At 41.9% G+C, this 288358-nt stretch overlaps 6 protein-coding genes across 27 annotated transcripts in view; 5 read left to right on the top strand and 1 right to left on the bottom strand.

Moving 5' to 3' along the window:
• Positions 1-40956, bottom strand: part of BMX (BMX non-receptor tyrosine kinase) — a 47892-nt gene extending 6936 nt beyond the window's left edge. The window contains exons 1-17 of one of the 5 annotated variants that reach the window (XM_057537512.1): positions 40851-40956; positions 32774-32920; positions 31838-31942; positions 29770-29851; positions 27696-27815; positions 25358-25422; positions 22627-22802; positions 20785-20856; positions 20072-20125; positions 18337-18391; positions 17021-17100; positions 14090-14217; positions 10198-10272; positions 9266-9437; positions 4469-4685; positions 3509-3573; positions 675-793 (exon numbers count right to left, since the gene is read on the bottom strand). In XM_057537512.1, the coding sequence (XP_057393495.1) occupies positions 675-793; positions 3509-3573; positions 4469-4685; positions 9266-9437; positions 10198-10272; positions 14090-14217; positions 17021-17100; positions 18337-18391; positions 20072-20125; positions 20785-20856; positions 22627-22802; positions 25358-25422; positions 27696-27815; positions 29770-29851; positions 31838-31942; positions 32774-32920; positions 40851-40853 (1735 nt within the window). In that variant the 5' untranslated portion in view covers positions 40854-40956. Of the gene's footprint in view, positions 1-674; positions 794-3508; positions 3574-4468; positions 4686-9265; positions 9438-10197; positions 10273-14089; positions 14218-17020; positions 17101-18336; positions 18392-20071; positions 20126-20784; positions 20857-22626; positions 22803-25357; positions 25423-25891; positions 26795-27695; positions 27816-29769; positions 29852-31837; positions 31943-32773; positions 32921-40850 lie in introns of those variants that run through there. The other 4 variants (XM_057537513.1, XM_057537514.1, XM_057537515.1 and 1 more) reach the window with 4 other exon arrangements.
• Positions 40957-53398: 12442 nt separating this feature from the next.
• On the top strand, positions 53399-157255 carry PIR (pirin). 6 transcript variants are annotated; one of them, XM_007174236.2, is made up of 10 exons: positions 53399-53697; positions 55026-55156; positions 72696-72788; positions 95653-95736; positions 97648-97854; positions 123658-123742; positions 131196-131240; positions 140380-140462; positions 148225-148291; positions 153951-154228. In XM_007174236.2, the coding sequence occupies exons 2-10, from the start codon at positions 55061-55063 to the stop codon at positions 154034-154036; spliced, it is 846 nt and encodes a 281-aa protein (XP_007174298.2). In that variant the 5' UTR covers positions 53399-53697; positions 55026-55060; the 3' UTR covers positions 154037-154228. The 6 variants fall into 6 exon arrangements, with proteins under 6 accessions (XP_007174298.2, XP_057394213.1, XP_057394214.1 ...); XM_057538232.1 differs by lacking the exons at positions 148225-148291; positions 153951-154228 and adding exons at positions 145041-145080; positions 146973-147032 and having other exon boundaries at positions 53401-53697; XM_007174233.2 differs by lacking the exon at positions 153951-154228 and adding an exon at positions 156951-157255 and having other exon boundaries at positions 53403-53697.
• Positions 157256-157710: 455 nt separating this feature from the next.
• On the top strand, positions 157711-193666 carry VEGFD (vascular endothelial growth factor D). The gene is made up of 7 exons (XM_007174232.2): positions 157711-158173; positions 176476-176686; positions 181138-181328; positions 184488-184636; positions 185775-185875; positions 192304-192499; positions 193081-193666. The coding sequence occupies exons 1-7, from the start codon at positions 158084-158086 to the stop codon at positions 193205-193207; spliced, it is 1065 nt and encodes a 354-aa protein (XP_007174294.2). The 5' UTR covers positions 157711-158083; the 3' UTR covers positions 193208-193666.
• Positions 193667-201057: 7391 nt separating this feature from the next.
• On the top strand, positions 201058-214965 carry PIGA (phosphatidylinositol glycan anchor biosynthesis class A). Of its 7 annotated transcripts, none has more exons than XM_057538678.1 (8): positions 201058-201114; positions 203071-203850; positions 208074-208206; positions 208960-209092; positions 209250-209456; positions 212621-212869; positions 213367-213485; positions 213576-214965. In XM_057538678.1, exons 2-7 carry the CDS (start codon positions 203133-203135, stop codon positions 213391-213393), a joined length of 1467 nt encoding a protein of 488 aa, XP_057394661.1. In that variant the 5' UTR covers positions 201058-201114; positions 203071-203132; the 3' UTR covers positions 213394-213485; positions 213576-214965. The 7 variants fall into 7 exon arrangements, with proteins under 7 accessions (XP_057394661.1, XP_057394665.1, XP_057394666.1 ...); XM_057538682.1 differs by lacking the exon at positions 201058-201114 and adding an exon at positions 201133-201518 and having other exon boundaries at positions 213398-213485; XM_057538683.1 differs by lacking the exon at positions 201058-201114 and adding an exon at positions 201133-201518 and having other exon boundaries at positions 213398-213485; positions 213572-214965.
• Positions 214966-218145: 3180 nt separating this feature from the next.
• Positions 218146-241666, top strand: ASB11 (ankyrin repeat and SOCS box containing 11). 3 transcript variants are annotated; one of them, XM_007174227.2, is made up of 7 exons: positions 218146-218348; positions 226751-226830; positions 231623-231730; positions 234204-234354; positions 237128-237262; positions 238374-238565; positions 241056-241666. In XM_007174227.2, exons 1-7 carry the CDS (start codon positions 218168-218170, stop codon positions 241178-241180), a joined length of 972 nt encoding a protein of 323 aa, XP_007174289.2. In that variant the 5' UTR covers positions 218146-218167; the 3' UTR covers positions 241181-241666. The 3 variants fall into 3 exon arrangements, with proteins under 3 accessions (XP_007174289.2, XP_007174290.2, XP_057394132.1); XM_007174228.2 differs by lacking the exon at positions 218146-218348 and adding an exon at positions 219241-219437; XM_057538149.1 differs by lacking the exon at positions 218146-218348 and adding an exon at positions 220782-220853.
• A 9060-nt stretch (positions 241667-250726) lies between these two features.
• On the top strand, positions 250727-283480 carry ASB9 (ankyrin repeat and SOCS box containing 9). Of its 5 annotated transcripts, none has more exons than XM_007174226.2 (7): positions 250727-250987; positions 258459-258538; positions 268903-269010; positions 273171-273321; positions 275014-275148; positions 276614-276805; positions 282842-283475. In XM_007174226.2, the coding sequence occupies exons 1-7, from the start codon at positions 250894-250896 to the stop codon at positions 282964-282966; spliced, it is 885 nt and encodes a 294-aa protein (XP_007174288.1). In that variant the 5' UTR covers positions 250727-250893; the 3' UTR covers positions 282967-283475. The 5 variants fall into 5 exon arrangements, with proteins under 5 accessions (XP_007174288.1, XP_057394216.1, XP_057394219.1 ...); XM_057538233.1 differs by having other exon boundaries at positions 276614-276871; positions 282842-282955; XM_057538236.1 differs by lacking the exon at positions 276614-276805 and having other exon boundaries at positions 282842-283480.
• The last annotated feature ends 4878 nt before the right edge of the window (positions 283481-288358 follow it).

Raw genomic sequence — 288358 nt, 5'->3', positions numbered from 1 at the left:
GCTTTGAGGGTCATGCAGCCTCTGTGGCAACTACTGTTGCAAGCACAAAAGCAACCACAGACAGTACATAAACCATATGTACAAAGGACATGGCTGTGCTCCGATCAAACTTTCCTTACAGAAACAGGCCACTGGAATTGGTCCTGCGCCATGGTCTGCTGACCCCTGACCTAAATGATGAATTTTAACAAGGACACTAGTTGAAGTTGGGATGGGCCAAAGAAAGTGCTGAGTCATGTTTGGTATCTACACCAGGCATGCCCCCCAAATTGGTCAATTCAGAAGGGAATGATTATCACCCCGCTTCCGTGCAGAAAGTCGATGACTTCATTTTAAGCCCTTCAACGTTTTGTACCTCATGCAAACTGGGTTTTAGCTTTCAGTGACTCCTTTTTGAAAACTGATATCTTCAGTGGGAAAGCTTTTATCCCTTTTGATTTTATGAGAAGGTGCTAGCAGGATGCCAATTATACAATACGTGGCAGACATCCTAACACCAACACAAGAAAGGGTCACCATCATCTTCTTCAATCCCTTGCTTGTCTCTGGCCATACATGTAATTTTGTAAGTGCTCAGAGCTTTTGCTGAAAATGGATGTTGCTGCTCTTGTGGTTTCCTGTTGTGGAAGCCAGCTTATGAAATGGGGCTGGGTCCCACGTGGCCACATTCTTACCGAACGCCCATACGTCTGACTTGCTGCTGTATTTGAAGTAGTGAAACACCTCTGGGGCTGACCACTTGACGGGAAACTTTGTTCCTACCGAACTGACATACTGGTCATCAAGAACATACCTGCAGAGGAAAACATCAACACAGTCCTTCAGCCAAGTATGCAGGACATACAGCCGTCCGGTCTCAGCTGAGGGCCTTGGTTTTCCGGATCTTTTGCTTCCTTTCAGTGTGTGAGCTTAGCTAGAGGCTGCTTATGACTTGTAAGCATTTAAAAAAAATGATCTCTAACTTTGAAAATACCAAAATCTGAATGCAAAATATTTGGTGAATAGAAAGAAACACAAACAAGTAAAAGTAAAATCACTCCGAATCCCACCCCAAAGATAACCTGTCATGCTACCACTCAAGATACATTTTTGCTTGTACTTTCCAATCTTTTTTTCTATATATACTTTGAACAAAATTGATTTTCTGTTGTATTGAGGTTTGCTTTTATTTTTCCTTTAAGGGTATATCAAGAACATTTTCCCCATGGTTACATTCTCTTCTACATCATCATGTTTAATGGCTGATTAGTCTTCCTTCTTATGGATTAACGTAATTTGTTTAACCATGTAAGTTACTTCTAATCTTTTGCTATTGTAAACAATGATGGACAGCAATAATATCCTATGAAGTTATCAAGACCATAAAAATATATGCTCAAGATATGCAGTACACTTTTGTTTATAATAATGATAAAAATGCAGTCAACCTCAATGTCCCCAGGCTGAGGAGTGATTAAATGTAATATGGCACATTAGTAGAATAGTATGCAGCCATGAAAAAAGAGATCACTGTACACTGACCAAAATAAAAAGATGCCTATGGTTTATGGTTAGTGCAAAAGCATGTATAGGTAATGTGATTCCATTTTTGTGGGGACAAACAGTAAATGTCCATATTTGTGTATATGATTGGGTACACTTAGGAATCAGGTTTGAAAGGACATCCACCAAATGTGTCAGCCGTAGTTACTCCTAGTGCTGAAAATAAGGGGAATGGGTGGGGGGGGGGTAGATTCTACTTTTTGCTTTATACACTATTGCTATATTTCTTACAATAAGCATATATTATTTGTATAATTAATCAAGGAGAAACCCACAAAAAAACACATAAATAATGACTACTAACTCAAGAAAATAGAAAAATGAAAATGATGGAGACTGAAACTTTGGATATAATTTATAGGAAAACTTCACACACAAAAATGTGTTAGAGATGTTTATTGTAATTTAAAATAGCTGAAAAAGCTGGTGTGGCAAATCATTCTGGGAAATATTAATAATAGTAATAATAAATAATGCTTCCATAAGATTACATATAACACCTTCCATACTTCCCTCCCAAGCCCCCTCAGCTCTTCAGACACCACCAGACACTCAGAAACAACCCTGACACCCCTGACTGGGCTCTGCTCACGACCTAAACCTTCCTTCAGATCATCAGGACCAAGTTCAATCACAGGCATCTGACTAATGTGACCCCAGAGCTTCATGACCAACAGGGCCTGGTGCATGGCCTCCAGGATCCCTTATTTAGAACAAGACCTGCAGCCCCCTTTTCCTAAGTTACAAAGAACTTGACAGTATATTCCCTGGACGCTGGCATAACAGCCAGTATTTCTGCTTTGAGAACAAAGTGGGATCAGTTCCCTTGGCCTGGGAGCTTCTCCTTGCCCTGAGGAGCTGTGAGCAGCTTTTTCTCTTGAGCTCAGGCGAGCTGCACATTTGGAGTGTGGGCGCAGGAGAGCAAGTGTGTGGTCGGAGGAGGATGGCGGGGAGCACACAGCTAAAGGGACACCTGCCAACATTGAGGGGTCCCAGAAGAGGAGCAGCTTGTCGTAATGAAATTTGGAGAAGACTTAAAAAAAAATAGATCTTCCTATGGTGTTTTAGGGCCATGTTGGCTAAACATAGAGCTGGCTTTCGTCACCTCTTCAGATCGCTTTGAAACGGCGTTATCTCTCCTCAGAACGACATGCGTTTATGTTGAGTGGGCACAACTTTATAGCTGTATTTTGTCTCAATGGCAGGGACATCTACTTGCCCTGTAGACTAAACCATGGGCAGTTTGAGGGCAGGGACTATCCCATACATTTCAGTATCTCTCATAAGGCCTAGGCATTTAGTAGGCACTCAATAAATGTTTGTTGAATGGAAAGGCTACCATGCATGTCTTCATTTCCTATGTAAAACCATGAAAATTGACTCTGAGGCTTACATAGTATAAGGATTCAGAATTCAGGAAATGGAAGACTCTTCTTAAACTGCTGTCATACTCAAACTAATTTCTCAAATCCTGAAGTGTTGCTAGAATGCTCACCAAGAGAATCTGAGTCTACTGCCTTACCTGATGATACAGGGAGTTTAATAAAATGACAAGAAAAATTTTCTTAGTGTTAATTCTCTGTCCATTTGAACATATACTATTAAGAGGAAACAACCAGAAGGGGTAAAGGAGCCATAATACACACACTCACTCAATCAAGGCTTTTTAAACTTTTCTGGGTTTTTTTCTGGCTGTAACATGTCATATTTGAATATTTAGGATTTTCATGGAATTTATTCTTAAGTTTAGAAAATATTTATCAAGGTGTTGAAAGAACTAAAAAGGACTTGGGGCAATTTCTGAAGAACAATCGCATCTTATAGGTGGAGAAATGAGGTGGGCAGAGGTAGAGTGGGGGAGGGGATCCCGGTTTCTAAGCCCCTGGTTCAGAGCAGGTTCTATATCCCCATTTTGCTGTGAATGGAAATCCCTCTTGCATCGGTTGCCCCTTTGGAATTGGCTTACCTCGTCATCCCAAAGTCAGAAACCTTCACAGAGAGGTCACTGTCTACCAAGCAGTTCCGAGCAGCCTTTAGAGGGAAAGCAGAATTACCAAGTAGTAAAAGTGACCAAGAATCCCCTGACATCAAAATCAGACATTTGCCTTTTCTTTGGCAGAGTTCTCAGCAAAATCTAAGATTGCCTATCACAACCCCAAATGCTGTATTTCAAAGGAAATATCTAGAGTATAGGAGTTGTCTTTTTTCCTTCGCAATTTTTAATTTTTCAGAATGAAAATGTGCTCCCATAAGTATTTTGCCTCAAGCATCCATCCTTGTCAAACAGCATGAAAGGTATTAGACATTAAACACAGAACATGAGCTCATCAGTGAGAAGGGAAAAATCATGTCTAGGGGTTCCCTCTCCACACTGCTAGGGCACCGTGCATTAACAGGCGCTTTGAAGGCATAACTGCTGCACTGAGGATCCCAAGTGCACTGGCCTAGCGTGCATGGCAGGTTTGCTGTTCAGCACAAGAAAATCTTAAAGATCAGTCAGTACCAGTGCAAACCAAGCAGAACACTCTCCACGCCCACCCTGACCCAAAGACACACAGAAATTTCATTTCTTGTATTTTTGGTTATCGTACTAAACAACTCTTTTAGCACTAAACCCTTCCTGGAGTAAAGGTAGCCTTGGGTTAAATGGTTCTGGGAAACACTAAAGTGACCAGAGTCTTTCCTTTCCATCTGTTTTCCTTTATACCACAACCTAACTACATAGATCTTGATGGCTACTTTTACTCTTTCTATTCTTTCTATACTTCAAGTATTTTATTGTGAAATTCTGATTTTGATTACAAAAATGTCATGCGCTTAAGCACGTCACAAGTGAGCAAAGTATAAGTGGAGATGCCCTCCTTGCTGTCCCTCCCAATGGCCCCATCGCTGGAGGAGGAAGCTGGGGATTGCTTTCTTTCCTTACCAAGTCCCGGTGTATGAACTGGTGGCTCTCCAAGAAGGCCATGCCTTCACAAACATCATAGCACATTTCTAAGAGCTGGGAGGGCTCAAGTCTTTTCCCATGACTCTTCAGGTAACTCAGCAAGCAGCCATTGGTTATATATTCAGTCACTATGTATATAGGGTATCTCTTTGAACACACCCCGTAGAATTTCACCAGCTTGGGATGGTTGAGTTTCCTGGAAGCAACAGATGTTCAGAGTTCAATACTGAATTTCCCTACTGCATTTTCCAGATGTCCTGAAAAAGAATCACTGTCAGATTTTTGTGTGTTTTAATTTCCCCCCTTCTACTAGAACGGAGGAAGAGTCTGATTCTGGGAGCATTAGCCTTTGGAAACAGGAAAATGCTGCCTCCTATTGGATCTTGACAACGTCAGCAGCCATTAAGCTGCTCTGGGTGCTTGTCCAACTTTCCTACAGAGAATCAGGGAAGCAGTGGTCTGTTGCCTCAGAAATCCTGCTTAGTCTCGTGGCATCTTGAGAACTTCCATGGCTGATGTGGAGGAAGCTATACCCTAGGAGAAGTCACTTCCCTTTTAAAGCATCCAACTTTCATGTCTAAACATTTCATTAAAAAAAAATAGAATATGAAGGGCGTAGGTAAAATGAAAATAGATGCCATGTTAGAGAAGTGAGATTAGTTCTGTTTTTCCTTTCTTTTTTAAAAATTTTCATTTTGCATTATTGTGACGTTATTTTTTTGATGATAAATTTAGAAAATAATAACCACGTGACATAGCACTTCTAGTAGGTCATGACAGCTATTATGATGTTCATCAACTAGTCCTTATGTAATTGATCTATTCTTATCAATTTACAGGATGATTCTTTTTTTTCTTTTCCATTATGGTTTATTACAGGATATTGAATATAGTTTCCTGTGCTATACAGTAGGACCTTGTTGTTTATCCATTCTATATATAATAATTTGCATCTGCTAACCCCAAACTTCCAATCCATCCCTCTCCCACCCCGCTTCCCCTTGTCAACCACAAGTCTGTTCTCTATGTCTGTGAGTCTTTTTCTGTTTTGTAGATAAGCTCATTTGTGTCATATTTTAGATTCCACATGTAAGTGATATCATATGGTATTTGTCTTTCTCTGTCTGACTTACTTCACTTAGTATGATAATCTCTAGGGCCATCCATGTTGCTGCAAATGGCATTATTTCATTATTTTTTTATGGCTGAGTAATATTCCATTGTATATATGTTCCACAGCTTCTTTATCCATTCATCAGTCGATGGACACTTAGGTTGCTTCCATGTCTTGGCTATTGTAAATAGTGCTGCTATAGATGAACTTATTTGCAAAGCAGAAATAGAGTCACAGATGTAGAAAACAAACTTATGGTTTCCAAGGGGGGAAGGGGGGGGTGGGATGAACTGGGAGATTGGGACTGACATATATACACTACTGTATATAAAATAGGTAACTAATGAGAACCTACTGTATAGCACAGGGAACTCTACTCAGTGCTCTGCGGTGACCTAAATTGGAAGGAAATCTAAAAAGGAGGGAATATATGTATATGTATAACTGATTCACTTTGCTGTACAGCAGAAACTAACACAACATTGTAAAGCAACTATACTCCAATAAAAAAATAGTGCTGCTATGAACATAGAGGTGCATGTATCTTTTCGAATTATAGTTTTGTCTAGGTATATGCCCAGGAGTGGGATTGCAGGGTCATATGGTAGCTCTATATTTAGTTTTTTGAGGAACCTCCACACTGTTTTTCATAGTGGCTGCACCAATTTACATTCCCACCAACAGTGTAGGAGGGTTCCCTTCTCTCCACACCCTCTCCAGCATTTGTTATTTGTAGATTTTTTTGGTGATGGCCATTCTGACTCGTGTGGGGTGGTACCTCATAGTTTTGATTTGCATTTCTCTAAAAATTGATGATGAGCATTACAGGATGATTCTTTAATGTTCAGATGTGTAAAGTAAATTAAATTTAACATGTCAACTTGACAATTTTTTTAACAGATGAGGATTTATTAAATATTTAGTTATTTTCTTCCTCCTTAGTTTAACTATAGGGGCATGAGTTATCATGTTACTCAAGGCGATGAGCTGGGTTATGCATATTTGAGCAGTTTTAGGGACCTGCATTGCTCCCTTCAAAGGGAAGGCTTGTGGTGGGACCAAGGTCTATCACCCAATAAAAGGTGTTCCTTGAGCAAATTCAGTGACTGCCCAGCGGGCACATGGTAGGAATACCATGTCAATTGACACTTCCCACATTTCAGGCCTCCGTTTGACCGTTACATTTGAGATTTAACAGTTTCCCCTGATGATACAGTTCGGACTCTTTCTCTATGACTAGGTGATTTGTTAATGACTTTTTAGGATTCTGTAGGGTTACCAGCCCTCTAATAGCAAAAAATATCTTTTAAAGTTACACCATGACACAGGGGTTACACCATGACCCTAAGGGAGTTTCTGTCGGATTTTTCTGTTCGGACATCAAGGACCCCTTCCCCAGTTTTATGACAGTACAATTGCCAGAGACAGGAGGAGCTACATAATTTGCAGGGATCAGTGCAAAGTGAAAATGCAGGGATCCTTGTGTAAGAATTATTAAGAATTTCAATGGTAACAGCACAGCATTAAACCAAGCACGGAGCCCTTCTAAGTGCAGGAGCCCTCAACACTGTGCAGGTTGTGTGCCCGTGAAGCCAGCCCCAGCCAAAGGCTTCTGTTTGCATAGTACCTCTGCTTCCAAACAATTCGGCAATTGCAGTAAAAGTGGTTATTCTGACTCTCCGGGTACCTTTGGTCTTCATAAAAGAATGACTAAGGAAATGGACATTTGAAGGTCTGCTAGGTTTGCATCTCTGCTGTGCCACTTTTACTAGCTTGGTGACCTTGGGCTAGTTATTTAACATTTCTGTGCTTTAGTTTCCTACCAAACACAACAATGTTTTCCTACCAAAGACAACAATGGTACATCCCTCATAGCCTTCTTATGAGGATTGAATGCATTAATGTTTATAAAGCACTCAGAGAGATGCCTGTAAACACTGTATATAACTGTTTAAGTAAATTTTTTAAAAATGTTATTCCTCTGTAGCAGGCTAGGATTTATGGTTTCAAGTGTCTTTGACCAAAGGCCTGCTATAGCATTGTTTTTCATACCATGCTGATTGGTTCCTTAAAGTAGGATGACCAGCTCACTGTCCCAGTTTGCCTGGGACTGAGGGGTTTCCCAGGATGTGAGACTTTCAGTGCTGAAACCAGGAAAGTCCCAGGCAAAAATGGATGGTTGGTCACCCTTCAAAGTCTGATTCACCATGTTGACAAGAGGTATAATCATTAAAAGAGTTCTTTGTACTTACATACATATGAGAGAGAGAGAGAGAGAGAGAGAGAGAGAGAACACATATGAATTGCCAAGAGTTGAGAGCTGCGCTTGGAGCTGAGGCCCATTAGGAAGGGTATCTTCATTTATCAGATGAGGAAAGAAGTAGGGTGAGAAAAGGATTTTTACCACACTGTGTTGGGATATTGTCTGTAGGGTGTTAGTTTTCAGTATTGCCTTAGTCCTGGCCACTAGAAGCTCGTGCCCTTGGGCATGTGCTTTACAGGGCCCCACTCTGTTCCTCATTCCACCGCGTACCTCCCCACAGGACAAAGAGGCCAGAGGGCTAAGGAGACATGTCCACTCAGAACCAGTGTATCTCTTTATCACTCTTGGGGTACCAGGACTCTGGAATCCCCTGCCCACATAGTACTGAGGCCTCTTCCAGGACCTTTGCAGACTCTTCCTGGTCTATCTCCCCAAGAGTGAACCATGCTATTGGTGTGCCTACCCCTAGCCAAGACAGTTGCTTGTGGGAGACACAGAGGGAGCTTGGATGTACTGAATGCTATGTCTGCACATAGGCACTGAGTACAGCATGGGACTGGGGGTGGGAAGAGAAAGGGGAGGGGTGGAGTTTTGGGTGGGGGGAGCATGGTCCAGAGGCTGACTTCTCTAAAGAGCCTTGAGAATTCTAAATTTGAATACGACCTTTCAGGTTGTTGTGAAGGTATACTTGTCAAAGGAGACGCATAGAACCAATTTTGTGTTAAATTGATTTATAACTTCTAAATATTTGTATCTATGATCTGTGGATTCTTTTTTTCCTGTTGAAAAATGGTGCATTTTTAAATTAAAGTATAGTTGATTTACGATGTTGTGTTAGTTTCAGGTGCACAGCAAAGTGATTCAGATACACACACACACACACACACACACACACAAACACACACACACACTCTTTTTCACAGTCTTTTCCATTATAGGTTATTACAAGATATTGAATACAGTTCCCTGTGCTGTACAGTATGCCCTTGTTGGTTATCTATTTTATGTATAGTCATGTGTATCTGTTCATCCCAAACTCCTACTTATCCCCCCACCCCTTTCCCCTTTGGTAAACATAAGTTGGTTTTCTATGTCTGAGTGTGTTTCTATTTTGTAAATAAGTTCATTTGCGTCATACTTTAGATTCCACATATAAGTGATATCATATGATATTTGTCTTTGTCTGTCTGTCTTCACTTAGTATGATCATCTCTAGGTCCATCCATGTTGCTGCAAATCGTATTATTTCATTCTTTTTTTATGGCTGAGTAATATTCCATTATATATTCTATGATATGTGGACTCTTGATTCAGGCCTTGCAAATGTTAGGGACAGATCTGTTAGCATGAATGTCCCCTCATGGTGAGGGTAAACCACCATTCCTCAGAAGAAACTTACATCATGGTCTGGGCCTCCTGGAAGAATTCATCTTCTGACATGGAGCCCTCCTTGATCATCTTAACAGCAACATCATACTGCCCCTTCCACTTGCCCAGATGGACCACTCCAAACTGGCCACTTCCCAGCTCCTTCAACAGGGTAATCTCTTCTCTTTTCAGTTCCCAGATTCCTAATAAGGCAAGACAGACACTCTTTAGGATGAGAGTAGAAGGTTTTGGGGCTAACAGCTTCCCAAGTGATTCCCTCTCCAATGAGAGTTTAACACTGACAATATAAAGAACAGCAAGACCTTTTAATTTTAACTTGATCACTTAAAAAGAAAATCCTTAGTGATGTGGTCTTATGGTCTATTAGACCACATGATAATGCCACCAGAACAATATTGTTCCTGAAGCAGCTACAATTATTGACAAGAAAAGTTAGAGTGAAAAAACCTTTGCCAACCAGAGGCGTCTTGGAAAGACTTGGTGTCAAAATGTGCTCAGTGCCCTTAGCTTAGTAAAATATCATTACATTTTCTTATAAAATAAATTAAACTGTGATCCAGGTCGCAAACTGGCTCCCCTGAGCAGGCAGAGAATCCCAGAAGAAGAAAGGACAGGCAGTGGGGCTCTAGAGGCTGATGACTGGGTCAGTCTTTTTGGTAATGCTGGGGAGGTTACAGAGTTAGGTTGGGAGGACAGAAAAGGTTTCAGTTTGTTTAAGAAAACGAAAGAATGTGTTAGAGCTGAAGCCCTTCCTGGCACAATCTGAATAGCTGAATAGGGATCTCCTCCCTGTCTTCCATCTTTTTTTTTTCTTCAGTAAATTAACTATATATATATATATATATATATATATATATATATATATATATATATATATATATATATATTTAAAACGAAAAATGGTAGGAAATGGAGTTTAAGAGCCCAAGGGCATGTCCATACCACTTCCCAAGGACACGGAGATGGGAACCTTGTTGGCCTTGGTTGACACAGGGTGGCGGAGTCGTGTGATCATGCCTGCAATGGAATCAGCTTCAGATCATCACATGATCACATTATATCACATCACATTACCTTACATTGGTTCACACCTTGCTTAAGCTCTCTCTAGAGCAGCTGAAAAAGCAGAGTTAACGATGTTGTCATGCAGAGAGAGAATCCATTCTAACCATATTCATCCTGTAGTTATATTAATTTGCTTGACTTGACTAACTAGTTCTATGTAAAGCAAAAATTCAAAGAGTAAAACTATCAATACTTTATGTGATTTTTAAAAAATCTCATCGAAGGTAGTTGCTTGATGGAATCTTTTATTTTAAAAAATTTCTCATTTTTATTTTGCTAGCTTTTCTTGTTTTAATTATTTTATTGCATTTGTAGCTAGCCATCAACTATTTTTTTAAATTGAAGTATAGTTGATTTACAATATTATATTAGTTTCAGGTGTACAGCACAGTGATTCAATATTTTTATAGATTATACTCCACTTAAAGTTATCACAAAATAATGGCTCTTTTCCCCTGTGCTGTACAGTATATACTTGTTGCTTATTTATTTTAGACATAGTAGTTTGTATCTCTTAATCCCCTACCTCTATCTTGTCCCTCCCCCCTTCCCTCTCCCCACTGGTAGCCACTAATTTGTTCTCTTTATCTGTGAGTATGTTTCTGTTTAGTTATATATTCATTCATTTGTTTTATTTTTTAGATTCCACATATAAGTGATAACATAGAGTATTTGTCTTTCTTTGTCTGACTTATTTCACTAAACATAAACCCTCTAGGTCTACCCAGTTGTTGCAAATGGCAGAATTTCATTATTTTTTATTGCTGAGTAATATGTCATTGCATATACATATACCACATCTTCTTTATCCATTCATCTGTTGATGGACACTTAGGTTGTTTCCATATCTTGGCTATTGTAGATAATGCTGCTATGAACATGGGGTGCATATATCTTTTCAAATTAGTGTTTTCATTTTCTTCAGATATATACCCAGGAGTGGGATTGTGGGGTCATACGGCAGTACTATGTTTAGCTTTTTTTTTTTTTAACAGACGTGTTTTTATTTATTTATTTATTTAGTTTTGGCTGTGTTGGGTCTTCATTTCGTTGTGAGGGCTTTCTCTAGTTGCGGCAAGCGGGGGCCACTCTTCATCGCGGTGCGCGGGCCTCTCACTATCGCGGCCTCTCTTGTTGCGGAGCACAGGCTCCAGATGCGCAGGCTCAGTAGTTGTGGCTCACGGGCCCAGTTGCTCCGCGGCACGTGGGATCTTCCCAGACCAGGGCTCGAACTCGTGTCCCCTGCATTGGCAGGCAGATTCTCAACCACTGCGCCACCAGGGAAGCCCCTATGTTTAGTTTTTTGAGGAACCTCCATGCTGTTTTCCATAGTGGCTGCACCAATTTACATTCCCACCAGTAGCGTACTAGGGTTCCCTTTTCTGCACATCCTTATTAACGTTTGTTATTTGTGGACTTTTTGATGGTAGCTATTCTGACAGGTGTGAGGTGATAGCTCACTGTGGTTTTGATTTGCATTTCTCTGATGATTACCGATCTTGAGCATCTTTTCATGTGTCTTTTGGCCATCTGTCTATCTTCTTTGGAAAAATGGCTATTCAGGTATTTTGCTATCTTTTTTTAGTCTCATATTTAAGTATTATACACACAACACATACATTTGGTTAAAAAAAACAAATCCAAACAGTACACAAGGGTACAAGATAAGAAGTAAACCACTTGAATTTTTTTTTTAAAAACTGAGCTTATTCCTAAATTGCATTTAACGGTCAAGTCATTTTAATTGTTTACAAGGAGTTATGGTAAACCTGGGTTAAAATAATCAAAGTATTTATAGTGGCTCAAAAGAACTCATTTTAAAAAATGTATGTTTCTTGCTTTAAATGTGTGACGTTTTCCAAGTCCTGGGAACTATCACACATGTTTCGTTTCTCTCCTTCCTTTTTCTCTATTACTTATCTAGTTTTTACATGAGTGGTCTCTTGTAAATCCTGTACCTTTAATTAGCAGAAAAAAAAAAAATTAATACACTCCTCCAAAATATGTGTATATATAATTGCTGCTGTGTTGATACAATATATGAATCATAAAATATACTCACAAATAGAAAACTTAAGAGATTTTAGAAACAAATCTAAATAAACATTTTAGTATTTTCTTCCAATCCCCTGGGGAACTTCTTGTGTATCCTCTGGAGTGGAATCATTCCACTTGGAGACGTCTATTTATACAATACCTTTTCCAAAGTGTATTTTTCAGGTGCTACATGTTAAAATAAACAACTGAAGAAATTGGGACCATGGAAAAATACAAATAAAAACCAAAATCAACACCAGGAGTAAGACCAATTCACCTATGTGCCTGTGATCAGGTCAGGGAGAGCTGCACAAGTTTGATGCTGATCCCACAGCTTATTTTTTCTCACTGTTGGAAATTCATCCAGTCACTGCCTGTAAGTGGAACTAGTCTAGATAAGACATTTAGAGTGGATTTTTAAATTTTAATTTCATTTTTTTAGGTTTATTGAGATTTTATTGACATATAGGTAACTCTAAGGTGTACAACTGTGATGATTTGATACGTGTATATAGTGCAAAATGATTGCCACAAAAAGGTTAGTTAATACTTCCATTACAAGGGATTTCTATATATTTTTTATATTATTTTATACTATTTGTATCAGTCAATTAGGCAAAATTTAAAGAGTGATAGCACCCAGGGTCAGTGAGGATGAAGTGTTGCTGTTAGTGGGAGCGTACATTTCTGAATAGCATTTGACAGTGTCTGAATTTTAAACGTTCTTAACCATTATCTCAAATTCCACTTTTAGGGAATTTGGCTACAGAGACACTCATACAGGTACACAGAGCTATGTTTGCATGAAACAGCCATTGTTATGTGAAAATATTGTATATGATCCAACTGCTAACCAGTATACGGTTCGGTGAATGAATTATAGAGTAATTCTACAATAGATTTCCATTAAACAGATCAGAGTGAGCTAGACACATGTGCATGGAAAGACTTCTAAGACATGCAGAGTAAAGAAAGCAGGCTGAAAAGTAGTATGTATAGAATGAACTCATATCTGTAAACATATAATGCGTGCACATACATATATATTATATATATGCATATATATAATGAATAATAAATGTTAGTGTCAGCATAGAAAAAAATTCTGTCAAAATAGACACCAGCTTGTCCATGAAGGTTATCTCTCCGATGATGCACATTTCTATATTGCTTGAATTTGGAATCATCTTACTTCTGTAGGCAGGAAAAAACCTGCAAATATTTTTATAAAGAGAATCTCTACTTCTAAGTCACTGAACTCACTCAACTTAATTTTTCCTGGCATTATAGAGTGTATAATGTTATATTCCAGGAAATGTAGGTTAAAAATCACAACAGTCATAGGGCTTGAGAGCATTTTTCCCCTACTTTCATGGTTCCTTATATAATTAAGAGTATTAGGAGCAGGGGAGAGGGATAAATTAGGAGTTTGGGATTAATAGATATACACTACTATATATAAAATAGATAAACAAGGACCTACTGTATAGCACAGGGAACTACCTTCAATATCTTGTAATAACCTATAATGGAAAAGAATCTGAAAAAGAATATATATATATATTATATATATATATTATATATATATCTGAATCACTTTGCTGTACACCTAAAACATTGTAAATCAACTATACTTCAATTTTAAAAAAAGAGTATTAGGAGGGTCAGTAATATCCAAGAAAATTTATATTTATCAACAAGGACCCATAAAAGAAAAACTGAACCAAGTTACCTGCTGAATTGTGTTGATGATAGTGAATAAGCTTTGGAATGGAATCAAAACAGTAGTTTTCTGCCAGGTACAATTTGTTCTCGGCATTTGTATGCACATGGTAATGTTTGACGGTTCCTTTTTTATCACTAGTAAGGAAGAAAGAATGTTAGAATGTTTTTAATAAACAAGTGAAGCTTGATTACATAATGGTTAAATCATTATTTTATGTGCATTTGCAAATTTTAGAAAGGGAAGTCAGAGGTGGTTTCTCAGTCTTGACATCTAGTGTTTTTCTGGAGGTGTCCACGATAATCCGTAATTATGGAAGAGGGCTCCTCTCTGAACTCAATGGATCCTTTGTGCTCATACAGAATTCATCTATAATAAAATTCCCCCTTTCTGTACCGTTCTTCCTTTAGTAAGTATAAAGCTGGCATCTTCCTTTGGTGATTGAGAGCCCTGCAGTTTTCAGGATCATTATTCTGAACATTAATTCTCTTTTAGGATAGTAATGGAGATTAAAAGGTGGGAGGCAAAGGTCATTAGGCTGTGGATGGGAAGCTCTTTTGGGAGTGGAGTGTACAGGTTGGAGTGGGTGGGAATAGCCTTAAATTCCTCATGCGAACTTGTGCCTTTTCTCCATAAAACTTTTTTTTTTTCTGTTGCTCTGCTTGTAGAAAATAGTGGTGAATTGCTGCACGTTGATTTAGGCTAACCAGGAATGATATGCCTGTCTTAGATTTTAGAGTCTAGCATAGCGGTCAAGAACTGGGCTTTGAGTACATTTCTCTTGCTGGCTAGCTACCTCATCCAGTTGTAAAGCTCAGATGAGAGTATGTATATATCAGTTGCACTATGCTTGGCACGTAAGAAACTGTTAATATATTCTTGTTGCTGTAATGTCGGCCTCGTTAGAATTACAATTATAAAAAGGAGAAAGGATGCTTTCTTGTTGCATATGGCTCATTGGCTCTTCGTCTCAGCATCACATTCACTCCAGCCGAATGATGGTGTTTCATTAAAGAAGGCTTCTGTAGTCATTCATTGGGATTCTTTTCATTTGATTCCTCATCTATTTGCTGATTTTTTTTCTACCTAACCACCTTCAAAAATGAATCTGGTGTCAAGAAGCTTAACTAAGAGGACTTCTGACATCAGGTTTGGCTGAAACTGGAGGCCCTGAGGGCCACAGAACTTTTGATATTCAGTGAGCCAAGCCTTCTCCCCCTTCTTACTGGGTTGGCTTTAGTCAGCATCCAAGTTTGCAAGCGAGTACACGAGGTGCACCGGGGATGTGGCTTCTGGCACCGGAAAATGCCATGCGAAGGCTTATGGTACATGCTATTATCTCAGATTGGAGGTAGGTACTCTGTAAAAAAAAATTCCCCAAATAAAATAACTTTTTCATCACTTAATTATTTAAAAAATACATATATGCACCACAAGGCAGGGCACATGGAGAAACCACCAAGGCCCTTCATTCAAGGTCGTTCAAACCAAGCATTAAAAAAGGGTCGCACACATAGACATTTATTTTTCAAATGGCCCTAATCAAGATTTGACCAGATTCTCATTCCAAAACATTGGGTGGTTTCAGCATAGGCACAGGGATATGATTGAGGGAACATGAACTTGGCTGTTGAAGGCTTGGCTTCAAGTCTGTCATTTATTAGTTTTGAGGGTGGTCTTTATAAGCTCTCTTTGAGAGTGGCATGGACATATATACACTAGCAAACGTAAAATAGATAGCTAGTGGGAAGCAGCCGCATAGCACAGGAAGGTCAGCTCGGTGCTTTGTGACCACCTAGAGGGGTGGGATAGGGAGGGTGGGAGGGAGGGAGATGGAAGAGGGAGGAGATATGGGGATGTATGTATATGTATAACTGCTTCACTTTGTTGTAAAGCAGAAACTTAACACACCATTGTAAAGCAGTTATACTCCAATAAAGATGTTAAAAAAAAAAAAACAAAAAAGAAAGGCTCTCTTTGAACCTCAGTCCTCTCATATGTAAAAAGGTGCGAATAAAAACAGCTTTCCTGTTTGCTTCACAGGATGTTTAGAAGGAACAAAAAGGCTAACAACCAATGGGAAAGTGGCTTGTAAAACTCTGGAGGGGGACCCTAATGTTGGTGAGGGTGACTTGCCTGAGGTAACCGTGGGGCCTTATATACCTAAGCATGTGGGGGGGTAGTAGAATTACTGTTTCCCAACAACAACAATACTAGTGATTACTATTACTTTATTAAGTGTGTGTTATGTGCCAGGCACTGTTCTGATCCAATATGTGAATTAACCCACTTCATCCATAGGACATAGTAATTGTTATTATGTCCACTTTTCAGATGAGGAAGTTGAGGCACAGAAGTTAAGAAACTTGCTTAATGTCATAACGTTTTGAAATGGCAGAGTCAGGATTTGGACTCAGAGGTGCAGCTTAACACCAGAACTCTTAACCACACCAACAGGACAGCACCCTAGAAAGAAGCCATCCAGGGAACACAGCTACACTGATTCAACCTCCTGCTCCCCCTGGAAAGACTTACTAAAAACCAGACACTGGGGTAGCTTTCTCAGCTCAGCAGGTGGCTAGGGCCAAGAGTGTAGAGGCACCATTCCTATTATTTTCCTCTTTCTAGGCTTAGGATGAATCAAGGGGGAATAACGCAGGATTCCTCTCACAAATGTTAAAGGCTTGCCCGTGCACTGGGCGCTCTGCTGCTGTCTGGGATGGGCAGGAGAGAATCGCCCAGAAAACAGCCTCTTGATAGTACGGGGTTGCGGGGTGGGGGTGGGGGGGTAGGCAACTACGAATGGTCGCATGCCACAGAAATACTTTGATCCCAAATTCCAGAGTTTAAAGATGGGATCTTATCCCAAAATGTGACTGAATGACTGGCATATTCAAAGAACATACACGAGAAGATGAAAGAAGTCCGCATCATACTTACTTCATAGCCTTACTAAACAAGGACACTGTGTACATTCCCGCCTGGCTGGAATTTCTAACCATAAATGCTCCTTCTTTTCCCTAAATAGGAAGGAGAGTGTGGAAGGGACAGAAAACATTTTCATTATTCTTGAAAACGATTTGCCCTGGTAGGTGGTAGGAAAGTAGATCTTTTAGATCCACTTTAAACACTGATGGCACAGATTACTCAGCAGTTGGCACAGAAGGGACCCCTGGTTTAGCTTTCCTCCTTCTCTCACTCAGTGTCTTTATAGATCTACCCTGTGTGCTTCAACTCTTCCTCTCCAGTTAATTTTTAACCTTCTCTGATAATTTCCCCTGTTTTGTGTTTGTGCAAGCCTAACGTTTTAATCTTTCAGAAATAAAATTTAAAACCACATATCACCATATCATGCCCTTGGAAGGTTTTAGAAAACCAAAGATGCAGAACAAATCATTTATTAAATTTATGCTCAACTTGTCTTTTGTAATGTGCTGATTCTAAGCAAATTTAGATTTAGACAAAGTGGATATTAAACCGTGCATGTGACGAAATACCGAGTTAGGTAGTGGTCACCACATTCTCACTAGTACCCCTCCAAGAAATAATTGGTGTGTTGTATTAGGTTGAACTATAGCAAAGTGTCATTTTTGTAGGTCAAAAGAGTTTGCAGTTGGTAAGTCCATTACCAATTAGTAACAAAATCCAATAGATTTATTCCCCATTACATCTGCTGTACTCTGGTTTAGGTGCTAATGGTTTTAGTGACAGGCTTGAAGTATGAGGTACAGATGGCCCCCAGTAAATCATCTCTCTGTATATTCCTGCCCTGTGTAGTCCCCTCCCACATCGACTTTGCTTGCACTGAACTGTGGGGCTTGGCCTCTTCAACCGCTGCCTTGAGATGACTGTGCTGTGAGGAAGCCCAAGTTAGCCACATGGAGATGGAATACGGCACCCTGGTTGACTACCCCAGTTAACCCGACCCTTAGTCAATCCACCAGCTAAATGCAGCCACATGAGTGACCCTAAGCAAAACCTGCAGAACTGCTGGCCCAGCTGACTCATAGAACGGTGAAGAATCATAAAGCTTGTTGTTTCAAGCCACTACATTTTGGAGTGGTTTCTTACAGAGCACTGGGGTTAGAGGAAGTGGCTGGCTGTGAAGGGCCTGGTAACCCACAGGGCGGACAGTTAACACTCTGATGTCTTGGCTGTGTAATTCGCAGCAAGGTTTCTATGAGCAGTGCATTACCCTCCACGCCCAACAGTAGAAAGACATTCTTAGAGGCCATTTTAAAGACTAGACTACTTACCTTTTGTCTCAGTAACTGCTCAGATTGTGACCTGGAGATGTTACCTGCAAACCAGCTGCAATAGAAAGGATTTCCATTTTGAGAATTAGTAGTTTTTAATTGTATAACTTGTCACTTAACTTTCTCACCTGTAAAATGAGGCATTGGCCCAGATCAGGGTTTTCCAAACCTGGCTGTTCAAGAGGATCACTTGAGGAGGTGTTAAAAACTCAGACTCCTCAGTCTCCGCCACCCAATTATGATTCTGGGGTGTGGCCCTGATCATTTCCCCAGTGCACGCCTCTCCACCCCATTGGAATCTAGAAATGATGGAGATAGAGACTGTCTATATGGTCAGATCTGGGCTTTCCAAGTCAAAGAAAGCCTTCCAATTCATCTAAATGCCAAAGACTAAAATCCATGATTAGAGGTTCTCTCCCTTTGGTTTAAGTCTTTGTCATCTGTTAAAGTATAATTATCTTTGGATGATTTTTGTGCTAGCATTTCTCAGTCATTTTTCTTTTTAACATCTTTATTGGAGTATAATTGCTTTACAATGGTGTGTTAGTTTCTGCTTTATAACGAAGTGAATCAGCTATACGTATACATATGTCCCCATATCCCTTCCCTCTTGCGTCTCCCTCCCACCCTCCCTATCCCACCCCTCTAGGTGGTCACAGAGCACCGAGCTGATCTCCCTGTGCTATGCAGCTGCTTCCCACTAGCTATCGGTTTTACATTTTGTATCTCAGTCATTTTTATCTTAGTTTGAATGATTCCAGTAGTTGCTTTCCAGAGGGTAGATGTTGGGGAAGAAGCTACGGTTAAAGGGGAACCAGAAGGTGGTGAAGAGTGACATGTACTTTGTAAATGCTCTCACTGCACTCGTAGCCAATGAATCAATAACAGCACTCATACAAAACCAGAACTAGAAATATGTGTTACCCTAGTGTCCAGCTGAATTGGTCGCTGTTGGGTAGCAGGTGTCTGAGAGATGCAGTGTGCCTTATTACTCCCACGTCTCTTTAATGCCAGACTTTAAGTCCAGGAGACGATTATTTTGTCCCTATTTGTTGTCGAATGATAGAGTCTTAGATTTTGGAAAGGACCTTAACAGCCACTTAAGACCACCCTCTCTCAGTATAATTGGGGTGATCACACATTCTTATTTGCCCACAGGAGTCCAGTTTATGCCTGATGTCCAGATGTAACATTGAGCAGTGCACTCTTTCTCTTCCTAAAGTGTCCTAGTTTGGATGTTCAATGATAAGGTCACTCTAGGAATAGGAATCTCTCAACATAAATGCTGTGATATTCAAGGCTCGGTTGTGCTACCTTGTAAAATTACTGCATCATAACTAACTTCACAATTGGACTCAACGCTAATAAGAGCCTTCAAACATCATCCTGGCAAGGGGCCTCCAGGGAAGAAATAATCAGCAGAAATGTCATGGGCTGTATCTATGAAGTCAAAGCGAAATGAAGAGGAGGCCAGGTATGTGATAAATCCCAGGAATATGTGCAGCTGATTTAGATCATCCAGACTGGGGAAAAATACTTTCATTAGTAACAACCCAGTTCATTGTCATTGTCACCGATCCTCCAGATACATGGCCCAGAACCTCACATGAGTGTCTCCATGTAAATACAGCCTCCTGAGCAAGTTTGAGCCATCTGCTTATAACCTTAGGGGAAGAAAACAATAGAAACATCTATGTCTAGTTTTAGAGAAACACAGAGGACTTTCAGAACTCACTCATAGTCATCAAGGTTTTCCTCTTCTTCAGATGAACTTGACTCAGGGGATCCCCTTAAGAAGAGAGGGAATGACATGAATACAAAAAAAAAAAAAACCACCAAGAAATAATCCAGGTGCCTCACAGTGCCATATCAAATCCCACCCTGCTTTCATCCGTGTGAATAAAACCTGGACTGTTAGCTTCTCCTTTTTTGCACTTGGGAAGGTGTCAGCAGAGTGAAGAGAGAATTGCTTAAAAGTTGAGCTCATGCCCAGTTTCATGAGAAATTGGCTCCTTGATACAGAAGGCCCCCAGGAATGTAGATTTCTTTGACTCTGTCAGAAGAGCGGGCTCGTGAAATAAATGAGGACGCTTCCGGGAGAGCCGTGATATAAAGCTAGAGAAAATCTTGGTTGTGTATAGAGCTATTCTCAGAGAAGAGCTACTCAACTCTACGTTGTTTTCCCTCCTGCTAGAGATGCCTGAGCCCGGTATGTCCGTGTTCATGAGAACACCAGTGTATATCATGAACGATGGGTAGGAAGTATCAGCGTGACCCAGAAGCCATCAACTCAGACCACCTTCAAGGTTCAGAGAAGCAAACTACCTGGATTTGTTTTATATTTACCTTAAAAAGTAAAGGCTAGTTGCAAAATTATTACAAATGTGGTTAGTTTTCCTGCAAATGGAAGAAATCCTGGGTGTAAAAGAATATCTGAATTTGATTTACCATGACATCTTTAAGGTGCTGTGATCTACAACATTTCTTTCCCTTTGGTTACTGCATGCCAAATCTTCACTGCTACAAAAAAGAGGGATACATTTCATAAATTGATGTTTATTTATAAATGTTAAATGACAAAAGTAATTTTGTTAGATATGTTTCAGCTTTAACATTTTGACCCATTTATGTCACTTGGTTTGGAAATGGAAGCTATTGAGTCATTTTCACATTTTCAGACTTGCAGGGACTCCACTAAAAAGCAGTAGTTTGACAGGATGCCTAAACAAAAGAGAATTTTAATAATGGCTCATAATAACCCCAAACAATAGAAAACTTGGATTAATAAATCATCTTGACTGGGTTTGCCCTGATTTTCTTGTATGTATGCAAGCATTCTGTTGCTGATATATTTTAAAATAAGTTATTTTCCTCTCTGCTGTTATGATTGCAAAGGAAAGTCCTGAAAATACCAAACCGTTTAACTCCATGTGGACACAGATGGATCTGCAGGATTCTCTTCATCCTCTGCCACCCATCATTTTCTCTCTCTCGTTTGGGGTGCGAAGCGGAGCATGAGGAAGTACCGACTTCTCCAAGTCCAAAGGCCGTTTTATTTGGAATGTAGGACCTACTTCCTGTTTGCCTTCACAGCCCAGGGTCTTTTTCAAAACCACACTGCACTGAATGCCTGGAGAAGCCCCAGCACAGCAATGCTTCCTTCCCCAGCTTCCCAGACAGCCTTGCTCACTAACATAGCTTTTTCCCTTCAGTTCTTCATAAGAAAACTCTTATTTGAAAATGCCAAGCGATTTATTTAGCCTTTTTGTGGTTTTTAAGAGCACGTGGAGAGTATCCATTAATTGTGCATCGCTTAGGTTTATCCACATGAGGGAATACTATACAGACATTCAGAGTAATCAGGCAGGTTGCACAACACTGGGAATGTAATGAGCACTGCTGAACTCTACACTGCAAAATGACTAAGGTGGTAAACTTTACATTACGTTTTACCACAATTAAAACTTTAAAAAATTAAAAATTTAGTATGTCCTCATGTATTCAAATGGGAAAAATGTCCCAGATGGTAAGTGAAAAGAGGAAGTGGCAAAGAAGACTGTGTGGGCGAAGGTGTACCTCCTGAGAAGGCAGCCATGGCCTCACTTGATTTACTGGTCATTTGGCCAGTGATGCTGAAGTACATTAAAAAGTAATCCACTCTGAGCTCTCTCAGATGGAGGATATAGTTTAAAGATTTGGTGTTCTGGAGCATGGGGTTATTTGGAGGAAGAGGGGAGAGAAAGGAAAGGGAATAAAATGCTCAAGTATTGGGCTTCCCTGGTGGCGCAGTGGTTGAGAATCTGCCTGCCAATGCAGGGGACACGGGTTCGAGCCCTGGTCTGGGAAGATCCCACATGCCGCGGAGCAACTGGGCCCGTGCACCACAACTACTGAGCCTGAGCGTCTGGAGCCTCTGCTCCGCAACAAGAGAGGCTGCGATAGTGAGAGGCCCGCGCACCGCGATGAAGAGTGGCCCCCACTCGCCGCAACTGGAGAAAGCCCTCACACAGAAACGAAGACCCAACACAGCCAAAAATAAACATAATAAAAAAAAAATGCTCAAGTATTACTTAGATCATTAGATATGATCATCTAAATGGAAAGTCTGTGCTGCTGAGTCTCAGCAGGGCCACTGCTACCCAGGCTTCCGGCTCAGGCACTGAACATTTTCTCAGAGGGCATCTCTATCTCAGCTGAGGCCTGTGTGGACCGAGTTGAGGCTCAGCTCCAAGGCAGTGGGGCAGTGTCTACTCTATGCACCGCACAGCCAGACTGAAAGCTGGGGTTTACCTTTTCAGTCTTCTTACTTGCCACCAGTCAGGGCAGTCTTCTCTTGGCACATACCACATGTTGACGTTTGACTGGGAGCCACAGTTTTTTTTGGAGTCACTGTCATACTGAGCTAGAGCGGTACTTGAAGATGGTTCATCCATCTTGAGAATAGGAACTGCTCGAGGAATCTTCATCTTTGGAGGATAAGAGATTTTAGTACATCACAGTGAGGTACAGATGCATGAACTGGGGACTAACAACCAAAGTATATTAGCTCTTAAATTTTAAAAAATCGGAAGGAAGGGAGGAGGGAAGGGAGGGAGGGGGGTAGGGAGGGAGGAAGGAGGGGGGAGGGGGAGGGAGGAAGGAGGGAAGGAAGGGAGCGGGGAGGGAGGAAGGAGGAGGGGAGGGAGGAAGGGAGGGGAGACGGGGGAGGAAGGGAGGAGGGGGAGGAGGGAGGGAGGGAGAAGGAGGAATGGGGAGGGAGGGAGGAGGGGGAGGGGGAAGGGAGGGAGGGATGGGGGAAGGAGGAAGGGGGAAGGGAGAAAGGGGGAGGGAGGGGGAGGGAATTACTTGCCAGAGACTAGATGCCAGGGTTTTGGGCTCCTAAATTATCCTCTGCTCTTAGATTTGTTTAAAATAAACTTTATTAGAGTATAATTTACATACCACATACTATAAAATTCACCCTTTGTAAGTGTAGAATTCAGTGATTTCTAGTAAATTTATCAAGTTGAGCAGTCATCACCACAATCCAGTCTTAGCATCTTTCCATCACTCCTGTAAGATCTCTCGGGCCCATTTCTAGTTAGTCTCCGTTCCCATCCTGCCCCTAGGTAACCACTAATTGACCTTTGCTTATTCTGGACATTGCTCTTAGGTGTTTTACAGAGCCATAATTTTCAAGCTTCAGGGCTGGAGCATGTATCCAAACCAAAAAAAGCAATGTCACTGATAACAAACTAAAACCCCCAAACCTTAAAAATTCCATCAGTTTCCTAGGGCTGCCATAACAAATTACTACACATTTGGTGGTTGAAAACAACAGAAATTTATTCTCTCACAGCTCTGGAGGTCAAAAGTCCAAAATCAAGGTTTCACTTAAAGGCTGTGGGGGAGGATCTTTGCTTGCCTCTTCCAGCTTCTGGTGGTTCTAGGCATTCTTGGCTTGTGGCATCATAAGTCCAATCTCTGCTTAGGTCTTTAAATGGCCTCCTTCTCTGTGTATCTCTCTGTGTCCCCTCCTCTTCTTATAAGGACATCAGTGATTGAATTTATGATCTATCCTAATCCAGTATGATCTCATCTTGATCCTTAACTAATTATATCTGCAAAGACCCTCTTTCCAAATGAGGTCACATTCTGAGGTTTTGGGTGGACATGAATCTGGGGAGACAAAAATTCAACCTATGACAATAATGGATTTCTTTTTGTCCTTCATGTTGGTTTACAAAAGTTACATGGTTTTTACTTAGATAGAAAGAGAGAAGTAAGTATGTGTGAATGTGTGTAGGTGAAAATAAGTACCCAAGACACCACAGAGCTGATGGGTGGATGGAGATGCTCCCTTACTTTCAGGTGAGCTTCCAGAAAACCACAGGGAGGCCATTTTATGTGTCTCCTGGCATTTGAGGAGGCTGACACCTACCTGGGAAGCCTAAAAGCAGGAAGTTATGGCTTTGAACCCAAGGGAGCAGAGTACAAGGATAGCCTGTACTGTGAGCGCGAGCCACATACAGTTTTACTGAGCAGAGCAATCAAGGTTTTGTTTGTTTTCCTGTAGGCCAACTCCACCCTTGAGTGAGGATTGGCTGGGAGCCATCTTGAAAGGAACTCTGCCCCAGATGAGTGAATGGACCCAGTAGAAAGTTTGAGGGATAGAAACCGAAGAGCTAAGGGTCAAGACATTTGCTCTGTCATAAAACTGCACCCCAGGGGGAAATCCATGAAAGTCTCCTGTATGATAAAGAATCAGCATTGGAAAACTGTCTCACCCAGAAGCCACCACTACCAAATCATGATGGGAGTGGCCACGTATGACTGTCTCTTTTTCATTAGACCGTCTCTTCCTGGGCCTCAACCCTGAAAGCGTCAGAAATCTCAGCCTCTCCATGACCTCTCCCCCAAAGCAGGCTGCCCTCTGATGTAGACTTGAGCTAAGGGAAGGGGGGGATGTTTTAACTTGAAATGACGTTTCGAGTCATGGGATTATAACATTGGATGGATCACTTTAGAGGCTGTTCTCATGACTACTAGTAATTGGGAAATTTTATGTCATCTGAGGTAATGACATACCTCAGGGACAGAGAAGAAAGCCCACCAAGTGGCTCTGAAGGGATAATGGAAGGAAAGAATTATATTCTGCTCGTGCCCTATGGGGTCCCGTTCCTTTGCCAGGATACGAACATGAGGCAGACTTAGCCATGCTGGTGGTGGGGGAGGAATGTCAGCCAATAATAGCTGCCTGTTATATGTGATGCCATCTTAAGGGCTTCTCCCACATACACCATTTTTTGTGTTTACAGGTTAGGAAAAGGCCCAGTCGTTAAATGCAAAAAACATAAAATGGTAAAATGGTTCTATGTTTGAATTTATTATTTGCTACTGCCATGGCTATTGGCGATAGGTCACGTCTTCTCTCTCTTTGCTGGGCATTCTGAATGAAGCCCATGTATTCTAGTCTTGAATTTGGCAACTCTTGGTTTATTTAATATATCCTGACTATGAAAAAATTGAAATGTCGACTTACCACTCTGTCTGGGAAGATGGGAAGTCTGTGTTTTTCTTCTTTGGGTTCAATGTGCAGATCAGCATCTGAAGAGTAAAACCAAGTAATAGCAGAAAAAACTTTAAATAAAACAAAGCAAAACACCCAATGTTATGAATCAAAAGAGTGAACTAGATTGTGTGAGCAATACTCCAGATTACATGAACTTAGACAGAACATCTGGAGTGATTCTGTTGCTTTCCTGTATAATACCCAACTCAGATACCACTTCACCATTGATTATCAGTATCTTCCCAAGTGGATAAGAAATTCAAGGTCCTCTAAATTCTATAAACTGTTAATTTATACCACATTTCCACCTCGTATCTGAGTAACAGATATCTAATCTCATTGGGTAGTATCTACGACCCTAGGATTCAGAATCCATGTCTGATTCTTCTTTGATCAGCTCATACAAGATGCATAGAAATAGCTGATTTATAAGTGAACCAACTTATCATATGCTTCCCCCGCCTCCCGTTGTTAGGATACTTGTTGGTTTTTCTTTCTACTCACACATGTAGATAGGCATCCAGGTTGTGAAGGTGAAGCCATTGTATGCCTTATAAGTGGGGTCGCCATATGGTTTATTGACTCAGCTGGAACATTTCTGACAGTGATGGGTAGGCTTTTAATAATTATGCCTGGTCCCCAGCTGCAGGATGAGATTGTCCCAAACAAATTGGGATGTATGGTCAACTTATTTATAGGCCATATATACCTTGGACAGAGGATGGTCCATGACATTTTGGAAACAGAAGGAAGCAAAGATGCCCAACTGTTCCCTTCCTAGTAGATGTGCCTGCGGGCTGCCTTGTAGCTCAGCAGAGGAGGAGGCCGAGGGAAGAAGTTACACTTAGGCAGACAGACTATGTCACAGCTGTCTGCAAGCCATGACATCTCTACTACATTCTGTAGTTTTCTTCAGAGGCCGGCAGAGAGCCTTTGGCCCCCAGGACACATGGCAGGTGCCATCCAGACAGAGCCCAGGAAGATAATCCCAAGGCAGTGCTCTCTCTGGCCTGTTTTCCTGCTCTTTCCCAGGGAGTTAGGGCAAAGTCAGAGCTGGAATCTGGCCTGCTGAGTAATAATGCTGACCATAGACAGAGTCATTGGGGTAAATGATTAATGCTGTATGGAGACATTACTCTCTGGCCCTTCACACTGGAGGGAAGATACACGCACAGTTCATTCTGTATAATTCATTAAATCATTACAATTCATGAGTATAAAGGGCAATGTGATCTAATTAAGATGAATAAATATTCATTGTATAGTTTAATTGAGATGGGAAATACAATGAATATTTAGTCACTGATTCTGTTGTAAAATTACCCATAGTATTAACACGATTGTCGGGGGTCAATACTATTGTGGGGTGAATTTGAATAATATTTCACGTCCTTGTTTTACAGTTCCTGAAGTTGTTATCATGCAACTGATCTCATTTAATTCTTTAAAGTCATTATAGTCCAAGCATATTTTGTCCAGGCTGGTAAAACTGTTACCAAAATAAGTTCTCCTTCTTATTTATCAACAACTTCATGTTGTTAAGCAACGATAAACTTCTAAAATATATGACTGCTTCATGTAAGTATCCTGGTGATAGAATGGGGCCCCGTAGGGCACAAGCAGAAAACAACATAATTCTTTCCCTCCATTAGCCCTTCAAAGCCACTCAGTGGGCTTTCTGTTCCTGGACAAAGTCTCAGGCAGATTTCTCTGGGAATATAACTCTGGATAGAATCCGATTGCACGTAAAGCAAACCCTACACTACTTTCTGTGATGTTATTAAGAAATCAGCAAACATGTACAGAATGGCAAACCACTTTAAATATATCTGAAAACTTGGCCATCCATCATTTTGGTATATATGGCGATTAAAAGTGTTACTTAAATTTTATCCTTGGACATATTTTTGAAAAGAATGTTGGTTTTTTAAGTTTATGATGTTAGTTTGTGAACCATGGTGATATGTTCACCACGTTCTACCCATCTGGAGTTTATCTTCAACCAGGAAGAATTTTGGGAGGAAATAAACAGCTCCTTGCTTGATTTATGATTTCCATTTAAAAATATTTCTCATGACATGAATGAATGGCAGATGTTCCTATTGTTATTATTTTAAGGAACATGACTCAGATGGCCCTGGAATTAGATTTCATTTGCTAGATATCATGTTCGAAGCTGGATATTCATGATGCTGACCAATCTGGCACATCTTGTTTTCCTGAACTGGCGAGCTGTTCTGGCATTTGCCAGGTTTGCCTAAAGGGCCTCGTCCACCCAGGGTCCAGCCCGACAGAGGGGTCACATTACATGCTTCCCAGAGAGTACATCCTGGGGCCGCTTTGCAACTCTGCTGGCAGCACAGGAACTTCCCGTACACGAAGAACCCACTGTGGTACTTGATCAGCAGATGAGGGTTGCCCCTTATCTCTGGGGAGCAGGCAGGAAGAAAACATAGCATGAGTAAACGTTGGCCCAAGAGAAGAAACACATTCAGTAAGTGCTGTTATCATAAAACAATGAAAACCTCATTTTGCTAGCAACCAGGCTAAGAGCAAATGGTTCCCAAAGGATGTAAGTCTTTCACTCAGGAGTTAAAAAGCCAAAAAGAAAAGTCTAATCATGTTTTAGTAGGAACAACACAATAACTTATATCAGTCTTAAAAAAAAAAACTGCTAGAAACTACATATACGCATCAGCTTGGTGTTAGGATTTTAGAGTAGGACTAGATCTTAGCAAGAAGAAAAGTTTCCAATAAACATATACTCCCCCCGCTTCTGCTTTTTATTTTGAAACATTTCAAATGTGCAGAAAAGTTGCAAGAATAGTGCAGTGAATGTCCATATACCCTTCACACAGACTCACCAACTTTTAACTGTTTGCCACATTTGTTTCATCTCATTTTCTCTCTGTACATACACATTATTATTATTAAAATTTTTTATCATTATTATGTTTTGCTTAACCATTTGAGAGTAAGTCACAGATATCATGACCTAAATAATGTCATCCATAACTACTTTAGCATGTAACTTCTGTTAACAAGGACATTTCCTTACATAACTGTAATACAATTATCAAATTCAAGAAATTTAACACTGATACCATACTGTTACTTAATATATATTTTGTATTAAAAAATTTTCCAGTTATTCCAATAATACCCTTTGTAATCACTCACTTTTTCTGTTGGAGGATCCAATCTAGAAACACACATGGCATTTAGATTTCTAGTTTTTCTTGAGCTAGAACAGTTCCTCATCCCTTCTTGGTCTTTCGTGACTTTTGACCTGTTTCCACTAAGGAGTAAACGGTTTATGGGGCTACTTTTCTAGGAATATGTGCATATTTAAAAAAACCATGTTGTTTTCTCTTACCTGGACCACTTGCTTCTCCTACAGAATAGGTTGCTAAACCCTTTCATACAAAGGGAAAATTAAGCCCTATGAGTGAAAAAGGATGTATTTGCATTGAAGTAGAGTAGGTGGTTGTCTAAGTGGTGTAATTTGAGGGGTAGTGAGAAGAGCCCGAATCTAAAACTTAAATGAAGTAAAATCTTCCCCCATCTGGGAGCTTAATATCTGAAATTCCACCAATAGAGTCACTCGTTTGAGTTAAATACTGTCCTCACACCATTACCCACCTTTAAAATAAAAATATCATAGGGAGAAACATCATAGTGCCAAATTAGTAATAATTTTCTCTCTTCTGTCAAAGGTTGTTACCAGGGCAGCCTAAGAATCACTAAATAAATGTTTCATGAAATTCCCAGTTTTGCCTGGCATTTATACTGTACTGTTTAAAAAGTTGGGTTTGGGTAATTGAATTATGTGTTCTCCGTAATTAGGTATGTGACGTTTGCCTTGTCTGTTTAATTTCACTTATCTGAAAAATGGAGAATAGTATTATTACCCCTTGCCGTAGAGTTGTCAAGAGGATTACCTAAGAAAATGTTTTACGAGTACTTGACACAGTAGCTGGCAAATGATAAGTATTAGTAAGTATTAGATATAATTTTCTGTAAATATCCAAAGCACAGTAGCTACGGGACCCAAGAGAGAGCCCCATGAGGATCTAGACTTTGCTCTGATAAAGGCAAGCGCAGTGGGTGGAGAGCAGGTAGTCTGGCTTCCTCCTAGCTGTGGGGAAGGCACAATAGCCAGCTCTGTGCTGGGCAGGAAAGGAAATGCGATCCCCAGGCTTCCTCTAGGTAACAAAGAGAATGCAAAACAAGGATGAGTGCAGCACATTCTCTGAGGTTGGTAGGAAAATCAACAGATTTCTCTATCGGCGTTAGGCCCTTTTACTGCCATATCTTTCCTCCACTAAGCCTCAAAAGAGCCCAGTCAGAGACTCCCTTTGGTGACATTTTTTAAAAATTACCTTTTTGTAATGCTTTCAACCACTGACTTCGGCTCTCTTCATTTGATGCATACACATAGAGAAGTCCATCTTTATAGACAATCTGGAAAGGAAAAGATTTAGTGCATTTAGATATAATTGTGTAATAGTTCACTCTGGTACAACTACAAATTTTTGTTATCCAAGAGAAACACTGAGTTTGCCTATATAATACACATTAGCTCTGGAATTCGATTTTAAAAATCTAGTTATTTTTATCCTCCACCCCTCAATTTATTTTATCCCAGACACCTCTACACTTTGGAAAATCACAGCAATGATGCATCTGACAGCAGTGAACATTGAGGCCTCAGCAGGAATGCCCTGGACCGTGGGGAATTATAAAAGTATAAAATGTTAGACATTACAGGTGTCTTAGAAGTGTTCCGGTCTATCCACCAACCCAGTGCATGACTGTCTTTATAGCCCACTGGAAAATGTTTATCTGCTCTATCCTTGAAAATATGTTCAGGGATAGAATGTCCTTTATTTTTGCTATGCCATCCTTGCCAATTTCCATTCATTCTGATCATTATATGGTTCATGCTTATATTGAGTGAAAATATGTCTCCCTGTTACTTTACTCCCTTGGGTCATGTCCCACCCTTGGAATCCCCAGTATAAATCATTTTCTATTCCTTATGATACTTGGTGAAATGTTTAAACATTCCAATGTCTTGCCCAGATCCTTCTCTAGTTTATTCAGCGTTTGTGGGTAAACAATACAGACCATTTACTAAATACCAACTAGTTTCTGGGCTCTTTCCTAGATAATTTAACATTTTAATTCCCTTTCAAGTCTATAAAAATATATGATTATGCCCACTTTGCAAATGAAGAAACAAACTCAGAGAGATGTTGAGAATGTTGTCTATGGTTACACAAATATAAGCAATGGGGCTAGGAGCTCTGTGGTGTTCCAAAGCTCATGTTCTTTTGAGTATTCCATGCCGTGGTGATACTCATTTGAAGCATCTTCCATGAGCACACGCTCCTCCGGTTTTTCCCAACTGGGCAATGTTCTTTTTTTTTTTTTTTTTTTTTTTTAAAGTGGGAAGTATGGACTGTTCACTGACTGGATTATTTTATTTTATTTCATTTTTTGGCCACTGTTCCCTCATACTAGCACAGGGTAGTCTGACCATTGGAAGAACAGTCTGTCTGTCTCTAGAGCAGAAAGATAAGTGTTCCTGATATAATGAAAGTAGGGCAGGTGTTAGAACAAGTCACTCCCGTGGGGTACTGTAGGCACCCTCTCCATAGGAGACCAGTGTTTGAAATACTTCAGGGTAAACTTCAAACTCCTTAGCGTGCTGTGCAAAGGCATTCATGATATGGCCCCGGCTGCCTCTGCAGGCTCGTCCCTCACTCTTTCATGGGGCTGCTTAATGCTAAGCACCACCTGGATTTCTCCAAACGTGCCATACTGTTTCACCTACCAGGGTCTTGACATCGGCTGTTTCTTTGGTTTCGCTGCCCTTCCTGTTTTTGCTGGGCTAAACTCCCATTGTCCTTCCCAACCTGAGTGTCACCTCCAACAGGAAATCTCCCTGACCTCTTGGAGTGAGAAGTGCAGCTTCTCCTTTCTGGGACACCATGGCTACGCTGCCACCTTCGTCTTAACACCCACCTCCCTGCATTATAATGCTCTGTAAATGCCTTGGGGACAGGGATGGCATTTTATTCCTGATAGCGTGCCTAGTACCTTGTAGCATATTGGAAATGCTCCGCAGTGTTTGATGAAAGAGATCATCAGACCCCAAGGCAAGTCAGACCACTAAGGCTTACACACTCATCTATCTTTCTCTCCCGCTAGGGAAGGCAGCTTGGTGGATAGAATTTTAGCAAACTGCCCCAATCCTATCTGGGGATGTTCCAAATTCAGAGAGAGGTTGAGAATGCTCTCTATGGTTACACAAATATAAGCACCTGCCATCATCTTAATGAATCATTTAGCAACATCTTTCTTTATCCCCCCAATACTGAGTTCATAATAGAAAATATTAAAAGAAGAGCCATCCATCCAATGGAATGTTATCCCTCCCCTTACCTGAAATGGGTACTGTCTCTCCACGGGGGTCTGCTCTTCAAGATTTACTTTCTCCACACATCTGATTTTCTTAATCTCAATTGATCCTTTTCTGCTGCCTCTTTTCTGAATTAAAAGGAAAATGTAAGATGCCTCACGTGATATACAGTGGTGCACAAAGAACAGAATCAAGTTAACGTTACACTTAGGAGGGAGATTGGGAGATGAGGTGGGCACGTGAGAATCATTCCAATTATTCCATAATAGTCAAAATCCAATGATGAGAGAATATATTTTTCGAGTGTGGACATAAACTCCTCCAAAAGCAAGTCTTCAAGCAGCACTTAATTTTTTTTGATAATCTTGAAACACATTTCAAATCACCTGCCATATGGTTAATCTATTCAGGAAAATTAAGCATCTTCATCTTGGTTCAATTTTATGACAGTATTTCAGTATTTCTACTGTGATAGAATTCTCAGCTGCACAGAAATAGTCTTATTTCCAGCATTTGTTAAGACAGGGTTTCTCATCTTCAGCACTATTCGGGGCCAGATCATTCTTTGTGGCGGGGCCAGCCTGGGCACTGTAGGATGTTTAGCTGCGTCCCTGGCCTCCACCCACTCGATGCCAGTAGCAGACTGCCCCCCTCCCCCAATGATGACAACCAAAAATGTCCCCAGCCATTGCCAAGTATCCTTTGGAGGGCAAAAATACCCCCAGTTGAGAACCACTGTTCTAAAGTTACAATTTGCCTTAGTAAAGTTAAGCAATGTTTGAAAATGCTTTATCTTGAATTAATTATAACTTGGCTAAGAAAAGACAATGTGATAAGTGAGTGCAAGTTGATTTTTACTGTGTTCGCTAAGAAACCTGATGTTTCCTTATATTAAGCACTTTGTGGAGACTTGAGAAAAATAAGTAGCATTAAAAACAATGAAATAAATAGGGTCTTACCATTTTGTCATATTCATAGTAGGAGAGGTTTGTTTTGGTCAAAACAAAAAGCCGCTCTTTGTAATTATTGGGTGACATTTTCTTCTTTTGCTGTGACCTTTTGAGAAGAAGTTCTTCTAGAATGGATTCTGTGTCCATATTGTCGTCCTAAATAAAATAAAATGATTAGAATGAATGTTGGCAGCATCTAGCTAGGTTGTCTTTTAGCTTTCATAATTTTTATTCAACTATTTCTCATTAACGGATAATATAAATAGTTTTTTAAAATTAGATTTAACAGTATAGAGGAAAATGCAATGAAGCAGGCTCTTAAACACACACATTCCTGCACTTTTTTCCTACTGCCTTGGCTTTGATGTGTTTAAATACGTTGCTATTTTTATAGCATTTTATGCATTGTACTCATCTCCCACTTTGGATCATAAATTCACCATCTTCACACTACCTTCCAGACCACCATGTCAAAATTCTCCTCTTTCCTTAAACATTCTATGGACGTTTGTTGAATTGAATCAAATATCATCCAACTTTAAACAATCTGAACTCCAGACAGTTCACCGTGTCTGAAGCAACTGATCAACTGAAACTTCTCTCCACTAATGGGGCCAGTTGTTGGACCAAATTATCCAAACCACTGTGAGACTCTGATATTGTTGTAAATGACACCACAGTCCCTGAACATGATCAGATCTTTAGCATAAAGGACTTGGGTATAATTTTCACTATTTCTGAGCATAAAACATTTTCAAAAGCTATCAAAAGAGATTTAAAAGAACTGAAAGAATTGGTGCTTCATAAACTAAAAACACTCTTGCTTTTACTTCCAAAACTGCATTAAACATTAAAAGTTAAGATATTTCTGGAAAATAAATGCATTCATTTTCTGGTTCTACTAAGACTGTTGCTTCAACCCTCTGTCTGATATCAGGTCTGGTAATGAAAAGGAATGCTAAGCAGTCGGCTACAAGAGGCCAACTTCCTTATGTTCTTCTTTGCTTTGTGAAATCACATGGTTATTAGCAGTCAGATGCCCAATCATTACTATCTTTCTTTGTTTATTGATAATCTGAAGGTAATTAACTTTACTCACCTTAATTTCGATAGAGCTGAAGAAGTGTGCTTGTAGGTCTTTAACTCTCAAGCTCTAGGCAAAAAGTCACTGCTCTGAGACACCCCACTCATTTTCCCTCTGGCTATGCCAGGGTCATGCATTAAAAAGAAGATATTTGCATCCTATTTGTCACTTGATCAGGAAGCAGCCACACCGTCACTAATGGGCATGGCCCCAGAGTATGATGGGCCCACTATGGTAGGAGTGGAAGAAAGGGAGACTAAGAAACTCTGCTTGGCATTGAATAAACCATGGTCAGGCCCAGCCAGTTTCCCTCGTGACATAGGCCACACCACTGTAAAAATGGGAATCAAGCAAATCAGCTTTTATTATTTATCTACATAGATCAGGCAATTATTTATTAAAACCTCAAATGTTCTCCAAGGGCATTGTTCGTCTCCTAGGCAGAAGTAGTAGAAATCTTAGCCATTAAATATAATAAAGTCTTGACCACTTTTTGCTTTGAATATTGTTTTATCTGGAAAAAAAGTATAATTCTTTTGTGAAAGTAGAATGGGTTTCTTTTTGAGCCCAATGAGTGCTATTCTCCATGGCCACTGGTTTCTTTGTCCTGGACTCAAAGATGAGGCAGAGATCAGGGCACAGTCAACCCAGCCGGCCCTGGGAAGGCAGGGAGCACGCCTCCCTTCACCTTTGCCTCCGTGGTAACCTCTACGCACACGCCTGTTCAGATAAGATTATTTTCTACACCCATAGTCTATGGCCGGAAGAGGATTTGCTTGAACACTTATTGAAACTCTGGAAGGTCTACTTTTTGTGAGTTAAAGTCCCCTTTGGAGGAGCCATATCACACTGGGCAGAGGTGTAGGGAACTTTTTGCCTTTTAAATTTCTCCATGAAAAAAATTAACTAACAAAGCAGAAAGAGAACACTGTGAAAACTCTTGTCAAATGTCTTTTACATCCACAGCTAAAACATTCCTCCTCAAAGCAGAGTGGTAGTTAAATAGATCTGGTTAGTTGAATACCAAGTTAACTTTTCAACATTTTTTTTCAGACGCTGAATCAATTTGTAACATTAAGAGCACTGTTTTAAAAATGCAAATCCCAATGTCCAAGGTAGAACACAGCCCTTCTCGTACTACATGATGATACACATGCTTCTCTGTTTATAGAACTTGCACATTCATCACATGAAGAATGGTTTCTTGGGGAATTTTATCTAAAAAATTAATATGATGAGCCACAGAAACCACTGACAAATGAAATTCACAAAGTCGCTTCTGTATATTGAAGGGAAGAAGGACATTGAGTAGAAAGGAAGGTACCGAGTCCTCAAGAACATTTTCTAATAAATCTCCAAGAGTTTATACACATCGTTGCATCTAATGAAATATAATTTGTCAAATTTTAACAAAAATGTTTATTCCAAATCCTGCCCTTTGTGAATTTTTTGGCTTTCATTTTTAAAATCATATGTGATATATGTTTATTCGACAAAAGCAAGAACTACAGACAAGCAAAAGAAAACTGTTAACATTTTGGTGAACATACCTTTAGATTTTTTTCAAATTACACATGCAGGTGTTTATTTTCACAAAAATGAGTTCACATGCTGTGCATACGCGTCTGTAATCTATGGCTCTCATGTCACAAACACCTGGAGCCACCTGCCTCTGAGGTCCTTCAAAGTTCCGCTCCCTAAGCTGGACTCCAGCGCATCCTAACAAAGTTAAAAAACCCTGTTTTGATGACTCACACTTTTGTCATCTCCCGATCAGTTTCTTCTGAGACAATACTTGGTTCCTGATCAAGTTTGGACCTGCCTTTCTCCTTCTATCTGCTTCTGTCCCTTCCTTGTACTTCCCTCTTCTCCTAGAGTAGCCTAGATTCTAAACTGAAGGCATGTCTATGGTGAGGACTAATTTTTAGAAATGGAACGTCTCTCGCCTTGTATTAGGACAATAAGTCAACAGGGCTCCAGGGCCACTGTTCACTCAACCGCCTGTCCAGCGACTAGCAAACTCGGCTCTGCCTACCCACATTTAAGGGAAATTCAGTTGGGAAGGTTTTTTTTGTTTTTTGTTTTTTGTTATTTTTTTTAAAATTTTATTTATTTATTTATTTATGGCTGTGTTGGGTCTTCGTTTCTGTGCGAGGGCTTTCTCTAGTTGCGGCAAGTGGGGGCCACTCTTAATCGCGGTGCGCGGGCCTCTCACTATCGCGGCCTCTCTTGTTGCGGAGCACAGGCTCCAGACGCGCAGGCTCAGCAATTGTGGCTCACGGGCTTAGTCGCTCCGCGGCATGTGGGATCTTCCCAGACCAGGGCTCGAACCCGTGTCCCCTGCATTGGCAGGCAGATTCTCAACCACTGCGCCACCAGGGAAGCCCCTGTTTTTTTTTTTTTAATAAACAAAATAAAATTCGATCCTAAAGCTAGAAACCAGAAATCTATTTCCATAGAGAAGCTGGTGCGGTTTGGCTGGACACTAATATATCACTACCTACATAGAATAGATGCATCAATTTGCTTACCAAATAGCTCAGGCTGCCTATTTCCATAAACACATGAGACTAGAAAGATTAAAGTGCAGGGGAGGCCAAAAAAAAAAAAAAAAACTGTCAGAAATCAGTACAGTATTTTCTATAAGGAAGTCAGCAACCATTGTGTAACTTTTAAACATAAATGGTGCATGCTAAATTAACCAGACTTGGAATCACTGTGGTTACTTAGCATTTATAAGGAAACGATATCATGAGAGTAAGGAGTTGAAGCCTGCACATCTATTCAGCACACTTGATGTTGGGCCTACAGTGTGCTTGAGTGACAATGAACGGGTTTGAGAGATGGTTTCAGTAGCTCAGGGATATGCAAGCTTGCTGACTTCTGGTAGCCTCAGAAGCCTTCGAAGAGGTGATAGGACTGCCACTCATGCACTGTCACCCTGACCAAGCCCCTTCCGTGCTGTAAATGTTAGTTTTCTCACCTGTAAAATGAAACGGGTAACAGCTCTTTCACTTTATGTGACTTAAATGAGAAACTTTATGTGAAAATACTGGGCACGCTATGGGTACCCATAATTTATTTATGATTAAAAGAGAAAAAGGTGGAGAGAAACAACTCAAGTTAGAGAGGAGTCCTTACTCTTTGCTACGAAAGGCCCGAGGAAGGAAAAGTTATTATTTTTCTTAAGATAATTGAGAAAGATATTATGGAAGGGAGGGCATTCAAATTGGACCTTGAAGGATGTAAGTGATCGCGGTGATGATAATCCTGGCTAACATTTAAGGAGGGCTCACCAAGTGCCAGGTGCTCTTTAAAGAACCTTAAAAAGATGCATTTGTTTACTGGTCACAACCGCCCTATGGGGTAGGCCATAAACAGCCCCATCCTGTGGGGTAAGTTGTAACAAAGCCCCCCTACTGGGTAGGTTGCAACATCATTCCCTGCTTACAGCTGATGACGCTCTCACAGATAAGTAAACCGCCCAGGCCGCACTGCAAGTGCGCAGGAGCTGGGGTCTGAATCCAGGCAGTCTAACTCCATAGCCCATATTCATTTTATTTTATGTTGGAGAAATTTAAAAAAAATGTTTAATTGAAGTATAGTTGATTTACAATATTATATTAGTTTCAGGTGTACAGCATACTGATTCAATATTTTTTAGATTATATTCCTTTTAAAGTTATTACAAAACAATGGCTCTATTTCCCTGTGCTGTACAATATATCCTTGTTGCTTATCCATTCTTTTTTATTGAAGTATAGTTGATTTACAATATTGTGTTAGTTTCAGGTGTAGAGCACAGTGATTCATATATATATATATTCTTTTTCAGATTCTTTTCCCATCTAGGTTATTACAGAATATTGAGTAGAGTTCCCTGTGCTATACAGTAGGTCCTTGTTGTTTATCTATTTTATATATAGTAGTGTGTATATGTTAATCCCAAACTCCTAGTGTATCCCTCCCTGCCCTTTCCCCTTTGGTAACCATAAGTTTGTTTTCTATGTCTGTGCCCAGCCCATATTCTTGACCACAACGCAGATGTTAGAGAAGGATATGCCAGCTGTGTGACGCTCCTAATCAGAGAAGGCTCTAACCTAAATGTAGGAAGGCAGCCACAGGGTGTCAAAGGTGGTAGGAACCCTAGAAGTCATTTTAGAGATGCAACACTGAGCCCTGGCAGCCTAGGTGACTTAGCCAGAATCGCGACACTGTGACTAGAGAGACACAGCCCAGGGAGCCAGATTACTGGTGTCCTGCCTGGGACACTTGCCCACACCATCACGGCAATAAATACACTAAAAGAGATCTATGTGTTCAGCTAAATGTATGATAGCCTTGCTAAAGCCTGTGGTCTGGTAGAACTAGGCATAAATTTGAGCCTTACCAGATACACGCAAGGGAGCCTTTATTGGAAATATCAGAAAGCCGTGACCTATAAATAATCTTTCAGCAGGAACTTCTAAAGCAGTGTTAAGTAGCAAAACTCTAGCCCACGTTTTGAAAATAGGTAAGAACATACAACCTCAGAAGTTGGAATAAATTCTAAGTGGTGCAGAAGGGGAGCAGGAGTCAAGAAAGGAAGGGAGAAAGGTATGTATAGTTAATTGGGTCCATTGGATAGTTCCCTCAATTAAAATGTATGTTCCCTGACTGGCTCAGGATGGTGCCTTTAAAGCTTTATTTTTTAGAGTTGAGAGGTGAGGGTAGCAATTCCTTACCCCTTTATTTGATTTGGTTATCCTCCCTTACTTTACATATCATTTACCTAAGATTTTGATAAGTGTCAAGATATTAAAATAATACATGTGGTGGGAGGGCAGTGGAGCGGGGAGGGCGGGAAGGAAAGGGAAGACGCTCCAAGTGCGGACTGGGATGGGGGCTCCGAAAGCCAAAATGGTGGACCTGTGGCAAACTTGACCTTCAGATATTTGCCAAAGGCCAGGCCTGCTTACCTTCCTGCTAAATAACTGAACAAAATATGATGGTAAGTTAAACAGGAACAGAAAGCTTAACTCAGAATCAGGTCAAGTGGTTCAAAAATATAACTCTTAAGATGCTGGCCAAAGACAAATACCAGCTCCACAGAACCTGACAAATCCCCGTTTCATAGGACATTTTGCAGGCGAGAGAAAGTTACAGTTGATCTCGGCATGATACGGACAGAAATCCTTTAACATTGACACTTGAATCCAGCATTTTGAAACACCATACCTTGGTTGCTCCAAAATGAATTTATGGAAAGCACACACTTTAGGAAGCCATTTTTGCACAGAGAATGCCAATGCCTTTCCTGTTAGAGCTAACATTTGCTTTTGGTGTGAAATTCATCTTCAGTGCCTCATAGAGCTTTGCTAAGCCCTTTCCTTCTTTTCAGCAGCCTCTTTCCTTCCGCTCCCTCCCCTCTGCCCAGCGCACCCCTCTGGGCACCTTCCTTAGAAGAAAAGCAAAAAGTGATAAATTCACGTCCTAATACCTCATGCTGAATTAGTTTAACACAACACTGCTAAGGATACAGGTTGGTGTGGACAAAAGCACCAAGCTTTGGTGGGTTCAAATCCCTGCCCTGTCTCTATGCAACGCGGCATGTTACTTCACCCTGCTGAACCTCAGCTTCCCCATCTGTAAAGGGAGTAAAACAACAGCCACCTGAAAGGGTTATGAGGAGTCGAGAGAAAATGGCGGTACAATGCCTAGCACCCTAGTAGATGTTCCAGAAACCTGTACCCCTTCCCCTCATCACTCTGTAGGCAAAGTTTTTAAAAAGACCATAGCAAAGTTTAAAAGCTGGAGACAACGAGATGACCTCAACATAAACTTTTAGTCTTCACCCTCCTTCCCCCAGCCCCCTGGGGATAGGCGATACTGGGAGGGGAAGACTCCGCACGCCTTCTCTAGTCAACAAGCCCCTGCTCCGTGGCTGTTACAACCTTTCAATCCTGGGACTGGTTACCTTAAAATCAGTTTGACTGTGTATCTGTGCCACCGATTTCTACGAATCAGTACATGGATGTTACTCCAAGTGTGGCCCACGGACAGGCAACAGGCAGTAGCAGCCTACCCTGGGCGCTCGTTTGAAATTCGTACTCTCAGATCCCACCCCAGCCCTAGTGCATCAGAATCTGCATTTTAGTGAGATACCCAGGTGACTTATGTGCACACGAGAGTTTGAAAAGCAATGACCTAGACCACATTATAGTTGTACTGCTTTTTAAATCCAATGAAACCATCATGGTCTGCGAGAACTTTCAAAATTCTATGTATGTGGCTGCAACTGTGTGTTCACCTCCCTCCCATCTTTCTACCTCCATCTAGAATACCCGCAGGCCCCTGACTTAGGGGGACTTCAGGAAGCTAAGAATAAATATTCGTAGCAAAAAAAAAAAAAAAACCGTCATAAAGCACAGATAAATAAAAGAAGGCATGACTAACATTTCTTTGTCTTTTTGGGAGCAGTTACGAAGCCAATATGAAAAGTCACAGAAGGACCTATAATGGAAAATAATCTGAAAAAGGATAGATTTATATATATATGTGTATATATATATGTATGACTGAATCACTTTACTGTACACCTGAAACTAACACAACACTCTAAATCGACTACACTTCAATTAAAAAAGTTAATAAAGGGGAAAAAAAGAAAAGTCCTCGAAGGGCAATGGCTTAAGAATAGTATGGAGAAAATCAGCAGAGGAATAGACACAAAGCTAGATCAAGCTGATGGTGATGTACACACAACCCGACAGGTTCCCTGAACGAGATCTTGAGCTAGGAGGGAATTTCCAGTGACTCTTCTATAGCAGGCCCCCGAATGACATGGTCCCATCCAAAGCCCCCAGAGGAGCCCCAGCAATTTCACCTTCATAATTTTGCACTATTTTTCTTAAAGCACCCCCCTCCCCCCAAGTTTGTGAACTTCAGGCTCTACAACACCCAGATCCGAACCTATTTTCCTGTAGGACATGACACTGTAGAGCCACCTGCCCTTCCACGCACCATTTTGCCTGGCTCTGCTGCCCGGGTCCACGGCGGTGAGGTCGCTCTGCTCTTGTAGGGACACAGCCGCAGCTGTCCTGCTTCCAGCAGCCGCAAATTGCCTCACATTTTCCCGGCTGCTGGGTCAGAAATGGCTACATTACTCAGTGCCCCCCAAACGTTTATTGTCCTGCAAGGTCTTACACAATCCCACAGGAAACCGCGCTCAACGCTTAGCCAATACTTGTTGACCTGATTGAGCGCAACAAAAACGGAGACAAAAGCATATTTCATAAAGGTTCCAACTTTGATAACTACAGCTCCTGCTTTTCCCAGGCAGCTCTCGGGTACATGTGATAACCTGTCTTTGTTTGGAGAGTTCTGCACTGGAAAGGACGAGAAAACATCTCGGCAAAAGCCCGCTTGTGACGCTGACTTCTCTCACACGAGTCAGGAAACCATGAGGTAACGCCAAAGTGTGCAGAGAATAAGCAATGAAAACTTCAACTCAACACTGGACCGAGGGAGGTCAGAGGATATGAGAGAGAAGGACAATCAAATGATGGAAAAGGAGCACATTTCCACAGCTTAAATTAAGAAATCCAGAAATGGAAGAGAGATGGGTTTGGCTCACGTACCATGCACCAAGAGTGCAGTGAAAGAATGTGATTATCACTTGACTGATTTATGATGATCACTCTAATGATTTATGACATCACAACTTTTAAATTTTATTTTTTATTAAAAAAGTTTTTTATTGAAGTATACTTGATTTACAATGTTGTGTTAGTTTCAGGTGTACAACAAAGTGATTCAGTTATACATACATATATATATATTCTTTTTCCAATTCTTTTCCATTATGGTTTATTACAGGATATTGAATATAGTTCCCTGTGCTATACAGTAGGTCCTTGTTGTTTATCTGTCTTATATACAGTAGTGTGTATCTGTTCATCCCAAACTCCTAATTTATCCCTCCCCCCCTTTCCCCTAGGGTAACCATAAGTTTGTTTTCTATGTCTGTGAGTCACAATATCATGGCTTTATTCATTCTACCGTCTTCTCCAGTGCACACTGACTGTATGCAATCTGTAATAAGTCTAATGACATTTTAGGCTCAGCTATGGATGGCTGAGAAAATTAATCATCCTTTTGGCACGCATTGACACACTATATTAGCTTATAAATTGTTGGCTACTTTAACTTATTTGTAAACGTCTGTGTTGTGATGAAATCTTGGGTGGGCAGAGGATGGTGAAGCCACTGACTTTCACAGAGGTATTCTTTTGAGTGGACACAGGATGAGCATCATTTCTTTTTTTTTTTTTTTAACATCTTTATTGGAGTATAATTGCTTTACAATGGTGTGTTAATTTCTGCTTTATAACAAAGTGAATCAGTTATACATATACATATGATCCCATATCCCCTCCCTCTTGCTGAGCATCATTTCTATTCATTCATTCAGTCTTACTGAGAACCTACCATCTACCAAGCATTCTGTTAGGAGGTCTAGGGACACAGCAGTAAACAGAACAGCGGCAGCCCACATCTTCAGGAGGCTTATGTCCAGTGGAGGAAGGACTACAAGTAAAGATTTAATTACAGTAGAGTGTCTGAAAAATAAATATTTCTATTTGAAACTGGAATTTGGGGAACGACAGAGTCCTTCAGAACAATTCAAAAGAGGAGAAATTACACCCTGATAGCAAATAAATCACTGGTGGATTCCACATAGGTCTCCATCCTCTAGGAATCAAGTAGGCAGTCATTCGAGAAATTGATGGTGAAGCAGAGTGACAGTGGCAAAGCAACTTGGCCAAATAAATTAATTCTACACTCTGCTAATTCACTACCTTTCCCACATGGCGATTTGTATTTACTCTGCTGTTTAAACATGGTAGCATGGCTGAAGATCAATTCTAGAATAAAAAGTCAGTTTAGGGGAGGAGAGGAGGACGTGGCAGAACGCTGAAAACACCTAGGCACGATCTCTTGGGATTCTCATCCCTTCTTGGGGCTTGAAACACTCAAGGGCAGCTGGGAGGAGTGGTTTCCTCTGAGTCAAAATGTCCCAGATTTATGTATTTATTGTATTCATTCACTTCCTCTGCGACTTCTCCGGAACTTTTCTTGGGCTCTGTATTTTCCATGTCTTCAGTCCAATTCTAACTTGTTGTGGCAACCTGCTATTTCCATTATGTGATTTAATTTGCTTGAATTATGGTCTGCGTTGTCACCTCTACCCCGGGAGACCCATTGGAATTTTCTCTGAGCTTCTCTGCGTGAGCTTTTAGCACGCAACAAGTTTGTGCAGGGCTGCAGCATGGGGTGATTTGGCTTCACGATGTAAACAAGCTTGTTCAGTTGGGAGCAGTAGTGCTTACATTTTTAGAACAAGAAAGAACCTGATAGGATCCATTGTGTGTGTGTGTGTGTGTGTGTGTGTGTGTGTGTGAGAGAGAGAGAGAGAGAGAAAGGGAGAGGGAGAGGGAGGGAGAGAGAATGTGTCTGTCTGTGTTTCTTCTGGCTTCGAGTGACGTCTATTTTTCTCTTACTTTAAAATATTCATTTGACTCGTGGCTTTAAACACCATCTATATACTTATGGTTCCAAATTTCAGCCAGGTCCTCTCCCCTGAATTCCAGACTTGTATTCGACTGTCAGTTTGTCCATCTATACTTGGAATATCTAATAACCGTGCCAAACGTAACATGTCCAAAGGTGACCTCCCGACTAACCCCACAAACCAGCTCCTCCTACAGGCTTTCCTTCTCAGCGAAGAGCAAATGTAGCCTTCCAGTTGCTCAGGCCAAAGAATGTGGACTCACCCTTGACTTTTACCCTTCTTTCACACCCAGCATCTGATCCATCACGAAATATGGTTAGCCATATTGTCAAAATATATCCCAAATTTGGCCACTTTTCACCACCCCTACTGCTACCTACTGGTCTAAGTTGCCACCATCCGTCATCTGGAATATTGTGCTCGCCTCCTGCCTGCTCTTCCTGCTTCCACACTTGCCGCCTGCTGTCTGTTCTCCACTGACTAGCCAGAATGATGCTTTCACGTGTAAGTCAAAGCTGGCCACTCCTCCCGTCTGAACTCTCCAATGGTTCCCCTCTTCTGGTCCCCTAGTACTGTCTCTAACATCATCTTATGATTCTTCTACCTCACATTGCCACTCCTACAATATTCTGAGCACCACCTGCCCCAGGGCCTTTGTCCAGGCTGTTTCCTTTACTTGGCAAACCATCACAGACATCTGACTGGTTCGTTTCCTCATCTCCAGGCTCTGCTTCAAATGGCATCTTCCTAATGAGCCCTACCTAGACCATCTTGTTACTACCACACCTCGCTCCACCCAGCACTCCCAATCTCCCTTACTCTGCTCTACTTTTTCTTTTTTTCATAGCACCTAACACCTTAAAACTGACTACATAATTTAGTTATTTATTACCTTTAATATCTGTCTCTCCTCCCTGAGGGGTAAGCCCACAAGGGCTCTGATAGCTTCCCTCTGCAGCCTGAGCTTTTTTCATGGGGATCTCTTCACTGGGGGTGTCACTCCGTCACCTCCTGCTCTCATGTGTCCTGGTGCTAAAATAATCTACTTGGAGGTTGGGATCTGATGTGAATAGTTTACACTTACTGGAATCAAAGATGAATGTGTCATCTCTCCTAAGGATGCTTGCATATTAAACCTCAGGTTCAATGGTGGAACCTGAGGTTTTTCTTCATGAAAGGAGATTGTGAGTGGAGGGTGAGGGTGGACACAGAAAGGTTTGTTTTTTGTTTGTTTGTTTGTTTTTCTTTTTTCTTTTTTTTTTTGGCCATGCTGCACGGCTTATGGGATCTTAGTTCCCTGACCAGGGATCAGACCTTGGCCCTTGGCCGTGAGGGACCGCCAGGGAATTCCCTGTTGTGTGGTTTTGTTGTGCCCTTTCCCGACATCCATGAAATCTTTACACAGACTGTTGGCATTTTATCAATTTCACTCCTGTTTTCTAGTGGAAGGTAAGGATTTGAGGTCTAGATGGGGTTGGCAAACTACTTCCACCACCTGTTTTGGGAAATAAGATTTATTGGAGTGCAGCCACGGTCATCCGTTCACGTATTGGGTGAGGCTGCCCTCCTTCTCCAGCGGCAGAGTTGAGTCGTTGCGACAGAGGCCATATGCCCACAAAGTCTCAAATATTTACTGTCTGGCCTACATAGAAAAAATTTGCCAACTCATGCTCTAGAAGAATCCTGCCAGCTGTGGAAGTGACCTAGTAGCTTGGAATTTAGCTCAACAGCTCAATTCAATAGATCGTCACTGAACTGTATTGTGTACAAGGTGCCAGTTGGAAGCAAAGGAAGTGGGCAAAGGGGAGATCTTTATGGAGCCCTTCCAGCTACGATTCCCACTTCGATTCAAATGATTTTTTCCCAAAACTTTATTATGAATAATTTCAAAATACAGAAAAGTTTTAAAAAAGTATGGTGAACACCCAAACAGCACTAGATTCTACAATTACATTTTATTATATCTGCTTTGTCATCTATCTGTTTATCCACCCTCTATCCATCCATCAGTCCCCCTTATTGGTATTACTACTATTAGTGTTATTATTTGCTGCATTCAAAGTAAGTCACAGACATCAGTGGACTTCATACGTGAACACCTCAGAGTACATAACATCAACTGGAGGATAATTCAAATTAGCCTTTTATTTTATTTATTTTTAGTTATTTTCTTTTTATTGGAGTATAATTGCTTTACAATGTTTTGTTAGTTTCTGCCACACAGCGAAGTGAATCAGCCATACGCATACACACGTCCCCTCCCTCTTGGACCTCCCTCCCACCCCACACCCCATCCCACCCATCTAGGCCATCACAGAGCACCGAGCTGAGCTCCCTGTGCTATACAGCAGGTTCCCACTAGCTAGCTATTTTACACATGGTAGTGTATTTATGTCAAACCTAATCTCCCAGTTCATCCCACCCTCCCCTTCCCACCCTGTGTCCATACGTCTGTTCTCTACGTCTGCCTTTCTATTCCTACCCTGCAAATAGGTTCATCTGTGACATTTTTCTAGATTCCACATATATGCGTTAATATACGATATTTGTTTTTTAGCCTTTTAATTTAACTCCAACCCTGTGATCTTGAAAGCAGCCTTCATTTGGCCAGAAGACACAGTCTTACACAAGCTGAAAACTGAGAAAGGTTATCAGGATAACTGAGGTAAGTATCATTCACCTACATTTCTCCATTTCCCTGGTTCAGAGATGAATCGGCCTTTCAGGGCTGAGAATGTTTTGCATGTGATCAATTCTAGGAAAGTTCTGTGGCTCAAAGGAGAGGGTCATAAGCTATTCTTTTCTGGCACGCTGCCAAAAACCCATGGGAAAGACAATTACGTGTTTCATGCACTGGCTGATCACATGTAGCCTCTGGGTCAGAACCCTGGCCGATGGACCAGACCACATCCATGCAGATTGCTCTCACGAGGGTGGAAACAGGAGTCACGTATACACATCTTTTCTGGATATTTTTGGATGTCCTCGACCACAAGCACATTAATGCCCTTCATAAATGAATGTTTACAAAATAATCAGTCCCTTACTTGGAGACATTTCCTGGGTCCAGAGAGTCTGAATCCCTAATATGGAATATTCTAAAGATATTTGTTATTTAATGAACAGCAGTTACCATGCCCTGGGAGGCAAATTACCGAAACCTGATCAATCTGCAAGAAAGATTTTTTTTTTAAGAAAGATTTTTTGAGTTGACTGCTTGAAGGAGAAAAAAAATTGCAAATGATGAAATGTATAAGATGTCCATATATTTCTATAAAGTATATTTTTGAGAAGAAAGTCAGTCAGTCATCCAGGAGAAGAAAATAAAATTTTGGAATGAGAAAGGAAAACAGATCACATAAAATATGTTGATAACATGAGTGTCTTCAAGGATAACGGTGTTACTGGGAATCACTGAGCGATTGATGGCGTATCTACACGCTCATATATCCAGCTGCCTATTTAGCATCTCCAACTGGATGGCAAATGACAGTGTGAAAAGCGCTCAAAGCTCCATGTATGAAGTCACATTTCTCATCTCAAAAGCCAGCCTTGTTACAGTGAAACATTACATGCTGCATATTCCCTTTGTAAAAATTTGCCCCCCACCTTTGTTTTTCCTCATTTTAAGTCTTCTAGCTTTTCAGGTCTGCTCTTTTTTTCCCTTTTTTTCTGCAGCAGCCCACAAACAGACTTCCCTGCCTTACCCTGACAATGCACGCCCTTGGACTTAGCTTCTCCCCATGACTGGCTACCCAAAGTCAAGAAGGAAGGGAAGCTCTTCTGCCTGTTTCAGTTTCAGAGGTGGAGGGGATTCTGAGTCCCAGGGAAGGTTCTGAAAAGGTGATAAAATGAAAGCATCCTCAAGAGTATGGCAAGTCCAATATAGAAGTGGGTAAAAATGCACAGCGATGCCATTCTCTCCTGTTTTCTTGTATTAGGAAGCTGTCCTAAATGCTACATGTAACAGAGGAAACTTTCAGGACACCTGTGCTTCAGAGATTACTGCTCTGGCCAGTGGGACGCAACATTTCATCTCTCAAGTCTAGTTTAATAAATTTTTATCTTACTGGATGGCTGCTTGCCTTGGTACTAACATTTAAATGAACAGATCCGCTTTCTGAAAGGGTAAAATTTTTTTTTAACATCTTTATTGGAGTATAATTGCTTTACAATGTTGTGTTAGTCTCTGCTTTATAACAGAGTGGATCAGCTCTACATATACATATATCCACATATCTCTTCCCTCTTGTGTCTCCCTCCCTCCCACCCTCCCTATCCCACCCCTCTAGGTGGTCACAAAGCACTGAGCTGATCTCCCTGTGCTATGTGGCTGCTTCCCACTAGCTATCTATTTTACATTTGGTAGTGTGTATATGTCCATGCCACTCTCTCACTTCGTCCCAGCTTACCCTTCCCCCTCCCCGTGTCCTCAAGCCCATTCTCTACGTCTGAGTCTTTATTCCTGTCCTGCCCCTAGGTTCTTCAAACTTTTTTTTTCTTTAGATTCCAAATATTTGTGTTAGCATAAGATATTTGTTTTTCTCTTTCTGACTTACTTCACTCTGTATGACAGACTCTAGGTCCATGCACCTCACTACAAATAACTCAATTTCGTTTCTTTTTATGGCTGAGTAATATTCCATTGTATATATGTGCCACATCTTCTTTATCCATTCATCTGTCGATGGACACTTAGGTTGCTTCCATATCCTGGCTATTGTAAATAGTGCTGCAGTTAACACTGTGGTGCATGACCCTTTTTGAATTATGGTTTTCTCTAGGTATATGCCCAGTCGTGGGATTGCTGGGTCGTATGGTAGTTCTATTTTTAGTATTTTAAGGAGCCTCCATACTGTTCTCCATAGTGGCTGTATCAATTTACATTCCCACCAACAGTGCAAGAGGGTTCCCTTTTCTCCACACCCTCTCCAGCATTTATTGTTTGTAGATTTTTTGATGATGGCCATTCTGACTGGTGTGAGATGATACCTCATTGTAGTTTTGATTTGCATTTCTCTAATGATTAGTGATGTTGAGCATCCTTTCATGTGTTTGTTGACAATCTGTATATCTTCTTTGGAGAAATGTCTATTTAGGTCTTCTGCCCATTTTTGGATTGGGTTGTTTGTTTTTTTGAAATTGAGCTGCATGAGCTGCTTGTAAATTTTGGAGGTTAATCCTTTGTCAGTTGCTTCATTTGCAAATATTTTCTCCCATTCTGAGGGTTGTCTTTTCATCTTGTTTATGTTTTCCTTTGCTGTGCAAAAGCTTTTCAGTTTCATTAGGTCCCATTTGTTTATTTTTGTTTTTATTTCCATTTCTCTAGGAGGTGGGTCAAAAAGGATCTTGCTGTGATTTGTGTCATAGAGTGTTCTGCCTATTTCCTCTAAGAGTTTTATAGTGCCTGGCCTTACATTTAGGTCTTTAATCCATTTTGAGTTTATTTTTGTGTATGGTGTTAGGTAGTGTTCTAATTTCATTCTTTTACATGTAGCTGTCCAGTTTTCCCAGCACCACTTATTGAAGAGGCTGTCTTTTCTCCATTGTATGTTCTTGCCTCCTTTGTCATAAATTAGGTGCCCATATGTGCATGGGTTTATCTCTGGGCTTTCTATCCTGTACCATTGATCTATATTTCTGTTTTTGTGCCAGTACCATACTGTCTTGATTACTGTAGCTCTGTAGTATAGTCTGAAGTCAAGGAACCTGACTCCTCCAGCTACGTTTTTCTTTCTCAAGATTGCTTTGGCTATTCAGGGTCTTCTGTGTTTCCATACAAATTGTGAAATTTTTTGTTCTAGTTCTGTGAAAAATGCCTTTGGTAGTTTGATAGGGATTGCACTGAATCTGTAGATTGCTTTGGGTAGTATAGTCATTTTCACAATGTTGATTCTTCCAATCCAAGAACATGGTATATCTCTCCGCTTGTATCATCTTTAATTTCTTTCATCAGTGTCTTATAGTTTTCTGCATACAGGTGTTTTGTCTCCTTAGGTAGGTTTATTCCTAGGTATTTTATTCTTTTTGTTGCAGTGGTAAATGGGAGTGTTTCCTTAATTTCTCTTTCAGATTTTTCATCATTAGTATATAGGAATGCAAGAGATTTCTGTGCATTAATTTTGTATCCTGCTACTTTACCAAATTCACTGATTAGCTCTAGTACTTTTCTGGTAGCATCTTTAGGATTCTCTATGTATAGTATCATGTCATCTGCAAACAGTGACAGCTTTACTTCTTGTTTTCCAATTTAGATTCCTTTTATTTCTTTTTCTTCTCTGATTGCTGTGGCTAAAACTTCCAAAACTATGTTGAATAATAGTGGTCAGAGTGGACCACCTTGTCTTCTTCCTGATCTTAGAGGAAATGGTTTCAGTTTTTCACCATTAAGAGCGATGCTGGCTGTGGGTTTGTCATATAGGCCTTTATTATGTTGAGATAAGTTCCCTCTATGCCTACTTTCTGCAGGGTTTTTTTTATCATAAATAGGTGTTGAATTTTGTCGAAAGCCTTTTCTGCATCTATTGAGATGATCATATGGTTTTTCTCCTTCAATTTGTTAATGTGGTTTATCACATTGATTGATTTGCATATATTAAGGAATCCTTGCATTTCTGGGATAAACCCCACTTGATCATGGTGTATGATCCTTTTAATGTGCTGTTGGATTCTGTTTGCTAGTATTTTGTTGAGGATTTTCTCATCTATGTTCATCAGTGATATTGGCCTGTAGTTTTCTTTCTTTGTGACATCTTTGTCTGGTATTGGTATCAGGGTGATGGTGGCCTCCTAGAATGAGTTTGGGAGTGTTCCTCCCTCTGCTATATTTTGGAAGAGTTTGAGAAGGATAGGTGTTAGCTCTTCTCTAAATGTTTGATAGAATTCTCCTGTGAAGCCATCTGGTCCTGGGCTTTTGTTTGTTGGAAGATTTTTAATCACAGTTTCAATTTCAGTGCTTGTGATTGGTCTGTTTATATTTTCTATTTCTTCCTGGTGCAGTTTCGGAAGGTTGTGGTTTTCTAAGAATTTGTCCATTTCTTCCAAGTTGTCCATTTTATTGTCATATAGTTGCTTGTGGTAATCGCTCATGATCCTTTGTATTTCTGCAGTGTCAGTTGTTACTTCTCCTTTTTCATTTCTAATACTATTGATTTGAGTCTTCTCCCTTTTTTTCTTGATGAGTCTGGCTAATGGTTTATCAATTTTGTTTATGTTCTCAAAGTAAAAGAGTAAATATTTGTAAGAGTTTTTTTTTTAGGCCAAAGAGCTTTGAAAATCCATCTCATCTGTTTTCTTGCATAAAAGCATATTTTCCAGTTATCTATTATCATGAAACAAATGACCTGGAAACTGAGTGGCTTGAAATAACCATGTTTATCTGCTCACAAGTATGTGGGTCTGGAAGTTGGGAAGCACACAGTTGGGTGTTCATGTCTTAGCCACGTGGCGTCAGCTGGGGCAGCTGGGCCTGGAAGAGCCACTTCCCAGATGGCTTGTTTGTCTGTATGTCTGGTGCCACAGTGTCCTTGGCCTCTGTCTCCTTCCTCACGTGGCGTTTCTTCCTGCAGGACCTCTCCTCCACATGGCGTGGGCTTCGCCCAGAAAGCTGGTCTCAGAGTCCTCACTCTTCCTACCTGGCAGCTGGCTTCCCAAAGGCAGGAAGCAGAAGCTGGCAGGCCATTTCAGAGCCACGCCCAGAAGTGGCAGACTGCCCCTTCCACCGTATTCCATCGGTCAGAGCAGCCAAAGGCCCTGCCTAGACTTAAGAGGAAGAGAAGTAAACTCCACTTGTGATGGGGGGAGTGTCAAGGTCACATTGAAGAAGAAGACAAGTGTATATGGGAGATACTGTCGGAGCCATCTTAGGAAAATAGAATCTTCCAAAGGAAGAGAAACGATGACTCTGGTCAACAGTGTGTAGTCGTGATGACTGCCAAGTCAAACTTCTCACCCAGACTTGAGGGAACAGACAGGCAACGCTTCCTAGAGGGAGTGATGTGGAAACTGAGAGCTGAAAGATGAATGGCAATAGGCCAGATCAAGGAGAAAGAAAGTTCCAGGCAGAGGCACAGCAAGCTGACAAGAGAGTGAATGCACATTCGAGAGCCTAAAGAAGTTGAGCATAATGGAAGGAGGGGCTGCTGTGTGTGTGTGTGTGTCCATCCTCGCGCAAGTGTCAGCATGCTGAGGGCGAGGCTGGGTTAAAGACATCACAGCTCCTTCTCTTGAGGGCAGTGAAGGTTTTAGGCTGTTACTCCATTTCCCTGTGACGTGGAGAATGGCTTGGCTATCAGAGAAGATGGATGGTGGCAGTCAAAATGGGAAGCACTGGATATATTGCTACTTAAGAGATAATAGGAGCAGAATCCACAAGATTTCAAGGTGGAATAGTGATAGCTTGAGTTTCAGTCTCAGGCAATTGGCTAAACATTGAACTTTTTGGTAGGGAAGGCAGAAGAAGTATTTACCAAGTTCTGCCGAGTGCCAGACAGAGCCCACGCTTCTATTTTCTTTGGAGACAGCTACAGTCGTAAGTAGAATGATGATGAGCAACAATATTATTTCATGGCACTTTTAATGTTCACGTGTATTATCTCATTAGCTTTTTAAAAACAATTTATTTAATTAATTTATTTATTTTTGGCCGCATTGGGTCTTTGTTGCTGTGCGCGGGCTTTCTCTATTTGCGGCAAGCGGGGGCTACTCTTCGTTGCGGTGCGCAGGCTTCTCACTGCGGTGGCTTCTCTTGTTGTGGAGCTCAGGCTCTAGGTGCGTGGGTCAGTAGTTGTGGCTCGCCGGCTCTAGAGCGCAGGCTCAGCAGTTGTGGCGCACGGACTTAGTTGCTCCGCGGCATGTGGGATTTTCCTGGACCAGGGCTCGAACCCGTGTCCCCTGCATTGGCGGGCGGATTCTTAACCACTGCGCCACCAGGGGGGCCTTCTCATTTAGCTTTGACTCATCGAAGTAAAGTGGGAAGGGGGGACTTGAGCCCCACTGACATATAAGGCATCAGGGGGAAAGTCCTTCTTCCTCTACGGACTGTTGTCTTAAAGCAGGGGTCTGCAAACTAGGCCTGCAGCCAAGTCTGGCCCACTACCTCGTTTTTTTAGAGCCTGCAAGCTAACAGTGGTTTTTACACTTGTAAGTACTTGAACTAAAAAACCAAAAGGAGAATAACACTTCATGACAAGTGAAAATTACATGAAATTCAAATGTCAGTAGCCATAATTAAAGTTTTATTGAAACACAGCCACACCCATTTATTTACCTGTTGTCTCTGGCTGTTCTGTTGCTACAAAGGCCAACTGGCTTGGTAGCCACAGAGAACACGTGCAAAATCGAAAACATTTACTATTCAGCACTTTCTTTCCTTCTTCAAAACCAGGCAGTGAGCTTTCTGGTGTTTACAGAACAGAAACCCGCGGAGGCTTCTGCAACTCCGCACTCCCCTGGGCACACTCTCCAATTCCCTCACCCCTTTGCAAGGAGAGAGCAGCAAGCAACTTATTTATGTAACCAACAGTTGTGTAATGCTTAGCACCTGCCCAGCTCATTTCATTCTCATCATAGCCCCATCAGGTTGTATTGTATTATCACCATGCCCATTTTACAATGGAGGAACCGGAGGCACAGAGAGGCTGAGCCACCTGCCCAAGGTCACACAGCTAGAAGTGGTGGAGGCAGGATTCAAACCCATGCCGCCGAGCTCCTCGGATTGCGTGATCAGCGGACTCCAGGTAGAGACAGGTGTCCTAGAAGGTCCAGTTGGGACCTTCGCCCTGAACAGAACACCTGCCAGGTCCAACTCCCGCTCCCAGGGCCCAGCGCGCAGCTCTAGGGGGCGGGGGGGGGGAGGGGCATCGAGGGCAGGCGGGGGCGGGGGAGCGGCGGGGGGCGGAGCGAGAGGATCCGCGCGGCGGCGGACTGTCAATCAAGGAGTATCGCCCCCGCCCAGGGCCCCAGAGACCCACACACTCCCGCCTCCCGCCTCCCTGCGGCCGCCGGCAGCGAAGTGCTGAGTCACGGTGAGGCAGCTGCGCGGCGCCCTTCGAGCCCACCTTCCCCACGCTTCCCCCGCCGCACGGGCTGCAGCAGCCGCCCTCACCGGGCGGGACTACAGGGCGCCTGCAGGGCCGGGCGGGTGCCGACGATCAGTTAGCAGGACCCCGCCCTCTCTGGCCCGCCTCAGACTCCCAGGGGAATCTCCTAGGCAGATGGCCAGAGATGCTTAAATAGTCCTCTGCAGTGGGGTGCAAGTGGCAGACAACTTTTCTTTCTGCAGACCACTGCGATCTGGTAAGTACCTCATCAGTGGTTCACGTGCATAGAATTTAATTGTAGGAGTCTGGAAAGACCCAGAAATAGTCCAAATTGGGGGGGGGGGCGGGGCGTAAAATATCAATACTTTCAAGATGCTTGTAGGTAGGTGATGACAGTTCTGTACAGCGTGGAGGATTGAGCTCATTTCAGGTGCCCCACGGCCCAGCACCCAATAAATATTTATTGATTGCCTGCCTCGGGGAGGGCACATTTAGAGTGAGCCTTGCTTGACTTCCTGGAGGGCTTTGCCGCGCACAGCGCTCAGAGTAGCGGCAGCTCACGTTCTTAGGGCGCTGACTACACTCCTTTGCGGTAGGCAGTCTTATTACTCCTATTTCGCAGGTGGAAGAACTGAGGAACAGAGAGGTTTAGCAATTGGCCTCAGGTCACACAGCTGGTACGTTGGTGAACTTGGGCTGCAGACCCAGGCTGTGTGGCTCCAGAGTATGCTTCTCGCTGAAGCATCTCTCTCGGTTTGAGTGGGAATCTTTGAAGGAAAGGATTATACCTTTGAAGAAGAGCGTTAGGAGTTGCGGGTATTGTATGCAAGCATTTGAAGTGGAAAGGGGATTGATTATACTTGTTTCGTGATATGCCGTTGAGTAGGCTTTCGACCCACAAAGAGGAAACACTTTTGGATTGGGGCTGTGGTTGGGTGCCGAAATACGGAAAGCACTGTCAAGGGCACCTCCTCCATGAGTTTCCTGTGCTCTACTTCACGTGAAAGCTCCAAGATTTCTTGCTACTTAAGTTGACCCTGAGCTTCAGGGATAGATGGGTCTTTGAATCTGATGACCCTCAAAGATCCCTTTCAGTGTCAAGGTCTTTGGCATGTTCAGGTGAGAGTCCCAGACCTCTTGGTTTTTCTCCGTGTCGCCACACAGATCTCTCTCAGCTCATGGTAGCACCTTCATCATGGGGCAGCGCGGGGTAGGGGGGAGGTCGAGGGATTTCAATCATGTAAAGCAGATAAAGTGCGCATTAGAGGTCCTTAGTGAATGCCCAACGGAGCTGTTATTACTAACCCTTGTCAAAGGTGGTCGTAGGACTACACCCGATAAACATTGTAAATCATTAGTAGGGTGCTGGGAACCTAGTTAGTACTCCCACGCGTTCACCATCGTTATGGTTGATTTAAAGCATCTAGCCCAGGTCTTGTGCAGAGTAAGCAATTTAAAAATTGTAGCTGTTAATACTTGGGGCAGGTGTGAATTTCCTATCCTATATTTTATAGTCCTTGAGTGGCCCCTCCTTGATGATTTCTGTGTTTTGTTGTTCCTCCTCTTGCCCTCCGTCCTCTACAGCTCAGCCTCAGAACACTCTCTTTTTAGCCTTGGACATGGCGTGGTCCAAAAAGGTTACCCTCTCACTACTCAGCCGGGAGCAGTCGGAAGGGGTTGGAGCGCGGGTCCGCAGAAGCATTGGCAGACCTGAGGTACGCTGGCTGGTTGGGTGGCTGTTTCCTGCTTTTTTGCAGAAAGGACTGGTGGGACCCTGAGGATACACTTGGGAAGAGAGGGCGTGAGACAATCGTGAGCTGCCCTGTGGGGTGCCTTAGGAACCAACTCTAAACTTAGCAGTTGGGGTCCTCCCCAGAGCAGCCCCAGTCTCAAGGGGGTTTCTGTAATATAGATCCAGTGGTCCTGAGCTGAAACATCTGTGCCCCTCTCTGCAGACCCACGTCCCATCCTGGGTTTATCTGTCAGCCTCTGTGTGCACATCACCAGACACACCCACCTGATACCCCCGGGTTTACATGCCCACGGGTCAAAGCACCAAGGAGAGACACTGAGACCCCATCCCAAATTCCCAGGAGAGAGAATCCGACTGGCTCGGCTTGGGTCAGGTCTCTACCCTGTACCAGTCAGCCATTGCCAGGGATCTGAATTCTTAGAGAGACCCCTGAGACCCAACTTTACGGACCTCTTGGTGGGAGGTAAGTGGGGGCTTCCCTCAGAGAAGGTGACTGTAGGTGAGGCAGACATCTTTCCACATTAGAGAGCAGTTTTATTTGAAAATTATGGGAGACATGGGACTTGCGGAAAAGAAAATCTTATACGCGTAGAAAGGCCATCAAATGGCGGTTATAGTCCGAGGAATACAGAGCCCAGCACCAGATTCCAAAAACAGATTTCTTTCTATTGAGGTATAATCGACATATAACATTAGTTTCAGGTGTACAACACAATGATTCAGTATTTGTATATATTGCAAAGTGATCACAAGTCTAGTTAACTTTTGTCATCATACATAATTATTTTTATCGTGATGAGAACTTTTAAGATCTACTCTCTTAGCAACTTTCAAATATGCAGTACAGTGTTAACTATAGTCACCATGCTGTACATTCCATCCTCATGACTCATTTATTTTGTAAGTTAAAGTTTGTACCTTTTGACCCCCTTCATCCATTTTGCTCACCCCACCCCCACGTCTGGCAACCACCAATCTGTTCTCTGTATCTGTGAGCTTGTTTGTTTTTAGTTTCCACATATAAGTGAGATCATACAGTATTTGTGTTTCCTTCTCTGACTTATTTCATTCAGCAGAATGCCCTCAAGGTCCATCCATGTTGTTGCAAACAGCAAGATTTCATTCTTTTTTGTAGTCGAATAATATTCCGTTGTATATTTACACCACGTTTTCTTTATCCATTCATCTGTCGGTGGACACCTAGGTTGTTTCTATGTCTTGATTATTGTAAATGATGCTGCAATGAACATGGGGGTGCATACAGCTTGTCAAGTTAGTGTTTTCGTTTTCTTTGGATAAATACCCAGAAGTGGAATTGCTGGATCGTATGGTAGTTATACTTTTAATATTTTGAGGAACTTCCATACTGTTTTCTATAGTGGCTGCACCAATTTACATTCCCACCAACAGTGCACGAGGGTTCCCTTTTCTCCACACGCTCACCAACACTGTCATTTCTTGTCTTTTTGATAATAGCCTTCCTAATACATGTGAGGTGATATCTCAGTGTGGTTTTGATTTGCATTTCCCTAATTAGTGATGCTGAACTCATCTTCCAAAAAATATTTTTGAATAAAGGAAGAAGTATATTAGGGAAATGGATTCTTTTTGAAAAGTGAGGCTGGTTTGTTCCTCTTTTTTTTATTTATTTATTTATTTATTTATTTATTTATGGCTGTGTTGGGTCTTTGTTTCTGTGCGAGGGCTTTCTCTAGTTGTGGCGAGCGGGGGGCCACTCTTCATCGCGGTGCACGGGCCTCTCACTATCGCGGCCTCTCTTGTTGCGGAGCACAGGCTCCAGATGCGCAGGCTCAGTAATTGTGGCTCACGGGCTTGGTTGCTCCGCGGCATGTGGGATCTTCCCAGACCAGGGCTCGAACCCGTGTCCCCTGCATTGGCAGGCAGATTCTCAACCACTGCGCCACCAGGGAAGCCCTGTTCCTCTTCTTAAATTCTGCTCTGATATTCTCATACTCTTCCCACCATTAAGTTCCTATTCATCTGAGAACGTCTCTTGAGGTCTGTCAAACATTGTTTTTCGAAGGGACACACGCAAACAGGATTATTCTAAGGGCTAAATGCACAGTGGATGTTGGGAAGATGCAGATGGGCGCGGTGTCATTTTGTACTAGGCCACATCGCCAACAGGGGAATTGGAATACCCGTCAGTAAACCCATTATTGTATGTTGAGGGTAGCTAATACTTTAATTACTCAATCTGTCAGAAACACATCTGTTGAGGAGTTCTCAATTTTTCTGGTCTTGTGAACCCCTTTGGAGGTCTGCTGAAAACCATCAGTTCATTCTCAGAATAATGTTTTATCCATTCCTTCTCAGAAAAATGTTTTTTACTTTTATTTATTTATTTAAAAATACATCTTTATTGGAGTATAATTGCTTCACAACACTGTGTTAGTTTCTGTTGCACAACAAAGCGAATCAGCCATATGCATACACATGTCCCCTCCCTCTTGAGCCTCCCTCCCATCCTCCCTATCCCACCCCTCTAGGTCATCGCAAAGCACTGAGCCGATCTCCCTGTGCTATGCTGCTGCTTCCCACCAGCCAACTATTTTATATTCGGTAGTGTATATACGTCGATGCTACTCTCACTTCACCCCAGCTTCGCCTTCCCACCCATGTCATCAAGTCCATTCTCTATGTCTACCTCTTTATTCCTGCCCTGCAACTAGGTTCATCAGTACCATTTTTTTCATTTTTTAGATTCCATATATATGTGTTAGCATACGGTATTTGTTTTGCTGATTTACTTCACTCTGTATGACAGACTCTAGGTCCATCCACCTCACTACAAATAACTCAGTTTCATTTCTTTTAATGGTTGAGTAATATTCCACTGTATATATGTGCCACATCTTCTTTATCCATTCATCTGTCGATGGACATTTAGGTTGCTTCCATGTCCTGGCTATTGTAAATGGAGCTGCAATGAACATTGTGGTGCATGACTCTTTTTGAATTATGGTTTTCTCAGGGTATATGCCCAGTAGTGGGATTGCTGGGTCGTATGGTAGTTCTATTTTTAGTTTTCTAAGGAACCTCCATACTGTTTTCCATAGTGGTTGTATCAATTTACATTCCCACCAACAGTGTAGGAGGGTTCCCTTTTCTCCACACCCTTTCCAGCATTTATTGTTTCTAGCTTTTTTGATAATGGCCATTCTGACCTGCGTGAGGTGATACCTCATTGTAGTTTTGATTTGCATTTCTCTAAAAATTAGTGATGATGAGCAAGCATCTTTTCATGTGCCTCTTGGCCATCTCTAAGTCTTCCTTAGTGAAATGTCTATTTAGGTCTTACACCCATTTTTTAACTGGATTGTTTGTTTTTTTGATACTGAGCTAGCTCAATGAGCTGTTTGTATATTTTGGAGATTAATCCTTTGTTGTTTCATTTGCAAATATTCTCTCCTATTCTGAGGGTTGTCTTTTTGTCTTATGTTTTCCTTTGCTGTGCAAAAGCTTTTAAGTTTAATTACGTCCCATTTGTTTGTTTTTATTTCTGTTACTCTAGGAGGTGGATCAAAAAGGATCTTGCTGTGATTTATGTGAAAGAGTGTTCTTCCTATGTTTTCCTCTAAGAGCTTTATAGTGTCCAGTCTTAAATTTAGGTCTCTAATCCATTTTGAGTTTATTTTTGTGTATGGTGTTAGGGAGTGTTCTAATTTCATTCTTTTACATGTAGCTGTCCAGTTTTCCCAGCACCACTTATTGAAGAGACTGTCTTTTCTCCATTGTGTATCCTTGCCTCCTTCATCATAGATTAGCTGACCATAGGTGCATGGGTTTATCTCTGGGCTTTCTATCCTTTTCCATTGATCTATATTTCTGTTGTTGTGCCAGTACCATATTGTCTTGATTACTGTAGCTTTGTAGTATAGTCTGAAGTCAGGGAGTCTGATTCCTCCAGCTCTGTTTTTTCCCCTCAAGACTGCTTTGGCTATTTGGGGTCTTTTGTGTCTCCATACAAATTTTAAGATTTTTTGTTCTAGTTCTCTAAAAAATGCCATTGGTAACATGATAGGGATTGCATTGAATCTAGATTGCTTTGGGTAGTGTAGTCATTTTATTATAGTCAACATACAATATTGATTCTTCCAGTCCAGGAACATGGTCTATCTCTCCATCTGTTTATATCATCTTTAATTTCATTCATCAGTGTCTTATAGTTTTCTGAATACAGGTCTTTTGTCTCCCTAGGGAGGTTTATTCCTAGGTATTTTATTCTTTTTGTTGCAGTGGTAAATGGGAGTGTTTCCTTAATTTCTCTTTCAGGTTTTTCATCATTAGTGTATAGGAATGCAAGAGGTTTCTGTGCTTTAATTTTGTATCCTGCAACTTTACCAAATACATTGATTAGCTCTAGTAGTTTTCTGGTGGCATCTTTAGGATTCTCTATGTATAGTATATCATCTGCAAACAGTGACAGTTTTACTTCTTCTTTTCCAAATTGCATCCCTTTTATTTATTTTTCTTCTCTGATTGCTGTGGCTAGGACTTCCAAAATTGTGTTGAATAATAGTGGTGAGAGTGGACATCCTTGTCTTGTTCCTGATCTTAGAGGAAATGTTTTCAGTTTTTCACCATTGAGAATGATGTTTGCTGTGGGTTTGTCGTATATGGCCTTTATTATGTTGAGGTAGGTTCCCTCTATGCCCACTTTCTGGAGAGTTTTTATCATAAATGGGTGTTGAATTTTGTCAAAAGCTTTTTCTGCATCTATTGAGATGATGATACGGTTTTTATTCTTCAATTTGTTAATATGGTGTATCACATTGATTGATTTGCGTACATTGAAGAATCCTTGCATCCCTGGGATAAATCCCACTTGATCATGGTGTATGATCCTTTTAATGTGTTGTTGGATTCTGTTTGCTAGTATTTTGTTGAGGATTTTTGCATCTATATTCATGAGTGATATTGGTCTGTAATTTTCTTTTTTTGTGGTATCTTTGTCTGGTTGGTATCAGGGTGATGGTGGCCTCATAGAATGAGTTTGGGAGTGTTCCTTCCTCTGCAATTTTTTGGAAGAGTTTGAGAAGGATGGGTGTTAGCTTTTCTCTAAATGTTTGAGAGAATTTACCTGTGAAGCCATCTGGTCCTGGACTTTTGTTTGTTGGAAGATTTTTAATCACAGTTTCGATTTCTTTCTTGTGATTGGTCTGTTCATATTTTCTATTTCTTCCTGGTTCAGTCTTGGAAGGTTATAGCTTTCTACGAATTTGTCCATTTCTTCCAGGTTGTCCATTTTATTGGCATAGAGTTGCTTGTAGTAGTCTCTTAGGATGCTCTGTATTTCTGCCATGTCTGTTGTAACTTCTCCTTTTTAATTTCTAATTTTATTCATGTGAGTCCTCTCTCTCTTCTTCATGATGAGTCTGGCTAATGGTTTATCAATTTTGTGTATCTTCTCAAAGAACCAACTTTTAGGTTTATTGATCTTTGCTATTGTTTTCTTTGTTTCTATTTCATTTATTTCTGCTCTGATCTTTATGATTTCTTTCCTTGTACTAACTTTGGGTTTTGTTTATTCTTCTTCTCTAGTTCCTTTAGGTGTAACGTTAGATTGTTTATTTAAGATTTTTCTTGTTTCTTGAGGTAGGCTTGTATTGCTATAAACTTCCTTCTTAGAACTGCTTTTGCTGCATCCCATAGGTTTTGGATTGTCGTGTTTTCATTGTCATTTGTCTCTAGGTATTTTTTGATTTCCCCTTTGATTTCTTCAGTGATCTCTTGGTTATTTAGTAATGTATTGTTTAGCCTCCATGTGTTTGTGTTTTTTATGTTTTTTTCCCTGTAATTCATTTCTAATCTCATAGCATTGTGGTCAGAAAAGATGCTTGATATGATTTCAATTTTCTTAAATTTACTGAGGCTTGATTTGTGACCCAAGATGTGATCTATCCTGGAGAATGTTCCATGCGCACTTGAGAAGAACGTGTAATCTGCTGTTTTTGGATGGAATGTCCTATACATATCAATTAAATCTATCTGGTCTATTGTATCATTTAAAGCTTCTGTTTCCTTATTTATTTTCTGTTTGGATGATCTGTCCATTGGCGTAAGTGGGGTGTTAAAGTCCCCTACTATTATTTTGTTACTGTCAATTTCTCCTTTCATGGTTGTTAGCATTTGCCTTATGTATTGAGGTGCTCCTATGTTGGGTGCATAAACATTTATAATTGTTATATCTTCTTCTTGGATTGATCCCTTGATCATTATGTAGTGTCCTTCTTTGTCTCTTGTAACAGTCTTTATTTTAAAGTCTATTTTATCTGATATGAGTATTGCTACCCCAGCTTTCTTTTGATTTCCATTTGCGTGGAATATCTTTTTCCATCCCTTCACTTTCAGTCTGTATGTGTCCCTAGGTCTGAAATGGGTCTCTTGTAGACAGCGTATATATGGGTCTTGTTTTTGTATCCATTCAGCCAGTCTGTGTCTTTTGGTTGGGGCATTTAAACCATTTACATTCAAGGTTATTATCGATATGTATGTTCCTGTTACCATTTTCTTAATTGTTTTTGGTTTGTTTTTGTGGGTCTTTTTCTTCTCTTGTGTTTCCAGCTTAGAGAAGTTTCTTTAGCATTTGTTGTAAAGCTGGTTTGGTGGTACTGAATTCTCTTAGCTTTTGTTTGTCTGAAAAGCTTTTGACTTCTCCATCGACTCTGAAAGATCCTTGCTGGGTGGAGTATTCTTGGTTGTAGGTTTTTCATCACTTTAAATATGTCTTGCCACTCTCTTCTGGCTTGCAGAGTTTCTGCTGAAAGATTAGCTGTTAACCTTATGGGGATTCCCTTGTATGTTATTTGTTGCTCTTCCCTTGCTGCTTTTAATATTTTTTCTTTGTATTTAATTTTTGATAGTTTGATTAATATGTGTCTTGGCGTGTTTCTCCTTGAATTTATTCTATATGGGATTCTCTGCACTTCCTGGACTTGATTGACTATTTCCTTCCCCATGTTAGGGAAGTTTTCAACTATAATCTCTTCAAATATTTTCTCAGTCCCTTTCTGTTTCTCTTCTTCTTCTGGGACCCCTATAATTCGAATGTTGGTGCGTTTAATGTTGTCCCAGAGGTCTCTGAGATTGTCTTCAATTCTTTTCATTCTTTTTTCTTTATTCTGCTCCTCAGCAGTTATTTCCACCATTTTGTCTTCCAGCTCACTTATTCGTTCTTCTGCCTCTGTTATTCTGTTATTGATTCCTTCTAGTGTGTTTTTCATTTCGGTTATTGTGTTGTTCATCTCTATTTGTTTGTTCTTTAATTCTTCTAGACCTTTGTTAAACATTTCTTTTATTTTCTCAGTCTGTGCTTCCATTCTATTTCCAAGATTCTGGATCATCTTTACTATCATTACTGTGAATTCTTTTTCAGGTAGATTGCCTATTTCTTCTTCATTTATTTGGTCTTGCAGGTTTTTACCTTGCTCCTTCATCTGTGACATATTTTTTTGCTATCTCATTTTTTTTTTTTTTTTATGAGTGGCATTGTGTTCCTGTTTTACTAGTTGTTTGGCCTGATGCTTTCCACACTGGAGTTTGTAGGCTATTAGGTAGAGCTGGGTCTGGTGCTGAGATGAGGAACTCTGTGAGGCCTCACTCCGATGAATATTCCCTGGGGTCTGAGGTTCTCTGTTAGTCCAGTGGTTCGGACTCGGAGCTCCCACTGCAGGAGCTTCTGCCCGACCCCGGGCTTGCGAATCAAGATCCCACAAGCTGCGTGGGGCAGCAAAAAAAGAACAATGACAAATTAAAAAATAAAATTAGACTAGGAAGCTAACAGATATGTTAGAAAGAATGTAAAAATAAAAATATAGATGAATCAGCAACCGGAAGGTACGTCAGTACCACAATAGTAAAAAAGAGGAGGAGGGAAAAGAAAAAAAAAAAAAAGGCAGGGTGGGGGGAAGGCCTTAGCTGTGGAGAGTGGGGCCTAAGCAAGGGTGAGGTTTGGGTGGTGGGCGGGGCCAATGCCCAGGACTCACAGGGCTGGAAAAGGCCCTGGGGGCTGTGTGGGGTGGGGCTTAGGTATGGGATTATATACAACGGAAAACCTTTGTTTTGAAATATGGTTAGCAAAATATTACAAAACAAATTTGTAATCTAGTAACCTAAATAACAACTCTAGTGACATTTGATAAGGAGATCTGGTGGCAGTTCTCATAACTACCTAATTTCAAAGCTGTGAGGGGCATGAACAATACTTCGGTATACCTGCGACAGCTGTGATGTGATATGAAAAGAGCTTTGATTTCTATTGGTGGCAAAGTCACAGATCCTGGTAAATTACTGCGGTTCTTTGACTACATCCATAATTAAAGGCAATGTTACATTTTAGTTTGGAGCTGGGTAGTGGTGACTTGTTGGGCACCAGTGTGAATGTACTTAATGCCACTAAACTGTATACTTACAAATGGTTAAGATGGTAAATTTCACGTTATGTTTGTTTTACTACAAAAAAAATTCAGAAGAAAAAAATTTCCAGTTAGAGGTTAGTGAAAATAAAAATGTGTGTGTGTGTGTGTGTTTTTTTTTCCCCAGCCAAGTTAACCCGAATTCTATCCATGGTTCCCAGTTAAGAGTCCCTGGCTGAAAACCTATGCTTTAAAGACCTCTGCATTTTACTAATGCAAAGGATCTACCATGCCCCAGGTGTGCCTCTACCCTAAAGAAAAATAAATGGATAGGAATCATTCCTAATGCTATCACTCTGGTTTAATCACTGTTAAGACAAAGGGTGTTTCATTTTGTCTGTGTATAGTTAAATATTTTAGTTGTACAGAATAAGCAATTTTGTGTCCTTAGTTTTTCATTTAAGAGGGTAGCAAAAGCACTTCCCATGTTATTATAAATTCTTCATAAACACCATTTAAATAGTTATGACATATTCCAGTGTATGAGCATATCATTATTCTCTTACTCCTGGCCCTACATTTTTTATTTTTTAATTTTTAAAAAATTTTTTATTGAAGTATAGTTGATTTACAATGTGTTAATTACTGCTGTACAGCAAAGTGATTCAGTTATACATACATATATATATATATTCTTTTTTTATATTCTTTTCCATTATGGTTTATCATAGGATATTGAATATAGTTCCCTGTGCTATGTTGTAGGACCTTGTTGTTTATCCATTACATCTGCTAACCCCGACCTCCTCCCCCTTGGCAACCACCAGTCTGTTAAATATGTCTGTGATTCTGTTTCTATTTCATAGACAGGTTCATTTGTGTCATATTTTAGATTCCACGTGTAAGTGGTATCATATGATATTTGTCTTTCTCTGTCTGATTTACTTCACTTAGTATGATCATCTCTAGGTCCATCCATGTTGCTGCAAATGGCATTATTTCATTCTTTTTAATGGCTGAGTAATATTCCATTGTATGTTTGTACCACATCTTTATCCATTCATCTGTTGAGGGACATTTAGGCTGTTTCCATGTCCTGGCTATTGGGAATAGTGCTGCTATGAACACAGGGGTGCGTGTATCTTTTCGAATTATACTTTTGTCCGGGTATATGCCCAGGAGTGGGATTGCAGGATCATATGGCAACTCTGTTTTTAGTTTTTTGAGGAACCTCCATACTGTTTTCCACAGTGGCTGCACCAACTTACATTCCTACCAACAGTGTAGGAGGGTTCCCTTTTCTTCACACCCTCTCCAGCATTTATTATTTGTAGACTTTTTGATGATGCTGGCCCTGCATTTGACCATTTAGATTGTTACCCTATTTGTTAGCACTCCACACACTGCCAGCTTGCCAGAAAGATGGACCCCAACCCTCCCATCAGCAGAGAAGGAAAGCATCACTCTCACTTCAAGGTGGTTACTTTTCAAACTTTTTGCACCAAGGCTCTATCAGTAGAAAATAAAATCTCATAAAAAACCTGGAGCCCAGAGCTATTTTAGTGTAGAATTTACAACAGTGTTTGATGTTAGTGGCCCTAGGTGACACGTTCCCTGTGACTGTAAATGTGGAGGTGGAGGAATTCACAGTGCTCTTTCGGTGATGAATGGTAAACGAGATGGAGTTGGGCTGGCTGGCACCTTCCATTAAAATTGTGTATGGGCCGGGACAGCCAAGCTGGAATTGAAATGATTGCATAGCATGATGTTGGTGGGTGGTTCCTCTGTGCTTCCAGCAGGAGGGAAACCCACCGGTCACCTGCATTTGCCTCTGTACCCCACTTCCCCTTCCACCAGACAGTCCTTGCTGATGTGATTTTCCTTGGACCACTGTCATGCAGTGACACCTCAGAGATGTTGTGGGTTCAGTTCCAGGCCACTGCAATAAAGCGAATATTGCAGTAAAGCAGGTCACATGATTATCTTGGTTTCTCAGTGCATATAGAAATTACTTATGTTTAAACTACAGTATAGTCTACTAAGTGTGCAATAGCATTGTGTCCAAAAAAACAACGTACACACCTTAATTAAAAAAATACTTTATTGCTAAAAAATGCGAACTGTTATCTGAGCCTTCAGCGAGTTGTAGTGGTAACGTCAAAAATCACTGATCACAGATCACCATAACGAATAGAATAACAGTGGAAAAGTGTGAAATATTGTGAGAATTACCAAAATGTGACACAGAGACACAAAGTGAGCAAACGCTGTTGGAAAAATGGCACCGATAGACACTTGACGCAGGGCTGCCACAAACCTTCAATTTGTAAAAAACACAATACCTGCAAAGCGCAATACCTCTAAGTGCAATAAAACAAGGTATGCCTGTATATGTTTTTTATTAGGAAGAATTTCTAACGTAGAAAAGTAGAAGATAGTATAATGACTCTCCAGGTACCCAGCATCCACAGTGATCAACTCATGGGCAATCTTGTTTCCAATCTTGGTCCCCATCCATTTCTTCCATCGAAGTATTTTGAAGTGAATCATTTCATTTCATTCAGAAATATTTCAGTTTTTACTTTAAAAATATAACTATAATTCCATTATCACAGTTAAAATTATAAGAGTTTCTTAATATCAAACCACCTTGGTCCTAGTTGATGCAGGACCTGTAGATGGCGCTCTCCATTAGCAGTGTCTCTAGGCCTTGAGTCAAGGTAGAGGAGGTCCACTCAAGGCCATATTTAGACCTCAGTCTGGACTACGTGTTGGCAGTTTCCTTCTACCTTCTCATCGTTACCCTCAGGCTCCAGTCTAGAGGCTGAGTTAGGCCCAGGGGGTAGTCTGAGGTGTTGGAGTCTACCTTTGAGGGGCCCCTGCCTTTTTCTGCTGCCATATTATCTTGACGTAGCCTGGCCTTTTGTCAGGTGTTGGGAGGGTCGGGGGGGTCCTCTCCTGAGACAATAATTTTAAAAGAAGAAAAAATAATTTAAAAAAACAGGCATTATTGCCCTTATATCAGTTAGATTAGGCTCAGTTGTGTATAACAGAAAGCATCCTTCCAAACCAGTGGTTTATGTATGTAAGGATTTGTGTTTCTCTTTTGAAAATCCAAAAGTAGGTGGTCCAGGGTGGGCCTGGAAGCTCCACACTTAGCAGAGACCCATGCTCATTCTATCTTAGTTCATCCTTCTTACTGCATTCTTACTGTATCACGTTATGGTCCAAGATGCTGTCGGAGCAATAGCAACCATTTGCCCTTGGGTGCAGAAAGGAGGAAGAGGGGAAAGGCAAAACGATATACGCCAGCTGTCTGTCTTCTTTTATAAGAGATTTCCCTAAAAGTCCCACCCAGCAACTTCTACGTTCCTCGCATTAGCCAGATTCGGTCATATGACCACACCTACCTACAAGGGAAGCTAGGGACCTAGCACAAGTACCACTTGGGATGTTGGTGGAGTACCTTCTGTGTGCACAGAATTATTCTAGATTCAGTGGAGCATCACAGAAAAGCATAACGTTGGCCCTGTCCACGAGGAACTGATATTCCTGGCAGTTACTTCCAGTGCTTTCTGATTTCAATAAAATGCCAGGCTGCTGGAGCTTTGTTAAAGGAACGCCACAGGCCGGAGGGGTGGTGGCCACAGGTTTCAACTGGCCTTCTCAAGAGATCAAAAGAAGTAGCTTGGAAGCTGCCAACCGAAAGTGGCAGCTAAAGGATTTGGAACTGTTTGAAGGAAAGGAAATTCTCATATCGTTCAAAAACTTTGAAAGATCATCAGTTTAATGAGTTGGGGCCCAAGTCAAGACATTTAAAAAAATCAGAGTTCTTATATATCTCAGAGCTTGTCTTGCAGATAAGAGGTGTCTCTGTAAGATGTTCTTGGATACATGCTGAATGTTTAGAGAATGTGAGGAACTTTGATGAGGGCTAATACCTAGCCTGCAGATAACACTTTAGGACAATAGTCTGATGCAGATACTCTTGCTTATCGGAGGAAGAGTGTCTCTTACACACATGCCCCATCCTTTAGCCGGATAAACAGTTCATCCCTCTGACTTTCACCGCATCCAGCCCCCTGGCTTCTGCAGGCTTCTTGTGCTGCCTTTCTTTTTGTGTGTGTCCATAAGTCAAGGACTGGTGACAGAAGGATTGGATATGCGACCCAGATATCACAAATAGGACTTGCCAAACGATGAATACCTACTGGTCTCTAAGTGGCAGATGGTGATGAGGGTAGTACTGGAAAGAGGGAACCTCTTCTTTTCATGATTTAGTTAACAGCAGGACATATTTGCTCATAGGAAACTGATCCCAAGAAGCAATACACATCTCTTGATCTCATCTTCACCCACATTTTAATACCATAGAACCACAATAATGTAGAAGTAAAAAGCCATCTTGAGGCTCGAGACCCTTTGTTTGGCAAGTAGTTGTGTCTCAGAGATTTATGGAACTGGTACAATGTGACAGGTACCACCCATCTATGTAGAACCTGCCCTGCTTCAGGCACTGGACCAGGTGTCCTCCATTCATTGTTTCCAGGCCTTCATGCTGTGTATGATCCTGTGAGAAGAAGCAGTGTATAATAAGGTATGAGAATTCTCAGCCTCTCCTCCTCCCAACCCCAGTTCCATTCCTGGGCTTTCACTGAGCTGAAATGGAATTATGAGAGACAGGATGAGACCGAGAGGATCTGAGATCTGATTTTCACTGGAAAGGGCAGAGAATTACTGGTGGGAGAGAGAAGAGTAAATTCAGAAGATGAGGGGGAGAAGGAGAAAAGGGAAGAGCTGTCTCCAGATGGTTGGAGGAGATCTGAAGGGTTAGAGTGAGAGATGATGGAAATATTGCAGACATTTATTGGAGAGGAGGAGGGCTGATGTGAAACAAATCTTTAAGTCGAAGCCCCTTTTGGCATTTTTGAGAGAATTCAATAGATATTTGAATTGTTTTCCAGTTACTTTTAAATATTGGACTGGATGGAACACTGGGCTAAGATGGGTTACAAAGTGGCCCAGCTTTATATGGCTTACAGCCCATACTTTAAAGTGAAGAAATTGAGACTTGATTAGGCTAAAAAACTTGTAGTAACTTGTTGAATTTGTGTGCATGTGTGTGTATGTGCTATATGTGTTATATGTATGTATATACATATGTGTGTGCAAGTGTGTATGCATATTTTTTCCACAGAAAGTGAAAATAAGAGAGTCGAGACAAGAGACAGAGAGGGTTTGGTACCTTCATTTCTAGCAATAGGACAGAGTAGATACCCTGAAACAAAGAAGCAAACAAACAAATAAATAACCTAAAAATTAATTAGCTGAGCTGACAGGAAGTTAGAGCAATTCTTAGAGTCTAAAAACAATGAGAAAGAAAGAAAAAATAGGAAATCTGAATAGTTTCATAGTCAGTAGGGTAATTGAATCAGTATTTTGAAAGTTTATTACAAAGCAACAGGTCCAGATTTTACAGACAAATTTTACCAAATGTTTAAGGTACAGATAATTCCACTAATACACAAACTCTCCAGGAGATGAAGCTCCAGGGAGTCCTCAAATCACGTTATGAAGTCACGTTACCTTGCTATCAAGACCAGGCAAGGACGCAAATGAAGGAATAATTACATCTCATTTAGAAACATTTTTGCAGGACTCATAAGCAAAATATTAACCAACCAAATACAGCAATGTATAAAAAGGTATTATGTCATGACCAAGTTTGGATTGTCTGAAGAAAGCAAATTTGGTTTAATGTTAGAAAATCTATTTATATAACTTACCAACACTAAGAGATTAAAGGAGAAAAAATATATAATGTCTCAATCAGTGCAGAAAGCGCATTCACTAGAATTCAGCATCCATTTATGCTAAGGAAAAGATCAGTAAACTAGAAATAAAAGGGAAATTCCTTAACCTTATGACAGGAATCTACAGAAAACCCACATTAAACAACCTGCTTACCAGTGAAACTTTAAAAAGCAATCTGTGTAACATTAGGGACTAGGCAAGGTTGCCTATTACCATCTATTCTACTCAGCATCCTTGTAGAGGGGCCAGCTGGCAAGAAGACAGAAAAAGAAATAGAAAGTATAAGGGTTGAAAATGAAGGGGGGAAAACAGTTATTTGCCGATGGCTGTTGGTTGGAATATTACTCCCAAATATTCACTCCCTCCCTGTAATAGATTATACACTCCCACCCACTTTTGGGTGCGTTACCCATGAGTCCCACAGGGCGGGTTTAAGTGCCCTCCTGTCTGCCTTGGGCTTGACCACATCACGTGCTTTGACCAATGGGACATGTAACTGGGATTGTGCACCATTGGCTCCTGCCCTTGGCTATGAGAACAGCACGTCCTAGAGAGTGGCCACTGTTTCATCTTGGGACCCAGAATGAGAAGACATGTAGAGGCCAGCCTGGCCCAGCAAAACCCAGAGAAACGGCAGCCTGCCTCAGCTTTAATCTAATGCAAGCAAAAAATACTTTGTGAACTATTGGCCAAAAGCTTATTGATAAGTATATTGGTGATATGAATGTCTGCAAAGAAAACCCAAAAGAAGCTACAGATGAATTATTAAAATTAAGAAGAGCTTAGCAGTGTTCAAAATCGCCTTTCTATTCACGTTTCTTTTTTTTTAACATTTTTTGGCTGCACCGGCGTGGCTTGCAGGGTCTTAGTTCCCCGACCAGGGATTGAACCCGTGCCCCCTGCAGTGAAAGCACGGAGTCTTAACGACTGACCGCCAGGGAAGTCCCTCTATTCACATTGTTTTTTTTAAATTTATTTATTTATTTATTTATCCTTGGCCGTGTTGGGTCCTCGTCTCTGTGCGAGGGCCTTCCTTGGCTGTGGCGAGCGGGGGCCACTCCTCATCGCGGTCGTGGGCCTCTCACCGTCGCGGCCTCTCTTGTTGCGGAGCACAGGCTCCAGACGCGCAGGCTCAGCAGTTGTGGCTCACGGGCCCAGTTGCTCCGCGGCATGTGGGATCTTCCCAGACCAGGGCCCGAACCCGTGTCCCCTGCATTGGCAGGCAGACTCCCAACCACTGCGCCACCAGGGAAGCCCTCTATTCACATTTTTAATCCCCAGCAGCAAACTGTTCAAAAACATTAGTTAAAAATGCTATTTACATTCCTGTAGCTTTGTAATATAGTTTGAAATCAGGGAGCGTGATGCCTCCAGCTTGGTTCTATTCAGGGTCTTGTGTGGTTCTGTACACACTTTAGGATTGTTTGTTCTATTTCTATGAAGAATGTTATTGGTATTTTAATAGGGATTGTGTTGAATGCTTTGGGTAATATGAGCATTTTAACAATATTAATTCTTCCAGGACATGAGCACAGAATGTATTTCCTTTTATTTGTGTCATCTGCACTTTCTTTCATCAATGTCTTATAGTTTTTAGTGTACAGGTCTTTCACCTCCTTGGATAATTTATTCCTAGGAATTTTATTCTTTTTGATGCAATTGTAAATGGGATTGTTTTTTTAATTTCTCTTTCTAATAGTTAGTTGTTAGTACATAGAAACTCAACAGATTATGGTAGTGCATATTTGAAAGTTGCCAAGAGGGTACCTTTTTATAGTGACAGATGGTAATTAGACTTAGTGTGGTGATCATTTTGCAGTATTTACAAATATCAAATCATTACCTTCTACATCTGAAACTAATATAATATTATATGTCAATTATACCTCAATGAAAATACTATTTACAATGCTATAGAAGTATGTTAGTTAGAAAAAAATGTTTAATATATGCAAAATCTGTATGGAGAAAATTATAAATCCTATTGAAAGACATTTTCATAGACCTGAATAAATGGAGATAACCATGTTTATGAGTAGGAAAACTCAATATTATATAAATGTCATTTCTTCCCAAATTGATCCATAGATTCAAGGCAAGTCCAATCAAAAGTCCAACATTTTTGTTTGTATATGTTTTTAAGTTTTCTAAAATTTGTGTAGACTAACAAATGGCCAAGAATAACCAAGATGAACATAAAGATATGCTGATGACAGCCAGATCTGTTTCTATGTCTAATTTGGGCTCAAGATTTATCTTCAGTTGCCATTTAGCTTTTGCACAATATACTGGACACTGAATATTCATAGTTCTATTTATATAAATATATATATACATATCTCAAACTCAACATGACCTAGAATGAAGTCACCATGGCTACTTCAAGGCTGCTTCTTCTGTTATGTTTCTTGTGCTTCTGGATGGCCCAACCGTCCTCCCAGGCCCCATAGCTAGAAATTTGGGAGGGATCTAATGCTCTTCCTTTTTCCCATTCTCCATCACTACTGGCATTGCCTTAGTCCTGGCCTTTGTCCTTGCCTGGACTGTTGAAATCACCTTCTGAATATTCTTTGCCTCACGTCTCATCCTTTTCCAGACCATCTTCCACATGTATGCTAGGGTGGTCTTTCTAGATTTGATCGTGTCAACCTGACGAAAACCCATCACCTTCAGGATAAAACCCAAACTCCTTTAAGATTTGGCCTGTATCCTCAGCCCATCTCTCATCATAATTCCATGTGCATCTTTTGCTTCAGTAGAGTAGTTTCCTCGCAGTTTTTCAAGTTTGCCAAGCTGCTTCTCTGCTCTTTCATTTAGAATATTCTTCCTTCTCCCACTTCTTGATTAACTTCTACATGTACTTCAAGACCCAGCTCAAGTGACACCTCCCTGGTAGAACCTTCCCTGATCCCACCCTACGCTCCTATGTGTTGTCTTTCTCCAGAGCATTTATCATCACAGCACAGTAACTGATGTTCTAGTCTGTTCCCCTGTGATGAATCTGTTTATATATAGACTGTATCTCAATTGTGCTTGACTATTTAGATCTTAGACAATCATGAATTGTTTGTCCACTTCTCATAAAATGTCAGCTGTTTAACTTAGTGAATCCGTGTGTGTGTGTGTGTGTGTGTGTGTGTGGGTGTGTGTGTGTGAGGAGTTCTTTCCTGAAAGCAACTAGCATTGCAAAAAGTTGCTCATTAGCCAACTCATTTTTAATTAGGTTTGCTAGATCTCTTCTTGAATGTAGCCCCGAGTAGCGTGGCTTAAAAGGCACATCTAATCTGCTGGATTTTTTTTTTTTTTCAGTTAAAACATCTGGATCCATTTTTATTGTTTGATGAATTTAAAGGCGGTAGACCAGGTGGATTTCCTGATCACCCGCACCGAGGTTTTGAAACAGTAAGTAAAAGAATTTGACCGCAAAATTGTGTATTTTAAAATTTACCTCTGTTCTTAAAATTAGTAATCACTTCTAATAGAAAATTCAAATTTAAGAGCAATGAATAATAGGCAAAAATTAATTTATAAGTTCCTGGCTATAGACTGGTTGTTAACAGAATTGTAATATCTATTTTACATGAAGTATATTCAAATTTAAATATTTACTGTTTTTAATCTTCTTTGAATTCATTTGAATTTGTGCCACTGGATATATTCCTGTCTGAGCAGTTAAAAAAGGCAAGAATTGGCTTCTTAAAATATTTATATAATTAAAATAATTTATTGGAGGTAGGAGAAACAATTTAAGATGTGATTAAAATACTTTTATATAAAAACCTGCTTCTCTTCAAGAATTTTCAGAAATGTTTAGTCTCATGTAGTATAATATTTTAAACCCCAAAATACAATCCAAGAACACTATTAGTATTTAACTCAGTTCTAAGGAATTATAGAATCAAGGGGCCGAAACAGAATGTGGCCTAAAAATTAGAATTTTAAGGCCAGATATATACATTTACAAATTTCACTGTAAAGTTTATACGGATTCTGCTGAACACTTATTTTCAGTTTTAGTTCAATGAGAAAATAAGTGTGTAATATAATATTGGGGCCCTTTCAAAGATTCCCATTCTCCACACACACAGATACTGTGGGGAAGATGCAGGGACAGTTCCCAACAAAGTTCAGTCACCTGCTCCCTGAGGAAAACCTGTATTCTAAGGGAACAGACTAGGGCTTAGTGTGTTTGTCAAGTCCATTACTGAATGAGTAAATATTTATTGATGTCTGGCGACATGAAGCATGGTGTCAGGTGATCTTCTGTATGTTGGGATGTGTGTGTTTGTGTGTTGGGGAAACTGGGCAGAGGCAGAGGAAGGGAGGCTAATGAAGAATGAGGCATGACCCCTGCTTGCCTCCAGTATGGGGTTTAGTTAAGGATGTAAAAGATGTGGACAAGTAAAGAGTTAACCTCTGCAGTGTGAAAATAGAATAAGCCTAGAAGCTTCTGGAAACAGTTTGAAGGATTAAGGTCGTTGGACCGGTTTCCATTTGTCACTTAGCCATTTGCCTTCCGGTTCTCTTCTCTGTGACCACTTCGGGGCCACTGTGCCTTGCTTTACAGCAGTAATGGAAGGCATGCCTTTCACCTCGCCTACACTCATGCTGAGTTCTGACTCGGCTTCTGGAACAGGTCTCCCTACTATGCTCTTCTGCTTCTGGTATCAGGACATTCTCACCACTCCATCCCACAGCTCCAGCTACCATTTTACTAATCCTTCAAGATCTTTTCAGATATTACTGTCTCCATCATGTTTTCCAGACAGTCCCGAGAGGATACCCTTTCTCCTTCATTTGGCCCCCGTAGCATTAGATTTTTCCACTCATACATGTTAGATCTTTATGGTGGCCTTGATCATATTCTGTTTTGTATTAAAATGAGGAATTGCCTCAACCTCCCCCTCCCACACCCAAGAGGACTGTAAGTTTCTTCAGCTCAGATCATCCCGCCTGTCTCCATGTTCTCCTGGTGGAGATTCTCAGTCACTCCTGGCTGAATTTAATTGAATAATAAAAAGAGATGGCTTCTGCTGAAGATGACAAATATATTAAATAAAACACATTGCTTTCCTTTCCATTATTGAAAGAAAATTTAATTTCCTTTCTTTTTTTTTTTTTTTGCCACACCACGCTGCATGCGGGATCTTAGTTCCCTGACCAGGGATCAAACCCGCTCCAGGGAAGTCCCTAATTTCCTTTCTAAGTTACAATTTATAAATTGTACAGTGCTCAATGTTAAACTACTCTGGGAAGGGGTCCAGCTGTAGAATATCGATTTTTGGCTCTTTACTTTTGAGTAAGCATTTTCCTGAAAAGTGTAATTGTAACTATAGCCAATCCTCATCATCTGTAGATTCTATATTCGTGAATTCACCTCCTCACTAAATGTATTTGTAACTGTGGTGCTTGCGCCGTCATTGGCGGGCATGCGCAGAGCAGCCCAATGTGCACATGCTCTCAGCTGAGGGTGATCAAGACGGTGCTCTGCCTTCTTGTTTTACCTCTCATACTGCAAACAAGTGTCCTTCTTGAGGTCTATTTAGTGCCACATTTTTGTGCTTTTTGTTGGTGATCTCGCTGTTTTAAATGCCTCCCCCACCCCAGGCATAGTGCTGAAGTGCTGTCCAGTGTTCCTAAGGGCAAGAAGGCTGTGAGGGGCCTTATGGAGAAAATACGTGTGTTAGAGATGCTTCCTTCAGGCCTGAGTTACACTGCTGCTGGCCGTGAGTTCAGTGTTAATGAATCAGCGATATATATTCAGTAAGGTGTCTTTAAACAGAAGCACACATAACAGGAGGTTACGTATTGATTCTTGGTTGTGACTTGAGGCTCGCAGGAACGTAACCCTGTATTTCCTCAGGAGCAGAGGTTCAGTGTTGGCTCATTCAGTGATCATGGCAACTTTATAGAACATCACTACTGTAAATAACTAGAATCGACTGTACCAGTTTCCCCCAGGAGTGTAGGTAAGGTAAGGACTCAGCTGTCTCTTACTGTGAACTTTAATAGTCTGCAGTTCAAAACCAGGTCCACTTCTAGGCTCTCCTCACCTCCTCCCTGGAGCATTCTCTACAGGCTTGTTGTAAATTTTGAAAATGCTAATTAGTATAAAGAACAGAGTTAGAATCACCTGTTATCTTACCATCCAGAAATAGGCATTGCTATTGTTTTGGCGTATTTTCTTCCAGTACTTTTTTTTCTGGTATGCTATATATGTTTTGTGTCTTTTTTTCCCCCTAACATTGTACTGTTAACATTTTCCCAATATTTAAAAAAAGACTAATCTTTGATGGCTTCATTAAGCATCTGCCATGAAATTGTACCAGTTGACATTACCAGAGCAATGTATGAGGGTACTTGTTTTCCTACAGCATCACCAACACAATATATTTACCCAACTTTTCTTTACCTTTGCCATTTTTAAAAAAATTTTTTTAAATTTTATTTATTTATGGCTGTGTTGGGTCTTCATTTCTGTGCGAGGGCTTTCCCAGTTGCGGCAAGCGGGGGCCACTCTTCATCGCGGTGCGCGGGCCTCTCACTATCGCAGCCTCTCTGGTTGTGGAGCACAGGCTCCAGACGCGCAGGCTCAGTAATTGTGGCTCACGGGCCCAGTTGCTCCACGGCACGTGGGATCTTCCCAGACCAGGGCTCGAACTCGTGTCCCCTGCATTGGCAGGCAGATTCTCAACCACTGTGCCACCAGTGAAGCCCTATCTTTGCCATTTTGACAAGTGAAAAGTAATGCTTCATCAGTTTTAATTTGAATTTTTCTTATCTGAGCAAGGTTGGTTATCTTTTCATTCATTTTTGGCTGCATTGGGTCTTCGTTGCTGCGCGTGGGCTTTCTCTAGTTGTGGTGAGCGGGGGCTACTCTTCATTGCAGTGCATGGGCTTCTCATTGCAGTGGCTTCTCTTGTTGTGGAGCACAGGCTCTAGGCATGCGAGCTTCTGTAGTTGTGGCCTGTGGGCTCAGTAGTTGTGGCTCGCGGGCTCTAGAGCGCAGGCTCAGTAGTTGTGGCTCACGGGCTTAGTTGCTCCATGGCCTGTGGGATCTTCCCGGACCAGGGCTTGAACCCGTGTTCCCTGCATTGGCAGGCGGATTCTTAACAACTGTGCCACCAGGGAAGCCCTTCTTTTCATTTTTAAACATCTTTTTACCATACATGTTTATATTCTTGGCCTATTTTGTTCTGTTGGGTTGGTGGTATTATTCTTATTGCTTTATAAATGCTCTTTGCATATTAAGGAAATCAGGCCCTTTTCAGTGATAGGAGTTGAAATAGTGTTAACAAGGATTTGGCTTGTTTCGCACGCCCCCAAAGCTAGACCTTTAGGTACAAAGCATAGGTACAACCCGATAGAAGGAAGACCTTTTTAACAATTCCTTATGCAAAGATGGAATAGGTCCCCTGGATCAGTGATTTTCTTATGCCTGGAGAAATACAAGCATGCACTGCATGTTAACATAATGGGTATGTTATCAAGATCAATGGTCCTCAAAATAGGTTTTGTGCGAGATGAGTCAGTGCTGTGCTGAAATAAAATATTAGAGCTCATGTTTATATTTTTAAAGAAAACTGAAATTATGCTGGACTAACACATGAATATAAAATAGAACTAAATATATGTTGTTTAGTCCCTGTTCACATTTTTTTAAACTAATACTGATACATGATCAAAGAAATGTGGAGAATATTTTCCTGCAAAATTATTATTACCTCAGGTGTGATCCGTGAACCAGCAGTGGTATCACCTGGAATCTCAGGTGCCAACTCAACCTAGGAATCACTTATCTAGATGACCCTCCAAACCAGAAATATTATTATTTTTTAATTGAAGTATAGTTGATTTACAATGTTGTGTTAATTTCTGCTGTACAGCAAAGTGATTCAGTTTTATATATATATACTTTTTCATATTCTCTTCCATTATGGTTTATCACAGGATATTGAATATAGTCCCTGTGCTATACAATAGGACCTTGTTGTTTATCCATCCTATATATACTAGTTTGCATCTGCTAACCCCAAACTCCCAATCCATCCCTCTCCCACCTCCCCTCCCTCTTGGCAGCCACAAGTCTGTTCTCTATGTCTCTGAGTCTGTTTCTGTTTCATAGATAAGTTCATTTGTGTCATATTTTAGATTCCACATATAAGTGATATCATATGGTATTCATCTTTCTCTTCCTGACTTACTTCACTTAGTATGATAATCTCTAGGTCCATCCATGTTACTGCAAATGGCATTATTTCATTCTTTTTTATGGCTGAGTAGTATTCCGTTGTATATATGTACCACATCTTCTTTATCCAAGAAATATTATAACTCTATGAGCTAAGAACAAGAACCTGATTTTACTGAGTTAATGGCTAATCATTTTCTAAAACTTAACTCTTCGGTTTAGATAGCGAAATACATTCTGTTAAAAACTTGCATAAAAGTTGAGGAAGAAGGAAGGCCCTGGAGGAGGCACAGCTGGTGGTCCCAAGACAAAGGGGAAAATGCACGCAGAATTTCCTGCCTGTAGTTTGGACTCCGGGGAGCATTGTTTTGAAAGGCCAAGTGGTAAAGGGTGGAATGATTTTGCAGTTACCTATTTCTGGTCAGGCCTGATATCTTGATTTGTTTAGGGCAACTCTATATGCTCAGAACAAAGAACCATGTGAAAAAATGCGCAACACTCTTCCTTTTTAATCCACGCCCTGCCCCAATTTAGTTTTGCCTGAAAGAGAAGTGCTTCAATTTCACACACTGTTGATGAACCCTTCACCTACCATTTTGTACCTTTCAAAATCATCCTTTAAATTATAGCCTCAGGACTTTCCAGGTTTTAGCACTGAAAGGCCCGTGTTCCTAGGAACCCCTCTGTCCTGGGGAAACCAACCTGGTTGATCATTCCTGCTTCAATTGAAGAATGGTTAGGAGTAACCGTCCTGCCTGCTTCGCAGGAATGTTTTAGGATGGTCTGGTCCATTCTGTCCTTAGTTGGGCTTAGAAATGTTTTATCAAGTTTTTCACCACAAGCCTCAGCAGGTTCTTTGATTTTGTTCAGGAGAACAAACCCGCTCTGTTTCCAAGGGTGTGCCCATCAGAAAAGCCAGACTAATGTTTACTGGTTGGCAGCCAGCAGCATTTGCATGCAACCTCTGAACAATACCTCTAGAGGAAGGGTAGGGTTCTGTTGATTCACACCTAAAACTTACAACTGGACCCAAACCTCCCGTCTCCCACGCAGCCTGTTTTTTCTAATTTGCATTGCACTTTCAAACCCAAACCATACCATCGTTGAATCAAAGCTGGGGAAAAAAAAAGCTTGATTGAATTCAAAATCCATTCTGGAGGGACTTCCCTGGTGGCGCAGTAGTTAAGAATCCGCCTGCCAATGCAGGGGACACGGGTTTGAGCCCTGGTCCAGGAAGATCCCACAGGCCGCGGAGCAACTAAGCCTGTGCGCCACAACTACTGAGCCTGCGCGCTAGAGCCTGTGCGCCACAACTACTGAACCCACGTGCCACAACTACTGCAGCCTGCGCGCTTAGAGCCCGTGCTCCACAACAAGAGAAGCCACCACAATGAGAAGCTCATGCACCGCAATGAAGAGTAGCCCCCGCTCGCCACAACTAGAGAAAGCCTGTGCAAAGCAAAGAAGACCCAACACAGCCAAAAATGAATAAGTAAATAAATTTAATTATAAAAACATAACGTTTAAAAAAATCTATTCTGGAAAGAAAAAAAAATACTCTAGGAAAACTAGGAAAGAAGGATATTTTCTGAACATCAGAAAGACTATTGTTCACGGAACATCCTCTCTCATCTCTGACATGGAGGTATTGACATGTTCCTGTCACTGTGAGAAAAAGATGAGAATGTCTACCAGCACCATCACGATTGAATATGGTTCTGGAAGCTTTGACGCTATTAATAAGAGAGCTATTGGAAAGGAGGAGGACAAATTATTTATTTGTAGGTAATATGCTAATAAAAGGAAACCCCACGGTGGCTGCGTCCAGCTTTGGGTGGTGATGTGATTGGAGGACGATGGAGGGCACAGGACTTGTTCTAAAGTTACGGTTACACTGCAGCATGTGGATTTTAGCGTATACATTTATTTGGCGTGGATTGGGGGTGACACTAACAGATTATAGGAAGGAAGCTAAAGCCACGCTCACCCCCAGGACACCCCTCGGCACCACCATGCTAAGAACATCAACCAAAACCTCTTACTAAATGGCTGGATAGAAAATAACTATGCAAAAATCACCCACTTTCCTGCCCAAAGTCAATAGCCAGATATAATGGGGGGGGGGCAGTCCCATTCATAATAGCAATAAGACCCCTTATAATTCCAGGGCAAAAAGTATTTCTCCTTTAATCCAATTATCCTACTTCTAGGAATCTAATAATTTCCTGAAAAAAACAAAAACAACATAAGAACAGAGGCTTGTTATACAAATGTTTCTTCCAGTGCAATATTAAAAAGTCAAAAAAAGAAAAAAAGTAACAGAGTAAGTATCCAAAATAAAAAGGAAATGATTATATATGTGGAGATTATATGTAAGGAAATTTTTGTATGTCTGGAAGGTGGAATATTATGCAACATTATTTATAAAAGCAGATATTATAAATAACTTAAATTTTCATGAATCATGGTCTGTTTAAATCGAGGTTTCTCACCCGTGGCGCTATTGACATTTTGGGTGGATCATTCTTTGCTGCGGGGGTCTGTGCATTGTAGGATGTTCAGCTGCATCCCGTCCCCTCCTCACCGGCTGCCGATAGCACCCCGTTACCTCCAGTGGCGACAAGAAAAAGTGTCTCCAGGTATTATTGCCAGTTGTCCGCTTTGGGCAGGGAGGCCACCACATTGCCCCCAGTTGAGGACTATGGTTCACATACATGTGTGCATATAATGACGTACTACCCAGCTGGTAGAAGAATGTCACAGCTTCATAGGTCCTGATAAAGAATAATCTTCATGATAGTTGGAAAGCGACAGAGGCAAGGTACAAAATTGTTATGGCATAATGTGGGATTTGTATAAAGAGCAAAGACTGTACCTTTGTTCTTTCCCAAAAATGGTTTATTATTTATTGTGGGGAAGGTGGACTATCTGAATGAATGATGACTTCCACAGATTACACTGATGCAAAGAAAACAAAATTACAGAATTCATGTAACAATACCGAAAGAAGATGGTGCTTAGAGAGAAAACATATAACAACAGATAAAAATATATATTCACAAAGCTTTTTTGAAAATTTAGTGGTTTTTAGTATATTCATAAGATTGTGCAAGTATCACCACTGATTCCAGACATTTTCATCACCCCCCAAAAGAAAGCCATCACCCATTAGCAGTTAATCCGCATTACCACGTCCCCCAACCGCTGACAACCTCTGAAACTTTGTGTTTCTATGGATTTGCCTATTCCGGACACTTCATATAAAAGGAATCATACAGTATGTGGTCTTTTGTGACTGGCTTCTTTCACTTAGCATAATGTTTTCAAGCTTCATCCACGTTGTAGCATGTGTCAGAACCTTATTCCCTTTTATGACTAATAGCCATTGTATGGCTGTGTCACATTTTGTTTATCCAGTCATCTCTTGATGGACGTTCAGGTTGTTTCCACTCATACTTTGATTCTTGGGAATGCCTTGATTCTCTCTCAAAGGACACCCAAGAAGCTGATAATGTACCTTCCAGGGAAGGTTACTGGGTGATGAGGGAGAGTGGGAAAGAGTTAATTTTCACTCTAACCCTCTTTTTCTCTTTGTACCATTAGAATTTGGACCATGTGTATTGGTTATTTAAAATATATTTTCAAAATTCCCTCTTCACACGCCATATTTGAAGATAAACAGCGCTCTCACGGTCGATGAAGGTCCTGGCACTCACTTGCTCTCCAGGAACTCTTGCTGAGGCCTTCATCTTGGGTCTGCCTTCTCCACATAAAATCGACCTCGTTTGTGTTCTGTTCCAGTCAACCAGACAAGTTAATAACATATGCCAGAGTGGAAGGGGGGTGGGGTATGATCTAGGGGCAGCTTCCTCTAGGAAACATTTGTGCACCATTAAGGGTGCCAACGAAATTTAAAAGTGCTTCAAATTAAAAAACATAACTTTCTCCTCCTCAACGTGTTCCCTGTCCGAAAGGAAATTTAAATTGTGTGTGTGTGTGTGTGTGTGCATGCGGATGCGTGTGCATGAGTTTACAAGTGGGGGCAGAGGACTTCCAGTTTGTAAGAAAGTTAGAAAATGATTAAGGAGGAACAAGAGAGGTCCAACTGGTGAAGTTTCGCATTCTGAGGGAGAAGCTAGCACTTCTAACAAGTCTGGGAGGGTTTCAGGGAAGAGTTGGCCATTTAGTAAAACCTTAAGGAGTAAGTTAGGTATGACTGACTGCACAGCAGAGGAAAAAGTAGAGGACATAGTACGGGGATAAACTAGAAACGGGGAGTAGTTTAGTCGGACATAAAAATTGGATGTGTAGGGTGGGGCAGGATCTAAAGCTGTAGGTTGGGCCATCATTGGGGAAGGCCTTCAAAGCCAAGCTCCATCTCTAGTTATGAATGAATGACCAATATTTATATCCTAAAACTCCCAAGTTAATGCAGTCTTTTTGAAATTAGAACCATCTTTAGTCTAAAAGTCTGGCTTTTAGACTGTGTCAGTGGTTCTCAACTGGGGGTGATTTTGTCTGCACAGGGTCTTGTGGCAATGTCTGGAGACCATGCTGGTTATACCAACTGGAGGGTGCTACTGCCATCTAGTGGGTAGAGGCCAGGAATGCCGCTGAATACCCTGCAGTGCCCAGGACAGCTCCCAGCATAGGTCATATGAGGGAAAGAAGCAGTTCAATGGAAATATTCTTTGAAAGCAGTCGAAATATATTCCCAACCAATTTCTCCCTCTGCCCCACTCCCCCACCCGATTCCAATCACAAACAGAAACCATTCATGTCTGAGAGACTACATTCCCAGAGTTCTTAAGTAGACAAATTGGAGGGGGATGTAATAAAGACTATATACTAGTCATTAAACATTCTTTAATGTTACCAAATATAAAGTAATGCTTCCTAAGTGAGACTAAAAATAAGTCTAAAGTAAATTAACATAGATCATTACATGACAAAAAGCTTCTCCCAAATGTTCAGCACTATTAGCAAAGCTTCTTCAGAGTTACCCGTCAATACACTCTTTTTCAAATGAAATGCCTGAACATACAGGAGTAAATGCAAAGGAAATTTGCCACGCAGTAATATTAGCTACCTGTTTTATGAGAAGCTTCACATGCTTTGTCTACTTTAGCTCTAAACCTCACAGCAACCCTGAAAAGCAGGAATTGTTAGCACACATGCCCACCCCCCATTTTACAGATGAGGAAACAGAGGCCAGAGAAGTGGTGACTTGTCAAGCTCACGGCCCATACAAGGCAGGTGGGCCCCTCTGATCCCAGGCCCACACCGGTCCACTCTTCCATGCTCCCACTCCTGGAACAAAGTTCCCATTCTGTACATCTGATAGTGTTTCAGTACCTAGACACGTTCATAGCATTTGAAGTGAGGTTGCACAGGTGGCACAGATCCTCAAACTGTGAACACCTCATACTCCTTCTGTTACTTAGTGTGGGACCCACTGCTCTCATGGTTCAGGGACCTGGATTTTCCTGCCCATAAGTGCAAAGTAATGCTCTCACTTCTCAGAACTTCCGGTATAATGAGGAAATGGATTGGGTTGGTTGACTGCCGGGATATTTAAGGGCCAATCATTTAACTTCTTGTAGCCACAAGGAGACCATTCATGATTAGGAATAACATGATAATTAACAAAATGGTGCTTTAGTTGCTTATGACCTTTTATTACAACCTAAAGATTCTTTTCCTCCTTCTCTATACCGTTTTGCCCCACCCACCCCAGCTTTTCCCCAATATTTCAGTCCTTTAGGGACCAGCTGGGGGGCTGCCTTCTCCATGAGTTACTCCCCCATTCCTCTAGATTCATCCTCATCAGGATTAATCTTTCTTCTGTGTCCAGTGGGACTAATTGTACTTCTCTGCAACATTTGCTTCTCTTAGCTACATGTTTTAGTAGCGTCCTCCCTGCTGCAGTTACCAGTAGCTCCCTGAAGGTAGGGAAGGGATAATCATTGCGTTCCCCTTGGGTGCTTTCTAACTTCCCGTTTATGAGTTTGTGATGACATTTTCTCTTGTGCAGGCTGAAATGAAATAAAAAGAAAAAGAGATTAAAAAATATTCCAAAATTAAAGGATTATTTAAAAAGACAAAAGAAAGACAAAAATTGGCATCTCTGTATCACACCCCCTTATTATAAAATGTTTTATTGCTTCTTGAAGTCCAAAATCCCGAGAACTGTGGCCCAATAACATCAAGTGCAATGAACACATTCACTGAAACATTCAGAAATTAGATCCTTACAATGAATTGAATCAGGAATAATTAGAAATCACCCACCAAAAGGTGTCAGCTGCTTAATTAAGTTAAATATTATTATAATGAAATTTGAACAAAATATTAAAACAAGAGGGAAATCGACATGATTCCCTTAACTGTCTCTGTAAGAGCCCTGTGAGCCCCAAGCCTGCCTAGGACCATGTATGCGGAGGAGCGTTTCAGGCCCTTCTTTCTTGGGTGTCGGCCTTGACAGCTTTTAACTAGAGGAAAACTCACTTCTACACCACAACACAGCCCCTCCCTTGATGAATAGAGGGCAGCCTGCCCCATGGACACGTGATCTTTGAGCAGAGACAACGCGCTCGGGCTGGAAGACATATTAGTCATCGGTGGATCTTTTAGCCAGACAGCTCCCTGGTTTGGCGAGAACTGATTTTAAAAGAAAAAAAGTGAGCACGCATCATAAGGATCAGCAGAGGGCACTCTTAAGCAACAATGCTTCGAACTACCCACTTTCCCGCTGGGTACAGACATAGTGCTTTTGTATGTGGGAAATTGGGGTAATTCTAGAAGCTGGCACACCATTCCCTAGAAGCCCCTTCAGTATAACATGGGAAATGAAACAATGGACGTGAACGCCTTGACCACAGTTTTACAAGATGTAAGTGGTATCAGTTAAGAGGCTGGCCTGACGACATGGGGAGCCAGGGGTAGTTTGTCTGAAGAGATTCCCCCAAAGGGTTGACTCCTGAGTGGAGTTTGAAGAGGAAGGGCATGTCTGAATCTGGGGTTCTAGAAGCAGCTGGAAGATTCTCAGGAAGTTTGCAGTTCAGCCTGAGTAGATTTGGGAATGTGATCATCATAGAACCTCGATGTGCATGTCTGAAATTGTATTCAGGATGAAAGGAAAATTAGTAAATTTGGGAGACTTTTGTGAGGGGAGCAACAGAAAAATAGAAAAGGAAAATTGTTTTCAAGTCACTTGTTCATTGCTCTGTAGTTAGACGTTGTTGGGTAGAACTCGTCAACGTCCACACCAGAGAAGGATCCCATGATCCCCTCATCGCGGGATCATGGGGCTGCCTGTCCCTCCATCAGCCTCTTCTCCACTTCACCTGGGAATCCCAAAGCCTGTTTTCAGCTTTGTGTACAATAGCAAGGACCCTTTCTTTGCCAGAGGTGCCAGGTTGCCTAAAGCCCTCGCAGTTGGCAGCCCTGGCTCCTCTTGCAGCTCCCGTCAGCTGTCTCCTCCAAGGCAGGCGCGGTGCTCACAGCACCTGTGTTACTGCCAAGATGGCGCCAGCATTTGTGGGACACTGTGCGAGAGTGAAGATAGTTTTATTCTCAGAGACAGAAAATGTTAAGTCCTTTCTCTGCTACTATTTTTTTTTTTTTTTGGTGTAGTTTTTTTTTTTTTTTTTAAATAGTGAGCTTCTTTTTCTTTTCTTTTTTTTTTTTTAAATTGAACCCTGATGTAATAGTTTTTAATACTTTATTTATTTATTTTATTTTTATTTATTTATGACTGTGTTGGGTCTCTTAGTTTTCGTGTGAGGGCTTTCTCTAGTTGCGGCAAGTGGGGGCCACTCTTCATCGCGGTGCGCGGGCCTTTCACTATCGCGGCCCCTCCCGTTGCGGGGCACAGGCTCCAGACGCGCAGGCTCAGTAGTTGTGGCTCACGGGCCCAGTTGCTCTGTGGCATGTGGGATCTTCCCAGACCAGGGCTCGAACCCGTGTCCCCTGCATTGGCAGGCAGATTCTCAGCCACTGCGCCACCAGGGAAGCCCCTCTGCTACTATTAATGGTGTAAACTTAATCACACTAAGCCACCATGTTTTCATCAGTATCGTGTAGGTGATAATATATTCCCAGGATCATATGCTTTTTAAGTGCTGAAATGCTATGCAAATACAAGATGCTGCCCTTCCTTCCTTCCTTCCTTCCTTCCTTCCTTTCATCCATCCATCCATCCATCCATCCATCCATCCATCTTCAGTGTCAGCTATATGTTCTAGCCTTCAGGGAGGTTGCATTTTCTTAGGGAAGACAGACAATAAATGAATAACCAAATAATTATATAATATAGTGCCCTTCATGAAAAAGCTAGGAAGAAGAAACAGAGTAGGAGGATTGAGAATGGATTGACCAATTAGATGACCTGGTTGGGGGTGGCCTCTCTTAGGCAGTGACATTTTTTTTTTTTTGATGTGGGTCATTTTTAAAGTCTTTATTGAATTTGTTACAGTATTGCTTCTGTTTTATGTTTTGGTTTTTTTGGCTGTGAGGCATGTGGGATTTTAGCTCCCTGACCAGGGATCGAATCCGCACCCCCTGCATTGGAAGGCTAAGTCTTAACCACTGGACCGCCAGGGAAGTCCCTAGGCAGTGATATTTGAGCAGAGGCCTGAACGAAGTGAGGACGCAAACCATGAGAATATCGGGGGAAATCATTCCAGGAAGCTCCAGTGAGGACCAGAGGGAGGACCCATGAACAGGATCTCTGCTCGAGGAATGTGGCAAACGTATGTGTGCTGATTCTAGAACTTACTGAACACTTGTTATGTGCTTTGCACACATCACCTCGGTTAGCCCTCACCATGCTCGGTGAGTTCATTGCCTAGGTCCCTGTTGTAAGTGAAGAAACTGAGCCTCCGAGAAGTTAAGGACTTCACCCCACATCTCACACCTGGTAAATAAGTGGCAAAGCCCAGGTTCCCACCCAGGCTCCAGTGCCCGAGTGGCTCCCGAGGCAGGGCTTCGCCAGCAGGGGGCGTCTCCGGGGGTTGTGGCAGAGCGTTAAAAGTTCGGGTTTGCCCCTTGGCTGAATACCTAAACCATGTTGCTTCTCTTTTCCTCTTTTGTGCAAACCACCTTCTGGCACTTGTGAAGGTGTTTTTGTGGGGTCGTGATTGGATGAGCCAACTTGGGGGCAGGGTGTGAATTTCCAGGTTTCTCAGTGATTGCTCAAGAAATTAAGACATTTTTGTAAAATAAGTTGGGTCCTGAATTGTATGGATTCAAACATGCTGTTTCTGTCCTTGAAGACCAGTTAGCCGCTTCGGTTACGCAAGATGTTCCTTGCCGGCCTCTCTCATCAGCCATGACCTCAACCCGTGTTTTTGTTTTGTTTTTCTCTTTTTCCTACTCAGCTACCAATAGAGAAAAGGGCACCATTTTAGGGCAAATGGAAATTAAAAGAAAACAGAGTTTAATCTATAATATAATCTTTTTCTTTTAAAGAATGCGTTTTGCATCTGTAACAGGGAATGAGGTCATGACACTCTTCTTCCTAAATACCAACCAGAAACAACAAACTCTGTTTGGTGCTGTAATTCTTCAGGATTCATTTATAGCTCCTTGAAGTACACCTTCTCTAAACTTCATATTGCAGGTGATGCTTTACTTTCATTACTGTTGTGGGTTTGTGTCTTTCCCTTTCCAAATACAAACACACAAACAAATAAGAACTGACAAGGAAGCACAAATATTTAGTAAAGACCCGTGGAAAGTTTAGGACCAGGAGGAGGAAGGATGCAGCAGGACCAGGAAGCACGTCAAGTCCGTTAAGAAAACACCTGTTTCAAATTACAGATTTCTTACTTAATTAGACACATGCAAGTCTCAAGTTTAAACATAACACTCCCAATCCCATCAACCACCCACGGCAATTCTCCAGGTGTTTGCGATTATGTAATGTCCTAAAAAATCATCTGGATCATGTCAGTTCTCAAAGTACTGCCTGAGGTTTGTTTGTTTTTTTTTAATCCTCTGCAGACGTTAATTTATCCTTAAGGTCTCAGTGTAACATTTACAGCACTTAGCAAAAATAAATAAATAAATAAAAGATAGTAAATAAAATTTCCTCGGTTTCTGATTATTATTTCCCCAAAGGCTAAAAGCGTGTTTTTTGCTTTAAGTAGTAAAAGGTAGGCATTACGGACTCAGTAAAGCGTCGTTGGCCAGACTTCTGTAATTCAGATTTTATTTAGGATAGGGGAGATGCTGTTTACTTGTGTATTGCCAGAGAAAAGAGGACATCCACACCGCAAACGTAGGGGAAAAAGGGGGCAATAATGGTCTCCTCAGTCTTTTACAGTGTTGGAACTGCTCCCTAAAATAAAATTTGCAAAAAAAAAAAAAAACCCAAACAAACAAAAATATCTCTTTTGATATCCATGTAAATTTTCATCTTTAAATGACTCATGTTCCCGACAATTTACTTTTGAAAGTTGCTTGACATATTTTTAGATGATTAACAACTTGAAAGTCCCTAGGCTTGGATAATTGAAAGATCTTGGGGGAGGGAAAGAACATGATTTGAAAGAGACTCCTTTGAGAAGCCAAAGGGGAGCTTCAGCCCAAACAGAAAGAAATTTGCCTTTATTATGCAGTTATTTTAATTAAAAGTACATGAATAACAGGAAAAGGAAAGCAATTCTAGACACTGCTCAGTGTAGTTTGGCTGGTTGTATGAAGTTTGGAAGCTTTTAATTTGTCCTCTGAAATTCTTAAGCTTTGTATGGAGTCCTAAGTGCTTAATTCTTATTTTGGCATGAGTGCCCTCTATAAGAATTCCAGATCTTTCCCATCTAGCAGCATATTAAAGTCAGAGCCAGCTATGTGGTCCTCACAGGTAATAGGGAGTTATTCTGATTCTTAGTGTTTTGCCTTATGTCTTATTGCCTTCCTTCCAGCCCCAGTTTACCCACACAGGGAACCAGTATTCACCAGCATCTATGCACAATAAAGCATATCACTTACTTTCATTCACTGATTAGTGGCAACATCTTTTTATTTTCCCAAAATAAAAAAAGTTTCCATTGTAAAAAAGTAAACTACTCATTGCAGAAAACGTAGACCAGCAGAAAAGAAAGCAGATAATAAAACGTACTTGCATTTCCACCCTTTGGAGATGACCTTTGTTCACACTTTGACACGTGTCCATCCAGGCACTTACATGGGTACACAGCATGACTGGCTACAGTTTTCTTTGAATGAACCCATTTAAATGCATCATTGCCTTTGACCCTTTAAATACAATTGCTGTTCTGTAGCCTGCTTTTTTGATTAAATAATATTTTGTTTTTCTGTGTCAGTGAATAAAGATCTGTATCACTTTTTAACAGGTGCATAATAATATCCTCTTGTATGGCTGTACCATTATTTAGCTAAATGTACCCTATTAACCCATCGTCCAGATTGTTCCTGTCTTTTTGCCATCATAATAAACATTGCTGAGATAGATTTGTGCAGACATTTTGGATTCTTGTTGTCTCCTTAGATTTAAATCTTCTAAGTGTATTTTTAAAATCCTTAATCCATTTGGAACACGTTTCTGCATGTTGTGGGGGCTTACTCTCTTTTCTCTGAGAAATAAAATACTTCCTGCCATATCTGTAAACAAAGGATGTCACAATCCTCAGGGATAGCAGCCAGGTGAGCTGGTGAGCCCTGAGTAAACTCAGGAAGGGAAGAATACCTGCCATCTAGCAGCCTTCAGACTGCAGCCACTCCCCGCGGTGAGCCCTGAGGAAACTCAGGATGTGAAAACACAGGATACTGGCCCCAGACAGCTGAGGTGCATATCAAAGGAAGGATTTCAGTGAGCCCAGACTCTTGCATCTTCCCATATATAAAAAAGCGCTAAATTCCTTAACTTGAGATATCCGGTTTTCTTTAATTAACAGTAACCTTTCGACGTTCAGACTACCTGCCCTTTGTTGCAAAACTCCTGTATATCCTGCCTCCCCCTTCGCCGCCTCGGAGCAGTTTCTCAGGTTTACTTGAGCTGCTGCTTCACGGGCTTGAGGTCCTTAGTGTGCCCGCCGAATACAATATAGCTCTCAACTTTTAGGTTGTGAACATTGTTTTAGTCATATCTCATATGGTCAGTCACGTGTTCCAATACCGTTTATTGGAAAAGGCATCCTTGCCCCACTGATTTGAAATTGCTGTCATTATATGTTAATTTCCCCTACAAATGGATCTCCTTTGTTCCCGTGCCAATGTTGTACTGTTGCCATTACGATAGCAAGTTTCCAGGAGGGGGTTTTAGACTTAAAATCTAGTCAGGGTTCTCCAGAGAAACAGAACCAATTGGATATATAGAGATTGTGTAAGAGGAGATTTATTATAGGAATTGGCTCGTGTGATTAAGGAAGGTGGGGAAATGTCACAGTCTACCGTCTACCAGCTGACGAACCAGGAAAGCTGGCGGTATAATTCAGACCGAGGCCCAGAATCCGAAGGCTAAGAACCAGGAGCTTTGATGTCTGAGGGCAGGAGAAGATTGTCGTCCCAGCTGAAGAAGAGAGAGCAACAGGTCATCCTTCCTCCAGCTTTTTGTTCTATTGGATGGTGCCCACCCACACTGGCGATGGTGGATCTTCTTTCCTCAGTCTGCTGATTCAAATGCTAATCTCATCCAGAAACACCTTCACAGACACGCCCAGAAATAATGTTTTACCAGCTATCTGGGCATCCCTTAGCCCAGCCAAGTTGACACATACAATTAACCACAATCTAGACCCTCCAGTGTCTGTAGCCATCTGTCTGTCACTTGCTGGGATAAAGGTTGCTACCAAGGCCATTCTGTACACACTATACCTCAGTGACATTGTTCTGCAGGATGACACACAAAGAGTCCTCGTGTCAGCCAGCTTGATTTGCGCTGTAGTAAGTGCTCTACAAATACTTGGTTTCAAGATCCGGCACTCAATAAAATTTGCTCCAGAAGAGGTGGGTTGTTTATAAGGCTGCAGTATAAGATTTCAAGAGCATGACAGTACCAGGTCTTAAATTGCCCTGAGTTGGGAACGTGAAGAGGCAGAATAAACGATGGCCTGCTTTCCTGGCCTGAATTCCGAACCAGTTGAGATGAAAGAGTAAGAAAGATAGCAGACAAAAATAGATCTTTATTTCCAATAAAGCTGATACTGTCAAATGTGGCTTATATCTGCAGGCAGCTGGGCTTCTGAATACAGCACCTGAAACTGAGGCAGACTCTATTCAGACCTCACGGACTGTGCTGGAGCCCTGCAGGCCACTGCCATGGGGGCTGGCCCTTCTCACAGAGGCAAAGAGCGGAAGAGGACCCTGACCTTCTGTGGCAGGCTGATTCCCAAAGAGGAAGAGGAGAAACAGGGTTCAGCTATGTGAGCGCAGCTGCTTCTTTCAAGTCCACCAATGAGATCAAGCTGTTTCCTTCCCACTATGGAGGGGTGGGTGAGATACAGCAAGAGTTGAGGAGTATTAATGGAGTACCCTCCATGGGGAGGGAGATATCACCAAGGGCAGCGGAGGTTTTCCCTAACACTGTGTGGGAGGTCCTGCCCTGCTGATGGAGCAGGGGTCACACTGATATAGGAGACCGAGGTCATGGCTGAATCTAGTGTTAGTGCTATGCTTGGTTTTATTTTGTGGCCCCTTCTCGTCTCTCTCGTCTCTTATCTCTTGCCATTCGTGTTCTTTGAGTGAGTCATGATCTCTCTCACTTCTTGGTCTTCACATGTGCCTGAAACACACTCCTGGCCCACCTTCACTGCCATCTTTTTTTGTCTGGCTTACTCCCTTCCCTCCTTAGGACTCACTTCCTCCGAGAAGCTTTATCTGGCACCCAAGTGTGAGCTAAACCCTTCCTGTGCTCCTCACACGACCATGTACTTACCCAGCAGGAACCTTACTCCATATTTTATTCCCAATTACTCTCTTCTGCATGAGAATATGAGCTTCATGAAAACAATTATTGATATTTTCTGTGTCGTTTCCATTGGAAGACCTCAATGACTATTTGTTCAATGAATTCATAAATCTTTATTATTTAAAACTTATTCTGTTGTAAGTTTTACATCTATGAATTGATAATCTTTTGGCTAGTTCCTAAATACACAAATGTATAGGAAAATGATCAGAAACCCATTGCCACTTACAGGTTATGAAACAACTTTTTGAATTTTCATATTAAAAAAGATTAGTTAGATCTACTTTTTATGCCTTAGGATACAGCAAAAACATAGACTGCAAAAACAATCTGGCCTAGACATATATAATGCGTTCTTGTATGGAGGAGGAAATAATCTTATTTGTGTAAAACAGTAGTATCTGATATATATGCTGAAACCTTCATAGATATTTTCTCTTCTCTTACCTCTTGGGTATATTGTTTTTGTTTTTCTTTCCTGTTGAAATATAATATTTCTACTCTTTTTTTGTGGTTTTAGAGATTTGTGATTTGTTGCTTAAAAAGTATTATTTACTCTTTTTAAGTAGTGACTTAAATTGTTATATTTGGTGGAATGAGTCTTTGAGCAAAAATTAGATCTGGCTTACATAATTACAAGAGATGTTGGGATTTTAATTGCAGACTGCATTTTCTGGTTTGCTCTTTTAATAATGGTTAAAGAGAGTTTTGAAGTACAGTTTCCAAGGTTAAAACGGATAAACACATTACGCTTTAAAGAAAGCATTTGGATAGCTAGAATATGAAAACTTCATCCAATGATGCAAATGATCGGAGTTGTCACCCGTAAGCCTGAGGCGGGGAGCCACGCGTGGTTTGCCAGTAAACATGTTTTGCAGACACCTTTCAGAACTGTTGTGGCTGATTGGTATTTCTTGTTGGCATTACAGATGAATTTCATAAGTGTGTACAAAATGAGCAAAATGGAAAGTCGAATCTAAATAGAGTGGTACAGAGAGGACCCCAGCACCAATGTACAAATGGCGTTTTAAGCTTTCTGTGTTAAATCTTCATTTCAGATGTTACCATGTCCCTGGGGTAGTTTAAAATGCTAGGTAGTTGGGTGTCTTTTTCATTTTTGTTAGTTAGGATAATCACAATCGTTTTTAAAATGAGAATTTTAGAGCTGCTTGATTTTTCCGTTTAGTGAAATCATGAAATAAGAAGGGCTCGATTTTCTAGTGCTGTTTAGAATCGGTGGTATTCCATTCTGCCAAGAGGTACTGTGATTGCAGACGCTCCCAGGAAGGTTTTGCTCCCTGCACAGAATGCCTACCATAGATGGCTGCCGATACTCAGATTTATTTACCAAGATCAGTGTCGTCAAACAGAACTTTCTTTAAAGATGGAAATGCGTTATAATCTGCGCTGTCCACTGTGGTGGCCACTAGGCACATGGGGCTGTTGAACCTGCAAAATGTGACTAGTGCAGCTGAATTTTTTTTTTAAACATCTTTATTGGAGTATAATTGCTTTACAATGGTGCGTTAGTTTCTGCTTTACAACAAAGTGAATCAGCTATACATATACATATGTCCCCATATCTCTTCCCTCTTGCGCCTCCCTCCCTCCCACCCTCCCTATCCCACCCCTCTAGGTGGTCACAAAGCACCGAGTTGATCTCCCTGTGCTATGCGGTTGCTTCCCACTAGCTATCTATTTTACATTTGGTAGTGTATATATGTCCATGCCACTCTCTCACCCTGTCACATCTCACCCCTCCCCCTCCCCATATCCTCAAGTCCATTCTCTAGTAGGTCTGTGTCTTTATTCCCGTCTTGCCACTAGGTTCTTCATGGCCTTTTTTTTTCCCCTTAGATTCCATATATATGTGTTAGCATACTGTATTTGTTTTTCTCTTTCTGACTTACTTCACTCTGTATGACAGACTCTAACTCCATCCGCCTCATTACAAATACCTCCATTTCATTTCTTTTTATGGCTGAGTAATATTCCATTGTATATATGTGCCACATCTTCTTTATCCATTCATCCGATGATGGACACTTTGGTTGCTTCCATGTCCTGGCTATTGTAAATAGAGCTGCAATGAACATTTTGGTACATGACTCTTTTTGAATTATGGTTTTCTCAGGGTATATGCCCAGTAGTGGGATTGCTGGGTCGTATGGTAGTTCTATTTTTAGTTTTTTAAGGAACCTCCATACTGTTCTCCATAGTGGCTGCATCAATTTACATTCCCACCAACAGTGCAAGAGTGTTCCCTTTCCTCCACACCCTCTCCAGCATTTATTGTTTCTAGATTTTTTGATGATGGCCATTCTGACCTCTGTGAGATGATATCTCATTGTAGTTTTGATTTGCCTTTCTCTAATGATTAATGATGTTGAGCATTCTTTCATGTGTCTGTTGGCAATCTGTATCTCTTCTTTGGAGAAATGTCTATTTAGATCTTCTGCCCAATTTTGGATTGGGTTGTTTGTTTTTTTGTTATTGAGCTGCATGAGCTGCCTGTAAATCCCGGAGATTAATCCCTTGTCAGTTGCCTCATTTGCAAATATTTTCTCCCATTCTGAGGGTTGTCTTTTGGTTTTGTTTATGGTTTCCTTTGCTCTGCAAAAGCTTTTAAGTTTCATTAGGTCCCATTTGTCCATTTGTGTTTTTATTTCCATTTCTCTAGGAGCTGGGTCAAAAAGAATCTTGCTGTGATTTACATCATAGAGTGTTCTGCCTATGTTTTCCTCTAAGAGTTTGATAGTGTCCGGCCTTACACTTAGGTCTTTAATCCATTTTGAGTTTATTTTTGTGTATGGTGTCAGGGAGTGTTCTAATTTCATACTTTTACATGTACCTGTCCAATTTTCCCAGCACCACTTATTGAAGAGGCTGTCTTTTCTCCACTGTATATGCTTGCCTCCTTTATCAAAGATAAGGTGACCATATGTGCGTGGGTTTATCTCTGGGCTTTCTATCCTGTTCCATTGATCTATATTTCTGTTTTTGTGCCAGTACCAAACTGTCTTGATTACTGTAGCTTTGTAATACAGTCTTAAGTCAGGGAGCCTGATTCCCCCAGCTCCATTTTTCGTTCTCAAGATTGCTTTGGCTATTCGGGATCTTTTGTGTTTCCATACAAATTGTGAAATTTTTTGTTCTAGTTCTGTGAAAAATGCCAGTGGTAGTTTGATAGGGATTGCATTGAATCTGTAGATTGCTTTGGGTAGTAGAGTCATTTTCACAATGTTGATTCTTCCAATCCAAGAACATGGTATATCTCTCCATCTATTTGTATCATCTTTAATTTCTTTCATCAGTGTCTTATAATTTTCTGCATACAGGTCTTTTGTCTCCTTAGGTAGGTTTATTCCTAGATATTTTATTCTTTTTGTTGCAATGGTAAACGGGAGTGTTTTCTTAATTTTACTTTCAGATTTTTCGTCATTAGTGTATAGAAATGCAAGAGATTTCGTGCAGCTGAATTTTTTATTTTGTTTAATTATTTTAAACGTAGCCACTTGTGGCTAGTGGCTACCGTGACGGACAACACAGAATTTCAACACGGACAATGCTTTTAGATTTAGTACGGAGTTGCCTCTGGAAAAGTTGACTTTAATTTCTATGAATTCATTTGACATATCTCGCCAGCATTTATTGAGCACCTCATGGGTGTGTGTGCCTGGTGTTGGAAAGACACGTCCTTTGGATTTCTCCCATCAGCCTGTAGAGGAAGGTGTGGAGGCCTGAGATCTGTCGTCCCACACACCTGGGTGAACGTGGCCTTGGTAACAAGGCTCCTGCTGTTTCAACAGGAGCTGCCTCTCTCACCCTGGGCTCTGGGACCCACCGTGGCAGGGCCTCGGCCCGGCGGGCTGAGGGTATGAGTGGCGGCCCCTCTCACCCAGCTGGGAGCTCTGCTTGCTCAGGGCTGCATCTGCCCAGAGGAAGGGGCTCCCACTTGAAATTCTCTCAAAGATGTTGCCCGGGCTAGCGTGGCCCTGTCACTGAGGTTCATCCCCTCAGCTCGCTCAACCATCTTAGTTGCTCCTGACACTTTGGTCAGCACATTTTCAGTGGAAAAAGTGAACAACTCTTCACAGCCCTCCAACACCTACTTTTTCTTCTGTTTTTTTTTTTTTCTCCCGAAGGTATCTTACCTCCTGGAAGGGGGCAGCATGGCCCATGAAGACTTCTGTGGACACACTGGTCAGTTGAACCCAGGAGACCTGCAGGTATGGCCCAGATGAGGAGTGGCTGATGGTTTCCTAGTCTTTGGGTGTGGCTGCTCCGTCCCACCCACTTCTGGTAGCTTCCCGCATCCCCTGCTCTGCCTGTTACATCTTGGACTTGTCCCTTTCTATGGCTTCTTGCACTCCGCCTGGAAACCTGCACGGGTCCCTTGTATTCCTCTCTCATGCTTCCCTGGGCCCTCACAATCAGTTTTTAGCTCCCACGTAGGGCTTTTCCTGATGTTTCTGAAAAGAGTAATCACAAGTCACTGTCTCGGCTTCCTTCTCTTCTGTCCCATCCTCCACTCACTGAAATCAGGGTTGGCCTCTCAGCACTGCCCCCCAAACCTTTCCTGAAGCTGTTCAGGTCACGGTCACTCATGATGTCCCAGTTGCTGCCACATTCACTGCGCCAGTTTCCGTCCTCATCTTTCTAGATCTCTCCGCTGCCTTTGAGACAATTTTCTATTTATCTTCCAGTCCATTTGCAGGGGTAGGTGTTGTCACTTAAAGAGCATGACCCAAACCTGGCCACCATCCTAGTCCTGTCTGAGACGTGTTACAGTTAAAATCCCCAGGAAGTGCTTGGGTCATCTTTGCCAGTTTTTATAAGTGTGGACTCTATACAGGTACTTTCTGGGATCATTTACATATTTTGGGGGATGACATCTGCAAATATTTGAATCGTGGTGTTTCAGTGAACAGGAGATTGAGAGGCAGAAAAGCAAAAGGGCAAAGAGTCGTGGCCAAGAGTCAACAGTAACCTGTCCCCGTAGCAGAATGTAAAGTGCAGCTTTGACTGCTTGTGACCCCGGAAGTGGATTCTTCCACCCTCCATGCGTCAATTCTAATGTGCCTCGGCATGGTTCCCAGTGGGATTGAGCCCCAGGTGCCCACAGGTGTAACCTGCTCGTTAACCCCCCTTTGTGGCTTTCTCCCTTGCCTGGCTCACCCTTCCTACTCTTCCTTACTTGTGCTTTCTGTACCACTTTCCAGATATACTCCCTGCACTCGAGCCCTTGTCTCAGGATCTTCTGTGGGAGAACCGAAGCTGAGACGGGCAAGAAACCTACCTATCGTGTTCTATCCCTTTATCCCCAGATCCCAAGGTTGGCATCTGGGGCTGGCCCCTCATGTGCTCTTAGTAAAGAAATAAATGAACGCTTGAAAAGTCTGCACAACAGCGGAGGCAGTAACTTCCTCCAAGCGGTGAGGGCTCCGTTCCTACTGTTGAAGTCAGCCGCCTATGGTGTGGTGGGTCCCGTGGGCCTCCACGGGTACCTGTAGGCCCACCTCGTGTCCTCCAGCTGCTGCGAATACCAGCTGTTGATGGCTCTCAGCTGCATCCCGCCCTGGGCACTGCCCTCTGCCCCGGTAACTGCCCCTCCCAAGGTTGTGCTCGCTACTGCACGGTGGCCCACAGTCAAGGGTTTGCTGATGTGGGGATAGGAAAGCCTCAATTTGGGACAATTCTGAAGTTTCATCCGACTCCAGAGCTCCCTGTTGGCTCGGCTAAGGCCTCCGTTGTATAATAACTGCATTGGTGATTGGCTTCTCCCCCTGCCCAATCCTGCTTTCTTCACTTGTTAAGATGCGTCTCCCGAGAGCACTTCTCAGTTTACTCTCTGCCCACAACTCCCCATCTAGGGGCGCAATCTAAGACTCAGGGATGCCAAAGAGGGGGTTCTTCCGTTTGTGTGAATTCCAGAGCTGATGATTTGATCGCACACGTGGAAGCATGGGACATGTTTGGAAAACTGGAAAGGCCCCCAGCAGCTGTCTCTGTCGTTTTGTTATTCCTCGGAAAGCAGCACTTGTAAGGTGCCTGACTTAATTACCAGGTGGTAATCATCCCACCTGTGGACTCATTAGAGGGCGGGTCACACTTCCTTCTTTTCCGTCTGGTGTTTGCAGTGGATGACTGCGGGCCGGGGCATCGTGCACGCCGAGATGCCTTGCTCAGAGGAGCCAGTCCACGGCCTACAACTGTGGGTTAATTTGAGGAGCCCACAGAAGATGGTGGAGCCTCGGTACCAGGAACTGAAAAGCAACGAAATCCCTAAACCCAGTAAGGAGGGCGTGACCGTTGCTGTCATTTCTGGAGAAGCCCTGGGAGTCAAGGTAAGCCGCGCTGTGGTGTGTTTGTGAAAGCTGAGGTATGCAGCAGCACGAGGCTGGCCCCCTCTGGGTCGACAACTCTCACCGGGTTTGTCACAGTTCAAGTCCCATGGGATGGACTTGCTTCAAAGGTGTCAGAATAAATGCAACCTAAGGGAACCCAGAATTTTTTTTGCCACGTGCAAACCTTTAGAGTTAGGAAAATTACAGGAAAGCAAGCTCATGTAAAGAATTTGGTAAAAAAGCAGTTTTCAAGATTCATCTTAATATGTGTGCGGATTGAGCCTATTTCCTTTTGTTTATAGTGCAGTTTTAGAGTGCCTCGTTTAAGAAACAAAAACCAAAACTGACTCCACTCCCCGAAGACTGATTTAAATTATTTACGCTCAACTTAGTAAGGACAGCACACTACTACATCATAGAAAGGTTTTTAAAAAAATTAACTTGAACATGTATTTAATCCATACACGCCACGCCCTGTACATTCTTCTTAACTGAGACTTTATGATATTTCGGTTCCAGGTCCCACCTTTTAATCAAATAAGATCAATTTTGGCTAAACTTTGTGAACAGATTTTGGTAGGAAAAGGGTATGGCCAGTACTGTGTTAATTGCACACCAGAACTGCTTGCCTGGAGCCCAGGTTCCTGGTAGTGAGCTCGGTAGTGTGGTGTCTTAGGCGGGGTTTCCCAGTGGCAGACCCAGAGAAGGGCACTCCTGTGCGAGTGCTTTTAAAGGAAGTGTCCCGAGGGGCGCAGGAAAAGGAAGTGTCCCTAGGGGCACAGGAAAAGGAACCCAGACAGGGAAGGGAAGGTAGCCAAGCAAGGGTGTCATCTCAGGCAAAGTCCAAAAGAGGACGGGGACTCGGGAGGATCAGTCTGCCTCTGAGTTGTCCCGACCCACCCCAGGCAAGGGAGCTGGGCTTTCGTACTCCCATACCCCAAGCCATTACTTATGGCCATTGAGTTTGGGGTGGATGGCAAGGAAATGGTTAAAAGGGATGGGAAGGGGGGATCTGGGAGGGCCCCCCCTCCAGTTCCACACGTGCTACCTGTTGTCTGTTACCTGTTGTTGAATGGTATCAATATATTGGGAACCATTTTGCCATTCTCTTTGTGCAAACAGCACTTAAAACTATTTTAAATACTAATTTATGTAAATTTAAATTTTATTTATATGCACCCACAGGGATGATGGCCAGGCAGTGGGATGCATTTCATGGTTAAGAGGTTGGTCATGATTACTGGTTAGGACTTAACTGGTTTTTGTATTTCCTGCACCGTAAACCGCAGTTCTTTTCCTGTACTGTGCCTAGGAGTGTGTGTTATTCTGCTTTGCTTCCAGTGCAAACAGAAACGATGGAAGAAAAAAATATCAAAATTCACTCCCTAATAAGCATATATTAGCTGACTGCTATCTACGCCCTGGCAGGCCTCCATGTTACTTTGCAGTTGGAAACGTCACCCTTCATTGTGTTTCTGTGACCCATTCGTGTTTTGCCAAGCATTGGGCAGTGCGCTTTTCAACTGTGCGTCGAGTTTCCTTCTCTTCAGCTTCACAGGGGAGAATACAGGTCCTGTGAGGTCTTTCAGGTATAAGGCAGAGGACCTCACCTTGTGTATAGAGTCAGGCAGGGAGGGTCTAAGGAGAGCTGAATTGGTGCAGAGGAGAGGCGGCTCACTGTGTTGCCCATGGCGTTTTTCATTCTGTGTTTTCAGGACTCTAGGGCTCTAGGGACGGGCCTTCTTGGGATACTGAGGCAGATGGTAAAGGTCAAGAGATTTCCTTCTCTCCACTTCAACCAAAGCCCAAGGCTTTACCCAGTCACATGTATTGGTATTGTCTTTAAGATTTCACTTACAAAAAGAGTTGAGTTATCTGCAGCTAAAAAGAGAAATTAGACCACTGATTTAATGCATAATCAAAGCCAGCAATATCATGAATCCTTAACATTTACAACTGCTTCTCATTTATAGAAAATACAGTGCAGTTTTAATGTCAGAGCTGGTACCAATTACAGGCAGAAGGACATTTTAAAGCACTTCCAAGCAGCAGACCATGTGCTCTTGCAATCCCAACTAAGAATTAGAAACCAGACGTAATAATGTTTTAACTTAGTGAAATAATGTCTTAGTAGCTGCCAGCCTCTCTTTCTCTTTTTGTCAACTAAAACCTCTGAAGTGAATTACATTCTCCTAAATAAGTGATCAGTCTTTATTTTTTAATTAATTAATTAATTATATTTACTTTTGGCTGCATTGGGTCTTCGCTGCTGCACGCGGGCTTTTCTCTAGTTGTGGCGAGCAGGGGCTACTCTTCGTTGTGGTGCACGGGCTTCTCATTGCGGTGGCTTCTCTTGTTGCGGAGCTCGGGCTCTAGGCGGGCAGGCTTCAGTAGTTGTGGCATGCGGGCTCAGAAGTTGTGGTTCACAGGCTCTAGAGCGCAGGCTCAGTAGTCGTGGTGCGCGGACTTAGTTGCTCCGCGGCATGTGGGATCTTCCCGGACCAGGGCTCGAACCCGTGTCTCCTGTACTGGCAGGCGGATTCTTAACCACTGTGCCACCAGGGAAGCCCGATCTGTCTTTATTATGAGAGCATTTGAATAAGGGACTCTTGGAAGCCTGGGCAGCATTAATTTGGACTCTGAGAGGCCATGTGGTGCTGTGGTTACCAGTGTGGACTCTGGAGACAGCTGGCCTGGATTAGAATCCCCACCGTGAACTAGCTGTGTGGCTTCGGGCAGACCATTGAACCTCTCTGTGCTTCATTGTCCTCATGTGTAAAATACGGTTGCTGTGAGGATTAAGTGACTTTTTTTTACACTTTAAGTTGTCAAAACAGCATCAGACGTGTTGTAAGCACCACACGAACGGTAGCTGTTATTATTATTATTTTGATTACTTTGTGTTAACTTGGGCAAGAGCTGGGCTGAGATTTATGTTTGTGGTCTATGCTAAAGGGACTTGCTGGGATTTGGGAAAGGTAATTAACCTGCTCTGAAGAAAGGACACCAGTGTGAGTCATCGTACACATGGGGGGCTCTTGACCATTTCTTTCTGGGTCTCATAAGAAACGTAGTTTTGCACATCTGAAGCCTTAATATCTGCTCACACAGGAATGATTGGATTGTAAAAAGTCTAAATCTACCATAAAAACGAGCTGAAGATTGTATTGCATCAGGAAGATAGTTTCAAGTTAAATCACGAGGTGAGGCTGAGAATATACCTTTCAAGAGATTGATGTGTTTATAACCAATAGTCACCAACAGCTCCCCTCCCAGCGCCTTAAATAGCTAGAAAATGGAATTAGTGACCATTCCAGCGCTTCTCCAGTTTTAATATTCACATGGATTACTTGGGGCTCTTGTTAAAATGCAGATTCTGATCCAGCAGGTCTGGGTGAGGCCTGAGGGTCTCCATTTCTGTCCGGCTCCCAGGTGATGATGTTGCTGTGGTCTGGGGACCGCGGTTTGTAATCTGTGTGATGTTCCTGGGATTCGAGACATGGGAGTTTACTTATCAGGAGGGCCAGTTTGATTAGGTACCTATAGGAGATGTTAAGGTCCAATTCTGTGGCTTTTGGCAAATCTTCAACCTTTCTGCAGTGAGGGGGGTTTTGTGCAGAACGCTATAAGCTTTTGCAAGCAGCACGACTGACCTTTGATGTTCCCAAAGGTAGATGTGTCCCTGTTTCCCAGGTTATATGTGTCTGGGCATTTCTTTAGCCCTTGGGAAGCCACAGCCAATTGTGAGCAAGATTCCGCCAGGACAGCACAGTCTAAAGTGAAGGCTGAAAGGGGGAAAATATAAAAATGGGATACTTTGAATAGTTTCTGTCACTTCTGGAAGGTCAAAAATCACATGTTTATTTCATGAGAGTATGAAATTCTCCAAACCCCATTCCATCCTTATCAGGCAGCCAATCAGGAATATTTATTGCCAGTTCTCTCTGCAACATGATTCTTTTCCCAACAAACGCCTCTTCTTGCCTCCTGCTGTTTTAAATTACATTATGTCAGAAGCAAACCTTAAGGAGGCCTCAGCCCCACCGGGGTCAGAAAAAGGCTATCTTGAGCCAGACTGCTGAGTTCAAGGCCAGCTCTACCACTGACTGCCTTTAGAGAACTCATGTAAGCTTGCTGGGCCTCAGTTTTCTCATCTGTAAAATGGAGATAATTATAATGACCCAGAGGGTCATTGGGAGGATTAACTTGGTTAGTATGGGTAAAGAACTTAGAACAATCCCTGGCATCGAGTAAGCCCTCTATAAGTGGTTGCTACCTTTACTTTTTTTTTTTTAAATTATTTTATTTATTTTATTTTTGGCTGCATTGGGTCTTCGTTGCTGTGCACGGGCTTTCTCTAGTTTTGGTGAGCAGGGGCTACTCTTCGTTGCAGTGCGTGGGCTTCTCTTGTTGCGGAGCACAGGCTCTAGGCACACCGGCTTCAGTAGTTGTAGCACGTGGGCTCAGTAGTTGTGGCACGTGGGCTCAGTAGTTGTGGCCTCAGGCTCTAGTGCACAGGCTCAGTAGTTGTGGCGCACGGGCTTAGTTGCTCCGTGGCATGTGGGATCTTCCCAGACCAGGGCTCGAACCTGTGTCCCCTGCATTGGCAGGCAGATTCTTAACCACTGTGCCACCAGGGAAGTCCTACTTTTACTTCTTTGCAGAAGCTTTGTGCAGTGTTCATGTGTCCCACAGTCATAACAAGAAGAAGCTTCCTTCTGATGAGCAGACTGTATATTCATGTATTGGATAACCAAAATTTTAAAAATTCACTTTCCAAAAGAGTTTGCCAAGCATCTCATGTAATTTGCTCAGATCTTGTTTACCACTGTGCCCCCAGCACCTGAAACAGTGGCTGATACATACAAGGCAATCAGTAAATATTTGCTGGGTGGATAAGTGAAATCGTTAAAATGTAAATGAATGCTGGAATAAGAGAAAGTAGGGTGAAGTAATAAGATCGACAATATAGGGATTAAGAATGACTGCAATAAGCTTAATACAAGCTAACTAAAAAGTTGAGAGAACAATGAAATTAGCTAATTTCCATTTTCAAATGAAATAAACTATTCAAGGGATTCGGAAGCAGGGAAATAAAAACCAGATTGATTTTTTTTCTTTAAATATGAATACTAAGCTGTTTTGCAAGACCCAGATTGTTCCTTGCAGGTTTCTTAAATTCAAGCAGTGACACCAATCACTGAGCAGAGGTTTGGAGGTTCGTGGTTTCCTTTGGGGGTCCACAGACAGGTGTCTCCTTGTCTTTGGTAGCATCTTTCCTGTGGGTTTCAGGGCGTGGCTTGATCTGTAGTAGCGGACATATTGGCTTTCAATGCGTCCCTGTGGGCCGTCCCCCTTCTTGGCCCCGATTTAGCTCCAGCAGGCATGGGGAGACCTCGTGTGCCTTGCGCCAAAACCCAACGTGCCCACTAATCAGCCTGTGTTGGTTGTGGGCTAGCATGTGATTTGTAGCCAAGCCTGTGATTGTCACCTCCGATTCGGAGAGCTGGGGGTGTCTCCAGGCTGTGGCAGGCCGTTGGTACCCACACACGCCTTTTCCTACACCAGAACTAGAGAAACAGCTGCCTGTACCACATTTCCCAGCTTTTGTTTTCATCCGGGAAACTCCAAGGGCAGGATGTCATTTGAAACACTTTATCATCAATATAGAATTTTGTCAGTATCCCCCTACCTTAATTTGATTAAAAAATATGTAGTTTATGTGGCTTTCGAGGAAATGCTCTTATAGCATGTCCAAATGGCAGTGGGTTTTTGGCAATAACACTGGACAGTGAACTTAGAACATTTTTACATTGTACCCATTTTGCTCTTTCAGGGGCAATTTGAATTTTTTAAAATTGGATCTGGCAATGTGAACTGGACCTTGCCGACTTTACAGTTGGCCCCAGATTCTCAGCTCCCCCGCTCCCCCTGCCATTTCCCTGGCCTTTCTGAGCTGGCTTCTGTTCACTTGGGGATGTGGGGAAAGCTGGCCCCCTCCCACAGGAGGCCTCTCTTTCCTTCCCAAGCCCAGAAGACCAACTTCTCAAGGTAGCATTTAAAAAACAATAAATCTTGAAAGCAGGTAGCACAGGCACTTGTTTTTCCTTTGAAGTATTCCAGCAGGTTCATGAGTCTAGCTCGAAAAAGAATAATGGCTAGTCTCCCAGTGGCAGAGGTTTCGAGTGGAGCCGTGGGTTTCTGACAAAGGGAGCTCGGGTAACAGGCTTCAGCTGGCCCCGAGAGCAAGCAGGGGGAAAACAGCACCTGGTCAGAAAGGAATCCTCTCTTCCAAAGACCTCTCTGTTAATTGTTTTTATTTATAAATCAGAGTGCTCTGTGATAGATTTAAAAACTGGATATTTAAAAAAACATTCCCTTCGAGATGGAGGGGGATAAGGATGGACCTGGGACTTCTCTCACTATGTCTTCTTATTTTTAATTTTGAAAGATGTAAATGTTTACATATTTAAAACCAGAAAAGGAAAAGAACCCCCAAACCTTAAAATGAAAACCGAACGGAAACAAATGAAGAACCTAAAAATCTGTGTAAAGATCTCAGCAACATAACCACACAGAGAAAATATTCATTTTAAGGGCTTTTAAACATAGTTCTCTGACTGTACAGTTTGAGTGGGATATATTCTAAAGGCAAAAACATAAAATTTTAAACTTCATTTTGTGTTTGTATTGTTAATGTTGGCATTACAATTTTAAAACAGTTTTGTACATATTATGAAATAAAACAAATGAGTAAGTTTGTTAACATTTTTAGGAATCAAGATTTTTCAGTGTAAGAAAAATAGGTACAAATATAAAAGAGCTTAGAAAAATACTGTAGTATTCAATGTTATATTAAATACTAAACATTTTTTTAATGGATGGCCATTGTCTCTAAGAGGCAGTTTCTGGATACCTAATATAATTTGATCATTTTAGGAATTCAAGATTTTTAATGATGCAATTTTATCTTTCTTTCTGACAACAGTGTCATTTTCCACTGGGTTTTATTTCCATTGATTTTTCTTTTATGGTCCATGTTTAATTAAATGCTATGAGGAATGCTTTAAAAAAGTCCCTCCTAAGAAATTCACAATCACCCAAACGAATTCAGGCTGAATTTCTCTTTTCAGATTTTAAATAAATGTATTTTAATGGGTGGGTGTGGGGAGAGAGGAAAGGAAATATCACACAAGGCAGAGAGCCTCCTGGTCTCCCTCTGACACAGGGCAAGAGGGAAACAGAGCAGTTGGAGGAAAAGTTATTGTCAAGTGCGAAGTCCTGTAGAAATGTGGAGCCGAGGAATTCACCATCTGCGTCTCCTTGCTAGTCATCACCAAGGTCCAACCCAGTCCCCTCTCTTTAGTGAAGCCTTCTCAGCTGCCCTAGATCCACAAAGCCATCCTATCTTCACCATCCATGAGATCTTTGGACTGACAATTATCATTTGATTCACGCGTCCAATTTCTCTATGAGCTCTTTTCATTCAGTCATTAGATACTTGCTGTGGGTACAGTGTGCAGAGCCCTAGAGATACGATGTGAATAAAATACAGCCTCTGTCCTCAAATAAGGTCACAGTCTAGCCGGGGGCGGGCGGGGGCGGGGAGAAACGGGCCAACATTAGAAGTATGTGATACAAAAAATGCTAAAACAGCGGTTGTGTAAAACTTCCGTGGTGGTCCGGAAGATGGAGAAGTAATTTTCCTTGTGTGGATGGAGGTAGGAAAGGAAACAAAGAAGAGAGATGGGGACAGGGGTCATGTGTTGTAATGGCTTATACAAAAGGCTTGGGTAGTAGGGGTGCACTGGTTCTTTGGGGATCATGATGGGGGGCTGCGTAGGCAAGCAGAAGCAACCAGATGCTAGTGGGGCTGTGACAGCGTAAAAGGAGATGATGCAGAGTACTGGGGAGGAGGGAGACCCAAGGCCAAGTTTGTCTACTCCTGGATTTTACCTAAGGCTGACCTTGGTTGTATATAAATTCCTGCATCCCTCTCTCTCCCAGGGTTTTTCAGTAGCATAGTTTGAGGGTAAGGTTAGGTGGGGTGCTGTGTGCAGCCCTGTCTCATCTCGAATTTCACAAAGCAGTTCATTCTATAGGACCCGCCCCATCACAGGCTGGGTAGCCCGAGCGAATGATCAGCCTCGTTGCACAGACAAGTGCAAATCTTGGTTCTGATTGAGTGTGAGACCAGGCACAGTTAGGTCTGTTAGCCTTGTTCACTAAATAGGAAGACACCAAAGAGCTTGTCCTTGTCCTGAGTTGGGAGCCGTAGTTGGCACTTCATTTGCAGTTAGGAATGTTCAAATAAACAGTGGTCAGGATCTGCTCACATCAGCGCTACAGAAGGCTGCTCTTGCCCAGGGCAGCATGCTCACCCCAGAAATACCATTCTTGGTGCGCACGGAGGGTGCCAGATGTTCTTATTCCTTCAAGATGTCCCTGCCGACCTAATCACCTAGGAAGAACATTCCAGTGGGGTCGACGAGCCCTCTTCTGCCAGTAAATTGGATAAGTGCACTTTTAAACCAGAAGTTACATCCCGAGTCTTTCATACATTGTTGGCCATTACTAATCAGGGTTACAAATTAGCAGCGGATTTGGACTAAGAGCATAATGAAAGCTATAAAAAGCAAGGTATCACCTTCAGTAAAGGTGAGCGGACACTTTACATATCATTATAATCACTTCTGTGACTGTCAAGGCTTGTCCTTTTAGGATATAAGAAGTCTTTCCCCAGGAACACATAACAGATTTTTTCTAACCACAGTGAGAAAACACAGGACAGTTTCAGAGAGCTTCAGAGGCTCTTGCCTATTGCATTAAAAACTGAGCTCCTGTGGATATAAATGAAGTGGATATTGGTATTTTAAAAACTGGTACTGGCATATAAAGAACTACACTGTTGAGAGCTACGAACACCATACTTTATTTTGCCCGAAGCACAAATCTTTGGGATCATGTGGCTTTTGAACAGTTTGACCAAACTCACACTAAAATATGATGAGTAAATTTGGTGTCAGGTAGAATTCTGATTACTTGAAGCTTCATTAAGGATTCTCCTGTGGTCAGGTATAGGTACTCCAAGAGAGATAAGAATTAAAAATTTTCAACTCTAATGGGCTCTAAGTCATGGATCGGATGACTGTAAAGGGGGAGCATGTTGTGACCTTCCGACCTCAGGAAGCCCTTTTCACCATCCATTGCCGGCCACAGGCTGCTGAGTGTACCCTTAGTAAGACGAGATGAGGGCATTGTCAGAGCCAGCCATTCCTGGAAGGACTCCCACACTGGCCATTGGGGAACTGGGAGGATTTTCCAGGAAGGTATTTATGCCACTGTAGTTCAGTTGAGCTCAGCAGATGTGTACTGAGGGATACCTATGTGCAAGACTCTGTGAAGATGTAAGGGAAAAAGAGGAAAAAAGTCAGCGAGCTGGAAGTGCACCATCAGACACATGCACTGGTAACACGAGTATACTCTGCTGAGTCACTGGGCTAGTAAACATGGCGGGGTTAGGGGAGGGCAGAACACATGGGAGGCTCAGCCCAGTCCGGAAGTGTCAGGAGAAGCAGGCCCGAATCTAGGAGCAAACTGGCCTGGCAAAGAAGGATGGAAAGAGTCTAGACAGTGTGATGGAGACAGCATGAGTGAAAGCGATTCTGTTCGTAGGTGTCAGAGTGTCCAGTGGAATAACTCAATACTTTTAGGAGGCCTTCAAAACATATGTCCATTGTTTTAAGCATGAAAATTGTTAATCATCTTTACCATGTAAAACTTTGGTGGTAATTTGGTATTTTCTCTCTCTGTCTCTCTTTTTTTTTTTTTTTAACTTGTCAATTTCATTCTCTTGTGTCTTTAAAAAAATCATGACTATACTGATGATGTTTCTCCTGGTGTCATTGCTCTTCTGCCTCCTCTGCCTTTTCTCTCCCTCTCTGCATGACTCAGACCAAAACCGTGCAAAATTCCAAAGGTACAGCTCTCACGTCACTGTCTGAAGGAGTCACCCATGTGGGGACTAGAGTGGTTCCATTTGGAACGCAACATGGGTTGATTAAGCGCCAGGTTCATTGACGAATAAAATAATGCTAACTTGCCTCTTTTTCATGAAACCTGAAGCCCCTCATGAAGCCCCCCTTGCTCTCTTTGCTTTCATGTAGATGATCATTTTTAACATTATGGAAGGAAACCATGATGGCCCCAAATTTTCTTTTCCTGGTCCAACTATAAATAGCAATTGGAGAAATCTAAATGCTTCCTTTTAAAGGCAACCATTTTGAAACTCAGAACAGGGCCCTTCTTTCCCAGCACCTTCAGACACCTGCCTGGGTCAGTTTTCCTCACCTTTCTAGGCTCTAGGAACAATGCTGGCATCCCCTTCCCCTTCTGCTGTTCTCTGATTGCAGCAAGCCATCCACCAGAGAGAGGGAGAGCTGGGCTGTGAAAAGGAAGAAGAAAAATAGCCCAACACCTTTTCTACTCCATCTTGGTTCCTTTAGCATTGATTTTTGTTGCTTTCCACCCGTTCTCCACCAGAGTGTTTTCTTGTAGACCGCCCCTCCTCCCCAACCCCATCGCCCCATCACCACCACCAGTTAGAGTTTCTGCCAGTTGAGTCCTCCTGGCCGGATTCTTATCCCTAGCAGCTTCCATGCCTGGCTGCGGCTGCTCCGCTTGTCAGCAGTCAGTACCCATCCACGTCTTTGTCTGCCTTGGGGACTTTGAATGTCTCTGAGTAACTACCGAGGCTTGGCTGGTGGATTTTCCCAGCATCAGATACTGATTTAAGGCCATCTGTTACTGATCAGTCCAAAAGAAGTTTTGAGTGAGAGTTCCTGGTGACTGTGATTAAATGTTTTCATAGGTTTTAACCGACAGAGTCCATCAGCCATACAAAAGCAGCAGGGGACTTAGAATTGGATAGAAGTCAGATGTAGGGAGTTGAGGTGCAGGAGAAGACCAGAAGATATAGTCCTTCTTCCCCTCCCAAGCTCAGAATGAAATGAGAGGTAGACTCAGAGAAGTTGGCCAGGTGGGGATCCAAATATCATCTTTATTACCAGTAAAATCTGGATAAGCGAGCATGGCTTGTGTCTTGAGACCTTTGGGTCTTCTTAATACTTCCCCCGCCTCGTTAAACGTGTCTAGGCAGAGCTGGACAGTCGTAGGCATCCTTTTCAGAGGAAGGTTTATTACCTCGTGGCAGAAGAAGCGATAGAGAAAAAAGGAAAAAGCCCAGAAGGGTGTGAGCTGAGCATGTTCAGTTCCTCAAATTACCCTCACCAACAGGATCCCATCCTTCCTTCTCCCCTCCACTCCCAGGGATGAGTAAGGAAGGCAAAGAGCAGCTGGCGTTGCTGCCTCCTGGGGGGACATTAGGGAGGGGTCTGGAGGCTCCCACTGTATTCTTTTAACCTACTGGATTTGATACTTAGCAGTGACTGCCCCCCTCAGGGAAGGAGAGGAGAAATTTATCGGCTTGGACCTCCTCCCACCAAAACTTGACTTCTGCTCTCTAGGATAAATTTGACTAACCAGAAAGTTCTGAAATGGTTACAGAGAGTATTTTCATTAAATTAACACTAAGGAACATTCATATTCTAGGCTGCACATGGACTCCCTATCCTATTTCCCTGTCAGAAATATATCCAGCCAGTTTGAGAGGTGTGTGAGAAGCCCAAGTGATAGCGTAAGAAATATCTAAATGTCAAAACATCCCAAATTTGAACAGTTCAGATCTCTAAGAGATTGATCTCTAACAGATCAAATCTCTATGCTCTCCATCATCAAATCTCTAAGAAGAAAGTAAGGTTCTGATCTAAAACTCGTTGCCTTTATAAACCAAGTCAAAAGAAATTATAATTAAAAATTTTATTCTAAATAAAATTCCAAAGTGTCCTTACCCCATTTAAATTCTGCTTTGCTGGGGTAGAATATGGATTTTCTGTTTCTCTATAAGCACAGTAGCCTGGGTCGCCTCCCCTGGGCTGGACGTGGCTCCATCAGGACCGCCAAACTGGAGCTCATGCTACCCCAGTTCTCGTTTGTCTCACTGAAAAAATACCCCCAAAGATAATAGGACACTCATTTATTGCAATACCAGCCCTGCTTCCATGAGATTTTGTTGTACAAGCAAATCTCCGAGCCCTAGAGCAGTTACATCTGCAGAAAATCGATGTACGCGGTGAGGCCAGAACATTGACATAGTTGGGAGAACAAAGCATTGTATCCATAGTCCTCCATCCTTTGAGGTGAGACATTTGTGCCTTCTTGACATTTAGTTGCTTGTATTGGTGGCAACTCCAGACACCAGGTCTTTAGAATATCTTCCACCCAACTGTTGAAGGCTAAGAAGAATATGAAGAGGTATTCTTCTGACCAATACACAGAGAAGCGTGAATTCTAATAAACTACCGCTTGATACCTTTTAAGTTGACAAAAATCAGGAAGTTGGGTATTATCAAGTGCTGGGAAGGATAGGAGGAAATAGAAACTTCCTGCGTGGCAGGCGAGCGTAACTGTATTCCGTGTGGAGCGCAAGCCGGCATTACTTGGTGAAGCTAGCGCTGCATATAGGGTGTGCCCCAGCCATTCCACTCATAGATATTTACTCTAGCAAAGCTTCACCAAGTAGACATATGATGGTGGTCATCCCAGCATCATGGGTGGTAGAAAGGAGTCAGAGATGATGTAGGTGGCGACCACTTAGGGAAAAGATAAGTATAATATGGTGGTTACGTATTATGGAATATGGTACAGCTGCTAGAAGGAATGGATTATGTTTACTTACAGCTGTTTTATTAGATCTTAGGAAATAATGTGAAATAAATAAGAACAAGAAAGCAGTTTTGCACACAATACCACTTTATTTTTTAAGGCCACCTGTCTTTCTAAATAAACATACAGAGGGTAGGTTGGAAGAATGTTTATTATGTATGCTTGACTGAGAGCCAATGGGGGAATGGGATTGAGGCAGAGGATGGTGGAGAAAAAATACAAAATGAGGGGCTTTCATGGGTGTCTGTGACCACGTGCCATAGACCGTGGTGTATGATCACTTCATTCCCATGTACCCACGGCAGGGGTGTGTGTGTGTGTGTGTCTGTGTGAGAGAGAGAGAGTGAGATTGATTGATTTGTGTCTAGCAGCAGCTTTTAACTTTTTTAGTGTAGGTGATCTCCTGTGTGGGTGATTTAAGGGATTCTAGGATGCCCTCACCCATGCCAAAAAAATTTCGGTTACATTATCTAAACTGTACCATTAGAAAGTCAATCCTTTGACAGTACTATAGATGGAAAAGAGCATTGACTGTGGAGTCCAGCAGACTCGGGTCCACATTTCAGCTCTGTTGTTTAATACCTCTGTGGCCTTAGGAAAATTTATTTTTGCGCCTTTATTTCCTCATCTGCTGAATAGGGAGAATAACGCATAGTGCATGATATATAATGTGCCTAGCAACAAAGTATAATTCATAAATATTTGTTCCCTTTCCCTTATCTGTCTCCCTTTCTGCTCCCACATTCCCTTTTTATCATTAGACTTTACTGACAGCAAATCTCTAGAATTTCTTGGGATGAGAAATGAAAATGGCTGACATCTTTTGTAGGCTTACAAGGTACTAAATTCTAAGTCAGAGCTGTCCAATGAAAATATAATGGAGGGGCTTCCCTGGTGGCGCAGTGGTTGAGAATCTGCCTGCCAATGCAGGGGACACGGGTTCGAGCCCTGGTCTGGGAGGATCCCGCATGCCGCGGAGCAACTAGGCCCGTGAGCCACAACTACTGAGCCTGCGCATCTGGAGCCTGTGCTCCGCAACAAGAGAGGCCGCGATAGTGAGAGGCCCGCGCACCGCGATGAAGAGTGGCCCCCGCTTGCCACAACTAGAGAGAGCCCTCGCGCATAAACGAAGACCCAACACAGCCATAAAAAAAAAAAAATAATTAATTAATTAATTAATTAAAAAAAAAAAAAGAAAATATAATGGAAGCCGTATGTCATTTAAAATTTTCAGTAGACACACTCAAAAAATAAAAACAAACAGCTGAAATTAATTTTAATAATATACTTTAGCCAATTATCCAAAATATTATCATTTCAATATATAATCAATATAAAATTATAATGAGATTTTTAATATTTTTTGTACCAAGTCTTTAAAATCCACTGTGTCTTTTTTTTTACACTCACAGCACATCTCAATTCGCACTCGCCACATCTCCTGTGCTCCGTAGTTACATACGGGTAGTGGCAACTGTATTGGACAGTGAAGTTCTGAGTGCTTTACCTGTATCAGTTCTTTTACTTATGATTTCACGTGGGTTCTCTGGAAAACAGAGCCTAAGGCAGGTCTTACGTGCGCCCCAGGGCAGTGAGAGTGAGGGAGAGGGGAAGCAAGACAGATGTTTGGTGGCACAGGAGGCCTGTTCGGAAAGCTGTGGCTCAGGACTTTCTAACGAAGGAAGAAAGGGGAAGAAAGTCTGCCTGTGGACGCGAATTCCCTGCCCTTCTGGGCTGTGTCACCAGCCCCCTGCGGCAGCCTCTGAGGAGGCCACACACCACATGTGGCGGCTCGGATCTTCACTCCTGTCTGGGCGTGGAGGTCTGTCAGGCCAGGCTCTGGAGCTACTGTAGCTCCCACCACTCTGGGGGGGTGACGGAAGCCATTCAGAACTTGACAGTCAGCCAGGAGGGGCCGAGGCGGCAACAGCCATGGCACCCAGGGGTCTCTGTAAGTGGCCGAGGCCTCAGAAGCCAGGGAAGCTGAGAGACTCTGAGGAGGCACATAAAATGTGTCCAGTCAAATTCTCACGACAGCCTGATGAGGGAGAGAACTGAGGCATCGCGAGATGAGCAACTTGCCCGGGGTTATGCATCTAGTGAGTGACAGAGCTGGCCTTCTAACTGGATGTCTGGCCCCTGACTCTGTGCTCTTAACCACAGGCCTACACAGGTCCTTACCAGTTCAGCACAACCCAATAGAAATGAGATTTTCTGCTGAGAGCGGGTTTCTTTCCCATGGAAACTTTAAAGACAGAGAGGGCCTAAGAGGAGAGATGGACGTTGAAGAGGGAATTCTTGACCCATCAGTCATTTTGCTAAGGAGCTGACCCCTTCCTCCTTGCCCAGGAATTCATGAACAATCCCCTGCCCTGGATGGGGGATAAGTACCAACCCTTCCGTAGGTCTCCAGCCCTTCAGCAGACTTGTCAACTCTTCAGTTTCTCAGAATTGTTGCTGAGTAGCAGGGAACTTACACTCTTCTTATTTCTGGGTAGAAGGCAGGCCCATATTTGATACTTTTGGAGCCTATTTGTATACTTCAGTCAGATGGCCTGGTGTAGTAAGTTTGGGGTCCTGAGGGTTGATAAAGGAAGAGACAGGTTCCTGAGAGGCAGTAACACGCAGGCTCTGTTTGGGTGGTGCTTGGACGGGGTGGCATGAGAAGGGAGTCCATTATGGTCAGAGACCTTCCAGAGACAGTGGCGCAAGGCCACCACCCAGAAGGGGACTAGGATGAGGGAGCTCCCTGGGGAGTCAGAGGAATTGGAAGAGGGGGCTTACGTGTTTAGGTGATGTCACTCAGCAACAGGGTGGAGAGTCTCTGGGTCAGAGAGCTCCAAAAGGCAACTGCAGTGCGGGGTCTTTTTGTAGCTGTAGGGTTCGTCCTTATTTGCGGCACATGTTGGGGGCAGTTCCACAGGGTATGTAAAGTAGGTAGGCTCTAAGTGGCTAAAAATGTGTTTCTTTGGAGTATATTTAAAGCGATTGGATGTGTGAGAATTTGAGTTGGGCTCCAGCGGGCTTTGAGCTAAAGGTCCTAGCTTGCTGTGAAGAAGTAAACAAGATGGGTGCCATTTTTGCTTCATACACAGGGGCCACCTCAGGCCCACTTATATAACAGCTGGACAGGAAGCTTTCCATTCATTCACCTCTTCCGTTGCTGTTATGAGCTCTTAAGATGTGAGTGAAGTTCTTAGGGAAGCAAGAATCTGGAATTCCTGATAGTATGAGATGCTCTTCCAGCCAGGCAAGACCTACTCTCCCTTTTTCTTCTGGCATGATTTGAATCAGAATGTCAGGCAGCAGTAGACGTGAGAGAGCAGCTCTCCACCTCCGCCACGTTGTAGATGAGAACGCGGCAACTCAGCTGGGCCAAAGGTCACACATCTCGTTGTGGAAAGAACCCAGACCGAAACTCAGGTCTCCTGAGTTTTGTCCCATTTGATGTGCACAGTAGCCCTGCCTTATCACACCATTCAGCCCTTGTACATAAACTTGCCGAGTATGTTTGTCTCCAGTTTGGGAATGCCTTAGCTCATTTTTATGGAAGAAAGCTTCAGAATGAACCTCCGTCTCTTTCTACACCAAAAGGGTACCTTCAGCCACTTGTCTTCAGATGCCTCGACTACGTCAGAACATCCTGCAAACAATCACATAGGAGAAGCCTTGTGCTATAATAGATTCCCCCTTAGACGTGAAATTGAAGGTTCATGTCTACACGATCGTCTGTCCCCAGAGCCCTGTGAAATCTTGTCTTTGCCAAATAGTCTCCCATGTCGATGCACTTTCTTACAAGAACTCTTAAAGCCCCTTAGTAAATACCAAGTGTAACTAATAGAGATTAAAAGTGTTATAAAGCCCTGTAAGGAATATTCTAGCATCTGTTAATAGATTTACTGACTCAGCCTTGAAAAACATTACCCATGGATGGGAGATAAACGATAAGAAGGCTCCCAGTTGGCATATTTGGGGGTCATTTGTGAGTTCATTGTACTGTTGCCTTTGTAGGATTATGGATGGATTATTCATATAAGGGATGGGCATTTGTTCTTTCTCTGGTTTTAATTTTCCAAAAAAAATTTGAACATCTGTAACCCAATTTCAGGCAAGGATGCTGACTCAAAGGGTGAAGAAATCAAAGTCTTACTTTCACAGTTAACATGTCTCTGATTAAATTTCAGGCCCATGAGTCCTGTCAGCATCTTTATTCCCTTCCCCCTTAGCTCTTCTCTCCTCACTACCTGTCCCCCAAATACAAGGTGAGAAGAGAGGGACTCAAGTGTTACTGTTGATTAAAATGCTTCTTGAAAAAGGATACTCTCGAGACTAGACTATAGAATAATTTGGCTATGTCCACAACTCCTGGTCAGCTGGACAGCTTGATGGTCAAGATTTTCCACAATCCTTTATGGCTGATAGAAGTTAAAAATGTGGTCTGGCCCTCTCTAGCTCTCACCCTATACAGAGTCATTGGCATTTTGCCCAAGAGTTTCTTGTCTTCTCTTTGCGTAGCACTTCATGTATATGTCAAAATGTGATTACAGGGTTTTAATCCTTCCTGTAATACCTTTGGCACTGAGGATGGAAACTAATCTCCCCCGCTCCTTATCAGAATTCTTTAAAATAATCAAGAATTCAGAAATCAGAGTGCTTTGGATTGGAGACAGAAGACATTTACCCTTTGGTTGAAGAGCATCAGCCTATTGTCAACAACAAGAGTTGGAAGTTGGCTTCAAATAATGTGGTAAATCTACTTTTCATTTCCTCAGATCGTAAGATCTCCCAAAGAAAGGGGAAGGTATGGTTCTCCACACTGGGACCATGGATCTGGCAGTGAGTTTCTTGAGTGTGTACAGAGGTGTAAGTGGTGGAGAGAATGGGTCTGTGAGAGCAGGAAAGTGGTGGCAGGAAGATGAGATTGGGAAGCCCCGTGGGCCATGGCCTGGCTGATGCCCAGAACTCCTATGGAGTAGATCGTCCTCTCTTAGTTGAGTCTCCTGAGCTCGTCAGTGAAGTTTTTTCCACTGAGCCTCTTTTTTGTGATTGGCAGAAAGAGAACCTACCCGAAATAGACCCAAGTATAGGTGCGAACTTAGCGATACAGAAGACGGTCATCAGCTGGGGAAAAGAGAAGAATAAGTCAACTGGGACAATTGGTTAAACATTCATAAAAAGAAACCAGTTTTGCTCATGATCCCATCCCTCATAGGAAAATAAATTTGACGTAGATCAAAGAATTAAATGTTAAAAAATTTGAACTAGAAAAAGACAGGCAAACATTTAACACGATCTTTGCTTGGGAAAGACTTTCGAAGTTTAAAAGCATTGGAAGGAAAAGCTGGATAGATCTAATCCATGTCAGAAATGCCATAAATGAAATGAAAGGCCAAAACAAGATTTTTCCAACAAATAGTATTAAGGACAAATAGCTTTAATTTATTTTTAAGAAACCCTCTCATATAAATTGATAAGAGAAGCATCAAACTCCCTTAACCCCACACCCCGCAGTTCTCTGCTCCCTCTCTGAGTCACACTTCACAGAAGATTTGTCGGCCCGTGTTCTCTCCACTTCCCCACCTCGTCGAGGCTCTCTACCTGGCGGCCACCCCCATCAGTGCACTGAGTTACTACTCCATGTGGCCAAACCCAGAGGTCTTTGTTTTCCTTCCTTTCCATGGGTTGCATGCTTCCTCCTTCTCCACACTGTCTTTGCTTTCTCTGGCCTCTGAGATAGCATTCTTGTGTCTCTGGGTGCTCTTTGCTCCTTCTCAGTTTCACTTCTCAGGTAGGTGCCATTTCCTCTACTAGACCCCTGAACACCCAGCTTCCCTGGATCTCAGTCCTGAGTCCTCTTCTCTCTCATTGAATGTTGTCTCCCTGGATGATCTCACCCATCCCATGGACTTAGATACCATTTATAGTCTTACAACTCCCACATTTATTTTATATTTTTATCGGATTGTAATTTATATGTAACATGTTAGTTTCAGGTGTACAACATAGTGGTTTGATATTTGTCTATATTGTGAAACAATCACCACAATACACAGTAAGCCTAGCTAACATCCATCACCATACATAATTACAGAATTTTGTGTGTGTGATGAGGATTTTTAAGATTTATTCTCTTGGTAAGTTTCAAATGTCTCCCACTTTCAAACGACTCCCACATTTCTATTTATAGCACAGGCCTCACCTCTGAGCTCTGTGTGGACTCATACATTCAGCTGCCTACTTGCCATCTCTGTTTGCATGGTTCCCAGGCACGTCAAAGTTAAAATGGCAAAAGTTGAAGTCTTGTTCCCCTACCCCCACCTGCCTTGACAGCAAACACACACAAACTCGTTTCCCTTCCAGTAACTGCTCAGAGTGGAAACATGGCGGTCATCCTTAGTCCATCTCCTCCCCTACCTACATCTAGTCTGAAATATATTTGAAATCTACTTCTCTCCCATCCCTTGCCCAGCCTTGGCCAGGCCCACTGCAGCAGCCTCTTCAGGGGTCTCCCCTCTCTTATTTACTCCCTTCCAGCTCTCCACGTAGCAGCTCAAGACATCTCTTTACGATAAAAATTGGATCAATGTGTTCCCATTGTACTTTAAAGAAATCCTGCCTGGGTCTTTTCTAACTCTCTAAACTCATCTCATGCCATTCTCTGCAGCCTCCTCCTCCTCCTCCTGTCTGCACGTGGCTCTCCTGTCAGTGTCCAGATCCTCCAGGCTCTTCACTGCCTCAAGGCCTTTGCACATGCTGTGCTCCCTTCTCTGCCCAGAAACCTCTTACCCCCAACTCTCCTCATTCGAGGGCTTCCATTCCTCCCCCATTTTATTTTCTCCCCTCTGCCCTATTTATTTCATTTATGGCATGTGTAATTTTATATTTAATTTGTTAAGCTGTCTTCCTTACTAGGAAGTAAACCACAAAGGCTGAGCAGATCTGTTATCCACCGATATACATATCCAATGACTAGCACACTACAGACTCTCAGTCGGTATTTCTTAAATGAGGCAGCTAAGTAATGAATGAAAACATAAATAGGTTAATGAGCAGATATTTTATAAAAAGGGAAATACAAGCGGCCAAATTAATACACATCAAGCATACAGAATACTGCCTGGGGCTTCCCTGGTGGCACAGTGGTTAAGAATCCGCCTGCCAGTGCAGGGGACACGGGTTCAAGCCCTGGTCCAGGAAGACCCCACACGCTGCGGAGCAACTAAGCCCGTGCGCCACAACTACTGAGCCTGCGCTCTAGAGCCGCAAGCCACAACTACTGAGCCCACGTGCTGCAACTATTGAAACCCACGTGCCTAGAGCCCGTGCTCTGCAACAAGAGAAGCCACCGCAGTGAGAAGCCCGCGCACCACAAGAGGAGCCCCCGCTCGCCACAACTAGAGAAAAGCCTGCGTGCAGCGACAAAGACCCAACCCAGCCAAAAATAAAATAAACAAATAAATTAAAAAAAAAAAAAAAGAATCGTGCCTGGTATATACTAAGCCCTCAATATATTTAGTTATTGTTATTCGTATGTTAATAATATTTAGTAGCACTTGTTAAAATAATATCACCCAAACTAATAGTCAAATTAAAAGAGTAACGAGATATCAATTTCTGCTTCTTAAATAAGCTAAGATTAAAAAAAGATAAGATGGTCACTTATTTGATGAGATGGGCACTTTTTACAGGTAATTACCAACTGATTTGACCAAAAACAGTTTGGATGAAAGCATTTCAGTTAGTGTAACAATTGGTAAAGCTGATCTTTTTGTTCAAAAACAGATGCTGCTAGATACTGGTTGTTCAAATATTGGTATCTGTACTGTGGAGGTTGTGCCTTTAGACTTTTTTTTAGGTTAAGTTTTTTCCTGATTTTTTTTCTTTTTGTCTGTTTTTTCAGGCATTTCCAGGTATGTTTTTTCTTTTCCTTTTCTTTTTTTTTTCCCAGCAATTAATCCCTCTCTTCTATTTTTGGACAAGGATGTATTGGGGGAAAAAATTTTAATGTGTAACAACAGGGAATTTATTGGAATGAGTTAACTTTCTAACAATAAGAGATCAGATGAATGAAAAAAAGCCACTATTTGGAGCACCTAATGAGTTGGAAAACGGCCCTGTGGTATAGCAAAATTACGGAGACCAGAAAAGCCAATGACTAGCAGTAGACTTGTTCAGGAAAATTGCTGTTCAGTCACGTCATCGTGTTGACCAGCTAGCGCACTTTTAGCCACATTGCGTTTGGCCATAAACCTGTAGATATCTCAAGAGCCCTATTAAAATGTCTAGACTTTTAGATGTACAATTTCACTGTGAAAGAAAAAAATAGAAATGTGGTCAAAATTTTATGTGCAAAGATGTTCATCAAAAGTTAACAGTGATGCAAAAAAACAAAGAACAACTGTAAAACGAAATGCCCAACGTTAGGGGGATGATCCAACATGAGAGTAAGGGTCCAGGAATAGGTATACGCACTGTTTCTTTCTTTTATAAAATACTGAGGATTTGCACTTGTTACCTTAGAGTAATTTGCTTAAGCAACGTCTAGTAAGATTGAGAATTCAAGTGCATTTCCTGAATAAATCACTGAATCATCAAGGGTTTTCGAAATAGTTCTCAAAAAGATGTGAAAGTATTTATTACAGCTCTGACATGTAACAAATTGCTGCCCCGTGCTTTTAGGGAAGGCCAGCATGGTGGCAAAATTGCAGCATTCAGGGATAAATGGGTGGCAGTTATCTGAAAGGAGCAGTGGCAAGATGAAAGATACTTTCTTTTCTTTACCATGCTTATACGTAGCAAGCAACATAGCACTCTTCTTTTTCTTGGGAAGACGTACTAAGCCACATAGCTTCCATGTGGAAGTGATTTCATCTTCTAATTAAGATCACATTTAAGAGTAAAAGCAGAGGAAGGAAACCAGCTTAACACGGGTATCATACCAAAAGCCAGGGGAAGCGGGAGGTCTTTGAAGGATAGAAGATGAAGGTAGTTCAGGTTCAGAAGGAAGTGGTTTCGTAGACCTTGTTTTTTTGTCTTGCTTGTTTTGTGGTCATTACTGGAGTGGTGTCTTAGACTCATTTAGGGTTTAATTCTGACATATTTATAAAGAGAGACAGGGCTTGTCTGGATTTGGTAGCACCCCTGTTGTTAGAGGTTAGCCAAAATTTACCCTTCACGTCTCATAAAGAGTTCTGTTACTTCACTTCTAGAAGCCTTGCTTACATGGTATTTGAACTGTAAGATTTTAAGCCATTGGGCTTTTAAAATACAGACTAAAACCTTTAAAGATAAGTTTCCCAAATGCTTTGAACAGAGAATTAAGAAATGAGAAGAAAGACAAAAGAGGAATAGCTTGGGATTTTAGTACCTGTGCAGGCAGTATTAATCAGGACCAAAAAGGAGAAAAAGGAAAAAGAAAGTAATTTCACTGATGGAATTCAGGTGCATTAGTTTGGTACGTGCTGAAACAGATTTATAGAGAAATGTTTTATTCTAGGTTGCTTGGGCCAGTTTATTTTAATCCTGTGGAAATAGATAGATTGAGAGCAAAAAAGAATGATTTGCTTAATTAAATTTTCATTCTATTTTGAGGGTCTATTAATAGTTCAATAATATACATGAAAAGAAACAAAACAGAACTCAGGAAAGAGTGTGCCTAATGGCGATATTTCTTTATAGTTGCAAAGCAGCAGTGTGTGTGATGGAAAAATTAAGTCCAGGTTTGCTCAAAGTGCATTTGAGACTGGCATTAGCATCTTTGAGTTAAATGAACAGAATTTACATTTGCTATTCCAGCAGTACCAAGGAAGATCAAAATTTAAAAAAGCAATACCTATCTGCTTCTCAAAAACTGTGTGTGTGTATATATATCCATACATATATGTATACACACACTCATGGGAACAGCTTTCAAATTGAATTTTATCTCAGGATGGATTAACTGAAATAGAATAATGTACATACAGGTTTTGGGTAGTTGATTATTCAAGACGTGTTATATTGAAACCGTCAATGATCTGATTTTCAGTACAAAAAGGAGAGTAGAATCAGAATTCTGTTTTTGGCTATAGATGTTGTGAAAAACACCTTCAAAATGAATTTCAAATTTCCCTGTAGCCCTTTTCACACTGTAAGGCAGTAGGATATATTTGTGGCTTTATAATGTCTCTCGTTGGTTTGTTTACAATTTTGTAAACGAATACGTAAGTACAGAATTCTGTGTCTGTGTGCATACACATAGCTGTGTCCTCGCAGCATTAGAGAGAGAGGTTACTGTTTTGGGGACAATATGGATTAGGTTGAGAAGCTGGAGGCAGGAAGAAAGGAAGAGCTCACCAGGAGGGCAAAGCTGATGGCCGAGGTTGAGGGCAAGAGTACTGCGGTTAGCCAGCAGCCCCCGTACTCACTCCCCACAGCCCTCATGGCCCTCCCTCGCCCCAGCCACGTTCTCACTTCTCTACAGCTCTAGTCTGAGAAATCAGAAGGGAATTTAAAATATTAAAAAGTGGAGGAAGACATTAAAATTTTCTGACTCCAGATTTCAGAACCAGAAATACACTTCAGCATCAGTGAAGTCCCAACACCAGATTTTCAGATTGAGTGAACTAAGCCCCGAAGAAGATAAAGGCTTTGCTAGTCAGCAGGAAAAGCAATACCAGCATCAGAGGCTCCGGTTTCCAGGTTGGAATGATTTTTATGACTACATTCTGGGAGAATTCTAATAAAAGTTAAACCAAGAGCCTCTTTTTGATTCATGTCCTCGCTGTAGGCAGGGATACTGCAGCAGCCCCGGAGGCAGAGGTTGGGAAAGATGCTTGAACCTTCTTTTTCTGGAAGAGAGCAAAATATTGCCCAGGAAGAGGAGTCATCCGATACTAAGTGAAGTTTCCCCTTGATCTTTTAAGAAGTAATTTTAGAAGTCTTCATCAGGCAAAACCAGATCCTTTCCAGATGGTGCCTTACGCACCTCATGATGCTGGAGGATCAGACCCTGCATCCCGCGGGTGCTGCCCTTGTTTCATGTGTGTTCCAAGCTCTTCAGATTGATTGGGAATCTTTGGCCTCAGCTTGCCCTTGGTGTCACAGGTCTTTCTGCTTTCATTTATGTATGCACAGGGGAATTTGCCTTTCCAGCTTTTGGAGCTGTGTAGATGCAGCTTGTCCTCCTAAGCCACATAAAACCACGTACCAGACCACTTAAAGCCCAAAGCTTCAATACATGAGACTTTTACAGGAAAGGGAACAATCTTCTGATAGCATTATTTACAATTCTCTATTCTAAAACTTAAAGTACGGACATACACTTGGGCCATACCTAATCACTTGTCCTGAAGAGAGGCATTTTGCTACGTGTTGGTAAAGCAACTGATGAGTATGCTATGTATACTGTAAATAAATTTGTTATTATACATGAGATTTTCCATTATGAAACATCATTCGGTAAATATTTATTCAACACCTACTATGTGACAAGCCCTGTGCATTGGCCCCGGGTGAAAAGGGCAGATATGTCCATGTCCTCAGGGAGTTTACATAGTTATTCGCTGCAAAATGATGCCTTTATCAAGGATAGTAAATAATTCTGGGCTCTGGATTTTCTTTTGTGGTCTATTTACACATACGTGTTTTTAATGAGTGTAAGCTTTTTGTTAAAATATAGCATATACACAGAAAAGTACACAAATCATGTGTACAGCTCAGAGGATTTTCACCAAGTGAACTCATCCGTGAAATCAAGAAACAACATTGCCAGGCTCCAGAAGCCCCCTTTTAAACCCCATTCAGTTACTAACCTTCCCAAGGTAACCACTTTTCTGACTTCTGATACGATAGGTTAGTTTTGCCTTGTTTTGAACTTTATAGAAATGGAATCATATGTTATACAATCTGTGTCTGCCTTCGTTTGTTCAACATTGTGCTTGTGAGATTCATCTGAGTTGTTGCATATAGCTGGGTTCGTTCATTCTTCTTGCTGTATTGTAGTCCCTTGTATATATTACAGTTCATTTATCCATTCTATCATTAAAGACATTGGGAATATTTCCAGCTTGGGGCTATTGCTGACAGTGTCACTCTCAAGATTTGAGTACATGTCTTTAGGTGGACATGTCTGTTGGGGATACGCCTATTGAGTTGGAATGCTGGGTCATAGATTATGCATACATTCTTCTGTACTATGTACTGCCAAACAGTTTTCTCAAGTGTTTATATCAAGTGACAGTCCCACCAGCAGCGTATGAAAGTTCCAGTTACTCCACATCCTTGCCAAATCTGGCGTTATGTACTTTTTCATCTCTGTGTGTTTTTTAAGTTACAAAAAATAAGTAGAACAGAACCACGGGGACTTTGTGATAAACAATGAAACATCATAAAGTTTATGGCAACAGTGATAATCCCTCAGATTTTGGTCTGTGCCAATGATTCAGAATGGTATTATATTGAATTACAAACTCTGCTTAACTGTTGATCGAATCAAAGCCACTGTTTACAATGGAAAATCCTGCAAAAGTGGGTCTTTCTTACATTTTGAGCTGTGGCTTTTTCAGGCCAGCAGCGTTGGACCACCTGTTTATGCAAGAGGGCCAAGTTAGAACAAATAAAAATATTTACAGGCTGCTCTCTTTGAATTTCAAAATAGACATGGCTTTATTGAGACCTGGGGAAGAAACATGCATTTGATGTGCATTAACCTACCATATTCAGTAGAAGGGTAGAAGTGAGAAAGTTGGAGCAGCTATTAGGCAGTAAACTATTGACATTGGATCATATTTGAGAAATGGCTGTAGGGAGACAGCTGTCATCTGGAAATTAGCTTGTCAAGCTAGGAGGGCTAACTTTTAGACTAGACCCTCAGAAGGGGGCTATATTGGCAGCCCATCCTCCCCGCTTTAACGGCATCTCCCAAGGAGGAATTGTATATGTTAATGTATCCAGACTCCAGGCCCATGACAGAGGGTCCAGCTGAAGTAAAGATGAACCTTATTCTTGGAAAGATGCTGATGATTTCCTTTTTCTTTTCAGTCCAAGATTTACACTTACACACCAACTTTATATTTGGACTTCAAATTGGGCCAAGGAGCAAAGCATTCCCAGCCTATTCCTAAAGGTATGATGGGCTCTGCAGTTTAGTGATCATTTCAGGGGAAAAAAAAAAACACAAGGGGCTGCTTTCTCTGGAATGGCTTGTTTCTGAACCTCAACACAAAGTTCTATGAACCTTGTTTACGTTTAATTATGTTTAAATTAGCAAATACTGCTTGAGCTTTTCAAGTTAAGAAAATCAGGAGGAATTCATAGAATGTTAGGGCTGAACCGTTGGGGCCGCCCCTCATTTTATCATTGTGAACGCTGAGACCCAACAGATGCGCTACTTGCTCAAGGCCACATGAGGACTCGCTGGACATGGCAAGACATTTACCCAGGTCTCCTGACTTCTGGGCCACCTTTGACTCACAGAGTTCCTGGAGGGCAATCCAATCTGTGTTAGTTATGAACAAGTGCATTCTTGATTGAGGTACAGCTTTTGTTATGGAGGATTTACTTTTAAGTCGTCGTTTAAATCCAAAGAACAGTTAGAAAACTCCCAAGTGTTTAAGGCCAGTTTTATTTTTAAAAATGGCCACCCCTGAGGTCATTAGGCATCAACCTTGGACCCATTCTTTTCTTCTTTGGATTTTTTCATTCTGGCTATTTTTAAGTACAGAAAGATTTTTTACATGAATGCATATGCCTACCTTCATGCATAATTTTTATAACAATAAATGTGATAGCACGTGTGCTTGAAGATTTAGTGCTGTGGGTTTTTCTTTTACTTTCGAGTTTGTTTTCCTCTAAACCCTTTCCCTCCCTCATCCACCCATAGCAGTATCCTCCCTGTATATCCCAGGTCTGGAGTAGATGCCAGATATATCCTTGAAATTAGATCTTACAATGTTTTTCTCGACACTTACTCTTCTCCACTTTCATATATGTGCATGTAAATATACACACATACAGGGTTATTTTGTCCTTGTTTTACTAAAATGGAATCATACCAGAAATATATTTTTTGCATCTTGCTTTTGTGACCAGACAATACCTCATGGAAATTCCTCCGAGTCTGCTCGTATGGCTTGGTTGAACGGCGACGTTCTACGCCATGGGTTGACTACGATGCATTTAGCTCTTCCCTGTCAGCGGGTGCTCCCTTTGTCCCTGCGCTTGGCTACTGCACACTGGTCTGCACTTTCTCCATGACCCCACCAACACTTGCATGTGTGGTTCATGTTAATTTTGACTCTGCACTCCGCTGCCACCCTATATATTGCCTCATAAGAGAATGTGTATCTGTCAGTTTACAAAGCTGTACTTCTAGATTATTTTGTCATTATGAATTTTAAGCCTGAGATTTGTTTTCAAAAATGTTTTGGAATGCATACAAAAACAAGTAGCTTAGAAATGCATGTATATCACTGAGTCGCTATAAACCCACTTTAAACAAGTCTGTTATAAACCCAGTTATGCAGAAGAACCTTTCTTTTCCAATATGTCACTTCCAGTTACCGTGTGTTCTCCCCCCTCCCGTGCCCTCACCCCCCGTATACAGTCATACATGGCTTCATTGCGTTAGGTGACAAGTCTGACGTTTGAGGCTTCCCTGTCCAGTGCCAGACAAACAATTAATTCAGGTATTATAAAGCACTTATTATTTACAGACTCAATAGCACTGGCTGCCTGTAACCCAGCATATTGGCTAGTAAAATTATACTGTACAAATTTTATTATCAAACCATTCAAGTCAAGCTCACCTTTTGTCTTTTTTTTTTTTTTAACCGCCTTTCCAGGTCAAATTCCAGTATAAAGTTCAAGGACTGTCTAAATTCATTTTATTTTAGTGCTTTGTTGCATCAAATATTCCTTGAAATGTGTAGCCCATCGGCTGGGTCCTGATCATGTTTTGTTTATAATATTTTGATTGTTTTGCTACTCATGGTAAAGGGATTTGACGTGGATGTCTGGGTTATGTTTGGCTTTTGGCATAAGCTTTGCAATGTAACTAATGTTGACTTTGTTGTATCATTACCAAACTAAAGGGATAGAAATAGAGGCATACACTGCTACCATCCCATTTCTGACACCAGGAAAAAGCATACATCCCAAGGGACATCCAGTTAAGGGAGACTGGAAACATTTCTCATGAGTCAGACAGGTTTTATCTGAATTCCATCCCATAAATAATATTGGAATCGATTTTTACCATCTCTTTATTTCCTTCGGGCAAGGCACGTTTCTGTAGGGTTGTGCTAATCTTGCAGAAAACAGATGTTTCATGCAGTGATGATTTGGAAGGCACTTGATATCAGGAATTGAGCTAGATGGTGCATCACTTACAAAGAATCCAATCTGTTGAGTCTCTGACAGTACCAGATTCCTCTCACATTTTTCCTGTTGGTTCTTGGCTAAAATAAGAATAAGTAGTTGTGTTTTTTGTTTTTTGTTTTTTTGCAGTGACTTTTACCACCTCTCGCAAAGCAGTCTGATTTCCCTTGCTGCAAACTGATATACAGATAACACTGTGTGTTATCATTCATTGAGAAGGAAGTAAATCTGTATTTCTAGGAAAATATCAATCTTTGCCAAGAAACTGTGCCTTCTGGTCCTCCTGTCCCCTTTGTCTTCTGACTGACTGCATCAAAGTTGGGCCCTCAACAAGCACTCTGTTTGTTTTCTCCATCTTCCTTCACAGTATCCCTGCTACTTGGCATTTAAAAGCATGATCTGGAATGTTAAAAAATGGAGGATTGTTATGGTATCGAAAAACTTAATTTTGCTTCCCTCAACTTTTAACTTTTCTTTAGAGTATATTTACATCAGTCAACAAAATTTCTTTAGAGAACATATAGCTTATCGCATTATTCTGTGGTAAGCAGAACAATGGCCCCACGAAGATGTCCACGTCCTAATCCTGGAACCTTTGAATGTGTTACCTTACATGGTATAGGGGATGCTGCAGGTGTGATTAAGTTAAGGATCTTGAGATGGGGAGATTAGCCTGGGTAATCCAGGCGGGCTGATGTAATCATAAGGATCTGTATAAATGAAAGAGGGAGATGGGAGTCAGAGTGAGAGAGAGAGATGTGACAATCGAAGCAGATATGTACAACGAAAACTGGTTGGAATCTACTAGGCCCAAGATGGCAGAAGGTTTGACTTCCTGTAGACCTTGAGCCTCATCATTCGCTCATTGTAATACGTTAGCATGTTAATGACACACCCACAGTTGCCGTGACAATTCCGAGGTGGACCATAAAAGGCCAGAAAAATGGGCCGTGGCCCAATTCCTGGAAATCTCCGCCCCTTCCCCAAATTAGCTGGAATACTCCTCCCACTCGTTAGCCTATTACCCAGCCCATAAAATCTAACCACCCCACACCCTAGAGGCCTCTCTTGCCTTCTGAGATGGACCGCACTCTGTCTATGGAGCACACATCTCCCTGAATGAATCTGCTTTCACTGTACTTCAGCTCCCTCTTGAATTCTTTCCTTTGTGAAGCCAAGGACCCTCATTTGGCAGCCCGTCCCAGGGACTCGGATGAGACCTGGGGCGTGACCATTCTCTCGTGCCCCCTTCTCCTGCAACAAAGTCACATTCTCTGGCTGTAGAAAACTGATTGGAGGCAACCAGTTAGGGGCTGTTTCTCTCACCTATATGATTTTATCTGTAAAAGAGAAGAAAGATATGAAATAAATATGCCAGTGTCTATGTTCATTGTTTCATCCTTCGTGCTCTTCTGAACTAAAATACTGAAGTATTGAAAATAAACAAAAACCAGTCTCTAAAGTTGAGAGGGAAAGGGATTAACAAACAATGTGGTCTAATGATGAGGACACATCAGACAAACCCAAACTGAGGGACATTCTACAAAATAATGGGTCTGTACTTTTAATGAAGAAAATGACTGAGGAACTATTTCAGATGAAAGGAGATTAGGCATGACAACTAAATGTCGCATGTGAACCTGGATTCCATCCTGGCCTAGACATGTTTTTTTCTTTTTGCCCTAAGTGAGACAACTAGCTCAATTTGAATATCTGTACATAGCTAATAGTATTGTATTAATGGTCATAATTTTTTAACTGATACTGTATTAATTTCATAATTTTTATAAGTGCACTAGGGTTACGTTGGAAAATATCCTTGTTTTTAGGAAATTATTTCAAGGTAAAGGGGTATCATGTCTCCAAGGTTACTCACAAATATTTCAGAAAAAAAAGAATGATGTATATTTCTAGAGAGAATGTTAAAGCATATGTGATAACAGGTTAGCTTTTGGAGAATCTGGGTGAGTGGTGTACGGTAATTCTCTATACTATTTTTGTAACTTTTCTGTATGTCTGAAATTATTTCAAAGGAAAAATTAACAAATAATTTGGTGGAATGAGGAGGGGGAAGGGAAGACCCGGTGGGTCTGCCTCCTGTCCAGGAGGCCAGGCATGAGGTCCATGGTGAGTGAGCTGCCTACCCAAGCTGAATGCAGAGCTATCTGGGGGGAGGCTCTTAGGAACCAGCACTGCTTTGAGGTGTGGCATCTGGTGTGACCCAGAGTTTAGGTAGAGGTTTCTTCTCTCCTTAGCCCTGTTCCCCTCTCCCCTTCCGAACCCAGAGCTGACCTTTGTCATGGATTTGGCGTGCCACCAAGTCATGTTTTTCTACTTTCTCTACACATACATGTATAAGCAGCCATTGGAAAGTTCTTTGAAATAATGAACTTAAGACTGAGGGGGAAGGAAAATGAGCTGGGTTAAGGCAAGGAATGTAGGCCAAGAAACGCTCTCACTAGGGATGTTTGCAAGAATTGGGAACCTCCCTGGAAATGAGAGCAAATGCCACAGAAAATGATTTACGTGTTTAAAAGAAAAGTTTTCCACGTCTTCTGTTGGACTGAAGGAGGGCTGACATAAATGTGTTGCCGATTAAACCAAGCTACAGGACCAGGGGTAAATGTGACCTTCAACCCAACTCCTGTTCGTTGTCATTGACTGAGGGAGGGAGGGGAAAGAGCTTCCCAGCTGTGAAGAGCCAGTAGCTTGGAGACCACAGTTGCAGGGCCTGTGACCTCAGACAGAAATAAATACGCCAGGATGGTGTCCATTCCTGGTGCAGGACAGAAAAGTGGGAGGAAAGATAGGGGAACAAAGAAAGATGAGAAGGACCTGAAAATCTCACAAGAGAACTCTTTGATGATACAATCCTGCTCTTGGCAGAGAAGGAATTCCAAAAAAATGTGGTAGTTCATAAACATATAGTAAGCATTCACGTGATTTGGCTCTTGTTTTGCTATAGCTTTAAGAAAAAATGCTTAGTGGGAATTAAACTAGGTTTAATAGAAGCAAGTGCAGATAGACAACATGATAAAAAGAAGGAAAAAAGGAAATGGCCCTCCTTTCCTATTTTATTCCCTGTAACACTCTGTGCCTTCTAGCCAGTAGCATGAATTGTGTTATTAATGGTGAAGGTGGAGCCTGTATCCTAATGGAAGACTTTTGCAAGGAGTAACAATAGGTGAATGCACATAATACATTGAGTTGGCCATTCCTTTAAGCAAATGTTTGGTCCTTCTGGATAAAAGATTTAAAAAGATAAAAAGAGAAAGAAAACAGACCGAGGCAATTATGTGTAGACTAGTTTTCTGCTTGAAGGGTGAGTAGGAATGAAGCAAAGGGGGTGGAGGAGAAATGAGATTAGAACAATCAAAATGATTCCAAATAAAAACCCACTTGAACAATTGAGAGCTTTGAGGTTCTGTCAAACTTGGAAACCATTAATTTTTTAATACCTTTCAACCATGAGGAGAGGATCGATTATGTCAATCACAACACGTCCTTGCAATGGAATGCTTTGCAGTCTTTCCCAAGGATGAGTTATTTCTCTGTGTTTTGGAAAGGTATCCAAAATAGAACACTGAGTTCTAGTTTTTAAGTAAATAATATATAGTGCATAAAAGAGAAAAGAAACTGAAAACACAAATACCGAATTGCTAATGATATTTATGGGCTCGGAACAGTTAGCATGTGTTTTCAGCATCTAGCACGAACCTCCCTCCCCCCAAATTGGACAATGTGAAGACCCCTGGCTGTGCCTTCATCTTTCTGTCTCCACGCACAACAAGTACACCTGAGTGGTAGCTGGTCACTGGATGATGGGAGGCCGAGCTCAGAAGACTAAGCCAGTGGGTCAGTAAGGGAGCAAAAGAGCGAGTGTGCTCTGAGCAGATAGACTTAATTCCAGAGCCCTTACACTCATTCTCGTAAAATCTCGGGGAGGAAAAAGTGTGAAATAGGAGGATGAAAAAAATATCGTCTGACGTCCACCTGAGTGTCTGTCTTTGTTTTGCCATCCTTCAGGCTTTCTGAACCAGACTCAGTTTATGTTAAGTTTGATCAGTCATGCCTTATCACGTGGGCCTCTCTTGCACTTTTCAACCCACCTGCCAGCACAGCCACATCCCTAGAGTCTACTTTGTCCTCTGTGATTCTTCCACGCCTGCTTTGGTTTTGTTTACTCTGCCACCACGTTGACTCCCTCACAGACTCCAGTCTGGGTCCTGCCCTTGTACCTTGGACTCGGCCCTGCATTCCCTTCGCAGATCTTCTTTTCTTCCAAAGGCACACGGAGTGATGTTCTGATTCTGTTTTGAGCTGGCCACTGCTACATTCATGTCCCTCAGTGGCGCTGCAGCGTCTCCTCTGGGCCATAGGGACAATACATAAATATCCGTGGAAATCCAGTGCTCATTCCAAGAGGGCAGATAGCGGGTTGTCACTTAAAACTGTTTGGAGGGGACTTCCCTGGTGGCGCAGTGGTTAGGAGTCCGCCTGCCAATGCAGGAGACACAGGTTCAAGCCCTGGTCCGGGAAGATCCCACATGCCACGGAGCAGCTAAGCCCGTGCGCCACATCTAAGGAGCCTGCACTCTGGTGCCCGTGAGCCACAACTACTGAAGCCTGTGTGCTCTAGGGCCCGCGTGCCGCAACTACTGAATCCCGCACACCTAGAGCCCGTGCTCCGCAACAAGAGAAGCCACCACAATGAGAAGCCCGCGCACCGCAACGAAGACGCAACACAGCCAAAAACAAACACAAAAACTGTTTGGAGGCCCAAGGGACTGAAGATAAGCCAGACTGGTGTGTTGTAGTTATTAACATGATGTTCGACCTGGAAGGAACAGCTTGTTTGTTAGTACAGCTGTTGGCATATAGATACATAGCCAGTGAATAGCACACTGTCTACTTGGGTGGCTCTTGAATACTTGAGGCCAAGTCGTTTAGGTTTTGGGGGGGGTGTGTGTGTTTGTGAACGCATGCATGTGGGACTGTGTTTAAAACTGTTTACAGAACTTAAGTTTTAAAATGTATATATATCTAAAAGATTTCATCTTCAAACCTTTTGTATCTGTAACTTATATAAGTTTATATATTTGTATGTCATATGTAGAGTATTAAATATTTGATATTGTTATCTCTTTGTTCCTTTTGGCATTATGGACACTAATCTTTTAATGTCGCTGGTCCCTTTTCAGGGTGGACAAGCTTCATTTATACCATATCTGGAAATGTGTATATTGGTAAGTGATCAGTCTGTCGCTTTGGGCTCAATTGCAATATCATTTAAACCACTGCCAGGAAGGAAAGGTAAGATGAAACCTTTCGTGTAATTGAATACTATGTTTCCTCCTGTTCGGCACCAGCCCCCTGTACATCCTGGTACATCCTGGTACACCCAGGGCAGGGCACCTCTCAGCTTCCAGTATATTCAGTGAGGGAGGAGAATAGGAACACCAGACATGATAGCAGCCATTTTACTGTGGCCTCTGTGCAAATGTAAGGTCCAGGCGCAATTATGTGGGTTGACAGCTTGCTAGGATGTTGGCAAGCCCCATACTGATAAAGGGATGGAGCTTTAATGGGCTGCAAGGGGAGCAGGAGTCTATCTCCTGGGAGGTGGAAGGAGGTGAATTTGCAGTCCCAGGTGCTTCTGAGAAATCTCAAAGTCGGTTTTCTTTTATTCTAAGGGGTTGCGTATGTGTCACTTGTTGAGTCTAGTCTAGAAGGGATGTTTGAGACCCAGTCAACTCTCGTTTTATAGATGAGGTATGTAAAGTCTAGAGAAAGTTATTAAACTTGCCAGAAGTATGCATTGGTAGACCTGGGACCAGAACCAAGGGCTTGTCAATTCCACTCCCTGTGCCCCACCCCATATCCTTTGTACGATGACAACACAGGAACCACACCATCTAACTTGTCTTTTCCAGTCTAAACCCTTTACCCAACCCAGCGGTACAAGAGCCAGGAGTGGTGGGAGAGTGGAGCTTGTAGAGTAGGCCGGCTCCTGCCTGTATCTACTCCCACTCTCCCCATCCTCCTAGAAGCAGCATGGAGGCCAGGAAAGGTCGCTGTAGGTTTGTCAGAAAACTGCTGTAGCAGATGCCATTGGTGCCCTCCCCACACCCACTGGGCCTTAGCTCCTCAGGGCCCACTGACCGACTTCCAACTGCCAGTAATACCTGTGTTTCTTGGCCTGAGGCTTTCTCTGAATCCTGGGAAGGCTACTCTGCCCCAATCAGGGCAGGATAAAAGTTCTAAGGAAGCTGCCTTGCCCCTCAGGTGGGATAACGCTGAGGCCTGTTTGTGAGGCCTTTTCCTAGAGTCTCCTGGAGGCGTTATGTTCAAGCTACCCATGTGAGCGTCCTTGGTAACACATCCTTCATTGTCTGCCTTCCCTTTCCTGTCTGACTTTCCCAATTCCTGGACTGGTGTTTCCTGGGACTGCACCTCAGGCAGTGCTTCTGGGAAAACCTACAGTAGGAGAACCAGCGTCGCTTCTCCCCTTCCCTGCCCCTCATGAACAGTGATGGGTGCTGTGGATGGGGTGAGGGGGATGGAGCCGAGCATCTGGCCGCTCCCAGGTGCAGGCCAAGAATCCCATTCCTGAGGCCCTCTGTGGTTGGAGCTCTCTACCCCAGCCTGTAGCGGAGCGTCCTCAGCAATGGGCTTGCTGCCGTAGCACGGCTACTTCCTTGCCCCACACTCCCAGCCCCAGACAGCTGGCTCACTGATACTGTCTGCTCAGGGCTTGCAGGCTACACCCGAAGCCATTTAAACCATTCTTTATATTCTCCAGAAGGGCAGTTCAATTGCCTGAAATTAATCTTCTGAAAAATAGTGGTACCACAAGCTCGTGTATTTTGATTTTATACCATAGAAATGGGCTTAGTTCCTCTTTCATTGATTAGCATTTCAATTATGATTCAGAAGCAAAATTCATTTATTTCAGCATTTGAGAAAGTGTGAAAACAATTTAGTAGTGGTATCACAAGTCCGTGGGCACACACATTAAACTATATTAACCATCTGGAAGGGATGAAGCGTCATTTGTTTTTATGATCTTTTGAAAATCTTGGTTATCACATAATACTTTCTAAAATGGAGTAAAAGCCATTTTTATGGAGGTAGCACCCCTGACTTAGGATTTCAAGAGAAATAAATAATCTGCACAAATGGAAAGTAATAAAGCACATGGATTCTGAGGTGGTGAGGATACCAGAAATGTGTAGAATGAGAAAGGACAGGGTCAGCAAGTTTTCTGTAAAGGGCCAGGTAGCAACTACCTTCATCATTGCGGGCCATACAGTTTCGGTTGCAGTGACTCCTTCCTGCCTTTGTAGCACAAAAGCAGTCACAGGTGATACATAAATAATTGGGATGGTTGTTCCAATAAAACTTGATTTATGGCCACTGAAATGTGAATTTCATATATTTTTCATGTGTCATGAACTACTACTCTTGGGATTTTTTTTAGCCTTTTGAAAACATAAAAACCTTTCTTAGCTTGTGGGCTCTACAAAAGCTCACATTTGATTTTGGTTTTATAGGCAAGGAAAAATTTTTCCTCTACTGTTCTAGGTTCTTTTTGGCTGGGCCATGAGTTAGATTGACATAAGACAGATTAACAGGAGAAAAACACACTTAATTACATAGGCACAGGGGTCCCATAAAATATGAGACCCAAGGGCAAGTTGGGCAGATGCCATCCTGAGCTAAAGAATGAGATAGGAACCTGAGGCTTCAAAGGGGAGGAGAGTAATTCACAGGATGATAAGAAGAGCAGATGTTTGGTAATTAGATGTTTGCCCTGCCAGCCAGGTAGGTCATTCAGAAGAAAGTTATCTCTGGTAATAGCTCTCCCTTTGAACCAGGCCCCTTATCTAAATTCTTTAAGGCAGTTAAGAGAGTGGTTGGAAGCTCTTCTTGAGTCTTTTGGGCCTTGACTGTCTTCAGCTCAAAACAATCTGCGTGCCAAAGCGGCACGTCTTGGGGAGTCTCATTCTGAACCCCTTCAGTTTAAATGGCATTGTAGAGGTTGAAGGGGAGAAAGATTAACAAATAATCTTCGAACCCTGTTTGAATCAGTAGTTACAGCCTTGCTTCCTGACAGACCTTTAGTCCAAGAATTTAACAAGTGAAAAGGTCAGTGGTTCGAGGGGTAAGAATGACTTATACATCCACTTGTTTTTCTCGAGGTGAGGCAGGATTTTCCTGAGTCATCTCTATTCACTGGCCTGGTCACCTCTCATGACCATGAGCCACAAGTGCAAAACATCTGGCAGGAAATGGGGTCACGGTCTGTAGTGTTGGAGCAAACTTGCATCTGTCCAGGGTAAAGTGGACCATGGAGAGAATCTAGCTCGCGAAACTGCCCTCTTGGGAATCTGCTTCAGCCAACGAATAGCTGGCCAGGTGACCTCATTTGAATTTCATCTCCTTCCCTTCCTCCTCTTCACCCCCTAACGGAGATATTAATGAGAAAAACAAAAGGGCAAGAGCAAATCACCAGAAAAAAAGAAACAGCAAAGCAGAAATAGCTATTGAATGTGTACTGACCTATAAATCTATAGAGAGAATCCAAAAAATGCTCTCTGACTTTATTGCCTCAATTTTATCTTGCTTATAAAACCAGGATGGCAGCAGGCAACCACAGATGGCAGGAACTGATAAGCAAGTAGTTGTCTTAAATGTCATGTACCTCCATTCTGGTGAAATAGATGTTATAAGTATGTACTTAATGTATGGGGCTGGAATAAAGAGACTGCAGTTTGGCTTGAGAAAGTAGTCTGGGGAGATTCCATAAGTGGAGATTAGGATGACTGTTAAAAATATTAATTGGGGCTTCCCTGGTGGTCCAGTGGTTAAGACTCCATGCTCCCAGTGCAGGGGGCCTGGGTTCGATTCCTGGTCAGGGAACTAGATCCCACATGCCACAACTAAAAAAAAAAAGATCCCGCGTGCCACAGTGAAGATCCCGCGTGCGGCAATGAAGATCCCATGTGCCACAGCTAAGACCGGCGCAGCCGAATAAATAATAAATTAAAAAAATATTAATTGATGCAGGAAGTACTTAAAAGATCGACATCAGTAGATTTACTTTTGTAAGGACAGGTGGAGTTTTGAACGTTAGAAAATGCTGGACATTAGCTAGTTGTCTAAGTTAGATATTTTAAAGTTCATGGTCAGTATAGTGAAGTCATGTAATTGCCCACTAAGGGCACCCTGAAGAAGAGAAGGAATTAACAGAACTAAAATAAGACAAATAGAATTGGTACTTCCTTATTTAAGAGTACTTAGAGATGTTTTATGGTTTTCCAGGATCTTAATTTTTGATACATTGTGTTTTTTTTCAAGCCTTCTGACTGTTGAATAGTAGCTTTAAAAATTGTGCAGGAGGGCTTCCCTGGTGGCACAGTGGTTGAGAATCTGCCTGCCAATGCAGGGGACACGGGTTCGAGCCCTGGTCTGGGAAGATCCCACATGCCACGGAGCAACTGGGCCCGTGAGCCACAATTACTGAGCCTGAGCGTCTGGAGCCTGTGCTCCGCAACAAGAGAGGCCGCGATGGTGAGAGGCCCGCGCACCGCGATGAAGAGTGGTCCCCACTTGCCGCAACTAGAGAAAGCCCTCGCACAGAAACGAAGACTCAACACAGTCATAAATAAATAAATAAATAAATAAATAAATAAATAAATAAATAAATAAAAGAACGTGAATTTCTAAAAAAAAAAAAAAAAATTGTGCAGGAGAGAGATCTTTGACAGCAGTCTTTTACTGAGTCAACAAGTCCTTTGACCAGCCCCCAGCTGAAATCTTGTGCAGTATATGATTTAAAAAAAAAAAAAAAGAAAATAAAACAACATGGTCAGAAAACCAGTAGATCCCAAGGATATTAGGTCTAAACCCCTTCCCTGCAGCTGAGATGAAAATGACATTACACATCAACACAGAGATCAACAGGTTACCGGAGTTTATATCCTGTGTCCCTGAAGCTTGGGACAGTTTATCAGCTTGGATGCCAGTCCCCTAGAAGAACCAGTATCAAATATACTGTTAGGGCTTAGAAATTATATTTAGAAATCTAAAAATATTTGTGGTTATTGAGATGACAACTAACTGGTTTATGTGGGTAGTAAAATGTTTCAAACTTATTTGAATAAGTAATTATTCATGCTCACTTGGGCTCTGCCCTTTGCTTCTGGTTCTGGGGGGTATTAAAAAGTTTGACACAGCCCCTGGATCTCAATAAAGGTGGGGAAACACACTAGGAGCCCTCCGAGTTGACCTCCACTTACCCAAAATGAACTGGACTAAGCAGTGCGCCTCATTTCATGCGGAATACGTTGAATGAGGTGCCTGAACGCCCAGGATGATCGGCTCCCCTGGTCCACCTGCCCCCTGCTACTCCCCCTGGCAAGTTGAAGTGGACTTAAAGGCAGGTGTGATTGTTCTCTAATCTGTTTATGCCAGTTGCACCAATGATTGCAATTATGCGATTTAATTAAATAATATTTAAATTAACGAAATAAGCTTGAAAAGAGAGTTTGTATTTCTAGAGCAACCAAAGTCAAATGCTTTGTAAAAGTACATTGCTAAAGAAAACTCTTCGAATTAGTATGGTAGAGATGACAGTAAAAGATTAGGGGAAACTGTGATGATCTAGAAGGATTTCAGTGGTGCACTATGGTATGCTTTATAAAGAAAGGCAGTGCTTCAGTCCAATTTCTAAAAATTGGCAAATGGATGCACATTTACAATTTAATTTAAAGTAAAATGTTGGAGGCAGCTTAATCTTTTTCAATTAATGATCCGGATTGCATCAGATAAGAAGGCTTCAACCGTACATACAAAATTGATGATATCAAAATCTGTGATAGAAGTACCAGAATGTACGGAACAGAGGGTAAATGGGACAGTAGTTCTTGTAAAGAGAAGAAGAAAAAGGAAATCTTGTGTATGGGGAGAAGTTTCGCAGCAGTAAACCACACACTGAAGATGCAGCACTAACTTTAAAATGTTTTAAAGTATTTTGCCCTTTTATGACTGTTTACGCAAACAAAAATATTTGCAATTCAATTGTTTTCAGTTAAATTTTCTTTAACTGCACTATTAGATTTAACATTCTTGGCAAAGCTTCCCAATGGAAACTATTTATTATCTGATTTGGCTCGATTTATAATTGAAAGTAGTCAGAACTAATAAAATATATTTTCTTTGAGACTTATTTTAGGTTCAGGAGATAACCAGATGGGTGAAACAGCATAGAAATGACATGAAGATGGAATCAATCTTTGCTTTCTGTGATCCTGCTTTAAACATTTTATAAAATAATACAGAAGCTAAAGGTACACTTAGAATGATTAATCTTAAAAACCTGACTTTCCAGTGTCTATAAAAAGGGTTTGCCTTACGGTGGAGCATTTCAAATGGCCTCTTCAGAATCAATACTGTGATTCCTCTCCTAGATCAGCAATTAGAATGAGCGGAAATTGCATTCCGTATAAAATTAGAATGAGAGCTCTTAGGGAAACATGAACTCTGTTTCTAAATTAAGATTTTCTCATAGACCAATGAACGGCAGTCGAGCAAGCTACCCTGATAGGAGGTGCAGAGAAATCCCAGTTCAGCATTATTTTTGAGAGCTGTCTCTTGCCAGCTCACTCCATTAAAACATAGTGAAGGGGCTTTATAAACCATTTTGGTCTCTGTATCATAAAACATCCTACATGATAAAATTAGGGGTCAGGGGTAGACCACATGGGTAATGGGTGTTACATATGAATTCATTGAAGATAAAGACATGGTTCATTGCTCCCAGGGAATCTCAGTAAAGCACACTTAATAAAATGCTGCTTTATATCACAGTTTAAAATATTACCCCAATCTAAATGAGATTATTCTTAGACTCCGAGACCCCTCTTTTTATGGCCACATCCTTGCATGAGTGGAAAATCAGTGGAGTTCTATCATTCACTGCCGTGACATCTGTTAACCTAAATCCTTGGGGGAGAAGAAACCTTCAGTGATGTGCTGGGGCTCGCTCTTGGCAGCTCGCAGGAGCAGGTTGTGTACCTCTTCCCTGGCCTCAGATTGGTAGCTTGAAATTGGCTACAGCGGCGGGAGCATTTAAACCATGGAAATTGGCACACAGTACAAATCAGGTTTGTTTTTCCCCTTGTCCCCGAAAGCCAGTTGGTAAACATTAACTAGCACACCACTGCCTCTGAGACAGAAGTTCCTAAACTTTTTGTGCCATGAACCCTTTTGACATTTGCCAAGGCCCCACCTCTGAACAATGTTTTTTGTTGTTTTTTTTTTTTAATTCAATGGTGTCATTAAAAGGTTAAAAGAACAAGTCTGTGATACAATTCCATGTGTGCTTCTCTGATGACATTTGAAATAACATGATCCAGAAGCGGGTCTACTTTAAATTGTTAAGTAGTGATTAACATAAACTTATTTTGAGATCTTTACAATGCTAATGTGATATGAAAATATCCGTGATTTCTACTGGAAACAAAATCATTGGTCTAGCTAATACTGCTGTGGTTTTCTGGCTGCAGTCATGACTGAAAGAAAGGCCACATTTCAGTTAGGTGTTCGTGAAAATAAAGATGTCATTTGTCTCCCATGCAAGTCCATGATTGCTCTGAATTCTATCCATGGACCCCTTGGGAACACATTGGCTCCAGGTTAAGAAGTCCTCTGTTAGAATCCTGTTTCACGTTTGCAAGCATCAGAATGAACCCTGCTGCTTCATGTAGGTTATCTCCAAAGTGGAGGTGAAAGGGAGGCCTTCTCTAGAAAATATGACTGTTTGAACTCCAGTCAGTATTCACAAAATTCACAAATTATGTTTATATGGTAATTCCTCAAGCTACTGTTTTCGCTTAAATAAGTGCTTCCATGTTGATTATTCAGCTTTAGCTGTATCATGTCAGGTGAACGCCCTTTTTTTTTTATAGTCCAGAATGTCATGCAGACATCGTTACGGGCTTCTCAGCCTGCCTGCAGTCTGCTCTCTGTTGTCTGTGCACGTGTCTGGTTTTCAGTCAGCTGAAAGGCCCAGCCGCGTCCCACCTGCCACCTCCTGTGGCCGTTCAGGCCGCTGCATTATGCTGCTCCTAGGGAGAATCGTGTTCTTCGGCTCTTCTCTCTCCCATGGTTGCCCAATCTTTCTTTCTCAACTCCACCTCTCAAACCCATCCCTATCTTTCTGTGTCCACTCTCGCAGTTCAGACTGGAATTCATTTCCACTGAGACTGTTAGAATAAACTCCTAACAGGTCATCCTAACTTCAGTCTTGCCCTCTCCAGTTTATTCTGTGCTCTGCTTTCAGTTATTTCTCCAAGACACAGATCTAACCATTTCCCACACACACCCTTTCCTCAGAGGTCCTGAATTTTATATGGATAAGCATGGCCTTCATGTCTTCCCTTGACCTGAAGCAAGTGTGCATTGCCGTCATTCCTCCCAGAAGAATGTTCCAGCAATGATAGAAGGTTCACCCGGGCATGCCCTGCACATTGCCAGCCCCTCACCTTTGCACAGTCTGTCCTCTTGTCTAGAGCACCCTTCATCCTAGCTTTGCCTTTTATCGGTCTATCTGATCCTGCAGAGCTCTGCAGGCCCTGTTCTCTCTTTGAACTTTGTTTATTCCTTTCTTGTTGCCTTTAACACACAATTTCATTTGTATTATTTTTTCTGTTTCATCTGTGAGCCTTAATATAGAAGGGATGGAAATATATCCATCCTGAAACCTCCCCACTCCCGCAGCATTTAGCAGAAGGCCTTGTACATAGTTCCATAGCTGTTGTTCACTAGCTCTCCAGCTTACCTATTTTCCAGTTGAATTAGTCTCTGTTTTATGAATATATATTTAGTTTCTCTCAGTGAGATTTTGAGTTATTTGTATGTGAGGAATCGGCTTTGCACTTCTTTGCATTTTCTCACAGTGCTGGGCGGTTAGTTGTAGGTGTTCAATAAATACTTGTTGAAAGGAATTAGTGATGGAATTTACTAATTTTCCTAAGCATGCTTAAATCTTTTGAGGTTCATAATTGACCCAAGGAAACACTCTTATTAGCCTGTAATGCCAAGGACTTTGCTTATTAATTAACCTATTAGGCATGACATTGAAAGTGTAAGTGGAAACATAATACAGGATTCACTTCCTTGTCCTTTTCTACATTGGAAAGCAGCCAGTTTTGGACTTTAATAATTGCAAATACCATCAACAAGAGATTTCAGGAGATTCCTAAGTTGGTTGTTTCTGAACTTGAAATTCATATTATGGTGCCGTGTAGTTAACCAAGTTTGTAATCGTATGAGAAATGTACTACCATGAGGACTAAATTAAGTGGGTCATCTTTTTTGTAGGACCTGATGACACACAACAAAAAATAGAACCTCATCACACAGCCGTGATGGGGGAAGGTGACAGTGTCCAGGTGGAGAACAAGGTTAAGTATTAAAAATCTTTAATTCTCTTTTTTCCAAAATTTTTTTTGCATTTAAAAATTTTAATGTAATTTTTAAAGGTTACTTTCCATTAACAGTTATTACAAAATATTGGCTATATTCCCCGTGTTGCATAATACACCTTTGAGCCTACCTCACACCCAATGGTTTGTATCTTCTAATCCCTCACCCCTATATTGCCTCTCCCCCAGCACTGGTAACCACTAGTTGTTCTCTGTATCTGTGAGTCTGCTTCTTTTTTGTCACTAGTTTGTTGTATATTTTAGATTCCACATATAAGTGACATCATACAGTATTTGTCTTTCTCTGACTTACTTCACTTAGCATAATGCCCTCCAAGTCCATCCATGTTGCTGCAAATAGCAAACTTCCGTTCTTCTTTATGGCTGAGTAATATTCCATTGTATATATGTACTGCATCTTCTTTATCCATTCATCTGTTGATGGACACTTAGGTTGCTTTAATTTTCTTAACTTGTACTTCCTACTAGTTTCCAGGAAAATGCCGAAATCTCCTGTGTACCTGGAAAAGTTTTTCTCTTCCTCTGGGAAAGAAGCTATGCCACAAGTTTATCAACCCCTTTCATTAACTTCTGTTATTTCTACTGGTTTATTTTAAGGTTTTATCTACACTGATTCCTCATCTTTAGGAATCATTGAAAGTCCGTATTGTTTACGCCTAGAAATTTGAATCTGAAGGCAGCTCTTCCTTGTCTCTCACTTTTTCTTTCTTTATACAATTGATTGATTTTATCGTTAGCATAAGTGAAAATGGATCAGCCCTTTAGGGGTATAAATATAGATCTACACACATATTCCCGTGGAGCCCTCTGAAAGTCAGCCCCATGTTGAACTGAGAGGAACATATGATCCATTTCGTAGTCCTTTTGTGTTGAGTCCTTGCTTTTTAAGTAAAGTTTCTGATGTTTTAGGAGTCCGAGGAGCTTTTTTTAATCCAGGTTGCCAGGTTTCTTCCTTGTGTTCCTTCCTTTATTCCTTTGGACTATTCGCTCACCGTCTTGTGAGCCTATTAAACCCATCTGGCCACTTTGTGACATTCTAATAAGGAGAATTGAAGAGACAGTTGTGCAGAAGCTCCTGCAAAGATGAATTTTGAAAAGTAGGGATGAAAACTATGTTGGCGTGCAGGTGGCTGGCAGAGGGGCCATCTGCCTGACTGCCAGCCCTCCGGCCCTGGTGTGGTAGAATGCAGTGGATGTGAGGAATGATTGTATCTTAACCCACTTTGCTGACAGCTCCCCTACTGCCGCTTTAATCCTCTGCAACACCTCCAGGAGCAGTGAAGTAAGGCGAAGCAAAACCCCATGAGCTCCAGAGGAAATGCGTATCTCAGGGTCTGTGCTCACTATAATTAGGTCGAACTGTATGGAACTGCCACTTCTGACCTACAAAAATGGCGATTTCGTCTGTTTTCACCCAGTGCATGAAAGAGGCATGGAAGCTATATGTAGGCCAGACCCTACTGACAGCAGATTAGTCTGTGACATTATCTGGTTTAACATGACAATCTCAGTCCTTCCTATACTATAGCAGAGGGCACATTGCAGGTGATAAGGATTTGGAAGCTGAAGCAGAGCACCAGCAAGAAGTGGTGAGGGGGTCCAGAAAGAGAGAGGCAGCAGGATGGAAAAGAGTTGACTGAAACCATCAGTTCCTTGGCCCCAGGGGCATGGTTCTGTTGTGTGCCCTTCTGTGATTTTGACTGTGTATAAGTGTAGCCTGAGCCATCAAGACGTTAGAAAGAGTTCTGTGAAAAAATTTATTCCAACATATTAACCTTTAAATGGGCACGTATCACGTACCTCCGTGAAGAGTAGAAAGTCCCCTTAGATACAACAGGAGGAGCCTGTGACAGTGTGAACCACTCACTAGCCACGTGAATTTGGACACAGTTCTCAACCCCCCTGAGAGTTTCTGAGAGTTTCTTTTTCTGCAGAGTTGAAATAACAATGCTAACTGCGTGGGGCTGTCAGATGGACTGTGTGAGATGACGTAGGTCAACGGTCTAGGCCACATCTAGCCCGGGAGTCAGTACTTTATGCCCAACAGGCTAGATTTAAACTTTTTCTAAAGGGTTATTGAACCCCGGCTACACCCATTCATTTCCGTTTGTCTGTGGATGCTTTCACACCACAGTGTAGAGCTACGTGGTTGCAACAGAGACTGGATGGCCCACAAAGCCTAAAATCTTTATTCCCTGGCTCTTTACAAGGACAAGTTTGCTAATCCCTGGTCTGGTACATAGTGGGTGCCCAGTGATGGTAGCTGGAAAGGTCACTGATCTAAACACCTGATGTGACAGGTAGTCATGCCACGTACATGTTACCTAATGAGGATTTATACCTTAGGCCCCAAGGTTTAGGTTACATGAGTTTGTACAAAGGTCCTAAAGGACCCTAATTCACTCGGGCTCCAGGCCAGGGGTATCTCCACTTGGAACTAGACTTACCCTGAGGATTAAAGAAGGAAGCTGTGCCTTCCCAGTTCTCCCTTATTCCCATGTGCATGGAGTTGTGGGCAGAAATGAGGAGTTGATATATAGTCCCCAGCTTCCCTCTGGCGCTGCTCTCTCTGCCCTTTCTCTGCTTCTTACTCTGTGTCTTCACCATCATGCCTGTCTTCCTGGTGGCTCAGGAGCCTGGGCAGTTTCCTCTAGAATGGCCAGTCCTCCAGGGCAGGCGAGGAGGGCAGGGAAGAGTTGATGTATCAATAGATCATATCTTTTCTCTCCCCAGGTTTCCCTGCTCCATTTTAGCATTTGACTCATCTTAGACCAGCGCATTTTAGGCTGCAGGGACCCCTACCTTTTTCACTCAGAGTGTGGATTGTCTTTTGTTACTGTATTCTGAAGTCTTCCATGGTGGGTAGCAACTGCAGGGGGCTTGGTTTATGCTAGATTGAAGAGTCTTTAAGCCAGACTCTCTGACTTCTTAGAGGAAGCCTAAACCCCAGCAGTGCCTTCAGAATGGCCTTAACTTTTTCATTGTTCTTAGAGATGGGGATCAACCCTGGGCTCCTCTGGACATTTAAGCCTGGACTGTAATGGTCACCCTGGAACAACCTCTGTCTCAAGCGTTGAAGCTCCCTGTGCTGCTTTGGCCCACGGTTGGTACCCTGGTTGCCAAGATGGCTCCATGGTCAGGAGCACAGGGATTTGATGTGGAGACTTGATCTCAGCTTGAAACTCCTGTTTATACGAGTGTCCTACTAAGAAAGTCTTAAGCCTCGTGGATTAGCAGACTTACTTGCAGTTTGTCAAGGTACACAATCAGTTCCTCGTTGACTGCCATCAAAACCATACTCGAGAATAAGGATACTCTTGAACTGGCACCATTCATGGGGAATTCATTAAACTAATACAGATTAATATTTCATTAAAATAAAGATCGAAAGACAACTAAAACACCCTTTTAAAGCTAGAGACAACTTTTTGCTGATGTGTAACAATTCATAATAAAATAAACCATTAATCTTCAAAAACCGGTAACAGTTCACTGTTTTCTCTTTCAATTGGCCTAAGAAGTATAAACAGTGAAGTCTAGTAAGAACAATTACATGCAGTTAAGTCCTGTTAAAGCTCAGTTTCTTTCTGATCATGTTTTCAGGTAATATTTCATCATAATAAATGTTCCTGATGCAAAAGCATGCCCTTAGTTTCCTTCTCGGAGTCCCACTGCCATCTCAAGCTTTGTATTTCTGATTAATCAAACAAACTCTGAGTACATACTCACAGTGTAGAAGTTATCAACACCTTAAATAAATCCTAGCGCCTTCATCTGGGCTTCGATCATTTATTGTTGGTGTCAGTGGAACTCAAGACATGTCTTGCCAGTATTTATGGAATAACAAAGAGCAATTTGTAAAAGTAAATTATTACGTAAACCCAGAAGGGCCTGACTCGAAACTAGGAACTCTGAGAATGTGTGCCAAAGTGAAAGACATGGTCTGGGCCCCAAAAGATCGTGAGTTTCAGTTGGGGCAACTGTCCATGAAGCAGTAAGTGAATTTCTGTTGCCTTTGTGTGAGGGTCTCTTCATCAGAACCTAACAGGGCACTGACTTAGATCCACACAGGGACTTATGATCTTAAACAAGTCTTTCTTTCTCTTTGCTTTGGCCTGATCTTCATCATTTGACACTGTACCCAAGGTCGCCATAGAGGAGGACTTTTCAAGATAGCAACATTCGGGACTTGGAGCCACAAAAGCACTCTACTGAATATCCAGAAAGATGATCAGCTTTCACCGAAGAAGGCTAGTTAAGGGAGGAAAAAGGATGCACTTAAGAAAAAAGAAGAAGACCCAAAACATCTGGCTTAGGTTAGAGGAGAAGGGGCCAGGCAGAGGTTAATTTTGTAAAAAAAAATCATTCAAAGAAGCTTCGACCAGCCTTCAGCTTTCTTTCTTTTTTTTTTTTTTTTTAATTTTTATTGGAGTATAGTTGCTTTACAATGTTGAGTTAGTTTCAGGTGTACAGCAAAGTGAATCAGTTATACATATACTTATATCCAACTCTTTTTTAAATTCTTTTCCCATTTAGGTTACTACAGAGCACTGAGTAGAGTTCCCTGTGCTATACAGTAGGTTCTTATTTATCAATTTTATACATAGTAGTGTATATATGTCAATCCCAATCTCCCAATTCATCCCACCCCCCTTTCCCCCTTGGTATCCATACGTTTGTTCTCTATGTCTGTGTCTCTATTTCTGCTTTGCAGATAAGTTCATCTGTATCATTTTTCTAGATTCCACATATAAGCAATATTATACGATATTTGTTTTTCTGTTTCTGGCTTACTTCCAACCTTCAGCTTTCTGAAATGGAAAGCCCAACTCCCAAACAGCTCAGTACCCAGCAGTTGAATCATTTTTCATTTCAGACCAAATGCAAGTGTCCTTTTATCCTACTGTCTGACTTATAAATGAAAGTCATCATTTGATTTGAGTAATATCAAAAGGAGCAAAACTTGTATTTTGAACACTATTATTATTCCAAACTGTGTAAACTGTAGGACACGTTTGTCACTCACAAAAGACGCATCTTCTGAATTAAGAAACTTATATTCTGAGGAGTCGCACACCCGTGGCACAAGGAGGTAGGCCTTTTCTTTCCCCTTCTCTCGTGACCCCCGACCCTTTCTCCTCTGCCTCCTGACCCTAGAACTCAAGTATGTATCCCCTCCAAAACCAAACACCTCAAAACACTTTTTAGTGATGTCTTCCCTCAGATTAAATTATAAATGATGTAGCACCAGCGATCAGAACTATTTTTCTAAGATACTTTTCTTGAATATGTCATTTGATTCGCACTGAAATTCCACCTCTTCAAAGCCCTTAGGTAGAAACCTTCCCCTTTCTTGGGGACTATTGGGCTATTGCATAGTAGTATGCACAATTTAACTTACTCATAACACTGGGTCATCAGCATGTATATTAATTACTGTCCTGAGCTATAAAGTGTGACGATGTCTTTAGGGCCTGCTGGCTACTACAGTAAGTGGTCCTAGACTAATTTTTAAGCTTCTGTACCTGTTTTTCATAGTTTTTTTGGTGTGTGTTTAATTTCCATAATTGATGTTAAGCTGTCCATTTCCTTGTATTGCTGTATAGTAGTGCTTTCCTGTCTTCTAGCTTTGAATCTCATTGATCTGATAACCGCAAAGCTTAATTATTAACATTGTGTATAATGTGAGAATAAGTGGAGATTGAGTGAGGGTCTGTACTAAGGTTAAAAGACTAAACTTTAGTGTATGGGGTTTATGACATCTGTTTTTAAAATTTGAATTAGCAGAAGCCTTTTTAGCTTACTCTTTGATTTTCAGCTGAGTTCACATTGGCATATTTTGACAGCAAATTGGGTTATGGATACATAAGGTGATGTGTAAATAAATATAGGCCTGGGAATGGTTAAACAGATGTTTTTTAAACATGAAGAAATGATTAAAGCATCCGCTGGGTGGATGTACTAAATGCACAGCCCTGGGACTGTAGGGAGTAAATTAAGACTTTTGCAGAAACCATTCGACCCTAAATTCCCTTTTAATTGTTTAAAGTTAGAGGCAGAAGGAGAAATAAATGTCGGTTCTGTAAGATACAAATATTTCTAACTACATGGAAGATTAAAAACTTCGTTCTTCATATGCTTCATGTTAATTGAATTCAGTGATAAATCTTCTGGTACTGGTAACATTATAATTATTTCTAATTAAAGAGCTTTGTATGAGTAGGAGCATATAATGTATTATCACATATTTATATTATCACAAGTGTGATGGGAGGTTCTTCTGCTGGTTTCTGTGGCATTACTGGGTCAGAGGACATCAGCGATAGGAGGGCTTGAAGTCATATTGTCAAAATGCTCTCTAGAAGGATTACAGCACCCACTTAAAATCTCCCAAATGATGTATAGAAAAGTGTATCTTTCCCTGCATCCACACTAGCACTGGATTTAATAATTAATTTTTTTTTTCAGTTTCAGGGAAAAAAACCTAATCTTAATTCTGAACAAAAACTTTTAGAGACTTTAACACAATAGGACCCTTTTGGAGAGAAATTTACCGAGCAGGTATCTCTGGGATTCTTTTTTAAATAAATTTATTTATTTTTTTGTTTATTTTTGGCTGCATTGGGTCTTCATTGCTGCACGCAGGGTTTCTCTAGTTGTGGCGAGCGGGGGCTACTCTTCATTGCAGTCCGCAGGCTTCTCACTGCGGTGGCTTCTCAGAGCACGGGCTCTAGGCACGCGGGCTTCAGTAGTTGTGGCACGTGGGCTCAGTAGTTTTGGCTCGGGGGCTCTAGAGCGCAGGCTCAGTAGTTGTGGCACACGGGCTTAGTTGCTCCGCAGCATGTGGGATCTTCCCAGACCAGGGCTCAAACCCGTGTCCCCTGCATTGGCAGGCAGATTTTTAACCACTGCGCCACCAGGGAAGCCCCCTGGGATGTTTTTGTAAGGTTCCATTTATTTTTTTTTTATAACTTTATTTATTTATTTATTTATTTATTTTTGGCTGTGTTGGGTCTTCGTTTCTGCGCAAGGGCTTTCTCTAGTTGCAGCGGGGGGGGGGCACTCTTCATTGCGGTGTGCGGGCCTCTCACTATCACGGCCCCTCCTGTTGCGGAGCACAGGCTCCAGACGCGCAGGCTCAGTAGTTGTGGCTCACGGGCCCAGTTGCTCCGCGGCATGTGGGATCTTCCCAGACCAAGGCTCGAACCCGTGTCCCCTGCATTGGCAGGCAGACTCAACCACTGCGCCAACAGGGAAGCCCAAGGCTCCATTTAGTGCAACATTTCTGGGGCATATTTTACATTAATAGTAATGTCAAAGGTAATAAAATGTTACTTTTGGATTTGCATAAATAATCTTCCCTTTTAAAAATTAAATTTTTAGCAGGAAATTTATAAGCTCTATTATAGGCCAAGTCAATTACATAGTTTGTCATAAAGATGTTTCTAGTTAAAGAAAAATCTTAATTTAAATTCTCCTTCTTTATTAGAGAAGGTTATTATTTTGGTGTTCAGGACATATTCTTGAGTTCTGATTGCTACTAAACATCTTAAAGAATAAGCATTTCCATATCGTGCATTGCACAGAAAATATTTCTGGAATTTATCTTTAGAATTAGGGACATCATCCCTTTGGCCCGAATGTCAACTTCAAATCATTCCTAATCAGACATTCAAAAATAAGGCTGATTATTGTTTGATGGTCTTTTTCTTGATTTTAGGATCCTGAGAGAAGCCACTTCGTCCTGATAGCTGGGGAGCCATTAAGAGAACCAGTTGTCCAACATGGTAAGCCCCAAATGATGGCGATTTCTTTGGTTGGTTTTCCTTTTCTTTGAAAGTAGTGTACATATATAGGGTCACCGGGAAGAAAGCTGGATTTTTGTCCTCTCTCCATCTACAAAGTTGAGGATTTTGTTTCATTTCTCCGTTGTGAAAGGAAAATATATACATGGTTTTCATTTCTACATTCATTCTCTTTCTTTTAAGGAAACATTTCTTGAGTATCTACCACATGTAGGACATTGAGGTTTGAACTGTGGGGATGGGGAAAACAAAAATAGTGTTTTTTACATAGTGTCATAGGGAATTTCAACTTAAAAAAAGATTTTGTGGTCTACTGGGGACTTGAATATCGTTTTTATCTTTACCAAAAATAACAGTGATTTCTTTCTTTCTTTTTTTTTTTTGGCCACGCTGCACTACTTGCAGGATCTTAGTTCCCAGAGATTGAACCCAGGCCCACGGCAGTGAAAGCACCGAGTTCTAACCACTGGACTGCCAGGGAATTCCCATAAAGAACAGTGATTTCAATACTGTCCTTGTAGTCTATTGTATTTTTAGTGAAAAATGGGGACCTCTTAGGAATATTTCTTTGGAAGTTTCTAAAATATTTGAGTCACTCTTAGTTTATTTTAAAAAACAAATAGAGGGACTTCCCTGGTGGTCCAGTGGTTAGGACTCGGCGCTTTCACTGTCATGGCCCCGAGTTCAATCCCTGGTCAGGGAACTAAGATCCCGGAAGCTGCACAGCGCAGCCAAAAAAATAAAAGAAAAAAACCCAAAGATATAAAACAGGTAAACAACAAGGTCTTACTGTATAGCACAGCGAACTATATTCAATATTCTATAATAGACCATAATGGAAAAGAATATACATGTATGTATGTATATATATATGTATAACTGAATCACTTTGCTGTACAGCAGAATTAACACAACATTGTAAATCAACTATACGTCAATAAAAACAAAACAATAGAGATAACTGTACTTGGAGGCAGAAAATCCTGGAATAAGGACTCATAATAGTCACTTCAATTCTTTGTCTTGACTTCCTCAAAATACTGTTGTTTGATTGAATGAGGAACATCTAAAAGCACCTAGAACCCAACCTATTACTTAGATAAATGCTACAAAACATAGTGTATGTCCGCTTATCTGATTATTAAATTTAACATGCATTAAAATCCCATTACACTACCTTGCCTTGCTTACAGGTATGCACAGTGATTTCACAAAAAAAAACCCGGCTGATCATAAATTTAAAGAACACTGATTATTTTTATTTTATTTATTTATTATTTTTAATAGAACTTTATTGGAGTATAATTGCTTCACAATACCGTATTAGTTTCTGTTGCACAACAAAGCGAATCAGCCATATGCATACACATGTCCCCATATCTTCTCCCTCTCGCGTCTCCCTCCCACGCTCCCTATCCCACCCCTCTAGGTCATCACAAAGCACCGAACTGATCTCCCTATGCTATGCTGCTGCTTCCCACCAACCATTTTACATTCAGTAGTGTATATATGTCGATGCTACTCTCACTTCGCCCCAGCTTCCCCCTCCCACCCGTGTCCTCAAGTCCATTCTCTATGTCTAAATCTTTATTCCTGCCCTGCAACTGGTTTTTTTTTTTTTAGATTCCATATATATGTGTAAGCATACCGTATTTGTTTTTCTCTTTCTGACTTACTTCACTCTGTATGACAGACTCCAGGTCCATCCACCTCACTACAAATAACTCAATTTCGTTTCTTTTTATGGCTGAGAAATATTCCATTGTATATATGTGCCACATCTTCTTTATCCATTCATCTGTTGATGGACACTTAGATTGCTTCCATGTCCTGGCTATTGTAAATAGAGCTGCAATGAACATTGTGGTAAAATTTTGGTACATGACTCTTTTTGAATTATGGTTTTCTCAGGGTATATGCCCAGTAGTGGGATTGCTGGGTCATATGGCAGTTCTATTTTTAGTTTTTTAAGGAACCTCCATACTGTTTTCCATAGTGGTTGTATCAATTTACACTCCCACCAACAGTGCAAGAGGGTTCCCTTTTCTCCACAGCCTTTCCAGCATTTATTGTTTCTAGCTTTTTTGATAATGGCCATTCTGACTGGCGTGAGGTGATACCTCATTGTAGTTTTGATTTGCATTTCTCTAATAATTAGTGGTGCTGAGCATCTTTTCATGTGCCTCTTGGCCATCTGTATGTCTTCCTTGGTGAAATGTCTATTGAGGTCTTCCACCCATTTTTTAACTGGATTATTTGTTTTTTTGGTATAGAGCTCCATGAGCTGTTTGTACATTTTGGAGATTAATCCTTTGTCTGTTGTTTCATTTGCAAATATTTTCTCCCATTCTGAGGGTTGTCTTTTTGTCTTGTTTATGGTTCCCTTTGCTGTGCAAAAGCTTTCAAGTTTAATTAAGTCCCATTTGCTTATTTTTGTTTTTATTTCTGTTACTCCAGGAGGTGGGTCAAAAAAGATCTTGCTATGGTTTATGTCAAAGAGTGGTTTTCCTAGGTTTTCCTCTAAAAGTTTTATAGTGTCTGGTCTTATATTTAAGTCTCTAATCCATTTGGAGTTTATTTTTGTGTATGGTGTTAGGTACTGTTCTGATTTCATTCTTTTACATGTAGCTGTCCAGTTTTCCCAGCACCACTTATTGAAGAGGTTGTCTTTTCTCCATTGTATGTTCTTGCCTCCTTTGTTGTAAATTAGGTGACCATATGTGCATGGGTTTATATCTGGGCATTCTATCCTGTACCACTGATCTATATTTCTGTTTTTGTGCCAGTACCATACTGTCTTGATTACTGTACCTTTGTGGTATAGTTTGAAGTTGGGGAGCCTGATTCCTCCAGCTCCGTTTTTCTTTCTCAAGATTGCTTTGGCTATTCGGGGTCTTTTGTGTTTCCATACAAATTGTGAGATTTTTTGTTCTAATTCTGTGAAGAATGCCATTGGTAGTTTCATAAGGATTGCATTGAATCTGTAGATTGCTTTGGGTAGTATAGTCATTTTCACAATATTGATTCTTCCAATCCAAGAACATGGTATATTTCTCCATCTGTTTATGTCATCTTTGATTTCTTTCATCAGTGTTTTATAGTTTTCTGAGTACAAGTCTTTCGCCTCCTTAGGCAGGTTTATTCTTAGGTATTTTAGTCTTTTTGTTGCAGTGGTAAATGGGAGTGTTTCTTTAATTTCTCTTTCTGTTTTTTCATTGTTGGTGTATAGGAATGCCAGCGATTTCTGTGCATTAATTTTGTATCCTGCAACCTTACCAAATTCATTGATTAGTTCTAGTAGTTTTCTGGTGGCATCTTTAGGATTTTCTATGTAGAATATCATGTCATTGGCAAATAGTGACAGTTTTACTTCTTCTTTTCCAATTTGTATTCCTTTTATTTCTTTTTCTTCTCTGACTGCCGTGGCTAGGACTTCCAAAACTATGTTGAATAAGAGTGGTGAGAGTGGACATCCTTGTCTTGTTCCTGATCCTAGTGGAGATGCTTTCAGTTTTTCACCATTGAGTATGATGCTTGCTGTGGGTTTGTCATATATGACCTTTATTATATTGAGGTAGGTTCCCTCTATGCGCATTTTCTGGAGAGTTTTTTTTATCATAAATCGGTGTTGAATTTTGTCACAAGCTTTTTCTGCATCTATTGAGATGATCATATGGTTTTTATTCCTTAATTTGTTAATGTTTTGTATCACATTGATTGATTTGCATATATTGAAGAATCCTTGCATCCCTGGGATAAATCCCACTTGTTCATGGTGTATGATCCTTTTAATGTGCTGTTGGATTCTGTTTGCTAGTATTTTGTTCAGGATTTTTGCATCTATGTTCATCAGTGATATTGGTGTATAATTTTCTTTTTTTGTGATATCTTTTTCTGGTTTTGGTATCAGGATGACAGTGGCTTCATAGAATGAATTTGGGAGTGTTCTTCCCTCTGCAATTTTTTGGAAGAGTTTGAGAAGGATGGGTGTTAGCTCTTCTCTAAATGTTTGATAGAATTCACCTGTGAAGCCAACTGGTCCTGGACTTTTGTTTGTTGGAAGATTTTTAATTACGGTTTCAATTTCATTACTTGTGATAGGTCTGTTTATATTTTCTAATTCTTCCTGGTTCAGTCTTAGAAAATTGTACCTTCCAAGAATTTGTTGATTGCTTCGTGGTTGTCCATTTTATTGGCATATAGTTGTTTGTAGTAGTCTCTTATAATCCTTTGTATTTCTGCAGTGTCAGTTGTGATTTCTCCTTTTTCATTTCTAATTTTATTGATTTGTGTCCTCTTCCTTTTTTTCTTGGTGAGTCTGGCTATGGGTTTATCAATTTTGTTTATCTTCTCAAAGAACCAGCTTTTAGTCTTATTGATCTTTGCTATTATTTTCTTCATTTCTGTTTCATTTTTTTCTGCTCTGATCTTTATGATTTATTTCCTTTTACTGCGTTTGGGTTTTCTTTGTTCATTTTTTTTTTTTAGTTGTACCGTTTAATTAATTAATTAATTTAACATCTTTATTGGAGTATAGTTGCTTTACAGTGGTGTGTTAGTTTCTGCTTTATAACAAAGTGAATCAGCTATACATATACATATGTTCTTCTTCCTCTAGTTGTTTTAAGTGTAGGGTCAGATTGTTTATTTGAGATTTTTCTTGTTTCTTGAAGTGAGATTGAATTGCTATAAACTTCCCTCTTAGAACTGCTTTTGCTGCGTCCCATAGGTTTTGAGTTGTTGTGTTTTTGTTGTCATTTGTTTCTGTGTATTTTTAAATTTTTTCTTTGATTTCGTCAGTGATCCCTTGGTTATTTAGTAGCACACTGTTTAGCCTCCATGTATTTGTGTTTTTTACAGTTTTTTATCCTGTAGTTGATTTCCATTCTCATAGCATTGTGGTCAGAAAACATGCTTGATACGATTTCAATTTTCTTAAATTTTCCGAGGCTTGATTTGTGACCCAAGGTGTGATCTGTCCTGGAGAATGTTCCATGTGCACTTGAGAAGAAAGTGTATTCTGCCACTTTTGGGTGGAATGTTCTGTAAATATCAATTACATCTATCTGGTCTATAGAACACTGATTATTTTTAAAATAGTCTTTTTTGTTTTATTAGTAGCTTAAGGGAAAAGCATTAAATTATACTCCACCTAGCCCATAGCGTTTGACTCCATTTTGCAGACTTCTGATTTCCACTCCAAAGGTTCATAGTTCTCATTTTCTTTCGGTTGAACAGCCCTGAAATAGTTTGTTCTTCTGGAAGAAGCCTGCAGACAGATTGAGTAGGGTCATCATCTTTATTAATAGCAGCTAGAATTTAGGTGGGAAAAAGATGTGTGGGATGGAAACCTTTTCAGTTAAGCGATGTCCTCTGCATCAGTGATGAAAACCAAGACTCCACCTACAATAGGTGACATTCATCTCCTGTGAATCTTCTCCCAGAGGCTTAGAACTTGCGGACACTGGATGTGCCAGCACACACAAATTTGTATTAACCAGACAACATAGAGATGGCCCCTGAAACCTCATCTAATGAGAGGCAAAGCATTCTGCTTGTTTGTTTTATTTATTTATTTTATTTTGCTAACTCTTTCAAACCCAGACGTTTAAGTTTTTCTTTTACCTGTGCATGTTTGAAGACTACCACAGCCATCTCTCGACTATTTGGGAACCAGTACTAGTTGTTGAGGAAAACGGAATCCAGATGTTCCACTTATTTACATAACAGGTACCTCGGTAGCGTTTACTGTCTACTAGGATTGGTCAGAGTGCTTTCCAAATGTTAATTCATTTAAGCTTAAAAACAACCTGACAAGGTAGGTACTCTCATCCCCACTTTATGGATGAGGAAGCGGAGGTGCAGAGGTTCGTTGGCCACATAGCTGGATTCACCCTCAGGCTGTCTGGTTTCTGACCACCCTGCCCTTCCGCCTCTCACCGTGCCCGCTTGCCCCTTGCTCTGCCCTGTGGCTTCTCTGCTGGGAAGTAATTGTTAGTGGTGGAGCTGGGATTTGAACCCTAGTCTCCTAAACCCTTGTCTTGTGCTCTCTCCACTATAGGAAGTTTCTACACAATGAGAGATTCAACTCACACCATTTTTATTACAGGAGAGGGAGGGAGTTTAAAGCTTTAATTAGAGAAGGGATGAAAAGTGTAGTTTAAAAGAGGATTTGTGGGATTATTGATAACTAGCAAATAATTTTCTTGTTCAATTAAGAAACACGCTTTCTGGGGGAAGTAATGTACAGCATGGTGATGATAGTCAATAATACTGTAGTGCATATTTGAAAGTTGCTAAGAGAATAGATCTTAAAAGTCCTCATCACAAGAAAAAAGATTCTGTAACTGTGTATGGTGACAGATGTTAACTAGACTTACTGTGGTGATCATTTCCCAATATATACAAATACAAAATCATTATGTTGTACACCGGAAACTAATATAATGCTGTATGTCAGTTATACCTCAATTTCAAAAAAAAATTAATTAATTTAGTTATATATTACCCCCCCCCAAAAAAAAAGAACAGAAGAAAAACAAAAACATACACTTTCTGGTTTCAGTTTTCTTCTTCTTCTTGAGGATTTGAGGAGATGAGCTTCCTCACCGTGACTTTGGAGGGCTCACACTTCCAACGCTTCCCTTGTTTCTCAAGGTGGTCCATGGGCCAGCAGCATTGGCTTCACTGGAGAGATAGTTAGAAATGCAGAGTTTCAGACCCCACTCCAGACCTCCTGACTCAGAATATGCATTTTAATAAGATTCCCACGTGATTTATGTGCACATTATGATTTGAGAATCACAGCAGAATACCCTAGAGAAGTGTCAAGATGGAAGCCCGGAAGTGTACTGTTTGTACAGAAAAGTAATTGAGGGAGGGGAGAGGTGCTCCACAAGTCTCATCTATAGCAAAATTATGACGTGCAGGAGGTCAGTCCTTGGCCCAGTACCTGCTCTCATTTTCTCTGTTCCATCTCCCTTTCCTCTCTGCGTCCTTTAAAAAGGTGGCTTTTCCAGGATGCCCTCTTGGATTTACTATTTTTTTTGCATATGAGGGCTCTCTCATTCTTTCCTACCTAGTACAGTCCACATCTCCATCTCCAGGTGAAATTTCTCTTTTGAGCCCCAGACCCCTGTTTCCAACAATGTACCGAGCACCTCTGCCAGGAAGCTATCTGATTGTCTCCAGTGCCTTCATGTCAGAATATCCAGGACTGACTTCCTTGCTCTACCCACAGCTTCCTGTGTCTTGTGTCTCAGTTACCCTTAAACAATTCCATCACCAAAGCATGTGATACTGGGTCTTCCTTCTCAAGCGCTAAAGTGAGTGCTGAATCTGTGCTGATATGCCAACAGTAGTTAAGAAGTTTGCCTGTGTTATTCCAAGTTTTAAGTTATATTTTAACCCAGGTCTCTCAGAGAAAGCCTCTTAGAGGAAGCACTTCGTAAAAGGTTCCTGACGGCACCTCTGAAGACTGGGGGAAGAAATATACTGACCGAATGGACAAATCTGTCAACCGCTTTCAAGACACTGCCAATGCCATATAAGAGCTGGCCTCGTTTATCCAACAGGTGGATGCTCCTACAGTATGTGAAGAGAGGGAAGAGACAGACATTTTGCCTCCTGGTCGATTAGGGGAGAACTTCTACACTTTTAGCGAAAGCCAAGTTCAGACCTAGGAATTAGACTGTGACCATGGGCCACATCTGTCCACTGCATGTTTTTGTAAATGAAGTTTTATTGGAACACAGCCATCCCTAGTCACTTCTATATTGTCTGTGGCTGCTTTTGCGCTTCAGTAGAAGAGTTGAGTAGTTGAGACAGACACCGTTTGACCCACAAAATCTAAAATATATACTGTCTGGCCCTTTACAGGAAAAGTGCACTGACCCCTAGAGAATCCAAAATGTGATGCTTTCTTGACTTGAAATTTTTATAATCTCCTTTTTATTGTCAGTGAGATGCTACTAATTGTCAAAAATGACTTAGACCCCTCATGCAAGGACACAGCCTCATATACTGTGGAGATACCAACACTGTGACGAGATTTTCCAATTTCAAAAATCAGATCAGTTAAATTCTTGACATCAGCCAATGCTAGTGCAACTGACAACTACAGTAAATCTTAAAAGTTCTCATCACAAGAAAAAAAACTTCTATACCTATGTATAGTGACAGATGTTAACTAGACCTATTGTGACGATCATTCCCCAGTATATACAAATATTGAATCATTATATTGTTCACCTGAAACGAATATAATGTTATAAGTCATTTATACCTCAATAAAAAAATAAAGATAAAAAGAATTAACAGCTACAAAAATAGTTGTAATAGAACCAAACCTAAGAATGTTTTGAATAAAGAGATTGCCATTGCTGATGACAGCGTGCAGTGGATGAGTGAGATATAATTGCATTTGTTTATCTGAAGTTTGGTCTTTATAATCATACACAATCGTAGTCAAGAAACTTCTATTACAGTGCTCGGAGATTGGATGCTGCAAAAATAACCTTCTGCTGTTCAGATATGCCTGAGTTTGTTTCAAATTAAGAACTACAGAAATACATACCATTTTCGTGGTAGAAGAAAATATTCTCGTCACCCAGAACTTTCTGAATGTCTCTTTCTGCTCTAGGTCCATTTGTGATGAACACAGATGAAGAGATTTCTCAGGCCATTCTTGATTTCAGAAATGCGAAAAACGGCTTTGAAAGAGCCAAAACCTGGAAATCAAAGATTGGAAACTAGTGACAAGCACAAGGGCAGGTCTGGCTGCCTTCTAGAATTTTGCCCTTTGTGGCATCCACCCGTTCAATGCATCCAATTTCCAAAGCTGACTTCGCCAGTGCTTCTAAAGAATTCCACACTCAAGTGATGACATGTTTTCTACAGCAATGTCTGTGAGATATTCCCTGGCCCAAGCAAATAAACCTAATTGTTGCTTCTTTAAAAATCAGTGTTCTTCATTTCAATCTAAGTTACTTCTGTTAAAAAAACTATTTTGTGTATGTTTTCCTTTTCATGGGCATGTGGATATTTTGTCGTCTTTGTGCCTGTGTGTTTTTTAAAGCACGTTTGATTACTTTCTGTGTGTCACTGATGGAGGTGCGTGAGCATCTGAGGTCTCTTTCTGAGCAACGCAATTTCGATGCCTATGTGTTGGGGTTTCATGTTACAGGTTATCTGCGTGGGTAAAGTAACAGCAGTTCTGAGCGTTTCAGTCAGTTTTCAAAACTGCCCTGCTATTGGTAGGGACACGACAGGATTACGGCCAAGACTTCCCTGCTTTTTCTGCCAAAATCTGTGTCAGATTTAAGACACATGCTCCTGCAAGCTTCAATGAGGGTTGTGAAAAAAGTCTGAATCCACAACTGGGTCCCAGCCTTCTGTAGCTGCGAACATTGGTGGCCAAACCACCTCCTTCTAAAACAACTCGAACCTGGGGCATAGGGGGGGAAGATTTTTTTTTTAGTTTGCTGGAAATGAAATGGATTTAGAGGCTTTCTCATTTCAAGTAGAAGACATGTCCACTTCCTGATTATTTTTGGAGCATGTCAACATTTAAACTTTTTTTCATTTCTCTCCCCCCCATAAGATTGTGCAGAAACGTACCTTGACTAATTGATTTTGATCACAACTGATTATTTGTTTTTCCCTGTGAACTCCTGGGGTTTCGAACTTTCCTTCTGGAGAATGCCTTTTGAACCAGTTTGCTCTAGCTGCCTGAGGTCAACTGCTTGGTAATCAGTGGATATTAGAATATTCAAAATGTACAGGCAGTGGGCAGTGGTGAATATTTTCATGATGTCTTCTCTGCAGTTGGTGCAGGGCTCCAGTTATGAACATGGACCAGTGAAGGTAGGTGGGCTCAATTTTTCATGTGATGCAGATTTTTAAGTTGGCTTATACAGAGGATGTTCTTTCTTTGCCGCCACTATTTTTGAGACAATATAAAAATGCAGAACACTCCTCGTAGGGGGCAGGATATATTCTGTACTTGTTAATGAGTATTCTGTTTCATAGGCTTACTAAGATTCTTGCCATGAGTTTTTGAAAACGCCGGGGGTGGGGGCTTTTGGAGATGTAATAGGACATGAAAGTTTCCCCTCAACTGTATGTGCAGATGGCACAGTGATTTTTTTAATTTGAAACATGTTGATTTACAATGTTGTGTTACTTTCTGCTGTACCACAGTGATTTTCTCATGAAGCATTGACTTGTTTTTATGACACATAACTTTGTGGGCTGTTTATTTTCAGGTCATCTGTGAGCTTGAGCAAACGTTCCTTTATTTAGTTTAGTTAGTTAATTTCTTCTGTAAATCGAAAACTGCCATGCTTTCTACAGATGTTTTCTATCTGGTTTTCCAAATTACCCATTGCCACCATCTAGAAAAATCTTTTCTCTGAAGTCGTTTTGGTCCTTTGCTTTTTGAAATGTGTGTAAAACTCAACCATAATCAAATCTTTGATTCTATGAGCAAGCATCAGATAGAGCCCAATGAACTGAGAGTAATGAAAAAAACTTAACTGGTATGTTACTGACTGAGCACTATTTCGCCCAGTTTTATTGTATTTCATAGACTATACTGTTTTTCTCAGCTTTTGATTTTGAAAATGATTCAGATATAATTGTTTTGACTGAAGTGGTGCTAAATCATTATTGATTTTGGAATTTCTGGCCGTGAACAATCAAAGTGGACTTGAGTTTTTGTAGCTGTCGTTAGGAAATGCATTTTCAACAAGGGTGATATCGCCCCCAACAGGGGAAAGTTGGTCCTTGGGGGTGAAAACGTCTTACTCTTATGTATAAAGCACAGATGTACTTACACTACAGAAGGAGATACACAGTATTTCTGCGAAGGTTGAACTCTGTGTTAGGGGTAGAGAGTCACCTTGCCCAGCAAGCGACACCTTTCTAACTTTCCAAATTCCAAACGGACACGAGAGAGATCACCGTCATTCAGCTCCACTTCATTGCCAACAGCCTGGATGTGGGATCTCAATGCCAATCGCAGGTAAAAGGGAATCTCATTTTGAGCCTAGGGGACAGGAGGAAAAAAATCAGACTTGTTTGAAGTAAGTAAGGCTTTTCAGGCTGTTCAACTGTTTTTAAGTCCACCCAACCCCTGGCTCAATTAAATCTTTCCGATGCGAAGAAAAGGCGCGCGTACAGTTAAACAGAAGTTCGGGCGTAGTTACGAGTGGGTGGTGAGGGCTAAGGAGGTATATCATATTGGTTATTATACATTTTCTTTTCCCCCGTAACTTTCTCTTAAGAGAAAAATCCAAGAAGAAATGTGTTTCTTAATGTTAATGTACTTCTTGTTTAAATCAAAATTGAGTGTGAAAGCATATTCAAGATGGTAATAGTTTGGACACTGGGATATGAATGTATTTTGTGCTTTTTGAGATAAAAATGTTTCATTTATTATAAGACGTGTCCAGGGTCCTCCTTGGTGGTAGGTCCGTGAGCGTGTTCTTCTCTCCACCCTCCCCTCTTCTAACCACCTCTTTTCCCAAAAGGATGGCAACGATGCCAATTCTATCGCTAGGTTGCCCTTCCCCCACAGTGGTCACTTTCTAGCCTTGAACATTCTCCTATTTTTTCAGCTTAGACTAGCAGTGCCTCTAGTACAGTTACACGAGTCTGTGAACATTTTTTTTTCTGCAGTAACCATGCAAAAGGCTATCAGTACCCTGCACAATTGCTCTCAATGCCATTTGAGTGTAAGGCATCCTGATTTCATTAGTCTTGCCAGCTGTACTTAGGACAGCTGTTTGGGGTCAGCAGTGCATGGAATTTGTGAACTGAGATAAATCTGTTGGAAAATCTCAACTCAAATCTACTGTGCATACTGTTTAGCTGCTAAGTTTTTCAATCTAAGCAGAATGTGTTTTCTTCTAGAAATAAGATTAACCCAGTGCCTCTTTCTGGCTCACTAGTATAATCAGATTAACCACCTAGATATGGGATTTATTTCTGTGTCTGTTTTCTCCAGCTTTTATATATGTTGGGGTAGTCATATACAGTTGCACAGAGCGTGCACTGCACAACTCTAGGATGCTCCATGCACATAGTCTCACGTCTGTATGTGACAGCCCTGAGTACAATAGTGTAGACATTCTGGGCATTTGATAAATAAATACCTGCAACCTCACTGTCCTGTCGTTCACATTGACCTTCTGGCCAGCACTGTTTCTGGTGTATTTGATAAGCATTGCTTGTCACCAGGAATCTTGGCACCCCCTTAAGTCACTAGGGGAAGCCATCACCATAAATCTTTTCAAAGTCACTGATGTAGACATACCAGGAGAGTGACAAAGGATTAATTCCGGGTCCTGGTAGGTTTGCCCCACTCTTCTCTGACGGAATTTGTTTCCTTCTTCCCCACACGACCTTTTAGCCCCCTCTTTCATAACTTCACTGGTGGAAGACTATTGCTGAGTGGTGGAGTCATTCAAACTCGGCCTGAGACTGGAATAAATCCAAGATCCACAGGAATGTGGGACACCTCTAAGTATCATGAGAAGCCACATGGCTCACGAGACTTCATAACCTTTGTGTCACTTGCCTTCTCCTGAAATTGTCTCTAAAGGGAATTGAATAACAAGGACTAAGATGCACCTTCCATATTTAATTCCAGGAAGCAGACCCGCCCCCACTGCTCTCCCTACGGTCGTGCACAGGGAAGTCCATTGACTTCGTCGCTAGTCAGATGGCCCAACGAGCTCGTGCCCACTTTCATATCAGGCACCATCCTTGGCACAAAATACATTTGAAATGTTTTCCATTAATTTCTTCTTCATTTATGGCCTTATAGGTAAATGTGTTGCATTACATGCTTCTGTACACAGATCTTTTCTATCCTTAACTGGTGGTTGAAGCTTTTATATCACTTTAGCCTATTATTGCTATTCAGGATACAGTAGGACCCTCTGTATCTTATAGCTTGAATATAGTACTTCCTTGTATGACTTATTTTTTAATTTACAACCCCTGATTTGGGGAATTCCCTGGAGGTCCAGTGGTTAGGACTCTGCGCTCTCACTGCCCAAGGCCCAGGTTCACTCCCTGGTCAGGGAACTAAGATCCCACAGGCCGCATGGTGTGGCCAAAAAAAACAACCACCTGATTTGGACTTGGCGGATTAGCCTTTAGTATAGACCCCTAAAAGCTCTAGAAAAAAAATCACATTAAAGCTGCATGTTGAGCGAGTTTCATTAAGGAACTGCTCTTCGGACAGTCTTATAAAGACAATTTATGGAATGAAAATGCAGTATTTGGACACACGGATGTTTCCATGTAGAATGTAACGTAGGACCATCTGGAACTCCCAGGCACCTTTATCATTACCACAGTGGCCTAGAGGTACTAGAGGAAGAGGGACACAAGTGACAGTAAATTGTTTCTGAGCACATTTCTAAGCTCAGCTCTTCCCCACCACTTGAGATTAACAGAGAGGGCGGGAAACTATCCACAATTGGGAAAATGATTGAGATGAGGTGAGATGAGACATTTCTTTTTTTTTTAACTTTTTATTTTATATTGGAGAATAGATGATTAACAATGTTGTGTTAGTTTCAGGTGTACAGCAAAGTGATTCAGTTATACATATACATGTATCTATTCTTTTTCAAATTCTTTTCCCACTTAGGTCATTACATAATATTGAACAGAGTCCACTGTGCTATACAGTAGGTCCTTGTTGGTTATCTATTTTAAATATAGCAGTATGTACATGTCAATCCCAATCTCCGTATTTCTTCTTAGGTTGCTTTTATGGTGGGAAGTCTCCTTTTTTAAAAATTTATATAAATTTATTTAATTTATTTATTTTTGGCTGCATTGGGTCTTCGTTGCTGTGCGCGGGCTTTCTCTGGTTGCGGCGAGCGGGGGCTACTTTTCATTGCAGTGCAGTGGCTTCTCTTGTTGCGGAGCGCGGGCTCTAGGCGCGTGGGCTTCAGTAGTTGTGGCTCGTGGGCTCTAGAGCGCAGGCTCAGTAGTTGTGGTGTGTGGGCTTAGTTGCTCCGCGGCATGTGGGATCTTCCCGGACCAGGGCTCGAACCCGTGTCCCCTGCATTGGCAGGCGGATTCTTAACCACTGCGCCACCAGGGAAGTCCAGAAGTCCTCTTTTCTCTCTGTCTTACCACTAGATCTTACAGTCTGTACCAAGATACTAGGACATTATAAAGCAAAGCCACTCTGAGGCCCCCCGCATCATGAAAGTCTTGACTGGTTGTGATGTCCTGTTCCTAAAGGCTCTCCCTTGCCTCTCCTTAGCACTTCCCAACATGTGACAATTCATTTGTTTATTTATTGAGCACGTACTGTGTCGGATGCAGCAGGAAATAAGGCAGTGTTTCAACTCTCATGGAACTCATATTCCACGTGTGGCGGGTGAACAGTGCCATGAAGAGAATCAAGAAGGGGGCGGAGACACAGAGGGATGGGTCGCGGGGGGACCTCTCTGATTCCGTTTCCTTTGTGCAGAGCCCTGGAGGAAGTGAGGGAGGCAGAGGCCACTTTTTGCGGTGGCCGTGCGGAGGGGCCAGTGTGGCTGCAGTAGGGAGAGCGGAGGCCAGAGCCGCACTTCCGGAGGTTGGAGAAGTAGCCAGGGCAGATCACGTAGAGTGTGGCTGCGTTCCAGGAAAGCTTCTTGCACACTGAAATTTGAATTGTGCATCATTTTCATGCATCACGAAATAGTCGTCTTTCCATTTGCTGCAACCATTTAAAATTGTAGGAAGGATTTCTTAGACCACAGGCCATATAAAAAGAGGCCGCAGGCTGGATTTGGCCCACAGGTCAGAGTTGGCCAATCCTGATCTGTATCATTACACTATTTTATCCTATTCGTGGGACGTATCAGTACCTGACATTTTTTATTTGCTTGTGTATATATAGGTTTATTGCTTTGTCACCCTCCACTAGCATGAAAGCTTTTTGAGGACAGGGACTTTTCGTTGTCTTGTTTACTCCAGCTTCCCAATCACCTAGTGCAAAGGTGGAATAGAATGGATACTAAAAAAGTATTTGTTACTGACTGATGGGCTAGGCATCTAGGCTTTGAGATACCCAGGCAGTATATTCACCCTGTGCTATTTTCCTGTGGAGATTAGAGAGGATTTGGCTGGAGGTATCAAAGAATCCTGCAGTATTTTTTCAGCCATAAGCTATCCTAGAAGGTGTTTACTTCTAGGAGCCAGTTATAGAAGGAAGTCACCTTAGCCCATTTTTCCAGCTTGGTGGTCACAGAAAGAGATGGCAAAGCAGCATCTGGCCACACAGCAGATATGGATAAAACTTGGACACCTGGATGATTTCCTTCATCTTTGAGATCCTTGAAAAGTGCTGTGTTTTCATCCTGCACCACGTGATTTGTGAAGATGTGGTAAATTATGGCAGAGTACTCTGGGCAGATGCTCAATCAGTCAGGCTAGGCCAGGATCTGCTGTGATAACAAACACACTCCATATCTCTTGGTGGCCCCTAAACAACAGAAGGTGTAGTTATTGCCTGTACCACGTGACCCTCCTGGTTTGTCCAGGGTGAGCTCCACATCAGGATGAAGCTGGCTGGGCATCCCCATCTTGAATGCCATTAGTTACCATGACAGAGGGGAGGAAAGCCCTGGAGAGCCTCACCCTGGCAGTTAAATTCTCTGGCCTGGAAGTGACACACATCACTTCCGGTCACAGCCCCTTGACCCCCTGCCCCATCCAACCACCAGGGGCCAGGAAGTGCAAGCCTTCCATGTGCTCAGAAGGTAGAAGGCTGGAACTCTTTGGTGAATAGTATTAATGACTATAGTACACACAACTTTGGTCACTTCTAAATGTTTCTGAACTTACCATTGAGATGGGAGGTGGCTGTGGTTGGACACTGGGGTAGAGTCATGGAAGGAAGACGCTCGGGTTTCTTTCTGCTGCTCACGAGGCTCCTTTTTCTTGGGAAAAGGAAAGCTGTACATTCAGTTCAGTGAACATTTGTGGAATGTCCACCATGTGCCGGGCACATGAGTGGAAATGACATGTTTATAAAATAAACATGTCTCAGTTATTTGCATATCTTAACCAGCAGCCAAGGAGCTCAGCTTGGCCTGTGAGAAGGATAATTTTAATGCCTGAAACTTTAAGTAATAATGAAAATTTTAATGAGTCTCTTTTTTGTCATTCATTGTCATCTAAATAATTATACCACTCACATCTTTGAGAAAAGTATTGCTTTCCTGAAATCTAGGTTTGCCTAAAATCATTTCTGGAGAAAGAAAATGACATGTGTCGAATGTTGCTATGGCAAAGGTTTTGTTGTTACTTACTATTCCATTTTGGAGGGAGTTAGGAAGAGTGTGATTTTGATTGAAGGAATACCCTGAGTTCATCCTATATAAGAGACCCTCCGAAAAGAACAGTTCATAACTTGGTTCATAATGATACTCTCACAGCAAGACTATGGATCATTGCGCATCTTAGACAATGCAATGGTTATGGGTGAGGAAGAAGAGAGCAGTGGATGTTGGCATGGGAGCACTGCATCTTTAGGAAGAAAGGTGAAAACGGGTGTTCTGGGCTAACTGCCAGTGGCACGGCAGGGCTGCCTTGTAAAAAAGAGGATGAGGTTTGGCATAAAGATCCTCTGTCCACCCAATGGATTGTGTTACACTTAGGCTGAGATAGGGAACATTGGGCCCTTGATCTTTGAGATCAGTGATAAAGAGACTGTATCAGGGGCTTACTTCCCTGGTGGCGCAGTGGTTGAGAGTCCGCCTGCCAATGCAGGGCACACGGGTTCGAACCCTGGTCCGGGAAGATCCCACATGCCGCGGTGCAACTAATCCCGTGTGCCACAACTACTGAGCCTGTGCCCTTGAGCCCGCGAGCAAGCCCATACGCAGCAACAAAGACCCAACACAGCCAAAAATAAATAAAAATAAAAATAAATAAATTAAGAAAAAAGACTAACAGACCTTAGGAATATATTCTCCTGGGGTTATTCAGAACATCCTTTTAGAGTTTTGCCGCTCGAGCCCATCCCTCACTCATCTGTCCCCACATGTTCTAAGCATAGATGCATCCAACGGGAGCAGAGGCATTTGAGTGGAGCTCGGATTTAAAACGTGTAAAGGCAGGCATAGGCCTCTCCCCACATGCTAGACAATTTGGCTGGGGAGAAACCCACCCACAGCATTCATCAAATTGGAGCATGTGGAGGTCCCAGACATCCTAGCCATCTAGTATCCCCTTAAAATACCCAGACAGCTGGGCACACACACTCGCACAAATGCACACGCACACACACTTTCTCTGCATCTCTAATTCCTTTCCTTAGTCTTAAGATTAACTCAACACCCTGAGTTTCTCATATATACACATTTAAACAGAGAACTGCCTGATTAAAAGAGCCCCCGACAGTGTGAGGGCCCGCAAACGGCCAGGTTTCTGGATTTCATAGCAGCAGGACCAGGCCCTCGGTTGGCTCCATGTGGATCATTATCAGCAAACGTGTGTTCTCCTCCCTGCCCTCAGTTGGTACGGCCCATACTATTAGGTACCATCTGTTCTGGGGATGGCTGGACCCTAATGACAGAACACAGAGGTTGAAGAAGTGGGTGGTTTTCCCTCACCCACCTATAAAGACTATGTAAAGCTTGGGTAGACACTTTAAAGTTGGCCTTTCATCTGAAAATACCTCCAAGAAATGTTTAAAAAAAAGAAGAAGAAAAAGAGAAAGTTTGTCCTTGATTTACCCTGGAAAAGGTTTTCTCTTTTTAACTTTTATTTACCATGCTTGGAGTTGTTCTATCTTGCTCTTCTCAAACTCACCTTTCTGGTTGCTAAGGGAAATCAAAGCCATAAAGCACCTCTAAACCCCAACCCAGGACCAGATGCCCCCCCGCCGAGAGAGGAAGGAAAGGAAATGAGCATTATTGAATGCCTCCCCTATATCTGACCCTTTCCTGTGTATGACCTTGGGTCATCTCCACATCAGCTCTATGAGATATTGTTAGCATTGCCTTCTGAAATGAGGAAACCATGGCTTAAGGAAATTAAATAATTGGCCCACGGTCAAATAGCTAAAAGGGAGCAGTGCCTGGATTCAAAGCCAGCTTACTTTATTTTTTTAAAGTTACTATATGGTAAAATTATCATTTTTCCCATTTGATGTGCAGTTCTGTGAATTTTAACACAGAGATTTCTGTGACCACCACCATAATCAGGATACAGAAAAAACATTCCTTTATGCTACCCATTTATAGTCACACCCTCCTCCCAGCCTCTGGCAACCTCTGCTCTGTTCTCCATCACTATCTTTCTGGTTTTTCGAGAATGTTATTAATGGAATCATATAGTCAGTAACCTTTTGAGATTGGCTTCTTTCACTCCCCATGCCTTTGAGATCCACCCAAGTTGCTGGGCATACCAGCCATTCATTCCTTTTTACGGCTGAGTTGTATTCCATGGGATGGACGTGGCACGGTTTGCCTAAGCAACCATTCACATATTGAATGACGTGACAGTTGTTTCCAGGTTTTTAGTTCTTATGAAGAAAGCTAGTATTGATACAAACATTCACGTCAAGGTTTTCGAGTGAACCTAAGTCCTCGCTTATCAAGGGTAAACTCTCAGGAGTGGGACTGCTGGGTCATATGGTGAGTGTCTGTTGAACTTTATAAGAAACTGTCAACACATTTCCCAGAATGCTCTACCACTCAAAGCCAGTTTTGGACAATTCTCATCCATGCTCTTCCCGCACCAATCAGCCGTCTGTCCAGACCACAGAGTGGTTTCCAGTATCGGGCAAAGCTTCCTTTCGGGGGATGTAATTTCCACTTGAGAGTTACAAGAGGCAAAGGCACAAAACTTCAGTTTGGCCTCGCGAGTCTAACATGGTCTGCGCGGGTTCCTTGACAGGTGGGAGAGTGAGAAAGGGGAAGCGGGTGGGGGAACGGTGTCTGTGGACAGGTGGGAACGTGGCGGTACAACTTGGATCCCAAACCAGGGAAAAGTTGGTGGTTTGGGCTCAGCCTTAAACATCCAGCTAAAGATGAAATGCAAAATGCATTTCCAGTGAAACAGAAGTTGCTAAGAGGTAGAGGGAGCATGGAATTATTTGTGTTGCAACATGATCCACTCCCTAGACCCACTGCAAAGGGAAACAAATTGCTGACTGTGGTTTCCTGAACTCCAGGGCCCAGTAATCAAAGGACTGGTTCCCCAGGCAACACTTGTAAATCCCTAAGCAAATCTAGGGAACGTTGTGTGAAATGTGTTCCGTCCACCGCACACTCCGAAGCCTCTGGATCTTCCAGATATACAAAGTCTCTTCACCCCACCCCCTTATCACTAAACTTCCTGAAGACACATTGCCAACAGTTTGACAGAATAGAATCATCAGTTTTGAAAGGCTTGGAAACATCGACCCACAGTTCTCGAGAGGTCCAGTGGGGAATTTTGCAAAGCTGGTCTCCTTTTTCGTATCTAGAACAGGAGGATTCTTAAGGGCAAAGGACTGGAATGACCCAAGAACAGCTTTTTGCAACTCGAAACTTCTGACAGCTTAGAGGCAGGATGGATCTCCGCCATGTACTCCCAAGCCACGCCCCTTCCCCTTGGCATTGTGTTTATGTCCTAATTTCTATGTGCCTTCAAATATTTTCTAGACTGCCATGTGAAAGGATTCGAATTTACTATTCCCAATTAAATCCCAGTAAGTTAAAGCAGTACCTATTATTTTTAATTCTGTTTGGGAGAAATGCGTTGTTTTGGCTCCTTGGGAATTTCTTTCCTGTCATCTAGGATGGTCTCACATAAGGCAGCTGCTCTCCTCGTGCTGTTTAGCCTGGAAAACAGTTTTGTTGGTCTTCAATCTTGAAAAAGTCATACAGATTGGGAAGTGGGCCACAATCAATCCGGTGACTTGAGTTAAGAAAAGGCTTAGAAAATCCAGTTCAGCAAGATACTCATCCAAGTGTTTTGAATCCACGGTATAACTCAGAGGGGTTTAAAGAATAAGACTATTTCTCAGCATACATCTACCGTTTATTCCCCACTCAATGGGCTTGTACAGGGCTCAGGCACTCACCCAGGCCTTTGAACTTAAACCAGCATGCACCATCCCCAAGATGAGTGTTTCTCATTCAAATCACTTGGAAAGATTTTTTAAAGAAACTTTATTTTGAAATAATTTTAGATTTACAGAGAAGTTGCAAAGCTAGCGGAGAGAATAGCCTGTATGTCTCTCACCCAGCTTCTCCTAAGACTAGCAACCACTTATGAAGTTTTTCAAAATCCTCATGGCAAAGCTGTAGCCCAGAACCAGAAAATGAGAATCTCTGAGGATGGGATCCAAGCATCAGTGTTTCTGTGAGGCTTCTTCCCAGGCAGGTTCAAGGTGAAGCCAAGGTTGAGAACCTCTGCTACAAACCCTTACTTCTCAAAGTGTGGCCAGTCAACCAACAGTATCACCATCACCTGGGCGCTTGTTAAAAATGCACCATCCTAGGTCTCCCCCCAAACCTACTCCATCAGAATCTGCATCCTGGCAAGATTGCCAGGTGATTGGTATGCACAGGAAGTTTTGAGAAGCATCGCTCTATACAAAAGATTAAACAGACCACACAAACCTGGGCCTGATCACTCTTTCAAATGCATGTATGTATTATATTTATTACTCATAAATTCCTTCTTCAGATACGCATTAAGTACTTATTATATAAAAAGATGAACCTGACCCTCTAGGAGGATCTACCCTCAAGGAGATCACAGTATAGTAAGGGAAATGCAATGTACTCATTAAAAATATAGTCTAAGTTAGGGACTTCATAGAAAGCTTCCTGGAAAAAGTGGCATTTGATTTGGACCTGGAAGGAGGGTACTCAGAGGAAGATCCTTGAAAAACAAGTGATGCAGTTTGAATAAGTGAATAATCTCAGGGTTAAATTTTCTATAGCATTTGATGAATCTATTTATTCATACATTTAATAAATATTAAATATTTAGCTCTTACTATTTTTTTAATTTAAGTATAGTTGATTTATAATGTGTTAGCTTCAGGTGTACAGCAAAGTGATCCAGTTATATATATACATATATATACATATATGTGTATATATATTCTTTCTTTTACTTATTTTAAAATATTTATTTACTTATTTATTCGTTTGGCTGCACCAGGTCTTGGTTGCAGCACACAGGATCTTCATTGCGGCGTGCAGAATCTTTTAGCTGTGGTGTACGAACTCTTGGTTGTGGCCTGTGGCATCTAGTTCCCTGACCAGGGATCAAACCCGGGCCCCCTGCATTGGGAGCGTGGAGCCTTAGCTACTGGACCACCAGGGAAGTCCCTAGGTATATATATTCTTTTTAAGATTCTTTTCCTTTATAGGTTATTACAAAATATTGAGTAGAGTTCCCTGTGCTATACAGTAGGTCCTTGTTGGTTATCTATTTTATATATAGTAGTGTGTATATGTTAATCCCAACCTCCTAATTCATAGCTCTTACTATTGCTATCTGAATAAAACATATCATTACTACTCCAGTGGTCCTGAACGACCCAGTGGGGAAGACAAGCATTAAGTAAGTAATGACACAAATAATTCATTAGCGTCAGTGGTGGTAAGCGCTGGGGAGAAGGATGGGGAGCTCGGAATCCATGTGACTGACAGATCAGACCTAGGCAAGGGTGGGAGTAGTGGGGGAGGCTTCCCTATGCAGGTAACACCTGGCTGAGAAAGGTTTAGCTAGACAGAGTAGAGGGCATTCCCAGCAGAGGGAACAGCATGGACTAAAGCCAAAGCAAGAAGAAATGAACAGGGCTTCCCTGGTGGTGCAGTGGTTAAGAATCCGCCTGCCAATGCAGGGGACACGGGTTCGGGCCCTGGTCCGGGAAGATCCCACATGCCGTGGAGCAACTAAGCCCACACGCCACAGCTACTGAGCCTGTGCTCTAGAGCCCGCGAGCCACAACTGCTGAGCCCGCGCGCCTAGAGCCCGTGCTCCTCAACAAGAGAAGCCACCACAATGAGAAGCCCGGGCACCGCAACGAAGAGTAGCCCCCGCTCGCCGCAACTAGAGGAAGGCCGCGCGCAGCAACGAAGCCCCAACTCAGCCAAAAATTAATTAATTAATTTTTTAAAAAAGAAGAAATGAACAAAAGAGCAAACCAATGAAATGGGTGTCCAGTGACATCCCGTTGTTCAACTGTCTGATATTTTCCATTGCCTCCGAAATAAGTAGCCTGGCCTTTAAGCTTCCAATCCTTCCTCTTTTTTTGTTTTAAACAACTATATTGTCATACAAGTTACATACTGTAAAATTTGCCCATTCACCTGTTGGAAGTAAAATTCAATGGTGTTTAGTAAACCCACTGAGTGGTGCAGCCATCTTCCGTATAAGATCACTTGTGCCCTTTTACAATTAACCTTCATTCCCACTCCCAGCCCCGGGCAGCCAATAATCGATTTTCTGTCTCTTGGGTAATCCTTAGGAGCGGAATTGGTTGACTGTATGGTGAGTTTATGTTTAACTTTTTAAAGAACTGCTGAACTCTTTGCCAAAGTGACAGCACCATTTCACAGTCCCATCAACACTTGATGTTGTCTTCTTGACTGTGGCCATCCTAGTGGATGTGAAGTGGTACCTCACTGCACCAACCTCTCTTCCTAGTCTTATTTGCCAGCCCTCCCACTCTCAAACCTGCTCTGTGCCGCCACCAAAGTCAACCTCCTGCTGTTTTTTTCAGTGAGGCTCCTTGATATCCCCAAATTATGCCTTTGTTCACTCTTTGAATGTGTTCCTTGACTAGATATTTTTTGGAGGAAGAGGGCATGGAAATTGAGAGCTCAAATTATTAGGAGTACAGAAGGCCTTTGATTTCCCCACAGCGTGGATACTTGCAAAGTCGTCCTCCAAACCCAGCACCATACCTTTCCAAATATCTTAGTCACGCTTGGTGTAGATGACTGTCTGGGCCTGAGCTGTGGAGATGCTAATACTTCCTCGGGGAGAACGCCATGTGAACTTAGAAATTAACTAAAGAGAAAGTGGCTACCCTTCATTCTGTACCTCAGGAAGCAGTATGCATTGAAATAATGGTAAAATCTTCTTACAGAGACCTTAAACCTCACAATTTGGAAACTGGCTTGTGGTAGCCAAGACATCAGAGAATGATTTGTTATTTAGGAGGGAAATTACTAACAGTCTTGGATTCATTCCACAGACACATAAAAAGATGTTGCTGTAACAAAAAGCAGAGATCTGGTAACCCTGCCTCACTTCCTTTTGCTGAGTACTTTCTAATTATTTTAGTTTTGATTAGCACTTCCATTAGAATATAGGAAGAAATTAGGAGCAACTTGGCAAACGTTTGGTAGTTAAAACCGTTGAAATCCATGGTTTAAATATGTACTGGGACCTATACTTAACGCTTTCTAATTTTAATGTTTGTCTTGCTCAAGTAGGTAAAGTTAATTATACAGAAATCAACTAGTGCAGAAAGCCTCTTGGAAACAAACAGCTATTCTTGACCCTTTGTAAACATACGCCCACCCCTGCGATGAATTGGTTGTCAGGTTTCTGCTTATTCCAAATTTTCAGTACCTCCACTTGTAAGAGCAAAATAAACTGTCTGCAATTTCTCAGTTATTTCAAACTAGGTTTTAAATTATGAGACTTAAAGTATGCTTAAATAACTTGTACTTGACTAAACACTTCATTTTTTATGATGAGGTAAGTCGTATGAGCCATCCAATGGCTTAAATTCAATCCAGAGGTTTATTTCCCTCTGAGCTCTCATGGTTGGATAGTGTAAAAATATTTCTCAGATTGAATTGAAACCTGTAAGAGCTATGAAGCCTTATCCTTCCGTATTTATGGATTTGCCTCAATAAATAAAAATCCTCTCAGTAGAGTACAATTTTTAAAACACACAAAAAGCTATTTGATTGTTTTCATTATTTTGATGGGGAAGCAGTGTTGTAACAAAATTTTATTTCGCAGAGTGGATTGAATATGAAGTGGTTTTAGCGTCCAATTAGAAGAGGGAATGAATAATCATGAAAAGAGAAACTATTGAAAAACGAGCCTTGACGGCACATCATTGAATTTGGGTCGCTGGAGAGATCGGCAGTTAGTCAATTTCATCCCCAGATTTCTTAGATGAAGCAGCTGTGGCACGCTCCTGAAATTCAGCGCCTGTTCCCCAAACCCTATATATGCTCTTCAAGCTTCCTCCAGCCCTTGCTCCCAGAAAATTGCCTTGATTCAAACTTCTCAAAGAAGTGAGAAATCATAGGTCCCAAGCAGTCCTGCTACTTACAGACCCGCATCATCTCTATGAGCCTCCTCTTTCAGACCCTCTCATTCATTCATCTTCTGTCTACCTATCTCTGGAACTTATGTCACACCAACCCCTCTAGGTCCCTGCTTTCTCATGCATATGTTCCGTTTCTTCCTCTCTGTTGGTTCTTTCCCTCAGGTCATAAACATGTTCAAGATTTTCCCACCTTTATTAAAACATGCACACATGTACACACACACATTCACATTCGCATCTGGACTTCCAAGCAAGATGACCTTCTACATTCATGTTTTGAGATGGCTTATAGTCCATAGCAATGATCGATAAAATGTAGAATTGATCACAGGATGGTAAACATCTGCAAATGGCAAACATTTGCAGAAATGGTACCAAAAACATGAAGCTGAAGAAATCAATGTGTCGTATACCTTAAACCTATATACCACGCTGTCAATTGTATCTCAAGAAAAATAATTTTTTTTAAAAACCATGAAGCTGAAGCTGCAGAACTGATGGACTCTTCTGGAAGGTGGAGGCCACCAAGAGTTCAGTTCCAGTGGGTAATGGGCTCCATGAGTGCAATCCATCAGATCCATGAGAGATGAACGGTTACTGCTCTTGGCTGCCTGGAGCTGTGTCTTCTATGAAACTGCTTAACCTGAGCCAGAGGACGAGGCAGGGCTTGAGCTGAGCTGATCCCTGAGTCATAGATACTCAGTAAGATTCTGGACCCAGGGCCCTGAGTGTCAGGGGATGCAACCACAGACCTTTAAATGAAGAAAGAAAAAACGAATCTCCCAATGAAGATGAAACTACTAAACAAAATTCCAAAGCACATAGAGGTAATGATTACTGAGAAAGACAGCCAATAAAATGAATAATCGGGATACAACTCATATATATGAAGTTAAAATATAAAACAATTTGAATACTTAAGTCTATTTACAACCCTCAAAGAGATAAAGGACTAATATTCATAAAACAAAAATGACAAATTAGGAAAACCGTACAGAAATGAAACAAAATGCAGATGGGAAGGAGAATAAAGTAGAAATATTTGACATTAGAAATATGGTAATTGAAATTAAAAACTTAAACTCTAGACTCACACGATTGGAGAATTGGTGATTGGGAAGAGGAACCAATTACCCGTCACATTAAAAACATGAAGAGGAAAAAATAGATAAATATGAAAGCACATGTAAGATCATTAAAAGGCTCCAGTACATGTCTGATAAATGTTTCAAAGAAGAGAATAGAGTCAATATAATACTTGGAATAATGAAAAATACAACAACTGAGAACATTAAGGAATTGTTAGAAAAAGGACAGGTGGCCTCAGATTGAAACTGCTATGAAGGTCTCTATTGCAACTTCTCAACTCTCCCATTCTAGAATAAAAGCAGCTGTAGACAATATGTAAGTAAATGGACATGGCTGTGTTCCAGTAAAACTTTATTTATAAAGACAGGCAGGCAGCAGATTAAATTATGCCAGGGGGCTGTAGTTTGACAACCGTTGATCTAGAAAATTAACCATTGTTTATATTTTCATGTATATTCCTCCAGATATTACATATATATTTAACTTGATACATATGATTAACCATAGTTAATTATATATATGTATATATAATGTACATTACACACACATAATTTTTAAAGAGATATCATAACTGTATCATACATGACTGGGACCACACTCGCGCTTTTAAACACCCACTTTTGGACAACTCTCGGTATCCATCATCATAGCTTAAAAAAAAAATCCCCAACAGAGGAATGGATAAAGAAGATATACATGTATACAATGGAATATTACTCAGCCATAAAAAGGAACAAAATTGTGCCATTTGCAGAGACGTGGATGGACCTGGAGACTGTCATACAGAGTGAAGTAAGTCAGGAAGAGAAAAACAAGTATCGTATATTAACAATATATGTGGAATCTAGAAAAATGATATAGATGAACTTAATTGCAAAGCAGAAATAGAGACACAGACGTAGAGAACAAGCATATGGACACCAAGGGGAGAAAGAGGGGGTTGGGATGAATTGGGAGATTGGGATTGACATACATACACTACTATGTATAAAATAGATGACTCATGAGAACCTACTGTATAGCACAGGGAACTCTACTCAGTGCTCTGTGGTGACCTAAATAGGAAGGAAATCCAAAAAAGAGGGGATATATGTATATGTATAGCTGTTTCACTTTGCTATACAGTAGAAAATAACACAATATTGTAAAGCAACTATACTCCAAAAAAAATTTTTTTTAAAGAAAAAAAAAATCCCACTCCCAAAACACTGCTAAATGATACAGATTTTAACTAAAGTTTTTGAGGGTCAGTGGAGGAGGGTATACATCACACCACCCAGTGTCCAGATGGAAGTCCCACTTGCTCATCTCCGTTTTCCCCCACTGCCCCTCCCCTTGTCAGGTAGCTGACATTCACTTCTCGCTCCACCTTCCTGTCTCAGCACCATCCTGCAGCCACAGTTTCTTCCCTCCTTCCCCTCCCTCACCCCAGCTCTAAAATACACATCCTCAGCATGCATATGCAAACCACACAGCAGAACATAAACTCAGTAACCACAGGCTCAGCAGGAGAAAATCCACGTCCCTAACCATAGACAGACTACCTTATTGTGTCTCCAGCACATTCCAGGGAGGACTCAATTCCTTCTGTCCCAGTATACATCTGCATCATTGGTTTTGACCATCACGTAGTATTCATTGTATGCATGTATCATTATTTATATAACCAAGTCCCTAATTTTGAACAATTCGACTGCATACTGAGAATCTTTTATCAGCCAAGTCTTTTTTTTCCTCATAAATCCATGGGTTGTATCAGTCAATACAGTTCATGCAACTGTGTGGAAAGGAAATTTTCAACATAAGCTCTAGAAGTGTATTTTTTCAGAAAAAATAATCATGTCTTTGGAATAGTAAACAGGTTTAAAAAGGAAAAAAAAGTTCAGAGGATTAGAAGTCAGCAAATTCAGATTATCAGGTTCTTAAAATCTTTCCTTCTTGTGTGACTGTAGGCAGGGTCCCCAAGACTTTGTGGGTCAGTGTCTCAAATAACAGATGAAAACAATTGTCATTGGCTCCTGCACAAAATAGTGTGATTTTAAAATCTATATTAGTTTCCTGTGGCTGCCATACTGAATTACCACAGACTTGATGGCGAAGACAACAGAAATTTATTCTCTCGCAGTTCTGGAATCCAGTTGCAAAATCAAGGTGTCAGCAGGGCCATCCTCCCTCCATCGGCTCTCGGAAAGAATCATTCCTTGAGTCTTCCAGCTTCTGGTGGCTTCAGACGACCCCTGGCTTGTGGCTGCGTTACTTTAGTCTCTGCCTCCGCCTTCACAAATCCTTCTCCTCTGTGTCTGTGTCTTCCCTCGTCTGTCTTTTATAAGGATGCTTATCTTTGTATTTAAGGTCCACCCAGATAATCCAGGATGACCTCATCTCAGGATCCTTAACTTCATTACATCTACAAAGATCCTTTTCCAAAAAAAAGTCATATTTGCAGCTTCTGGGGGCTAGGACGTGGACATGTCATTTAAATGTCCACCATTCAACCCACTACGATACTGTCTTTAAGTGTTCTGAGAACCCAGGGGGAATAAGTCATTCCATCAATCATAAATGAACAGAATGTGAATCAGAACTACTAGATGTCATTTTTCCTAGGTACTGGTGTCCATTTGAATAATCTAATTTCTTTTTAGCTCTACTTACACTTGTAAGTGTTAGCAATGAATATTATCAAGACACACTAGAACTTGAGTAAGTTGCCTGTAAGCCAGTTTTTCTGTTTGTTTTGTTTCGCTTTAAGCGGGCATCCCGGTCAATGTTAGAACAATCTGAGCAGCAGATTAGGGCGGCTTCGGGTTTGGAGGAACTACTGCAGATCACCCACTTCGAGGACTGGAAGCTGTGGAGATGCCGACTGAAGCTCAAAAGTCTCACCGGCGCGGACTCTCGCTCAGCATCCCATCGGTCCACCAGGTTTGCGGCCACTTTCTATGACATTGAGACGCTAAAAGGTAGGTGTGTGCGTGCGGAGGCCAATTCTTACTCTTTATCAGATAGTAACAAATGCGCCAACTTCTTCGAAAAGTTTGAGTAGGGCGGGCACGTGTCTGGGAGAGAAAACAAGGGGGTCTTTGATTTCATAGCTTCAGTGTTAGTGGAGAGTCCTGGTTTCCTGTGTTTACTCCACAGAGAAATATACCCAATATGATTTTGAGATCAAAATTCAACACCAAGTAACACTTCCCAATATGGAAATATATTTAACTCAGAGATGTGAGGGCAAAAGAAACCCAGAAAGCCTGTTCTTAATAGAAAAAAAATAATTGAGTTTACTTAAAAAATAAAACAACCTGGGTATTCATTAATAAGGAGCATTCTACGGCCATACATACATGGATAAAAACCAATAGATTAGGTATAGCTTTTTCATGTCTTCAAAATTCTGTGATTTTTTTAAAAATTAATTTTATTTATTTATTTTTGGCTGTGTTGGGTCTTCGTTTCTGTGCGAGGGCTTTCTCCAGTTGCGGCAAGCGGGGGCCACTCTTCATCGCGGTACGCGGGCCTCTCACTATCGTGGCCTCTCCCGTTGCGGAGCACAGGCTCCAGATGCGCAGGCTCAGTAGTTGTGGCTCACGGGCCCAGTTGCTCCGTGGCATGTGGGATCTTCCCAGACCAGGGCTCGAACCCGTGTCCCCTGCATTGGCAGGCAGATTCTCAACCACTGCGCCACCAGGGAAGCCCCTGTGATTTTTTTTTTTAAGTGAAAATGAAAAGTAGAATTTAGAAGCTGAGTTGGAATAATGCATATTGGTATTACTAGGAGAATAATGGAGGGGGAAAGTCTCTAGACAAAAGAATCCAGACGCTGGGCTAGAAAATAACATGATTTGAAATAAAGAGAATGACTCTTCCCTAGTAAGGTTTGGAGGATCTTTATAAGTAAACTATTGTCTGTATGTACTGTCCTATAATGAATGACATGCTTGCCAAATACAGTTGTGTGGCCTCCAATTAGGCATTTAACTTTTTTGATGATGTGTCAAAACAGCACAAGAAACCACCGTGGCATTGATGATTTAGCATTTTAGATTTGATTAACATATGATTACCTGGTATCAGATTGTAGCTATTACATAATTTAAATTGACTGCTCAGCCAAAATTATTCTTTTCTTTCTCTGTAGAGTTATCTTTATTTTCTTCCGTTTGTAAAAGGACGATATTGTTGGCTGCGGGGAAGGCTGTGCATAGGTGGGATCAATACCTTAGTAGCACCAGAGCCTGGGAGTGAAGAGGACGCTTGGTGCGCATCTGTATGACTGTGTCTAAATGAGTTGAGATGGTTGGAACCATGGCCTAGAACCCAATTTAGCCAGAGGTCTGAAGCTCTAGTTGTTTCTGTGTGGTGAATTAGCAAGGACTTCATGAAAGTAAAGGGATCAGACCTCATCTGGAGATTCAGGGCCTTAACCAGATTACCTGTTTGAAGGTCTGAGGCAAGCCTGGAGATGCTCTGTGAAGATGGAGATAGAGAAGCATTACCATAAAACCAAGAGGAGGTGATTTTAAAAAGTCATTCATGTCGAAATTGACATTTTCTAAGGAGGAAACCATAAAAATTTTTCAAAAATATTTTTTAAAAACATAAATAATATGGACTCTAAACATGTCTCTTGTTACATGGGAGGGGCGGGATCATGTAAAGTTACTTAGTAAGTTAGAAGTAGCAAATAATCAAATCGGTGTGGTATCCCAATTATAATTTGTTATAATTTGTTATAACTCTCCCTCATGGATTTCAGGGTAATTCTCTGAGGAAGAGCAGTCCTGCTGGGCAGTAGTAATGAAAGTAGAGGTATGAAGCCTTTGCTCAGTGTCATTGGTCATAGTTACACACAATGCTCTGACTGTGAAAACTTAGTTTTATAAAAAAGAAAATGGAAAGCAACATTTAAATAGCATTTTAAACAAGGAATGTTTGTATAACTTGATTACTTGTTTTTTCAAGGATTTATGATTAATAATAGTGAATTAAATAGTACCTAATTGGGTAATTTATCTCTCATGTTTACAACCTTCAGACCCTGTATATAAATATTCATAATCAGACATTTTAAACGGTTTCTTGGACTCGAAGATTTTATGATGAAAAAACAGAGTTTAGGTAAATTGTGTAGTATATGCAGTGCTTTTCAGCCAGCCAAACGTGTTTTGTGTTTTCAGTGATTGAAGAAAGCAACATATGAGGAAATCTGAGATTAATGGGCGGAAAAGGAAAAAGGCTGTGGAAAAGATGTCTTAAGAGAATAATTTAGAGACTAGCGTCAGATCTGCAACAATAATATTTTATCTGTATCCTCCAGATAGAAGTTCTCTCTATCCCTTCTGGTAGAAACATGTTCACATATACAGGAATTCAGAATCTGGGCAGAGACCAATTACAAATTTTTGAAGATGGGGTAAAAATGGAGAAGAGTTTATCTATCACTGTAACACATTGCCCCAAAACCTAGCTGCTTCAGACAACATTTTTTTATCACACAGTTTCGGTGGGTCAGAATTGCAGACATAGCCTCAATTGGTATCTCTCCTTCAGGGTCTCTCCGGAGGCTGCAGTCACGGTGTCAACTTGGGTCACAGGCAGCATCTCAAGGTTCAGTTGGGGCTGGATGTGCCTCCAAGTTCACTCAGAGGTTGTTGGCAGGATTCAGTTCCAGACAGGCTGTTGGACTGAGGGTCCCAGCTCCACACTGGCGGTTAGGTAGAGGCCACCCTCAGTTCCCTGCCCTGTGGGCCTTTCCAACATGATGGCTTGCTTCATCCAAGCCTGCAAGCTGAGAAGGCAAAAGAGTGCCAGCGAGAGATGGTGATTGCTAGCAAGATGGAAATCAGTCTTTGTTAACCTAATCGTGGCAGTGCCATCCCATCACTCTTGCTGTATTCTCTTCATAACATTCGGGTCACTAGGTCCAGCCCACACGCAGAGGAGGGGATTACACAGGGTGTGAACACCAGGAGGTGGGCGTGATGGAGGGTCAGATTAGAAGCTGCCAACCACTAAGGGTTTTCACCACTTCCCTCCACCCCAGTGTATAATCAACTCTACAATTCCATGGCAAACTAAAAGAAAGTCTTTAAATATTGTCTTTATCATAAAATGGAATCATTTCCCAAAAATGTCCATAGAAGGGCTATGCAACATTAAGTATCAAAGCATCAAAATCTAATTAAAAAAATAAACTTTGAGAGAAAGGCGAGTATGTTTTACAAGAATGTATGTAATCTTTTTTGATTCCCCGAGGCTTGTTTCTTTTTCTTGTTTCCCACAAATTAGCTAGAAAGGCCAGAATATTGCTCCCTTCATCAAAATGAACCAGCTTGGGCTTCCCTGGTGGTGCAGTGGTTAGGAGTCCGCCTGCCAATGCAGGGGACACGGGTTCGAGCCCTGGTCCGGGAGGATCCCGCGGGCCGCGGAGCAGCTAAGCCTGTGCGCCACAACTACTGAGCCTGCGCTCTAGACCCCGTGAGCCACAACTACTGAGCCCACGTGCCACAACTACTGAAGCCCGTGCGCCTAGAGCCTGAGCTCTGCAACAAGAGAGGCCAACGTGGTGAAAGGCCCGCGCACCGCAACGAAGAGTAGCCCCCGCTCACCGCAACTAGAGAAAGCCCACGCGCAACAATGAAGACCCAACGCAGCCAAAAATAAATAAATAAATAATTTTATTTTAAAAAAAAAAGAACCGGCTTATTTCATCATTTGATAGAAACATCAGTATCGGGCATTTGCAAATGAGAACACTCTGACTTGAGGAAAGATTAGTTCCACTTAACTTTTCATTCATGAGTTTGCCGTATATAGTTAGTTAAGCAACCAATAAAAAGATACTTCTTTTTTCTTTAATTTTATTTTTTTGGCTGCACTGCGCGGCTTGTGGGATCTTAAGTTCCCCAACCAGGGATTGAACCCGCACCCTCGGCAGTGAAAGCATGGAGTCCTAACCACTGGACCGCCAGGGAATTCCCGAAACGTATTTGTTAATGGTGCTAAAACCTACCCACACCTGGCTTCAAGGAGAAGCAATGCTATCCAGCTGTGTCCTGTAAATTGCTTAATAAATAATGCTTACATGTCATTGCTTTCTGTGCATCCATTTACTTCCTTATTAGCAGGCTTCTCCAGATGTACCCGATGTAGTTATATCCAGAACATGGTGTTCATCACCAATGGAAAGTAGAATTAGAGTCTACGAAGGGATCGTATAAATGGGAAGGAATGCAGATTTTGGTTGTAAATTTTCTGCACACAATCCTTGGTTAAAGGACTGACCCCAAATACCCATCTAGTGAAATCACCAAGCGCTGCACGTGTGAGAATGACGGTGTTGAGTGTAACCCTGGCACACGTGGGCATGTCAGGGCCCTTTGTTCTGCCGGCCCAACGAGCTGCCTCTCCGCAGTTATAGATGAGGAATGGCAAAGGACGCAGTGCAGCCCTCGAGAGACGTGCGTGGAGGTGGCCAGCGAGCTGGGGAGAAGCACTGACACGTTCTTCAAGCCCCCCTGCGTGAACGTGTTCCGGTGTGGCGGCTGCTGCAACGAAGAGAGCCTCGTGTGTGTCAACAGCAGCACCTCGTACGTTTCCAAACAGGTATGAGGACATCAGCCCTCTCCGGAGCCCTGACGCCGATAGTGTCGACAGCTATAGCTCAGCCGATTGCCAAGCGCTGTCTCAACGCTTTATGTGTGTCACCTCATTCAACCCTGAGATAAGCTAAATGGGTAGCTTATCATCTTCCTTTATAGATGAGGAAATGGAGGCTCAGAGAGGTAGCTTGTGGCGGAGCTGGGATTCAAATCCAGGTGACTCCAAAGCCTGAACCCTTGTCAGTTGCTGTCTCTCTGATGCTATAATGTCAAGGATCAGAAAATCATATGGAAGTTACTAGAACAGACGTTTAAAGGAACAAAGCTAGCCACACTGACTTGTGTATTCATTAGGTTCCGTGTTGTTCACATGGCGTGACTGAGAAGAGTTCAGTGAAGGGTGGGAGAAGGAGAAAGGGCTGGTGAAGTACCCAGAGCTGGCAGAAAGGGGGAGCTTTTCCCACCCTTAGACTGAAGAGGCAAGAGGATGGAGCGGTTATGGGAACCGAGAGAGGAAATGGAGACGCGGGCTGCAGGACTGGCTGGAGGAGGGGCGGCCACTGCCAACCCTTAGCCCGGCAAGGGGGTGGGGGGCAAGGGGGCCTGTAGATCCATTCCATGGAGGTCAGCATCCTGGGGTACAGCCCAGTGGGGAAGGAAGGAAAGAGGATGGCGTCTCCGGAGGCGCAAATGGAAAATATCTAGCACAAAAGACCTTTGAAAATAATCCTCCAGTCCCCATGAAAGAAATAATTCTTCCCTCTCCATCTTACAAAATTCCTCTTGCTCAGTAGATAAGTTTTTGTTTCTGTCGCTACCATATTGTTGTGAAATGTAATAGACGTGGCATAGTAGAGCAGTAATAACAAACTTAGCAAAACATTAAAAAGCTGTAAGTCAAACTACATTCCTTTTGGTTCTGTGTCACAAAGTCCTCACGCATATTGGTATATTCATTGAATTGTCACTTTTGCCTCTGCTGTCTAGCCTCATGATTGTGAAAAGAGGTAGCACAATAAAATTACCTATGCACTGAATATACCCATGTTAGGTAATTATCTTAATTGGATGGAAAGAATGGAATCCTGATTTGTTTGGTACTAGGTTAACTTATCCTTAATTTTTCCCCCCTACTTAAAATATCCCTTAAACTGAAGAGTTTCTTTTTCTAAATTCTTTTAGAGAATCTTGGAACTTGTAAAAATTCTGACCTCTGCTGTTTGACAATCAGGGAAAAAAATGACATAAGTATGGCTAAGCATCAACTGTCAGTGGAAACAGCTTGCATAACGTAAGAGGCTTTAGTTCATGACCGTGTTATACCCTAGAGTATAGCTGAAAAATTTCGCAAGAAGATGGAGTTCATGCAAAATAAACACTCTAAAAACACCCTCTTACTTAGACTCACGGAAGTGCCATTACATATGAAAAGGTCAGGCTAAACACAACTTTAATGGATTGCTTCCACTTAATAATAGATAATTGAGTACTTTATTTTTGACTGCTGTCCTCAACAAATGAGTAGTTTTAAAGAATGTGCTTAAGTGTAAATGTACAGCAGTTTTTCTTTCCAAATATGCATATTTGAACATTGTAATAGTGGTTTTTTTTAAAAGAAAAACTACCTCTCATCCCAAAGTTATGGACTGTTCAGTGAAATACATCTTAGAAACTAAGTGAATAAATGAAGACTCTATGTAGTAAGGACTACATGGAATGCTGATTGAATGGACAGAGCATTAAAATCAAGTTGAAACGCATCCATACATCAGAGAGCCTCTCTAGAAACAAAGTAACTGATATTCTCAGCAAGTAAATTTTACTTGCAGAGATCCCATCTTGCTTCTTCTGGTCACAGCAATTTCATTCCGAAAAGTAATAAGGCATATTCTTAAGAGTATCCCCTCTAGCTCTAGAGTAGACTGCCTGGGTTCAAATCCCCACTCTTCCAATCAATAGTTATATGGCCTTAGGCAAGTTATAGAACCTCTCTGTACATCTGTTTCTTCACCTGTAGAGTTGGAGGGGGGTAATTTTAAAAACCCTCCCTATAATGTTGTTATAAGGGTAAATGAATTAATATAAAAGTGCTTACAACAGGGGCTAGCATATAGAAACGTAGAATGATAATATTCATGTTACCTATCATTGTTTGGGCATGATGGTCTTGTATCAGTCAGTTATTACTATATAATGCTGCATAATAAACATGCTAAAACTTAGTGGCTTCAAACAACGATGGCTTTTTCTCATTCATATATCTGAGATTCATTTAGTTTAGAGTGGGCTCAGTTGGGCTTGGTGGCAAACTGCAGGTTGAGTCCAGGTCTGGTCCCTGTGTCTCGTATCCCTTAGACCAGCAAGCCTGCCACATCATGCTCTTCACATGGCTGGAGAAAATGTGTGCACGCACAGTTCAAGTCTGTGCTTGTGTCATGTCTGCTAATGTCCTGTCAACCAAAGCAAGTCACATGGCCAAGTCCAAAGTCAAGGAACAGAAAACTATATTCCTCCAATGGAGATGGCATGGGAAGAGATAAGTAAATCGTTTTGAACAGTAATCTGTTCACCATGGTTGCAAGGAAACTTCATAGCTATAATTTCATTTAATCCTTACAATTCACAGTCAGACTTAAAGCAGGAGCAGGGAACATTTTACAAGGTTACCATTTTACAAGGTCACCATTTTACAAGCATTCTAGGGACACCAAAATTTTAAGAGATTTGACAAAACTTAAATACTTGATAAAGTTGGTTAAGGCCCTGGTCTTCTGACACCCAGCCCAGAATTCTTTCCATCATGCCAGCCCTTAGCCTTATTAGTTCTGTTTTTTTTTTTTTAATTTTATTGAAGTGTAGCTGATTTACAATGTTGTGTTAATTTCGGTTGTACAGCAAAGTGACTCAGTTATACACATATATATTCTTCTTCATATTCTTTTCCATTATGGTTTATTACAGGTCATTGAATATAGTTTCCTGTGCTATACAGTAAGACCTTGTTGTTTATCCATCCTATATATAATAGTTTGCATATTAGCTCTATTCTTAATGGACGACTTTGCTAAAGTCGTTACCGTAAGGGACAAAGGCAAAAATGCAGACTGTAGAAATTATTCTTATTTTTTTAAATATGTATTATAGTTCTCTTTCTCTGCTCTAGCTCTTTGAGATATCAGTACCTTTGACATCAGTACCTGAATTAGTGCCTGTTAAAGTTGCCAACCATACAGGTTGTAAGTGCTTGCCAACAGCTCCCCGCCATCCGTACTCGATTATTAGAAGATCCATCCAGATCCCAGAAGAAGATCGGTAAGCATTTCTTATACTTCCTTATGCTTGTTCTTGCCTTGACTAAAGCTGTGTGTGGAGAATAGTTCATTAATTACAGAGTCTTTTAGGTTCTAACCCAGATCTACGGGTAATAACTGTTTGGCAAGTATATTTTTTATGAGGTGTTACATGTATATTGCAGTAGGATCAGAAAGTTCAGTGGTTATGAACTCAGCATGTCAAGCTGTGGGCACGTTTGTTCTTAATATGCATAGTGTGATGCAGGTGTAAAACTCTACTCCACACTCAAATTTGGCATCTGTTCCCTCATTCCAGAACAAGCATTAGATAAAACCCATTTCAGGCTGTTTACATATTTAAGTCCTGAAGTTAGGAGGGGGAAAGAAGGCTCCTGGAGTCACTGGGGAGTGGCACAAGCATGTGCATCTGATTCTGGCGATTTTTTAAGCCTTCCTCTTAAGTTGACCAAATGGGAAATATTATTTTAAATGAAAAATGACTTAAATTTAATTTGACTAGACATTTTCTTGTGAGTATTTTGTGATTCTTTATGAGACAAATTATGACACCCTTAGGTGTTCTGAAATCAAAGGTAAGAATCATTGATTTGGGGAAAAAGAATTTACTACAGAGAAGCAAAGGGCAAATCACAACTATTGAATAAAAATATAAAGTAATTAAGTTGGATACTTAGATCTTGCAAAAGTAAAGGAGTAAACGCACTGTGTGAGTGCCAAGTAGAAAAGAAAGCTCATAATAAAGGAACATTTATCCTCAAGATTTTCCTGCTGTCCTGGCCAATGTTCTTATCTCCGTTTTACAGACGATAATGCTTAGGAGCGATGTTAGAACACTATTCACTTGGGGTAAATAAGCTCTGTTGACAGCTAATTTACATAGTTTTTAACACCAATCCTCTTAAAAAGATTATACCTTTCCAAAATTACAGTTTGGTTTCCAAACGTTTCCACAGAGAATATTTGTAATTACAGAATTACTATCTAATAACATGCTGTTCATAAATATGAATTAAGCTCCTTAAAAATCTTCACTATTCTCCACTCGGAAATGTATTCAACATTTTAAAAAAAAATGTTCCAAAAGTATGATTACCCTTGAAAGCTTTAAAATCTGATTTATTGTTTTCTCCTCCTAGCTGTTCCCATTCCAAGAAACTCTGTCCTATTGACATGCTCTGGGACAGCAACAAATGTAAATGTGTTTTACAGGAGGAAAATCCACTCGCCGGAATGGAAGGTAATCATAGCAGTGGTGAAATGATAATAGTAATAATAATAATAACAACAATAGCAACTAGTATTTATTGACCAAGCGATCTTGTAAGCCTTTTATATGTATCAACTGATTTAATCCTCCCAATAATCCTATAATGTATGATTAGTATCCCTTTTTTTTTTTACAATTACAAAATGGACACACCAAAATGTCTAGTAACTTTCTAGACACACAGGTAAGAGTGATAGAAGCCGTGAGAGTCCAGAGACCTCTGTGCTATAATTATATAGTAAGTCTACCAATGCATCATTCTGCTTTTTCATCTTAAAGACCCAAATGATTAGAGCATCCCAAAACATTGAATTTGAAAGGGAATGATAACCTTTAATGAAAGCCACTTCAGAATGAAACACGAGTCAACCACATTTTACTAAGTTATTTATATAAAAGTCCTACAGGAACGTAAGGTCATTTTGGACGTGTCGGTTTCTTTCAACTGTGTCATGTGAAAACATGCCAATAATTTGAAAAAAATGGGGAATAAGAGAAGACTTCTTCTGAAACGAGGGCAAAGTAAAAGCAAAACACGGCTATTGGGCTCAGGGGAGTTGGGAACCAGCTGAGCTAGGCTCTCGTCACTGCACATAACTCACAATGCTCTGATTTTTGATTATGAACATCTGGCCGAAAGTGAATCCACTTTTTATTGACTTCTGAGAGAACTTGACGTGATTCCACTGTAAAGATCGCAAGGAATCATGCAATTTGAACCTTGCTTGTTTCCAACTATGATCTACAAGCAAGATTAGTAAGGATTAAGCTCTAAGGAATCTGTCCTAGAAACTGTAAATAACAAGCTATTCCCTATGCTTCTGTCTCTCAGCTTCCAAGTGTTTTCATGAAAGCTCAATGCAGGGTTTGAGGGAATCTTAAAGTTCATGTAGTTTCAATGCCCATGCAGATCTTTTTTTAAAATTGAAGTCTAGTTGACTTACAATGTTTCAGGTGTAGAGCAAAGTGATTCAGTTTTATATATATATTCTTTTCCAGATTATTTTCCATTATAAGTTATTGAATATAGTTCCCTGTGCTATACAGTAAGTCCTTGTTGGTTATCTATTTTATATATAGTAGTGTGTATATGTTAATCCCAAACTCCTAATTTATCCTCTCCCCCCTTTCCTTTTGGTAACCGTAAGTTTGTTTTCTATGTCTGTGAGTCTATTTCTGTTTTGTAAATAAGTTCATTTGTATCATTTTTTTAGATTCCACATATAAGTGATATCATATGATATTTGTCTTTCTCTGACTTACTTCACTGAGTATGATAATCTCTGGGTCCATCCATGTTGCTGTCAATGGCATTCTTTCATTCTCTTTTATGACTGAATAGTATTCCATTGTATATATGTACCACATCTTCTTTATCCACTCCTCTGTTGATGGACATTTAGGTTGCTTCCATGTCTTGGCTATTGTAAGTAGTGCTAACATTGGGGTGCATGTACCTTTTCAAATTAGAGTTTTCGTCTTTTCTGGATATATGCCCAGGAGTGGGATTGCTGGGTCATACAGTAACTCTGTAAATACCCATGCCAATGTTGAATGTCATGTACATCCTTCCCACCAAGTCTTCAGCCATCCTCTGCTAGAAAATACATCCCAGTTACACCGGGCACACTCTTGTTGCTGATAAACTATATTGAACCTGAATCTGTCTCTCTCTCTGTCTAGAAGAGTGCTGTCCAATGGAATTACAGTGAGAGTCACATATGCAACTTACATTTTATAGTACTCACCTTAAAAAGGTTAAAAGAAACAGATGAAATTAATTTTAATGTTTACTTAATCTAAAATATAAAAAATACTCTCATTTCAACATGCAAGCAATATAAAATTTATCAAGGATATATACCCTTCGTTCTTTGTGCTAAGTCTTTGAAATCCAGTGTGTATTTTGCACTTAGAGCACATCTCAATTCACACTTGCCATTTCATGCTCATTCTGGCCCGTAGCCAGCATGTTGGACAGCCCAGCTCTAGAGCTTCAACTTGTTAGTTCAGCTTTACCCTATAGAACCATGTAAAACCATTCTAATTCTTTCTCCATGTGACCCATTTTTAAACTGTGTTAGAAAGTTATTGTGTGGAATCCAAAAAATGGTACGAATGAACTTATTTACAGAACAGAAATAGAGTCACAGATGTAGAAAACAAACTTATGGTTACCAAGGGGGAAGGGGGGGGAGGGGTAAATTGGGAGATTGGGATTGGCATATACACACTACGATATATAAAATAGATAACTAATAAGGACCTACTCTATAGCACAAGGAACTCTACTCACTACTCTGTAATGACCTATATGGGAAAAGAATCTAAAAACATGTGGATATATATATATATATATATATATATATATATATATATATATGTATAACTGATTCACTTTGCTGTACACCTGAAACTAACACAACATTGTAAATCAACTATTCTCCAATAAAAATTTTTTTAAAAAGAAAGTTATCGTGGAAAGCTGTATACATAGAACTTAAAGGCTGTTCTAATCAAGCTTTCCCTGGTACGCAGCTCCTGGGAGAAAGATTTGTACTTTGGAGGTTTACATGCAGGACTGCTTTCAAAGGTGAAGGGTCGGGGGCAGGACTGGGCAGAGGGAGAAGTTGAACTGTGTTGCAGTTGCTGAGAGGCGTTAGCCAAGCCTATGGGGAGCTGAAACTGGGACAGCCCGTGGGGCGATGCCTCATATTGAGGCAAAGGGGCTGGGCCCTATGGGCTTGTCACTGGATATGGGCTGCCTCAGAGAGGGGATATAACCTTGGGTGAGGCAGCTTCTTTCTGCTGAAGGTAATTCCTGGGGAGGGACTTAGCCGGTGCCCACGTGTGTTGAGGGCGGGAAGAGTGGTGGAGAAAGAGAGGAGTGCTCCGAGCCAGGGAAAAATGAGTGCTCAGGGCTGGAAGTGAAAGACCGCAGCGCGTCAGGCTGCTGGAAGACGGTCAGCATGGTGGGGACGTTACAGGAGGGGGCTGGGTAGATGTGAGAGAGGAAGCTGGAGCAGTTCACAGGGGACCCTTGTAAAGCGTGTCCCAGAGCTTGGATGTGATGCTAAATGCAAAAGGAAACCGCTCAACTGGTTTAAGTGGACAGTCACAGCACCAGTTAGAATTTTAACAAAATCGACCGAGTGACAGTGTACAAGAGGATGGGTTGGCCTGGGGCAGGCAAGGAGGAAGGGGACCTTTTGGGAAGTTGTGGCAATGATGGAAGTGAGAGGCATGGGGTAGCCTGGATCACTTCTGGTCACTTCTCATTTTCATCTCCTGCAACTCAGTTAATGTGGGCCAAGTGCATGGTCACTTCTCCAGTGGCTTCATCAAACTGATGACATATATTGAGCTTACTGTTCACTAAATACTTTTTCTTCCCACACATGTGGCTATTAAGCCAGCTGCCTTTTCTACAATAACTTCTCTTCCCTGGATGAGCATATGTGAGTTAGTGAATCCAAGTCCAATTTAATTTCATCTTGTTAGATTCAGGCCATTGCTCTAAACTGTTTTAAAAAACAAACAGACAAACAAACAAGAAAACTAACAATACCAAAAAAAGAAAAAAAAATTAGGGAGTCCTGATTCTGGATTTTAAATTCCTCAAGATACCCACAAATTCAAGAGTTTACTTGGAAAAATTCCATCAGTTTATTGATTTAAAATGATAAATGGAACAAGGCTAAGGACCTAGCACCTTGGTATCCCATCATCAACTTCCCTAGGATTGAAATTGATATGCAATACATCCGGGTATCACCCTTAGCTAGTTACCGCTTCACTCAGCTCTCCTACATCCATTCTCTGTCACTTTCAACTTATCTATAAGGATTGAGGTCAGCCACTGCCAGCTACCTTGCTGAAGTTCAGCAGATACCTGGTAGACTGTGTTTCCCTAAACCACGGCTCCAAGAATGGAGTTGGGACAGCCTGAAGTGTTCTAAGTGAATCTCTACTGCCACCTAGTGATCCTTGCAAATCTTTTAGGAGCTTCTATCTAGTCTCATCTTGCCCCAAAGTGACATCTGGCATCTGCGTATGGCTTACAAAGCTTACCTTTTTCCTCTTCACACAATTCAGAATGGAGGATCCTCAGATCTAGCCTTTCAACACCCATTCCACATGAGCCCTCAAAGATCATCAATCACAGAGCAGTTAAGACTATGAGATTGGATGACATGAGATTGCCATTTTGATATATCATTAATGGCCAGATATTGGCAAGACCATATGCCTTAACCCAATGTCTTGGAATGCTAGATGGGATTCTTCAGAATCTCCATATGTCGGCCTGCTTCAGGACCCTTTTATTACAACAAATAAACTCAGCAAATGTTTATCAAGTGCCTATTTTATGCCAGAACGATGAGACCTGATCCCTATAACCTTTAGGATTTTTTCATTAACAGAGGAAACATAGAAATAAACAGACAAATGTAAGCAGTACCAGAAAGGACAGAATGGAAATATGCACAGGGTAAGGGCACTTAACTAAATTTGAAGTTGGGAAAGGTATCAGGGGGAAAGGATGACTAGCAAAGGGAAAAAGGCAGGGCGAAAAGCATGGGGTTGAGAGACCCTGACATATCACGAGAACAGAAAGTACTATAATTTGGTATGGAGGAGCATAGGATACATGCGAGAGAGACAGAAGATGAGTCTGGGAGGTTAATAGGGTCCAGCTCATGGAGGGTCTCTTATGTCTTGGTGGGGAAATTGACTTATTGGGAAAGAGAGAACCTTTTAAGGTAATTAAAGCAGTAGAGCAGGGGCTTCCCTGGTGGTGCAGTGGTTAAGAATCCGCCTGCCAATGCAGGGGACACGGGTTTGATCCCTGGTCCGGGAAGATCCCACATGCCGCAGAGCAGCTAAACCTGTGCGCCACAACTACTGAGCCTGCGCTCTAGAGCCCACGAGCCACAACTACTGAGCCCTCATGCCTAGAGCCCGTGCTCCGCAACAAGAGAAGCCACCACAATGAGAAGCCCGCGCACCACAACGAAGAGTAGCCCCCGCTCACAGCAACTAGAGAGAAGCCCGCGCGCAGCAACGAAAGACCCGACGCAGCCAAAAATCAATACATTTTAAAAAATAAATAAATAAAGCAGTAGAGTGACATGATTAGATTTGCATTTGATATTGTGGAGAATGGATTGAAAGGGTAAAAGTTGTGGTGGTGAAGCGAGTGAGTGTCATCTGCACAAAAAGTACAAGGTACTGACTGAATTGAGGCAGTGGCAGTGATGATGAAAAAGAACAAATTCAGGGAGGCAGAACTGGGTGGGCGTGGTAATTAGATTCAACATGGCGGGTGAGTCAAGAGTGACGGCACCACTCACTAAGTGAGGCACGCTGGGAGAGAAGCAGGTCTGGGGAAGAAACTCAACACTTAACGTTCCTCCAAGCCTTTCAAGAATGCTACGGTGACATTGTCAAGTTCTTCCAAAGTTTCTTTTTTTTTTTTTTTTCACACACACACACTGTATTTTATTTTTACAAGAGATAAATAGACTGACACCAAGCACTGTACATGGATGACCACAACAAAAGCAACAATGATTGCAATTACCAAACATGAAACACACTCATAGTATGTCATAATATTGACATTCAGTCCAGTAATCCTCCACTGTAACAGCTCCTTTACTTTGCAGTGAAAATTGATTTGTATATTCTTTGCCTCTGAGTCCTTGTGGGATTTTTTTTTTTAATTCAGACAGAAAGTCACAAAAATTATACTGATCCTCATCAGTTCACTCAGTCCCATGTAATTAATTTTTTTTTCATCTTGATCTTTTGTTAGCACTTTTATGAGTTCATCAGTGTTTCATTAGAGTTCTGAAAATGCTTATTCATTCAGTTCAGCAGTACAGTCAGTTACCAGAAACCTGTACTTGTCAGAGTCTTTTCCATGAATTTCTTGAAGATGAAACCCTTTTATAGGAACATATTTGCAAAATCATCAGAGTACACCCAGAACTGTCTGTAAATGACAAAAGACTTAAAAATGACCACGGTTAAAGATTTGATGAAAGTTCATAATAATGCAGTTGACAAGAATCTTCCAAAGTTTCTATCTCTTCTGTTTTTTGCAATGAATTTCAACTCGATGATCAGAATTGGACACGGAGTAGTAGTTATCCCATTGTTTTGTATATTTTCTAGAAGAGATATCGGTCAGCTAAGTGTGTCAAAAACCTCTCAGACCCTCCTCTCTCAGCTGATCATGTTTTCCAACAGATGTCTGTGGAATCAAAGTTCATTGTCACTGCTGTATCCTTTATATTAGTAGTATGATCTGCGGTGAGGAAATACATCACTGTTTCTACCCATAGCCTAGAAGGTGTGAGGTGTATTTTTTGACCAACACTTTTTCCGTTTAGATCACGCTCATCTCCAGGAGCTGGCTCTCTGCGGTCCACACATGAAGTTTGATGAAGATCGTTGTGAGTGTGTCTGTAAAACGCCGTGTCCCAGAGATCTCATCCAGCACCCAGAAAACTGCAGTTGCATTGAGTGCAGAGAAACTCTGGAGAGCTGCTGCCAGAAGCACAAGATATTTCACCCAGATACCTGCAGGTGAATGGCTTTTGCACTTTCACCTAAATTTGGCCCATGGACATTTAATGTAAATACCATTTAGATTTGGTGGGATTCCTTATTAAGCCAATTTTATTGTTCAGTGCCAAGCCCCCTTTTTGATAGTAAAACAGAGGTTTGGCAACTATGGAATAAGTGTATAGAGTGATGATTGATTGTGAAATCAAGAAAATCCTGCCTGCTATTGTTGGCTTATGGATCTTAAGCAAAAACTAAAGTTGATGAAATTTCAACAATTATTATTTCAGATCAGCTGACTCTTTAGCTCAATCTCTCTCTCAATATATATCCACACATGTTTGCTTTTTTTCTTTGAGGAAGGGGATGTGATTGGATTTATATACCAAGAATTTTACTGATGAATAGAATGCTTAGAAGTTAGCGGTTGTGCTTTAATAGATTTTGAAACCATGTGGGGTAACCATCCAGGATTTTATATTGACATTTTAAATATGTATCTGGAAAATTTACTTTGAAAACGTAATCAAATCAGATCAGAGTTTTTCCTTGGAATTTAGTCCTTGATTCTGAATTCTCATGTTTATTTTCTTTTGTAACAGCTGTGAGGACAGATGCCCCTTTCACATGAGAACCTGTGCAAATGGAAAACCAGCATGTCCAAAGCATTGCCGCTTTCCAAAGGAGAAAAGGGCCTCCCATGGGCTCCACGATCGAGAAAATCCTTGATTCAGCCTTGATCCCCAGTCCCCCATCCCTGTCGTTTTAAACAGCATGCTGCTTTGCCAAGTTGCTGTCACTGTTCCAGGTGTTAGAAAAAAAATCCGTTTGACATAGTACTATGGTGACTCCAGATGGACCGTCCATTAAACACCGGCTGAGGATTCCCTGGCTCTCTGACAGATGTCTTCTAACTGAAGGTGCTCTGCACACCAAGGAATGGAGAGTGAAAAAGGTTTGATCATCATGGAATGACAGGTACCATGTGATTAATTACTCAGAGCAGATGAGGCAATTTGCATAGTCTTCGAGTCCTTTGCTAATTGCAACTCTCTTGTGAATTATTCCGATTCTTTCTTATGCCGATTTTGATTTGTATGATCAGCACTGATTATCTGATTACTGTCCAGCTTGTAGTTTTGAGTTTACCAAACTACTGTCTGTTGTTTCATATTTAAGTGTATTTAAAGAAAATAAACACATTATTCAAGCCAGAGAATTTCGTGTGTTATTTAATATGCTACCGCTCTAAATTTTATGCTAAAGAAAAAAATATTTTACGGAGAGAAAGGAATTCAGAAGTGGGAGGTGTGGGAGAGACATGAACACAATAAAACTAGACTCCACTTTTGGGAAACCGAAAGAATAGCTCTCAGAAGGTTTAAGGTTCTAAACGAGGTTAAATAAATGTGACCCCCAAATCAGCTGGACATCAGTCTTTCCTTTGAGATTCAGTTTACCTTGACTTGACCCCCAGTTGAACTTGACTTGATGGAGGAGAGCCCACTGGTGCCCCTGACATCTTTGCGGGTGTATATTTCTTCTGGCCACCTCCAGCTCCACGTTTCTGCACTTATTCAACTATCAGTCTCATTCACATCTCAGTTCTCAGGGCCACATGATTCATCTCTCTTTTCCACAGCTACCCAGGAAGGGAGCACAAGCCTTTTTCCTTTGCTTTTTCACTCAAATACTCCCACAAATAACTTGTTGATGGTGTTGATTTACTGAAAAGTTTGGAAAAACAGAGGGAATTTAGCAGCTCTAGCAGAGCTAAGTTACTTAGCAAATAACTTAAAAATTGATGCTCTCTAGGGCTTCCCTGGTGGCGCAGTGGTTCAGAATCTGCCTGCCGATGCAGGGGACACAGGTTCGAGCCCTGGTCTGGGAAAATTCCACATGCCGCGCAGCAACTGGGCCCGTGAGCCACAATTACTGAGCCTGCGCATCTGGAGCCTGTGCTCTGCAACAAGAGAGGCCGCGATAATGAGAGGCCCACGCATCGCGATGAAGAGTGGCCCCCACTTGCCGCAACTAGAGAAAGCCCTCACACAGAAACGAAGACCCAACACAGCCAAAAATAAATAAATAAATAAATAAACCCAAAGTTAAAAAAAAAAAAATTGATGCTCTCCCAAGCATCTTGCATAGATAGGTAGGTAGGTAGGTAGGTAGATAGATGATAGATACACACATAATCTATTACATTTATTGCACACTTTTGTAAATAGTTACATTCATGTTATCTCCCCACTACACTGTGACCTCTTTACTATTGGAACTGTGTCCCGATCAAACTTGTGTAACCCAAGTTTCTCAGGCCAGACCGTGTGGAGCAGTACAATAATACGGAGATAAAGAACGATAAACATAGCAAAAAACTGTATTGTTTCTCCTGGAGCCGAATGGTAGAATGGTTGGATCCTGTCCCAAATCCCTGCCCTTCCTCTCTCAGGGTTCCTAAGCAGTTCCCGAGTTCTCCCCTCCTTTGCTGAAGTTCTCTCAGAGCCTGTGGCTCTGGGCCCTCTGCTTCCTTCCTGGCCTTGGCTCTCAGCCCCTACCCTGGGGACACAGCTGACCTTGACCTTGCCTGGGCCCAGTCCCCACAGTGCAGCCATTACCATGGCCTCGTCATTTACTGGCGTTGGCCCCATCACTCCTGCCCTGTCACTGTCCCTTTTGTCCTCACTTCATGACCCTTTTGTCAATGGGCCTTCTTTCTTCTAGTTGTACTGTTTGATTCTCAGGCTTCTGAAAGGGCTCACAGGTAACTTAGTTTCTTAAATGTATTAGCATTCAGCTTCTCGCTCTGTCCCTTCATTCACTTCCTGCCACTCTCTCCTCCTCAATAGTATTTGGTTAAATTCCCTTGAGAGCTGGGGCAGCAGACGGTCCAAGGGACACTGCTCAATTAGTGTCACTTCGCTCATCTTGACTGCTTAAAAAGAGAGGTCGAATCCCAGACAAGGAGAAAAGACTTGAGTTGAAGGACAGGCTCTGCCACTTAATTGCATTATGAGGCCAAGCCACCTCATGGTGCCTTAGCTTCCTCTCCGGCTAAATGCATGAGTGATAATCTCATCTCCCTGTATCTCAGAGTTGTTCATTTCACTCCATAAATGAAAACAATTTGAAAAATACAATGTACTTTACATATTAAAGGGATTATCCGCCAAAAGAGAAGCATGACTGTGAGCAACATTCTTGGCTTATACTGGATTCCTGGATCTGCCCTAAAACCAACTCAAACCACATTTTGGTTAGTGGCTCTGGCTTCCTAATTGCCGTTTAGATGGAGATGTTATAGGGGATTCTGGACAAAACTATGTGAGATCTGGCTTTCCACTTCCAAAACCTGTCCCCGTGCTTTCTCCCCAACCATCACTAACCACCAAGAGACTTGCACTTGGATCCCTGAGGCTAGGTCTCGGAGCTGGTCCTTAGGGTGGAGGTGGCGGAACTGGCCTATTGCCTTATTAGAGTTCACTGGTCATTGTACAGGAATATTTGTCATACTAACAGCTTTGGAACGTGAGCTGCAACTTTTCAACCCACAAAATTGTGTTGCAAAATAAAAATATGTGAGAAAGCCCCGAGAGCTTAAAGCAAACACAATAAATGCCAGCGATGCATGATGTCCCTGATTATCTAAGCCACAAGGCCAGAAAATGCATTAATAGGACAGCACAGATCATAAATCTGTGACTACAGCAGTGTGGTGGGAGACCCTTTGGAGATGGAAACGGATTGGATGGCATAATGGTCAGAGTTGGATGAAATTAAAATACTGCCTGAGATACTTGATAAAGGAGATGACACAAATAATCCATTTTAAGACTTTTAAGGAAAGAAAGAGTTGGGTGAAAATTGTGAGCTTAATGGATTTGGTCATTTGCTCAACAAGAGCTGGACTTTGTCTAATTTACTCATAATCCTCAGTGTGGGAACAATGTCTTGCATGTAGTGGGTGCCTAATAAATAATTATTTATTTAATAGTGAAGTATTGATTCTGTGACCAGTGAATGGGAACTCATCTGCCACTGGAATGCCCAAGAGGAGCTCTTATTCTCCAGGGCTTCTCTCCAGGTGGCTTTTCATCATTCAGTATCTTGCCTGAGTTTCTTCACAGCATAGCCACTGGCTTTCAAGAGGAGAGTTTCCAACAGGACATGCCTCAGTGCATAAGCACGTATTAAGCTTGTGCTGTATCTCATTGACTGATGTCCCATTGGCCAAGTGAGTCACATGGCCAAGCCTAGAGTTGATGTGGGAAGGGATCAGACAAGGGTGTGAACATAGGAAAATGGTTCATTGAAGGCCACCATGTAACAGTCTCCCACAGGGTTGGTTCCTGTCTCTAGCCACACATGGAGACCTGTTAGTCTCTATTGTTTTACAAGAGCTGAACCCTCATCAGTGTCTTCTTGCTTCCACACACAGAGTACAGGACTTTTGTGGCTTGGTTCTGATCACCATTTTGCACTTTGGTTCTGTTTCTGATACATGGAAGTATTTAGCATCTTCTTTTAATCATAGCTATAACATGAATTTTCTCATTTATGTCTCTTGTTTTTCTTTTTGAAGCACAATGAGAAGAGAGGAATCTCAAAATATTAATTGAAAATGTCATCTTGGCTGGAAGTCTGGCTCAGCATCAAATCCATTTTCCGTAGTAAGATCCTCTATCAGTTTACTCCAACCTTCCCTGGAAATACCACCCTTCTCCTATCTGAACCCTTCCCCTTCTCTCCCGCTGTGCAATTGCACAACAGCATTCACTGGACAGTCAGCATCTGTCTCTGTACCCTGGTCACGTTGTCCTTGGAATAATCTTGCTCCCAGCGGTTGCATGAGCACTCTTTACTTCCATGAGCTAAATGCTGGCAGCCAGAAATACTCTTTCCCTCTGAACTCCCAGTATTTTTCTTATATTTCTTTTGTGGCATTTATCGCTTCCTACCTTTTATCATAGATATTTACATATGCCTTAACTTTGCCTTGTTTCCTTGCTGGTAAAGCTCATGCCAGTTTTTCCCTGCCTTGTGCCTTATATATAGATAGTGGGTTCTCCATACAAATTCATTGCCTTCCCACTCCAAAATTATCCAAGAGCTAATTTACCTATGAATTTGCAAAGAGTTGAATTTCAAGGGAAGGTGATATCTACTTTTATTTTATACCTTCTCCATTTATAGGTCATTTTATACTACCACTGGTACTGATTGCCCTCAGAGTCCATTAAGTGCAATCAGAAGGCACTGCGTGTAAGTATTTTAGTCTAACTTTAGTGGTTTATAAGAAAATTCTCTAAAGGCATACCCTGATGCCATACATTTAGGCAGCACACTATAATTAGAATTATCCCCAGATTTATAGCTTCATCCTGCTGCTACAACTTTCTTTTGATGTTTAGAAAATAGCCTTAAATGGTGACCTTAAGGTTTAACTGGCTAAAAATGGAGTCTCATACCCATGTGAGATTGTGAACCATATATGGAATCATGATTTATTTGCCTTTTAATGTTCAGTGCCTAGATCAGAGACGAACATGATGAATGTTCAATGTTTTCAGACTTTGTTGGAACCATAGACTTTGTTGGAAGAGCCTGTAGGTTTGTCAACCCCTCCACCACAGCGACTCGGCAACAGGGTGCCTTTATTAATATCTATTTATAAAGGTCAGCCTATTCTACAGTATTTAAAGTACAAAGAACCTTTCAAGAAAAGTAGATCGCTTTTTACCATTGGTAAAAGGTATATAAAAGCTAGAAAAGATGAAAAGCTTTTAAAACACACTATGTTTAATATTCCCTGTATTCCCCACAAAGCCTTTTATAGACTAGGCACTCAGTAAATGTTTGATGATAAAGATAGAAAATATTTATTTTCTTTTGAAAATAGCTCATACATTTTTTGAAGGAGTATTGGCGTCAGAATCTTAGAAGATTCATGGTAGAATTGCAAACGTGTATTGTGATCAGAACTATGGCAGTGGCAAGCCAGGAGTTCAATAAATAAGGCTTAACCCTCACTTATACAATACCTTCCAGGATTTCTACACAGTAGTGTAGAAATACACTAATACCTATTAATAATACCTATTAATATCTATTGCAAAGATGAAGAGACCAAAGCAATGCTGCACCACCTGGTAGTGTTGGTGTTATCTGTGAAACCAACTGCAAATTATTAGGCTTGAATAAATATCCTAGAGTCTTCATCACTTTTATTCTCTGATGCTTCAATATTAACACAGGGCAGAGTATCTATTCCCACTTGAGCCTTATTCATTAAAGTTAACTCATTAATACACTTTGAATTCTACAGCCAAAGTGCTCTTTTTTAAAAATATGTATATATATTTTAAATTTATTTATTTATTTTTGGCTGCATTGGGTCTTCGTTGCTGCACACTGGCTTTCTGTAGTTGCAGCAAGCGGGGGCTACTCTTTGTTGCGGTGCGCAGGCTTCTCATTGCGGTGGCTTCTCTTGTTGCAGAGCACAGGCTCTAGACGCTCAGGTTTCAGTAGTTGTGGCACATGGGCTCAGTAGTTGTGGCTCGCGGGCTCTAGAGTGCAGGCTCAGTAGTTGTGGCGCATGGGCTTAGCTGCTCTGCGGCATGTGGGATCTTCCCGGACCAGGGCTCGAACCCATGTTGCCTGCATTGGCAGGCGGATTCTTAACCACTGCGCCACCAAGGAAGCCCCAAAGTGCTCTTTGAATTATAGCAGTGCACTGTGATTTTTATAAGGCGCACCCCTTGAAATTTTTTCAATACATTTAATTGGGTATACGTGTCAGGAATTGTGCAGGCATTGAATAAAGAAATTCATTAATACAGCTAAAATTTATTCAATGTCTAGTACCAGGAACAGACCCTGCTTCTGCTTACTCCCTGGCTGGGAAGGCAGACATTTAACAAGCAAATACAAATGCCAATTTTCAGAAAGAAGTCCATGTGAGATCCCAAGAAGACACAAGTCTCCAAGGATCAGGTTGAGGAAGAAGGCAGGGGTGGAGGGCGGTGTGAGGGGGAACAGGCAAACAAATTGAGTATCACCTGATAAATGTTATACCAGCATATGGCCAAAATGCTGTCAAAATACAAAAGAGGGAGGATTTAATTCTCTCTAGAAGTTTGGGTAGGGCATCAGAAAGGAGCCGAAATCTTCAGGGATGAACAGGCTTTCTACAGGCTTAAAATGGGTGCTGGTAACGATGGTGGTGATGGTGCTCAGGAAGGCATTTGCTCGGCTGGGGAACCCTGTGTACCCACTGTGAGGGGTGGATGACCATCAGACCACTTCCAGTGATTCATTAGCCTCTTGGCCAAGCACCACCATAGCCAGCTGAACCAGTATGAATGCGAGTTGATATTTCAGGTCAGACCTCAGGTTTTTTTCCTCCAGAGTGGAGGGTTGCCAGGTAGAATGAAACATGCCCAGTTAAATCTGAATTTCAGATAAACAACGAATAATTCTTTAGTAAAGACCCCAATATTTGGGACGTATTTATATTAAAAAATATTTGTTTATTTGAAATTCAAATTACTAAAAACTTTGATGTGACTTTTTATTTGTGTTTTTTTTTTTTTTTACTACATCAGGCAATCCTACCAGAGTGGTAAGAAACTGGCGGGTCTGCTGTGGCACAGATAATAAATAACAAACAAAACGCCACCATGACCCCAGCTCTCTGTAGCCTTCCCAGCCAAAAGCCTCTCCAATTGGAAGCCAGAGAGGACAAGCTTCCAGAAAAGAGACGCTGTAACTAGACAACCAAGGCGCGAACCCACCCTACGGTCCGCAAGACCCGCGTTTAGAAGTGCGGTGCATCCTGGGAGTGAGTTTTCTGAGTTCGGATTCGCCTCCGAAGACCACGGGACTACAACTCCCAGGAGCGCCAAAGGGTCGCTGCGAGGCACGCTGGGAGTACTGGTTTTACCCCGTCGAAGGGTCCTGGTGGGCTGCTTGTGTAACAAGAGACCAAGGCCGATTTTTAGAGAATCTCAATATTAAGAATTCATATAAAAGGTTAAACCGAGGGGCTTCCCTGGTGGCGCAGTGGTTGAGAATCTGCCTGCTAATGCAGGGGACACGGGTTCGAGCCCTGGTCTGGGAGGATCCCACATGCCGCTGAGCAACTGGGCCCATGAGCCACAATTACTGAGCCTGCGCGTCTGGAGCCTGTGCTCCGCAACAAGAGAGGCCGCGATAGTGAGAGGCCCGCGCACCGCGATGAAGGGTGGCCCCCGCTTGCCGCAACTAGAGAAAGCCCTCGCACAGAGACTAAGATCCAACACAGCCATAAATAAATAAATAAATAAATAAAAAATTAAAAAAAAAAAAAAAAAAAAAAAAGGTTAAACCGAGGATTAGTGCTTTCAATACAGAGAAAACCAGTCTTCCGGAACAGAGTGGCAACTGTGCAGGCGCGCGCTGACGTTACACCCCGCGCTGAAACGTGGGGACTGAGCGTCACTCCTGCATGTGACCCCAGCGCCTCTTTATGATTGGCTGTTCTGGGGGTGCGGCGCTCGGGCGCGGACGCCCCTGTTTGGTGCTTCGGGGCAGCGGGGCGGGACTCCGGCTGCAGCCGCGGGAGGTCCGGACACTGGCGGCCATGGAACTCGGTGGTAAGTGCGTGTCTGAGCTTCCCGCGCCGGTACTCCCTGCTGCTTCCAGATGGGACTGAGCTGCCCTCAGGGGAGCGTGGTCGACGATGGAGGGGGCGAAGCCGACCCGGCTTGAGGCTCGGAGGTCGGGGTCGAGGGTCTCCGGAGTCGAGTGGGGCTGAGGGTGCGCTGGGGCGGCCGAGCTGTAGCCGGTTCCGCGTCGGCTAAGGCGGGCGGGGCGAACGGCTCTGGGACTCCCGGCCTCGACCTCCTGCTCGCTCTTTGGCCGTTTTCCTCCCTTTGGGCCTGGCGAGACCCCCCCTGACTGCGCCGGGGTCGCTGACTGATGCTGAAGTCATCCCTTCCTTGGCCCGGGCGCTCCCCAGCGACCCCTCAGCGAGTGAAGCTGGAACGGCGCTCGGCGGGTGGGTGGAAGCACCGTCCTCTTGACCCCAAGCCCCCGCCGGGTCACCCTAAGGCTTCTCGGGAGCCTCTGCTGATAATAACTGTCTAGGAACTCGTTGACCGTGGCCACGGACTTTACGCCATCTCGCATTTGCCACTTAAGTGGCTGGGTGGGGACCTTGGACCGATCGCTCAACTTGTCTGGCTTCTCATTTGTAAAATAAGAGAGGTATTCACTAGATCTCCAAGCCTTTTTTCAACTTTAAAATTTTAAGATTTTGTGATTGTGCTCTTTGTTGAGCTTTTACGCCATGAAAGTGTTAGGCGTGATACCGTGGTAGGCACATTTCTCACAGAACATTGCAGGTTAATGACAGAACTTTAAATGATTTTATTTGGTGCTTTACTCACTGTTTTCGTTATCATTCATCTTTTAAAATTGAGTGGAACTGGAAATTCGGGTTTAGGTGACAAACCACAGTAAGAAAACGTTCGTGAAACCACTTAAAAGTACAGACTTGAAGAATCTTATGATTTGGTAATATTGAATTGTAATTAGCAAATGCAGCTCAACAAACACTCATTGAGTATTTCTGAGACAATATTTAAAATAAACATGACTTTGTTGGAGAGAATAGACTTTGCACAAGCTGTTACTTTGCATTTTCTGAGTTTGCGGTGAAATCAGAAACTCAGACCTTTAGGATGGCTTCCCATTGTATAGTTGAGTTTCTGGAGGCATGGAAATCTCATTTGTAAAGCTGAGAAGGACTTTCACTCACTTTCCAAGATTCTCTTTAGCTTTAAATGTCTAAGAATCTGTAATCATACTGAATATTGAGTTGATGATTTTTGCGCTGATGATCTCGGGGACCCCTGAGCTGAACATTTCCTACTTTAGAGGTAGAAAATGGCCCCACATCCAGCCCATCTCTAGTTCAGTTTTTATCTTTCGATTCCAAACTGAAGGGAGGGACACTGATGGAGGGAAGATATACATAACTGAAAGTTTAAGAAAATGAGGGGAACGGTTTGATTATCACCATTCTTGAATAAGGAAGGAGAAAATAAGGTCTGTGGCATGTGCTACAGGTGACACTTTAAAAAGCTGCTCTCAAAAGACAGTTCTAACTCCAGGTATATTTTAAACCACAGACTTAATACTAGAGAACTTGATGAGATTCATTGAGTCAATGGCTAAGCTCTAAAGTGGGGTTAGCAAACCTTTTCTGTCAAGAGCTGTATGTTTTATTTGAATGAACTGGTTTGTTAACATGGCAAAGTATTCTATATTTTGGTGTAACAGACATTATTTAAGATTATGTGTAGCGGTATTTTTAGAGCAAAATTAAGATATAAGGACATTGCAGAGTCTAGTTTTGTTGTACGACACACAGTAAGTGCTAAGCAAGTAAATGCTGTCAAATGCATGAATTCATCATATGCTTTGTTTTATTTCTAGGGGAAAAGCTAACGGATGAACATTAAAAGAATATTTATGTCTGGATTTGGAGTGTGGAATGTATTTTGTCTTAGATCCTGAGCTTAGATCCTGTTTACTCTCTCTTTCAGGTACTAGAGGACACATATCTTAACTGGGTTGCTGTAAGGACTGATGCCTGAACCATCTCAGCATGACCTGCAGAGGAGGAGCTGGGCATGGCCAGCGTCCCTCAGCTTCACTCTCCCGTGTCAGCCCTGGACGTCTTTCCACGTGTAGAGCCTGTACCCATAATATATGCATGGTGTCGGACTTTTTCTACCCAAATATGGGAGGCGTGGAAGGCCACATTTACCAGCTCTCTCAATGCCTGATTGAAAGAGGGCACAAGGTCATAATTGTCACCCATGCTTATGGAAGTCGCAAAGGCATCCGTTACCTCACTAATGGCCTCAAAGTCTATTACTTGCCTCTGAAAGTCATGTACAACCAATCTACAGCCACGACCCTCTTTCACAGTCTGCCATTGCTCAGGTACATATTTGTTCGGGAGAGAGTCACGATAATCCATTCACATAGTTCCTTTTCTGCCATGGCCCATGATGCCCTCTTCCACGCCAAGACAATGGGCCTCCAGACAGTCTTCACGGACCATTCCCTTTTTGGATTTGCTGATGTCAGCTCGGTGCTTACAAACAAGCTTCTAACTGTGTCTCTTTGTGACACAAACCACATAATTTGTGTCTCTTACACTAGTAAGGAAAACACTGTGCTAAGAGCAGCACTGAATCCTGAAATAGTGTCCGTCATTCCTAATGCTGTAGATCCTACTGACTTCACTCCAGACCCATTTAGAAGGCATGATAGTGTAATAACTATTGTTGTTGTCAGCAGACTTGTTTACAGAAAAGGTAATGAAATGATAGCTACAAATGCACTGCACAGCCTTTTTTTCCTTGTAGAAAGCTGTTGAATATTTGTGTTATAATGATTGTTGGGCTTTTTGTTTTGTTTCATGGTTTTGTAACAACTTCTGTGTTAAATGTAACAAAGAAGGGTCTAATAATGTTTTATACATCTTAAGAAATTTCTGGAACAGTGGTAAATGCTATTCCCAGCCCCAGCCCCAGCCCCACCCCCCCTGATGTTTTCATAGTTACTTAAAAGGAAAAACAATAACCTGATGTTGTTTAATAGGTCAGGTCTTTTAAAAATTTCCATACACATGCAGTAGGAAGTACAGGGCCCAGACCATCACATAACCCTTTCTTTTCATTGCAGATATTTTGAAAACTAAGAAAATCACAAGGGTGAAAACTAAAATCAGCTGTAACTGTATTATTCAGGGATGACCCTAATGAACGTTTGATTTATAGCTTTCCTGTCATTTTTATGCATACACTCAAAGTCAGTGTGCTTGTTCTGCACATTACTGTTTTGTAGCTTGCTTATTTCCTTTAATCGTAGATAAGACATTAATAATGAATTGGCAGCTAAGTGCTAAAGGGGGGTCAGATAGCCCAGAGTCCGATCCTGGCGCCGTCCTCCTGTGTGATCGAAGACAAGCTATTTGACATCTCTGAGTCTCAATTTTTTTCTTTTGTGTGATTTGGGCAACAGTGGTAATCTTGTGAGGTTCAGTGATGGTTCCTGTACAGTACTTAGCCCAATTTGTACTCGGTATGTGTCTGCTGTGCACAAGGAGGATTGTTCTAGTGCCTCTGCAGCACTTCATGGATGCCACAGTAGAGTTTGTAGAGCCTTGCTGACTAAAAGTCTGAAGCAGTCCAGTTATTCAAAACATAAATGGTCTTCTGGATGGTGTTTGAAAACCTGTCCAGCAATCAAAATTGTCACTAAGAGTGGGGAATTGTTAAAAAGATAATATGTAAACCCCCCCCCCCTTTAAAATATTTTAATTTACTCAAAATATTATTACCATGCACTGAATCACCAATAATTTGATTTAGGCCTGGAGGCTTAAGAGTACTGGTAAACTGATTTGAGCTGCATCATCTTTCTTGCACAATCACCTTCAAAGAGCATAACTTACAGTTGCCAGTTTGGGTCTCTTAAACGTGGTGAGAACCTAAAGGCATATGAAGTAATGTACTTCTGGATTTTTCATTTGTTTTTGATCTTACACAGTGGTTCAGGATATCCCCTAATCTGACAAGGTTTTTTTTACTGTGTCTTTATTGAATTTTTCAAACCGTTCAGCTTAGTTTCACAGAAACTCATTTTGTCCGTTTATGTGCTATTTAAATACTGTAACAAGTATAATAAAATTGGCATCAGACAGATTTGTGGACAAATGCAGCTGATTCTTGGTAAGCATGAAGCTCAGCGGCGGGATCAGAAGTGTCCCAGTGTAGTCGGGAGTGGCCTAAAATCCAGATGTGGGCCTTGGTCAGGATGGTTTACCTTTGGAATGGAGAGCCTTGGTCCATGCGGTGATCCACTAAGCGGAGGTTGGTCAGAAAACTTCTACTGAACTGCATTTTTGGGGGTGAAGGCAATGAAGTGCTTCCATTCCTTACTTGAAGAAGATGTGAATGGAGCAGCGTTCTGTGTCTGAATCCCTCTTGGGATATTGGTAATGTGTTTGTTGTAACTTAAGAAATGTGCCTATTTTGTTTTTTCACCAAATAATATACCTTTGTGAGATAGCTAACTGAGAAAGCATTTGATGCATGCGTGATCAAGGATCAGAGCAAAGTTAACTTCCCTGTTCAAAGACTGGACCTGTTACCTTTACTTCACTAACTATGGTATTTTACCCAGCTGAGCTAACCACCAAAGAGTGAAGGTACAGCCTTTCCTGTTCTCAATTCAGTCATTTAACAAATATTTATCAAACCCTTTCCGTATGCCAGGCACTGTGCAAAAAGTAACATTCTGAGAAGGAATGGCCACATCTGTAGCCCAGAAGTGAGTAGTTGTATTAATGGTCCATTAATTATTAATAAATTAATTTCTTTAGGAGGTGTTCATTTGGACCAGATATCAAAGGCCACTGGAACGTGTTAAGTAAGAGAATAAATCAAAAGTCCTATTACCCAGGATCCCTGGCCTCTTCCCTCTTCCGTTGAGCCTGTTTTGCTCTCAGGTAGGGTTTAGCAGCGCTCACGTGCATGTGCAGACATGCCCCACTTCTTGCTCTAGTGCTAATGATGACTTACATTTATATTCTGCAGTTGATAAAGCCTGTACATGGTACAGTACCTCACTTGACCCTCCCAGCAACTGTAGGGTAGATGTTATCTGCATGTAACAGACAAAGAAACTGAGTCTCAGAGGGGGTAAGTAACTCACCCAGGTTACACAGTAAGTAACAGAGATGACAAGCCTGAGTTGAGCTCTTCTCGAGTTAAGGTCTCCTGTTCCCTCCACCCTCAGCCCAGCCACCATTATCCTAGGTATAGATTCAGAAGATTCTGTTAGACTGTGCTTTAGAAGCACTTCAGATCAGAGCTTTGCTTCTCCATTTTGTGAGAATATGGCAATTGAAAGTCCTTTGGTATGTTTCATTGTGTTAGACTCTTGTTAGAGGCACCAGAACATTTCTTACTATGGGGAGAAAAAACCTTTATTAGAATAATAATGTAGGTCATTGATAATATTAATCGGTTCCATTTCTTTTAAAGTACTTGTCAGAATTAAATAACAATGCATTTAAAGCCCATCGCCTGGCATAGTAAGCCCTCAGTAATTGTAGCTATTGTTACTAATTATGATTATTGCTCTATATGTGGGGTTTTGGTTTTTTTTCATTTAAAGAATGGATTCTTAACCTTTGTATTAGAAGGGAGAGGGCAAGGAGGGAGGGGAAGGAAAGAATTATAGGAGGTTACTTGTTAAAAGTCATTAAGACACCTGGTTTATCTAAAAATCCAGTTGATGGACTTGGTAATAAACTTGAAACAAAGATAGCTAAGATTTTAATGAGAAGCTTTCATAATTCAGAAAAGCCACATGTGAATTTATGTTTGCTAATGCAATCATATTTTGAAAATACTAACAGAGTTTACTTAATAAATCCTGCTTTGAATTATTTAATAAAAATGACCCTATATATATTATTTCTCCTACCATCTTTTTAATAATTGATGTGCCTGTATTTGGGAAGATTGATAGAAGAAGTGCAGTTCTTGTGTATGTGTGTGTATGCATTTCTTAAACTTTAACTGGCTTATTTTACATTTACTTTTGAATGTGTATGATTTGTACTTGTTAAAGAGCTAAATTCTTAAGCATCAATACTACTGTTACTTTGGATTGCTACTTTCAGACTAGTAGGGCATGATTTATTTTGCTGCTTTATATTACTTAAGGTTGTATTTACATATTATAAGAAAGTTTCATTAAAAAGAAAAGGACCAAGATGCACCCTTTTGTTCTACAGACTGTAATGATCTGGCACTGGAGGTCCTGCCACCTTCATTCACTGTCATTCGGGGGAAGTGGGCTGTAGCAGATTTGGATGGACTATTATAAATTTTGCTAATACCCTAGTGTTCGCTGCAAAATCCTCTGTACAAACTGCATTCTCAACAAAATGGAGGCAGCAGTTATATTTTGCTGCTTAGCCCTTTCCTATAGTAGGAAGTAGAATCATAACGCTGGTAGAATTTTGTAGGTGAAAGAGACCTTGGACTTCAGGTACATCGGTCTGTTCATTTTCTCTTATCAGGAAACTCCCATTATCAAAGAGTTTGCTCGTAAAAAGGCTGGGTCAAGACCCAGATCTCCAGTCAACTCTCCTGCTCTGCAGAAAATTTTAACTGAAATGTAAGCTACCTCAAATGCCATTTTTTAGCAGTAGGTGTTGTGTAAACACAGGTGAATAACCTAGAACACAATGTTGAAACGAAACAGAATAGTCCACGAACTGGGTGTGTGTAAGGTACCCATGGGTGTCAGTGTATATATCCTCAAGAACTCTTGGGGGACCCCTGGCAGTTTGTGAACGATTCCACCATTCCAGGAAAGGTTTAAGAGAATTTGTTTCTCTACTTAAGTAAGGGAGGCATAGCTAATATTACTTTTCGAAGTGAGTGGATTCTCAGTTCTGATAAAATTTTTTTTTAAGGTTAATTATTGATAACTCCAACATTCAACTTGATGTTTTCAGGGACCGATTTGCTTAGTGGTATAATACCTGAACTCTGTCAGAAATATCCCAATTTAAATTTCATAATTGGAGGAGAGGGACCAAAGAGAGTCATTTTGGAAGAAGTACGGGAAAGATACCAGCTCCATGACAGGTATTGATGGATTCCATATTGTCTTGGGTGAGAAAATATCAGTTACCTAAAATTGGTTTTGGCTACATGCCTGCATTAAGTGGGCTGCTTCTCCTACATGTACTTGATGTAAAAATGTAATGCAAGGCCTATTTAAGAAAAATTATATAAAATGGGGAACCCTAGTTAAGGAATTCATAATTTTTTTCTGTTAGCCCAACATTATTTGACTTTAGGGGGCACTGGTTGGGGCACCGGAGAATGCACAAAAAAACAGCTATTTGATTGGAAATGTTTGCAGATTCTCAAGGCATACTGAGTTGTGATTTAAATAGCACGGCCCAAATCATGTAAATTGCTCTGCATGTACAGATTCGAACATTTCTCTTCCTCGGTAACTTAGTTAACATGTGAGCTGTGTGCATGTGAAGCATCAATTTAAAAGGGACATTTTCCTGTTTAGAAACGACACTTTAACATTTACTCATCAAAGTGTATTAACATTTTCATTGAATGCAGACTGATTTTGGAGAAGATGAAATTTGATCTGTGTGACAAAAGTTAGAAATATGTTAGCTGTACAAGCTTTAACCAAACAGCTTTATATGACTTTCTTTTAGATCAGAGTTGGGTGATATTAATCTTTTGACATGGAAAACATTAGAAGCAGTAAGAATCTAAGTATAATATGAGTAGCACACTTGGCTTATAAATGGTATTTCTTTTGTAGCATGATTTTTACTCCCCTCTTTTTTCTCTCGTTTCAAAAATCAGAGTGCGTCTCTTGGGAGCCTTAGAACACAAAGATGTTAGAAATGTCTTAGTTCAAGGACATATTTTTCTTAATACTTCCCTTACTGAAGCATTCTGCATGGCAATTGTGGAAGCAGCCAGTTGTGGTTTACAGGTAAAAAGCTTTGAGGGCTTATTACATTGTTGGGGTTTCTGTATTTGTATTTTGAAAAATAATCAGATGCAGTCTGTAATATGTTTTTAAATTGGTATTGTTTATTTTCCTGAGAGATGAATTATGGTGGATCACATGTTCTTTTTTTCTTTTTAAGGTTGTAAGTACCAGGGTTGGTGGAATTCCTGAAGTACTTCCAGAAAATCTTATCATTTTATGTGAGCCTTCTGTAAAGTCTTTGTGTGAGGGATTGGAAAAAGCTGTTTTCCAACTGAAGTCAGGAACATTGCCGCCTCCAGAAAATATCCACAACATCGTAAAGACTTTCTACACCTGGAGGAATGTTGCGGAGAGAACTGAAAAAGTATGTCACATGCTAAGAGAAGGGTATTTGAAGATTGTGTCTTGAATTCTTACTTGATGTTTCATGTACACACTTGCTTCTTTTATATAGGTTTACCATTTCTGCTCTATTGCTTAAGTTTATGAAGTCTCTTCCAAATGAAAAGAAGTGAATTCTGTGTTACTTCTGGTATATGTTAGGCTAAGTTTCTAGTCAAATCATTGCATTTGACATCTGAAAATAGCAGTAATGCAGCATCTAGACCTTTCATTAAACTGGGCATGCAGGAGTTACAAAATTTTCTAGAAGTCACAACAATTAGAGGCAAAACTAATACTAAGAGCTACTCTTAGACATTTTCTTGAGGCTCTTTATAATTCTAAAGCATATAGGTCTATTAGAAAATATATGGTTTTGCTTAGCCCGATTGTGGCAACTTTATAAGTTACAAATATTTAATCCAGGCTACTTCCTAAAACTCCCGTGTCACTTTTGCTAGCTGCTGTGATTTTTCTACAGGAGAGGGATTTTTGCATCTTTGGGCTGATGGAGAACATAGTAAGTTAGAATTCAAAAAGCATGTGACAAATGTTGGAAATAGGATCACAAGTAAAAAGCAGCAGTAGAAAATTTGTAAAAGGACAGGTGCAGGAAATAGGTTAATGCCCTTAGGTGGGAGAGTACAGTTGTGGGAAATGCTTCCTTATTTCGAGGTCAGGACTTCATTTATTCTACTCAATTGTGCCCTTTGTTTAAGTACCTCTCATGACTTCGTCTACCTCCTGCCTCTTATTATCACATAGCAAGCTGGATGGAAACGCTGTGCTTCTTAGAAATTGTGACCCAGAAAGACAGTCAGTTGGGAGCGTGGAGAAGGTAGTGCTTTATAGTCTCATTGTATTCAGTGGAGCAGCCAGTTTCTAGCCCAAAGTAGAGAGCAAGATGGAGCCGAGTAAGCAGAAAGGCTTTCTTACTTGGTTTAAATTGTAAATTCCCATACCTGAGGTGAGCCCCGGTTTGAATGGAAATGCAACAAAACTCTTTTTATCTCTAAAAATCGTCATACACAGTTTCCATTGAAACATGAGAAGTTTGCATTAACAAACAGTTTTGACTGAAATAGCTCTGAGATAGCCACTTTCTAGAAGTTTTGCAATCGCGCCACCCATATGAAGTAAGTACATTTCCTTGTTTTCCTTTGGAAGTTGGGGCGCAGCTCCTGCTGGGAGCACGTGGCAGAATCGCCCCGGGAGCCTTTTCGGGCTCTGTCCGGTTCATCTTCCTGTGCCCACTGCTGGACCCTTTAGGAGCAGAGGAGATATGGGAATGGTGGGCAGGGATATTTGGTTAGGCAGGTTCTTTCGGTGAAACCCACCCTGATTGAGGACCACATCTCTGTAATTGTGCCTTTACCTTCTTGATCAACGTCATGTAAATCTCAGAAGTTTGCGCTGTTGTAGCTAATAAGTTTGGGGCAAAGAACTACGGTGACAATTTGTCAGCTTGTGTTAAAGGAGCGCGTTAGGGTTTTTTTAAAAACCACAAATTTTCTTTTAGTTAGGCTTAAAGTAATAGTAGGACGTCTGTGTTGTTTTCAGTTTTTTTTTTAAATTATTTATTTATTTATATATTTATTTATGGCTGTGTTGGGTCTTCGTTTCTGTGCGAGGGCTTTCTCTAGTTGCAGCAAGCGTGGGCCACTCTTCATTGCGGTGCGCTGGCCTCTCACTATGGCGGCCTCTCTTGTTGCGGAGCACAGGCTCCAGACGCGCAGGCTCAGTAATTGTGGCTCACGGGCCTAGTTGCTCCGCGGCATGTGGGATCTTCCCAGACCAGGGCTCGAACCCGTGTCCCTTGCATTGGCAGGCAGATTCTCAACCACTGCGCCACCAGGGAAGCCCTTGTTTTCAGTTTTACACTCTGGCGATTTATAGTATACATTCCAAAACAACGTTAGTCCTTGTCCCTAATGGATTGTCCTCCCTGTCACTCTCTCCGTAGTAGCAAATTGTTACTTTGTCATTTGAGATCATAAATTAACTGACTTAGAAATAAAGGTGGACACACGGGTGAGTTTGTAGTTGCTCTTTTAATTCTACCTGTTCCATACAGGATGTTTGATCCCTTTCAACTCCTTAGTTTAACTGCTATTTAGAAAAATTGATCAAGAAATTAAATCAGCATTCATGCTGGAAACATACTTTTTCATTTATAATTCGCCAGTCTCAGCATAACACTCGACATAATTCTGACTACAGTGTATTCCAAATGTCCTCGGGGTAGAGGAGCTAGATGAAAACAACCCGTACCTTTCAGAGGCCGTTGACCTTTAGAACTTGCTCTGCACGTCATAACTTTCTTGAGTTCAAAAGGAGATGGTTTACAGGTCTGATAACGTGAGAATGACCACAGGTAATGCCCAAATGCAGTTAAAAAACATGAATGCCGGCCCATTTTATGTGTTTGAAATAAGTATATTCAAGGAGCTTTGTTTTTTTTTTTTAATATTTCAGAGTTTAGTGCTTCGCAATACTTTAAAAAAGCAAGCCACCTACTACCAACGCTCAGCAATAAACTGTATTTTGTTTGCCACTGTTTGACGTATACCATCTACCGAAATTTCCCCCATCTCTTTCTGCTCCTTTTACTTGGAATCCGTGAAATGTCTCTGTATGTTCTCCCCGTCTGTGCTCAGCAACACGGCGTCACTTGGCTGTGGAAAGAGGAGCCTCTCTGTACCCAGAAGCACAGTAGATTGTAACTCTCTGATGGTAGTTGAGTCAAGGAATCTTAAAGGGCCAGTCCTTCTTCCCTGCTTGGGGAGTCACTGCTGAAGTAAATATGGCCTCGACAGGTGGCCCGAAAAGCCGCTGCAGCATCTCAGGACTTTGGAATTCTTGTAGTTGGTTAAGTATTGATGGGGATCCCCTAGGGGACAGGAACCGTGGTAGATTCATCTTTGTATCACACGGTATACATACCGCAGTGTTTTGTCCAGAATAGGCACTCCATAAGTGTTGACTCAAATGGCAATACGTAGTGTAATCAGTTTCATTCATCACATCATCACTGTAACAACAGTGAAATGTACGCGCCTTCTGTTGACATCTCTAAAGCGCTCCTGGTCTGTGCAGGTCGTTGTTTATTGGGGCTCACGGCGCTCATTCTCGGCTCTCTCCCGCCAGGTGTACGACCAAGTGGCAGGAGAAGCTGTGTTACCGCTGGACAAACGACTGGACAGACTCGTCTCTCACTGTGGCCCCTTGACAGGCTGCATTTTTGCTTTGTTGGCTGTATTCAGCTTTCTCTTCCTCATTCTCCTGAGATGGGTGACTCCAGATTCTATCATCGACGTTGCAGTAGATGCCACAGGGCCAAAGGGTGCCTGGACTCATCAGTATCCTTACAGGAAAAAGGTGGACGAGAACAATGAGGTATCTAAAACCAGGTAGAAGAAAGCCTAGATTGTGAGATTTTAAACACTTGTAATAGTTCTATTAAGACTATTGAAAATAACCTTGCTTTTTTCCTTTTTAAAGTTAATTTAGTAAGTTATGCTACCTCTATATCATTCCGTGTTTTATTTTGAGGAAAGATAAACACTTATGCAATTCCTGAGTGTAGAAACTCCTTGCACTTATTTAAAATTTAGGAGAGAACATTGAAGCCACTCAGGTATGCAATTTTTCAGACTACTGAAATCCCTCTAGCAGAGATGTTTTAACGTTATATTTTGGGAGCTTTGGGTGCTGAAGGGCCAAACGTTTTCTGGGCATTTTTTGGCCAATTTTAAATGTTCTACCATTAATTAGACATTCACGAGATGTTTGCAAGTTTTGTTTAGGGAAGTACAACAACTCTGTGAACTATTTTAAGTTGTGTTCATACTACATTTATTAGACACTTAAGTCATGTTCTTAAACTTTTATAGGGTATGCTCAGTAAGTGTTCCATATAATCAGCAGGCTTCTTGAGTAAAATGGGCTGTCAGCGACCAGCATGTTTTAAGCACCTACCACGCATAGAACGTAGAACTAGATGCTTCCTGCGGTAAGGACCGGGGGTGGGGGGGGTGGGGGGGATGGGGGGGTGCATTCGCTCTTTGTTGATCACTCAGATGGTTCACTTCGTCATAGTCAGGTTTGACATGAAGTGGTAAGATATCCGCCATGCCGAAAATGCTCATGCTTTTAATGCCAGGAAAAAATCGCCGGCGTACTCCGAGTTCTTCTTTGATCCTGTTGGATGCATTCTCCTAGGTCAAGCCTTCGTCTTCGCTTGTGTGTATGAAAATACTTTTTGCTTTTTAAATACTAGGGACCGATACCACTGTTGATGATAGTGCAGAGAAACCCTCCACATCTCTCAGTGCATAATTTAGTCCTCTGTCAATGCCTTCTTGTTTTCCAAGCACAATGTACAAGGTGTGCCATCTCAAAATCAGCTGCTACCCTGTCCCTTTGCTAGAAGTCACTTCCCTTCACTTGTGGCCTAGCTGATGCCTGATGAGTATTGTCAGTGTGCAGAAGTCTTGACCCCAGAATGTTTTGTTCATAGCCAATTGAGTCTGAAAATTTTAGGAACACAGTCTCTTTGTGGATGGATGTTGTTAACTGAAATCATTGTGGCCCATAGCCATGGGTTTTTAAACCCCCAATTATCCATATGGTGTGTCTTATTAATTCTTTGAACTCCTTAGAATAAGTTTTTGTGATTAAGGACTGTGAAGTCAAAAGAATGAGGCACTGTGGGCGTGCTAGTTAGATGCTGGCAGTATTGCGATTCTGTACAGGATTTTTTTTTTAATGACAACGTTCATAGAACGTCTTTTAAAAAAGTATCTTAACATGCCTACTAATTGGTTGCCACTGATACATAAGAAATATATTTGTGTTTTGTACTAAAACACAAATGCAAGAGTGCAACTTTTAATATCTAGAAGTTAGGGGTTCTTTTGTTAAACAAAAACAGACTGACCCAAACCATTAAATCTTACTGGGATTTTTATGCATAGAAACTGACTTATATAAATATGAAATAAACAGTGCCAATATTCATGATAAAGCAAGAAACTAACATTTGGTTTAATTTATTCTGTTCAGCAATTTTTTAAAGGCATACTGCTGTTTTTTCTTGTATGTTATTTTTGTTTCTTAGCTTTTTTTTTCAGAATTGTCTATTAAATTGCCATTTATTTCAGATGGAAATAGGATTTAAAGTTCTTGCATGAAACATATGTAATTTGCATATTTTCCTCTTTTTTTTTCCCTTTAGCAAATGGAAGTAAATTTGCTTGTTCTAGTAAATCTTAATTTTCAGGCTTCCTGAATACCTAAATTGTGACTGTCATTGTTGCACTGGTCAATATGTGGAAACATATTGTTCTGCCCTGCTACTTACATTTATTTGGAAGTTAACTTGCAGTGATGAGGAATTTATGAAAAATGTATTGTATTTCTTTTGATGTTCCAAGAAGTAGCACATGTAAAACTGATTTATGGAAACATGCTACATGTCCAAAAATAAAGACCAAAATGACATTTTGACATTTTTCTTGAGTTTGTCTTGTTTGAAGAACAGAATATTATTTACTAGTTGAGCAACACTGCCCCCAGCCCCTACCTCGCATGTTTTTTTTTTCAGTGCAATTTGATGTTTTGCTTGGTCTTTTAGAAAAACAGGAAATATCCTTCAGTTGATGAATTACTCTGTCATCTTTTCTTTCTACAGTATTCTCTCTTTTACTCATGGAATAGCAAGTTCAATTGTGCCTTTGTTTCCTAATCCAAACTGTTGTTTTTCAGTGCACTAGAGTTTTTCAGTGCACTGCGTGAGACAAATACATCTGTAAAGTACTGTGCATGTGAGCTACATAATTATGCATTATATCTTGCAAGCCATCTTAAGAGAAATTGGAATTTTGACTTAACTTACAGAAGCCCAGTGTATGATCAGGCCCCCCAAGATGGCTGTTCTCTTGCTCTCTGTACATCCCCTGCTGGACCAGTGCCTGCTTCACCTACACCCCACTCACATGACTGACCTTGCTACATACCTGCCCCGGCCGGAGCTAGTGATTATTCTAATCTTTAGATCAGAACATCTCCACCTGATAACTTATCAAAGGAGCCGTGAGGGGCGTGCCCCTCTGCTGGTTTCCCTGGTAACTGATGAGCCCACCTGACGTCAATTCCCCTATAACTGGTAAATCTGCCCCTTCCCTCGGTAGCGAAGACTCCTGCCATGTCCCGCCATCCTGCCGGCTGCTGTCTGCCGCACGCCGTGGGGTGTCGCTCCAGGACCTTGCTTCAAATGTGTAAGATCCCCCATCTATTAAACCACTGATATCTCTGTCGCTGACTCTAGGCTCTTCGGTCTTGAGGCTGGGCAAGTACAGGGCTTGCAGGCCTGCGGGGTGCAGCCCAATGCCCAGCTTCTCCCACCCACTTTGTTGGAAGCAGTGGAAAGCAGTCCCCTACGTTGATATGTTCTGATTTATCTTCCACCAAAACATTTTTGGCTCAGTCAGGGTATCCTAGGTCTGTGTTTAGTTTCGTGAAGGATTTTTAAAGGCCTCTTTATCCCTCTCTGCATTCCCAAAAGAATCTGGGTAGATGTTAACTTGTATCATCCTATGGCTGGATTTTTAAAATTTGAAATTCTGAAAATTAAAGTTCTCTACAGATTTTGATTTGTATTCACAGCACTTTGGGGAGTTGATTTTCCTTTATCCTTCATATTTGGTTGTGGCTCAGTGATTCTCAACTGGATGTGGCAGTGGTGATTTTGCCCCCTGGGGGACATCTGGCAGTGCCTGGAGACATTTGTTTGTTCCAGCTGGATAGGGGTGGGGCACTGGCATCAAGTGGGATGCTGTTAAATATCCTATGATGCTTTTGGACTGCCCCCCACACCACAGAACTATCCGGCCCAAAATGCCGTAGTGCCAAGGCTGAGAAACACTGGAGCTCTAGATGGTTTCGCCTCCTTAAAAGATACCATGAGTTAACTCCTTACTTCAGTAGCCTTTTACGCCCATCTCAAATGTAGTGCTCAAACGTGCTAAAGATGGTCTCTCTGAAATAGTACAAAAGTCGAGCTTCTCATGGCCAGCTTTTCTGGTACGTAAAACAAAAAGAACAGCCAGGTTTTAAATGAAAATTAGGGCAAAAACAAGATTGAATAGTGTTAACGTAATACTAGATACACCACTGGGCTGACATGAGTAAATGATCACCTTCTTACAGAACAATTGGAGAAAGAGACATGAAAAGAACTGAAATACCTGTGTTGATGTATTTTCATACATTGGCACGCTACCAGGTAATCTAAGCTTGGTAAAGTAACCTTATATGTTAATATATGTCCTTGAGAATGGAAACCGCACAAGCTCGTGATGGCGTGGTGATACACAGAAATGGGTATGTTGTATATTGTGACTCAAGGCTGATTCTCATGCCTTACCCTTTTCACAGAGTACAGGGAGACGGTTCTTACATAGGGAGTCATTCTATTTTGCCTGAGTGCTAGGAGAAACTCCCGTATTTTTGCATCAAGCATTTATTAAATAAGATTGATTTAGTCGTCTCCTATAATTTTATTTGGGCTTGTCTTTTCCAATAGGTTGTAAAAATTTAGAAAATCTAATATAGCCAAGAATGAAACAGGAGACCTAGAGTTTCCTCATCTATTTTTCCCAGGTGAGGAAAATTACACATAAATCAATTTTACCGGTATTGGCCAGCTGATGCATGTCAAAGAATCAGGGTTACAAGAGAATATTGTGCAGCGAGGGAAGGTACTGATTCACAGAATCTTTGGGTACTTCACCCAGAACCTAGATCATCTTCATCCATTTCATTGCAAGTCCTCCATGATCGACTATAGCCCACATTTTCCAGAACGAGGCACCACCTTTACTGACACCTACAATGGGAAGTAAAAGACCAGGAATGTTGCCGGAGGACTTTGTCATGGATGAAACTATTACAGCCAGTGGTCTAATGCTTCCAGTCTGGAGAGACCTCCAAGCTGGGCCTTTTAGGGGCTTTCCTGGCGGTCCAGTGGTCAAGACTCCACACTTTCACTGCAGGGGGCACGGGTTCAATCCCTGGTTGGAGAGCTAAGATCCCACATGCCGTGGGGTGCAGCCAAAAGAAAAAAATTAAATCAAGCTGGGCCTTTTAGTAAATACTGCCTTAGAGTAAATAATCTTTCTTAACTGGTCGTATTTTAGATTTGGGCTTCATCTCCCATAAACCTCAGAATGCAGAGAAAATGAAACGTTCCAGGGGCTGGTACTTCCCACCAAGAGCATAGAATGTATTAGTACTTCTTTTCATGAGCTTCAAATAACTTGCTTCGTCCCCATGGGATCTGAAAGGTTTGTTCTATCTTTCCAATCCTGCCTTCCAATATAATGTAGCAAAAACTGGGATTTAGGAATAAAAACGTTTTGGACATGAATCCTGTTTGTTAAACAACACTGAGGAATGTAGGTCTAGAACTATTGGGTGTTTCTGGTTTGAAGGAAGTTTCTTTAGTTCATTTAACATTGCCATGAATGTCAGTGCATGCAGTCGCCAAATCACAGCTAGCTTAGAATCTACAGACTCAGTTCTCCGTAACAGGAGCACAGAGAGCTAGAAGGTTTAAAATAGATGTCATATGATACCGATTATAACTCAGTGAAATTTTGCAGTCCCAAGAACCTATACAGAGTGTGAGCCAAAATGGAGGACAGTCCTGTTTCCTTTGGCTTTAAAAACATTTTTATTACAATGTTTGCTACTTTTTTTTTCTTCAAGCTTTTAATTAAAGTGTTCTTGGCGCTCCTAACCCATTTCTATATCGTCAAAGGAAATAGAAAAGAAGCGGCTAGGATAGCAGAAGAGATCTATGGTGAAATTTCAGGTAAAAATACATGAGTTCCTTCCCAATACTTTAAAAGAAGCCTCCTAGATAATTCATATGAATAATATTTCTAGAAGGCAGATTTTATTTAAACTTTGGCTTTGAGTGGGTAGTTTTAAAAAATTATTATTTAAAGTAGCAAATGGTGTTGACTGCACCAATTTGTGAAGGATTTTCAGCTTTCTTTTCTGCAAATTAGTAGTTTCATTAGCAGTTATTATTTAAGAAGTGAATAGACTAGTGGCTTTCTAAGAGTATTTTGGGAAAACTCATTTCTACTAACAAAAGAATTACTTTATAGGATTATCTTCTTGAATATTTGTAATCAAATGTTAACAGTGCATTCTAACCTGTTTTCCCCAGGAAATGGAATGGCCAATAAATTTGATTTAAAGCAGCAATATATATGCTATATATATATGTATGTGTGTGTGTGTGTGTGTGTGTGTGTGTGTGTGTGTGTGTGCTGTCATTTGCAATTCGAATTGCTTAGCCACTTGTCACTGTCAGGAAAAAACCCTTCACTGAATCCATTTATGCCCAGCACCATGCAAAGCACAGCAAACAAAGGTTATTGTAATATGAAATGCCAACCTTTGGTCCAAACGTTTTAAAGTCTCCTGCTGTGTAGGATTCAGTCTCCATTTCTTTCAAGAAATGATTCACGTTAATTGTAGGGAGAGGCTACGAAAGTAAATAAATCAGATATCATGGTTACTGCTGGGGCTGCCACTGGATAGAGGAGTATTTATTCATAAACAGAGTTCCGAATTTCCCCGTGTATTTTTAGTGTTCGCAGGGGTTCCAGGGTTACCTCATTCTTTATCTAGTATCCATTTCACCTTGCACCCTGAATTCTCTTTCAAAATAGACTTACGTTATGTGATTCCAATACACCAGACAACTTTAAGGACACTAGGGAACAGCAGTCTTATCCGAAGAGATAAGACCTCCAAAGACAAAACATCAGCATGCTTCAATTAACAGGGGAAAATGAGAAGAATCTCGAAGTTTTGGGAAGTGGCAGAAGGCTCGGAGTGTGGAAAGAGATTTCTTTTGGGGATTATATTTGTCACACGTTTCAGGGAGGTATGTCGCTTTGACTTGGTTTAAAAAAAAAACTTAAAGTAACCTTAATTTCAAGTTAAGCATAATCTGAAAAGCTGTTTTCTAATTTAATTTGTAAATCGGGGCAGGGGCTTTCTAGACGTTTCCATCACAGTTTTGATGTTCTCATAGATACATCATCCTCATGGCTTAAATTAGTAAAGTCCGACAGTCAACATCAGCAAGAGTGTGTTCAAAACGTTTTCTCCTGGTGCTCGTGTGCATTATTTCTGCCCTTGTGGTCCTTAACGAAGTACTCTTAAGAAAGTTTTATAAGAGTCAAAACCTGGAGCCATAATACAATTCTCATAAATAGAGCGTACTCATTTTTTAGCTCAGATATCTTGTTGAAGCTCCTAGGATAATATTCATTTAATTTGCAAATGGCATGGTGTTCTATTGCAAATGGCATGGTGTTCTAAAGTCAAAAACGTGTTTTTCAATGATCACTAACAAGAAGCAGTGGGGTGAATAGTGCCTGTTAATTTCTCAGTTTAATTTCCTTCCTATATACATGTGTATGTGTGTGAGGATGGCTGCGTACACGTCTACACACCACTGACACACCCACACACATATATAATAGAGAGTATATCCAGATTTGGTAAATAAGGCTTTCTGTAATAATGTAGGCAATAATACACCAGAAACAGTGGTTTTTACATGATTCCAACAGCGCTTTTTCTTTTGACACTGTTAACAGTCAGATACTATATATATATATATATATACACATATATATATATATATTTATAGCTAGACATTTTAAAAACCAAGAACAAAATTTTGTCTAAGTGTTCAACTCAAACCAGAAATTACCTTTGCTGCTTGTTGGTCAGACAAATGTTTGTTGGGAAAATATGTGACATTTAATCAGTAAGTCAGCTAATCGACTTACTAAAATCTCAGAACTTTCTTGAGTCCAATAGCATATTCTGTTCCTGTAAACTATCGTCAGTGTTGTCAAAAACAAGGGGAGGTAGTAAAAAACTCAGCCAGGGCAGAGTTTAGCCTGTCATAGGTCCTGGCACTTTTCTTTTAGAAGCTGCACCTAGCATCACATCCCTCATTAAATATCTTTTTTTTTTTTTGGCTGTAAAATTTTTTGGAAAGTTTTTTTTCATATTCTGGAGTACATCATTCGATACTTTCTTTGTGGTTTAAACTATTACTTTTGTAAGTAACTCATCAGAATTGAGTTCAGCTATGTTGGGTTGGCTGTACTTAGTTTTTCCGGCTTCTTTGTGTAATTTGTCAATAATATATATTTATTTTTAAGTTTGAAACATTGTCATTGGCCCTTGATATTCTTATATCTACAGCTCCAGATGCATCACTGGCCCCCGCCTTCAGGCCATAGATATTTCTGCAGGCACTGTGTCTCCCGAGAGACGTGGGGTATGATTTTTCAACCTTTGCTAATTTGGCCAGAACTGAAGCTATATTCAGTACAGTGACTTGGTCATCAAACTTGATAAAAATAAAGTGTAGATGCAGGTTGATAATCTCTTATTGACAACCCTTGGGCCAGACATGTTTTAGGATTCAGGAGTCTGGGGGATACTAGAATGATTACGCAGCGTGTATACTGTATATTACGTGGCGCTCCCAGCAGGACCTGGAGCTTCCTCCCGTAATCAAACGTTTTGATATTTCTATAGTGAAAAATATCAATATTCACACTAAGTGAAAATACAAATTAAAAATAATAGTTTGCTAAACCTGAGTCCTGACCATGTTCTGCTGCCAAAGGAGCTTGTTTCCAACTTGGTTTTCAGAACTGGGGGAAATTTACAATTGCAGGTAAGAGATTGTGGAGTTATTGTACCCTTTAAAAAAATGAGTTCTATTCTAAGTGTTTTGCCTAAAATCAGTTGTCCTTGTTTTTCTAAATTCAAAGGACTGACCTTGATTTGATGGCCACGCCTCTGCCTGACTCACCATCCTGACTCCTTTTCTCTATCCTTCCCATGTCAACAGTTTTTTTCCCCGCCTTTGGTCCATTCCTGCCCGGTCCTCCACCTCGCCTTGTTCAGTGTTGGTGCTTGTCTCCTCGAGCCTTGGTCCACCCATCCTCTGAGTGGTTATATATCACAGGTGCCTGCTGGCTCTCCCAAGTTGGGACACACGGCACTCAGCAGGGGCTCTGCCACCCGACCTGTCATCTTCAGCTCAGCTCTCCTGCTCCTAATGGGTTCAAAGGAAGCTTCTTTCTAACACATTACAAAGAGATGTTCATTGACTGTAGTTCATCTCCTGGCCAGAGCTGAGTGTTGTAGAGGGTACGCGTTTTAATGCAATTGTATTATAATACTTTTGATACCTTGGGAAATTTCTTGTAATACGTTTTTTTCCACTTACCTTTATTTTACTTAAGATATCATTAATTCTGTTAGGCTCTTGCCTATATTTTGGTTCAAATTTGAATTTTCTATTTTTTTTTGATAAGTGCTACAGGAGAAGATATTCCTTCATATGATTTTGGAACTTGAATAAAGAGAATAAAGATTGTTTCATGGGCGCTGGAGATAATAACCAGTCAGGCAGTTAAAAAAATAAATAAATAAACCAGTCGTCTCAAATACTTGTTGGAATTAGGAAGGGTAAAAATTGCAAAAAAAAAAAAAAAATTGAAAATAATAATTGATTTTTATCTTGAATTCTTGGAGCTCGGACAACCATATTCCATCTGAACCCATTTTGTTACTGAAATCTATGGTTTTAGACATTGTCATGAAATTGTTATTCAGAGAGCCTGAGAACTAGAGATATAAATCACATTCTGAGAAAAAGTCAAAGGGGGGAATGAAAATGTACTTGAACATTTTCCATACACCTCATCAGGAACAAGTAAACATATTTGTACAGTAAACAGTCTTCAAAATGTGCCTGCAGCCCTGTGACACAGGCAGCGTGCCAAATAACTCAAAATAGACTGCCTTAGAAGCGAAGGATTGATTGCTACTTCAGCATTCATTTATTTGGAGATCTTAGATACATATTTCCTGAAAGGAATGGAAAAACTCCCTAGCCGCCAAATAACTTTTATCCTCAATTTCTCGCAATTAGCTCCAATTTGCAAAACAAGAATGATAAGAGCAAGAGGCTGTGTGTTGGGAATCAGAATAGAAAAACAGAACAGCCCACCGTGGCAGAGTTTCTGGAAAAGCGTTTTGTGTGAAAACCCTTCAAGGTCCTTTGAAGCAAGTGCTGGAAAACAGAGTGACCGGAAAGGTGACTTCCAGGAGAGCGGCTTTGTTTCCAGTTGGGAAACCGAAATGACTTCCACATTTAAGGCGATCCAATTGATTTATTTCATATTATTTACAGAGATAAGGGGGATGTAGGAAGGCACCCCCCACAAGTCAATCTACCAGGAGGATGGGTAGGATAGAAAGACCAGTAGTTCTTAAAACCAGAACGGGGTGTGTTCTCAAACTGACTCCTCAAATAGGGAGAAAGAGAACTGGAAAGCAGTGGCGAGGAGACAGAAGCCCAGGACCACCCACCTTTCCCTCTTCCTCCCTGGATCAGAAGATGGCCTGCACGCTTGCCTCGGTCTCAGAAGCCTGGGTGGGAGTTGGGGGCATCAGAGGATGCTGCCTTGATGGGCGACACTAGGAGAGGTGGCCAAGTGCCAGGGCGTAGGAAAGGCACTGGGTGTGAGACATGCAGTTGAGGCCGAGTGCACAGGACTGGTCTTCTCTTCCAGGCCGCTAGGGAGACATCTCCCCATCCCTCTCGCTTCTCCCCACCCCCACGGCACCAGAGGGGCTGTTGGCACCTCAAGAAGGAAGTGAGAACATGCTGCCCTTCCTCGGGCGGAGAGGGGGCCAGCCCCTGCCCTGAGAGTGGGCAGAGGAGCGGAGATGACAGTCTTAAAGCGGACTGACCAGTAGACTGGTGGTCTTGAAATCTCTTTCTTGAAGTATGCCGTAAATACAGATAAGTGCACAAACCCCAAAGCGGACAGCTGGGTGAGTTTTCACCATGGGGTGCCAGCTCCCCAGAGCAAGAAACTGCCCGTTACCAGCATGACCCTCACCCCACCCACCTCCAGTCAGTCCCTGCCCCTTCTCATGGTACTTCTGACTCCTAACGCCCGAAGTGAGTCGGGCCCTTTTGTGCTTTATGGAGATAGAGTCGTGCAGCACATCCTCTTCTGTGTAGGGCCGCCTTCATCAGCGTGATGTCTGAGAGATCTGTCCAGGCCGTGTGTACGGATGGCGTGGGTCTTAGGGGGCTGAGGGGTAACAGAAAGTTACTAGAAACAGGAGGAAATCATGGTTAAGGTGCCTGCTTCCCAGCAGGAAAGGGGACACCGCGGCCCGCTTGGAGGCAAGTTTTAGAAATAATAAAGCCATTTCACGTTGCTGTTCTAAGTTAATAATCGCAAAAGTTGCCATTTAAATCCTGGTTTGAAGCAAATACTTAGAGTGCCTTCAGGTGACTCGGTTGACTGGCTAGTGTTAAAACAAAAGAATAACAAAGCCACAGCTGTGGGTTTGCTTCTTCGGTTGGTCAGGGCGCTGAGTTGCCATCCATGGGGGAAGACCGTCCTTCCAAACTCGGTGCTTGTTATCCCTCTCCAAGCCTGGTGAGGCGAGAGGGCGACGCGTCTGACGCACACTTCGTATTGAACGGGATGGAGATGTAGTCGAAGAAAACCAAGGCTGACCACTGAGGATTCTATGCGTAGTTATCTCATTATTCCTAGCTTATGCAAATGATCAATGTCCAAAGAGGTTGAAAAATCCTCCACTCATCAGCTTTTAACTGACTCAGGAACAAGTGGACATACAAACGCAATATATTTTCAGGTTAAAATTGTTGTCTGTTTTTCTTACTAGAAAAAGCATTCTACCTATCAGAAGTATGCAATTCACCAGTGATTAGATAGATAGATAGATTGATTGATTGATAGATTAATAGATGGATAGATATAGGTAGATATAGATAGATAGATAGACACTTTTTATTTTGGAACTAAAGTGGTACAAAGAATTCCCACTTCTCTTTGCCCAGACTCCATTCATGTTTATCCAGCTGTCCGGTTAACATCCTTGATAGCAAAAGGATCCAATCCGGGCGCATGTTGCCTTTAGATGTTGTGTCTCGTCAGCCTCCTTCAACCTGGTTACAGGGCGATTAGTTTTGAGAACATCCCTCAGTTTGAGTTGGTTTGAGGTGTCCTCACGATTAGATTCAGGCTATGCATTTTGAGCAGGAATATTCCAAGCAACGCTGTGTTCTGTTCACTGCGTTCCCTCCAGTAGTGTGTGACGTGGCTCATTGTGTTCCAACAGGTGGCACACTGTGCCAATTGGTTCCATCGCTTCTGAGGTTCATTTTGATCCCCGGGGTAAGGTGGTGCCTACCATTTTGTTCCACTGTGCAATTACCCCTGTTCCCTTGATAACTATGTAATTATTTTGTGGGGAGATAATTTGAGGCCGATTCTATTATTTCTCCTATGTGTCTAAAGTTGGTGTTCTACTATGAGGAAGAGCTTTCTCTTCTCCCTGTTTATATACTCATTTGTATCAGTGAGGCCTTATAGATTCCTGTTTTATTTGCTAGGGTATAATCATGATTTATTTTCATGCTCAAATCGTCCCGTATTTGGCCAGTGGAAGCCCCTTCAAGGCAGCTTCTGTACTTTTTGACATTTCCCATCGTTCATTGAGCACTTCCTTGCTTTCTGGCAAGATGTTTGCGGCCCATCTTACATTTTTCCTGGCATTTCAGCCTTGGAACCAGCCATTTCTCCAAGCAGCCCTGGTTTAGGTTTTCTCAGTATACAGTGCTATTCTATCTATCTAGATATATCTATATATCTGTCTATAGGTAGAGATATATAGATATATCTGTAGAGAGAGAACCAGATGGGTCACCAGATCCCACCTTCAGCCCATAGATATTTCTGTAGGCACCATCTTTCCATATACACACATATATTGAAAACCACATTTTCATACCAATTGCTCTAATTGTTCCAATTTCAATCCAACCCTGTAGAGTGCATTCTAGCTTTCTCCTTTTTCAAAACCCAGAGGGTTAGAGAAGATAAAAATTGAGTTTCAATGTAAGAAGAGGTTTTATGGAAATGTTTAGAGCCCTGGTTCTCATCCATTGGAAAATTTCAGTCTCTCCTTGAGGACACACTACTTCAAGTTCACATAATTCCATATTTGTTGGGATTGTTTTTGTCAAGGTCGTAGGTATGGGAAAGCCTGAATTCTTAGCACCATCCGGATCACCTAGAAAAAGGTGATAAGATGGGCCTTTTGTGTTAAACCCAGACTGTATGACGTGCTCGTCAATGTATGAAGAGCACAGTTATAATTTGAAGAATGCCCCAATTTTGCAAACCAGTGTAGGTTTTCTTCCAAAACAAATGATTGCCCTTCAGCATGTTTAATAGAAGCTTACTTCTCAAATGCACACTTAAGCTTGTTAGTCTTGTTTCCTGACAAGCAATTACAAGAAAAATACATTTGTAAGGCAGTTCTAAGGCTGTTCCTTAGAGCGCTACCCTACCATGTGTGCTTATTAATCATAACTTTTCTTGAGCACCTAACATCATCGATATACTTTATTGGCCTACTTAGAGACCAAAGAACCTGCTAAGTACTAGATTACTATTCCCCCACTTTACAGATCAGGCAATTGAGGTTCAAATGATTTCAGTAACTTGCCCATTTTGGCAGAGATAGTGGTTGAGGCAGGACTGGCCCCGTGCTTAGCCAGCACGTTCAAACTGCCCACCAAAAACTCTTGGAGGATTATGTCATCTGAAAAACAACATTCTGCATTATGATAACAGATCGGCTTCATTACCAAAATCAAAGAATTATCTAGGGGATTTCGAACCAAACCATTTTCCCTGACCCCTTAGGGTCTCCTTCCTGGCATATAGGATGTCTTAGGGTAGGGGTGAAGGGGGAGAGGCAGGGGAAAGAAGAAAGTGGGGAAGTTCATGGACCAGCTTTGCCCTTCATTTTGCCTATTCAGAGTTATCGGATTCAATCACTGGGCAGTATTTATTTGAACGGAATGTATTCCTTATGAAAACTGCCCCCCAAAGCCAGAGAGATGATCCGTGCTCCCTCTCCACGCCCATGGACTGTATCCTCAGCGGCTGGTCACCCTGAGAGTGGCTGACCGGAGAACCTGAGGCGTGGCGCCAGCTCCCGTCCCCTTCCGCCAGACCTCCTCTCACAGTGGGTGGGCACATGAACAAGCAGGAGGGAGAAGACTCCTGACCTTGACTCTGAGCTTGATGTGTGTTTCAGATTGCTGGGCCGATCGGTCTCCACTTCATGAAGCGGCAGCTCAGGGACGCCTACTGGCCCTGAAAACTTTGATTGCACAGGTGAGTAAACGAAAGACTTGATCCTTGGTGCTTGTGCTATAATCAAGCGTCATTCTTGATCAGCTTTGACTGCAGCAGGGGTCTTGCTGGCCCCATCTGGGTCCCAGCACAGCCATTCTACGCGGATGCATCCTCTCCCAACTCACTATTTGTTCCTCGTGCCTCTCCCTCCTTGGGGAGCTGGCTGGTTTTCTGCCCAATTCCAACCTTCCCCTTCTGGGTTTCCCTTTGCTTCATAAAAAGTTTCCCTATGAGGCTGACGGGGGATGCCCTCAAACCTGTGTTGCACTAACTCACCTTGCTCTCTCCCAGTGTGCCTCAGTAACAGCAGCCCTGAAGTTGCATAAGTCAGCTATTGCTCTGTAATAAATTACCTTGAAACACAGTGGCTGAAGACAACAAACACTTAGATTCTCATGGTTTCTGTAGGCCAAGGAGCAGCTTAGCTGGGTGGTTCTGGCTCCGAGTCTCTTGCAGGCTGCAAAGTATCAGCCAGGGCTGCAGTCATCCTACAGCTTGAGCGGGGGAAGGATCTGCTTCTAATCTCATTCATGAGGTTGTTGGCCATTTTCAGACAGCATGAGAAAGGGCCTAAGAAGGAAGTCTCAGTACCTAACCTGCCTCCAAAGTGACATCTGATTGCTTCTGCCCTATTCTATGAATTAGATGGGAGTCAGTAAATCCCGCCCATACCCAAGGGGAGGGGATTACACCAATGAGCCAATACCAGGAGTCCGGAGCCATCTTGATCACTGGGAACCATCTTAGAGGCTGCCTACCCTGATGATCCGCTGTTCCAAAAGCAAACATGGAAATAGGTTGACAAATGGGTAAATCTTACTCCTTTGGGAAGATTTCTTCAAGTCTTAGTTATTAAAGCTAATTTATTTTTACTTATGACTGTATCCCTAGCACCATGAATAACGACTAGAGGCCTAGTAAATATTTGTGAGGTGAATGAAAGTGTACACAGTCCATTTACTTTGTTTTAGAGTCTACGTGTGTACAGAGGAGGTAAGTCATTAGATCTTTTTTCCACATCCTAGCTACCACCAAACCTGGCTTCCTTATTTTAAATTTAAACAGCTGGACACACTGCTCTTTTTCTCTGTGTGTGTGTATGTGTGTGCCTCTTCTTTCTTTCTCCTTTATGAGTTGTGTTACTTCTTAGAAAAGTAGAGGCAAAAGGAAAACAGTACTGCCAGTAATAATCAAATGGACTTTGCACTTGATTTTATCACTTGCTTATTTATTTGTAAGCACTTAAAATTTTATTTGGTTTGATTTTTTTCCTTCCAGTTTTATTGAGATATAATTGGCCTACGGCACTGTATAAGTTTAAGGTGTACAGCATAGTGATTTGACTTACATACATCATGGAAGGATTATCACAATAAGCTTAGTGACCACCTATTGTCTCGTATATATATAACAGTAAAGAAATCGAAAAAAGTTTTTTCCTTGTGATTAGAACTCTCAGGATTTACTCTCTTAACTTTCATATATAACATACAGCCGTGTTAATTATATCTATCATGCTGTATCATGCTGTATTACATCCCTAATATCGTCTACTGGAAGTTTGTACCTTTTGACTCCCTCCATCCAATTCCTTCTCCCCACTGCCCACCCCCCCCCTCCCCCGACCTCTGGTAACCACAAATCTGATCTCTTTTTCTATGAGTTTGCTTCTGAAGTATAATTGACCTACAACACTATGTTGGTTCCTGTTATACAACATAGTGATTCGATATTTCTATACATTTCAAAATAATCACCATGATAGGTCTAGTTACTATCTGTCACCAAAGAGATTACATAGTTATTGACTATATTCCCCACACTGTATATTTCATGCCCGCGACTCATTTGTTTTGCAACCGAAAGTTTGTACCTCTTAATCTCCCTCATCTATTTCCCTCCTCCTCCTCCTCTGTCTTTAAGCACTTAAACTGTTATTTGATTTGATTATTTTTAATATGTGACATATTCACATAGTCTCCAAATTAAAATGACAGAAAAAGGTACACAGTGAAAAGTCTTGCGTTCAGCTCCTTCTTCTTGGTCCCCGACCTCAATACTTTTATTAGTATTTTAAATTTTTAATTTTAGAATACTTTTAAAGAAGAGTTGCAAAGACAGTACACAGAGTTCCAGCATACCCTTCACCCAACTTCCCCTCGTGTTAATATCATACATAACCGTGGTACTTTAGTCAAAAATAAGAAATTAACATTGGTACAACACCATTAACTAAACTACAGACTACTGAGACGACACCAATCTTCCCACTAGGGTCCTTTTTCTCTTCCAGGATCCAGTCCAGGATATCACATTGCTTTTAGCACTTCTTTATTTTTAACTGTATTTTATAAGCATGTTGGTTTCTATAGTGTCCTTCAACGTGTAAAGTACATTCTTCATGGAGAATTCTTCAGCCTTTTCTTAGTACATTCCCACTTTTTTACCCTTACACACTGGTAAAAAATGGATTATTCTACTTTATTTTCTACTCTATTTTACGTGTAGACAGTGTGGTGTGCTGTGAGCAAAACATTAAACCAAGGGCCGGGAGCTTCTGACGATCACGCTGGCTGTCACCGACAGCAGGGGAACCTCAAATCTTAATAATTGGAACTCTCTGCTCTTCCATGTTCTCACCCACAATGACAGTGAGTCACTCTAGCTGATCTTTCAGGCGTGTCCAGCATTACATTTGTACAATTCCAGGGGTTCTTGAGAGTTTGCATGGGATCAATGTTTTTTTTTTTAGCACACTGCTGCCACCTTGTGGACTTTTTTTTTTTGGCCACGCCGCGGGGCTTGCAGGATCTTAGTTCCCGGACCAGGGATTGAACCCCGGGCCCTCGGCAGTGAAAGCGCCAAGTCCGAACCACTGGACCGCCAGGGAATTCCTTGTGGACTATTTTTTTAAATGCTCTTATTTTTTCTTTATTTTCTTAAAATGAAATTATATATGGGAAAAGGAAAAGAAACCTCCTTGTATTAGATATCCAATTGTAAATATACGGCACGGCTCTGGAGTAATGACGTCATATTCAGGACATAAACATGGACAGGACCAAGGAGGCACAGACAGGCCCTAAGATGCCGATGGGACTGGCAATAGTGGGCAGTCCCAGCTGCTGGCCACAGGAGGGATGCAGCCAGCACCATGGAGGTCTGGTGGGAGGGGTCGGGAACTTAGGTTGGGGTTTGGGGTCCAGGGTCTTGCACTAGGTTTTGGAGCGTTTCAGCTGGTCAGTTACGAGGCAGAGAATCAAAAGCAGAGCTCGGCTGGGTCCTGGCAGAACCTAAATCCTTTCACAGATAGAAAGTGGTGATCATGGGGGCAAGCGGTAAGGGCCAAGTTGTAGAGTCAGGGCATGCAGTTGGCCGGCAGCTAGGCTGAGCCCGGCATCTGTCAAATGGACTCCAAGGTGAGGAACGTGCAGCACGGCACGACGGGGAGGGCAAGTGTGGTAGGACTGGGCGGAGACGCTCGGATCTGGGGAAGAAGAGGAGCGTTAGGAGGAGCCCCCGGCTCCAGACCCTGGTCCTGCGGAGAGCTCGGCAGGCGGCGGAGGTCTGGCAGTCAGCATCACGGCTACTCAGGCACAGGAACCCTAGGAGCACCATCTATTTTACTTTCTACTCTTGAGCCTGGGCGTCATCCTTCTGTGCCACATGCACTTCTAACACCCCCAACCCTGGACTCTGTCACCCGCTCCCCATACCCACTGCTGTTCACACCTATATCAGCCTGTGCCTGACTCATCGCCGTGTCTTCATGACGCTCCTTTCTCCAGTGTCACATCCCCACCTCTCCGAGCAGCCCTCCATGGTGCTACCAGTGTGCTTTTCCGAAAACGTCCTATGTATTAGCTCCAGACCTTCTACGGACTAACAGACTTGAAAGGCGCCTCATTCCCTATAACACATGCACCCCACCTCCACCCCCGTTCGGAAACCAAGGCCTTTCACGATCTGGCTCTAGCTTACCGTCCCCTTTCATCTTCCCCCTCCCCCCACTTCCCCTTTTTTCCTCCGCCTCTGTCAAGTGTGGGCTCTTTCGGATCCAGAGATATAGCAACTATCCACCTACGCGCCCTGCCTCGCCCTCCTCTGCGTCCCACATTTGCATATCCTGTTCCCTCCTCTGCGTCCCATATTTGCATATCCTGTTCCCTCCTCTGCGTCCTACATTTGCATAATCTGTTCCCTCCTCTGCGTCCCACATTTGCATATCCTGTTCCCTCCTCTGCGTCCCATATTTGCATATCCTGTTCCCCCTTAAGGGAATGCCTTTTTTTTTTTTTTGCCTTCCTAGTTTGAAATTTTTTATGCTTCAAGCCGTAGCTAAATACTACCTCATTTGCAAAGTTTTCTCTTACTCCCCAAGGCAGATTCAAGGATACCCTATGTCCCCAATTAAAATGTGAACATGCTTCCAGTATGGCAGTATTCTGGCTGGGTTCCTCCCCACTGTACCCCACCCCACTTCCCGCCACCATTTCTGTCTCCCCACTAAACTCTTAGAGGAGAGAGACCCGTGTCATAAGCTTTGAAGCCCCAGGTGCTGGCACATCGCCTGGCCCAGGATCCTGAACGAGCTTTTGCTGAATCAATGAATCCGAGGCTCCCAGCTCTGTTTGGATTCCCCTAGTCATGGCCTCTACTCGTCTCTAGGTGGTACCCGCAGGCCGCGAACACTTCACAAACACGTCCGACAACCTTGCCGTTTATTCTTATTGCTGATGCAGCCTTTAATCCACTTCTCTCCAAATCGTAGGGCGTCAATGTGAACCTGGTAACAATTAACCGGGTCTCTTCTCTCCACGAGGCGTGCCTGGGAGGCCACGTGGCCTGCGCTAAGGCCCTATTGGAGAACGGCGCCCACGTGAGTACCATCCCCGCCCGCGGGTCTGGCTGCCCAGGTGCAACCGCTAACATCTAAAGACCCATCAACTTCCAGAACCGCTACCTGCGGTGGGGTGCGCAGGCCTGGCCCCATCGGCGCCCATATTCTTGGATGGTCGGGAAGATACTGCTGGTTACCCCTCTCTTCAGCCTCTATATCCTTGTGCCAACGTTCAGATAAGGTAATTTACGGAATTCGTTCAGAACTGTGATACTAACTTGAAAAAAAAAACAGCTTGAGCTAAAGTAATTTGAAAACTGATCTTGGAAAATTTATTTTAAAACATTTAAAAGAACACATTTAAAAAGAACAACAGGGGACTTCCCTGGTGGACCAGTGGTTAGGACTCCGTGCTTCCACTGAAGGGGGCACGGGTTCCATCCCTGGGCGGGGAAGGTCCTGCACGCTGTGCAGCACCGGCCAAAAAAATTTAATTAAATTTAAAAAAATATGAAAAAAAATAAAAAGAACAGCAATCAAAAACCACTCTTAATTCAACACGCTACACCCACAACGATTTTCGTTGAGCAAAATTATCAAACTAAATGAGCTTGTAATAAATAATACATTGGAAAAACACTACACAATGAACTTTATCTTATTTTTAAATTCTCTCCTTTTCAAGGAGTGACTGAGCTGCTGTATGTAGTACAGATATCAGCATAGAATTCTGAAATTAATACTTCTGAAAACCTCAAGGACTTTTATTTAGTCACCAGATATTGTTTTGATGTTACTTTCGTTTTTGAACTCAGTCCTTGTATTCTTTGTTTCATGAGCTGTAATGTTTTTAAGTGCCTGACGAAGATTTTTCTTTGCATTTTATATGGAAGTTGGGTTTCTATGTGTAGAACTGAATATAAAAGTCTTCCTTGGGCAAAGCGATTTTCCCGATGCCATAGCGGTCACGTATTTTCATTAGGTAGTGCTTCTTTGAGGGCAAAGTTTGGTGGTGGCCATTTCCTTTGAAGCTAGGTGACTGGAGTCACAGGTGGGAAACAGAGGAGCCTCTGGGAGGTTCTGCGGGGGACAAAGAGTACAACGTGGTCCCTTGTCTTTGGCAATCTTATGAGGGAACAGTCACTAAATATAATACTATTTAACATTCAAATTAGAGTGAGAGAAGGAATAAGAGAAAGTTGATCAATCAGTAGAAAATTCCTCAAAACTGGCAGTCCCGTGGGTGCCTCAAACTCAGTACATCTGAAACTGTGCTTATCATGTTCTTCCCTCTGGGAGGGGCTCCTCTCTTGGATTCCCAGCCTCAGAGACCAGGTGAAACATATTCCTGGTTTCCCCAGCCCCAAGCCTGGAATCATCCCGTTTCTTCCGTCTCCCCATCTAATCAATCACAACATCCTAGAAATCCTTAGAGTTTATGAATTTACACATATCTGTCCCTGCCCGTCTCTGCCATCTTAGCATCTCATCTTTAACTTTCCAATTGAATGGGGGCCATCCTGGCATCGTGGGGAAAGATCTTGTTTCTGAAACAAGAAAATTTAACATCCTGATAATCACAGGCGTATGTCCTTAGTTGTTGAGGCAGAATGGCTTGACATCAAACCTTCGTTGTCCTACGTTCAATCCTGCCGGAGCCTCCCCACCAGAATGCCTTGGTTCCAGGATGTTCTTTTCAATCTGTTGCTAATACTCAAAGATGCCTCCCAGCTGTGCTGGTTCTCACCTGCCCCTCAGATCCCTAGAAGGCACTGAGGGTGGTTGGAGACACCATGTTGATGTCTATTTCCTTTGTGTATTTCACCCGGTCATGATCTCTTTAGGATTCCCTTTTGGCATACGCAGTTTCTGCGGATGGTAGTAGACCAGAAAGGAAATCTGTGGCTAGATGGTTTCTCCAATACTTTTTGCTCCTGACATGTTTGTTCATGATTGGGACGGGGAGTCGGCTCCGTATGAATGGAAAATGGAGATCATGGAGATAATTGTTGCAAATGTCTCTTGAATGCTTACTGGGCACCAGGCAACGTGCTAGGTGTTTACCAGATAGTAACTCACCTCATCCGCCCGATGACCTCCTGAGGTCGATTCTTTTATGGTCCTCATTTTACAGATAAGGAAACCCAGGCACAGAAAGTTAGTATCCCAACCGGATCTCTGAGCACGTAAAGGAGAGAGAGCTGGGATTTGAACGCAAGCTAATTGTTCCAGAGACCATGTTCTGGTGGCTCCTAGGAAGCTCTAGAATACCCCTGAGTACATCTTAAAAACTGCCCCATTGGCCCCATTTGGCTACAGTTGATATTTATAGGTGAGAGTTGATAGGCTACTGGTACCTAAAAAAAACCCCCACAATACTGTAAGGATGTGGAGTTCCCTCGTTCATTCACCGGCATGGGAAGTTTCTCCAGGCAGATACATAGGAATGCACACTTGGAGATGGTGAGAAGGAAATAGCAAACCCTCTGGTTCTCTCTTTGCCCGTCGTTAGGTCAATGGGGTGACAGTTCACGGAGCCACGCCCCTCTTCAGTGCTTGCTGCAGTGGCAGCGCTGCGTGCGTCAACGTGCTGCTGGAGTTTGGAGCCAAGGCCCAGCTCGAGGTGCACCTGGCTTCACCCATCCACGAGGCAGTGAAGAGAGGTAAACGAGGCATCACGTCGCACACAGAACATTGGTGGGCTCCCTCCAATCTGCATGAATCAGTCATAGAGTGTTTACTTTGCAAGGACCGCCCAAATCTTCTTCACCAGTAGACTAGGTGTGGCTTAGAAATCCCACAGCAGTAACTTGAATATACCTAAATCTTTAGGAAGTACCACTGGGGCATGACACAGCTCTTCTTAGAACCAGGGAATGGCTGTCTGCCTCAGATGTCCTCTTTCCTGGCCTCAGTCTCCCAACAGGCCTTGCTTGAGGCTCCTTGCTGGTGTTTGGGCGGCAGCTGGTGGAGTCAGGAGTGCAGGGGTAACTTCCACGAGCTGTACTGTGATTACGTCTCTGTCCTTACTAGAAAAGAACAGTTCATGCCCCAAAGCCCATAAAACATCAACCACGACCATAAAACAAGTGATGAAGGTGTCTGAAAGCCCAGACCGATAGTGTCTCTAATGGAGGCTTAAAGGTAACTGTCCACAACAAGCAATATACTCTAGATGAGCTGATAGCTCTCAAGGTCATTAGTTACTGAAAAAAAGTTGCAACTGTAAAAACCGTGGCATTGGAAACCTTGAGGTGGATTCTAGATTTCTGTGTTCTCAGTTGCTTTTGAAATGATGGAAAAGAGTAAAATTAAGGAATTTTAAAACTGTATGCATAGACTAGACATGAACAAGAAGAGCCATTGAAAGGCCAACGCCATTTGTCAAAGGTCACACCCAAAGAGCAACATTTCTGTGTTACCCAGCGGTGGACTTATTCTCTTATATTGAGATCAGAAATACAGTGGAGGGAGTTCCCTGGTGGCCTGGTGGTTAGGATTCTGGGCTTTCACTGCTGTGGCCCAGGTTCAATCCCTGGTCAGGGAACTGAGATCCTGCAAGCTGCATAGCACGGCCAAAATAAAAAAAAAAAATTTTTTTAATTAAAAAAAAGAAATACCGTGGAGAAGTTAGAACACTGTAGAACAGTGATCTTCGCTGGTATAATGAGAATTAAAGTCTTTATTTCAAAAGGCAATAGTGAAAGATTTGTTCCAGGTTGTTAAACATGTCACTTGGTAATTTTTTTTTTTTTTGCAGTGGATTACTATAAATGATACAAACCCCCAAATCTCAATGTATCTATGGTTTTGATGTCCTATACATATTTAACAAACATTTATTAATTAATAATTGATGCTGATTATTTCCCAAACTTCAAGTAAGTCCTTTAAGTTGTAGGGAAATAGTCTACTTTGGAAATGGTATAAAAGCGTTTAAAATTTTTAAAATTTTGATTTGAAGTAAAAATCTATTATCTGTATTTCCATCCAAACGCTTAAAAATGGATGAACGTTGGTAGTGGTTTGAATTAAGTAATTCTGCAGTGCTTGGATGGTTATATATGGAGTGTTTGGTATCTGTATACCTCCAGTATATACATGCTTATCATAAACAGATGAATTCGTGTGTCTCTACATATTTTTTTCTGTATCATAAAAACATGTGAGGGACCAATGTCCACAGAGTGGAAGGATGAATAGCAAATTCATTATTTTAGATACTATTATATTAGTGCCAATCATTTGACTTTTATATATTCATTTTTTAAAAACTTCCTGAGAACACTTAAATTTAACTCAAGCTAGGCTCAGTTTCTTCTGGAAAAAAAAAAAAAGGGACAGGAATTATGTTTTTAAATGTTTATTAGATACACTGAATTTACCAAGCAGTTTTAGGTCCTGATTAGATATTATTTCTGGATTCTTACAGCTTTAAACCTCTAGGAACAAGCGGGGTCAGTCTGAGTCAATACTTAGACAGATTAATGCTATAATTGAGGTATAAAATTTACTTATGTGAACAATAGTAAAATAGTTGGAGTTCACGGAAGCCTTATTTGTAGATTTTAATGCATAATTATGCTTAATTCAGAATTTGTGATGAATCAAGCAGGCTTGAGATGAAGCTTATTTTGGTGTCATCTCTAAAGAAAAGGTTGGTTAAGCTGATCAGTGATGATAAGATTTTGTTTTTTTTAGGAAACATTTAAACCTTCAAAAAAGAACCAACTCTTTATAAAACTCCCATCAATACCTCAGAAGCATTTGCTCCCAAACAAATCATTCATATGCTGCAAATTAATCATGTCTGTCTCTTCACTGGGTGAACTCTCCAAGGAGAATGCTTACTTATCTAGTTCTTGTTGGCCACTAAACTTGAGAGTGCAGTTAAATAGATTCTATACTTGAGGCTTTTTATTAATTCTCACAGGAGTCTTACAAGTTGACCAAAATAAGGAGGTGCATGGTGTGACCATCCACCCAATCTTACATGCATGGGCGAGGAAGAGAAGGAGAGATTTGTAATGGAGGTGGATGGATCAGGGCTGGGCCTTGGATTTGAGCACTGGCTTTTCAGGGTAATAATAGCATGAGTCATTTATCCCCCTGGGTCTTGTAGCCTCTGCCTGTAATCCGGTGACTTATTATAGAGAGTGATTTCAGCTGTGTTCCTTGGAACCCTTAGTTTGGTTGGAGGTACCTCAAGGCTGCAGGGAAGAATTTCAGTGGGGCGGGGGGCGGTGCATGGGCATGCTCTTCTTTCTAATCTTTTTATTTTGGAGATTTCTAAGATTTCCCCCACCTCCCAAATTTTTTTCTGCTGAAAAAAAAATCTAGGTTGTTTCTAAAGCCCATTCCAGATAAGCAATCTTATAATTCTGTGAATAGTTAATATTTCCCTTACTTGAGTGAGGTTATCTTGTGTTCCACCAGGTAATAGAGAATGCATGGAGATTCTGCTGGCAAATAACGTTAACATTGACCAGGAAGTGCCTCACCTTGGAACTCCCCTGTATGTGGCTTGCACCTATCAGAGGCTAGACTGTGTGAAGAAGCTTCTAGAATTAGGTAACTTCCAGAAGTCTTTTCATGAGAAGAACCAGTTAACCTCGTTGGTTTTCCGTGGCTTCAGAGGCGAAGTTCTTGTCAGGCTGGACAAAATTCTGACAGCATTTGATATCTAAATGGTTAAAACAACTTCAGAGATGAGTGTCTGTAGTTCTCAGTTCTGCTTCTTTTGATATTGGCTCCATTTACCTGGTATGGTTCTCCTTGGTGGTCTGAAGAGGAGAGCAAGAGTCTCTTTCCCATAAATCCTCGGGGAAAACAACCAATTGTATTTCACTGGCTCCTTTTAAGTCACATGCCCATTTCTGAACCAATCATGGTGGCCAAGGGAATACAATACGCAGATTGGCTTAGGCCTAGATTTCAGTCTACACTGCAGTTGTTGGGCTTCACTGGAAACACATGAGCTGGGAATCACGGGAGATGGTTCCCCAGAGGGAAATCTAGGTGTGGTTACCAGGAAGATGCTGGCTAGTAAAAAACAGCAGACATCTGTCATAGAGTACTTTAGATTAACCCTGCTAAATTAGTTTTTTAATTCTCAAAGGCATATACAGAAACTGAGAGTCCAGGGAAAAGTAAAAGGTCTTGAAACTATTATTTGGTTAAAGATTCCCCAAACTTAGCCACTGACATAAAGGTCGAGATTGTATTAAGAACCTTTAAATAAGAATTTTTGTCTCTAAGATTTTTTTTTCTTTTTTTATCCCCTATCATTTACCACTCCCTCTAGGAATTCAGAAAACTTTTTTTTCGAGCCCAGAATAATGTAAATACCAAATAAACCTAGCTGTGTCCTTTGCCAAAAAACAAACTAACTCTCTGTAAAAGGAGCTGCAAAGATTTAATTTTGTCTGTCACACAGTTCCTGTGGGAAGGCAAGTAAAGCATTTAAAATGACTAAAAATATCTTTATTAGGTACTTTTCTCATCAGAGTATTTGGAAACAGTAGGCATTGCTGAGGGTCTGAGCTTCAGTCATACATTTTCAAAGATTTGTCAGCTACGTCGTGGCGTTTAAGATGTCTTTATCGATGGCTAGCACATTTCAGGCTCGTAGTGTTTCTCCATTAACCTTGGATGTTGAATTGTGGTCATCTGCTTTGTTAAGGAGCCAATGTTGACCACGGCCAGTGGCTGGACACCCCCCTCCATGCCGCCGCGAAGCAGAACAGTGTGGAAATCATCCACCTGCTGATAGACTATGGGGCTAACCTCAAGTGCAGAAACGCTCAGGGCAAAAGTGCGCTTGATCTGGCAGCTCCGAAAAGCGGCGTGGAGCAGGCGCTCCTGCTCCGGGAAGGTAAGGAAGGGCTGGGCGTCCGTTTCTCTTCCACAGGCACATTTGCCCTCTCTCCTTCCGGTCTCCCCTCTAGACTCTCTTACCCTTTCCTTTTCGTCTTTTTAATTGGGAGTGGCACGTGGGAGGGGGCAAGTCCTAGCATCTCAGAGATGGGATTTTGTCTGCTGGGGGTCTTCACTTATAACAAAGGGACATTTACATACCACTGGTATGTTGCTTTGTATTTGCATTAACAAGAAAATAATCAGAGAACTTTGGTGAAAGGGCTGGGCTGTCTTGTCTATCCTGGCATAAGCACGTGATTGAGCAGACCAAAACTCTGCTTCGTAATATTTGGAGGCAATTCAGGGAAAATGAAAAATACTTGAGTAGAGATGGTCGGGTGGACACAGAGTGTGTCTTTCAGAAACTGGACTAAACGGTGAAGTTGTTTGCCTGTTCTCCAGCTCAGCGAGTAGGTGGGTTTGCGCTCCACATTGTCCCACACCCGTGTCCACATGGGCTAATGCATCTCTAGATGCTAGAGGAGGGAAGGTGGCGTCTACAAGGCTTCATGTCCCAGATTCTAAAGAGAACCGTGCTGTGTCCCTACAGAAAGAGGACACTATCTGAGCCTATTCTGAGCGTTTGTATGCTCGGGAGACTATTAAAGTAATAATAATTATTCAGCTTTCCATGTGTCAGACACTGAGCTAGGTCTGAAACATAGATTCATCTCACTGAATTCTCAAAACTTTAAAGCCATGAGAACTTTATAGTAACTGGTGCTATCCCAGCTGCAAGCGGGAAAAGAGGAGCATGAAGAGATGGGCTTTCAGAAGGTTACACGGCTACTAAAAAGTAGGTCTAGGATGCTAACCAAGAAATAGGATTCCAACTTGCACTCTTTTTTTTTTTTATTATTGGAGTATACTTGACTTATAATGTCATGTTAGTTTCAGGTATACAGCACAGTGATTCAGATATATATGTGTGTGTGTATGTATATATACGTATTATGTGTGTGTATGTATATTTATTCTTTTTCAGATTCTTTTCCCTTATAGGTTATTACAAAATATTGAGTGTAGGTCCCTGTGCTGTATAGTAGGTCCTTGTAGTTTATCTGTTTTATATATAGTAGTGTGTATCTGTTAACCCCACAGTCCTAATTTATCCCTCCCTTTCTTCCCCTTTTGTAACCATAAGTTTCCAATGTGCACTCTTAATGTTTTGATGCCCCAATCCTGAATCTTCTGAAACAATTTCTAGTGAGGAAGAGTTTAATTTCACTCACCAGTTCCATTTTGTGAAAGTGCCCCCATGTCTTGTATACCTTCCAAGTGGGATGCTTGGTTCAATAGTTTTAGGAATACTCTCCAGACCAGTGCTTCTTAAGCTTCAGTGTGTATATGAATCACCTGGGGATCTCCTTAAAATGCAGATTCTGATTCAGGAGCTCTGGGGTGGGGTCCCAGACGCTGCACGGCCACCAGGCTCCCAGGTGAAACTGATGCTGCCAGTCACACTTTGAGTAAGATGGGTCTAGATTATTTCCAGTAGTCTGTGTCATTAATGATTGTTCTTTGATTTGAACCTCTACTGGAAGAATTAGGACCTTCCTTACCAGCTCCCAGTTTGGAAATATGGGACACTTAACAGCTATTAGCTGAGAATATGGTTTATAGCAGTTGTCACATTTCCTGTTTCCTTCCATCAAAGATGTTTCCAGGTCCAGGATTCATATTTCTTCTAAACAAGTTCCTCTGTCTCTGTCTTCATAAATACCGCTGCTTGCTCTAGAAGGATGAACAGCAGCTATGTCAGAGGTCACTCTGAGGAGCTTTAGTTGTGTGACAGGAGAGACAACTTTGCATTCTTGCTTCCCAAGATTTTAACGAAGGGCGGTGGTCTGCTCCTCCAGGTAGCGTTCTGTCACATGGATGCTCCTTGGCAATATCAAGCCAAGTGTCGTCCAGCTATTTATTTGCCTGTGTCGTCACCATTTCTCACGGGGTGCTAGACGCTGTGACAATAGGATTTTCTTGAAAAGGAAAACTTTGTATAGTCCAGTAATCACATAGATCTACTTGCATCGATCTTTATTGATACAGTCAGGTAAGGAAATAATGGGGCATTATTACAAATGCCCCTGTGTGACAAGGATCCCAGCCAAATGCTCAGTCAGCCTATTCAACCATATTTTGGACACTGGTTAGTTTGCTTTCCTTCGGGACTCAAAGCCTTGGTTGGGCACGATGACTCCATGAGACCCCATGAGATTGAGGTTCAGGGTATAATGGGGTCTAAGTGAGTTGGATCCTTTCTCCAGATCCTCTGCTGAGCTGGGATCCTTGCGAGAATGGAGGGCCCCGCCGAGCGTGAGTGGGGACCCAGCCAGCACCGCCGCATGGGCAGCTAGAGCCAGGAGGTCCCTGTGGCCCGACTCTCGGGCCCCAGCACATCTCCTGACACCGCCTCTGTGACCGCGCGTTTTAATTCCTCCCTCAGGCCCGCCTGCTCTTTCCCAGCTGTGCCGCCTGTGTGTCCGGAAGTGCTTGGGTCGCACCTGTCATCAGACCATCCACAAACTGTACCTGCCGGAGCCCCTGGAAAAATTCCTCCTATACCAGTAGCCCCAACTGTCCACGGGAAGATACTTGGAAATAAACAGGTTGTTGCCTGCTGTACCCAGAGTACCTAGTGTAGACACCCAACAGCTAGACTCCCTAGTGTAACACCCAACGGCTAGACTCTCAAATGAGCGAAGCTAGTTAGAGCACATCCCTGATGGGCTGGCACACGTGCGGAATGAAAACTCCTGGTTACTTTAACGTTCTCTTTAACCAAGGGGCAATGAGAAACTTTTCTGTTTTTAGCTCTTGTTGTTAAGAAACTTTAAAAAATTGTGAAGTAGGGTGAAATTAATAGGCTGTTTTTCAAGATTCATGATCTTCGATTATCTAAGGATCACCATTGTGAATAGCGTGTAGACACATATAAATCTGGGTGGATAAGATTAGGATGAATATAAGTATTCCAAGATGGGTTCCTGATTTAGTTCTTCCCTTCTTCCCCCTTTCTTTCTTTCCTGCCATGAATAAATCTCTGCTGAAATTTTGTTTTCTTGCGTTTTATTTTATATATAAAAAAGCCAAATACTATAAACCATCACAGTTAATTGAGACTTGCACTTACTGAGGTCCTGGTTGATGTTGATTACACATGGAAACGATAATATTTTGACTATATTAGGTACACTTCATTATTAAAATTAATTTCACTTCTTTTTACTTTTTAAATGTGACTACAATCCGATTTTAAATTACACATGTAGCTAGCATTATATTTCTGTTAATACTGTTCTGGACCTTTTCTGATTTTCACAACTTTGGAATATCACATAAGTTAATCTTAATTAGTTAACTATTTGGGGGATAGAGATTAAATTCTTATTTCACATCATCATCTAAAAACGAATGTTGGTTTTTGGAAAATGTTAAAACATTTTAAACGATGGTATAAAATACTGGAATAAAATGTTCGTGAATGTACATGAAGCTCTTTTCTAATCATAATATCAAAGGCAGAAACTTTAAAGGAAAATACTGATAAATTAAAATACATATGATAGAATATGCAGGAATTGGAGGCTTTCTATCTTCAAAGTGTTCTCCGGAGTGCATTTTTTGGTCCACCTGCATCTTGCTGAATGTCTGAAGTCTGTGTTAAGCCCCAGGATGTCCTAGGATGTTCAGTCTGTCTAGAATCCTGCTGTTGCATCCACTTTCTGAAACGTCGGACCGTGGATTTCATGACTCGTTTGTACGAACCTCCGAACTCTGGTAGGGGTGTGTGCGTGTGTGAATCACTCACCAGAACCGATCCTTCTGGATCCAGAATGGATGCAGAACAAGTCCAGATTCCATCAAGCTAGAATTAGACCCTCAGATGAATCATCTAGTTTATATGAGATTATATGGCTTGCTTTTGGGGGTTCTGAGCACTAATATAGATTATTTCATTTTTTTCACAGGATGTGGAATGTTTTATTCCCAAAGTGGTGTGATTTCTCACAATTTCAATCATATTTGAAGTGCTCCAGGGTAACTTCTCAGTTCATTCATTCAACACATTTTTACTCAGCATCTGTTATGTGCCAGACACGGTTTGAGGCTGCGAAAAAGACAAGGTCCTTGCCCTCGTAAAGCTTATGTGTTAGTGGAGGCAACAAGGAATAAGCATACACATGTCATCATGTCAGGAAATAAGAAGAAAAATGAAGGAGGTTAGGATAAAGAGTGATGGTGAGAGCCACTATTTTAGATAAGCTGATTAGGCAAGGTCCCTGGCTGGGTGACAGAATTTTAAAAGAACTATTCATGTGTGTATCTAACGTTTATTATTTAATTTTTACTATTAAGGTTTTAGTGACTTTTTTCAGTGTATTTTCAGTACATCATGATGGTTTTTTGTTTGTTTCTTTGCCTGATTTAATATAGCAATCCTATTACAAAAGTATTTTTTTTAATTGAACTATAATTGATTTACAGTGTTGTGTTTGTTTCTGGTGTACAGCACAGTGATCCAGTGATATATACATATGTCTATTGTTTTCCAGATTCTTTTCCATTATGGTTTATTACAGGATATTGAATATAGTTCCCTGGGCTATACAGTGGGTCCTTGTTTATTATCTATTTTATATATAGTAGTGTGTATCTGCTAATCCCAAACTCCTACTTTATCCCTCCCCCACACCCTTTCCCCTTTGGTAACCGTAAGTTTGTTTTCTGTGTCTGTGAGTCTTTTTCTGTTTCGTAAGTTCATTTGTGTCATATTTTAGATTCCACATACAAGTGATGTCATATGGTATGTGTCTTTCTCTGTCTTTCTTCACTTAGTATGATCACCTCTAGGTCCATCCATGTGGCTGCAAATGGCATTATTTCATTCTTTTTTTATGGCTGAGTAGTATTCCATTGTATATACGTACCACATCTTCTTTATCCATTCATCTGTCGATGGATATTTAAGGTTGCTTCCATGTCTTGGCTCTTGTAAATAGTGCTGCAGTGAACACTGGGTTGCATGTATCTTTTTCTTTTTTTTTTTAATAATTTTTATTATTTATTTATTTATTTTATTTTGGCTGTGTTGGGTCTTCGTTTCTGCACAAGGGCCTTCTCTAGTTGCGGCGAGCAGTGGCCACTCTTCATCGCGGTGCGCGTGCCTCTCACTGCCACGGCCTCTCTCGCCGCGGAGCACAGGCTCCAGATGCGCAGGCTCAGTAGTTGTGGCTCACGGGCCCAGCCACTCCACGGCATGTGGGACCCCCCCAGACCAGGGCCCGAACCCACGTCCCCCACATCGGCAGGCGGACCCTCAACCACTGCGCCACCAGGGAAGCCCGCATGTATCTTTTTAAATTAGAGTTTTCTCCAGATATATGCCCAGGAGTGGGATTGCTGGATCATATGGCAACTCTAGTTTTAGTTTTTTAAGGAACCTCCATACTGTTCTCCATAGTGGCTGTACCAATTTACATTCCCACCAACAGTGTTAGGACGGTTCCCTTTTCTCCACATCCTCTCCAGCATTTATTGTTCATAGACATTTTGGTGATGGCTCTTCTGACTAGTGTGAGGTGATATATCACTGTAGTTTTGATTTGCATTTCTCTAATAATTAGCTAATAATTAGCAATGTTGGGCTTCTTTTCATCTGCCTATTGGCCATCTGTATGTCTTCTTTGGAGAAATGTCTATTGAGGTCTTCTGCCCATTTTTTGATTGGGTTGTTTGTTTTTTTATTATTGAGTTGTATGAGCTGTTTGTATATTTTGGAAATTAAGCACTTGTCGGTTGCATCGTTTGCAAATATTTTCTCCCATCCTGTAGGTTGTCTTTTCGTTTTGTTTCCTTTGCTGTGCAAAAGCTTATAAGTTTGACTGGGTCTCATCTGTTTATTTTTGCTATAAAAGTATTTTTTGATTCCTGCTTTCCCCACAAAGTATGTTGTAATGATTTTCTAAGTTTCAAACCCTTTGAAACTACCCTTTAAAATGGCTGTATCATGTTTCTTAGCTATTTCCATATTGTTGGATTATTGTAGATTATTTCTAATTTCTTGCCATTTTAAATAATACTAGTGTGAACTTCATTTTTTATAAATCTTTTAAAATGTTTGAATTACTTCTTAGATGTTCAGAAGTGACATTTACTGATTAAGAAAACTATTTAAAATAATAGTATAAAATAATTTTAAATATATATATAATGAATCATTTTAAGGCAAGAGTATTTGCATAGCCAAATACCACATATTATCTGTTCATATGCCATCTGTCTCTCTATATAGACATCTAATATATCTATCTACATACCATGTGTCTGCCTGTCGTGTGTCTGTCCATCCATCATTTATCTAACTGTATCCATCATCTGCCTTGACCCATTATTTAAAAAAAATAAGCTTGCCTGTGTCACTTGAAGATGTAAACCTCAACTCTTTGAAAAGCCCATAAATTATTTAAAAGGTTGGGTACGTCATTCAACATCTCTAAGTTTTTGTTCATATTTTATTAAGGAACCATTTCTCCCAAAGTAATCCTCCTCCCTGATATTTCTAATATTGCCATGTCAAACAAACCTGAGGTTTACAGACAATACTTTTTTCAGTAACAACGCTCATTGCTGAGACAATTTTATGCGCTTAACACAAAGAGGAGAGCTGACGCTTCAGAGACATTGCCTGAGGGATGAATCCTTGTCAGGGAAGGGTGCTCTCGGGGCTGGAGGACCTCACTGGAGGATCTCACATTTCCTCCCATCACAAATCCTTGCCAGGGGCCGCTCCTGCATGGACATTTGCATGTGAAATACATCATCTCCTTCCTTTAGCAGAGTCAGTACCAGGACAAGACCCAGGTCACACTCACAATAGCAGCTTCATTTTTCAACATGAGTTTAACCTATAAAAAAAAATGTATATCAGGTTTTTATTTTCATTTATTAATTTCTTCCCCTGCCATTGTTATATCTTGAAAATCTTTCCGCTTACAGAAAAATTGCAAGAATAATACAATGAATATTTGTACATCCATCACTTCAGTTCGTCAATTGATAGGATTTTGCCACATTTGCTTATGTCTTTGTGTGTATGCACGTATGTATGTATGCATGTGTGTACACACACCTATATAATATATATGTATATAAGTAAGCCCATGTATAATGAATACCTATACACATATTTTTTTTAGTGAATCATTTGTGAGTAAACCATTGACATCGTCATTCTTCACCAGGGCTAGGATTAGGAGGAAGCGAGTGAGGCAAAAAATTTAAGGGGGCACCGAAAAATGCAGTCATTGGGAGAAAAATTTTAGTGCAATATTAAAAAATACAAATGTTAAGGGAAAAAATCTCCTGATGTCCAAAATATCAAAAATTTTGATAAAGACAGTCTGTGGTTTGTTTGTTTTAGGACCCTGCATAATTGTGCCATGAGAACAGTCTTCCCCATCAGCCCAAGGTCCTGGGACGTGGGGCTGCTGGGTTTATGAGGAATGACAATGGCTTGTGAGCGGAGTGGGCAATGTGGGCTTTATATATACTCAAGCTTTTTGACTGTAGGGCTTGTGTTAACTTTTTCTATTGGGTGCAAAACGTGTACATAGGGGCACGCATTTCTCCCCCTGCGTCAAGCTCCCGCGCGGCTCCGCACTGACCACTTCAGTGAGCATCTCCTAAGAACACAGCTTCTTCGACATAACTGTGGGTGATGCAGCGATCACACGCAGGAAATTTGACATTGATGCACTATGAGTATCCGATATACGTCTGTATTCAAATTTCCATGGTTGTGGCTTTGATGTCTTTTATGTCTTGTCCTCCCCAATCAGGATCCAGTCAAGAATCATCACATTTAATGATCAAGTGTCTTCATTCTCCTTTCATCTGGAAAGCTCCTCCACCACTTTTGTCTTTTACCCCACCCCACTGGCATTTTTGAAGAGTTCAGCCCTATTGTTATGGAGACTCTCTCTCAATTTCGATTTGCCCAGTTGTTTCCTCGAGAATACTGCATTATGCCAGATTTTTTTAAAACACACCCTTGTTTGAATCTTACTGCGCTGGTCGATGGAGTAAGAATGAGTGACAGCTTTCTAAAGTCACAACATCAGCCAGCTCAGCGTGCAGAGCCAGTTAGGCGAGCACAACTCAGGATTTTTGCAGGAAAAGCAGATCATTCCAAATGACCAGAGGAGATGTGCACCTTTAGGTTTTTAAAGGTTTTGTGCTAGAAAAATTGCCAGCTGGATTGACAAGAGGTTTCAGCTCCTGGGCCAACTTTGACTGATTGGAGGTGACTGTCAAGGCTCCCCAAGGCCTCGGGAGGAAAGTCTTATAATCCATGAATGATGTCAGCCATGGACATCTAGGGGTGGGGCAGTGGCTAGTGTTAAGTCAAGTCTGCACCTGATAAAGAAGATTATGGCCTTACTGCTGCTACAGGCCAGAATTCTTTTTTCTTACCTAACCTGGGCCAAGTTTCCTGAACATGCAGACAGACACAGAGACTGACTCAAAGCTGGTAAGATTGTTCTGCTCTTGTGGCTTTTTGTAAGCCAACCTATTTCTCTATAATCCCAGCTCATATACATGTAATTCAACTTTATCCCCATGTAGATCCTTAAAAATGCATGAACTTCCCTTGTAATGGTTTTCTAATTCCTGACTAGAACTGTTGTTAAATAGTTAAAAAAAATCAGTTCCCATTCTCCAATGTCCACAGGTGTTGATCAACATTATAAATATAATGAGAAGATAAAATGGTGATTAATTCCCTCCCAGGTACTAAGGCAACAACCTGGAAATCTTCTTTATTGTCATTTTGGGCAATCAAGTTAAATATGAATATGCAAAAACCTTATCTTCTTGGAATTTAATGAAAAGTAAATGAAGAAGCTCTACTATGAAGATTTTTCTCAGAAAGAATGGAATGGTATCTAGCTTTCCCACTGCGCCCCTCTGTTTAACTCCTTGTCAGCAGTCTACATTGGGAGTAAATTTCTCACTCTCTGCCAAATACAAGTTTCATTGTTCTTCAAATCTTTCCTGACACAGTAGTGAACAATGTATATGCTTATGGCCTTCTCAGTTAATTCTGCAAATAGAGCCAGAGGGCAGTTTGGCAGTGTTTCAATTTTAAGTGAACAGCTTAATTAATTAATAATTGTAGATTCACGTGCAGTTGCAAGAAATAATACAGAAAGATCTCCTATAGCTTTGCCCAGTTTCCCCCAATGATAACTTTGTGCAAAACTGTAGTACAGAACTTCCCTGGTGGCACAGTGGTTAAGAATCCACCTGCCAATGCAGGGGACATGGGTTCAAGCCCTGGTGCGGGAAGATCCCACATGCCACGGGGCAGCTAAGCCTGTGCGCCACAGCTACTGAGCCTGCGCTCTAGAGCCTGCGAGCCACAACTACTGAAGCCTGCATGCCTAGAGCCCGTGCTCCACAACAAGAGAAGCCATTGCAATGAGAAGCCTGTGCACTGCAACGAAGAGTAGCCCCCGCTCACCACAACTAGAGAAAGCCCACACGCAGTAATGAAGACCCAACAAGCCAAAAATAAATTAAAAAAACAAAAAAACCAAAAAAACTGTAGTACAATATCACAACCAGGCAATCGACATTGAGACCATCCATTGGTCTCATATGGGATTCTCGTTTGACTTGTACCCACTCTTGTGTGTGTCTTTAGTTCCATAGAAATGATCAAGCGTGTATGAGCACAACTTGGACCCAGCATGTCCACTCTTAGGAATCTCGCCTCCAGAAATATTTGCATATTGTCACTGAGCCAAATTTGGGTCCACTCGCCTGTGCAGTAAAGCCAATCTACTGACACCAGGTTGTGGTGAAGGAAAGTATAGCGTTTATTGCGGGGCACCAAGCAAGGAGAATGGGCAGCTCATGCTCAAATGACCCAAACTCTCCAATGGCCTTCAGGGGAGGGGTTTTAAAGGCAGTGTGAGCGAGGGCGCTGCAGGTTGCCTGATGAGCTCGTGCACAATTTTTGGATTGGTTGGCATCAAGATGAAGTTTCAAGCATCATCAACCTTCAGGTTTTGACCAGTCTAGGGTCTACATGCTTGCAGTCAGCAGTTTTCATCTGGTGCAGGTCTGCTTCCTGTAAAAACAGCTTAGGCATGTGTGTCAGACCTTTAGCTGTATCTTTTAGGGAGCTGGGAGTTCAGGGATTCTGCTGGGTAGCTGGTTTATAGTCTAAAGTGTTACCAGTTTCCCCACCCAACATTATAATATTCTTTGTTTTTACATCTTCACATTTCCCAATCATTAACTCTTGAGACAGTCTTTTGAGACTCAGGGAGGCCTGGGAGACTAAAGCAAAAGCCTTTTACTTCAAAGGACAGGGACACAGGGGCTTGTACATGGCTTGAATCCCCCCTTGTCTTTGATACCCCTCAGTCTGAGGGGAACAGGTTCAGGACAAGAAAGGGAATAAAATTTTGGACAGAGGTTAATCATAAACTTGGTGGAGGAACTCAGTTTTAGGGGGACTTGGTTTCAATATGTGCACGAAGCCATATGGAGAGATCTATGGACTGCAGTATTTTTGTAGTAGTAAAAGAAAATGGTAACATTCTGCCTCCATCATTAGGGGAATAATGAAATACTTTTGGCATGAAATATTTATGGAATGCTATGCAGTAGTAAATAAAGGGACAGAGCTATTCTGCTGAAATGGAAAGGACTCCAAGACAAGTGTAAAAAGCATATATGGTAATCCAATTACAATTATGTGGAAAATGTAAAGGAATAAATGTGTATCCACATGTGTGCATGGAAATGCATTTTAAAATATGAAGGACATTCCTCAAACTGTAAACAGTGACTACCATGTGGGTCAACTGAGGCTTCATAAATCCGAAACAGTAAGGCTGTATCTTTTTTTTTTTTTAAACGAATGATTTATTTATTTATTTATTTTTGACTGTGTTGGGTCTTCGTTTCTGTGCGAGGGCTTTCTCTAGTTGCGGTGAGCGGGGGCCACTCTTCATCGCGGTGCGCGCGCCTCTCACTATCACGGCCTCTCTTGCTGCGGAGCGCAGGCTCAGTAGTTGTGGCTCAAGGGCGTAGTTGCTCCAGGGCATGTGGGATCTTCCCAGACCAGGGCTCGAACCCGTGTCCCCTGCATTAGCAGGCAGATTCTCAACCACTGCGCCACCAGGGAAGCCCCAAGGCTGTATCTTTGGCATTAAAAATAATCTGTAATTATTTCATAGCCAGGCTATGCTTGAGAATAACTCAGAGACTTCCTGAATAGGGAAGAAAAATCCCTTTCTACCTGGAAGAGAGGAGCTGGGTGCGGGGAGGAGGGGGGGAGTGCGTGGGTGGCCATCAGCCTGAACCAGCACCAAGTGGTGCGGGGAAACGGGGTTTATCTGAAAACACACAGACAAAACCCCAAATGTTTTGTAAAGGCAAATAGGCGGAACCTTCACAAAGTAAAACTTTTTATAACTAATCATTGAAAGACAGCAGCTCGCCTCCAGCGCTCCCTGCCGCCCAGCAATCCATTTTTTTTTTTGCGATAGCAACCCTGAATTATTTTGGAGGAGCGTGAGCAAGACATTTAGTGCAACCCTGGCAGTCAGAGGAAGAAAATAGAAGTTCTTTCCAAACGTGCATTTTTGTTACATATAGAGAATTTTTCCTATAAGAAACTCCCAGAAAAATTGAAACCACATGTGCAGATGGCCAGGGCGTGCTGTGTAAGTTGCTGTGCAAGCAGTTCAGCAGGGCTGCAGCAAAACCAGCTTTCTCAGCTCCTGGGTTCTGGGGCTTGTCTCAACAACAAGAAACCCCCAAACAACAACTGGATCCCAGCAGGGGGAACAATGTTGCAGCAGACCAGTGGTTTCCTCCCCGCCCCCACACACCCCAACCCTGGGCTCTCCCAAAGTTACATACTGTGTTTCCTTCCTGATGAACCTCAAGGCTTCCTCCCTGATTGGTCTCAGTTTTGGAAAGGACGTGACATCAGCAACTTTGCAGACCTGGGGCTGGGGGGCTGCTGTGGGCTTTGGGCAGCCTCTAGCCAGTTAGGTGGAGAGAGAGAGTGTGTGTGCGTGTGTCTGTCTGACCACAGGTAGTACTCAGATTACCCTGCCCTGTTCTGTTCTTTGCCATCTGACCAGGACGGTGCTGCTCAGCCAGTCACAGCCCTGGAATTTCCCAGGAGCTGGGGGAGCATGGAATTTGGACTTTTCCTGAACAACTGAAGCGGAGCTTGCCCAGCCCAGGAGAGCACCATGGATGGTGAACCACGGGGCAGCAATGGCAGCAAGCCCCCGAGGCTGGGAGACTCTCCGGACGTCAGGCTCCTTTCCAACCCATTGATGGGGGGTGAGTCTAGGGGCTGTGGAGTCAGCCTGCTGGGGAGGTTGGTTAACGTGCTTAGGAGAGAAGAGAGAAAAGGGTGGGGCAATTTCAGTGACTCCATCTGAGATGGGGCCACGGGGCAGTAACTGGACAGATGTCCACAGCTTGCTGGGTTCTGTCTTTCACACGGTTGTTCAAAAATGTGTACACCTCTTTCTGCAGGGTCCTGTGGACCATACCAAGTCAATGATCACCATTTACTCTCCAGGAAAAACTTCAGCTGCAAAGAATTATTCTTTGTGGGTCAAATGTATCATTTACATTACAGTTATTTCTAAATGGGAACATCTTTATTGCTAAAACATTTATTAAAAGGTCTTAGGTGTTTGGCATTTGGGTGGGGCTGGGTTTATAAATGATTGATTCACTTTAAAAGGAGCCTTTTAAACTTTGGGGAAGTGTCGTACAGGTATGATTCTCACCTGTCTGTGGTATCTTTGCTAATGTATACAGCCTCACGCCTCCGGGCAACTGTCATTTCCTGTGAGCACTTAGCAGGTACCTGCTGACTGAAAGGATTCTGAAAAAATGGGTCTGGGCATTAGAGGAGAGATGATTATATTCAGCACCCTGGGAGGCTGCCCATAACGCTTGGCGGTCCAAGGGACAAAAAGCAGGGACCCTGCAGTCAGCTAGGACTTACTACTCTCCTACTGTTTAGGTGTTGAAGGGGGAAAAGACAGAAGAAATAAAATACAAAATGCCTTCTCTCTGGCTCATTGAGCAGACAAGACTGCTCATTTATTCCTTCGTTTATCCACTTTGGCTCGTAAAATGAGCAGAGCCCTCAACAGCGAGTAGGATTTGGATCTCCAGAGGCAGACCTGGATTCATCAGAGATACTGAGCATGAACTTGTAGCAGCAGGAGGCAGAGTGGCACCAAATATAACTTTAAAAAATGGATTTGATAAATACATTTTTAAAGCAGCAAACCAATCAATATGGGGAAGAATCAGTAATGTGGTTGACTTCTCCATGATTATTTTAGTGCCGAGTAGTTTTCTGTTTATTTTTATTTTTATTTCCGCCTGAGAGAGGGGCGCCAGCCGCTTTTCGCCGTTTAGGGCTTCTAAGGGTCCTAATCCGACCCTGGTTAGGGCTGGCTGGGTGGGCGGCGGCGGCCAGGCATATATTGGGCTGGCCAAAAAGTTCGCTCGGGCCTTTCCACACGATCTTACGGAAAAACCTAAACGAACAGTTTTGGCCCACCCAGTATACAGCGGACAGTCACAGCTGGAGTGCAGTGTCTTGGCCAGTCTAGTGAGAACAAGTTTGGAGAGATGGAACCCGAAAATGAAGCTTCAGAAGCTATAAGTGGAGGAGTTTAGCCTTCACGAGCCGGGCAGCTGGGAGCCACTGTTGGTTCTGGAGTGGAGACTTGGCCGTAATGAAGACTGTAAGTAAGTAATCTGATAGCCACATTCAGGATGGATTGTGGCGAATTTACGAGATAGTCTTGCACTAATCCACTGCTTCTCAAGCTCGGATACATCAGCATCACCTGGATGGATTGTTAAAATGCAGCTGGCTGGGCCCCACCCCTTCTGATGCTAGGTCTGGGCGAGGCCTGGGCATCTGTATAACAAGCTCCCAGGTGATGCTGGTGGTGCCGGTTGGGGACCACACTTTGAGAACCACTGCATGGAGCCGACATCTGGATCAAGCTTCCGAAATGACAGAGAAAGGGAAAATATGGGTGATAATTTCAGAGGAAAGAGAAATCAAGCTATGTTGCCTGATTAAATATTGGGGCTAAAGGAGAGAAGGTGGCCAAAGCTGCAAAGTTTTCAAATGTCAGATCAGAGGGCTAGACAAGAGAGAAGTTGGGAAGGGGAGCTGGCTTGGGGGCAGAGTGAGGGAGGGAGGAGAAGGACTTCTGTTTTGAACATGAAAGTGCCCAGGGCCCAGCATGATGGCGTGGGACACCGGCTGGGGAATGAATACGGGTTGGGAATCAGACCTCAGGCTGTTCTGCAGAGGGGCTGGGCTGAAATCCTGGAGAAGGAGACATTGTCTGATGGCTGATTTGTGAGAGCCAAGGACGGAGCCCTGGGACAGGCCTCCAGTTGAGGACATAGGACCAGTAAGTTGGACAGAGAAGCAGGAAGAGACTCGGATGCTGTCATTTCACAGGGACTAAAGGAAGAGAAGTTTTCCAAGAAGCAGAAGTCACAAGGGTGGGTGCCAGGACCCTACTGCTCTCCCAACTCCTTCTTCTCTACATCTGACCCGCAACTCCTGCATCCTTCCTTCCACCCGGCTGAGCCACTGCCCCCGTAGAGCCCTCCCAGGCTTTCTGCCCCTCCTTACCCAAGTGGAGGCTCTCTCTCCCTACTGTGTGTCAGTCCTGCCCCTTGGGCAGAACCTCACTGATAGCTGGATTGCATTTGTTTATGCTTCAGGAGGCTTGCCCTTGGTGAAGAGTGGAATGTGAAACACTCAGAGTGTTGTTTCCAGATGGCCCTGACAGGAAACTCAGCTCAGGTGAAGCATATCCCCTGGCACAGGGCCAGGGCAAGGGGCAAGCCAGGGCCCAGGTGTGGTTGCTCTTGGGGAACTTTGCTGCTCCCACCTGCACTTGCAGGCTTTTCTTTGACTCCCTCTTCGGAGGAAGGGAGGAAAGGGTATGACGATGGCAACCGACTCTTTATAGAGATTTAATTCTTGACTCTTCTGCCCCAGGAGCAGGAAAAGAATGTCTTTTTTTTTCCTGAAAATACCTTGTTATGGATTGAATTGTGTCCCCCCCACAAAAGACAGGCTGAAGTCCTAACCCCCAGTACCTCAGGATGCCACCTGATTGGAAATAGAGTCATTGCAGGTGTAATTAGTTAAGATGAGGTCCTAGTGGAGTAGGAGGGGCCCTATCCAATGACTGGTTCTTATAAGAAGAGGAGAGGCACACAGGGAGAATGCCATGCGATGACAGAGGCAGAGATTGGAAAGATGCATCTGATAAGCCAAGAAACAGCAAAGATGGACACCCGCCACCAGCAGAGGTAAGGAAGGATTCGTCCCTAGAGGCTTTGGAAAGAGCCTGGCCCCGAGGACACCTCCATTTCAGACTTCTAGCCTTCAGAACTCTGAGACAATGAACTTCTACTGTTTTCAGCCACCCAGGTTGTGGTACTTTGTTATGGCGGCCCTGGGAAACTAATTCACACCTAGTCAGAGAAACTTTGGAAAATAAATTGAAGGATAAACTCACAATCTCCCCGTAATCGCACTGAGCAGGTAATCACTGTTCTTGTTTTTAGTGTCTCTCCTTCAGGTTTTTGCCTGCAGGCTCACACCTGTAGGGAGATTTTCTTCCTCACAAAATTGAGCCCACCCTGTAGGGAGTATTCACATTTAAACAGAAGACAGGCAAGAACAGGCATGGAAAGGAAATCATTTCATTCTCTTAGGGTGGATTTTTAGAAGTGGAGAAAGAATTGCAGTAGACAAGACCAATGTGCCCAACAGTTGCCTCAATGGACCTTTCTATTTGTCTGTTTGCGACTGTGAGCCTCTGTTTCTCTTCCTCCTTTTTTGATTTGTCCTGGAATCCAACCAAGGTCCACTATAATTGTGCACACTGTACCCAGATCCTCTTTCCAGTGTTGGAGAGGATCTCCACTGAACCCACCGCATCACGTCCCAAAGACTGAAAGCAAGTGTTCCAACACTTTCAGAGCAACCCAACCTCTCTTCTCCCCTCCTTGACCTTGCAAAATGTTTCCCAGGAGGAATAGATTGATGCTACTCCCAGCATCCGCTGCAGGCTCTCGGAGCTTCGTGAATAGCTCTTTGCAGAATGTACCAATTAGTGCATTTAAAATCTCTTCTGAAATAATGGAAATTTAAAAACTCATTCCAGAAATTTCAGTAAAAATGAAACGGCACCCTTCCTAATGTGCTGCAGGGTTTGATGGAGACTCAGTTTAAAAGAAAGGTAAGTTGAATGGCACCGATTGGAGGACTTGTGGGGTCGTTTCCTTAGGAGAGCCCCCTGCCCCATGTTAACCATGAGCTACACTAATGGATCTGTGGCATTGCCCGTGACCCCCATTTGGCATCTGTTTCTTGGCAGTAAAACCAATGGATCTTGGTTCAAAAAGTACTGCGGAAGAATCCTTAACATGTACCAAGAGCTTGGATGATGTGTTGTATAGATATAATGGCCCTTGAGTTTCAAAGACTTCACTGGGGTCAGTGGAGAAGGGCATGTGACCTTGAGTTTTCCCTTCATCCATAGCCTCCTTCTATGAGCAGCGTCCATGTTCTGGCAGGAACAGGTCCCCTTTCCTGCCCTCCAGTTGTCAGCAGGAAGGCAGGCAAAGCTGCTTTGGGGTCTAATTGCTCATGTGTTGAGCTTGTAGCTCACTGCCTGCTTGTGACGTGGGCTCTGGAAACCCTGGAGAAACATCTCCTGGATATCTCGTCAATGTTTTCAAGAGCCAAAGAGGGTGTGTGGATTAATCCATGTTGCAAATTATGCATTCGCTAAATGAGCTATATATAAAGTTCATGCTCTCAGTGCTAGAAAAATGTCAACCTTTCACAATTTAAAGTCTTTAGATAATCACTCAAGTGTTCAGAGACCAGCTGAGGCTCAAGTCTTTGTATAAATTTGAGATGACTTTTGGCTTTAGAAGCACCTAAGTTTTTCTTCTGGCCTGGAGTAGTGGTAAGCTATGATATATTCACCAAATCCTAGTCTGAAAGGGCTTTAAATTAGGAAGGGAAGTCTCATACTGCTGATGGAATATAAAGTGGTACAGCTGCTTTGGAAAATAGTCTGGCAGTTTCTCAAAAGGCTAAACACTGGGTTACCATGTCATACAGCAATTCCACTCCTAGGTGTCTACCCAAGAGAACTGAAGACATACATCCACTCAAATTTGTACACGCAAATCAGAGCAGCATTATTAATAACAGCCAAGAAGTGGAAACACCACAAATGTCTATGAACTTTTTGGTCTATCTATACAAATATTTGGCCATAAAAAGGAATGAAATACTGATACATACTACAATGTGGAGGAACCTTGAAACATTACACTCAGTGAAAGAAGCCAGTCACAAAGGACCACATATTGTATGATTCCATTTGTGTGAAAAGTCCAGAATAGGCAAATCCATAGAGATGGAAAGTAGATCAATGGTTGCCAGGGGTTGGGGGAAGTGGAAATGGGGGGAGTGACAGCTGATGGGCAAGGGGTTTCTTTCTGGGCTGATGAAAATGTTCTAAAATTGATTGTGATGATGGATGTACAACTGTGAAATCTACTGAAAACCATTGAGTTGTACACTTGAAAGAGGTGAATTGTGTAGTCTGTGAATGATAAATCATTAAAGCTGGTAGATAGATGGGTAGCCGCCCACCATGTGTCCCAGGACAATATCCTATGCTTCTCGAAGACATAGACCATCTCTGCTTTGTAAATACTATGTCCTAATGCATGAGTGCAAAAACCTCAGGTAGTCTTTTTTTTTTTCTCTCTTGGAGAAGTACATAATTCTTTATTTACTCTAAATAGAAGGAGTCATGTTTCCATGATGAATGTACACAAAGCACAGCCCATTTTGGTCTACACTCGATAAGATAATTGCATCACTTTTATGAAATCTAAACAGAGTTACAACTTAGGGCCCAAATTACCTGCCTTGCTGTCAGCTCTAATTATCTGAGGTAGCTTTCACAAAGGTTGAGTGTGGCAGCGATATTTCTGAGCAGCTGAGCACTTGGCAGGAAAAAATGGCTTAATCATCACACACATGATTTTCAAGACCTTTCTCAACGTTTGGCTCTTCTCACTCAGGATTTCGTGTGGATGGTATTGTGCCTTAGCACCAACAGGGTAGAATCAGTTGTCCTTTTAATTCTAATTTGGAGATCAATCTTCCATAGCTGCTCTTTGGACTGTAGGCTCCAAGCCCTAGAAGCAGCAGTATTTTTCCTGAAAGCACTAGGGCCCTCAGAGAATACTGTGAGGACACTAATTTTCTATTGAGCGTCAGGTTTTGGAGGTTAGGAAAAGCCATTTCACTGAAGGTACCTCGAGCATGCTGGTGAGCCCAGAAGGGAAGCCTTGGATGGGCAGCGTGTAGGCAGGCTCATTCAGCTTGCTCTTCTCTATTCAATGCCTCATGAATCCATCTGGAAGGATGGTAATTTGCTCACTGGGAGAGATTTTCTGGGACACTGATAGCTCCAGGTGGCAGGCCCACGTCAGCCAACACGCGTTAAGTCCAAAGTGTTCTAGCCTCCTCCTTGATGGGCTGGCGTTGGCCAGGCTTTAGAAACTTACCCCTGTTCTCCAGGTCTTCTGGGCTTTTAGGAGATACCAGTTCGTTTACGAGGCATGACTGGTATCGGACCATCCTGCCTCGTTTGTGTGTAGTGTGTTTACTTGAGCAGGCAGAGCTGGAGCTGCAGCTCAGACCAGCCTCCTCACGTTCTGACTTCCTGCCTTTGTTCTAGAAACCAGACGCAGCTGGAGATGAGAAAAATTCAGGTCTGCACCGCAATCAGTTGGCATCCAGTCAGTTAGAAAGAGAGGAAAGCATTTAACGTGTTGGGATGGGTTTTACAAGCTTCCTTCCTAAGAAAGTGTATTCTTTCCAAATGGTTGGAGAATACATTTGCTAGTTTTTAAATAGCAGTGACTGTGGAGTCTAATCAAGACTCTCTGGTTATTGTTAGGGCAGGATAATAATAGTAGCTAATAGGGGTTGAGCCATAGGTAAGAATATTGCTGTCCTGACTTTACAGAGAAGGAAACTGAAGCTCGGGGTCTGCCCAGGGACCCAGAGCTCAGAAGAAGTCAAGCGGGTCTGAATCCACAGCTTTCTCTTAATCACATTGGCGCATTGCCTTTGGGGGTAAATCACGTCCCTGTTACAAGGTCAGACTGAGCTCTGATTTGTGCTTGATATTGGGACAGGAGGTAATCCATAAATATGGTTTTGTTTAGATTTGATTCCAAACCTAATGGCGTATGTAATGACATGATTACTACTATTAGTGTATGGCACTGTTTGCTGAGATGCCAGAGTTTGTATTTCACGCAGGAAACTAGACTGGCAACCACCGCTTAACGCACTAATGCTGGTAATTAGCGAAGCTCTCATTTAACTAAATGGACCATTTGCCTTTGAAACCAGCGTCTAAATGGAAGTACAGTAATCTGTCATCCCAGTCTGCCACTTTGTCCTCAGTTTGGACACTGGCTGTAGTTATTTCTTTAGCTAGCTAGACATTTCAAATAAACGGTGTTCAAAAAGCATCTATAGAGGGGAGAAGTTCTGAAGTCCTGATGGAGTTTTGGTTGATTGACTCCAATGTCTCCCTCCAGTAAGACCGGTTAGACGCTTATTGATGGGCAAGGATGAGCCTCTGGGTCCAAAGCGCATTAGCAGGATGTAACCTGCTCCGCCCTTTCCATACAGATACTGTGTCTGATTGGTCCCCTGTGCATGAAGCAGCCATTCATGGACGTCTGCTGGCTTTGAGGAACCTCATCAGCCAGGTAAGTAACTTTTGGGGGAAAAAAAAGATTAAGATTAAGCACATTCTACTGCTCACCACATCGAGAAAAAGATATCACAGTCTGATATTAAGATATAAATTTCCTCTTTAGCAGAATGAGATGAATCCTGTCCTTCTTTATCTGGAGGCTGGCATAATACTAGAGTTTGGTACAATTCTACGCACAGAATAGATTCTATACTAAATATCTATTGAATGAATAGCGGGCAAATTAGTGCATTCAAGTTGCTGTCACTTTATTCAATAGACTATGTTCTTGAAAATTATCATGTAAAACAGTGGTTTTCAGCTGAGGCAGTTTTGCCCCAAAGGGGACATTTGACAATGTCTGGAGACATTTTTGGTTGTCACAACTGGGAGCAGGAGTAGGGATGGGGTGGCGTGGTGGTGATATTGGCATCTAGTAGCTAGAGACCAAGGAAGTTATTAAACATCTAACACTGCACAGGACGGCTCTCCACATTAAAACATTATCCAGCCCTGAACGTCAGTAGTGCTGAAAGAGGTTGAAAACCCCTCATGTAAAATAAATGCTTGAAAATGTCTTTTAAAATATGACATGGTATAATTTCAAAGACTTGTTCAGTTCTGTTGAATCTCCAGTGGAAATGGCTCTGCCCAGTTTGATATCAGTTTCTCTGCTCCTTGGGTGTCATTTCAAATACACATTAATTTGAGTTTTGATGGTTTGAAATTATTGGGAACTTAAGCAAAGGCGCTTTTTTTTTTTTTTCTTTTTTAAAGAAACCTGAATTCTTTTTTTTTAACAATTTTTTTTTTTACTAGCAGCCTTTTTTTAAATTTATTTATTTATTAAATTTATTTTATTTATTTATTTATTTATTTATATATTTTTGGCTGTGCTGGGTCTTCGGTTCGTGCGAGGGCTTTCTCTAGTTGCGGCAAGTGGGGGCCACTCTTCATCGCGGTGCGGGGACCGCTCTTCATCGCGGTGCGCGGGCCTTTCACTATCGCGGCCCCTCCCGTTGCGGGGCACAGGCTCCAGACGCGCAGGCTCAGCAGCTGTGGCTCACGGGCCCAACTGCTCCGTGGCATGTGGGATCTTCCCAGACCAGGGCTCGAACCCGTGTCTCCTGCATTAGCAGGCAGATTCTCAACCACTGCGCCACCAGGGAAGCCCCAAAGGCGCTTTTAAGAAAGCAGTTTCAATCGCCATTCAAAATTCCAGTAAAGTTTTACTCATAGTGTTCTGTTCTCTGAAGAGGCAATATGGACCTTTTAGGTTAGAAGCTCTTGGCCCTTTCATGGACCCCTTTGATAGTCTGGCAAAGTCTACGGACCCCTTCTCAGACTAATGTTTTAAATGCATAAAACACAATATAGAGGAACTCTTTAAACAAGTGTGTGACATAGTAATATATGAACTTCTTTATTAATGCATTCAATAAGAAGATTTAGTGGTGATTCTAATTACTGCCATACTTTCTAAGTAGGATGAATGTATATTTTGAGATATTTTAGATATCTGCAATATTCGTACTGTAATTAAAAATATCTGAGTTTCCTCTCTGTGATAGTCCTATATACTGCTGTTACTACTGTGGTTTGTGGTCTAAGTTCACAATCAAAAGACATGATAAATTTCAGGTGGTAGTTCGTGGAAATGTGCTTTGAAAAAATTCCAATTTCACGGACCTATATGGACTAAGAAATCCTCCCATGAGAAAACAGTTTCTAAAGACGATTTTCAGACTACTCTAAGCCACTATCTTAAGCTGTTTTTGGTAGCAGCAGCCTCTTATAAATAGAAATACAGATAGTAACACGTAAATCTAGCTAAATGAAGTTAAGCTGCTTCTCAGATAACATGAAACATTTACCTTTTTTTGATAGGGTGAAAAATGATCATTGCAGCTTTTATATATGCCTTATTAAATTGGACTGATATTCATTTATGTTTAGTATTTACGTGTTTACTGAATATCAGCTGGAATCATGTCTTTACCTAAGCTCTTTTGCATTATTTAAGCAAGTTATTTTCTTGGAACCTCAATTTCTGCCTTTATAAAATGAGTGTTCGAATACCTATCTGTATTAGTCAGATCTTGCTGTGTGACAAAACACCCCAAACTCAGTGGCATAATACAATTAACATTTATTTCTTGCTAATGAGACTTTGGATCAGCTGATCTGGACTGAGCTTGGCTCCAAGCTGTGGGTTGGCTACAGCTCTGCTGCACACGCCTCCCATCCTTATTTCACCAGTAGCTACCTGAGGAATTTTCTCCTCGTGGCAAAAGGCTGAAGCATAGCAGGGCAAGCTCAACCATGAAAGAATACTTCCAGTCTGCTTATGTCACATCTGCTAACACCCCATTGGTCAGAGCGAGTCAGATGACCAAGTCCAAATTCAAGGATCAAGGAAGTATTGATACATTTTGTCAACTATGAGGTCATGGCAAGGGTGTGAATGTATTACACTGCTACAGGAGAGTGAAGAATTGAGACCAAAAATTCAATCTATTATGTTACCTTATATGAGTTTGAGAGAATTAACTAAGGTGACATTGTGTAAATTACCTGCTCCAGTTACTCCTCATAAATGAGGAGTATCTATTTTCTTATTACAATCTACATAGCGCTTCAGGTAATCAAAGCATACTGAAAAACCCTCCTGCTAAACTAAACAAACATATTTTAGTAAGGGGAGTAAGACCAAACATTCAAATGGCTATAACAAAGAGAAAAGAAAATTGCAAAAAATAATTCTCACTTGGTCCAAGAAGGGAGAAACTGAAACTGTAACTAATTATTCTTTACCGTGACTTTACATTAAAATAATGTGAGATTTTAAAAAAAAATAACAATACCCGGGCTTCACTGTAGATATTCTGATTTAGCCTAGGGCAGGCTTCATGCATTGGTATTTTTTAAGCTCCTGTAGGACCAGTACGTTCAGGAATTTTTTTAAAATAAATTTATTTATTTTATTTATTTCTAGCTGCGTTGGGTCTTCATTGCTGTGCACAGGCTTTCTCTAGTTGCGGCGAGCGGGGGCTACTCTTCATTGAGGCGCGCGGGCTTCTCCTTGCGGTGGCTTCTCTTGTTGCAGAGCAGGGGCTCCAGGCACGCAGGCTCAGTAGTTGTGGCTCACGGGCTTAGTTGCTCTGCGGCATGTGGGATCTTCCCAGATCAGGGCTTGAACCCGTGTCCCCTGCAGTGGCAGGCAGATTCTTAAACACTGCGCCACCAGGGAAGCCGAGGAATTTTTTTAAAAAGGCCATTTTGACAGTGGAGAAAGAGAAGGGCATTTGACATGAAAGAGAAATAGTATGTGGAAAGGAACAAAAAGACTGATAGGTTGGATTTCATTAAAGTTAAGGACTTGTTCATCAAAGGTAGTATTTTTGAAAGCAATAAGTCAAGCCACACATGAGAAAATATTTGTGCTATATATATATATCTGACAAAGAACTCATATTCCTAGCCTAAAATCAATACAAAAAAGATTGGCAACCTAACAGAAAAATCAGCAAGAGACTTGGACTGGCACTTCATAAAAGGGGATATTCAGATGTTCAATAAATATTTCAAACTGTGCTAATAGTAACTGGAGTAATTTAAATTATGATTAAGAAATTATATTACCAGTTCCTCCCATGAGAAGGACTAAATTTGGAAAGACAGAAAACACCAAGTGTCAGCAAGAGTGTGGAGCAACTGGAGCTCTCATACATTGCTGGTGGGAGTATAAATTTGTATAAACCACTTTGGGAAATTGTTAAGGAATATCTACTAAAGCTAAAAATATCTCTACGCTACAACCCTACAGTTTCATTTCTAGGTTTATATGCAACAGATATGTATACGCGTGTTCATCAAAAGACATGTACAGGTATATTCATAGCAGCCTTATTCATAACAGCAAAAAAAATCCTTGAAAACAACCTAAGTGTCCATCAAAAGTAAGATGGATACATATATTTTGGTATATTACTCAGTGGGACCCTATACAGCAATGAAAATGGATGAATGGATGAATCTGAAAAACAGGTAAGTGAAAGTAGCTGAGCAAACACAAAAATACATACTTCATGGTTCAATTAATATAACGTTCAAAACCAAGGAAAACTGTTCTATGATGTTAGAAGTCAGTATTCTGGATGGCTTTGCCGATGAGAGGTGGGTAGTAATTTGGGTAGGACATACATAGGTTTCTGGTAATTTTTTTTTCTTTCTCCCTTTACCTGTACAATGGTTATGCAGATAGATTTTCTTTGTGATAATTCACTGAGGTTTACATTAAGGATTTATGAACCTTTCTTTATATCTGTTGCACTTCAATAGTAATTTATTTTTTAAAAAGCAATGACAATTTGTTAGGCCAGCAGGAAGCAATTAAGGCATCCTTTGGGCATTTTGTGACCTTAATTTTTTTTTTTTTGGGGGGGGGGTTATTTATTTATTTATTTGTGGCTGTGTTGGGTCTTCGTTTCTGTGCGAGGGCTTCCTCTAGTTGCGGCAAGTGGGGGCCACTCTTCATCGCGGTGCGCGGGCCTCTCACTATCGCGGCCTCCCTTGTTGCGGAGCACAGGCTCCAGACGCGCAGGCTCAGTAGTTGTGGCTCACGGGCCTAGCTGCTCTGCAGCATGTGGGATCTTCCCAGACCAGGGCTCGAACCCGTGTCCCCTGCATTGGCAGGCAGATTCTCAACCACTGCACCACCAGGGAAGCCCTGTGACCTTAATTTGGTGCACATTAGGATCCCCTTGGGCTGGCATTGGGTAGGGGTTCCTAAAAATGCTGATGCCTGAATTCAACTACCTTTTTTTTTTTTTTAATGAATCTCAAAGACATTCTTCATTCTAAGTGAAGCAAGCCAGACTCAAATTTTATATACTATATGATGCCATCTGTATGTCATTCTGGAAGAGACAAAAATATAAGAACTTACTAAAATCAAGACCAGGTGATAATGAAGATAAGATAGATGAATGAAACAGAATAGAGAGGCCAGAAAAAAAACCACATATGGCCAAGGTCACAAATATTTTCTTCTAAAAGTTTTCTAATTTTACATTTTACATTTATGTCTATAATCCATTTTGTTAAATTTTGTACAAGGTGTGAGGTGTTGGTCAAGATTCATGTTTTCGTTGTATATTGATGTCCCTTTGTTCTGGCACCGTTGCTAAAAAGTCTAACCTTTTTCTATTTAATTGCCTTTGCATCTCTGTCAACTACCTTTGATTGTTCTGCAGTTGCTCTGAGATGCAGCCTGGGTATCTGGCCTTTTTTTTTTTTAAAGCTCCCGTGGAGATTTGAATGCACAACTCTATAAGCCTTCCGAGTAAAGTCCCACTGCATGCAGGGGATAAGGACTGGCTTTTCTGTTTCTTGAATAAAACTTTTTATGCTGCTCCCTGCAATCTTTAAAGAGCTAAGCCGCTATCAGGGTGTGGATACTAGGAAAGATCCTGAGCCTTCTGAAACATCAGACCTTTAGAATGTGGCAGCTCATTGAAGGCTAAGTAATAAAGAATAAAAAGAAATCTCAGATAATAACTGCCTAGAAGTTACCGAGTGCTAAGCATTTTGCATACATCGTTTTTTAGTCTTCATAACAATCTGTAGGGTAGGTGAAATTGTCCCCATTTTACAGATGGAAATTGAGGCTTCAAGAGGGAAGTAGCTGGCCCAAGGTCACACTGCTTGTTAGGTGATGTTGCCAGCATTTGAACTCGGGAATCACTCTGCTATCCTCTCTCTGAGGTCTCAATCCTAGGTATGAAACGAAGATAGTGGTACCATTCAGAGAATCAGGTCCGGCAAGACAAGGAGCTCCTTTCAGGGGAGCTTGGTTGGCAAAGGCTGAATTTATGTCGTGAGCTGGGTCTCTGGGTGGTTATGTCTTAGCAGGGAATTAGAAACATGTACTGGGGATGGAGATTTAGATTTTTTATTTTTTAAAATAAATTTATTTATTTATTTATTTATGGCTGCATTGGGTCTTTGTTGCAGTGCACAGGCTTCTCATTGTGGTGGCTTCTCTTGTTGCAGAGTGTGGGCTCTAGGTGCGTGGGCTTCAGTAGTCGTGGCACACAGGATTAGTTGCTCCGTGGCATGTGGGATCTTCCCAGACCAGGACTCAAACCCGTGTCCCCTGCATTGGCAGGCGGATTCTTAACCGCTGTGCCACCAGGGAAGTCCCGAGATTTAAATTTGAAAGCCATATATAATATATAAAGAGTATTGAGAGAAAAAGAAAAGGATTTGAGAGCAAATCCTGGAGGAAATGCCTGCATTAGGAGATGTAAGGATGAAAAGGACAGAGTTACTGAAAGAGACAGAAAAAAAGGCAGTCAGAGGTTGGAAATAATTCCAGGTAGAACTCTGTTTTAGAAGCCAGGGGAGAGGTTTCACGAGGTCAGGATGAACATGTGGCAAATTTAGAGGTGGAAGGAGGTGGGGGACAGAGCAGTGCAAACTGGTTTCCGGAAGTCACTGGTGGTCTTTAAAAGCAGTGTCAGCAGGATTGTGTTGGTAGAAAATGAGAGAAGGGGTAAAAGTAGAGACAATGGGGATAGACTATTTTCAAAAAAAAAAAAAAAAAAAAAGGAGGGGGCAGCAAAGGGAAGAAGCACATGGATGGATGCTTGGCGGAGGGTCAGGACTGAGGGATGGGGAGACTTTGAAAGCAAAAAGAAAGTGTATCTCAAGAGAGCAGGGGACGCATGTGAGAAGGTGGATGAAGGAATGTCACGGGCGTGGCGGGAGCTGGGGGGGCCCGGGTGCAGTCAAGGGCTATTGGAGTGCGCTCATATATTTCTTTTTTTTTTTTTTTTTTTAATTAATTAATTTATTTTTACGGCTGTGTTGGGTCTTCGTTTCTGTGCGAGGGCTTTCTCTAGTTGTGGCAAGCGGGGGCCACTCTTCATCGCGGTGCGCGGGCCTCTCACTATCACGGCCTCTCTTGTTGCGGAGCATAAGCTCCAGATGCACAGGCTCAGTAATTGTGGCTCACGGGGCCAGTTGCTCCGCGGCATGTGGGATCTTCCCAGACCAGGGCTCGAACCCGTGTCCTCTGCATTGGCAGGCGGATTCTCAACCACTGCACCACCAGGGAAGCCCTCATATATTTCTTCCTCAAAGAAAGGAGCAATGGGAGAAAAGAAGACTGGAGGAATGCAGAGAGATTTTAGGGGCGGGGAGAAAGGGAATGTAAGAAGTTCTCACATCAAATGGCTTTGACCTCCTTGGTAAAGTAGGAGGGAAGTGATGTGTTCTGATGAATGTGAGTACGATAGGTGTTCATGATCTTCTTTTCTGCTGAGTGTAGAGAAGGAAGTGATAACTGTGGGCAGGACAAAGGATAAAGCCTCAGCTTCTTGTAGTCAGTTGGTTCAGCCTGGGTAGGCATATGATTTGGGGCTGGGACAGAAAGTTGCCAGGTACTAAGCACTGTGTCACCCATGGGTGCCCTGATATTGTACAACCCCAAGGACCCATCAGAAAGAGCTTCTGACTATAGGCTGAGATTAGGGGACAGACAATTGATGATAGAACAATTAAAGATAAGCTATTCATTTTTTTAACTGAGAACCCACTGTAGACTGGACCCACTCTGAAGTAATGGGTTAAAATTTACCTTATAATAGTATATGATTCAGCCTTGTCAATAATTCAAACAAATTGCCACAGTTCATTTAAAGTCAAACTTGTACCTGTAAATACAGTCCTCAGTTTGCAAAGGGTAACTTAATTTAAAGGAACTTCGTTGTAATGTGAATATGTAATGAGAGGTGAACACTTTTGTACTGTGAATAATTCCTTTTTTACATTTTCATCTACCTGGATTTATGTATAAGCACCTAAATGATGATTTAGAAATGGCAGTGGTGACTGCAGTTAACAGAACACAGTAAAGAATTCCTTTAAAGGACAGTCTTCTTTCATCTCAGGATCTGTCGCACAGAGAAAAATGCAGTTAACATTTTGCTGTGAATTTCTTGTGTACTCTAGTAGTGTGTGGGGAAGAGATTGGACAAATATAGAACATTGAGAGTGGGGAAAAAAAGGATTTGAGAACAGATCTTTGAGGGGATGCCTCTAATCAAATAATAATGACAATAATAAAACAGCAGATACCACACTGTGAAGTCCATGGGCAGTGCTTGTGAAGGGAATAAATGCTATAACTCAAATTCTTCTCGAGTCAGAGGGTCAGTAAGCATTTACTGAATACAGATGGAATTTGAGGTTATGAAGGAAGGGAAGATACAGTCCTATCCCTCCCTGCGCACAGCAGAGCAGGGATGACAAAGTAGTATAAAGGATATTGGAATTTCTCATTTTTAAGCAGGTGATTTTGAGTCTCCCAGAACCCCTTTGCAGACCCACCTAAAAAGGCTCTGGGTTTGAGATCCTGTAGACTCAGGTGTATGTCCAGGTGTATATCAAAACGCATGAGCTTGCCAGTCAGAGGGTAAAAAGTCCAAAGGACAGCGTGATTAGGGGGCTGACTCGTAAATGCCCACAGAAGTAGAAGAATGTATGTTAGGAATGATGGTGAGTGAAGTAATCTATTGGAATGATTTTAGGCAAATTTAAACTATTCTGGGAAGAAAAGGTATAATATATTACCAAGATGTTAATTAAACTATCCATGCTCTTAATTGACATGCCCTAAGGAAAAGAACTTTTATTGTACCTGATTTCTTCCTGTTAGGGATAGATAATATATTCCAAGATCAGGGGGGGTCTGTGGAGCCTCTCCTGGAGTTCTTTGATGTTTTGCTTGGATTGGGCTCACGATCTATCTCCTGGAGAGCACATTTTCCCAGAGGATGAAGAATCCCAGGGCCTTTCAGACACTTTCTTGCTTCTTCAGCCCTAGAGTACTAGAGTGAGAATGTAATTGCCCCTCATCCTCGGGACTTTCTGCCTCTCTCTCTGTGGAGGTTCACCTAATGCTTTGGCCTGTATTAGTCCAGGGCTATTGGAGTGCGCTCATATATACCTGTACGTATATAAGAAATATGTATACGTATTTCTTATATATACCTGTACGTATATAAGAAATCCCGGACTTACCGGCTTAATGTAACAGACATGTATTAGTTCCCAGTGTCTATGGGTCAGGAATCTAGACACAGTTTAGCTGGGTCAGGGACTCTTATGAATCTGCAGTCATAAGAGTGTGGACCAGAGCTTCAGGCATCTTGAGGCTTGACTAAGGATGGACCCCAGTCCAAACTCTCTTACATGGCTGTTGGCAAGATTCAGTTCCTTCTGGGTTTTTTGACTAAAAGCCTCAATTCCTGGCTGGCTGTGGCCTGGAGACTGCCCTAAGTTTCTTGTCATGGCCCTCATCAAAACAATGAGCCAATAAGTGAGAGGACAGGAGAGAGTGAGAGCAAGTTGAAAGTCAGTCTTGAGCGTGTACACCTAAGAGTCACATGGCTAGGTCATAGGTATGTGTGTCATCAACTCTAATAGATGCTGTCAAACTATTATCCTGAGTGGTTGTATTATATTACACTCCCGCCAGCAGTATGACGGTTCCTTTTTTTGTTTGTTTTTTTACATCATTGTCAACACCTTGGTGTACTGTCAGATTTTGAGCCAGGTTAACTTTTTTTTTTTAAGTTGTTGGGTTTTTATTTTTATTTTATTTTTTAATTGAAGTACAGTTGATTTACAGCATTGTATTAATTTCTGCTATACAGCAAAGTGATTCAGTTACACATATATATACATTCTTTTTTATGTTCTTTTCCATTATGGTTTATCACAGGATATTGAATATAGTTCCCTGTGCTATACAGTAGAACCTTGTTGTTTATCCATCCTATGTATAATAGTTTGCATCTGCTAATCCCAAACTCCCAATCCATCCCTTCCTCAGTCCCCTCCCCTTGGCAGCCACAAGTCTGTTCTCTATGTCTGTGAGTCTGTTTCTGTTTCGTAGATAAGTCTATTTGTATCATATTTTATATTCCATATATAAGCGGTATCATATGGTATTTGTGACTTTCTGTCTGTCTTACTTTGCTTAGTATGCTAATCTCTAGGTCCATCCATGTTGCTGCAAATGGCATTATTTCATTCTTTTTTATGAGCCAGATTAACTTTTTTCGTAAATTTTTTAATTGATGTATAATTGATTTATAATGTTGTATTTGTTAATTTCTGCTGTACAGCAAAGTGATTCAGTTATATATATATACATTCGTTTTTTAATACTCTTTTCCATTATGGTTTATCATAGGTGAGCCAGGTTAACTTTTAAAAGAATTGTCTTGTACTGAATTCATGCCTGAAACCCAACCCTACAGAACTGTTGCTTTGCATCCCTTACTCTGCCCATTTCCCCTCCTCCAGGGGTGGCTTGTGAACCTCGTCACGGCAGATCGTGTGTCCCCGCTCCATGAAGCCTGTCTCGGAGGTCATCCCTCCTGCGCAAACATTTTATTAAAACATGGAGCTCAGGTAAGTGCAGCTCAAATCACACCTTAGACACCATGACTGAAAAATGACGATTTCTATCCCTTCTGAATACTTTCCAGTGTTTTTGATTAGCCTGATTTGAAATATGAAGGTTTTTTTTTTCAAAAGTATTATGTCCATCAAGCTTATTTACTTTAGTGGTAGATGAAATACTGCATTTTTAGCTAGAAAGTCATGGTCTGAGCCTATATCATTTTCTTTGACTGTCACTATGAATAAATAGCTGTTAGATTTCTGCCTTCATTCCTGTGGCTGGAAGGTAGTGACATATTGTAGAAAACACATAACATTTGGCTCCATAAGACCTGAATAATGGTCCCAGACCATCTCTACCATTTAATAACATTGGAAACTTGGACAAGTTACTTAGCCTGTAAGCTTTAGAGTCTATATATGAGAAGAAAAAAAAAACAGGGAAAATACCAAAAAAAATTATGTAGCGTATTTTGTGGTATTGTGAGGATTGAGAGGGATAAGGCATGTGATTATTATTTGGAGAATGGGAATCGGGATGACATAATGAGATTCTAGAGAAGGAAGATACGAAATCATTGAATTTGAAAGTAGGGACCAGTGGATCTTCTATTAACTTAAGTACCCTCTTGCTCAGAAGTGATGGGAAAATCTGATCGGGAAATTCTGTATGGGTTTCTCATCTTTTCTCAACCAGTCTGTACTGAGCATTTATTATGTGCCTAACTCTAGATAAAGGTTTTCAGGAACTTCTAAACTAAATGAGGAGACGACCAGATAAACAGGTAAATGGCGGCATGTAACACTAACTGCTTCGAAAGATAAACCCTGAAATCTCAGTAGCCTCATAAAATAAAAGTTTATTTCTTGTTCAACGCAGACTCCAGTGTGGGTGTTCCCAGTTGGGTGGCTATTTTCCAAGGGTGATTCAAGGATGCAGGCTCCTTTCATCCTGTTGCTCCGCTGTCTTCAACAAGTGGCTCCCATGTGTGCTCCCTTCCAGGTGGCCAGAAGGGGAAAAGACATGGAGGATTGTGAATGGAAGCTTCTTAAGGGCCAGTCTTGGCAGTGACATATGTCACTTTTGCTCATATCCCATTGGCCAGAATGCAGGACATGTCTAACTGCCAGGGAGGCGGGCAAGTGTAGTATGCCTCTGCGCCCAAGAGAGAGGAAATGAGTTTGTTTAATGCATAGTATCTCCGCCACAGCAGGCAATTACAATACGCTGTTTTTATCTGTTAGTTTCTTCTGTGTAACAAACCACCCTGACTTAATGACTTAAGACAGCAGCCATTTATCTCACAGTTCCTTGTGCTGTCTGGACAGCTCTTCTGGTCTGGCTGCTTCAGCTAACCTCAGCTGGGCTTACTGAGGCATTTGAGGTTAGCTGATAGATGGGCTGGGGCAGGCTACTTCATGATGACCTTGGCTGGGATGGCTGGGAGGTCTGGGGAGACAGAAAATCTCTACGTGGTCTCTCATCCTTTAGCAGGCGGCCCAGGCCTGTTCACATGGTAGCAGGGATCCCAAGAGCAGCAAAAGAGGGCAAGCTCTCTGCTTGCATCACACTTGTTAACTGTCCCATTGACCAAAGCAATTCATGTGGGCAAGCCCAGATTCAAGGATTGAAAAGACAGTCTCCGTCTTGGGATGGGAGGAGTTACTAAGCCACTCTGCAAAGGGGTATGCATCCTGGGCAGAGAATCTGTGGCCATATTTGGCAAACTACTACAATGTAATAAGTATTAATAGTAAGGGGATTGTTGGGAACACATAGAAGTGTTCCTAACCCATTTATTTCTGATGGAGAGAGGGAGTCAAAAGATGCTTCCTGGGGGCTTCCCTGGTGGCGCAGTGGTTGAGAATCTGCCTGCCAATGCAGGGGACTCGGGTTCGAGCCCTGGTCTGGGAAGATCCCACATGCCGCAGAGCAGCTGGGCCCGTGAGCCACAATTACTGAGCCTGCGCATCTGGAGCCTGTGCTCCGCAACAAGAGAGGTCACGGCAGTGAGAGGCCCGCGCACCGCGATGAAGAGTGGCCCCCGCTCGCCACAACTGGAGAAAGCCCTTGCACAGAAACGAAGACCCAGCACAGCCATATATAAATAAATAAATAAAAACAAATAATTAAAAAAAGATGCTTCCTACAGGAAATGATGTTACAGTTGAAACCTAAAGGACCTGTTGGAGTTAGTCAGCTCAACGGTGGGTTGGGGGAAATGATGGACTTCCCACCCACTGGGAACAACAAACGCAAAGGCCTAGAAGTGAAAGTGGGGGCTTCAAATCGTTCCTTCAAATCATTCTTTAGAGACTTCCCTGGTGACACAGTGGTTAAGAATCTGCCTGCCAATGCAGGGGACACGGGTTTGAGCCCTGGTCCAGGAAGATCCCACATGCCGCGGAGCAACTAGGCCCATGCGCACAGCTACTGAGCCTGCGCTCTAGAGCCTGTGAGCCACAACTACTGAGCCTGTGTGCCACAACTACTGAGCCCGCGCGCCTAGAGCCCGTGCTCCGCAACAAGAGAAGCACTGTAATGAGAAACCTGCACACTGCAAGGAAGAGTAGCCCCCGCTCACTGCAACTAGAGAAAGCCCACGTGCAGCAATGAAGACCCAACACAGCCAAAAATAAATAAATTTTTAAAAAATTGAAAAAAATAATTTCTTATAGCAGCAGAGTAGAGCAGGTGAGAGGGGTCAGAACACAAACAAGCTTGCCGACCATGCCAAGAAAATGGGCTTTGTCCTGAGAGCAGCCGAGAGCCATAGATGAGTGCATCATGAGGTTTATATTTTGGTTAAGAAAACTTACCCCAAACTTGGAAACAGGGCCAGGACTAAGCAGAGGTGAGAAAGGAGCCTAGGGTGCAAACTCTAAAGAGCTGCTCACTCTCAGGGTCGTTCAGCACTTTTGTAACCCTGGGAGCGAGTGTCTCCTTAAAGTTTGCACCCTGGACATCTTTCATGCGTCACTAGTCCTGGCCTGGCGTGGAAATAGGGCATGAGAATGACGTCCCTGTCTTCACAGTATCATCGTTTAACAGGTTCACCAAAGAATTCCTTGATAGAGGAAAATGCATCTGCGTTTGGCTTTGCTCTTTGCCATTCAATTATAGCCCAAACACTGTGAAGTTAGATGTTAACTTGTAAGTTTCAGTCTGATTTCCAGTGTTAGAAAAGATAGCCCCAACGATTATAGTTTTATGGCCCTATAGGATATTAACCAGTTTTGTATCTATTAGCAAATTTATTTCAGCATTGCATTGACTGACTATATAAATTCTCCTTTTAGCCATCCTTGCCATTTTACTGGTTCCCTCATTAATGAATGAGCTGAATAAAATCTTTGGCTTGTGTTCACTCTATATTTGGATGAAAGTGATGTTTTAAAATTTATTTATTAATTTAATTTTGGCTGTGTTGGGTCTTCGTTGCTGTGCATGGGCTTTCTCTAGCTGTGGCGAGCGGGGGCTACTCTTCGTTGTGGTGCGCGGGCTTCTCATTGCGGTGGCTCTTGTTGCGGAGCACAGGCTCTAGGCACGTGGGCTTCAGTAGTTGTGGCACATGGGCTCAATAGTTGTGGCTCACGGGCTCAGTGATTGTGGCTTGCGGGCTCTAGAGCGCAGGCTCGGTAGCTGTGGCGCATGGGCTTAGTTGCTCCGCAGCATGTGGGATCTTCCCGGACCAGGGCTCGAACCCGTGTCCCCTGCATTGGCAGGTGGACCCCCAACCACTGTGTCACCAGGGAAGTCCCGCAAGTGATATTTTTAAATTAAAAAAAAATAATACATTAACAATTTTAAAAGGTTACTCTAACTTCTGTGGGGAAATTGGATTGGTGTGGGATGGGTCTAGGATGGCATGTTTAAAATAAGGTGACTAGTGGGAATTTCCTGGCCGTCCAGTGGTTAGGACTGCGCACTCCCACTGCAGGTGACACGGGTTCAGTCCCTAGTCTGGGAACGTTCTTGGTGCATTCCATTCCATACCTCATCCGGTTTTTCACAGCAACTTTGGGGAATTTGTTATTTTTTGTCCCCATTTTGTAACTGTGGAATTTAAGGCTCAGACAGGTGAAATAATAGCTTGAAAATGGTGGAGCTTAGGTCTGAATCCAGGATACCCCGCTGCCCGCCTTCATGCTGGAGCTTTTCTTTCTAGGTGAATGGTGTTACTACAGACTGGCATACTCCCCTGTTTAATGCTTGTGTCAGCGGCAGCCTGGACTGTGTGAATTTGCTTCTGCAGCACGGAGCTAGTCCCCACCCTGAGAGTGATCTGGCGTCCCCCATGCACGAAGCTGCTAAGAGAGGTAAATCTGTTGAGAATTGAAGTTTTCCACCCACTCCTTCAAGGGACACCTTACTGTTGAAGGGAGAAAGGAAAAGGAGGTATACGGAGCAGTTGTTCTCAGTGTGTGGATCCTGGGACCAGAAGCGTCAGCCTGACCTGGCATGCAAATGCAGATTCTTGGGCCCCATTCCAGACCCGGTGAATCAGTAACTTTGGGGGTGGGGTCCAGCCATCTGTGCTTTGTTTAACAAGCCCTCCAGGTGATTTCTGATGCACAGTAAGTTTGAGAAGCACCCTTTTAGAACATTTGGAATGTTGCTTACTGCTGTGTTTCCAGAACAGGGCCTGGCATATAGTAGACTATTCATCAGAATTTGTGGAATGTGTTGTTGAACCCATGACCCCATAAAGTCAAGTTATTTTATAAAACAAATTATAGTCTTCTGTTTTAAGGCCTTAAAGAATATTGTCTCAGGGCCACCTAAGTTTGCTAAGTGAAACAAACTTTCAATTTTTGGAAATATAAGATGTTATATACAGTTTGGGGTAAGTCTCCCCATCCCCAGCTTTGTTGAGGTATAGTTGCCAAATAAGATTGTATATATTTAAGGTGTACAGTGTGATAATTTGATACACGTATACATTGTGAAAGGATAACCATAATCAAGTTAATTAACACATCCATTGCCTCATATAGTTACCTTTTTTTGTGGTGAGAACATTTAAGATCTACTCCCTTAGCAAATGTAAAGTACAGTATATACAGTATATATATTATTAACTGTAGTCACCATGCTGTATATTAGATCCCCAGAACTTATTCATCTGGGATAATTCTTTTCATAAAGTCACAGTTTTCCTGCTATTCTTAACTCTGAGACAAAAACTAAAATTGTAAGTTTTCCTTTTCTCTGATATTTCTCCTCCTCCTCAACGTCATGATGACCGTACTTTGCCCCGAGGGCTATTTCCGCAGTGGCTTCACAAAATGGCTTCCCATCATCTTTACAGCAGCCCCATTTGACTGGATCCACCCATATTATAATTATCTCCCAATGCACTGGCATTTCTTCACGAGGAGACATGTTAACTCATCATATTCACTGGACACATAGAACTAAAATGGTATAACAAGATAAATGCAAAGGAGCAATGTTTCAAGTATGATGTCCTAGACCAAGGAAGAGTGATTCTGCTTTCACCAAACCCAGTTGGCCACACTGGGCCTCACCCACGTTGGATTTGGCACCTTCTTCTAAGCCTCGCCTGTGCCCACCGTGGCCTGTTTGTCCCAGGGCCTGCCCTTGGTGAGGTTGTAACTTTCCTTCCCTGTTCCACGGTCCCCTCTGTGCCCTTTCTTCTCCAGGTCCACCTTTAGTCCTTGTTGTTCCATACCTCTCCTCAGCTCTCACTTTGATTTCTGTAATCAAGCTGATTACAAAGCCACCAACAATTGAAAAAGGCTGCTCGTTGCTTACCGTGGCTGGTAAACTCAAGTGGAGTTCCACCCAGAGCTACAGATGCCATCTTATAGTCAACCCATTAACTGGTGACAGTGTTGAAGATCATTCCCTATTCTAAATAGAGGAAATAGCTTTTGGTCGCTGGATAAGTTGTTGGAAAATTTAGACACACAAAAAATGGGCGAGGTGGTGTTTCCCTAGCTACGAGAATTTGTGCTGTAACTGTTTTCTCCCACTTTGGGCTGCAGGCCACGTGGAGTGCATTGAGTCTCTTGTGGCTCATGGGGGCGACGTTGACCGTAACATCAGCCACCTGGGCACACCGTTATATTTGGCTTGTGAAAACCTGCAGGTGGCCTGTGCCAAGAAGCTTCTGGAATCAGGTAAAACCAAAAGCAAAACATAACAAGGAAAGTAAATGAAAAGTAAATTAAAGGTATTTGAAAGCTCTTTCTATTGTAGCAGAGGAAAGAGCGCGGGCAATGGAGTCGGACAAGATCAGAGTTCATATTGACTGTGTTTCCGTGGGGAATTAGTTTAAACTGTTTCAACTTTAGTTCTCTCACTTGTAATGAGAGTAGTGATAATAATGATAATGATGATGACATCTCCCAGGATGGTCCTCAATGATTATTAGTTTCTCCTCCCTCCCTCTGGCCATTGATATTATTAGGCCCTGAGTAACTTGCACAGCTGCTGGATTGGGGCTGAATCTTCAGATCTGGGGCCGCCTTCACCAGTTCTCTTTGATTTGGAAATAGAACTTGCCCCATTTTTAGTCCATTGTAAATATTATATTTTTGAAAAGTCGTAGGTCGCATCATTCTTTTTCACCTTCCTGCTGTTATCCAGCCCCTTCTTCAACACTTGGGATACCACTTCATCACCTCTTTAATTATTTGAGTCCTGGTTATTCTTTAAAAATCCAGTAATCTTGCCCTCCGCTGAATACTCTTACCGTTCTCATTGCCTTCTACTCACTTGGCAGCCATTACCATGAATTAGGAGATTGGTTCTCTCTCTCCTTCTCTCCCTCTCTTTCTTCTATTACCCTAGGTGGATTTTAAGCTCCTAGTCAGGAAAGGGCCATGTTTGGCATCCCTCACAAAGCTAAGACCAATACAAGAACAATTCAATTAACATTTGTTGACTGGCCATAGATTCCCATTTTACTAGAGGGGCAGCAGCTCAGGCAAAGTCATATGTCCCCACACATCGCAGTGGGAGCCAGCATCTGGACTGGGGTAGGGATTTGTTGAGAGTGTGAGGATGGAATTGGGTGGGGATGGTCCTCAAATTCTACCTTATCCCCGAAGAGGAGGGCTTTGCCACCTTCCCTGTGATCTTGGGATTGGCCACCCCAATCTAGGCAATGCTGCCATAATTGATTGCCCTTCACAGTCCAGATCACATGGTCCCAAGTCTCTGGTTTAAACCTCACGGCAGTTGCTCGGCGTGTAAATGTGGATAATTGCCATAGATGAGATTTCACCGTCTAGCCTCACTTCTGGCCTGTACTGGCTAATATTTGGGCTCCATTAATAATGAATGTGCAGCTTTCATGCCACCAGGATTCTTCTTGCATGTATCACACCTGTGTAGAGTGCTCAAAGGCGAGGTTTTCAACCTCATATGTCATAGAGCTCATGTGGTACATTCAGTCACATTGTCAAGTGGCATTTTCCCCATATGATTAAATGGAATCAAGTCACCTCCCGTTTTCTCAGGAGAACTACTGTGCCTGCTATGGATGCCCTTTTGTTAGGGAATTTTGAGGTGCAGTGCTTTGAGAAGGGGGTGCTTGCACTCTGCTCCTTGGCTGACTCTGTTGTTCTCGTGACTGTTTAGGAGCGAGCGTGAACCAAGGCCGGGGGCTGGATTCCCCTTTGCACGCGGTGGCCAGGGCATCCAGTGGGGAGCTGGCCTGCCTGCTCATGGACTTTGGAGCAGACACCCAGGCCAGGAATGCTGAAGGCCACCGTCCCTTGGAGCTGGTGCCTCCAGAGAGCCCCCTGAGCAAGCTCTTCATGCAGAGAGAAGGTGCTTCTCCTTTGCCTGAATCTAAGCCCTAATCCATAGAATCCTGTGGGCTCTAGCAGGAGGCAGGTACTTACCGAGTTCTGACTTCTGGTCTTATGAAAAAGATTGTGCTCTGCCTTCACCAAACGTGGGGAGCTGACATAGTTTAGTATTCAGCAAGTACAGTACTGGTTATATAATAAATAACCATCCTGCTCTTTGGCATGTTGGAGACAGGCTGTTTGGATGATCTAATGTTCATTTGTGGGATAGGCCAGCTTTCAAAGAATTAAGATATTGTTTTAAAATGTTAAAGTTACCTAAGACATGCTGTATTTTCAAAAAATTTTTATTGGGGTATAGTTGATTTACAATGTTGTGTTAGTTTCAGGTGTGCGACATGCTTTATTTTTTTTAAAATTTATTTTATTGAAGTATAGCTGATTTATAATGTTATGTTTATTTCTGCTGTACAGCAAAGTGATTCACTTATACATATACATTCTTTTTCATATTCTTTCCCATTATGGTTTATCACAGGATACTGAATATAGTTCCCTGTGCTCTACAGTAGGACCTTGTTTATCCATTCTATATATACTAGTTTGCATCTGCTAACCCCAAACTCCCAATCCATCCCTCCCCCACCCTCCCTCCCCCTTGGCAACCACAAGGCTGTTCTCTATGCCTGTGAGTCTGTTTCTGTTTCGTAGATAAGTTCACTTGTGTCATATTTTAGATTCCACATATAAGTGATATCATAGGGTATTTGTAAGCCATGCTTTAGAGTGATGCAGCAGAAGCGTCTTTGGGGTTGTACAATGCCCCAGGATGTCCTACTGCAGTACAGATGGGCTGAACTACTGGGCATTTGGCTTCTGGGATGGGGGGTAAGAATGCAACTCATTGAGTATGACACGGTATTACTTTCATGATGCACAGCAATCGGAAGACATTTACTATTGGGTTGGCCAAAAAGTTCGTTCGGGTTTTCCATGCCATCTTATGGAAAAATCCGGATGAACTTTTTGGCCAATCCAATATAATAAGTTAATCAACACTGAGTCCACACTCCTCTATAAATAAAAACTGACACTCCTGACCCAAACCACTAAACACTGGGGTTGAGCAGTGTGCAAGGGTGTAGGGGCACTTCCCTGGGCTGCGAGGTCACGGGTGGGCTGGGGTGGGGAGCAGAGACCCCTCAGATTGCATTCTTACTTGTCCCTAGAGGTGGAGAGTAGCCAGCTCAGGACCTGCTTTTTTTTACCGGAGTGTGGACTTTGTTGAGTCTTAGGGGTTGTGGGAGTTTGAAGTAGGCTTCCCTACCAGAAGGATTCTTTTTTTATTTTCTATTTTATTTTATTTATTTATTTTTGTCTGCATTGGGTCTTCATTGCTGAGCGCGGGCTTTCTCTAGTTGTGGCGAGCGGGGGCTACTCTTTGTTGCAGTGCGCACGCTTCTCATTGTGGTGGCTTCTCTTGTTGAGGAGCACGGGCTCTAGGTGTGTGGGCTCAGTAGTTGTGGCACGCGGGCTCTAGAGCGCAGGCTCAGTAGTTGTGGCGCGCGGGCTTAGTTAGTTACTCCGTGGCATGTGGGATCTTCCCAGACCAGGGCTCGAACCCGTATCCCCTGCACTGGCAGATGGATTCTTAACCACTGTGCCACCAGGGAAGTCCCAGAAGGATTCTGGTGTCATGTGACCTGGTTATTTTCTCCCCACATGCTGAGAATTAGGGCTCTGGGCAGAATTATAAAGTGGCCCCTGAATCCTTCTTCCTGCTACACCCACTGCCCCAGCGTACTTGTGGCCATAGCCTGCCTTGGGGCCCCCCAAACAAGGCCTGTGCTCCCCGAGCCGAGGCACAAGGAACAGTCCAATAGAAACCCCTTTATGAGAAGCAGTGGGGTCACCCCCGGGCAACTCTGCCCGCACTTTGACAATTTCTTGTTTTCAAAAAAATTGTATCTCTATAGACGGGGCTGATTTCTCCAGCAGGCACAGATGGCACAATGCGTGGGGTCCACCATGTTTTTAGGGGCCCGCAGTAATGTTTTAATTTCTTTTAAAATCAGAAGGAAAAAAAATGAATAGAACTCAACCTGGGTTATATTCATCTTTATACTGGCACTTATCCCTGACATTGTATCTAGCACATGTGATTAGTAACTTCCTTCAAAGTGCCTTAGTGAGAGGAGATTAAGTTCAGTTGGCCCACACTATGCCTTTTGCAGCTCGTTAATAAATGCTTTGAGCACACTGGGAAATCCTTCATTAATATACGACTTGAGTACATTGAACATATCTGGAAGGTGCCCTAAATTTCAACAGGGACCTTCTGAATGTGCTCTGAGGACCTGATTGAAAATATTTCCTTTCTTTCTTTCCTTGTATATATGTCTGTTTCTACCTCTTGTTTTCCATCACCTGAGAAGTATGCAACCCGGTTTATCCTGTAGCTTGCGGTGATGCTATAGGAAATTGAAGCCGAATCTGGGCCTCTGTACACTGACACTGAATTAAATCTCGGAGACAGAGTTTTGGGTGAAGTAGAAAAGAATAGCTTTATTGCTTTGCCAGGCAAAGGGGGCCACGGCAGGCTAATGCCCTCAAAACTGTGTCCCGACCTGGAGGGGGTAGTGAGGAATTTTATAGTAATGGTTCAAGGAGAGTGTGATCAGCTCTTGGACATTCTTCTGATTGGTTGGTGGTGAACTTGGAACCTTCTGGTTCCAACTGGTCTGGGGTCTCCGTGCTTGTGGTCAGCATGCAGTTAACTTCTCCCACCTGGTGGGGGCTTCAGCATCTGCAAAACAGCTCAAAGATATTGTTATGTGTGTCCCTTGAGGGGAACCAGGACCCTGCCGCAAGGCTGCACTGTTGTTTCTCTTTACTGTTCCTCCCTTGTCTCCTTATCCCCTCCCTTCCCTGATTAACATCGGTTTGAACCTGCTTCTTGGAACTCAGGGAAGGTCAGGGAGGCTGAATGAAGCCTATTTCCTGTAACCAAGAAATGGGGGACACGGAAGGGCTTTCGTGCCCTGGAGCCCCACAGGTTCCTGCTTGGTATCAAAGTTAGAGGCCACTGTACCCTTTTGGTTGCATTCTCAACCCTGGCCACACAATACAATGACCTGGGACATGTGCCTTTACAAAAACCAGATGCACAGGCCCACCCGACAGTAACTGAAGCAACATCCCTGGGGTGGAGTTTAAAGCCCTCGCAGCCCCTCCCTCCCCAGTCAGGCTTGAGGGCTACTGCTTTATGGGATTCTTGAAGGTATACAGCTTTGCCTTTTAAAAAGTTTTTAATAACCACAAGGGAATTCCCATTACAGTTTAGTGCAGGGGCTGGGGATGGGAAATCATTTCCCATCTTTTTACCCTATGACAGGGTGTTTCAAGCTCAGCACTATTTACATTTTGGGCCAGATGGGGGCCATCCTGTCCTGTGCACTGTAGGATGTTTAGCAGCATCCCCGTCATCCACCCACTAGATGGTAATAGCAACACCCCCCCGCAAGTTGTGACAAACAAAATTAGCTCTAGATATTTCCAAGTGTCCCTAGGGAGCAAAATACTCCCCTCCCCCCTTGAGAATCACTGTCTTAAGATGTAAACACTTGGCTGGATCCCTATGTAAGGTTTGTGCTAATTCACTTTTCACCTGTGAGTTGAAGCACTGGGACAACTCTGAATGCAGAATATGAAAACAAATATGAAAAGACCTGTATGCACAAAACTATAAGACACTGATGAAAGAAATTAAAGATGATACAAACAGATGGAGAGATATACCATGTTCTTGGAATGGAAGAATCAACATTGTGAAAATGACTCTACTACCCAAAGCAATCTACAGATTCAGTGCAATCCCTATCAAACTACCAAAGGCATTTTTCACAGAACTAGAACAAAAATTTTCACAATTTATATGGAAACACAAAAGACCCCGAATAGCCAAAGCAATTTTGAGAAAGAAAAACCGAGCTGGAGGAATCAGGCTCCCTGACTTCAGACTATACTACAAAGCTACAGTAATCAAGACAGTATGGTACTGGCAGAAAAACAGAAATATGGATCGATGGAACAGGATAGAAAGCCCAGAGATAAATCCACACACATATGGGCACCTAATTTATGGCAAAGGAGGCAAGAACATACAATGGAGAAAAGACAGCCTCTTCAATAAGTGGTGCTGGGAAAACTGGACAGCTACATGTAAAAGAATGAAATTAGAACACTCCCTAACACCATACACAAAAATAAACTCAAAATGGATTAAAGACCTAAATGTAAGGCCAGACACTATAAAACTCTTAGAGGAAAACATAGGCAGAACACTCTATGACATAAATCACAGCAAGGTCCTTTTTGACCCACCTCCTAGAGAAATGGAAGTAAAAACAAAAATAAACAAATGGGACCAAATGAAACTTAAAAGCTTTTGCACAGCAAAGGAAACCATAAACAAGACGAAAAGACAGCCCTCAGAATGGGAGAAAATATTTGCAAATGAAGCAACTGACAAAGGATTAATCTCCAAAATTTACAAGCAGCTCATGTAGCTCAATATCAAAAAAACAAACAACCCAATCCAAAAATGGGCAGAAGACCTAAATAGACATTTCTCCAAAGAAGATATACAGATTGCCAACAAACACATGAAAGGATGCTCAATGTCATTAATCATTAGAGAAATGCAAATCAAAACTACAATGAGGTATCACCTCACACTGGTCAGAATGGCCATCATCAAAAAATCTACAAACAATAAATGCTGGAGAGGGTGTGGAGAAAAGGGAACCCTCTTGCACTGTTGGTGGGAATGTAAATTGATACAGCCACTATGGAGAACAGTATGGAGGTTCCTTAAAAAACTAAAAATAGAACTACCATACGACCCAGCAATCCCACTACTGGGCATATACCCTGAGAAAACCATAATTCAAAAAGAGTCATGTACCACAATGTTCACTGCAGCTCTATTTACAATAGCCAGGATATGGAAGCAACCTAAGTGTCCATCGACAGATGAATGGATAAAGAAGGTGTGGCACATATACACGATGGAATATTACTCAGCCCTAAAAAGAAACGAAATTGAGTTATTTGTAGTGAGGTGGATGCACCTAGAGTCTGTTGTATGGAGTGAAGTGAGTCAGAAAGAGAAAAACAAATACCGTATGCTAACACCTATATATGGAATCTAAATAAACAAAAAAAATGGTTCTGAAGCACCTAGGGGCAGGACAGGAATAAAGATGCAGATGTAGAGAATGGACTTGAGGACACGGGGAGGGGGAAGTGTAAGCTGGGACGAAGTGAGAGAGTGGTATGGACATATATACTCTACCAAATGTAAAATAGATAGCTAGTGGGAAGCAGCTGCATAGCACAGGGAGATCAGCTCGGTGCTTTGTGACCACCTAGAAGGGTGGGATAGGGAGGGGTGGGAGGGAGATGCAAGAGGGAGGGGATATGGGGATATATGTATATGTATAGCTGATTCACTTTGTTATAAAGCAGAAACTAACACACCTTTGTAAACTCCAATTAAACTCCAGTAAAGATGTTAAAAAAGAACAAAACAAGATAAATATGACTTAAGGTAACATTTATGCTTCACTGATAGCTTCTTATATTTGAATATCTTAAAACTGCTAAATTTATAAAAGTATTTGCATCCAGAAATATGACCTTATTTTTTTTAAAGGTAAAGAGAAGAAAGGCATTAAACATGGATTTTCTTGTTAGTGCTGGGAATTCCATACTTTTGTAATTCCAAAATTAGCTCCTATAAGCCTCCATTGGTGAGACTGAGCTTTGAAGGTCTTTGTTCTAAATCAAAACCTAGCAAACTCATTTCAGTGAGATACCAGAAAAGAGAGAACATGGCCTAAAAATGCCTCCTGCAAAAAGCAGAACATGGTCTTAAGCTGCACCATATTATTGCCTTATAATAGTGTCATAGCTTGTATGCTTTCAACGAAGGAAGGGAAAAGTCTTAGATCAGTGAAACCCATGGGTGACTTGTCTTATCATCTTTCTCCAGGTCCCCCTTCTTTGATGCAGTTATGCCGCCTTAGAATTTGGAAGTGCTTTGGGATCAAGCAGCATCATAAGATCACCGGACTCAGCCTCCCTGAGGAGCTGAAATGGTTTCTCCTCCACATTTAAATGTGTCAAGGGAATGGCATCACAAACAACAGACAAACGTTACCGAGTGTTGAGGCTACTGGGATTTTAAAATAAAGTCAGGTTTATTAGAGTTTGGCTAGTTTTTTTTTTTTTTTCAAGGAGATTTTTATTTGTAAAGGAACATACTGGGTACTTTTGTGTTATTGGTTGGAGGGCATGAAAAATTCCACCACACCCCTCCGCCCCCTGCCGCCTGGAAGAGGGTGGCTAAGATAATAACTATGGTGTTGAACGTGCCAAGCACTGAGCTGGGAACACTTTACGCTTCACCTAATTTAGCTCTCACAGCAACCCCACCAGGTGGGTACTATGCTCTCCCCTTCTCCAGGTGAGACCCTGAGACTCAGGGAAGTCAATTTGTCCCATTACCCCCAGTGAGGACAGACAGCCAGATTCGAGTGTAGGTTTTCTGTTGCTAACCTGGGGACTTGTGAGGGAGACAGAAGTTTCCAGTATCACTCTCCTGGCTCCATCTCTGCTACAAGGGAAGGAAGATTAAAGAAGCAAGACATTGCTTTGACTACGTCTGACTGTATTTTTTTTAACCTTCCCTGTTCTTATGACAAGACCACCACTGCCCTAGTATAGAACAGTGGGCAGTTCTTTTCTCAACCAAATGTCCTATACATATCAGGCATCTTCTAGAACCGTGCTGTTCAGTGCAATAGCTACTGGCCCAGTGGTTCTCAACCAGGGATGATTTTTCCCCTTAGGGGGTATTTGGCAATGTCTGGAGACTTTTTTGATGGTCACAACTGAGGGCGAGGGTACGCCTGGCCAGTGGGTAGAGGCCAGGGCTGTTGCTAAATATCCTACAGTGCACAAGACAGCCACTACAGCAAAGCATGATCCAGCCCAAAACGTCAATAGTGCCAAGGTTGAGAAACCCTACACTAGCCGTATGTGGCCATTTAAAAAATGTAAATTAATTAAAATTAGATACAATTAAAAATCCAGTTCCTCAGAGTCATTAGTCACATTTCAGATGTTTAATAACCACACATGGCCAGTGACTTCTGTATTGGACAGCACAGACACGTATAGATCATCGCAGAAAGTTCTGTTGTTCCATTGTTGCAGAAATTCCTATTCGACAGCACTCTTCAGATGCTCGACAAATGGATCTTAACTGCCTTGCAGTTTCTGGTTTATATGAGACCTGTGATCTAATTTAGTAATGATGGCTGTAGTTTGTCTTCTCTCTGAGACATGAGTTTGGGGCTCCATTGGATCAAGAGAAAGTAAGAAAATGTTGTACCCACTTAAGGCAAATCCTTACCTGTAAGATGACATATGGCCTAGATGACCTGTAAAGATATTTCCTATGTAATTTTTTGTGATTCTAAATTCAATTTGCTATATGAAAAAGAAGACTCCAGAATATTGTTCTAAAGTGCCCAACTAGGTACCCAGAAGATGGCGCTGCTAGCACACAATCATTTAAGCAAAACAGTCGCTCCTCATAAATGACCCATTGTAAGATGGTTTTCAACATAGGCTCTGGAAATTTCCATGCAGGGATGAAAACTTTGTAGTGGTAAATTCCATTGCCACTGGGTTTTCTTCTCTTCCAGTGTGCTCAGAAATTCCAATGTGAATTTATATCACCTCCCTGCTTTTTTTTTTTTTTCTTTCTTGGTCTGATCATGTTTACATTTTTAACCGCTCAGAATTTAGACAGAAAACGAACACCAACAGCATACCACTTGCTAGTTCAGTTAATTTCATGAGTTCATTTGTTCAGGACATATTTAGTGAGTGCCAGGCACTATTCTAGGCACCAGGGTAGCCAAGTGAAGGAGATGGGCAAAGGTACTGACTTTCTGGATCTCACACTCTAGTCGGGAGAATCATTTGCTAAGGAGTAAGGAGCTTAGGCATTTTGCTATAGTTTTCTTCTTGAAAACACTAGTGTTTTTTGTTTGTTTTTTTTTTAAATAGCCTGGTTTCTCATAGAAAATGTATCGGACAGAATGTTGCTTATGTTAATCTTCTCTCGGCCAAATTCTCTGAGTTTAACCCAGGACTGTACAAAAGTACTAGAACAGCATTTTTCTTCTCAGATCTTCCAGCCAGTTAACCAATTTGCAAATCCATGTAATAGATGGTCATCTGCACAAATGGGAAAAATACCACCACCTGCCTCATTGCAACTTAGGAAAATTTCAAATTACTTCACTTAGCAGTGCTCAGAAAGAAGATTCTATTTAAATAGGAAGTTTATTTTTATGAGTCTAGATGTGGTTATATTTATAAGTGATATATACCTTTGAATGCTTTATCATCACGATCTGGCACAGCCTCATAAATTCCATCATCAAAGCTGGTTCGGTGACATTTAATAGAACCCCACCTTTTTGAATGAGGGATGTAAATTTTTAGCATGGTGAAACCATCTTTTAAAAATGCTAATTACTTTGTCTGTTTTAAGAGTGCAAACTTCCCACATATTTCTTGTAGCCCAGTCTCATATTGTCAGTTTACTACATTCCCTTGGTTTTATCCAGTAGAAACGCTGACCAGTTGGTACAAGAAGAAGGCAAGAAGAGGCCAGCGAAGGATGATTGATTTATCCTGCGTTTATATTGGGGCTAATTGACATGATTTGATACTCCATGTTCCAGGCTGGAGTAGTTAGTCATTAAGCAGTCACTCGGGCTCAGAAACAATGGAACGAGATGTGCTCTGCTGTCTGATCTGGGGCACGGGGGGTGGGCATTTACAATCTGATGAACGCCCAGCATTGGGGCTAGTGTAGAAGACCTGATTAGCAAAAAAAATCAGCTAAACAACAGCTCGCGTTTTGGAGGGCGTGCTAAGGGCTAGACCCCTCGCACCAGTGTTTTATAAGCCTTACCCTCCAACCTTCACAACTCTGGTATCCCCATTTTACAGATGGGGGTGCACAGGGGGAAAGGAATTTGCAAAAAGTCACAGGTGGTGAAGCCAGAGTTTAATGCAGAAGCCAGAGCTCTTAACCATTATACGCCCCGCCTTCTATTTTCTTCAGTAAATCCCAGAGCTCTGGTTCCTGGGTCCTAAAGCCCCGGCTTAGTTTCCCAGAAGGCCTTGGAAGTGGAGGCGGGGCCACGTCCTTAGGTCAAAGGTCTCGGCATAAGGTCAGGAGGCCGTGCCGGGTTTCGAGCGAACATCGCCCAACTCTTACCCCGGCCACGGGAACCAGCCTGGGAGCCCCCAGACTTGCTGCGTCTTGAAGCAGGTGGGTCAGCCTTGCCCTGCCAGTGATACTGGCGAACAATGCCTTCCCGTGGGACCAAGCCCAGCGTGGCTAAGGAAGCTTTTTTCGAACTGAGAGTATTTGGTACTGACGTCGTCAGTGAAAAATCGTTATCTGTAGTGGGCAGGGTGGAGGGGAAGCTGTCTGGGCTTTGAACAACATCGTCTGGCTGTGCATTTGCGAGTTCTGCATGTTTTTTTTTTCTTGCTGTATTAGTGTTCTATTGCCACATAACAAAGTATCACAAACTTAGTGGCTTAAAGCAACATGAATTTATTATCTCACAGTTTCTGTAGGTCAGAGGTCCAGGCATGGCGTGAGTGCATTCTCTGCTCAGGGACTCACAGGGCTGGAATCAAGGTGTTGGCTAAGGTCACAGTTCTCATCCAGGGCTCAGGGGTCTTCCTCCAAGATGACTGGTTGTTGGTAGAATTCAGTACCTTGCACCTGTGGGACTCAGGTCCCTGTTTTCACGCCTGCTAGCTGTCAGCTGAGGACTGCTCTCAGTATCTAGAGACCACCCACAGTTCCCTGCCATGTGGTCCCCTCCGTAGGAAGTTCACAACATGGATTCTGGCTTTCTTCCAGGCCGTGTAGTACATCTCCCTGCATTCCTATGCTGTGACCAGCTGGAGGAAATCTCTGCTTCTAAAGGGCCCACCTGATGAGGTCAGGCCTACCTGGATAATCTCCTGATTTGGGACCTTAGTTACACCTGCAAAATCCCTTCAGATGAGCACCTAGATTAGCGTTTAATTTAATAACTAGTAGGAGTGTGTACACCAGGGACCCAGAATCTTGGGGGCCATTTTAGAATTCTGCCTACCGTACCTACTAATGGCTAATAACCATCAATGTTGTGTCAATTTATCTGAGGTCCGATATATAATAACATGATAATGATTGTTTTTGTTATATAATCAAACGTATATAGTGCTTACTCTATATCAGGCATGGCTCTAAGAATTTCACAAACATCAAGTCATTTAATACTTATAATAATCCTGTGATATACATTTTACAGCTAAGGAGACAGCCACAGAGAGGTCAGGTAACTTCCCCCAGGTCATACAGGACTGTCAGGGACCACATAATTCCTTTAATCACATCAAACCTAGATCAACAAGTTTGGCAATGATGAAGGAAGGGCTAGGTGGGGCCACGAAGTGGGACTTCTCAGCCTTGCCTCCATTCCCTCTGGAGCCTGCTCACTGAGTACAAGGTCACTGGCATGCCTGCCTGTGGGTGAGGTGGCGGAGTGCGGCTCTCCCTTGTACTGGCTGTCACGATGCTTCTGTAAATCTAGGTATGTTGTGGACTGAATGTGTCCCACCGAAATTCATATGTTGAAATCCTAACCCCCAATGTGATGGTATTTGAGGTGGTGTCTTTGGGAGGTGATTAGGTCATAAAGATGGGGTCCTCATGATGGGATTAGTGCCCTTATAATGGAGACCCCAGAGCATTCTATTGCCTCTTCCACCATGTGAGGACACAGTGAGAAGATGGCCATCTAAGAGCCAAAAGCTGGTCCTCACCAGACACCACATCTACTGCCGCCTTGATCTTAGACTTCCCAGCCTCCAGAAGTGTGAGGAATAAATACTTGTTGTTTAAGCCGCCCAGGCTATGGTGTTTTTGTGATGGCAGCTCGAATGGGACCAAGACAAGGAAGGACAGTTTCAACTAGGCAGATGTTTTACAGGAGACTTCACTACCGTTTATAGAAACCAGAAGGGAAACCAAGTAACATGCCTATAAAATGCAGCTATGTTTGCTACTGGTCCACCTCCTGGCCCCTGGCCAACTTCCCTCAGGCAGAGGGCATTGGTCCTTCCCTCTCCCGACTTCCCTTCAGCACTTACCTGTGATGTCTCCTCCACGCCCAGGAGCGTGAAGCCCAGAGACGGACAGGAGCCTCCAGGTCTGCCTCCTGCTCAAGGCCCACCTTGCATACTCTAGTTTCCTGTCTGATTCCTTGGGGATGTCACGGGAAGTCTCTTCTATCAGATGGCCCGGTAGCCCCCAAATGCCAGAGGCACTCACCATCAGAGGCAGGATAAGGGGGACTTCTGTTGGATGTAACCTGGAGGCTTGTTTTGGTGAGTTGGGAACAGGAGCTTCCAGGCCTTC

Source organism: Balaenoptera acutorostrata, chromosome X (assembly GCF_949987535.1).
Source record: "Balaenoptera acutorostrata chromosome X, mBalAcu1.1, whole genome shotgun sequence".
Lineage (NCBI taxonomy): Eukaryota > Metazoa > Chordata > Mammalia > Artiodactyla > Balaenopteridae > Balaenoptera > Balaenoptera acutorostrata.
This window is presented reverse-complemented; position numbering and strand designations above follow the sequence as displayed.

Bases quoted from the DNA above. Each gene is read 5' to 3' on its own strand.
- PIR (XM_007174233.2), top strand. From the start codon at position 55,061: ATGGCGTGGTCCAAAAAGGTTACCCTCTCACTACTCAGCCGGGAGCAG. The intron at 95,737-97,647 runs GTATGGCCCAGA...TGGTGTTTGCAG, and splicing joins TGAACCCAGGAGACCTGCAG to TGGATGACTGCGGGCCGGGG. The intron at 140,463-148,224 runs GTTAAGTATTAA...TCTTGATTTTAG, and splicing joins GTGTCCAGGTGGAGAACAAG to GATCCTGAGAGAAGCCACTT.
- VEGFD (XM_007174232.2), top strand. From the start codon at position 158,084: ATGTACAGGCAGTGGGCAGTGGTGAATATTTTCATGATGTCTTCTCTG. The intron at 185,876-192,303 runs GTAATCATAGCA...TTTTCCGTTTAG, and splicing joins TCCACTCGCCGGAATGGAAG to ATCACGCTCATCTCCAGGAG. The intron at 192,500-193,080 runs GTGAATGGCTTT...CTTTTGTAACAG, and splicing joins TTTCACCCAGATACCTGCAG to CTGTGAGGACAGATGCCCCT.
- PIGA (XM_057538678.1), top strand. From the start codon at position 203,133: ATGACCTGCAGAGGAGGAGCTGGGCATGGCCAGCGTCCCTCAGCTTCA. The intron at 208,207-208,959 runs GTATTGATGGAT...TTCAAAAATCAG, and splicing joins AGATACCAGCTCCATGACAG to AGTGCGTCTCTTGGGAGCCT. The intron at 209,457-212,620 runs GTATGTCACATG...CTCTCCCGCCAG, and splicing joins TTGCGGAGAGAACTGAAAAA to GTGTACGACCAAGTGGCAGG.
- ASB11 (XM_007174227.2), top strand. From the start codon at position 218,168: ATGGAGGACAGTCCTGTTTCCTTTGGCTTTAAAAACATTTTTATTACA. The intron at 234,355-237,127 runs GTAAACGAGGCA...GTGTTCCACCAG, and splicing joins CCACGAGGCAGTGAAGAGAG to GTAATAGAGAATGCATGGAG. The intron at 238,566-241,055 runs GTAAGGAAGGGC...TTCCTCCCTCAG, and splicing joins GGCGCTCCTGCTCCGGGAAG to GCCCGCCTGCTCTTTCCCAG.
- ASB9 (XM_007174226.2), top strand. From the start codon at position 250,894: ATGGATGGTGAACCACGGGGCAGCAATGGCAGCAAGCCCCCGAGGCTG. The intron at 258,539-268,902 runs GTAAGTAACTTT...CCCCTCCTCCAG, and splicing joins TGAGGAACCTCATCAGCCAG to GGGTGGCTTGTGAACCTCGT. The intron at 273,322-275,013 runs GTAAATCTGTTG...TTTGGGCTGCAG, and splicing joins GCACGAAGCTGCTAAGAGAG to GCCACGTGGAGTGCATTGAG.